This window comes from Corvus hawaiiensis, chromosome 2 (genome assembly GCF_020740725.1).
Source record: "Corvus hawaiiensis isolate bCorHaw1 chromosome 2, bCorHaw1.pri.cur, whole genome shotgun sequence".
Taxonomy (NCBI): domain Eukaryota; kingdom Metazoa; phylum Chordata; class Aves; order Passeriformes; family Corvidae; genus Corvus; species Corvus hawaiiensis.
Genome location: NC_063214.1, coordinates 55819439 through 56107796, shown reverse-complemented (window position 1 = coordinate 56107796; position 288358 = coordinate 55819439). Strand labels below are relative to the sequence as shown.

Genomic DNA, 288358 nt, shown 5'->3' with positions numbered 1-288358 from the left:
AGAGCTTCATTTAATCATGAAATGGTAAATGAAAATGTCTCTTTTTAGTACCAAAAATTCAGTTTGGCTGGAAGTAGCTTTTTATGATTACATTTTTAACCAGGGATTGCTAGCAGTGCCATGAGATTTAGCTGGCCATCTGTACAGCTTGAACACTGAGTAGTGACTCTCTCAAACTCAGTACAGTGTTTATGGTAGGCTGCTTGCAAGGTGTTGATAAGCCAGAACTTCATTCTCTGTCTTAATGAATTTTCTGTACTAAGCAAACTGGTAAAACTCACAACCTGTATAAGGACAAATAACACAGCAAAACTAGTGGATTAGATGGTGGATTGGATTTTATGCCCTTTATCTTTTATAATCCAGAATAGCCTGTTCTAAAGCAGTTTTCCCTTTTGAACTAATTCTGGAGTTGCAATCTCCAAAAAAATGGATATAATTAAAACTTCTTTTAGCAGTATTATTTTCAGACATTACTTCTGAATTAGAGAACAAAGCTCAGAAGATTAGGTTGTATGTGGAGAAAAGGACAAACATGATTACTTTTACCTTCTATTAATTACCAAATGGACAAAAAAAAATTAAAAAAATTGTTTTCCACTGACTTTGCTGGGTTTACTTTTCCTAACCAGTGATTTCTTGGACTGAATCACTGATAATGCCATATTGACAAAGAAAAGGAGTGAAAAGTGAATGGGGACAGTTTCAATTAATTCACACAAAGCCTTTCTTGTACTTACCTGTCTGACCTTATGTAGGTGTCTTAGTGCTCCCTGCATCCCAGGCACACAAAAGTTTGTCTTGACCTTTGCACAGTCTCTTGTATAGTTTAGTCTGTCATTGCTTCAGCTGACTTTGCTCCTGTATTTTGTTATTTCTGTTGTTATCCATATGATCAGACTTCACCTTATTACTATGAAAGTGCATCAGAAGAACTTAAAAAAGGTTGGAGAGTTTTTACCTTTTCTGAAAATGTACTTCAACGTAATAGGGTAAGATTTAGTGTAGCCATTTTACCTTACAACTGTTATCAGAGAAAAAGCACAAAACATCATACTGTCTCTCTGTCTCTGCTCCTTCCTGTCCCTCCAATATTTCCCTTGTTCCAGTGGTTCAAGTCAATCATTTTTTTCATTAATTTCCTTTCAAGTTCTGAGAGTAACTGTGATCTGGATAAAACCGTTGGAACTATGTCAAGCCATCATAAAGTTTCTCGGATTTATGTGGGAAGTAAGGGTCTTAGTTACTACAGATAGAAACTTTATGAGCAGAAGGGAAGAGGGCAAAGAACACATCAGGGCCGACCTGCTAGTGAATAAATTCCACAGTGCTCACACCAGCATAGAGCTGTTTTGTTTGGGGAGATACGCAGTGGTCTCTTAAGTCCACCTGTACTTAAAAGGAAATATTATATTCAGATTAAATATATACATTGCACAGTGAACATAATTCATAGTGTATATCGTATTTATTGATGGTAAAGAAATGATGTTTTATCCCAGGGTGCATCCCGGAGCAGCAGATGTGAGAGGGCTCTTGAGTAGCACGTGACTTGATGTCTCCAGGGAAGAGCAGCTTTGTCTGGAGGTTCAGCGCAGGTTGTCTGTGCTTTGTGTTTGCTTCTGCTCGTGGCTGCGGGCCCTGAGATGCAGCTGGAGATGGGATGAGAGTGCCCATGGTGCCTTGGCCATGCAGCGTTCCCTGCAGATGTGTCAAAACTGGGAGTATGGTACAGTTTGAGAGCTGCCCTGAGTGAGCTGTTCCCCACTCTGTCTGGCAGGACCAGGGCACAGTTTAGCATGTGATTTTCTCTGTTTTCTGAAAAGCATTGGCCTTTACTTAAATATTACAGCAAAATCAATGAGTAGCATTAAATCATTTCCCGAGCTAGATATAATAGCCAAAACCCTAATCTGGAGGGAGTGCAGCCAAATATCATCAAGTTTTAATTAGCAGAGGACTGCATTTTGAAACCTGCTCTTTATGAAGATTTAAAAATTACTCACCAAATGGAATATGTTCAAAGGGCACTTGGACGTGTCCCTTCATTATATTTTCAGTATGTTCTGTGACCTACACTCTTACTTAAAGCTGTGGAGAAGCATTTAATCTGCTTTTTTTCTTTCCCCAAAATCAGCCAGACATTCCTTCTGCAGAGAAAGGGCTTAGGATTTTCAAAAGATACTGAGATGCTGTTCAAGGACTTATGTGCATAGTGGATTTATCACTTAAAATGACTGTCTCCTTGTACTTTCTAAACAATTTTACTTTTAAATACAGGCCAAGTTCCTCAGTGTCTGTAGATCAGCTATGTCTAACTTAGCAAATAATTTAGCATCATGGGAGCATGTTGGTAGAGCAAAGAAAACTTTGAGCAGGTTGCTCAAGGTGTTTACATCTGACCAGATGAAGGTTGATTCCCTGAACCAAGAATCCTCTGGCTGCAGGCAGTTAGAAGATACTTCAAGGCACAGTCACTGATTCAGATCCAAATATCCCTTTTGGGGCTGAGGGAATGTGATGGACAGTTCCTGCTTAGTTACCTATGACATGAGTGGCATTCACTTGTGCACAAACCACTTCCTACAGAGGCCCATGCATGGGGACTGCAGGTTGTTCAGGATTTTGCTGTAAAATGGCTTGATTATTCTAGACCAAAACAGTGTCAAGGGCGCTAACTTCAACACTGGTTCATTGCAAATATATTTTTTGCCAGTTGTGTTTATCTCCAAAAGCTGCCGAAAATCCTGTAGAGCAAACCTTACCAGAAGTGCATCATGTGAGAGTATAATACCTAGAACAGTTAAGACTCTTAGAGGAATAAATATAAGATTTTGAGAACCTTTTCATAACATTCTTTAACAATGAAAACCTGCCAGTTCATGTCTAAACATTATTAATTTGCCTTGCAGAAGGAATGGATTTCAAGAGAGAGAAAATTCTAATTATATTCTAAAACAAGTTATGAGGAAATAAAATCACCATTGGTTTGGCTACTTTGGAGTCAAAACGTCTTCTGGAAGGTTTTAATTTTCCTATGGTAAGCCAAAGGACAGAAGGAACAAATGAGAAAACAAGATTTTTGAAAGTAGAATTCTTTTTATCCACTGTAGGTTTGTTAGCACTTCTGACAAAGTGCTCTGTTTTGTTGGAAACTTGCAGCTCTACCAAGACTGATAGGAAATCTTGTCTGAACTGCCAGTATATTCAGCAGTGAAAAAAGGTAACCATTGTGACTATGAAGAGCGGTATCGTATTGGTCTTCTTATTAATATTAGAAAGTATTAGAGGCTTGAATGAGCAGTAGAAAATTATAAAATACAAGGAGGGGAGGGAATCATACAGAATTGTGAGAGAATTGATATAATTAAACTACAAAACAAATATAGCATCTGAAAGACTAGAAAAGAACATGTTCTCTTGGGTGAACTCAGGTCCCAAAGATTATTAAGACAGAACTGGGCTTTTCATTTGAAAGATTTAATTTAATCAGATTTTTCTGCTAACTTAATTTGATCAGATTTTTCTGCTAGCATTTAGTCATGATACACCCTTCATTCAGTGAGTGTTAACACATAATTGCATACAATTTTTTCCCTGTGGTTTTAAAGTCCTTCAATATTTGGAGGGAGTTTGAGTCTAGGATTTGAATTCAAACTTATCACAGTTTATATAAAATGTCTGTCATGCTGATGTACTCATATCACATGAAAGCTTACCCCAAGATTTCTTCCAAGGCAGAGAGAACATGGGACATCATGGTTCTGTGTCCTCCTCTGAGTCCTGAGGGGGTTTGACTTCCCGTAGTCCTTGGGCAAGCAACAAATCCAAAGACAAAACACATGGTTAGGGGCAACTCACCATCACTACAGCTGGAGTTGTGAATCTGTGGTCTGTAGAAAAAGCATGTAAATTATAAAGCCAAACAGAAAGGCTGAAGCAGAAGCAGCCTGGTTGAAGACATTTATTTGGTGATTCCCTAGGGCCACACACAGAAACAGGACAAGAAACAAGGGTTTACTTTCACGTAGCACTGTTTCTTAACAACCCTGGCAGGTTTATCAAGAGACAACTTCTTCAATCTCTTTTTTAAAAAATAAAATCATAAAAAAAGAAGACATTTTTAATCTCAACCAAGTGTTACATAGATAAAGCATTCTGATGCACAGGTCACACATTGCTGTAGCAGAGAATTCTTTTGGCAGCAAGAGTGTTTTAATCTGGTCTGCAGTGTCTCGACAGGGATTCGTGGAGCCACATTCATCTCATTTGTGATAGCTGAACTTCATTTCTTTTGCTGTGTAATGAGTCTTGTAACCCTGTGCCAATTGTTTTGGTATATGGCTTTGTTAAAAGTCAGATCAGTGTAGTTCTTAAGATGGATTAAATACTTATTAAGTCCATCTTCTTTATTCACCCTGAAAAAATTCAAATAAAAAATTAATCATCTAAATTAGATGTAACAAAATGTAAAAATTAAATTGATCATTAAACAGATATTGAAACTTAATGATATGATAAAACTAATTGCCATTTATGATTCATGATAGAAATATAAACAAAAAGCCTACAATAAGTTCTAGTTCTTCTCTTACCACAAATTAAAAGACAGCAACACTGGTGTCACTTAAACATGTTTCAGTTTATTGTTGAGAAGGCCTGAGCTCTGTCCTGACAGGGGCCAGAAGAAGCACCAGCTGAGTGGACAGTTTTCATGTCATAGATGTTATTCTTTCCGTGCCCAATCTCTGCAGTTCTGACAAGAAAAACAAAATCAAGAAAAACAAGCAAAACTAACTACGTAAGTAAAGATTTGCACATACAGTAAGACTTTATGTCCCAGAAAGTTGGCTCATATGACCACCCTGTCACACTCATACTCATCAACCATTTTCTTTAGGTGGAAAAAAGGGATAGTAACTTTTTAATGTAACTTCAAAGAAAGCAAGAAAGTACACAGTTTATTGGAGATGATTTTTAGCTTTTTTTGTGACTGGCATTGTCATTGCAATGAATATTTCTGTTCTCACTATAAGTTTAAAAAGTTTTTCTCCTCCTCTTCTCCAGGGATAGGTTCTTTATTTTCTACAGTTTTCTGTCCATGAAACAGTGAAAGGAAATAGTGAGTGATCTTTGGCATTGGAGGGGACAGTTGTATGGATCCCAGTTAGTTTTTCTCAAGAACTTTATTCCCAAAGTAGTGTTACAGGCACTGTTCACTTTATATTTTACTTTGCATATAAAGCATATCAAAATCTTTTGGCCATTCCTGTTAGCTCCTGCTGGGTAGATAGATCAGGTATGCCAAGTGAGTTGTCAAATAATTAGCAACAAGAAAGGCATTAATTTCTCCCATTATTCTTTGTTAATTAGACTATATCAGGATACAAAGCAACTTTTAACACAGCATTCAAACATTTTAAGCATGGTATATGATTTATATGCACGTTATATGAGTTATATGCATGCCATAAGATTTATAGCTATGACTGTACCCCAAAAACTCAGCACAACATCTACTTAGGGTTTTAACTGTCTGAGACTTGATTGCAATTAAATAGAAGTTATATTATTGCAGAAATAAAATGGACTTGTATGAAAGGAACTACATATTCATTACAGTAAAACAGAGTCTGATGAAATTTTGGCATAGTATGTCAATTTTGGAAAAACCACAGCAAAGAAAGGTGATCATGATTCCGAATTTTAGGCTAGATGTCAAAACCAGCTCCATGAAAAAGACTGATACCTAACAAATTGTTCATCTAAATGTTTAAAGTAATTTGCAAGTACAGGCAATCTGGAGGAACATTTCAGTTTCTTCACACCTAGCTACTATGTATGTAGATGTGTTTATTACAGCATATGTCTTCACTAGTATTTGGTTTAGTATCTGAAAATGTCTCATTTCCACCATTAAATATTTCAGCCAAGATCCCCAGCCTGTGATCCATATAATAGCTGTATTAAGGCTTGTGCTGGTGAGCTAATATCTATTTCATAATTAGGAGGGTAAAAGTTATTAAACCACATAATTTCTAAGAACATTTACTATTCTACGGAAGAGTTTGAAATGAAGAGATTGCTTGAACCTTCAAAAATGGGCAATTATGAAAAATAATTTCTGATGGTTCACTAAGGAAGTTACTCAGATTGCACAAATGATGACTTTTACAAAACCTCAGACAAGCTGCCAAAAATATTGTCTTCTCTAGGAATATGTGTACTGCATGTGTCCCCTTAATATTAGAATTTTAGCTCTGTTCTTGTTGACAGATGATTGAAGGCAAAACAATGGTCATTTAACTGTTCCTGTAGTTGAAAAAATATTCAAAAATATTTTTGAATTAGAAATGTCTTTTATTTTTTCATTTATAGTTGAAAAAAATAAAGATTTACTAAAAAATAGGACAGGAAATGGATTTTTCAAATTTCTAAAAAGTTTTACAGAATGGCTTTCAGCCAAAAGGTTTTCATTATGATTGTCCTACAGAACTGTGTTCCTTGTATTACAGCAGATAATTTTTTGGCTATTTTAAGTAAACATTAAAAAATTGCCTATGTGTTTGAATCTAATCATTAGAACATCATAGTGTTGAAAATTTTGTTGTAAAAAATCAGAATTCTGAGGCTGTCCAAGTAAACGATAGAGATTTTTCTATGGTCAGAAATATCTCATGACAAAATTTCAAAGGTCGCCTGTTCTTCTGTTATCTCCTCATCATGGCAGCAATGTAACAGAAACAGTTTATGCTGCTCTGGTTTCTCAAGTGCTACTAAGAGCAGGAGACTACATAGAGATTTATATTTATATAAATAGCTGCTAAATTTCATGTGGATACATGTGTATATAAATGCATACAGTTACATGTATGTAAGTACTTACAGAAATAAAGCAGAAGCATGTCAAATCATCCAAGTGTTGTTTTTCAAAGAATCAATAGTGAAAAGAGACAAAAGAAGAAGAAACAGTTAACTACCTTCTTTTCTTTGGGATCATCTTTTCACTGCTGTTCATACAGTTTTGATATAATTTGAACTCTGACAGAGATCTAATTTTGTGCAGCCATCAAGAACACAGATTTGACTCTGAATATGCAATAATTCTTATGGTCGTTTGGAAGGGATCTGATGTTTCTAGGCATTTCCAAATTATTCTGTCTCTCCAAAAGCAGCTAGTTAGTCTACTAGGTTCACCTTTCCTATAGTTTTCTGTACCACAGACTGGTGAATTACTTGATACTTTCTTTGCTGTTATCAAGGTAAAAGGCTTAAATAAAAGCAGATATTTTGAAAGGCCAAATTATTTTTCCTTATTAACTTGGTTGCTTTGAGATGTGTACTTTTGATATCTATTTCTATTAAGGACATTGTTATTGCCAACATATTTTCTAGCTTCTGTCAAGGCCATGATGTTCTGTCTTTATATGCCTACTTTTCTAGACCAAGCAAAACCAAATTTACTCATGCTAATTGAAATGCTGTCTGCTGGTGAAGCATTTCTTAATGTCCAAGAGGGTAGGCAGGAGCAAGCCAGCAAGACCTAAATGTTTCACAAGTCATAAGAACAGTAGGAGTACAGGAGTGCTGGGAGACTAATTTGGAGTGGAGTTTAGGCTCAGACACCACCCTTTGGTCACTCACAAAGTTCAGTTACCATCATACTCCTTGCTGCAGTTATACAGTGAATGAGCCCCCTCCCAGGCAAATCCTAGATGTCACTTCCATGTTTGCCTGCAGTTCTGGAGATGGCATTGACCACAGACTCTGCTTGATAGGCAGGATAGATGTGGGCATCATATTTTGAGGTGGATAGTGGAGCCATATGGACATGAGCCATGCCAGACCACTTTTCCTGAGGGTGGAGAATGGGCACCAGTCAAAGTGACATTTGTCTAGTATGTGCACACAGCCCAGCTTTCCAGAACATCAAGTCAATACGAAGCTGGATCTCAACTTTAGCAGAAATACTTTGGAAAAAAACAGTCTTCCAAAATAAAATCCCATATGCTTGCAAGGAAGCTGGGTCCAGCGCTTTGCCAAGCAAGCTTTGTGGGTCATGGTTATATATAGCTCACACACACAGTCCATAGAAGCATGGAGCAATTTTGCTGCAGGGCTAAATCCTGCTTCCTGCACTGACTCACGCGGACACAGAGTAACATTTTCAGAGGCTGCATTGATTTAACTTGTTGTGTAAGACAAGAATAAGGCCCATGACAAGGCCATCTGCTTTCTTCTCATGGCTTCTTTTCTGAACCATCAGTATTTTTCTGTATGTTCTATTTATCTAATGTTTGGTTTGTTTTCTGTTTCTAAACAGTATTTAGATTCATTTGTAGGGATAATTAGTCTCTAAATGATTTCACCTTCCTGTCAAGAATTCTTCAAATGACAAAAGTGAGGTGTTGCTTCTGAGACAAACTATTATATGTGAATTTGTATGTGGTATATGCAATAACAGCAACAATAATATATATTATAGATGTAATTTTGTTCTTTTTCCCCAGTTAATTGCATTAATGAAAATCAACTATCTGCATACTTGGTTTCTTTGCTTGCTACTCCTTCTCATGATGCTGTCAAATAGCAGACATACCATGTGTAATTGCTGGAAAAAACTTAATTTGAAACATTGTTTAGTATCATTATTGGAATTTCAGGCTTCACTTTCTTGTAAACTGGTAAACTTTTTTTACCAGTTTAAATATAAATATCTTTTCAGATGGATTATTTCTGTTTTAGCAGTGAGAGTGCAAGGCAACCAGTCCCATAACTTTTCGTTGCTGACATGATTGTGTTTGCACAGAAAATTACATGTGCATCCCAAGCACCTCAGCCAGTTGGTAGAGCTTTTGTTGATTTTCCTAGTCTCCAAAAACAGAAGGACCACATGCAAAAGACCCTCTGGGAAAGGCCCCTGCAGCACCCTCTAACTGGGTATTATGCCTGGGAATTATTAGGAAGAGTGGTGCATTTGTGCATGTGCCAAAATCACATCAGGGGACATTTCAGGCACTTGACAGTATAGATGAACATCTACCAATGTCTGGGAACATTCCTGGACACCATTTAAGATATTAGTACAGAAAAAGCCATTATGTGGTTCTAATGGAAAATAGGAAAAGTGATTGAATGGCTCTACTGAAAAATGTTAAATGGTATTAAAAATTTTGTCTGCATTGTCTCATCTTCCACTTCATAGAAGTTAACTATTGCAGACACTCGACTGTACTAGGCTCACTAACATTTTTCTGTATTTTTTATCTCCTAAGACAAAACAAAAAGTTTGTCTTAGAGATATTCTTACAGCAAGTATGCAAATCCCTTAAAAAAAATCCATCTATCAGATGCTGTCACTTTCCTGACTTGAAAAGGAGTAAGAATATTTTTCTAGTGCATGCTAGATGCATTCAAAATAATTTTTGAGACATTTCTTAATATGGTTGCATTCAGATGTCATCAGCCTTTACAGGATGTATCTTTTTGTTAGGTCAGCAATTGAATTTACTGTTGTTGCTGTGAAACTTGGTTACATTATGTTCCCTTCCACTGATGCTGATCTCTGAAAATGCATAGTGATTTATAAAAGATTTCCCAGATTTCTTCTTGTATTGTGTTGGTTCTTTTAATTCACTTTCCTATGCTTTTCCAATTCTATTTAATATTGAAAATCCTCTAGGTTGCATGAAACATAAAATACAGAATTTTTATTATTGTATCTTTTTCAAAAGCCCTCGAGAACTTAGGCCAGGATTTCATGGTTCTAACAAACCTTGCTATGTGTGTTGATTAAAAAGTTCCCTCTTGTTCTTTCGTACCCTGAATACAGGAGTCACACTTCAGTGTTCTGATTCTAGCATTGTGAATCACACTATAAATAAACTCTGCTGTGTGATGGCATAAAAGGACCTCAAGGACTTATGTCAGAACAACCACAACTTCCTTACTAATCTCATTTACTGCAGATATTTTTTCCCTTCTCTGGGTACAGCTTATAGTCTGCTTATCTACAGATAAGCAACTACAGCAGCTAAGTCACAGAGTGGCCAGAAACATGAACAGGTTCCCAGTACCTGATAACTTGGGATCCTGAGAAATCACTGTAGAGCATCCTATTGCCAAAGACCCGGAGAAAACACATGTTCCCTGGGTTTTCATGAAGGGCACGTATGTAATGCACATCATCATTCATTAGGTGTCTTACACTGAGAGCTCTCCCACTGTCCTATGGGATTCTAGGTTCTTCTTCATTTAACTGTGAAGCACTGATAACAAGTATAAAATCTGGATGGAAAAAGACTCTGGAAACCAAGCTCATGTTGACCATATTAATTTGTTATAGCTCAATTCCGAGGAAGATGCCTCTGCTGGAAGAGCATGGTGCACAGCTGAGTCTATACCTAGAGGGATGTAAACACTTGCAGGGTGAGTATTATCCCAGACAGGAGAAGCTGGAGTGCCTCTCAATAAGGCACTTAAATGTACGCACTTCGATGACAGCTGGATGTGCATTCAATCTTTTTAACTGATGGCAACTTGTGTGCCTTCATCTTTGTCAAGTACCTTTTACTAAACTCTCCTTCTTCAAATAAGTGTATTTGTGGGTTGCTGTTTTACATCTAATGTGCAACCTGTACTTTGAAATGAAAGAGCAGATGCACTTCCCATGAAAAGAAGTCAGTGAGTAAAGTCTAAATCTTAAAGTGATGCATATTATTTTGCTTTTTTATTTCTTTACTGAGCTGCATTATCTTTCTAGTTACCGGAGTGCTGGAAAAGCCAAACATTTGGACACATCTGTGAGAACGAAGCAGGACAAAAGTATGCATACCCAAAATTTGGACTTTTAACACTGTATATAAGTATACAATACTTACATTATATTAAATTCCTCCAAACTAAATTCAAAGAGTTGCAGATTCACTGAATGGTTTGGGTTGGAAGGAACTTTAAAGATGTCTAATTCCAAACTCTTGCCATGGTAAGGGACACCTTCCAATAGACCAGGTTGCTCAAATCCCCATCCAGCCTGGCCTTGAAAACTTCCAGGGGTGGGCCATCTACCACGTCTCTGGGCAACCTGTGCCAGTGCCTCACCACCTCATAGTGAAGAATGTCTAATCTAAACTTGCTCTCTTTTAGTTCAAACCTGCTCCACCTTGTCCTATCACTATATGCCCTTGCCCAAAGTCCCTCTCCAGCTTTCTTGTAGGCCCCTTTTAGGTACTGGGAGGCCAATAGAAGGTGTCCACAGAGCCTTCTCTTCTCCAGGCTGAACAACACAAGTCTTTCAGTCTCTCTCCATAGGAGAGGTGTTCTTCTCTTATCTCTTAAAGCCATACTCCAGTTTAGGCAGCCGTCAAATTCTTCAATTGCCCTTAGTGAAGCCATGTTAGAGTCACACACCATATCCTTATTTTCCATGTGCCTTAGCAATTCTACTCCTGTGCATGGCAAAGTCTGCAGTCCTGGCAGGTTTCTGCCTTTCCTGATTGAAAAGACTGTGCAATGTCTCTGAACAACCTCAGCCACTGCACAAACACAACACAGGTCCTGTTTGCCTCTCAACCACAAAATCAGGCATTTGAAGAGGATCTGTGTGCTGGTAGGAGTGGTGGCTACTTTGCTTTACCATCAGTTCATTGCTGTGATGTTTGGACTTGAGGTGGCATCCACTTTACCATTCCTGCGGTTATTCAGACCCACCCTTCCCAGGCAGACATCTCAGCTGCCAGCCTTGCCCTCAGCAAGCTGGAGTCACTATCTCTTTTTATGTTTTTCATAACTCAGCACTGCATCTTACAGACATGATAACTGGTTGCAGTAGATGAAGCCTCCTAAAAATGTTAACATTAAATAAAGGAAATCTCAGTGAGTAATTTTTGTCCTAACACTCCTAATGCATGGAATAAGAAGAGATAATATTAGACAGGCTGTTTTAAGTGCTTATTAAACTGTTATGGTCATCTAATCAGGCTGGCTCCTTTCTGCATTTTAAAGAAAAAAAAAGGTGGAAATAAAACCACTTCATAGTTTCTGGATGAGTAAAGGTTTTCAGAGCAGAAGTCTAACTTCAGAGGCTACAAGTAAATGTAGTACATGTAAAGCTCTCTCTCTGCACAGTATAAAGAAATCTTCAGTTCAATAATCTTTGCATAAGTAACATATTAAAAAAAATTAAGAACCTGAAATACTACTTTTAGTAGTATTAAATAGGATATATTATTATTATATTGTAATATGTAGTGTATGAAAAAGATTTTAAGAAGGAAGACTAATATATCATAGAAAGTCATAGTACATTGGTGTTAAAATATGCAAATTGATTATGGCATGTTATTTCTTGCTAGTGGGACCACTTTAAAATGCAAAAATTTTTCTCAGTACAGAATGTTACAGTGCATCTCAGACACCTAATCCATATGGACGCTCTACAAACCTGAGATGAGCTCAGCTGGTCAGAGCATGGTGCTAATAACGTCAAGGTTGGGAGTTCAATCCCCTTGTGAGCCATTGACTTAAGAGTTGGACTCAGTGATCCTTCTGGGTCCCTTCCAACTCAGAATATTCTGTGATTGTTGGCAGTTCTGTCCTTTCTTTGTATTTAAACTCTTGCTTTGGCAGAGAAACTGGGCTGAATAGAAATGGAGATGCATACTATATAATGAAGTGTATAAAAGATAATGTAGTGAAGTGATACAAAGGTACCAAGCTGGCAAGTTTTGTTTGTTGCTTAAGTTTGAACTAGTTCTAAATTTTCTCTCACAACTGTTGGGAGCTATGTTTTGTTTTGTCAGTGCTTCACATGAAATACAGCTCCCCATTCAGAATGCTAAATGAAGAATCTGCCTTTTGAAAAACTTCCCTTTATAGGTAATAGAATTTTTCACTATTCCATAATTATGCCCTATTCCTCTCAAGTGTGCCACTGCAGCACCCCCAGTCAGTATTTTCTGCATTTTCCTTAGAGAGGGAAAAATTGAAGACTTTTGTGGCCCATGGAGTGTCTTCCCACAATCAAAGGGAATGTATCTACTTGCAATCTTGAAATGCAAGGGCTATACTGATATTAAAAGATTTATCCTGCATATTCAGTATTTGGAATAAACTCTGAAACATAGAGATTTTTTCAAAATTAGGGCAATTGACCAAAGCAAATATTAATATGTTTTTCTCTAAATATTCAAAATACTGTAAGGGAAATATTTTGGAAAATTGATAAGCTTGTTTTATGCATGGAGAGAACAATCTTGACATTCATTTATAGCAATGATTCAGAATTTCATCGGACTGTCTTTCAGTGACAGTGCTGAAGGTGATTAAAGAAAAGGAAATGACTTTTGTTGTCATCTCCACTGCTATAAGTTTGCCATAACCACAGATATGAGCCCTTGAATTTGTTTCCTTTTGACCAAAGAGCACAGAAAGATTAAATTCATAAGAAAGAAGAAGTCATTAATCACATTTTGCCTTATTACTGCGGCAACCATCAATGTTTTAGCAGGCAAAAACCTGCAATCACAGTTTTGTAGAGTGGATTTTGCACTATGATGAGGTGAATTAATCATGTAACTTGGAGACATTTGCTTTGAAAAAGAGAAAGTTTTGCTCAGTTTTTTGTACAAATTTCAGTTGAGGTTCTATACTAAAATTTTATTACTTGAGAATGTCTTCACAGGATATTTTTCATTAGAATTTGATTAGAATTTGCAATATTTCGATTGCTTTCTTACACTGCCCCTAAAATTGCTCTTGTCATGATGATTTCAAATGCCTTTACCTTTTGCCCAGCAATGTGTGGGAGCTGTTGCTGTTTTCAGATCTGTGCTGTAACTCTGTAGCTCTTGCTGAACAGTATTCGTTTGTGCAAAAAGACATACTGGCTGCATTGTAAATGGTCATTTATAATCTCTATAAAGTAAATATTTGCAAGTCAAAGTTGTTCAAACAGTCCTTCTGGTTACTGGTGTCTACTGAAGCGTTAGAAGAGCAAACCAGGATGGCTGTAGCCTCAACCCTGAGACTGTTTCTGTACAGTGACAGCAAAGGAGGCACAGGCATTATTCACAGACACTGGAGACAGACAGGATGGATTTGCTCCCCTCAGTAAAGCTGGCAGGCAGTCTCACCCAAAGCCTTTGGAGATAGGCTGAGGATGCTCCGTGTGAGACGGAGTGAGTGCAAACAAGTGCAGCCCTGGGGAAACTGTTTATTAATCTTCTAAACTTAGGAGCAAATGAACCATCCTCTGAAACAAAGCAAGATCCAGAGGAGCAAGCTAAGAGTTAGAGTGATTGGAGACTTGGGGTTTAAGTCTTTCCCTGCCTCTTTTTGGTTTGCAGAGGTGGTGTACCCTGAGAAGCAGCAAAGCCGTCTGCCTCAGATTACTGTGCTATTGATTCGTTTCTAAGAAAGCCAAAACTTTACAAAGGATGCAGAAGCAATCGAAATAAAAAAAAAAAAAAAGAAAAATTTCATGAGAGATTTCACCCTGATCTGGGAAACTGAGTCACATCATTTAGGAAAAGAAAGAAAGGCATTGCTGCACAGTCCTGTGCAAAGATAATGTGTTCACTGAACCCTAAAACTGGGTGAAATTATATTAGAATGAAGGAGCATCCTGAAAATAAAGATGTAAAAGCAAACAAAGAAACAAACTTTAGCATATCAGTAGTTTTAATTGTGAAGTGATTAGATCTGTAGGAGGTGAAGACACTTGGCTTTACTACTGACAGCAGTTTTATATTTCCAATGGCACATTGATAAAATTTGGTCTTTATGAAAGGAATTATGAAGACATCTGCCTTTTATTTAGTCCACCACACAAAATATCTTCATCTACAAAAGCACCAACTCATTTCATGATTTTTTTTTGTCATCTATTTCTAACTTTTAATTACGAAAACAAGTCCTTCTGCTAATTTGGCAACATTTTGCTGGTCAAGAGATTGTTTCATCACTATGCATCATGTCTCCGTAAACAAAAAAAGGTCTCAATGCCTAACATTTATTTTTGATGTTTATACGAAATAATAGTGTAAATCAATTTAAATGTTCTAAAGAAATAATTATTTCAAGCAACCATTAAATCTTAAGGTATTAAGTACCAAAATTGCTGAAGTAGTTGTTTGTCTACATGACAGACTCAAATATTATGCCAGCATCCAAGAATACTGAACAGTGCTAGTCATAGAAAGCCTGCTCTTGACCTTTCCAGAGAAGTAAACTGTATATTGGTTTATAAACTTTGTGGAGTGAATGTGGCCTGACTTAGTAGGCTGCAATGGGAAAAACAAACCTGAAAGCAGTATAGATAAGAAACCACACAACAAACTTCAGGGAGGCAATTGCAGGGCAATGGCATGTGTCCAAGCCACAGGACTCAGCTGTTCTGCTGGCCGGGAACAAGATGATAAAAAAGATACCCTGCAGCTTAAAGGCTCTTCCTAGGAGAGGAGTCAGCCAACAAATGGCCCATGTGCAGGGGAGGGAACCTGACAAAGGCCAGCACCCCCAAAAAAGAAAGCTCCTCACGTGGACCTATTTGAAGATTTTGCATTGCACTACTTTGCTGAAGTAATTTGTTACTCTGTAAGAAGTGGTTTTTTCCTAAATAGATGGCTCACTTGTGACAGTGTACTATTATCACAGGAGAGGAGAGAGACAGAAAGAGATGTTCATCAGTGTTCTGGGAATTGTCACCTCCCCTGCAGGAGAAGGCTGGAGTTATGGTCACTTCAGGGGGTGGTGCATCTGTGAAAAAAAGCGTAGGTGGTTCCAGGTTATGTGTGAGGTGTGAAGGGGGTAGCACAGACCAGAGAATGTTGGGAAATTCCTCCTTGACCAGAGGTACTACCTCCTTTTAATAAATATAAAGTAATAAATGGGAATTTATTTATCCAAGCAAATTATAACTTAGCATTAATTACTAAAAGCAAAAAATGTTATTTGAAATAGAAACTCTGAAATGAAATACTAGAAACTTCTTGAAGGCCTCAAGAACTGTAAAGATGAAAAGCACAAAATCAATAGATAAAATGCATTTTTCATGACTTGTTTTAAGTAGGGTGAGAACCAGCCTAAATCAAAACATTGGAGCACATGATGCAGAAATCCAAGACACTACCATCTGAAATTGGATGTGTTTGTTTTTTTTGTTAAGTATTCTTTAAAATAAATAATGAAGCTGTCTTTCAACAGAAACTGTGCCCAAAAACCAATTTCAAAAGTAATTTTTATCCTATTGAATTAGAAGAGTGAGCCCCAAACAGGATACAAAAATTTTTCTTTTATCTAATGAACATTTTTATTTCTTATTCTGGTCAAAAACACACATTAACTCAGGATGTAGAATAAACACAGAAAAATATAAATGTTCCGGAATAAGGATGCAATTCTCAAAAATTCAAGGGACCACGCTGCTGCTCTTGCTGCCTTTCACTGGTAGCAGAGTACAGGAGACCCATTTCCAACTTTTTCTGCTCTTGCGAAGGAAGTTTTTAAAGTATTTCATAATATCATCTCTCTGTGAGTACAATTCTTTAATGAAAATGTCTAAAAAGATTAAAGCACAGACTATGCACAAAAATTTATTTAAGTGCTTTGTTTATTTGTTTGCTTTGTTTCCACAGAATCACAGAATAGTCTGATTTGGAAGGTTTGAGGCTGACTTGAATTTTTTTTCACTCTTCCAACAACTGAAATTAAGATATATAGATATATATATATGGATAAATTCCTGCAGAGAGCAATGCTCAGAAATTTTCTGTTTGGTGGAGTCTTTCCATTGTCACCAACTGCTGTTGGGTGACAGCAGCTTCTCCTTTGGTTTAAGGACTTAAGGTATTGAAAAGGCCATCAATAGCTAACAGAATTTTTTTTCTTTATTATTCCTAGTATTTCACTGGGAACTGCAGAGGCCAGTAAGAACAATTTCACAAAGGAATTGCATTGATACCTCAATAAGTTATATGGAAAATATATGGTTGATCATTTTATAGGAACTTATTAATCAGTTGGATTGTGCATGTACCATCTGGCACAACATATCAAGTCTGAGAGAAAGGATGTGTGATCCTGCTACTGCTAAAACTCCATACACACAGAGGCAAAGCTTATATTCACATAAATTAATGCATTTCCTGACCAAACTATATGGCTCAATGATTCTTCTCTGTAGAGGTGTCGTCAGTGAATATTGCATGTTTTGGAGAGATATCACTGACTGATTGCTTTCTGGTTCATTTGCGGTGTTAATTACATGAACAGTGTAGCTCTCTCCATGATGGATAGGAAGTTGTTGACAGCAAGCCCTTTTCCAGAGATGGAACACCAGCTCCCCACAGAACTGATATTTCCTTCTGCGGTGCATTCACTAAACTGAACCCATCTAATGGTTTTTGATAATTGCACTAAAAAGGTTTCAAAACAAAATGAAAAAAAAAGGCAAAAATCTAACAGGACTTTATGCACTCTTTGTTACTGGTTTTTAGTTTTATGGTTTGTCTTAGAATCATGAAATTAACTTTGACATAAAAGCTTAATGCAGACAACAACAGCAACAACAAAAGAAACAAAATGCTCTCAGGCTAACAAAACAACTTATTTTTTGTCACTAGGATCAGGTTTAAGTTAATGATAATACAATAAACCAGAGGATTTATCAGTGTGATCAGTCACCTTTGAACAGATGTCCAAAATGTTTTAATTGCAGTTAACTGTGTTGTAATAAAGAGCTGGTCTAGGCAATACCTCTGACATCCCAGTCCAGCCTTATTTTCTATGACCTTTCATATTTTCAGTAGAAACTGAAAACAAGAAAATATTTAACAACGTTCTGCAAGTTCTGTACCAAAATAATTTTCTTTTAGTATGTTTTCTAGATGTTCAGATACTTTGTGGTGAAGAAAAATGCACTGTAACATCTGTACCATGCCACATTTTTCTCTTGAACAGAACCATCTCAGAAGTAGAGCCCAAGATCTATTTCTCACCCACCTGAGGCTTACTTCAGTTTCTCTCTTTCCTGTTCACTTTTTAGGCAGATGTTTCTGGCACTGTGTACATACTCTTGCACGCAATCACATATACACATTACATGTGCATAGTAGATTTGTGCTCAAGGGCTGGTGAAAGGCAGATGTTCCAATCCCATGTATTTTTTCACTTCTCAGTGTTACTCTTTTTCATCATCTAAGAGTTCCTTTTGCTTTTTCTAGTTCACATTTTCCCAGACATTCAGTGCCAGTTTGCTTCAAATACAGGAGCTTTATTTCTCCTGTGGGTACTTAACAGCTATTTGAGAGCATTTCTGTCTGGTGGTATTATGACACTACCAGCAAACTCACTGATGCAGTTGATTTATTAACTTTGTGCACTCTCTTCCAGTTTCTGATCTATTCACAATCCAAAAGGGATGTTTATCACAGTTTTTCAAATGAACATCAGGGAAATGTTGCTTTTAGTCCTCGAAATGAGAATAAATTAGTAAAAACCGCCCAAATAAACAACTATTTCCACTGTGGAGTATAGATCCAAAGCTGCAAACTGAAACAGGAACCATCTCCTTACAGAAAATGATAGAAGGGAAGAATTTTTTTGTTCCTTCAGGTCATCTGATATGGAAAAATTTCAGCAGAAACTGGTTTTATCTGTGAACAGTTTGTTACCACACACTGGTTACCGTAACTGGTTAAATAAACAGAATTTACAGACAATCTTTTTAACAAAAAAATCTGTGGATTGTGCCTAATTATACTATGATTTTTAGATGTCCCACAACTGAATGAAATTTTGATTATCTGCTTTGTCTCTGAAATCACTACAAATACCTTAGTAGTGAATAATATATTCCTTTATTTATCTCAGCAGCAGCTGCTCCATGTTTCCTAAAATAATACCTCATGACTCCTTGGTGAGCCACAGCAGATACTTTTCCAGGCCTTTTGGAAAATTAGAGAGATCATGAGATCTTTCTACCAAGGAAATAACAGTGCAACACCACTAACAGAACAGTTGATCATGTCTAAATAATAGTAACATTTTATTATAGTGCTCAAAATGCAGAGATAGTAGATATGTCCTTCTTTAGCACCTCTAAACTGGACATGTATTGCCATGCTTTTCTCAAGCCTGTAATATCTTTTTAAATTCTACTCTCAGAAAAAGTTACCCAGCACTTACTCAACTTGTAGCAATTCTGATTTCTACATAGGTTTCTGTTTGTTTCCTTCCAGACATTGAATCCATATGGTTTCTTAGAGAAAGAAATACATTAAAAATGTTAATAAAACTCTTACAATGTTTTTGCCCTGCCTTAAGTTGAATCTTGTTCCTGCTTTGCCAATACTTTTACTAATCTCCTTGCTTTTCTGAAAGAACAAAATAGCCTTCCTGAAAAATCTAAGACTAAAATATATGGTAATAAAGTGAAAAAATTTTTAAGTTGTTCAGTAACTAAGATGTTTACAACCTTTTTCTTCTTTTCTTCTTTTTTAGCATCAGATTTTTTGGCTACTGTCTTTGTACAGTCTTCTTCATTCTTCTCGGTCCAAGGATGTATTTCAGAAGGCTCAGAGAGGAATGGAGGCTACAGCTTTGCTACTTACAAAACCTGGGGCACAAAAAAGAAGGTCTTGTCTGCCTAGGGAGCCCCTAGAATCAGGCTGAGCATATCTGATTACTCCAGAATAGCAATTTATGTTTAGGGCATTGAAAATCCCATTTAGCCTTTCTCTAAGTTTGTTTCCTTTTTTTATTGTTCTTTTTCAATTATTATTTTTTTGGCAGTAGAAAAAGTGAACGTGCTCATGCTGCACAGTAAGTGTAGCAATCTGTCTACAGAAGTTCTGTCAGTCCATGCTGGACTGAGAAAAGCGAGGTATGGTGTGCACTTAATTAGGGTGAAAAATAAGTTAACAGCTTGCTCAGAATCCCAAGTGCTGAGAATTTTTCATTCGGAGAACAGAATACAGTGTGCCACTTTTAAAGGCAAATAATTTGTGTACTAACTTTGTCCTTTGTAATTTGGATGTGCACCAGGCATTTTAGACACCTTTAAAATAGGTATTCATCTGAGTTATTTCTGACTGAATATTCACCCACATCACCAGTTATGTGCACAGTGCAATTCAACCACAGGCAGCACTTCCCAGGTGCTCAGCCTTCTTTTCTTTGCTACTCTATTTCTGGCTAAGAGGAAAAAGGGTTTTGAATGAGACTGGATTGCCACTCTTGCTCTGAATTATGTTTATTTATTTCTCTCAGTGCCTGGCTTTGTTGTGAACAATTCTGTATTGAAGGCTTTTAAGTCACAGATAGTGGTCTGAATGCAACTGAAATTCACCAGTGGCTGGGGAACACAATGGCTTTTCCCACAAACTGACTTGCACAATATTGATTTAATTAGAAATAGGTATAGTGGCATTTTAGGCATGGACTCAATTTGTGCTATATAGGCCAGCTCAAGTGTTGTGAGCAAAGAACTGGAAAATACTGGATTGCCCTGTGGCAGAAAAAATAATATTTGAAATTATACACCTTAATAAGCCATCCATTTTTGGGACCCCAATATAAGAAAGACCCAAACTCAAGGGAGCTCAACCAGGGACCACAAAGATGGTTGAGGGCCGGAGCATTTTTTCTATGAGGAGAGGATGAAGGAGCTGGGCTCATTCATCCTCAAGTAAAGTGATTTGGGGGAACTTAGGAGCCCTTCAGTACTGAGAGGATGAAGCCAGAATATTGAAGTTCAGAATACACTAAATTAAGCTGAGAAGCTTTTTCTGCCTCACAGAGATGGTCAACCAGATAGATTGTGCAATCTCCAGAGAAGCCCAAGACTCAGTTACATAAAAGCACTGAGCAACTTGGTCTGATCACAGCTGGAGGTTGTATTAGAAACCTTCTGAGGTCCCTTCCAGCCTGAGTTATCTCAGGATTCTATAATCCTGCAGTCAGTGAACAGGCACCTAATTGCTCTCACCAGTTCTCTTTATTAAGCGAACACATTTCATGTGCACTGAAAAACGTGCCACATGCTCAGGTATGTAAATACACTTTTCAAAAAGGTCTGTAATGGCAGGTCCTTCTGAAAACTTCCTATGTGCATTTCTAGGTGCCTTAATATGCTAAAAGAAAAGCCAACCCAGAAATTAGACCTCAGAGTCTGGAAGTCACATGTTGCTTAGGAAGTTAACTGCCATGTGATTTGATATTTCTATTTTCCACTGAACTCTGGAGTGCTAGCTAATATAACAGAATGGTCTGAATGTGATAAGGGACTGATGTCATTGCTGTACCAGGGTTATGTGGAAACCTTTTGAGATGTGTGGCTTTTTTCTTCACCTCAACTCTTTACCAGGGCGGTGCAGTGACACTCCAGAAGCAACTTGCCATGAAGTCTCTCGATGATGGCACTTCCTGCCCAGGTGACACCACTGGCACATGTCTACACTGTAAATGCCCAAAAAACCAATTCTTCTGGTGCAAGTGCACACACTCCTGTAGTGACAACAGAGGTGGAGAGAGGAAACTACCTGAGCACTTCCTGAGGGTGATCCTGTGCATTTAAATGTAGCTAAAGATGCTCTTGTGAAGACCTCTAAAAGCACTACTTCTTCACTGGCTGCGCTAAACTGCCTTCACAAATATTGTTTTACTAAGGAACCAATTTTTAGGCATTGAGTGGATGCCTACATGAGGCAGAGTATATTTGAACTATAGATTTCATTATATTCAGATGCCAGCTAACAAAAACTGATATTCAGTAGTAGAGGCCTTTTCTCCTATTTTTGTTAGTGGAGTCAGTAAGTGTTTTAACCAGGAGTTTTCTCCTCTGTATTTTCATCAAATCTAACCTGCAATTTAGAGAAACCCTGGCAGGCAATTGTTAAGGCTCTGATCATCAGCTTTTTGCAAGAGGGACACTGAGAAAAGAGTCTGTACTGATCAGCCCTTAGTGGGCAAATGACAGAAGCCAATAAAATTATTTCTCTGCACGGGGAGAGTGGCGTAATCCAAAACTGGGATTTGATTCTTAGAGAAAATCTGTCATTTTACTTTAGGTAGAATTTTATTCTTCTATTTTGCTTAAAGATCTCTGTAAAAGGACACCTCAACTTTTAATTATTTACTTTAAGGTCTTCTTGATTCGCATTTAATGGAAACACATAGCTCTTAAAAAATAAGTGAACACTTTTTCATAGATTATAATGAGGCCATCTCCATGGTAATTAATTTCAGAGAAATTAATTCACCTTGCATATACTATAATTATACTTTAATATTGAGGCTGATCTGAGCAACTAACTGAAATGAACTAACAAAATATGTTTTATTAAACCTAAGCAGGTTATGATTTGTATAGTAATTATAATGATGATTATTATTATTACATGGATCTCAAATTATTTTAAAACAGCATCTTTTTCTGGGAGCAAATACTCAGTTCATTTTCATTATATGTTCTTAAGACTATACTGATATCAGAGTGGTTTGCCAGTGTTTTTCAGTTTAGAAAATCAATCAAAGAAGGTAATCTTGAGTTGACTACTATGTATATATTTATAACCTGCTGAAGTATTAATACATATTAGCAATACATAAAGCAGAAACCATAATTATGCTAGTTTTTCAGAGAGCAGATTTATGATATCTCCGCATTGACAGAATAGGCCTAAGACGGTTTTTTTTTGCTGTTTCATATTCTAAAACCAAAACTAAGCATCCCTTCAGACAAAAATATCCTTTGTTTCATTGATCTAATTTTTTTTCAAAACAGGTGTAATGGACTTTATCTGTTCATCAAGATCTTATTCTGCATTGATAGCATGCAGTTTGTGTTGATTCGTTTGAATTCACAAAGCTGGTCATAGGCCTAATTTCTGTCTCCAAATTCTTTACCTTTTCAGAAATTCTGAATACTGCTCCTTATTCTTACTCACTGAAAAACAAATTGGCCAGCCTTGTAGTTCTTGCCTTGCTCTCAGTCTAAGTCACTATTTCCCAACACACACACACAGACACACACTCTGTTAATTATATAATTATATTTTCTATATGCACAAATATAAACCCATTTAAATCATACTGGTGTATATAATTGCATTTGGACAATTATTTAGAAGTACATGTGCATATACACAGAATAAACGGGCTGACATGGGTAATATTTGACAATGCTAACACATTTGTTTATTAAATGTAAACTAAAGATATACATTTATAAAAAGCAAATTTCTTTGCAATTACAATGAAAATCCAGAAAGACAGTGATTTAGACAATTTGGCAAATTAGAACAGTGTTTCGAGCATGTTTGCTCAGGCTTTTCTTCAGATACCTCTTTCTCAAAACATTACTGCACACACTGACAGGAAAAGTTGATGTCAGTGGAAAGCTGTGCAAGTGATGTTTTGTTAAATCATATTTCAGAACTTATAATGTGTGTTTCACTCTCTGCTCTTCCAGAGAAACAGAAAAATGAAATTATTACTGATATGGTTCTTCGTTTCCAAACAAGAAATACACAAAGGTGTGTTTAAACAAACCAAGGCCTGTGATATGACTTCATTATGACCAATATGATTTCCCCAAATCAACTATAAAGTCCATTACAGTAATTTTTTAGACTTTTGTTTATAACACATCTCTGAATCTTTTCAGAAGAAAGCTAAACTAACCATATTTTTTTGTGTTTAGGCAAACAGGGTCCATTTTTGCTGCAATGTTGCATTTACTTTATACTGATTTTGTACAGTGAGGCAGAAGAAAAGTGCTAGCCAGAAGGAAACCATATTAGCTGTAATGTCATTTCCATTCTCTCTGGAGACATGTATATGCTTTGGAAAAACTAGTTTTTGAAATTCTTGATACTCTGACAGCCCATAAAGCAAACAAGAACAAGATGAGACTGGAACTGATTATATTCCAAACATTTGATAAAAAAATAGAAATTGTAGATAATTCCTGTACAGCTACAATATGGGTAAATTTGATAACCTTTTCATTTTTTTCTATAGCAGTGCTGTTTTTCCCATCATGTACTAGTAACTGGAAAACACACTTACTGCTTCTATAGTTGCTTTCGTACATTTTCATTGCCTTTATTACAGAAATTGCACTTCTGTAATAAAGTAAAACCAACTGTGAGCTGCTATATATTGTAAATATTCTACTCTTATCTTGCTGTACTATTTATGGTGCCTTATTCCTTTCTGGTTGTTATCTAGATCTGTATGATGAAATCTCTAATAAAGTAAAATGGGTGAATGCCTGAAAAGCACACAAGAAGCAGGACATTTTGTACCATACTAAAAGACTCTTTACCAGCTGTTCACTGTCAGAGAAAAGGGACATTTCCAGTAAGTACCAGGGAGGTCTGTCTTGGTGTGGTGTTATTGAATAGTTTTGTTAATGACTGTGACCTCTCATTAGGACTGATTTGTAAAATTTATGGGTGTCTTCCTGCCTCACAAGTACTGAACGACAGGATAAAAATTCAAAATGTCTGTGCTAAATTAGACAGATGGTTTGATGTCAACAAGAATAAAGTAGTGCAGATGATGGCAAAGTGCTTCATGTTAGAACAGAGAAACGGAATGCATAAAGGCAAAACTGGGACTCGTGTCGGCAGCATTACTGCAGTAAAGGGTCTGGGAATAATAAGTGCCACAAACTGAGTAAGAGAAACATAACGCTGCTGTAAAAAGCAAAAACAAAGGCCTCCAAATGAAGTCATATGTCAATCCAGGATATATTAACAGCAACATAAAGTGCATGAAGGAATCATTTCCATTCATGTGTATCTGGCAGCAGAGAGGCTTTGTGTAGAGTACTGTGTCCACCTCCAGCCACTCTGCTTTGCAGACAGGTTCACATGTTGGACAAGGGCAACAACAAGAGGGAAATCATGTTAGACAGCCATCCAAAGACTGGAACCTAGGAAAGAAAAAAAAAAAAGTAAAACAGTTAATTTGGAAAAGATACAGATAATGGAGGACAAAAAGGAGAAGGTGTTGCATTGTCCTCAACGTACAGCTAATGTGAAAAAAGAAATAGTTGTTTTAATTTAACTCAGTGAATGTGCTGAATAGATATGGGGAAAATCTTAACTGGGAGATGGGTGAGACATTACAGCAGGCAAGCAAGAGATATAAGAATGAGGAATATTTTAAAATCATATATTTTTGTTGTATGATGTAGGCTCAAGCAACCCCTTTGGCCTCAAAGTAAATGATTTTGTGAGGTCACCTCTGACTGTGCCTTCCCTCTCTGAAGGAAATTCAGTGCTCCCAGAAGACGAAAACAATTTTGACCTCACTGTATTCCTGGAAAAAAAAACCAAAAAGCACCTAAACAAGCAATTTGGCCTTTGGGTCTCTTGAATGTTTAAATAAGGAGATTGCAAGTAGGAATCCAATAAGAAGAATAAAGTTGCCTCTTTGTACAAATGTGGTGAGTCCTCATTTAAATGCAATAATGAGATAACCCATAAGATGTGTGTATGTTTCCTGTACCAACTAAATTAAAAATTCCAATGAAAAACCAAATAGATAGTTCCTGGATTGGTGAGAGAGAAGTTGCACTTAAGTAGTTCAACTGTTTGTCTCATTAAAAAGGGAACTTAAAGACAGCCTGATTACACAGTACACATACCTCCATGGAAAAATAGATGGGTGTGAAATTTGCACAGGTTAATTCTCAGCCCCAGGCCTTGCTTCTAAAAGGTTTTTTCTCCCATCTGTAAAGTATGCTCATGGGGACAATTAGAGCACAAGGCAAATTTCTGGCGCTCTGAGTTATCCCTACGAGGGTCCTCTCTCTGGAGACAGAGCCCAGAGACAGACTACTTCCCTGGGGTACACTGACTACCATCCTGACTGCCTCCATAATTTAGCAGCTGACAGCTGAAAGCAAGAGACAGGATTTCGAACAATGACAGTGATTAAGCTTGGGGAGCTTCTGTAAGGGAAATGGCATATCTCCTGCTATTTTTAAATCAAAGCTATATGTCTCTCCAAAAAGGTTTGCATTAGTCAAATACAAGGCATGATTCAGTTAAAGGAAAGTTACTGGTCTCACTAAAGGAATGAGTGCCTGAAATGTAAGGGATTATGATTTAAGAGGGTGATCTAATAGCTTAAATAGGAGCAAGGCATTGTTTTACATGAGCAGTAAGAAACATGTAATAGTGTGTCTAATACTCAAAAATAAGGTCATTTCAGACTGGTCTTTGATTTACCTTTTTGTTTCTTTCTGGGTCTGAAATAGAAAAAATATATCTGTGTTGACAAGGTATACTATTCGTAGTTTTAAATAGAACTATGCTGCTATCAAAAGCACTGATGGGGACCTGATGAGAACAGTCCATGACATTTTGCCTACTTGGCCTCCCTTTGTCTTCCTTTATTGAACTGTCTTGATTTGCATTTTCCTTATTTCTGTTCTTACACCTACTAAAGAATTAAAACTTTGCAAGAGATTCGGTATTGTAACAGTATGTTCCTGATGGTCCAAAATTAGGCTTTTAAAACTCTTAGGGGGGAAAAAAAGGAGAGCACAGTAATCTGTAAGTTATACCCTAACTCCCTTTCCCCCTTTTCCATTAAAAAATTTCTTCCCTGCCTTGGGGGTTGGAAGGATAACACTGCAGAAAGGGCTCCTCAACATGGACATTTTTTAGAAGCTGTTGTTTTTCTGTCTGTTCTTCCTTATTAAGTAAACTTTCACACAAAATCACACAAACACATGGTGGACATGCAGATATCTTGGATCATAGTATTATGGTTTATTAAGATACTGGATGCAGTTGTGCACCTAAATGCTCTCTGCTACAAGATAAAACATCTGCAGAGGGCGGGTTTAGATTAGATATAAAGAAGAACTTTTTTACTGTGAGGGTGGTGAGGCACCAGAACAGGTTGCTCACAGAAGCTGTGGATGCCCCATCCCTGGAAGGGTAAAAGGCCAGGCTGGAAGGGGCTTTGAGGAACCTGGCCTAGTGGAAGGTGTCCCTGCCCACAGCAGAGGCCTGGAACCAGATGATCTTTAAGGTTCTTTCCAAGCCAAACCATTCTATGAGTTTATGAATCCCCCACAGTGTATTTTGTGGTGTTAAAGAGCTTGGTATAATTCTGGGCAAAGGAGTTGAACGGAGCCTTCTTTTCTTAAATCAAACTGACAGTACTTGTGAGAGGAATGTGTTGAAGACAGTGCTAGAAATATTCATGATGTAAAAAGATAAGGAAATGGGGGGAAAATGAATAATCAGTTGTAAGCAAAACTTATGTTCTCAAAAAGAAAATTCATTGTCCAGAATTTCTTCCTTGGTTGGAACTTCATCTAAGGGGAAAAAGAATATAAATACACAGAACCGTAATGGAAATATAGCCAAAATATAATGGCTCTGGATTTTTGTGAAAATATTCAGAACATGCTTTTAGTTTTGAATAGTAAGAGATATGCTTTCTTTAGTGGTACTGCAGCAAGGAAACAAGGTCCACCTGTGGTATGGCAGAACTGCAAAAGTTTGAGCCCTATGGCTCAGAATGGGCTGTGACAGTCTCTGGGAAGAAAGGTAAAATTACAGACAGTATCATTTAGACAGTATCATTTAGATGAAGCTCACAGAATTGAGCTGGAAGGGACCCACCAGGATCGAGTCCAACTCCTGGCCCTGCACAGGATACCCCAAGAGTCACACCCTGTGCCTAAGAGCATTGTCCAAACACTTCTTGGACTCTGTCAGGCTTGGTGCTGTGACCACTTCCCTGGGGAGCCTGTTCCAGTGCCCAGCCACCCTCTGGGTGAAGAGCAATCCTTAAATGGAAAGAAAAAATGAAAAGGCAAAAAAAAAAAGGGAGGAAGGGGAACGCCAAGTTCTGTTCTAATGACAGAGAATTAAAAGGAAGGAGTTTTTTAGGGGTCAGAATAAGTTGCGTATTCTGAAAGAATATCATAGCATTTGCAGTTTTTAAAGTTTTTACCATCATTCATTCAAGTTAGAAGAGCTTTGGGTTTAGTTCATGACACCATAAATTGAGAACAATGCCATCAAAGTTACTGAAAATGCACTTGTATAAAACATCCTGTGTTTGAGACATTTCAGTCAAAATCCAAATATCAAAGCATCTGTATTTCAACAGAGGTAAGATTAGAGAAGAAAAGTATCAAATTATATCATCAGTGCTTTCTTCTGCTGCAGCCAAAATCTGTGATTAAACAAACACAGATGAAAAGAAATTTTATACTCTGGAATTATTACTTTTCCCTGCCAAAGGTATTTTATTAATAGAGTTTGTATTCTTTCCTGTCAAATATAGTCATTGTCATAAACGATCATCCTGAGAATTATGAATTCATTGCGGTCTCATTTTCTAATATTAAGCTTAAAGTAGACTTTATATCTTACTGAAGAATATTCCATCAAGAATGTGTATCCACTTGTTGTTTTCTTCATCTGAGAAACCAGAAGATCTTTTTATTTTCTCTGGTGAAAGGTCAGAGTATGTGTGACTAGTGTGGAGGTGGAAGAATAATTCCCAGTTTCCTCTGCTGGTTCATCTGCTCTTCATGGGTGCTGAATGAATTGAAGGCTAATGACAAAAGAAAGGAGAGTGACCAGCTGTGGACTGGCTCTCGGTGTAGCTAACTTCCAATTCTAGAAATCTGCTGGAGAGTGGCTGTTACATATTGAGCCAGATGTTTATGCTTCTGACACCATTCTGAGAGCATAATGTAGCTGAAAAATGAGTGTACCTGTGACAACTTTTAGTGGCCTTTCAATTCAACACAATTGATGTAATTTAGGCGGGTGACAGCCAGTCCTTTAGAAAGCCCATCTGCGTTTAGTATTCAAGGGAAACCAGGTTTATGGGATTTTATCATCTCATAACTTTGATGGTTTTATCTCATTCTGGTGAGTTATAGAAATTAGAGAAGTAGTTTTGATTGTAGATTGTTAAATAAGTAAATATAATCCTGAGAGTTTCATATGCTAAGGTAGTAAGAATTATGTGCCAGTCATACACAAAAATCTATGTTGCAGGAAGGAACACAAATTGAGTTTTCCAGAGTTAGTATGAGTTTTTAACGGATAAAATCCCAACAGAATTTCAATGGTTGTTATTTGAAAATAGGAAAAAAGCTCTGGCTGGGGAACTGTGTCATTCATATACATTTAATTCTGATGAATTAACTGTGTACATCTATTAAAATTTCACGATGTACCAAAGTCACCCACTTGAATATTTAGCTTCCATTTTATACGAAAGCTGAAGCCAATTTAAAGGCTAACGCTTACAAGACTTCAGACAGGATAATGAGTACTTCAAAATGTCACCACAAACTAGTTTAATGTAAAGATTATCAAGAAATGTCATGTCTTCAAAATGAACAGAACCAAAAAGGCTTTGACGCAGTGCATACAGGATAAGAGAATTTTTCTTTTAAAGGAGTAAATATTTCTGCTGAATGAATAAAGGGCTACTGAAATTTTTTAAAGTGGTTATGCAGGATAAATAAACAGGACTGAATGAGAAAAACAATAAGCTGGTTATAAAGAAAGAAAAAAATCCCCATTAAAAACATAGCATAATACAAAGAGAAACTGAGCTGACAAAAAGTTTGAATTCCCCCTTTCTTTTTTTTAATTCATCAGGAGACCTTGTTAAACAATTCTTTGGATAATTGTGAAATAGTCTGATATGGAAAAGGAGGATGGCTCTAAAATGCAAAAATCATATAATATTATAATTGGCATAACATCAAAACAAAGGAGGCAGGAGACAATTTCCGGTTAAACTATTCTCAGAATGGCAATAATATTGTGTTTCAGGTCTGTGTTTCTAGGAGTTTCTATATTTACATATTTAACTAGTTAGAATGGGAAAATTGTAAGCTGCATTTTAGGATTTGTACTGCCTAATAAAGCAGCTGGTTCCTCAGATAAGTGTTGGCAGAAGATTACATTTTATATTAGCTCCTCTGCAACAAAATTGAAAAATACATCCAATGCGAGAACTCTATATTGAAGTATATAAACCTTCAAAACAGAGCAGTGTTGAAGAAGAAGACAAAAGAAATAGTAAGAATTGTGCTTTGGTGTATCAACAGCCTGAAAAATTAGATTAATATGATACCATTGGTAGGAAAATTCTATCAGACAATAACCCACATTGATGCTTTGAATAAGTTTAAGGCAGATGTCTTTGGTGATGTTTGCTAAGAAGTTTTCAACTGCAAAGCTTTAAGGAAAAAGGTACTGAAAGATCAGCCTTGGTCTTGAAGATCACAATAAAATCTAGGCCCAATGGCTGAAAATAGAAGTGCAGTGGGTTCAAACTGGAAATAACATCTGCATGAGATATTAGACACTGGAAATATTTATTGAGAGTTGCAGTACATTAGCACAAGAAATCATTAGATTAGCATGGTCTAGGCTTTTAAAAGTATTAATTTTCATTCGATCAAAGCTCCCTGTATTCACTGGGAGAAAAGTTCATATTTTATGGTTTTATGACAGAAAATCAGTATAAACTATTATATTGGGCCTTCTGGCTTTAAAATCTATGATCCAGATAAAAATCAGTCAGTCACAGAAAGACACTTCATATGAAATCAGTGGATTTTAAAATAATTCATAATTTGGACCAGATATTTTAAGACAAATATTTTCATGCATTTTTATCCACAGAGAATACTTAAGCATTTGATAAATTTTACCTTTTTTGTTATGAGAAGTTGGAAACAACAAGGAAATCACCAGCATTTGATCAGCTCACCCCACACTGCTGACTTTTGGATATCACCATGTCAGATTACAGAATAAATAAATTTTCTTGATATTAAGTACACCACATACTTCTCATATTGTAAGAAATCCTGTGTGACAAGTGTTACCCATAAGCAAGCAATGAATCAAGAAATTTTTGCCTTCCTGGTAATTTTTTCCAAATTATTCTGTGCTAAAATTAACACCAGTGTTTTTTAAAATTTATGTCAGTTCTTCTGAGAAATTAACTTTCATAGATGAGTGTTCATGCAGGTTTTCACAATTATTTTTATCTCTAAGAAATAGTGGGCATACAGATTTTATATCAATTTTGTTCAGGTAGTTATTTTGTAAAGAGATGCATTTAAAATGGCACAGTCCTGGACACCGAACATGCCTCATGTATATAAATAGAGTTTAGAGCTGCACTGCTGGTTGACTTCATTGTTGCTTGTCTTAACTAGCTCAGGGGATCCCTCCACAGATGTCTGTTCCAGGCTTTGAGGATGGGATCCTCAAAAACCCTGTTCAACACACTGGGGATCACCACCCTCAGTAAGACATGTCACTATGATGCATTATCTTAAAAACTGGCATTTTTCACACAGTCCCTGAGCTGTAGGGAGTTACTTTATTGGAGTGAAAAATCCATGTTTTTTTCTGCTGGAAATTTAGAATCATAGAATGGTTTGGGTTGAGAGGGACCTTAAAAATCATCTACTTCCAAGCCCCCTGCCATGGGCAGGGACATCTTTCACTAGACCAGGTTACTCAAAGCCCTGTCCAGCCTGGCCTTGAACACTTCCAGGGATGGGGCATCCACAGCTTCTCTGGGCAACCTGTGCCAGTGTCTCACCACCCACACAGTAAAGAATTCCTTCCAAATATCTAATCTAAACCTGCTGTCTGTTAGTTTAAAGCCATTACTCCTTGTCCTATCACTACATGCTCTTGTAAAAAGCCCCTCCCTATGTCTCTTGTGGGCTCTCTTTACACACTGAAAAGATCCTAATAGGTCTCCCTGGAGCCTTTTCTTTTCCAGGATGAATCATCTCACTTCTCAGTCTGTTTTATTAGGAGAGATGTTCCAGCCCTCTGATCATATTTGTGACCCTCCTCTGAACCTGCTCCAATGGGTCCATGTCATTCTTATGTTGTGTTCAGAGCTGGACACAGTACTTTAAATTGGAGTAGAGGTGAAGAATCACCTCCTTTGATCTTCTGGTCCTGCTTTTTCTTGATGCAGCAAAGGCTCTTTATTTCAAATTACAAGTGGAGAAGGAGAAAAGGGTGTTCAGTGTCTGCTCATTAGAGTGATGGTCTTCTCTTAAAAAGTGGGTTCAAACCTTTCCCAAGAGAGGATCAGACTGAATCTCAGCCCACCACATCCCAGGCACTACTCTGTTGGATAACACTCTGCTGAACTGAGAAAAAACATCATTATTTGGATGGTGGGAACAGCAATCACGTGAGAAATTATGTCAAAATATACAGTGCAGGGAAACTTGGGCACAGTTTATTATGGGTTTGTGGCATTTCTGACTGTCGTTATTTGTCCATATATAGAGATGGAAAAAGACTGTGTGAACTGAATTTATCAACAACTGACATGGAAAAAAAGATTGAAAATATTTCACACTTTTAAATCCAGTGAGGTGTAAAGACGTTTTACTTTCCTTTTTGCTACATTTCACTACAAGTCTCATCTATATAACTTGCCAGTACCCTAGTGATCTAACCTGGATTTTGGTTAAAATGATCATTTATCCAGAAATAAGCTGGTCATGTATACCAGCAGGTAATATGTGGGTTCCTCTGTATCTGTAAAAATATTTATACTGTAACTTACGCTTTTGGACTTCTCTTCTTTGGTGGAGTCCTGCAATTGTTGGAATTATATGATTTGCAGCTGTGGCTATTGAAAAATAAAATAATTGCTTGTGGAGAAGAAAGAACTGGAAATGTTGTGAGAAAGATGTTCTTTAATATAAATATTAAATTATATTTTTGTTTCCAAGGTAGAAAAACCTGCAAGTACTTAATCAAACCCCAATATTGAGCATATGATTTGCATGTTAAACAGATTAAATTCTCTAAAGCCTCAAAATTACATGTTTTGATAATGAGTTTAAGTGGTGATTTATTTCAAAGTTGAAATTAATTATGGACAAAATTTTCCTTAGAAAGTGTAAATTTCTATACCTACTTGTGTGTTCTCCAGTCTTTTGCAGTGTGTGTACTTGATTTTAATTTTTTTCATTACAGAACACTGGATTTTCATTATATATTATTGACTTTCCTTGATTTGAAAGGCAAGGTGACAGATCATGCCTGCTTACTTCAGCACATCCTTTTTGTTCCTGTTTTTGGGTATTACAGCATGAGATGTCTGCATGTCTACAATAGATACTGCAAGCAACATCAAATTTTGTGGCCTGTTCTTCAGGAGACTAAAAAAATCATAGCTATGTTATACATCTATATTTAATGTAAGGTAAGAGATGCAAGATAAATAGAAGGATGAAATACTAAGTCAGGGTGGAAGTCCTTTACAAGGAAAACAGTCTGGGTATAACCTCAGAAATTATAATTTCACTGAATGTCATACCTGAAGAGGCCACCTAAAAACAGAGACTAGACAGGAGAAAGGGAATAAAGGTAGATATTTATTTGAAAGGCCTTCAAAGGTACCCCCTGGGGAGCCAGTGGCTATTGCCAAGATGGACCCCAAGATGGACAACAGGTCACGAGTTCTTCACACTTTTATAGGTTTGGTTCATTTGCATATCAAGGTTAATTCTCCAATTAAAGCTTCAGTTTAATGATGTAATTCCCCTCAGCTTTCCCCCCTCTCAGAGGCTCTTTGGTTTCTACTTTTTGGGCCTAAGACGGTCTGGGTGTCCTTGGAGAGCAGGCCTGGAGAGGCTTTGTTATGTCTACCTAGCCTGAGAGAGCAGAAATTAACAGGCTACAAGAAACTTTGGAGTTACACACTAGGCAGTACAGGATTTGAAAAATATAAAAGTTAAAACCCAAGGCATCAAATGTTTCTCATGGACTAATGCTCCCAAATCATCTGATATCAGCCAAGTTATTGCTTGTTTCAGACCTATGTTCAGAAGACAGTCCAGGACTTCGCCTAGCATGGAGGTTCATGGTGAAGGCAGTTAATGGGAACATGCTAATTATTGGCAAAGGGAAGCATCTATGATATTAGTAGCTCACTGCTACTATCAAATTTTCTTTTCTTAGGAAATCCAAGGAAAGAGTGGTTTGCAGTTGTAGATATACCTCACCATTCAGAGATTTCACTAAAATTGCCGAAATTCAATGAAATCTGAAGATTTAAGAACAAATTGAAGTATCCAAATCAATGGTACATTCTTAACTGGTTTGAATCTGGACAATCCCTTTTGTGGTTGATATAATCTCAGAGGCATCTCTGACACTGGAAACGTTTTTTGGGAAGGGCTGAGGTGATAGTACTGAGCTGAAAAACTTTAAAAACATTAATGAATAATACAGAAGACAGCTGTACAGAAAGTGCCAGGCTCAGCACTTATCGTCCCTCAGTGAAGACAAATAATTTGATTACATTTTTTACCCTGAGGACCATGATTGTGATGAACATAGAAACATGTTTTCTATCATTCAAGCCCTGTTCTTTTCTTCAAATGCATTGTGCTTAGATAAACTGAATAACCTACTAGAAATATTACTTATAGGAACTGGACATCTGTGAAGAGAGAAAAAGTGCAAATCTTTTCAACAATTGCTCTATTTTGCAGGTTGGAAAGAAAATGGTGCTTCCAAAACTGGCTCCCATAAATGCACAGTCCTGTGTGTCTCTGTCACATATCTTTCTGTATCCCCAGTAGGACAGGACTTTTTGAGAAAATTAACGATTTTTTAGGCATGTGCACTCAGTCCTGATTTGTTTGTACAGTACATAGCGCATGCCTGCATTAGTGCCTAATAAATCAGACCTACAGCTCGCACCTACCCCTGTCTGCCTTATCTCTGCTGGCAGCTCTTCCCTGTATGCATAATTGCATCTCCATGTTAGTGGCTTGAGGAAAGCTGCTGCTCCTTAAATCATATGAGCTCCTAAAACTGCAAGATTTTGAGCATTTCAGCATAGTCTTCTTTCTGAGTATGAATTGCATGCCAAGAAGAAAGCATGGAGAGGAAAAGAAAGGAACTATATATATTCATTAATCGTAGGTCTCAGCATTGCTTGGTAGGAGAGGGAAGAGGCTTGTTAGTTAATGTTGCAATTAGGCAAGACAAAACCCACAGTAAACAGTCGTTCTCTAAGCTGTATGAAGATGCAGCCCTCTGCCCAAATTCACCAGTTCTGGCAAAAACCAGACTTTTCATCAGGGATAGACTGTGTTTAGCTGACTTCTGCAAATGTAAAATGCCTATAAAAGGAAAAGCATTTTATATTTCTCTGAGTCTTTGTGTGCAGAATAGCTTTCTGTCTGTGGTAAAGGAAACAGTCACAGCATTCTGGAGGGGATTAAAAGGGGAGGGAAAGTGGGTTGTTTTCTTACTGCTGTCATCTGAAGCAAGATATTTTGCTCATAGGAACTCATGCTCAGTATAAGAGTTATGATGATTCATTTCATTTTGCAGGCCCTCCTCCATCCAGGATGCAAGAGACCACAGCAGCATACAGAGAAACTGCTTGTTTCAGACAAGGACTGATTTTTTTTATTCATTTGACTTTTGTGATGCATACTTATATCTATATCCATATTCTAAACAGAATGGAGAACTCTTTTAGGAGCTACATCATGAAATGCCATAGCATAAATGCAGGATGCACACGTTTAGATCAGTCATCCTTGTACTTGTTTTTCTTAATGCCTAGTGAGGGATGCTGACAGAAACAGAAATTATTGCCCCCAAAGAGCCATTGGGGTCAAATAACAGACAGCCCTCTCTTACAGAGCTATAAGGGAGAACATTTCATAGAAATAAAGCAAAGCGAGATGGAAGAGAATCATATTGCATGCATGTTCCCAAAAAAGGTGTTTTTCTATGCATCTCCTGTCATGTCCTGTCTGGATTTTAGCTTCACTGATTACTTTGAGATATGCAATTTGAAGGGAAAAGCTTACTAGAAATGCATGGTGATTCCAGAGGAGAAGATTTCTCAGACACCTATCTTGCTTTCTGAGATGCTCAACTGGCAGCAGCTTGGCTTGTCAGAGTGGGAGCAGCTTGATGTGACTGTCTGCTGGCTGCCAGAGTAGGATCTTCCCTTCCAGGAGAATGGGAGTGGCTGTGGAATGCTTAACTGAGCATCAGTCACTCTGGGAAGGAATCTATACAGCTGCACTAAGCAGGGCAGCAATCTTCAAAACCACACTTCCACAGAAAAAAATGGCCAGCAGAAGGGCTGTCTCTAGTGAATAGCATTTTTTCCCAAATCAGTCCTTTCTAAGGATAATGATGTTTATTTGTGAAGGTCTCTCTACTGTTGCCCAGAAATAGCCCATATATGTGAAACTCCAGGACTTGCTATGAGAAAACAACCCACTTTTGGTAAGGCTAACAAGGAAAATTGAGGACATGTGTTTTTCCTCAGTCAAAAAGTCATTGCTTTACATTCCTGCTTCTGCAGAAATTAGTTGAACTAAGTAATAAATTTTGTGTAATGCTCTGGGATTGTGAAGTCATTAATCTGTTAGCTGGCAGAATTCTCAAGGTCTGGTGTATACATTTTAAAAAATAAAATCCAACTAAATGACAAGTGATTGCTGGAGTCATTTTTTTGTAGCTGCAGTTATAATGCACATCATGAATCACAGAGTGCTGGGTGAACAGTGAGAGGATAAGTAACTTGCTCAAAGTCACACAAGATGAAAAGAAGCCAGGCAACCCGGTCACTGTGACCTATCCTAATCCAGTATCATTTTTACTTCTATTAAGAAGATCTGATTGCAAATTAAAACTTTGATTGCACCAGGAAATAGACTGCCTTTTCCCTCAACACCGTGATGACCTTGACTGTGTTAATGTTAAAAATAAGCAACCTGTGCAGCCTCTAAGAGTGACAGGAACCAATTCTCTATAAATCTGTATTCCTTTCTTCTCACTCTGTGTATTCTCCAGTGAGAAAGGAGGAGAATTTTGGGATGGCTATACTCCTATGCAACTCTTCGCAAGGGAGGAAAATATGAAACCAAAACTTCCACGTAATGAAAATTCAACTGCTTCCCCAGCCTAGTAGAGAAAGAATATACTCAGACTTTTGGATTGTGCAGTGGTTCTGAGACCAGGGGTTCTTCTCATGCTTTAGTCTGGAGATAACAAGTACTATCCTGAGTGCTGTCTCTCACTGAGGTAATGATGCCTTCTATTCAAACGTATTTCAGGGCACAGAAACAGAGTATAGCAGGCCTGTATGTTCCGAGCTTTTTGCCACCATATTTTAACATGTATAAGTGCTGTAAGCTGACCTTTAAGACTAATGAGAACACTTAAGTAAGTATAATTATCTGGGGGGGAGCATTATCTTCCATTATGTTCCAGATCATTCTTCCTATACAGGACACTGCTAACATTTGAAATTAATTGTTAAAGCAAATGTGGTCATTAGGAGAACATAGAAAGGCAGATGAATGTTTTATCCATGAAGCCTAAGGATAAAATAAAGACAGTTGACTCAATTCTTTGCCCTGTATAAAGCAAGAAAAGATTTGAGGAAACACAGTCTTAATGGTGACATTTTCTGTGTTTAAATATTAAATTGTATTCAGTAAATTCAATGGTTTCAATTTTTTATTAATCATGAATGATATTGGTGTCCACATTGGTTTGTCTGACCTGAAGCAAAAGAAGGGAAAATAAGAGTGTCAGAAAAATTTCTACATTACTTTTTCCTTTCTTTCTTTCTTTCTTTCTTTCTTTCTTTCTTTCTTGTCAGAGGAGTAATTGTTTTTAGTCTAGGATGAATTTAAATAGAAACCATTTTCTTCTTCTCATTGGTCTTTAGGATTACAGTGATCAGTAACCCTGGGATTTTGCATGTAACTTTTCCTAAATCCTCCATCCAATAGAACTTAGGTCTTGTGTATTTCAGACAAGGAAAGGGTAAAGGGTGATCAGGCGTTGGAACAAGCTCCCCAGGGAAGTAGTGGAATCACCTGAACATGTTCAAAAAATGTGTAGATGTGGCACTTGGGGACATGGTTTAGTGGTGAACATGACAGTACTTCATTAACGAGTTGATCCAATGATTTTTGAGGTCTTCTCTAACCTATACAATTCTATGATTCTATGATTTTTTTTTATTGCAGGGAAGGTAGGACAAAGTTTGTTTTCCCCTTTCATCTCTGTCAAATGATTTCTTACACACTTGGTGTAGCCAGAAGGAAAATTATATTGCACATGGTGAAATTCCTGTCATAGGGTGGCAAATGGACTGACTTCTGTTTAACAGACAACTTTTAAACACTACCAGGATTTTAATAAATTTCTTTTTAATTTAAAAACTCATCTCAATCCTTTCTCTGCAGAAGGATATGTAGCTGAGAATGTCCTGCAATATGTATCATGTTTCCTCCTGCCAAGAGTGGAAGCAGATGCTATGTTTTTTATGCAAATCCACACACATATTTCCTCTCAGAATACAGAAGAGTTAAGGACAAGTGCAGAAGAAAGAAGCTGCATTTTTTTATAGTGTTGTGATGATCTTTGTGTCTACCTCCCACCATCTCTCCCCAGTGACAGCAGCAAGAACACATACTGCTGTTACAGACAGATGTTTGCCCTGTTAGCCAGCCAAAAAGAAAGTGGATTTATGTCCTCAGGCAGTCATTGTCACGACACAGAGTGCATCATTCTCCTGGGAGTATCTCTGGCAGCATTAGGGAGTTGAGAGGAATTGAACACAGGATCAGCTCCTCCCAGACATGAACGATTGTGGGGGAGGTGTGATGCTTCTCTCCCTGGGAATCTGCTTTTAAGCTGAAGGGATGCAGCATGAGCAGGGACCAGCTGTGCAGCAGCTGTGCCTGCACCCAGCCTCCTGCATCCTTGATGCTGACCCTGACCCTCTGGCTTGGCTCCCCAAGGCTTCCCTCAACACTGCAGGCTTGATGGGACAGCACCGGTCAGCACATAATCTCAACTGCTGTCTCTGGGCCTGATCTTGACCCAGACTGCCTCCTTACCATCCAATTCATTGTTTTTGACACTGCCTGAGTGCCAGCAAGACTGTCTCAGCTGTGCTACGTGGTTGCAGACCCACAAAAAAGCCTAAGAAAATAAGAGTCAGGGTCCTAAGAAAGAATCACTGTCTGTACAGGGAGGGACGCCATCAAGTGCCAGCTCAAGAGTTGGAATATTGCTGCTGCTGCTGTTTGTCAGGAAGGTGCCACCAGGATGGTAAACAAATCCAAACTCAGACCTTCCTGTCTTTCCTGCAGGGGCCAGCTGGGTGGCACAGATCCCAGTAAACAGACAGCAGTAATACAGCATCTTCTTTAAGGTCCAACAGCTTTGGTTGGTCTCCAGGAGCACGCAGTGGCATTTGAAATGCTGACATGCTGCAAGGAGTAGGAAAGAAACATCGCAGTCCTTAGGAGAAAGGCTTTCAGGTATTTTTGTAATGCAGCATCTCTCACGGGACTGTTTTCCTTCTGTCTTCCTTCCTCCTACCCATGTCCTCTCAGCATGTCTAACATTTGCAAGTTTGAGCTGAGCTGCTGGCTAATGGCTTACAGAGCCTCCCTCAGAGGTGGAACATAAAGGGATGAAAAAATGAGGATTACAGAACTGTGTAGGTGGCCATAGCAGGAGAATGCTACAGAGACACATAGCAGGGGCAGAAATACCTCTGGGATTCAATAAAACAAGAGTTTGACATTTAGTTCTTGGTTCTGGATTTAAAAAAATATTTTTGTCTTAGTTCTAAAGAAGTCTGTTCATCTGTTTATTTCTATTGTAAGGTAGGCCAGGATTTCTTCACAAAGGTTATGATCGTTGATGAATGCAGGTGCTGCAAGGACATTATTCTTGCCAGTTGTATACAGACTCTAAGGAGTATGAATTATTTTAATATTTTACTTGGTGAGATAACAAGAGCTGCTGTTTCTGTGTGCACAGGTGAGGGTGACTGGCATAGCTTTGTGTTCAGATATCTTACTGCTTTTCTTACAGGGCTGGATAAACCAGTTCTGAAGCAAGAGCTGACCTACCACAGCTTTCAATGTGGTGCATTAAATGGTCACCAAGTGCAGGTTTCTTTGATAGCAATTCTGTAAACGAGCTGCTGATGAACTGAACATCAGCAGATAGGTCAGGGTACAATCCATTACAGCAGCTTGAAGACAAACTATCCTTGTTCATGGCTCAGGAAATGGGTCTGGGGATCTGTCTTCAGAGCTCCATACATGGCCTCAAAACTGCTCGTGTCAGAATTATTCCAGCTGAGGGGAAAGGCTAGAATGGGGAGGAATTTTAATGATGTACAATGTGGTAGCTGGAATTTTAGATTTTTTTGTACAACCTGTGCTATTTGCTTACATTCTAGAGTTACCCTGTTAAAGCAGGATCTTACAATTTTTCTTTTCTGTTCACAGTTGGCAGCTATTGGATCAAGTACGCTAAAGTTAGACAGTACTAGGCAGAATTATGGCTGGCTGTTGCCTCAGTCCACACAAAATAATCTTTTCCCCTTTATTTTGATTTCCTGACACTGTAAGATCTATTGTGTTAATTCTCATTCTGCTATCAAGTACTCAGTTGAAGAACTTACAGTTTTGAAAGAATTAGGTCAGCTGTCCATTTTTCACAGCTAGTTACCTCTCTTTATAAGCAAATATATTTATTTTTTCCTTTCCAGTGAATCATTATTTTCATTATTCCTGCTTTTTGCCTTTAAAATTCTCATTTTTGTCCTGTTTCCAAACTCTTACATACAATTTAGAAAAACAACCTGGCTGTTTAGACTGTAAAGTTTTCATGACTTATGTTCTAGCATCTGCTATGGGAAACAATGATCAAAATACTGCTATGAGAAAACCTTAGGCCTGTTTAACAGTCAAACACGTTGGTGCTTTTTTGAATAGAAGTGCATGAGTTTTCACCTGACACTTGCTCATAATTCAGATTGATCCACAAAAGAACAGGACATGCCTGAAAAACATTGACAGTATTTTTTTGCCTTATCAAAATACCTTGACAGCAAAGTTCATGGTAAATTAATAACGCTTGAAAAAAAGACCACACATATAATAGCATGATTGATGTAGTGGCAGTCAGGTACTCTTGAGTTGTGAAGGATCTGTGCATTAGCAAAAGGGTTTTATATAGCAAATATTATTTGGTGTATAGCAAAATTGTTAAAACAAAGATAGCTGCATTGTTGAAACCACACCTCAAAAGAACAGTCAAGCACGACTACACTTAAATCTTGTAGAACAACCTTTCAAGAATACAGTGTGAGGTATAGGCCTTGTGATGGCCACATGGGCTCATTTTCTAACAGTTTCTTGCAGTGTAAGGCCGGCTTATGTTACATGGCAATAGAGATATTTCAACATCCTTGACCACTGGCTTATCACTTTCCAGGTAGGTGCATGTGGCTTTCATGGAAGAACTTCTCATTAAAATTCACTCACCTGTCCTTCTGCTCCAATTAGGAAGGGAAAAGCGCAATCCATATCCTGTCCTACCTAGTATACATCCACTAACCAATAGACATCTGAATTGATGAGCACTATACTTGGCCCTATATCTCTGTTCCTTTTCCTGTCTGTATTAATTCCTTTCCTTAAGAGATTTTACTGGGATCACTTGTTTTAGTGCCCGTACAGTCAAGCATAATAACCTAATCACATCACAGTTCTGACTTCCAAAATGCCCTCAGTTTTTTCACATATTCTTCCTTTAAACTCATTTCTTTCCAGAATTAGCCTCAGCAATAGCTTTTACACAGCCTATCCTAGCTGGATGTTCCATTTTTTTTTCTGGGTTTTAAGCATGTATCTATGATAGGTCATAGTACTTTGGAAAGGACTGTGTGGTCTTATAATACTGCATGAATGTTAGTGGTAGCATGAAATCCCATCTTGCTATGTAAGAAGTACTGGCTGTGTGATTCATTTATTCTCTTTCTCACACAGGCTGCCTACAGCCTGACACATACCACAGGGTTCTTAATTCTTCCAGTACCACATCCAGAAATGACAGACCAGAGGAAGATCCCTGGCAAAAACCATTGTTACTTTAGCCTGTGCGTAACTTAATTCTCTTTGTTCTATCTTCATTACTACTACATAAAACACATTCATGCTGTCTCTGACCTTATGTCCTAATTAACTATTGCATTACTGTGTAAGAGCCATCAGCCACTGCTGCCTTGACTTGTTCTGATTCCCCATGACAGAACTCCATTGATATTCTGTGAAATGGCAGCTCTTGTTCATGTTCTGCACACACCTCCAATATTTCATATTTCCTCAAAGGTTTTCAGAGGGAACCAGGGAACCCTCTGTTGTTAACTTTATTCTGGCTATTCTCTCATTGTCACCCTTGTCCTACCAGATATTTGAATCTTCTCTTGCAATTCTCTACCCATACATGCCACAGAAACAATGGAAGTTTTATCATTCCAAGGGAGCTTCTCAATTTTGTCAGCACAGTGAGCACAGTTTTTGATTTGGTTTAAATGGAATAATTCAGATGCAGGCACTTATGTGTAAGTGTCTGTAGTGAATATGACCACATGTGATGGAAGTGCCTCAGGTCCCATAGTAGATGGTGAACATTTGGTAACTGGTCCACAGACTTGAGAAGATTTTTCATCTGGTCACGTGTATGATTTCCTAGGCTTGGTTGACTTTATTGATGGAGCAGAAATAGGAATGAAGGGTCTTGCAGTCTCAGTAGGCAACTAAATAGGTTTCAACAGGAGTGGAAAAAAATAATTTACTGTATGCAGATTTGAGTAGTCCACCGGCAAGATGAATGCTTATTTCATTTCACCTACTGATGTTCTAAGCTAATTGTGGATTAGCTGACAGCATTGCAGCTGCTGTTGTGACATCCTGAACTAGGCCAACTGCTCTGAGCTCCAACATTTTATGTAGCAACACTGATTTGATTTGCAGGGCCTTAAGCTCTGGAATATGCATTAAAGGAGGTGATTTGGGCTTTGCTAAGGAGCTGAACTACAACTTGAATTGTTTATAGGTCTCTGACAGCTCAGGGGACTCTGATGATTGTTGCCATCTGAGAAACTTGCATTACACTTCTCAAAAAGACTGTCTTTCCAAACAGACAGCCCTGACAGACATTGTTGATGTAGGGTTACAATTGTCTGTCTGACTCATAGTTAAAAGATCTGCCAAACAGCATATTTTTGGTGTAAAATACTTATATCTGCTAATGTATAAATAGATTGTATCGTCATCCAAGTTATTAATATCCACAAAGAAGCCCAAACACTGGGAGAAATCTACCTCTCTATACTACTTGATTTAGTTTGGCTGAAAATGACGAATTTTAGAACTGTTATAAAAGTGAAGGCTTTGTACTGGCCCCTTTATAGGATAGAATAGAATATATTTAAGGGTTTTCTGGACTAGGAAAATAAAATATACTTCAAAAGTATTAGCTAATGTTTGTTACTGCTCTTCTGTCCCTAAATATTGTCAGACACAATGTTAGCCAAGGACAATATTAATAATATTTAGGTAGTATTCAATTTCCTCAGTTTGGACAGGGTTTTAGAAAAACAAGAATATTAACAAGACTTTACATGAGTGGTAGAAAATCTGAAGTTTGATTGTTATGTATTTGTGTGCAGCAGTTGGCTTTGTGGTTGTCTCATACTATCACCACTCAAAAATTACCTGTTTGGAGGGCTTGGGACCCTTGTGATCAATGTAAGACAAGGAGAGACCTCCTACAGCTGGACCTTTTCCTCTGCCAAGACACACATAGTACTTTTCTGTGCAGTTGTCTCATGAAATTTACAGGAATTGGGAGACCTTTCCCACAATGTCAGAATTGGCTGAAGGCGGCAGAAGTAGGCAATGTAGGCACACAGGCACACGCACATATCAAAGAAAGGATGATGTCCTAAACTTTGTTTTTTCTGTAAAGCAATCTAAAATGAATCATAGAATTGTTAGGTTGGAAAAGATGTTTAATATCATGGAGTCCAACTGTAAACCCAGTACTGCCATGTCCAATGCTAAACCATGTCCCTCAGTGCCATATATGATCTGGAAACAACCTCTCCTATAAGCAGCAGGCACTCCAAAATTTTCTTTTGTAATGAATGGTTCAACACACACACACAAACTACTGCTCAGAAGTGGCTGACAGGATCTGCTCCTTATGACTTAGTGCTTTATGTTCTTCAGCTGTGTATTGTTATAAGAAAGGGGTGTAATACACATAACCATCCTCTGGTGACTTTCAGTCATACTTCAGCCCATGAATCAGGGGAGCATAAAGAAGAAAAATGAGCCCTTTCACATGTCCAGAAGGATGGGCAAGTGAGCAGGCAGCAGCAGACAGAGCAGATAAATTGTATGGTCCAAACATTTGCTGTATTTGTTGCAGATATGGATCTTCATGTGCTTTTTTGATGAGGTGTTCCAGACTTTGTACAGATTTCCATCTGCTTTGCCCCCAAGGGACAAAAAGAGTTCTCAAGTCAAGCCAAGTAACAAGTGGTTGTCACAACTGTTCTATTTCAAAATGAGCACAAAATGTTTCTCAAGAAATAACTCTGCTCTGCTTCTATACAAAATGAGTGGAACTGCAGGATATGAAAGGCTTTGAATCTCATAAGAAGAAATGCATTTTACAATTGCATGAAAGCAGTAGTCTCCCTTGTCACTAGGAAAAGATCTATGAATCTTATCCTGGTTTAATAAATATGAAGGACACAAAAATAATCAACGAGGGGATCACAGGGGCAACACTAGTATTGTCCCTCTCTGGTGCAAGTGTCCTGCTCACCTTGCTAGAAAGCCAAAGTCCTTCACTCAACAAATCTTTACTTCTGCTACTCCCAGTAGTAGTGTTCAGTAGTAAAGGGAAAGAAGCCTTCACATTAGAGTACAGTCACCTCTCTGGTACTTTCAATTTCCAGGAAGTGGGAAAGCTCAGCAATGAAGTCCAAAGAAGAGCAATGAAGCTGGTGAAAGGTCTGGAACACAAGTCCAATGAGGAATGGCTGAGGGAGATGGGGTTGTTTAGCCTGGAGAGGAAGAGACTCAGGGAGACCTTATCACTCTCTACAACTGCCTGAAAGGAGCGTGTAGCGAGAGGGTTCAGTCTTTTCTCCAAAGTCAGAAGCAATGGGACAAGTTCTTCCAGGGGAGGTTTAAATTGGGTGTTAGGAGCAGTTGCTTCACCAAAAGGGTGGTTAGGCAGTGGAACTGGCTGCCCAGGGAAGTGGTAGAGTCACCATGCCTGGAGGTATTTAAATGATGTGTAGAAGCGGCACTGAGGGACGTGGTTTAGCGGTGGACTTGGTAGCATTGGGTTCATGGCTGGACTTGATGAACTAAATGTTTTTTCCCAATCTAAATAATTCTATGATTCTATGAACTGTAACTGATGCTCCCACAAGCAGAGAAGTTTATTAAATCTGAACCTTCTGTGTCTGGAAAGAGTTACTCTAATGACTGGGAAATTGTGCAGGAGCAGCACAAGAGTGTTGCTATACTTAAACCATGTGGTTTTTCAGATTAGGTGTTTTTAATAAGGTGGGGGTAAATTCTAATTTTGCTTAATGGTTTGAACCTTTCAGGGGTCATAAATGAAAGAGGTCCTAAATAGTACACCCAGGGAGGGCTTGAGCATGAGCAGTTGCTGAACTGCCTGGGAGAGGTTTTAGGGAAGAACTTTGGTGAATTTTACTGGGTTAAAAATAGCATCTGTGGTGTTAGAGAATACTTCTTAATTTCAGTTCAGCCTCAGTTAAGACAGCATTGTGAATCAAAAAACTTAATTTTTTTTCTTTTCTTTTGATCCAAAATAGTCCTATATGCAGCTACCTCAGAAATGTCTCCTAAACTTGGGAATTCAAACCATATTGCTAACAAGAAGAAAATATGATTTGTAATAACTTGTATATTGTGTCATCAGCACAGTGACACTCTAAAGAGATAACAGAAATCAGTTATTTTATGAAGACAACACTTTGCTTTTCAGAATCCACACCTTCTTGTAGCCAATTAAAGTCCTGCAAAATTTGTAAAATAGTAAATGTTGCACCTTTCCTTCAGTTCTGGCTGAATGCTTTGGGCTGGAGTTCAAAGCAGACACTGTACAGTTTTCTGAAAGTTGCTTTATAGACTTGTTAATTCTTAACTCAGTGCCCATAATATTCTATGGTGAGCATATATTTCTTTTGAGATCAGGAGCACTATTTCACATTGATGCTTCATGACTTTGTTTCCAGAGACAAAGAAGTTTCCTTAAGTTTATTGAATTCATTTAGGTTCATAACCCAGACAGAACCAGCTCTGGCAAGACTTCCTCTGCTTTATGTTCCTTATTTAGCAAATAGAACCTGCAGAGTGCATTGCCATCTTCTCTGAAATCTTTGGCTTTGCTGGACTAAGCTGGAAATGAGATATGTAGATCAGACGAACTCGGGGAAAAAAAAATAGAGCAAGACAGTTGCTGCTTTTGGAAAACAGCAAAAAGTGTTTTTCAAGCCAAGAAATTCTGCCTGTTAATAGCAGCATTAAATTTCTGTTGAAGTTTTGTGGAAAGCTATTTTGTTGGGGTTTTTTTGTTTGTTTGTTTGGTTTTTTTTTTTTTTTTTTAATCCTAAGTTTACATTATTTGTCTTCCTAGAAAAAATAAGACTGAACAAACAGAAATACAATGCTGTATACATGTAGGAAGTATAGCTGTTAACTGCGGTGTCTTTAACATCAGGTAGGTGGTACAGATTGAAGTTGCGTCTGTAATGCATAACACAGTGCAACATGGTTCGTGAATAAGAACTTGCATCTATAAAATTCTGCATGGGGTAAATTCCCTGCCAGATAAGTATTTCTTCCTGCACAGAGGCACATGGCTTAGATACACAGTCCTTGCATCCGTCCTTTCCTGCATCTAGCCACTGGTGCTTGGTGGTGTCCTGTCACCACTCATTTCCATACCATTAAAACTAGTAATATGTATCTCTGTGTATATTCACAGCTTGTGGACTTAGAAATTTTGATTGGGTTTTAGCTGCTTTAAATGTATAGATCCCACTTTCCTCCTCCATCCTGTTAAGGTAAATATACTGACACTGAGCCTGCCTTTAAGTGACCTTTTAGAAATAGTCTGCAACATCCAGGGATCCCTGAATGCTGCTTGACAGTGTAAAGTATAGAGAAAATAAGCCTTATTTCCATACTAATAACCCTGGGAATATAATACATCACAACCATGTCAAGTGTCCTGCTGTTTGATGGAATGTCAGAAAGACTTTTTCTAAATTCAAAAGGACAAAAAAGCAACGGTAGGAGAAGCCATAAGTGTAGGATGTCTTTCAAATCATACATCTGCATATCCAATCCCCAGAACATCTGCAAATACCCAGTACAAATCTAGAAGGAATATTTCATTTAACCAAGGCTTGTATATTACTGTGCATAGCTATTCTAAAAATATGTGTCTGCAGGCAGTTCCATCCTGCATGGGAATTTTTTCCTGAAAGTTGAAGAAAAATGGATTTGAGAAGATCATGTAACTTTACACATAATCATAGTGAGAGCAAGCACACGCTAAAAGAATTGCTCAGTGCTACAGGCTTCTGATGGAAATGAAGTCAGAAAAGTCCTGGAACATGAGGTGCAGTATTAGCTCCTTAGTAATGTTCTATTTTTGTTTCTTAGCAGTTACGTATGTCTAAGCCTATCTGCTCTGAAAAAGCAGTTTTAAAATCATACAAAACAGAACCAAGCAGGTGGTGATTCAAAGGTGTTTTGAGTAATTTATAGATTAGATGTGCCAGCAGTTACAGTCACTAGGCAAAACTCTTTCTAGTCATTTAGCAAGGCTTTTATGCATGAAATCATAGAATCATATAATGGGTTTAGTTGTAAGAGATCTTAAAGATCATCAAGTTCCAACCCCCTGTCACAGGCAGGGACACCTTCCACTAGACCAGGTTGCCCAAGGATCCATCCATCCAGCCTGGAACATTTCCAGGGATGGGGCATCCACAACTTCTCTGGGCAACCTGTGCCAGCACCCCATCATCCTCACAGCAAAGAATTTCTTCCTAATATCTAACCTAAATCTACCCTCTTCCAGCTTAAAGCCATTGTCCCTTGTCCTACCACTACATGCCCTTGCAAAAAGTCCCGCTCCAGCCTTTCTGTAGCCCCTTTTTCATACTTAAATCAACCTTTTAAAACTAGAGGCTGAAAAGACACATAGATCAACTTCAAGAAATTTAAGTCCTGAGTTGTTGCTTATGAATCAGCTAAGTACCAAAGACTTTTTAATGGGGAATGACTCGTGAGAAATCTCTAAGGACTGACTTCACTGACTTAGAAATACAGATATAAGTGAGAGCCAGGAAGCCCACGGACTGTCTGCATGCTCTGAAAATTGAGTCAGCAGTCTCTGATAAGATGACTGTGTGTCATGAAATTTCAGGCTTTGATCTATAGCCTTGTGAATGGATTTCCTTCTCTCCACTCCCTGAATATTAACTTCAAGATGCAAGCTAAATATCTGTAGCATGAGCCAGTGGAAAACTGAGTGAAGGGTAGAAGGGAAGGACGACTCAGATGCCTTAAGTTTTAGGATTTCTAATGCAGCTCTTGGTTTGACTAATCTTACTGCAACTAATTCTTCTTTTTAAGAAATCAGATTCCGGGAGGTGTTGTCTTCCTTCCTCAGCTGACTTTTGTCCCATTGGTAGAAAGTCACATTAAAAGAAAAAGTTCTGCCTTTGAATTAAACTCTTTCTAAGTATTGTGACATTATGGCAGCAGCATCTTGGACTTAAGAGCTACTTTGGAAGAGTAAATATTTTTCTTTTGTAAAGTAAAGGATTGCACCAGTCTTAGAGGTATGAAGGCTTTCAGGAAGCTGGTCTTTACTGAAGTAGAATCAGGAGGATTTGCAGTCTTGCTTGCCTTTCCGGCAGTTGAACCTTTATGGTGCATGTATTTAGTTTTAAATATTCCAAATGTAGTGAAACATGTGAGGACAAGAGGCCAACAGAGTTGTCACAGTCCTGAATCCTTTGAGATTTTCCATAAGGATATATTTTAGGCACTGAAAGTCATGGTAGCAATGCGAAGAGTAACGTGCTCTGTTAAATCTGTGCCTATATATATTTTGTGTTGGCTGAAAAAAAGCATTTCATTTATAGGAAGAAATACACTTAGAGATACTCAAGTCTTTCACTTTCCTGAAACTGAAACTCTTAAATATGAGTACCCCTGCTTGACCAGTTGGAGTAGGCTTCAGTTCAGGCTTTGTGAAAAGGCAATTTTTCTAGGAAATACCTGTTAAAGAAACAGTGGTAGAATGTTGACTAGATATGTCTTCTGCTGCTCTGTGCTACGGTACTGATTTAAGTTCCTTTGAAAATGCCAGGCTAGGTAACTTAGGGTACCAACTTCCAATATTGGTGAGGCAGGATGAGACGTGCCTTGCTCTAACACTGCCATAAAAGCTGGAAATCTACAAGGAGCCTTGAAGCTCCTCTGAAAGCATCAGCCTCTGTCATTCAAGTCCCTAGATTTTCACTTGTGGTTTTTATAAAACAATAAACATGCTGTGTGTCCCATCTGCATTGAGCCTGTATGTCTGTCCTAGCACTTACAATGCACATGCTTTTCTACCTTTGACAATTTTCTTTACCTTTGTTGTTCAATTAAATGGATCTATAGGTAAAAGGTGTCAAATGTGACCCCATGGATGGGATTCCTCTTGTTTGACTGTACACACACAGAGCTGAGAATTTAACATCTGCATTAGGCCATCTTGCTTAGACTGCCTTTACTGTCTGTGCGAAGAGGTATATTATTCTGCCTACTTTCACTGTACATCTTAGGAAGAAATGATTCACTCCTTTTAAGGGCATCTCTCTCTGTTGTAGATAACTACACTGCCAGCTTAATTTTGTCATCTATCCTAAGTAGTATATGCATGTTTGTTCTTCCCTGCCGCCGGATACATGTCCTTTTTCCTTTTAATGATGGATTTTCTTCCTCTTGTCTCTGGCAACAGTCTTTTATTTCTGTTTACAGAGCTTGCCAAACATATTTTAGTGTAATCTATCTTGTAAAATGGGGTCTTGTCAACATGAAAGTGTTTTCCTTGAGACAGACTGTTGTAAACTGAGCAAAAACGTGAGGTTCTTTCCAGCTGCCAACCACATGAAATTTCAGGTTCAAAAGCAACATTTCTTTTTCAAGAAGGACAAGAAGGAGTACCTGAGAAACTTCAGTGCCTGGTAAAATCACGGAAAAGATTATTCTGGGAAGTGTTGAAAAACACCTGAAGGAAAAGGCAGTCATCATTCACAGCCAGCACAGCTTCATGAGGGGAAAGTACTGCTTGTTGAACCTGATTTCTTTCTATGACAGGGTAACCCACCTACTTCATGTTGCAAAGCCAGTTGATGAAATCTGTTTGGACTTCAGCAAAGCTTTTGATACTTTTTCTCACAGTACAAAATGTCCAGCCCACAAAATGTCCAGCCCACACCTGGATAAACACATCATTGGATGGGTGAGCAACTGGCTCACGGGTGGGGCACAAAGGGTTATAGTGAAAGGGGTGACATCAGGCTGATGATCTGTCACTAGTGGGGCTCCACAGGGCTTCATCTTAGGCCCTGTGCTCTTCAACATCTTCATTTATGATTGTTGATAATTGCTGTTCGATCTGATGGTTTCTTTGTCATATGCAGAGATTGTATTCTGAGATTGTGTTAATGATTAAAATACATAAAAAATCAATGACCTGACCCTAGATCCTAGGACTTGTTAAATATGTATTCTGCCTCTTATGGCCTTGTTTAAAATAATCTCCAAGACAGTATTCTTGATCATCATTTCAAGGTATCTGTGTTCACAATTCTGCACCCCTTGTAGGAAATAAGGCAGTTCTGCACCTTGACCTGTCTGAAGTTTGATTCCAAGAACAGTTCTTCATAGACAGTAGGCAGCTGGATTAGCAAGGAACCAGTCATGACTTAACAGTGCAGTTATGCTTCCGGAGGGTTCCTCTTGAAGCAAATAATGGGCTGATAGGTTATAAATCAAAGCAATATAGATAGAAATAGAGAGGCTCTATGTTTAGTAATTACTGTATCAAGGAGGGCGTCAGGATAGAACAAAGAGAAAAATGAGAGGAATATTGTGAATCACTCCTTTGTGCTGCTTTAGACCTATTTAGTAAATAATATGATTAATTTTTCTATCGAAAAAGAATAATTAGTATTACTGACAGTAGTTGAAAGCACAGCAAAGTGTGATGGCATGAAAATTGCTGTGATCATGAGGGGACTGTCATTTTTTAGAATGTATAAATTTGTTCGTAAACTGACTTGGCTTGTCATTTCAGTCTCGCTGCAGCTGTGTCCTGGGGTGACTATGATACTGTATTCCCTATCACCTGCTCTATGCCAGACATGAATCCTGTGCCTTCCTGTGTCTTTAAGCTATTTCTCAGGAGAAGCGGGGAGAGAAGCCGGGCAAATTTTTTTTCCAGAGCAGTTTGTGCTCAAGGACACACACACCCCTGCATTCCTGCGGCAGAGCAGAGGAAACACCTTCCTACTTCTCCTCAGCTTTCAGCTCCTTTTCTCAGGAGAGAGATGGAGAGTTAAAACTCTGTTTTTTAGCTAGCTTCTTGATCGTAGCTGGAGCAAGGAGTTTCCTGGGACTTTAGCTTCTTCCTCTTCTCCTCTTCTGGACTGTTCAACAACACCAGAACATCACTGGGAGGTCCCACACTGCAGTCCAGAGGGGCCCAAGCTGCACCCCAGCTCCAGAGACGAGAGAGCCACACCCACAAAGGACTTTGAAAATCTTCCCAGGTCTTCTCCACAGCGAGAGGTTTTATTATCTAACATTATTCATTCTTTTCTTCTGTGCCTGCGTGCACTTTGCTTGTTAAATAAATAGTTCTTTTTCACTTTTCTCTGAGGAATTTCTTTTCAAACCTGGTGGGGGAGGGGCTGCTGAAATCTGCCTTCTAACAGAGGGATGTTCATTTCAGACATTTCCCTCCAAATATGCCTCAAACCAAGACAAACTGTAATAATTAATTTATAGCCATGGAGTGTATTTGTAGATAGGACTAAGTGGACTGTGGAGCAACTGACATGCAGTGCCATGAAGCAGGTCCTCGAGTGGATTTTGTTTTACCCGGGATCCTTTCAGTTCCTCACTTGTATCAGCATGTGTAAGAGTGCTGGGAAAATAGTTACAAAGAGTTCCTATTATCTAAGGTTCAAAAAAACTTTTTGGTTTTTGCCAGAGACTGCTTCCGTTTTGTGTACACTCCTGATTCCTCTCCTACTTCTAGATCTGGAAAATTACTTTCAGAAACTGGTCTTGCCACCGAGTGCCTTTTGAGAAGCACATATTTGATTAGAGTAATATAATAAATATCATAAAAGATAATAATGAAAATCCTACTGAGAGCCCTTCCAGATTATCCATTGGGTCCAAAAGCTTATAACTGATGAACGTTCAATTCATATTCAAATTTTCACTTGAATACATAAAAATAGTGAAAGAAATGAGTAATTATATTCTCTTCAAAAGACTATTTCCACGCACATTTACACACAATATATATATATAAAATATCAGAATAGCAATATATGAGATTCCTAATAATCTTAAATTACAGAATTATTTATGCACAGTATTTTTCCTATGTGAAGATGAATTTAAATTAATGTTATATTTAATTTAAACAAAGTACTTCTTTAACATGTTCTTTTATCTCTAATTTTCATGAATAAGCATTTTAGGTGGCCCAGACTTTTGCAAATAATAAGTAGCAGCTAATTTTTTTAGTTAAAAGCTGTGACTAATTAATTTTCATCACTGGAAATGAGTATTACAAACTAAAGCACAACATTCAAGGAATATATCAAAAGATAGTATATATGTATGTTATCTTAATTTTGTTACAGTTGAGGATAGAGAGTCTTTTGAAGTCTGCTTCTCACAAAATACACCCCTGTATATATACATACTGTACATAAAACACTTGACAAGTCCCATCTTTATGTTAGTGATACATCTTTCATGTATAAACATACATGTAGGTTTTTTGATTAAAACATTCCATGGCCATGTGAATTAGTTCCTAAAATCTGTATTCTTTCCAAATTAGGTTTGTAAAAGGCTGTTGACTCAATAGTTTGTGCAATGCATGAGATTTTTAATTTTGCCTTTAAGTTGTTTTGGTGTTTCAGTGTTAAAATTCAGTGAACAGAAAAGCACCCTCCAATCTTGCAATACTGGTGAGCTGAGGGTTTCCAGACCAGGGTGTGAAGGCACCAGAACTATTTCACTCTTTCCAGAATCAGAATTATTTTGAATCCTATCACCAAGCAACACAGAAGATACAGAAGAGACTCCCTGAAGACAATGGTCAAACACCCGTGGGGATGAGTTTCAGAATAGGCTTTTGAAACAAAGCAATTATTTTAGGGAAGAAAAAGACACTGCACTTACTGAATGTTGAAAAGATTGAAGGATGTTCAGGTAAGAAATTTTCTGAACATTTTGAAAAGAACCTACTCTTTTTTTAGTAAAATATTTACTCTGGCTTAGGAGTTAGGTGTTTTAAATTTAAATTGCATCTCTGTGGTATGTGTAGTAACTATAACAAAGTGATTTCTTGGCACTAGTTTGGCCTTCAGTCTGATGGCTTGGCTAACTGTATGCTAATAAAAATATTTATTCTCTGGTACAGATGAACTTTTAGAAAGATATTTTTAAACTAGGTAAAGATATGCTAACTACACAATTACACTTGCAGCTGTTTGCTGTCTTAAATGTCAGTAAATCTTTCATCTCACCTTTTTCCCCATCTCAATTTGCAGACAATTTTTCAAGGAGAAATGGTCTGTCATGTTGATCTGTAGTGGAATCTGAAACACAGTGAATCAATGCTGTTACACACAGAAGACCTAAATACAAGTGAGACACATAGGGAAACCAATACCTGGAAATCAGAGACATAATTATTACTTTGCAGGTTAACTTAGAGAGAAGAAAGGGATGAAGGGTGAAAGCAAACTGAAACCAAACAGATGAACACATCAGACTTAAATATTTTACTTATTCTCTTAAGAGTCTAAAAGAAGAAGCAGACTTAAACAGCAGTCAACTGCAACGTTATCACCCCACTCAGCTAAACAGGATTCTCAGATGTCAAACAAAGAACCCTACTGAGAGCTTTACGTGTGCTTGAGTTCACGCTAAGTGTTCTTGAGAAGGGCTAAGTGTTCCAGAGACAGAATTTAGTTGCTTAAGCTGGGGAGGATGGTCACTGAAGACCCTTGCTGAGTTGCTCGGGTGTGCTACAGTCTACACCTGTAGGGCCAGCACTTTGTTAGCTGGCTCTCTGGATGCTGCCTCTGTTTGCAGTGAAAGGTCCCTTGCCTCTTCCTCTCCTGAGAAAAAGCCAGCATGGGTAGGGATGGTGATGTTTAGACTTTTCATATTGAACCTTAGTTGTTAGAATTAGTAACAGAGAGTTTAGTAACCACTCTTCTGTGGCATTTATTTGGTTTGGCTTCCATTTCTTTTAACAGGTATGACATTTTAAGCATTTCCCCGCCCCCCCCCCCCACCCCCCCCACCAATGCACTGCTTTTCCAGTCAGCATAGGTGTGAAACCTGGAACAGAAAAACAAAGGGGCTGCAACATTATGAACAAGTAAGAAAGAAATATATACTCTGTGTCATTCATTGTTTCAATGTCAAATCAAACTCTCTCTAGACTATTCTTTCACATCAAACCAGAGGATGACTGGAGAGATGAAAAAGAAACTCAGTTCTCTTTGGCAGCCCTGGTGAGAAGACACAGCTTTGTTCACATATTTTGACTAGTCCTTTGAGCTTCTTCTGCTGATGTAACCAAATTTCAAAGAATGAAATCCTAAGCAAAGTCATTACATCAGCGTAAAAGTAGAATATGTGCTCACTTTATATGTCCTAACAAAGCAAATACTCTCTGGTAAGACCAGTAAGACTGGTAATGACATTTTTACACATCATCTAGGCTTTAGTCTGCAAAGAAGGCTGTGTAAGTAACACAACTTCAAACTGAAAAAGAATAAAGACTTTTCCTTGCTCTCCATGTATCCTCCTCTTCCTCCTACAAAGTCAGCAAGAGAGTAGCAGCTAACAAGAAAACAGCCTTTGCAGTGCCAGGCAGCACAGAGATCTCCAGGTTACAGCCTGTGCTTTTCTGCTTTGAAGTGAACATAAGTGCTGCAATCCATGCTGGCTGAAGGGCTGCACTTCAGTCAGGTCGAGTAGCTCAGGAATGTACATCACAACAAATCTCAAGTGGAATTATGCATCTTCCAGAGTTAAATGTGAGATGAAACCGTGCTTATATATCTGGTTTGGGGAATCTTCTACATTTGAAGTAGACGGAGAATGGGAAGCAGAAGCAGAGCTTCAGAAAGCAAAATTAGGTGTCCAGTGAGCTGCCTGAGAAATTAAAGGATAATTAAATTAAGCTTAGCTCTGCTTCATCCTATATACAAACAATTTGGATAATGCAAATATGTACAAATGACAGTTCCATTGTGTGCTGTATTGAGATACTGCTTCTCAGACTTTTCCTTCTTTGCATTTTGCTTAGTATGCTGTCACTTGCATTAACAACAGTATCGCATCAGGAGATTTTTTACCCCATAATGAGTACTTGCATTGAAAATGTTTTTAAAAATGTCTGAAGGGTTCACAATGACCAAATGTCTCTGGTAATAGCACGACATAAATTTGAAGGAAATCTTTCTAAAGTACAGTTGAAATGAACCAGATTATATCACACTACACTGTACTGTGTTTGCATTGTGAATGGTTTGGCTTGAAAGAGACGTTAAAGATCATTTAGTTCCAACCCCCCTGCCAGGGACAGGGATACCATTCACTAGACCAGGCAGGTCAAGGATCTATGTAACCTGACCTTGAACACTGTCAGGGATGGGGCATCCACGGCTTCTCTGAGCAACCTGTTCATGGGTTCCACCACCCTCACATTAAAGAATTTCTTTCTAATATCTAATTTAAACCTGACCTCTTTCAGTTTAAAGCCATTACTCATTGTCCTATCACTCTATGCCCTGTGCAGCTCTTTCGGGACTCCGTTTAGGTACTAGAAAATGATATAAGGTCTCCTCAGAGCCTCTTCTTCTCCTGGCTTAAAACCCCCGACTTTCCCAGCTATCTACATTGGAGAGGCACTCCAGCCCTCTGATCATCTTAACAGCTCTAATCTGGACTCCCTCCAACAATTCCATTCCAAATTGTTTTCATGCTTAAATGAATTACCTCAAAATAAGGATTATATTACACAACAACCAAATTCATGTATCTTTTTCCTGAGGTTCCATTTATGCATTAAAAGTATGCCTCTGTACACACACAGAAACATATGCTTTCCTATTAACAGCTTTCAGGTAAGTTGGCCTCTATTTAATGTACTCTTGAATGTGATTTAATGAATCGTGACTGAAAAGTAGACTTCCAGGGATATGTCATTGTCAACACATTCTGTCTCTCTGACATGTTGTCATTCGTGATCATGCTTACCCTGGATGAATGGTCTTATGTTCCTTTCTAACACATAATTACTGATCTGACATGCAAAGTTGACAGAAAAAAATCAACACATAACAAGTAAAAAATGATGGGACTTGTGCTAGTTCCTGCCATGCCATGCCATGCGGTGCACTCCAGTTCTTTCTCCTGACTACTCAGTTGTCAGCACTGCTGATTTCTTCTAAATTAAATTATGAGGTATTTGACATGTGAAACATGAGCCTACTGTCTGGAATTAACTGAAGTCCTTTATAAATTATAGATCTGATCTGAAGTAGGAAGACATCAAATAGTTGAGGATAGTAATGCATTTCTGTGGTTTATTAGATTGCTAGGTGTGTATCCACACGGGAATGGTTAGAGCTAGAAAGCATCTGTTGAAGTCAAAGGCAAATATCCTTTTTCTTTCCAAGTGAAATAAACTTTATGTCTACTACAGAAATGGCTTCATATTCCAAGACACACTGTGCTATCCTTTCACTAGGGAACAAAGCCACTGACCACATCAGCTGGAATATAGTCAGATTGAAGTCTGAAGGGAAAAAAAAATCTGTAGTTTCAAGTGAGAATATTTGATCATAAAAATTTCAGATGTCCATGTTTTCTTTTCTCATTTATTCACTTGTGCATCTTTAGGAGAAAAACCAGCAATTCTGCAATGATGTCCCCAACTCCAACACACCTAGAGTCCATAAGAATGACACCCAAAATTGCTTAAAAATTATGAAATTCTTGCTATAGAATTCCATTTCTGAAAATGTAAAAATTATCTAAGAAAAAAATTCCCGACTTGGTAAATATACCAGAGTGTAATCAATCTGACTGTAGGAGTCTTTCCTTAGGACAATCATATCTTTGGCAAAAAAAGTAAAATAAAACGATGTAATTATTTTTAAATTATCAAAGCCATTTAACTCTAAAGAAAGTGAATCTATAAAACTCTCTTCTTCAGTGCCATCAAAATCAGTAGTTCAAGTCCAGGGTTTTGATCAAAAATCATTCCAGACAAGGATTTTCAATCCTTCAAGGCAAAATTTTCATTTTTAAGTCAATATTTAAGTTCCTAGTTGATTATGAATTATAGTAGTAGGAACTAAATTTTCACAAATCATGTCAGATTAGTTAGATTTTCAGTATCTGAGAAATTATTTGATTTGTCTGAAAAAATTATTTGCAAAGAAATTATGGTGGGGGTTTTTTTTCAGTACTTGTTTACATGTGTTTTACAAGCCCAGGAGATAATATGGAAGAGAACAAACTGGTCTCACGCAGATTTCAGTGAGACTGCTCCATCACCTGCAGTGAAATGTCCCTGATATGTGCCAAAGCAAGACATGAACCAGGCTGGATTTTCAAAGTCCTTCACTGCTCATCATTGGCCTCAGTACTTCTGTTCCTTCTTGTCTAGCCAAGCATCTGCTACCAGCATAAGCTCAAAATCATTAATGAATCATGCATTTTTTGCATTTTTTTCCAAGGTCTTCACCCACAAGTTTTTGACTTGATCATCTCTCTATGCTTGTTTTTATTTCACCTTATTGCTTAACACAGTCTTGCTGCTTTTATCTGAAAAAGGCTATAAGATACTCAGTCAAAATGATAAAAAAATTAGAAATAAGAAATCTTGGCATGTAAAGATAATGGATCTATGAAAATTCAGAACAGCTATTATAAAGAAAAAAAAATGGGGGAGAAAAGGAAAAAAAACAGTACCAAAAAAAAAGTACAAAATCCTCTATGTTTTGCTTTATTATAGACTTGAGTCTAATCCAACCATCTGGTCTTTCAGTGCATATCTATGCACCCAGGAGCAGACACAATGTAGCCAGCAAATGAATGTTGATAGTTTTTCTATTAGATTTCTGGCGTAATGCTCTCAAAGTCGAATGACAGTGGTGGGCAGCTTTCATTCTGTGTGCCCTGGTTGCACACATGGCTGTCTGGGCATGGCCTGGGGATATAAGACCTAATGTGTGCTGAGGCCCTTCATTTCAGTGAATAACATTAAATGCTTTTGGAGAAAAAATGAAAATAATGTCAGAATATCTTGTTCAAACTTTTTGCAATTCTTGATTTAATTCTTTTTTTTTTTAAATGGCACTTTTTTTGAAGACTGACCCTTTATGTTTTGCTGTATTTTTTAAAGATGCAGCAGTTTAAAATATTTAGTAGTTCTTGTAAATATTAAGCATAGCTCTAATATAACCCCAAATATCTTGATTTCTTAATTTTTTTCCAGCTTGGTTATGAATATAAAAGAAAACTGTGATTTAAATAGTGGTAGATTCTATTTACTGAGAGAGCATGGGAGGAAGAGTTCTGCACACCCGTGCAAGAAATAAGAATCACAGAATAAAGGTTTGTTTTTTAAATTATGTGGAATGTGTCCTGGAATTTCTTTTTCATCAGCTGACCATCCGATCAAGGACAAGATAACTGAAGCGATTTTGCAAATGGTGACACTCTTCTTATCCCGTATTTTGACTCACCAAGTGAACAATGGTTTCTTTTTCAAAAATACTGAATTATTAACATATCAGTAGATGTTGTGACCAAAATGTGATTAATGTTATTAAATATATATTGAATGCATATGAAGCCAGAAAATGTACCTCTTGGCAAATCTGGTTTAAATCACAGCTCTGAATTTAGACACCCCAGAAATCACAGAAATTAACTGCCATGAGTATGTTAAGTATGGTCTTCTGATTTTTGAACTTATGTCCCTTGCAAATAGCAAAGTGCTCGGGCTTCCTTAATCTGACTGAAATAGAAATGAGTGTAACATGCAGTAATACATATGCTGTATAGTAATATCTGAATATTTCTTTGACACGAACTTTGATTTAAAACATCTTAGCGAGAAATGGGTGTTTAAGCAAACATGCCCCAGCATGAGGAAAAGAATCTGTAAATAGCCTGTAGAAATAAAATCAATGTATATAAATAGAAGTACTATGTAATAGTTTAAACAAATACTTCTTTGAAGAATACTTGTACTGACTGGCTGATGAACGTTTGTAGTTCATGATTTACTGATTGTCTGTCGTTAAACTCTGTGCTTTTGGTTTCGGTGGACTTTTCATCCCCTCTATCTTATATCTTGAAGGTACAATCCATTGTTTATTCTGGATATACCATATGATAAAATATTTTTGACATGTAGTACAAACATCCCGTGAAAGATAATCTTTTTAGGTTGTGGTAGGTCTTTTTGCTGCTACATGTTGTGATTCAGACTTACAAATGAAGGATGTGGAACAGCATGTGGGGATGCACTGAGAGTACAAAGAAGTATCTTTGTAATAATGTACCTCATGGAAGGTTCCATGGAGCTTCAGAAATTGTCTGGATCCAGTTGTCTTCATGATTTTGGGGTTAGAGGTGTGAGATTTGAAGCACCGTGTAGGAGAAGAACATTTTTAGAAATAAAATTTCTCTATTTTCTCTAATACCTGTATTTTCAGGACTGTGTATTAAAAAAAAACCAAAACCCAGGGTTAAAATTTTCACAAGTGGCTTTTTTGGTCTAATATTGTTCCTTCTGTATTCTAAAATAAGCATTTTAGTACTGATCTCAAAGAGTGCTTAATAAAATAATATATGTATGCTTTTGAATATTCAATTTTAGATAATTCAAGAAATGATAATTACTCAGTTGTTATGTGCTAGAAGTAACTTGGAGGATAGAAAACTCCTGTAAAATAGTGTGGTCCATCTAGGAAAGGCATCGGTCAGTGAAATCAAGAGAAATTGACCATCTTGGGATGTTGGTAGATGGGAAGCTTGATGTGACCCAGATAGGTCAAGGAAGAATGGTTTTAAACTGACAGAGGATAGGTTTAGACATAAGGAAGGAGTTGTTTACTGTGAGGGTGGTGAGATCCTGCCACAGGGTGCCCAGAGAAGTTGTGGATGCTCCATCCCTGGCAGTGTTCGAGGTCAGGTTAGATAGTGCTTTGAGCAACCTGGTCTAGTGGAAGGCATCCCTGCCCATGTCAGGGGGGGCGTAACTAGATGATCTTTAAGGTCCCTTTCAACCCAAACTATTCCATGATTCTATGATGATCTAAAAATGGATATTTTATTTCTTAAGTGTAAAGTAAAGATGCTGTTAACTACTGCAGTGAAATTTTCAGATGAACATATGAGAAGTCCAAGGAAATCGAAGCTGTATTACAATTACAAGATCTATATTTCATCTGTGAAAAGAGCTGCTGAGAGTGGGCTGCTGTGCAGTTAGTTAGTAGGGAAGGGTGGGTGGAAAACCAGCAGAGAACAGAATGTCTATGAGGTTGAAAAACCTATCGTGCCATAAGAATGATCACTGGAAGAAACGACTATGGACTGTAACAAAGTTGAAAGAGATCACTGTGTAATTGTGAGGCTCAAACAAACAATATGTAAGGCAGAAAATTAGATGGCAAATATCTGATATTTATTCAAGCACATGGTGATATTTTCAGTAGTTTCTTTTACAGAAATAATTTATCTGGGCCTTCCATACATTCCATTGTTTAATCTGAATATTTATTTCAAAGTGGTATTAACTTCTTTGCGTAGCTTAATGGCATTCCAACTTTGTAGTGACATTATCCTGATTACATCTCGGTCTGTGATCACTCTGGAGTGTGTTTTGTTTGAATGTTCTGGAAAATGAGGGGTTCTGGGTCAAGAATATACAAGAGAAAGAGAATATACCATATATAGAGGCAGTCTTAAAAATGATCTGGTAATTATTTTAAAATAAGCATCTCCTAAAGAAAAATGTGAAATGAGTATGGTATTTTGAATCTTGATTTCCTATCCACATTATAAATCTGGCATTAAAGATTTGTTGACTTACAGAATGCACTCCACCAGGGTTTTGGGGGGAAGTGAGGAAGAGATGTTTGTTACGGATGAGATCCCTCTTGTCTCACAAAAAATCTAGTAGGCATAATATTTATCTGGATTTATTATAAGGAAGAAAAATATATTAAAGCTGAAAATATATTAAAGCTGAAAATACATAACCCATATAACCATAATTAGTTATAATATCTATACATTTGCATTTTTTAAAGTGTTGGTTCCAAAAATAAACTAGTCCCTTTCAATTATGAGCATTATCTCTGCCATGAGCCATTATATTATTGTACCTTTCTTGGTCCAAATAGCACAAGGGGTATTTGAAGCAGCAAAATAAAACACCTAATTATAATAAAGGGTAAAAAAGCAACAGTAACCTATTGTTCCACATTACGGACCAGAATATATAACTGTGACTATTTTTAAGCTCACTATTCTTCAAATTTATATAAAACTAATTTGTTTAACATTCAAAACTTAATTCATAGGAAGAATTTCCAAGAAACAAGCAATAGATTAATTCCCTCAAATTAGACTCTTGAAGTGTATGGAAGGAACAAACCACCAGGAGTTACCTGTTTCTTGGAAACACATAAATGTTACTTTGTCTGCAACTTTTATAAACTTCTAGTACACTTTGTGTCACTCTCTCCTCCTGAAGTCAAAGTGGGAAAATACGTAGTGTATGTCCATCTGAGCAAATTGATGCTTATGCACTATGTCATATGCCATAACAAGCAGCTATAAATAGATTTTGGAAGAAGTCTGGATGAAGCTAAGGGCCAGATCCAAAAAAGGACTTATGTGCCTTAAGAAAGACTTGGAAGAATTTAGTGCCTTAGTGATCCTGAGAAGTGCTAGGCTGCATCTGTTTAACTCCAGAGATGGTTAAAAAACCATATTATTGTATATTTTTGAACAATGTATATGTCACCAGACACCATGGCCTGGTTCTATAAGTGCCCAGATCTGCCCCAGTTTGACATAGTGGTTGTGCCATTGAGTGCTTAACTCATGCTTAGTACATGGTGTCTGATCATAAAATGTCTTTGAACCCTTCAGGATAGGAAAAGAACTGTGACTGTCTCTCATGGGAAGCCTGCATCAGAGGGCAATGTTCCCTCACAGGATTATAAAATCATAGAATCCTGGAATGGTTTTTCTTGGAAGGGGCCTTAAAGCTCTTCTAGTTCCAATCTCCCTTGGTGTCCCAGGGACATCTTTCACTAGACCAGGTTGTTCAAAGCCCCATCTAACCTGGCCTGGAACACTTCCAGGGATGGAGCATCCACAGCTTCTCTGGGCAACCTCTGCCAGTGTCTCCCTGACCTCATAGTAAAAAATTTCTTCCTAATATTTAATCTAAACCTATTCTCTGTTCTTTTAAAAGCATTACGCCTTGTCCTATCGCTATGTGGCATTGTAAAAAGTTTCTGTGCATCTCTCTTGCAGGCCCCCTCTAGGTACTTGAAGGATGCTATAATGTTTTCTCAGAGCCTTCTCCAGGCTGAACAACCCTAATTCTCTCAGCCTGTCTATGTAGGAGAGATGTTACATCCCTCTGATCATCTCTGTGGCCCTCCTTGTGCCTCACTCCAGAAGGTCAATGTCCTTCTTATATCCTGATCTCTTCTCTGTCCATAGTAATATTTATAAGGAGTGTCTCAGTTTCAGAGGAAAGTAAGGAAAATGTTCCTGGGCTTGGTAGCCTGGTGAGGAGATCAGCCAACAAAGAGGAAACAAAAGTGACCTAAAAATATCTCAGAGAGCAGAGGGAATCAGTGTTGCTCAACCCATCTTCTCTAAGTGCTGAGCTGCTGTGGAAAAGGCAGCTGCGACATTTCAGATCAGGTTTTAAAAGAGCAACCTTTGATTAATTTGCAAAGGAAAGGAATGCACTTTAAACTTCACAGGAAAGACCCATGGGTGAATACCTGGGCAAATAAAATGTTTCCTTGCAGTCTTGACTGTCATATATTGGACAGGAAAATTTGGTGTCCCACCCACCAATTCCAAGGCAGTCAATCTGATTAATTGTAGAGAGCAACCTATTGCCCATGTGGGTGCAAGATCCTACCTGATTGCTTAGAAACCTTCATTTTTTCTGTCATTCAAAAGATCTGCATTTCAGTTTTTTACTCCCTGTTCATCCAGCATCAACTGGCCATTGCTGATTTGGAGTTTTGTCTTGGCTCACCTCAGGTGGGTCCTTTAACAGAACCTGTAAAAGCAGTGTGCTGTTTCATGATAACCTTTTTCTCATGGCATTTTTTCTCCCTTAGTCACAATGACACCTCAAAGAACATTCTGTTTCTGTTGGATTTTAATCATAACGTAAGAGCAAGAAATTTGATGTGCTGTTATTTGAGGACCTTTATTCAGGCTGCCAATTCTTCCAGTGCCTAACAATCTTCAGGGGTATCAGTGAATGTGTACAAGATGGCTGAACTATTTCCTGAGGAAATACACACAGGTAGAAATATGCAGAAATGAGCCTTTTTATTATACTTTTATTAAAGTTATGTTCTTTAGTCCTGGGCAATCAAGGCTGCATGCCAGATGACTTCAAAATTATCTCTTGTCACAACAAAAGATATATCAAGAACAAATCAGCCTGATTTCAAAGTGTTTTTCCTATTCGTCTGTATCCCTGCATTCATGGAGCTCTCTCCAGCTTCTACAACTCACCTACATTTGGAAAAAATCACTTACAGCATAGTACCCAATTTCATCAATGTAATGCTTTTGATGCAGAAATAGTTTCATGAAGACTCATTTTAAACTCTTGATTTGAAATGAAATTACTTTATCTTCTGTTGCTATACAGGGAATTCAGGAAACTTAGAAAGACTGGCCAAGATTTCAATACCTTCATCACAGATATTTAAAAAAAACAGTTTTACAGTCATACAAGAGAGATGCCCAAATCCCAACCTGGGCATGGCACACCCATGAACACTAGACTGCTTGCCATGACAGAAAAGTATAAAATGTCTGAAAGACCAAAGCTTTATTTAGTCAGAAGTGTGTCTTTATGTTAATACAGTTTAAGAGCCTTTTTTGAACTTTGTTGCTAGTTGAAGCAACAACTAGCTGGAGAAAATAAGAGCTTTCACCTCTGAAGTGCATATAATTAATCACTTCCTTTCTTCCTCCCCTCTGTTGCCATTTTATGTGAATATTGCAATAAATCAATTACAAAAGTATTTTTAATGCAGTTCATAAAGCATTCAGTTTAGCAACTATCTGGAATGGCAAAGGGCATTTCACAAAGCACTACAGATGCAGAGGTGAAAATAGATGATGACAGATAAGTACGAAGAATGTGATTCTATTACTTCAATTACCGCTAAAGTGCTGCTGTCTTTTCCCGGTGGTGGACTGGTACGCAGGGAAATCAATGAGATGAATGTATTTCTGAGTACTAATGAAGTTTTGCTGCAAATCTAAGCAATATTAAATAAATTCTTTACAGAATGTCTCATAATACAAAACAAAAATATTGTATATGACCGTGCCATGAAAATACATGCAAAAAGAAGGCAAAAACCATAATGTGTTTTCTCTAAAGCAATTATTTCTTTTTCATACAGAAAAAATTGATTAATTCAGAGTACTAGTTCACAAATAGAGAATGAAGATCTCTTTACAGATAAGATGAAAATTCACTCAAGTAAAAGAAAAAGATTTTATTTGGAAGTTTCCCATTACTTTTTCTCATACCTGGAGAAAAAGAGGGGAGACTTTATCGCTCTCTATAACTACCTAAAAGGAGGGTGTAGTGAGGCAGGGGTCTGTCTCTTTTCCCAGGTAACAAGTAATAGGATGAGAAGAAATGGCCTCAACTTGCTCCAAGGGAAGCTTAGATTGGATATTGTGAAAATTCTTTTCATGGGAAGTGTTGTAAAGCATTGGAACAAGCTTTCCAGTGAAGTGGTAGAGTAACCATTCCTGGAAGTGTTCAAAATGTGTGGGTATGGCACTTGAGGACATGGTTTAATGGTGAGCATGGTGGTGGTGCTATGTTGATGGTTGGGCTTGATGATCTTAAAGGTCATTTCCAACCCCAGCAATTCTTAGTGATTCTGTCATTCTAAATCCCAGTTTGCCACGCATGGGAATGTCTGAGCCAAGCATTATAATTAAGTGTTAAGTTTTCCTGGGCTCAGATTTTTGAAGATAAGATGGCTTTATAGTTCTGTGGTCAAATATGCCCTGCTCTCTACAGTTCATTGAGTTAGAACACTGAAAGACTTCATTCTGACTCTACTTCATGGAGATTAAACATGGATATGCATGTATGTAAATATGTGTGTCTGTCTGTGTGTACCAGCTGAGGAACTTGAATATTCTATGATAGCACTTATTAGAAGACAGATAGATCGAAGTAGATTTGAACTCTGAAATCAACATTCGCAAGACTGAAATTCCTTAACAACTCACCCTATGGTAATGGCTCCTATTCATTTTTCACTCATTATTGCCATGAAATCAAAGCAGTGAGCCCTTACCAATGAAATCCTGAAATGTCTTGGAGCTAATCCCATACTCTTAGTACTGATGCTATAGCCCTTTGTTCCTGAGGTCAAAGTGATCAGGTTCACAAACAAATCAATAAGAGAAGACAGAATTGAAGTCATTAAATGTGCATGTGGCTGCTCAGTTCCACTGACCCTCTTAAATTTGGGATCTTGTTCCTTTGTACAATATTTGACTTTCTGGAGTGTTTCCAGCCTTTGCCCTCCACCCAAGAATATGTGAGGTACAATATCTGGGACAGGAGGAGAGGGAATAATTCTCACAGGTCAATCGATGCCTCATTCATTTTTTCCACCATATCACATGGCTGTGCTTTTTCAGTGTTTGATAGATGGTGATCGCAAGCTGTAATTCCCAGGTGTCTTCTTGCAGGCCTCTTTTGTACCTGCATAATTACTGTAAAGGGAGTTTCCATATCCTTACTGAGTCTCGTGCTCCACTGGGCTCAGTTTTGCTCACTTTTTATCTCCCATGCTACATAACAAGGGTAAGAGATAAAATGACTAAAAGAGTTGTCAATACCTAGGCACTTGTTCTTCTGGAGCGTGTTCCACACATGCTTGATTTTTGAAATTCCCTGACTGCAGTAATGCAGTGATTTTCTGGGGAGAGGGAAAGAATTCTTTCCCTTCGATCCAACATTTTCTGAGAATCATAATGTTCCACTGGAACAGGTTGACCAGAGAAGGTATGGATGTCTCATCCCTGGAACTGTTCAAGGCCAGGTTGGATGGGATTCTTGAGAAAGCTGGTCTAGTGGAAGGTGTCCCAGCCCATGGCAGGTGGGTTGGAACAAGATGGTCTTTAAGGTCCCTTCATACTCAGACCATCCCATGCTTCTGTAATCTTAGTTGTGAAAAAGATGAGATAGAAGTAGGATTTTCACAAACAGGACTGCTGTGTATCCAAGTATCCATGCATCGAGTTTCATGGATATTTTTGTTATAAAGTCAGTTGGGACATAATGTAAGGACTTTGTATATTTTAAGGGGTTTGTAGCTTTCATTAATCTAGCCAGATCTGAGGTGTATGTGGGCAAATAAACTCTGTGGCCCAAAGAGAAAACTCTGCCAATGAGATAAAGCAGTAAAGTGTTTCTAAGCTTGTAAGTTGGTTCGTTTGTCTAAGGAAAAGGGTGCTGAATTATCTCCTACTCTCTGCTAGGCAATCTGTTCTGTTGCTGTTGTCTGGAAATATATTATCTTTATGTTACAAAGAGATTTTTTTGAGAATATGCTCAGGGTTGAACAGGTCTTCAAGGTCTGGTAGAAGAAAGAAAGATGGACTATATACAGATGATAGGTATATCTTAATGGTAGGCATTAATCATTAAGTCCTCCCACTGCAATGTTCTCTAGCATCTCTTTTTTCATGTAAGGCAGTATCTTTGCTCACTTCTGTGATATATCACAGGGTAACTGTCTCAATAAGTTATTAACACTAAATCAATCCTAACGGAGTTTAATTAAAAACCATATTCTGCATCATTAGTTAAAAGCAAACATAATGGTGGTTCCAAACTTGGGTAGCCCACTAAGGGATTCAAATCATATAATAAGTTCTTTTTAATCAACTATGACAGTTTAGTTTGGGGTATAATTTGTTCACATGGTTTAGACAATACTTGCTATACTTTAACCAGAACTCAGTGAGATAGACCAAAATTAAAATTAAATATGAAAAAAAAAAGAAGTAAGAAAAAGTCTTTTTTCTTATCCCCAAACTGGGTGGACTGGAAAACATAATTAACCAGAAAAAAAGAGTGAAACGTTACTTTTTTACTAATATAAATAAATCACTGCTTCCTTAAAATCACTTTCAATCACCTAAATGGAATACTTCATAAGAAACACTTGTCAAATAAGAAAGTACAAAAGAAAATTTCTAAAGGTTTTACATATGTTCGTGCAGATTTAAAACCAGCTTGAAATACATAATATTGAGGACAATACAGTGCAGTCAACACAATAAATATTTTGATATAAACTCTACACCATTACACCATAAAGCACAAAATACTAAATAATGAACTTGACAGTAAATCACAAACCTAAATTGTATCTAGGTGAATGTAATAAAAAGAATTCTGAGAATAAATGTAATAAATAAATAAATGAAGAATAAGATCTGCTTTAAGTCTTTGTATAAGAAATTCAAACAGTAAAGAATAAAGCAAAATCTGTTCTAAGACAGAGATAATACATATATTTAACTTACCATTCATAGAAACCAAGTTGGGTGTGGCTTTCTCTAGTGGGGGTTTTTTCCCTTTAATTTTTGATCAAATTTCCATTCCAGATGCATAGAAGTAGTTCATACCATTCTCACAACATCAGGCCGGAAGAGATGCCTAATTAGTACAATTAAGCATTTGATTAATGCATTTTTCTGAACATACATATTTTTGAAATTCTTAGAAAACGCATAGTGAAAAATTCAGGCAATAAACCATGCTACTTTCTTCAAAATTGAACTACGTATTGTCATTTAAAAGAATGAATTTCTTCTTTACATTTCCTTGGGAAATGTTTTCCCACCTAAAAATTTTTCCCAGTATTCCAGGATGCATAGAATCATAGAATATACTGAAAGGACCCACAAGGATAATAGACTCCCCACAGGGCAACTTGCAAAATTGGGTACATTCTAATATTTTTATATCCATCCTATGTTTTGGAAATCAAAATGCACACAGTACTCGAGGTGAGACTGCAACAATGCTGATTTCAGTGTGAAAATCACTTCTTCCAGCTGTACTGGGCCTAATGCTCCCCAGGATACAGTTGGCCCTTTTGGCCATCAGGGCACATTGTTGACTCATACTGAGCTTGTCATCAACCAGAACATCTCTTTCTGCTGGGTTGCGCTCCAGTCTTTTGCCCACAGTGCATACCTTTCTCCAGGATTATGCCATCCCACATGCAGGATCTGACACTTGCCCTTGTTAAAATTCATGTGATTGGTGACTGCCCAGCCCTTCAGTCCATGAAGGTCTCTGTGGAAGGGCCTCTCTATCCTCGAGGAAGACAAATCCTCCTAATTTAGCTTAGCTGACAAGCTTAGTGTGCATTAAATTCCAGCATCCAGGTCTGATAAAACCATTGATGAGAACTTGCCATAAAATTGAGCCCTGGAGAACACCACTAGTGACTGGCCACCAACCAAAAGTTGCCCTATTTACTGCAACTCTATGTGTGAATCAACACAAGCAGGCAGTTGGAACAACCACAAACTTGTGGCTAGAATGGAAAGAGTAAATTTATTTTCATTATCTTGTTAACCAGGTAAAGCAATGACTGGGCAGAGTCTCACAAGCAAAGACCCAGGCACTGTTAAATGTGGTCCATGCTAGAGGATTCCTGGCCTACTGGTCTCACAGACCAATCAAGAGCTATTCCCAATTGCAAGGTCACTTGAGCAATTGCCAATCTCCTCACCAACCTCTGCTTTTTAACCCGTGTCTCCCAACACTTTTCGGGTCCAACTCTTCAGACAATTGGTCACACATTGTGTGATATAACTGGATGTGTGCTGGACAAGTTCTATAGAAGGATACTGTAAGAGAGAGTATTGAAAGCCTTTCTAAAATAAATAAAAACCCCATGTCTGGTGCCTTCTCTTTATCTGTTAGTCAGGTAACCCTCTTGTAAAAGGAAATTAAGTTAGTGAGACATGATCTTGCCTTTATGACCCCATGCTAACTTTGAGTGATGACTGTATTGTCTTTCAAGTGTTTTCCAATAACTCCCCCAATAATCTTCTCCATAATTTTACTAGGCACTGAAGTGACACTGACAGGCTTATAATTATCATGGTCTTCTTTCTTGCCCTCTTGAAGATTCAAATAACATCTGCTAGCTTCCAGTCATCTGGAACCGCTGCATATTCCCAAGACCGTTGATAAATAACTGAGAGAGCTCTCTCAGTAACATCAGCCAGACTTTTCAGTACACTGGAATGAAATGTCATTATTTCCAAATTAAACCATTAGATATTAGATTATTCTAGTTGTGGTACTTAATTTGATCTTGCTGAGGAAACTGGGCAATTTTCCTCTTATCCCAACCCCAAATATTTATTCTCCTATCTGTAGAATTATAAAACTGCTGGAAGGTGCTACAGGTAATCCAATCCAACTCATCAGGATATACCTAAATAATTTCTGACAGAAATCCATCTAAAACAAAGTGATCTAGACTCCCCAAGCTCATCAGACAATCTATACTTATTCTATGATATCTTTAGAACATCTTTTCCTTTGTATCACCCACATATTTCTGCTGAAAGTAAAAAACCTAAATATAAGTAATGGTTCGCAGTCCTCCAACATTTGTTTGAGTAGGCAGCTATCATTAACGCAGTTCTTGTAGGCACCAAAGAATGTCGGATGCTGAGCATCTCTTAAAATAAATCCATCCCACGTTCAAAATTGACACAAATTTCACTACCAATCTCTAGTAATCAAATAAATCATTTGGATTTCATTTAATTAGTAGTAACAATTCACTCCACATTTCTGAAAATAAGTCACCACTAGTGAGATAGTTGAATACTGAAAGAGATCCGTAATGGTACACATGCAGCTTTGGAAGCATTGACTAAGGTACATATCTTATTAATGCTGCCTTTTTACTCCCCAGATGTTACTGGATAGTGAAAAGGTTGGTGATAACTAGGGCTTCTGATATGGGCATTGCTCAACCCTTTTTATGGAAATGCGGAGTATTTTAAACCTAAATTAACAGAGTTTGAATAATTTAAATGTGCTCCAGTGCTAAGTAACTCTCATTATGGTGACACCAACTTTTTGGCATGTACACTGACAGAAAAGTGTTTTTGACTGAGAAGAAATTGTGATACTCTGTCTCAATTTATTCTGTGTTTCCATTCAGATTGCCTGGTGGATCTTGTTGATAACTAGGTCATCTAACTTGTATGCAGAACGAACTTTCAAAACATTAGGCCATATATAAATTTCAGGAAGTCTTTCATCACACATATGGAAACAAAACTAAGACATTCTAACCCAAGCATGTGGAAAATGTTTCTATCATTCCTTTTCTATTCTGGCTTCTGCATTACAGTAGGCCATTATGAAAAAAGGATTTAAGTGGGTTTTTCCCCCAAGCTGCAGAGCTGTAAAGTTAATTGAAAGTCTTCCCTACCCTAGGAGTTGCACAGGATGCTCAGTGAAGGTGTTGCTCACTCCCTTTCAGTGAGTTATTGGCAATTCATATAAATGTTAGCTGCAATGACTGCTTAGGTCTGTGATTGTGTGAGTCCTGAAATTACTTTTGAGTAGTGTAATTTGAAAAAACAGCATTTTTCTCTAAATGAAATGTTAGTTTAAAACCCAAATACCCTTTCAAGCTTTGTTCTAAAATTGAAATAATTATGCTATGTCTATTTGTTAATGTATGGGCAAGTTATTATAACAGATATTGTTTCCTATTAGTCAGATCATTAGTAGATATCTTAAAAGTTTACGATTTAAAATTCTCTTAGAAATGTGGTAATCTTTCTTTTCTTTCTCCTCCTTCTACCCCAAAAGATACAAGAATATTGCATTTATACAAAAAAATTATGTACAAGGTCTATTAATGATTCCTTTGGTAAGGAAATTTAATGTTTCTCTCTCACTACACTGTTCCAATTAACCCAATAACTGGTGCCTACTAAATAGGGCATTTTGCACTACAAATAAGAATAATCCTTCTTTTTAAGAGAAAGCATGTCTGTATCACCACAATTTCCATACTCTTTTACACCAGCACTAATGTCTGTATTTTAAAGCAATAGGGACACAATATAGTGAAAATTGATTTTCAGTAAAATACATTAATAATATTCTGACTCTAGGGCATCACTAGACAATCTTCTGCACTCCAGATTCTTCAGAAGAATCTTTTTTAATTACCAACATTACGTACAAGTGATGGTGCATTTCCAGTGCTAAAGAAGCTTCCCTAAATCACTCTTTTTGTTTTCAGTATGTATAGTTACGATTACACTTTTGTGATTTAAAATTAAAAAAAAAGGAAAATTTCTTTCAAGTGAATGAAATGATTTTTTTTAATCTTTCTTTCCCAAAAGGAAGATTTTAAAATGAAAACAAGTCATCATTTTGGTGTGCTTCAGTGTCAAACAGCTTGTCCTGTCAATGATAATAATTATGTTGAGATACTCATTTGATGGGTGTTTTTTTCTTAATCCCTTCTCACTACTTTTCAAATGAGAACACACGTATGAGAAAGTTGTATTTTTAAGGTCATGATTGCAAACTACCTCAGGAGTGCCCTCATCATTTTGTTCCCTTGCACAGTTGAAAACTATTCACTATATACAAATATATATATACACATGCATTTTAAAAAATGTGTGAAGTTACTGGGCAGACCTAGGGAGGGAAAACAAACCCTTGGCTTCAGTGCCATTTCAGTGTTCTCTTTCCTGTTTTGAGCATGCCTGGCGCACATTAGAAACCACTTCCATGCAGCCCTTGAGATCAGAAAAGCTACAGAACAGGATATCTCCAAAAGGTGATAAATAAGGAGCAGTTGGAATAGGCAAAAATCACACTGCTTGATCCAGAAGACAGCATCTGACCATGCTATTTTGAGCCCTCCAATCCACTATTTTCCTGGAGAAATTATGACTAAATATTTGCTGGATCCAGCTTCTAATTAATTTCCCAGCCCTGTTGGCTTAACACAGCCATCACCTGTGGGATGTTCTGAATTGAGTAGCCTGGATTTCATTTACGTCAGCATTTGGCCTGACTCATTGTATCTGAAGAACTGAAGGAAGAGAATAAATGGGTACATTTTCAAATGCAAATTTACTCAGCACTCAGCTGCCCTCATGCTTTTAAAACACTTTGTCTAGAAATTCATTTAGTCATGGCATAAAAGCCCTTGCCCTGTTTATGCTTTCCTTACTTTGTAAACTGCCCTGCTGACACCTGTTGAGAAGTATGTAGCATGAAATCTTTTATTGCAATATGTCCTTAGCTGTTCCAGAAACTAGAATGCATGAACAACAGAATATGATTTTCATTAATGCAATAGTTCAAAACAGGAGAAATATACCTAAAATGTCTATTCCTCAGATTCAGATAAATGGACTTTATTTCAAAGAGAAAACTTCCAGTGGTGCACTAAAAAAGATACAACAATTCTATCTCCTAGGTTGGTTTTTTTGCTTCTTTTCTAAAATTATGTTTTCAAGAGACCTCTCCTCCTCTCTTTCATTACAGAATTTAACATATTTTGGGAGTATAATAAATAAATAGTAAAGGGCATCACAGTACAGATCTTATCATGATTCTCACAGATTGAATAGAAACATTTGCTATGAAGTGTGTCTCACCTTGTGGGGTGTATGTCTGAATCCAGCAGACTAGAGCTCCAAGGGTGGTTACGGAGATCTTGAGGGGAGAAGAGGGAATATGCACAATCTGACCATGTAACCCCAATTTGTAAACTAACCATTGAGCCTGCAGAGAGGTTTCAGTGACTGGAGGAATAAACCAACAAAACTGTGGAAGGCAGTGTGGTGCTGTTTGTGCAGGGTGATTGTATATTAAAAGGAAGTGAGATCCTGAGGGTGGGCTATGCTCCAGTGCATAATATCATCTGGTTTGCAAACTTTCAGCATTTACTGATCATTATACTGCCTAAATAAGTTAATTTAACTGATAAATTGAATAGGTGTCCTTAGAACCTACATTGCTGAATAATGGGAAATACGACCTTTAGGGAGAAGATGACTGAAAAGTCTTGAGGTTTGTGAGCAAAGTTGTTTTTGCTTCACTTGCTCTCTACCAGCCTTGTCCAACATTTACAGTGTTAGAAGTTCTGGGTTGATGCATTTAATATTGCACATACAAGGTAACAAGTTTATTGGTCATAACAACCCCATGCAGTGCTACAGGTTGGCTGAAGAGGCACCGGAAAGCTGCCCAGCAGAAGAGGACTCAGAGCTGTGGGTCAACAGTTGACTGAACATGAGCCAGTGTATGCCCAGGTGGACAAGAAGGCCAGTGGTATCCTGGCCTGTATCAGCAATAGTGTGGCCAGCAGGACCAGAGCAGTGATTGTCCCCCATACTTGGCACTGGTGATGCCACACCTCGAATCCTGTGTTCAGTTCTGGACCCCTCACTACAAGAAGGACATGTAGCGCTGGAGTAAGTCCAGAGAAGGGCAATGGAGCTGGTGAAAGGTCTGGAGAACAAGTCTTATGAGGAGTGGCTGAGTGAGCTGGGAGCATTTAGTCTGAAGAAAAGGAATTGCACAGGAGACCTTACTTCTTTCTACAATTACTTGAAAGGAGGTTGTAGCAACGTGGGTGTTTGTCTCTTCTCCCAAGTATCAAGTGCTAGGACATGCAGAAATGGCCTCAAGTTTCAACAAGGCTGGTTTAGACTTTATCAGGAAAAGTTTCTTCATGGAGAGGGTTTTCAAGCATTGGAACAGGCTGCCCGGGGAAGTGGTAGAGTCACCATCCTTGGAGGTATTTAAAAGACATGTAGATGTGGCACTGAAGGACATGGTTTAGTGGTGGACTTGGAAGTTGTGGGTTAATGGTTGCATTAGATGATCTAGAAGGTCTTTTGCAGCCTACACATTTTTATGATTCTAAGTATATGGGGATCCTTGCTTAATTTTTTGAGCACTATGGAACATTTTAAGGATGTGCCTACTTATCTTGTCTTATGGAAATGGGGAGATCTAGGAGTCTTTGCAACACAGGATTTTGTAATCTAGGGTAAACAGCTAAATTAAAATTCTCCTGTCATATGTATTTCTACATACCTAGTCTGTAAATTCCTTGAAGTGAATAGGATAATCCTGCTGTAAAAAGAGGAAAAGAGTGCTTCTTTAGCTCTTGTAAATTGTACTTTTAGAAAATACTTTTAAAGTGTAGAGCTAATTGAGCTTTGAATGCTCAGATATTTTTATTGTGGAGCAAAGAGGGTATTTGAAAAAGGCTTTTAAACTTCTTCTTTGTAATATTCAAAACGACTCTCTGGGAACTAGCTCTTTAAAAACCCCCAAAACAAAACAAAGGAAACTGAACTCTCCTTCTCCCCCAGAACCTTAGGGGTTCAAATTAAGTCAATCAAAATCTAGACCTTTTGTGGGCTGAGAGTAAATGCTGTTTTCCTCTGCAATCTGTGACCTCAAATAGGCCCTTTCCTTTCTAATCACATGCTTTACATGCTGTGAAGAATAAAATGCATTTAATTCTTTGACTCAGCCTTCCTTTATGCCTATGTGAAAGAGCTGCTGAAAACTGCAGGTGAAGTTATGTAGAAAAGAATAAAGCAAAAAGTGGTTTCATGCACATTCCTCTATTCCTAGGGTCCTTGTAAGTGTACACACAGCATGTGACACTACCCACAGCCATAAAATTGAAGGGTTTGAAAGAAATTAAGTTCTGGAATGATAAGATGGGAAAATAACCACATTTTATTTGCTTTAGGTGGAAAAAAAACTTTGCATGACTCTAGGGCTGCCTCTTCAGTGTCCATTGCAATAGAATGGTTCACTTGGAAGGGACCTACAGGAGTCATCTAGTCCAACTGCCTAAACAGCAGCACAGCCTTTACCCCAGAGCAGTTGCATCCTTTCCCTCTGACATTTGGGAAACTGCAATTTTTTTTACGTCATTTGGCAAAGCAGATTGCTGTCTATATGCCGTGACTATTTGGGTTTTTCTCAGGGAACTTCTCTCCTGGACCCTTTCTTATGTGTCTACCTGTGGCTAACTCTAAATGTTTCAGGGTTTTGGAAGAAAAACAATGACTTTTAGCCACAACTACTCTTCAGAACAAGATGGATTGGTTATATCTATACAGGTAAAAGAAATGTGCTCAGGACCACAGCCTGGAATAAAGCACTTCATACAGACTTGATGAAATACTTTTATCTCCAGGGTGTGTGCATGAGGACAGCCTACTGGGAACCATGCTTAATGTATGGTAACCTACTGGACTTGGAAATGCATGAAAGTCGTTTCAAGGATCATTCAAATAATTCTAAAGTATATAGTAGTATTGCTAGCACCCCAGAAAATTTCCAGACACTGTTTAATTTACTACTGGAGGTGCAACCACAGAAGACCTGTAGATAGTCTAGCTGTGACAACCACCCATTTCCAACCTGTATTTTCCTCTTTTATCATCAGTGTTTCTATGTAAACATCAATCTACTTCTTCCTGTTCTTCCACAAATGCTCTATGCCTTCACTCCTCTATTCCCTAATAGCAATCTTTTTTTCCCCTGCAGTGCTCTTAGTATAATTCTGTTTCTTCACTTTCTTGTCAGTCCACTCTTTTCAGCCATATGCAACTGTTACTGCACTCCCACATATTTATGATCCTTTTCCTCACTTCTATCATATTTTCCCTCAGCCTACAAAAAAGAGGTTGTTCTCCCATTTTCATCCTTTCAATACTTGTCTTTGATGTTGCTGGCCATTTCTTTATCTCAGCATCTGAGATGCATAATTGAGAAAATGAATATATGTGTTATTGAATTACTCTAGCTGTCTGCATCATAGAAAATAAAGGCTTCACAAGGAATGGAGAAAAATCTAATGGAAAACATCTGAGACAATGAAACAAGTCTCTTATGGGACATTATCACCTTTCTTCACTAAGGTAATGCCAAATATTCTACAGCTGTGTAGAGTTCTGCCCACCACTCCTGGTAACCTTGTGGCTCTTTTCACAATGACAAAATTATCTCCCCAGTCCCTTTTTCCTTCATTTTCACATTAGGATATCCACAGAACCATGAAATGATTTGTGTTGTAGGGGACCTTTAAGGATGATCTAGCCAACCCCCTGCCATGCATACAAACATCTTTCACTAGACCAGGTTGCACCAAAGCACCATCCAACCTCACTTTTAACCCTTAACATTTTCAGGTATGGGGCATCCACAGCTTCTCCAGGCAACCTGTTTCTGTGCCACACTATCCTCACTGTAAAAATTTCTTCCTTATGTCCAATCTAAAACTACCCTCTTCCAGTTTATTTTTGCTCTTTGTCCTGTCAGTTGCAGGCCTTCTAAAGAGTTTGTTCCTACCTTTCTTACAGGCTCCCTTCAGGTACTGGAAGGCTGCAGTATGGTACCCCAGAGCCTTCATTTGTGCCAGTTAAAAAACCCCAATTCTCCCAACTTTTCCTCATAGGAGAGGTGTTTCAGCCTTCTGCATACTTGTGTGTCCCTCCTCTGGACCCACTCCAACAGGTCCACGTCTTTCATGTACTGGGAAACCCATATGTGGGCACAGTACTGAGGGCGTGGTGCCATCAGAGCAGAGCAGAGGGGCAGAATCCTTTCCCTTGACCTGCTGCCCACCCTGCTTTGGATGCAGCCCAAGATGTGTTTGGCCTCCTCACCTGGGAGCACACATGGACACCTTTGTCTTCAGCTGGAACCTAATGGGTCAACTGAACTCTGCACACAGGGGCATGCAAAAAGCATGGGAGACACAGAACATCAGAAATTTTCCATTGCCATCACCGATCAAAATTTCATTTGAGAGAGAATATTTTATGATATTTCATGAATGATCAAGGTAGATCACAAGATGGCTTTTTAAACTAAAAATGAATGTGTGACTTTTTTTCACTCCACTCTACATGTTAAAAATGTTTCAATCACCTCTGATTTATTGATTTACTTATTTTTCAGTATAGTTAGTCCTTCTGTCAAGAAAAATAATGTAACATAAACTAAAATTTAAATAAAATTTAAAAGAAGATTTATTGTAATTATTGGTTGAAGAATGAATTGAGGGATTAATAAAACCCAGTGACTGTATATTTTTGTTCTGTACCTTCTGTACCTTCAAACCTTCAAAGCTTGCATTATTCTTGCTTTTTTTTTTTTAGCATAGGATGAACCTGGACTTCTTATAACTAAGAGCCTTGACAAATTAATGAGGTATGGAATATTTTAAACAGTAGGAAAAATGGAACCAAATCAGATAGATGTTCCTAACTTCATGATCCTTAAAACACCCAAATAACTATCACATATGTATTTGAAATCTGTGCTGCCTTTCTATGACCTTCACAGAGTTATTTTGAATATTTGTAATATAAGAGGAATTAGTGGCCTTCCTACTGCCAATGCACCCTAATCTGCTCTTATGTGATTGTCTTCTAGAGTGAAATATGTTTCACTTAGGACACGTGAAACAAGGCATGTAATAAGGAGTGTGTGAACAGTTGACAAATAACTTGGAAATATTTGTTGTTTAGAGAAATAAATATTTTCATTAATATTTTTTAGTGCAAGCTATATATAATATCTTGATGGTAAGCAACCCAGTAACCAAACATAATTATTTCTCTTTATGACACACTCAGCCACCAAGACCTAAAGAGCAAGCCCATTCCAATCTCTGGATAGTGTTACCTGTTCAGACTGCGAAGCCACAGTGACAGTTTTCATTCAAAACTCATTTCACTTAGTTTTAGGCATCACAGCAGCGAGAAAATGAGAAAACCCTGGCCATATCCAGCAAGAGATTTTCGACTCTTTCATAGACATCTTGAGCTGCTTGCTGAAGCAGTCTATCTTACTCAATTGTCAGGAAATCTCAGAAGACCTTTGGCTAGATGCTTAACCTAACTGCCCAAAACTAAATCCCACGTAAAGCTTAGTGAGCAAATAAGAACAGTGACACTACACAGAAGAGTCTTACTTGTATGTATGTAATTTAAAGTATAGATTTTTGATCAACAGAAATGGAGGCTTTCAAAACGGAGCCCTGACAATATCCTGAACTTTTATTTTACTTATTGTCTTTATTTCTTTTATGTTTATCCGTTCATCCATTCATTTATTTTAACTTACAAAAACCTAGAGAAATCTGCATGTTGATTCTCTTCTTTATTAGTGATAACTTCTATTATTGATGTGATTGGGTGAATACTTAAAAGAGCGTAAAAAAAAAGTGTAAAATATCTTTTTAGAGATTTTTACACTTAAAAGAGTGTAAAAATCTCTAAAAATGGCTATTAACTAGAAATCAACACAAAATTCCATCTGGTTATTGCCAGTTCTCAGGTAGTCCTAGGACAATGACAACAAAGGAAATGGTTCCATATTGTTTTCAAATTATTCCCCAAGTTATACTCACTTCTACTAACAGCCAGCACGTTTTATTTTAGGAGAAATAATATACTCTGAAGCACAGAGAAACTTGGGGTCATCTTAGGTGCAGAATTTAGTAAGCTAGACAAAACATCCTACCAGGCTGTTTCCAGTCCCATATTGACAGCAGATGTCAGTATTTCTTAAGGACTATGTGTATTAGAAAGGAAAGTGTCTTGAAGCTTTGAACGGGATTCTGGGTGCTTGTGAATGCTCCAAGTGATCTAAATTTGTGAGCAACAGATTTTGTTGCTTTCATCACCTTATTTTTAAAATGTCTTGAAGAAGGTGTTTGCCACTGAACCAAAAGGATTAGCGACTTAACTTATGTGTGGTCTCAATTCTGAGCAGCGTTGAGTAGCCTGAACTCATACCTCTAGGTGGAGCTGGAGGAAGAATTTGCTCTCACACGTAAGGAGCTCCCATCACAGAACAGCCAGTGGGGACATGATCTTGAGATACGGAGGAAAGATTTAGGTCATGATTTAAAGGGCAACCAGCTAATCTCAGAATGAAATGAAAAATACTTCGTAAGCTTTCAGAGTTGAATTTTTAAAAAGAGAGTAAAAGCTGAATATAAATTTTTCAGAGAATATGATATTATTATTAGATAACTTTCAAACATACGTATGTAAGAAGAGTTATTTTCATCTAGATTATTTAATCCTTACACCATTTACTCAAACATATACATCTGTTGAACTATTTGGGACTACTCACAAGAGTAGTTGCATGTAAATCACTAAAATTCAGCATAAGAGTTATAGAATCTTTCCTCACATCATATAGCCTTGAGTGACAAGTTGGAAAAAGGTTCTTCCTATACAAACCAAGGAACTCACAAAATCCTTGAGCTTATCAAAGGAAGACAAATTTATATTAGATCAGCTTTGAAGGTGCCTAGCAGCTGTTAATGCTTTCTAACAGTAGGGAGTCAAGAATGACAAAACCTCATGTGACGCATTCAAACAACAGTTACAGAATGAATGTCAGAAACACTGTGCACTTTTCCAAAATGTTGTATAATTAGGAGGGCAGCTGTAGTCAAAAGCAATGAGGATACGGGTACCACCTTGGAGGTCCATGGTGGAGCAGATACCTATCTGCAGCCTGTGGTAGGGACCCCACACTGGAGTGTGAGGATGCCTGAATGAAGCTGTGACCCCATAGAAAACTCATACTGGAGCAGGTTTGCTGGCAGGACTTGTGACTCCATGGGGAATCCGAGCTGGAGCAGTTCACGATAAACTACAGCGCATGAGAAGGATTCATATCGGAGAAGTTCATGGAGGACTGTTTTCCATGGGAGGGACCAGACCCTAGAGCAGGGGAAGAGTGTGGGGAGTCTTGCCCTGAGGAGGAAGGAGCTGCAAAGACACTGTGTGAAGAATTGGCTGCAGTCCCCATTCCTGGTTCTCCTGAGTCACTGGCAGGGAGGAGGTAGAGCATCCAGGAGCAGAGCTGAGCCCAGGAAGAAGAAATGGGTGGTGGAGAAGTTTTCTTTAAATTTTATGTTATTTCTTGTTACCCTACTCTAATCTGATTGGCAATAAATTAAACTTATTTCCCCAAGTCAGTTTTGTTTTTCCTGTGAAAGTAATCTATGAGTGATCTCTCCCTCCCCTTATCTTGACCCATGAGCCTTTTTTTATAATTTCTCTGTTCTGTACATCTGAAGAGAAGTGGTTCAGTGACTTTGCTGGGCACCTGCCATCCAGACAGGGTCAACCCACCGCACCAGATAAAAAAGCATCCTAAAATCTTCTCTCCAAAATAATTACTTTGAAAGATTAAATGCAATATACTGATGTAGTATGCAACAGAAGAGGGCAAATGAGTCTATTTTACTGTGTTTCAAAGCTGTCTAAACATCTATGGGCTGAAATTTTATCTTGGGCTATTGTGTGTAAATTTGCAAAAGAATTCAGAAAATACAAGCAAACAAAATTGAGGAGAAACAGGGGAAGAGTAATATGAAGGCACAGTTCAGTAAGCTCTGAAATGAATGCTATCAAGGGCACTCAGCTGTGACACCTTAGCTTGGTGGCTATATCCTACTCTTAGTACATAGACATGGTAGAAAAAATGTATTTACTAATCCTAAACTAAAATCTGTCTCTGAGCTTAGTCCTGATGAAACCCCACTCTCCTTATCAGTGCACCATGTGAGTTCAGGTGATAGCAATATTAAGGATTTACACATTTAGATTTATTTTTAAAATGCAGCCACATATTTCCCCATGCCTGCAGTTAGCTCACCTCCATGAGCTACACTCGGTTCTGCTTTCACACTACGGCTAAGGTCCTGCTTCTTTTGTCTGGGAGTAGGATTAAGTCTCATGATATTTAAGGGCAGTCCTCTAGGCACTTTTAAAGCAAGCGGTAGATAGGGGAATGGTTTTATAAACAATCCTGTTAGATGTTAACAGGATCAAAATGATTACTTCTACTATCATGCTGAAAATGTGCCCTCAGGGAGATTTTTCTTCATCCTATTTATACTTAGGTAAGCCCTCTGCAGGAGTTTCAAACCAACCACAACTTTAAAGTAGTATGTCTGCATAGGGAAAAGAGATGTTATAGCACATACAATCTGCAGTGAAAGAATAAGCTTTTACATAATCTCTCTGCAATTTGGTATAGGTTATGCACCATCCCACAAACCCCAGTTCCTGTTTGTATGGAGTGAAAAGAAACAATTTTCAGCGAGCAGAGAGTTGAATAATTTGGATTAGTAAAGAGATGTTGATCAAGCAGCTCAATTCTAGATGTTAAATGTAAATAGATGTCATGCAGTAAAAAATATTGTCTTGCTATTGAGCTATTCTCATCACATTTCTTGAAAACAATAAAATCACAGGAAGTCTTGGGGACTTGTCCTTACTCTACAAGACTTCGGGTTCCATGACAGCAACATTCTTGTAGATGGACATTACATTTGCTAATTTCCAGTTAACTGGAGACATCCAATCAAAGCTAGATCAAAATATCTTTGTAAATTGTCATTAACTGATTATGATGATAATGATGATGATGTTGATGATGATATGTCTGGAGAACAAAGGGTGCTTGGGACATTCAAACACTGTTTGAGAGGAAAGGACATAGAGAAAACACAAGCTTTACATAAGGACATTACAGGTACACACATTTAATACAATGTTTCAACTGTGTACATCTAAAAATTATACACAAGTTCTTAGCTTCTTTTTTTCACCATTTTGACTTAGTTTTTGTATTCACAGCAAACTGAAATCATGACATAAATGGGGTATAGTTGAAAATATTATAAGAAATATCTGTAGAGTATTGGCTTCTGTAACTTCATACCTAGGTTCCTTTAATTAACTCCAGGTATGAAAAGCTTTTCAACATTACAGTTTCACAGAATCATGAGATACTTCTTGAGCATTCAGAGAGGATAAATTTAATTTCACAGAATTTGTTAAGCTGAGCATTTCTTTGTTTGTACACCTGAAAAAAATATATACACATCTTCCAGATGTATGTTCCAGGTTTGCATCTGCTGGAATTTGTTCTTCTGAAAGATAGTGTCTGGAGGAGAAACTGAAATTTCTCTGAAATATTTAAGTGTTGTGCCAGCACTTAAAAACTTAGAAGTGAAAGTGGTCTAGAAATACTTGTCTTCACAATATTTTCATTTATGCCTTTGTAAAAATAGATGAAAAGCAAGCACACACCACGGACTATATTAAATATGCATGAAAACACATAAAAGTAGCTACCATTACAGCTAAGACCAATGCCTGCCTACTGACTAGTTTACTTTTCTCTCTGTTCTACCACCACTATCAATTTTTTTGTGAGTGATTATTACTATTTGCTACAGCACTGGAAAATTTTATCACACAAAGGGCTGAGACCCAGACTGTCTAAAGCACTATGTACTTAACTCATGCTGAGCTCTGACAGATCTAAGTGCTACCAAGGATTCAGGCCTGAAAAATTTTTCAGCATCTCTGAAAAATGTCCTTGTACAGCACATAGTTTCTTAGTGTATCTGTTGAAGCATAAAAAAAGAAAAGCAAGATGGAAACCATCAAGGTGAATAAAACTTCTCTTTACTTTAGCATGGAGAACCAGAACAAAAGGAAACACAAAATGTATGTGAATGAACTATCTCAGTGTCTGTAAATGGCACTGTATCAAGCCTGCAAATTAAACAAATAAGGTGAAGCATTTTCCTAGGATTTTGTCATTATTAATAGTGAATATATGCTTCAGCAGAGGCAAATCAATCCTTTGTCAGGGGGTCTGTCTAATCTAAACATTCAGGAAAAGGTATCGATTATATGTTATAAAAAAACTGACTGTTCTCTGAAGAGAAACATTCTTCTGGGGAGGCAATGCATATTTCTTTGGTTAGATTCCATGCATTAAAATTTTCCATGTAGAATTTTACGCACCATTTTTCTTCTTGGAGCTAACCTTATATCAGCAAGGAAAGATTCCCAGACATCTAGGGTGGAATACAAAAACATTTCAATTTTAAGCCTGATCACACTGCAGAAGAAATTATATAAAAATGTATTCATTTTGAGTCAATGTCAGATAATTCGCCACACAGAAATCTAGTATATCAGAATTAATGAGTCTTTATATGGCACCTGTCTTCCCTGATGTCACTATTTTTTTGAAACAAGTATTTCCCAGTACTTTGTTTTCCCACACTCTGGGTTTCTTTGGTTGTGCCACATACTGACTTTCAAGAAGTATAGAAAGATCCAAGACTATAAATCTGAGCACATATTTATGAAGAAAGCTGATTACGAGCAGTATGGAGAGAGTCATAACAACTGTAACCAGCATTTGCACTGGCTGTTTTTCCCAATTCTTCCTTCAAAGCTCTGTCTCACGTGCTTCAGTCCTTCCTTCCACACACTCAGAAGTCGTTACTTACCAAGAGACGATGCTGTGAAAAGCTCACTTTGAGAGAGATCCTAATTTAACTAACCAGAAACTTTTTCTTAAGGTTTCTATGAAAAACCTTCTCTTTTAAAGATTCTCATACCTCTGAATTCCATATTACCTTCTACAAGTAAGCTGTTACTGCATGAGGATTCTTACTAAAATAAACCGATGGAGAACCCGAAAGGAACAAAAACCCCTCAATAACAAAGCTAAACCCATTAAAAAGCAACAAAATTATTCAGAAAGATATTTTGTAAATGTTTGTTATCAGCTAACAATTTCTTGGTGGCCCCTGGGCATACCATAACCCCCAAAGAATCCATTTCTGTAAGATAAATTCTATGATAGTGCTCAAGAAACTTTAGAAAAAGACCCCTTCTCTGTAATGCCTACTCTATTACATAACAATTGTGAGCATACTCAATTAGTAAAATTAATAGCGAGTGCTCAGCAGTCTGGGGCAGCTTCATTAACCAGTTACTTTACCTTAAAACCAATTTTGCATTTAAAATAAAGCAGGAAGCTTGAGTTAAGTAATTTGTTCTCTTTTGATGAGTTCTTTACTCCAGTATACCTTGAAGATGGTGATCATATTTTAAAGCTGCCCTTCAATAAACTGCTCTTTTCTTAAATCTCCAGCAGTGCTTGCCCACCCCAGTTCCTGTTTTAAGTCACCATTTCACAGAATTTTGAAAATGAAAAAAATTCTCCTTCTCTGCCCAAATGCTTCTACCAGGAGCTGTGAATGCCTCCCACATTCCTTATTTCATGCTATAATTAGAACAAATATTTTAAACACAAATATTCTCTACTTCTCCTGAAGTCTTTGTTGCTCTCCTGTCACTCTCCTGTCATCCTCCTGCACCATGTAGAAAGACTTTGAATACTGAAAACCGAGTTTTCTGCTTTTTTTTATCTAGTGCTTTGATTTAGTCAGCATAAGAAATATTAAACTCTTTGTTACACATTCTTTCTTGTGGGTCTCTGCAGGGCCTGTATCAAATTAATACAAAGCTTCCAGAAGATCCTTTAACTCATTCTGTGCTTCACCTTCTCTCTCTGTATTTGCACCTGTGTGAACCCCGAAAAGCAGATATCCATATACTAATTATTCCCTTTGAAGCAGACAATAGACACCGTGATGCATTTCAGTCTTACTAAAACATCCCTTCTTTATTGCCCCAGAAAAATCCCCATACTGGAGCTGGGCCATGGCATGCCCATCACATTTTTGTTGCTTTTAGATCATACAGCATTGCTCTGGACATGGCAGAGGCTATCACTGAAGCCTGTTCCCTGTAGAACCCTCCTCTGCTGCCAGAGCCATAGCAGGGGGGTGTGGGGCATTATTAGCCAAGGGTCAGAGCTACAGCCTCTCACAGGCACGTTCTTTGTTCTGCCCACCTTGTGCAGCAGAACCCAGTACTTCACCACAGGGACAGACTAAAGATGGCAGCAGCCTCTCTGGAGACAACCTGAAGTAAGCTAAAATGCAGCAACAGAGCTACCAGAAATGAGCAGCGGGATAAGTTCATATTTTTCCTGCCAGTCATCTGTTTGCTTGAAAACAAATAGCAATCCAACAGCAACATACCGTGCATCCACTAAGATGCTTTCTATGCCTTCCCACCCCCATCATGATGACTTCTCTACAGACTACTTAAGTCCCACAAATCTGCCAGACTGTGAGCTACCAATAAGATATTTTAGGACAGCTGGAACTGTTATTGTTAGGTGTGGTTTAGGCAATAAAGGCTGCTTTTTATTCCCATTATGCCTATAAATGGTTACAATATTTTGTTTAATGTTTCTGAGACTTTGACACACTTGAAATAGAATCAGTGAATACTCTGAGCTGGAAGGGACCCACAAGGATCATTGAAGTCCAGCCCTTGGCTATGCACAAGACAACCCCAAAAAATCACACCATGAGCCTGAGGGCATTCTCTAAAAATGTCTTGAACTCTGTCAGGCTTGGTGAGGTGTCTGCTTTCCTGTTCCACTGCCCAAACACCCTTGCTATGACCCACCCTGGCTAGCTTGCTTAAAGCTACCTTTGCTGTCTCACTGACAACCTTCAGCAGCAGCATCTATTAAGGGAAGAAGCATGTATTCATCAGTCATAAAATACAGATGACAAGTAGAAACTTCAGTGTCTCTGCAGAATGAGAAAAAACCTATTGCCACAATAGTGAATGCCAAGCAATTGAGCTGATAGAAAAGGGAAGCAGCAATTTTGAGAGTGGCTGGTTGCTGCCAGGAAGACTCATCCTGACCTGCACAGAAGGGCAGAGGCCAATGGCTGTTCTCTGCCTGATTAAGAATGTGCCTGCCCAGCTTGAATTTGATGAAGCATCTCAGGAGGCTGGTAAGTGTGCCACAGCATGTGCCTTATTTATATGCATAAGGACTGCATTCAGTATTGAGAATTGCAGGATAGCCAATGTTAAGAACAGATAAATAGATAAAAAACCCCTGAGTGTCTGTGTGTAGCAAAGGTATTCAGAGATACCTGACCCATAGTAAATCAGATAGATTTTCCACTGCTGCAGCAGACAGATACAGAAAGAGAAAATATGCTCTAGGTTTTCTGATGCCTTGTATATTGCTCTCAGTGATAAGTTCATAGAGAAAACCTTGTCTCTAAAAACCTGTCCTGCTAGTGGAGTGTTCTTCACACAAGAAAACCTCAAGATGTCTGCTCAGAAGCACAGTACTCAGTGCAGTATTATGATTCCATTTGTGTAGCAGTGTACTGGCCAAAATTCCCAAGCAGGGCATTTGAGTAAGACTGCAGGAATAGTGATCAATCTTAAATTGAAGTGTCATAGATTATTAACTCAGTTCTTTGGTAAATTTCTGTTTATTTTACTGTTACTGCCTGGAATAAAACCATATTGCAAAGCTGCTAACCAGCATGTAACTCTGTAATACAGGGAGTAGAAAATTTCAACAAAGTCATCATTAAAAGTTTGAGGTTTCCTGGGAAAACCTTACCACAACAGGAAAGTAAGATTTTTCAACAAGTTTCAGCTGCTAGATAAGGAAACACCGCAATCATTAATTTAATGTCCTGGAAAGATGAAACGGTCAGTGATCAGAATCACCTCTGTAACACTTGGATTCCGAAAGAGTGTGACTGGTCATGTCTCCCAATTGCTTCTTGTGGTGGTACTCTTGGTTTCACCCCAAACCCTGTGAATTAAAACAAACAAATAACAAAGTACAGCACTACAACAAAATTTTTATTTTCAAAATATGGTTAGATTTTCACTGCTGACTGCATGTGTCTGAATGCTTATTTTAACAATAGGCTACGTCTAAATGAATTTGTTCTTTATTCATACTTATCTCCATAATGCCATTTTCACACTTTGGAATGTTAACATGTATTAAAAAATTGCACTCTGTGGGCTTAGGCATTATCACATACTTATTCAAAATTGGTCCAAGGCTGTACAAATAGTTTTTGCAGTACTGTAAAATAGCCCAAAAGAGGTAAATCGCTAACTCTATATGGTAATCAAGGATGTTCTGGGCTAAAGGGATGTTTTCAGAGATCATGAGTCTACTGCAATTAGAAGTAAAAGAAGTCTTGCCCTTTAGTTCCTCTTTACCATTCTTATGTGCCACAGAAATTATGTCACTAATTTCCGATTTTAAAGTTTAGGCTGAGTGACAGGACATACAAAGACCTACTCATTAGTTCTCCTGGTGATTTAAATAATCCTAACACATCAGGGTGCATATAAAATATGTTCTTGGTGTTATAGAGCCCTGAAGACAAATAGCTATTTTACTCCCTTATGCTGCCTTCATATAAGTTTTCAAAAAGACAAAACACTAAAATAAATAATGCTAGAGACATCTAAGCAGGAGACATTTATTATAGTAAGTAAATGCATTTACTTTTCTCCTTAGTACATTTTTATGAGAGACTGTGAAAGGATTTTAAAAGCTTTGCTTTGAATAGGTGTCCCAATTCAGCTGTCTGATAAAACTGGGCCTTTGACAGGACCCCAAAATGCATCAATCCTCACAGACGCATAGAGAAGCCATTATTAATATTGTTCAACCATTCAGATCAGCAAAAATGGAGACAAAAAGGTGTATTTCAAGAGACAGTATGTGCACTTACAAGAAATTTTTTAAGAGCAAATTATTGAGCGGATCTAATGAAGACCATGAGGCTTTTTGGGTCTGTGGTACCCGTCTTGTTCCAGCAGCTGTACTGATTGACTGAACTGGGGCCTCAGTTGTAGCAGATACATGTTGTCATCGGAGAAATGTGGCTCCGCAGCTGCTTGGTTCAGGCACCTGTTCAAACACTGGAAGTATTCCTGGAGGTTTGAGCAAGCTTTAGTGGTTAGGAAGAGGGTAGCAATAGTCTGGGACAGAAATTCATTATTAAGGGGCAAATGGAAAAACCTAGAATGGCTATCAAAGAAGTCTTTTTTGAAATTCTGAAGAAATTAATTATGTCATCTATGTCCAGTGAATTCAGTGGGAGCAAACCCAAGCTCATAAAAAAATTCTGGTAAGACCTCCTACTAAACTTCTGTGATTTCTAAAAAAACCAGTAAGAATGATCTCATCTTTTTTGAAATATATGAATTAGTTTACATAGTTTTCTGATCTCGCTTTGTTTTTAAGTAAATATTCTATTTCTAATATAAATAATTTATAATTTGAACATTTTGTGTTTATATATTTGTATAAATATATACATTATATATCGAATCCATTTTCTTTCATTTATAAAAATGAAAGTCTGCCCCTTAAGCCACTGAGCTTCCGTACAAACGCAAGAAACTGCTTCCAGAGAACTCCTTTGTATCCTTAGTCATCAAGCTTTCTTCCATTATTCTTTCTTCTAGGGTGTCTCATTACTTGACATTTCAGATAGTATTGTTGCCCTAAATCAAATACAAATACACAAATAATAAAAGGATACATTTTCTATTTTGTGTTTTACTGAGAAATAAACTATAAAATCTCATTATCTGATAGCTAGATGAAGCAATGTGTGTATTTTAGATTTTAATTAAATTCAAACACCTCTGAAACAGTTTACAGTTCAGATGGAGTCTTCCAGAGAAATATCCAAACGTTTTAGGCTAGTTGGCTTGGTACATTTATTCTGGATTCTCCATACCATACAACAATGCCTTGTCAAGGAGCTGGATGTACCTTTTTACTTACATGACGGATGGATATACCCTAGCAACTTGCACTGTGGGTAAGTTTATAGCCACTAACAGCAACAGCAACCCTGTACTGTTTCCTCCCTAATCTTACAGCATTGGTGAGCACAGGTTGGTTTGTGATGAAATGGTTCATGACTGGTAGTGAAGGTCAACCTCAGAGAAACTTCACTGATTTAAGCACTACCCTTCACAAATTGCTGAGCTCCTCCTGAGCTCACTGGCAGTACACAGCTCCTCAGTCCTCGTGCAAGCTGCTTCCCCAGGGCCACCGTATCCGCTGGACCTGCAGGGGAAGATGCTGCATTTGCAGGTATGCAAATCTCTTGGGACCACGCTGTGGTGCACAGACAGCTGAGACAGTGTGGCACTCCTCTGGGCCAGGCACACACTACCATCCCTGCACCTTCTCTGTCAGTCTTAGCAGAGGAAAGCTCAGGTCCATATAGGTGTTTAGAAAAAAAATTATTTCAATAAGCAAAAGCTTTTTTTTTGCAGCCTGGGCTGCACAGGCAAACTACTGAAATTCACTCCTGTATCGGAATTGGTCTGCCTTTTTTTTCCCTTTCTAAGCAGTATCCTTGCTGCCAAGGAAACCTGGTGCAGAAAGAGCAGTTTGGACAGCCTACACATGGCTCCTGTTGCTAAGGAAACGCCTGATGATGCCTGTAGACCTCTGTGCAGAGCTCCTAGTGCAGGTGTGCACTTAGAGGGCCGAGATCCACATGGCTGAAACGACTATGGAGAAATCAGAATTGCTCTTTTCCTTTTAGTTTCATATCATGAAAGTCCTAAGCCTTTAGAGCCTGAGATTGATTTCCCAAAATCATGGCATTGAGAGCAATCTCCTGTACTCCATTAGCACTGCTGTCTGCCTGTGCCCATAATCATTTGAGCACAAAGCAAATAACCAAGTAACTCCTGTAGATGCCATATCCAATTCCCTCACTCTCATGCTCAGGTATTCTGAAGAGATAGATAGGAAGGCAACATAGAGAGATATGATCTGTTTGGAAATGCAAATAATGACTCTTCAAAAGGTTTAGCACATCTGCCTAGCTAGTATACAAAAGCTTCCTAAGAACAGTGAAAATTATATGTATCGTTAAAAACCACATGCTGGAAGGATATTAGAATAATTCTCAAGAGTCCCAGTGATATTTCAAATGCATCTATTTTGAGCTGAGCTTATATATGCAAAATCACATAACTAATCTGGTGACATTTCCAGTCTCCCACAAGGACTGACACTTATCTGTTCATTATCTGACCTTCATGGGCTTCTCGTCAGATATGCATGGGTGCATTTTTAAGGCTGTAGAAAACTCTCTCAATGTGACTCTTAAAAAGAGTTTGGGGTTGTTCACGTACTCTGAGTGAGATGCAAGGGAGAAATACTCACAAGATATTCTCAAGAGGTCAAAACAACAAAAAAACTTTACTGGCAACTTCAGAAAATTAGAGGACTTTGGAAAAAGTTTAAAACATATAAAACACTTCTCAAAGCATTAACTTTGCCCATTCAAATTAGTAGACTCCAAGCCCGTCCAAGTTTAAGCTACTCAGAACTCTGGGAAGAGGGAATTAGAAAAAGAAACAGAATGAGAGAAAGACAGAAAAGACAAAGAAAAGAACAAGTCTGGTTCCAGCAGTGTTCAGCTGATACAAATTCCAAGGGGAGGTAGGGTCAAGACGTGCTCACCTCATGTCCTGGGTTACAAACCTTTTGGCTTTCCTGGGCCTCTCCCAGGTGGGACTCCCAGCCATCTGGCCATTCTGGGGCTACAATGGGGTTCCAGAGGCAGGTGTAGAGCATTGACTCTGGTGTGCCAGGGACTGGTGGCCATGGCAGGGATGGGATATACCAAAGGCAAGGCCTGACCTTCTCCTTTTCTGCACACACACACCGGAAATGTTTTGAGACAGCCAGCTTTCCAGTCCCTCACAGCATTCAGATATTTTACTATACTGGCACTTCTCTTACTCATTTCAGCTTACATTCCACACATATTTTTCACCTTGTAATTGCTCTCATACTGAGGGTGTAAAGATTCAAAAATAATTGCTCAAATGAATTATTTATCAGAAATAAATTGAATATGGAAGGCAAGCAAAAATTTCTTGTGTGACATAGACAAAATTTTACATGTCAATCCAGTGTATTCAGTACACATGTTGAGTGTAATAGGAACACAGATTCTTAAGCCATTCCTGTACATTATTTGCAATATATGAGCTCTGGTGTGTACACTGTTGTAGCCCCCTCTCTGCCTCAGTCTTTGAGGCCCTCAGTAAACATCTTGTAAGTCTGGCCAAATAAAAAGGAGATGCATAAATTAATTAGTCCTATGGAGAGTTTTATGAGCTTAGGGATTATATTGACGGCAAAATAGGAACCAGCAGCTGGAAATGACCTGAAAGCCCAACTTTTACCTTTCCTATTAAAAATGTAGTAAAGGTTTCAGTAGCAGAATGAAGTTATTCTTTAGTACATTTCCAGATACCAAAATACTGACCACATCATGATGAAAATAGTTAAGTTAATCCACATGTTCAGCATGTCTCTGCCTGCCCAGCACACACGAACTAATTACAGGACAGGATCTGACTCACTTTTCTGGTATAGCATCCTAAACTATAAAGCTCTCATTATAAGATATCAGGAGGAACTGTAACAATCCAGTAAAAACCTGTCATGGAAATTAATCCAAAATTTCCAAGAAGAAAGAAAAAAAAGGTTTTTCAAAAGCAAAGCCCAGCTTCTCTGGACATTTGTAAGCAGAGAATCCTGACCCACACTGCATTGCAGTGAGGTGTTACCTTTAGGAGAGAAAGGGTTAGATGCAGTTCAAACAAGAGCTGAGATACTTGTGTTCTCCCCCTGTATTTCCATTCCTACTTCCCTTTAAATCAAATGTAACTATCAATCCACAGAGTTAGATGTGCAATACTAAATAATGAATCATGTGACTAACAAAATATAAAGACAGGGAATACTCAGATTTGGGATGGCACCAAGAACATCATTATGCTGCTGGTAGTGTTCCCTGTCTGATGGTATGATGGATACAGGGACCAAGTAAGACTCATCAGAGTGACCAAAGGTTAGATACCAGAATAAAACAAAGTGTAATGACAAAGATACACAGCTCTGCTTAAATATTTTTTGTTGCTGTTTTCCACTATTTCAAACCTCCCTCACTGACTTCACTGTTAAATCCCATGTTGTCTGCAAAAATAACCCTCTTGTCCTTCTGAAGGATGCTTTCCAGAAAAAGATATCACATATGACCAGGGTACTGAGAGTAAGCCTGTGGAGAAGTGGAAGCATAGCAAGCACTGGTCAGCCAGGTTTAGGGGCCATACACCTACCATAAAGGCCAGGAAGGCTCCTGGGAAAGCTGTTGTCATCTCTGCCTTCAAAAATCACTCAGCCAACTATGCTGACGGTCTAAGTCTGATGTGGGAAACTTTTATTCAGTTAGTCGTTGATTTCTAATTAGTCGGCACTGTGAAATCACAGCAATGCTGCTCTTTCTAACCCCTGGTGACCTGAGAGGTCCCAAAAATGCAGTTTCCCACAGTTGTGAATTCATAGGCTTGGAATCTGGTTAGAATTTATAAACAATTAAAATTAAATGCTCTTTTTGCAATGGTACAATGATTTCTAATGCATGGATAAATTTCCCTGTGTTTCTTTAGTGGTTTATCCTAAAATTTCTTGTTTTCATGAATTAACAGAAACGGTCATTCTACTCATCTACAAAAGCTGATTTTTAGTTTTCATGCACACATCCAAAAAAAACTTCATTACCACTATAAAACTTGGATGTGTTGCTTCAAAATTGTAACTCGGGAACACTAAAACAGGTGTTTCAAAGCTCCCCTGGTTAGAGGTAAATGACAGCTATCTAAAATTATTAGTTATGCACAGTTTACGTTAGAACATGATTAACAAGCAGTAAAAACAGATCCTGTAATGGCAATGGGGAAGTGTTTTTCTCTAACAAAGCCAATCTACAGTTCTGACTGGGAAAGAAAGAGATGTTAGTGTGGTTGAAATGGAAAGAAAAATGAGAAAAATGTTTGACTAGCTAATGATGATTTCCTTCACATGGTTTTCAATTCATTTAAGATTTGAATTTTCTGGGACCTAAAGAGTATTTGCGTTGAAGCACTGGTAAATGTGAAGCTGCTTTTATACCAAAATCAATTTATTCATCTTGAAAAATGTCCTGAAAATGTAGATGAAACAAATAATCTTGCCATGCAAATATGAGAAATAGACCCTTTCCAGCAGGTTAAATCTCCCAAGCTCTGAGCAGTTCACAGAATCTCCAAATGGATGAGGTTGGAAGGGGCCTCTGGAGGTCATCTGGTCCAACCCACCTGCTCAAACAGGGCCACTTGGGCCAAGACCGTGTCTAGATCGTTTCTAAATATCTCTGAGGAGGGAGACTCTAAAACATCTCTGGGCAACCTGTACCAGCGTTTGATCAACCTCATAATAAAAAAGTAACAGACAGAGCTTTGTTACTTAAGTACCTTTTATAATAACTGCATGCAACATAGCAGACTGGGGTCCATCCGATGAGAAGCAACTTTGCAGAGAAAGACCTGGGGATACTCCCAGAATCTTGAATAAAAATAATTATGTCCTTCCTCCTGCAAGGACTCATTTTCACTGCGAACCAACAGAAATAGAAACCTAAGTGAGGCATATTTCAGTCAGACTTTTTTCTTTCTCAAATACTTTTGCATTTAGAAACACTTAAATGTGTACAAAATATGTGGAAATGTTAGTTTAAAAGTTTGATTCATTTTTATTTGGTTTTTTATGGGCTGTTGACAGGCTTTTGTCCACCCTTGTGAAGCAGAGGGAAGTATGACTCTTCTTGTGCTGAAACTGTAAGAACTGCAGCAGTCAGAGCAGGCAGGAGACAAAACCAACTGGGAATTAGGTGATAAGAAGGAAAAAGCTAAGAATACCATCAGCTTTGGTTATGTTTAGAAAAGTGCAGACATATCTTCCTGTCAAGATTCCTGAAAGTGTATCAGTGTTTGCACATGTAAGATGTAAGGTTTCTCACATCTCTTCAGGGACCATAATGATAAGACCTATAGAATAAAAGATAATTTATATCTTCATTTGTATCTATTTCTTTCATTTTTTTTCTTTGAGATTACATCCACCAAGAGTGAGAGTTAGACCTACAGTTAGTTCTACTTGTGAAATTTGCCTTATGTCAGCACTTCTGTTTGAGAACACATTTCAAAACTGCACCCAGGTGGTTTTACTCAGAGGATTTGACTTCCCTCCCACTGGCATATAACCACCAATTCAGATATAGTGACTGTACAGCTACTCTATTTTCTGCACCACTATAAGGTGTCCTTAAGTAGTAACCCAAGTATCCTTGACAGAGGTCACAGTTAAGACACCTCTTTTCAAGGGATCACAACGTTGGGAAACTTCCTCTCTTTTTGGAAAGGCTCAGCATTTCCTGAATGTGCTGCACTCTGTCCCTGTAGATGCACAGGTCTGAACAGCGAGATGACAACAACCAATGTTTCCTGAGGAGGAGGAAGTGATTAAAACTTACTTATTTCACTAACTCATGATTGTCTCTGTGTACTGGACTTGGCTGTGGCTTGCTGCCAGACACCCATCCATTTACTATATCCCTCTCCCTGCTCAACAGGATAAAGGGGAGAAAATAAGATAAAAAATCTTGTGGGTTGAGATTGTCTAAAGACAGAGAGATCACTTAATATTACCATCAAGGGAGAAACAAACTCCACTTGGGGAAGATTAATTTAATTTATTGCTAATTAAAAACAGTGTAAGATAGTGGAAAACAAATGCAAAACTCAAAAATCTTCCCTCTAATCCCCACTTTTTCCCAGGCTCAACTTCATTTTGTTCCTTAACTCTTCCACACACTATGCAGAGTGGCACAGCGGGGTGAGGAAGGGGGATTGTAGTCCCAGCATCTCCTCTCTGAAGTTCTTCTCATATTTTTCCCCTGATCCAATGTGAGGTCCTTCCCGCTGGAGACAGTCCTTCACACATTGCTCTAGTGTGGGTTCCCCATGGGCCACTGATTATGACAGAAAACCTGTTTCTTTGTGGGCTCCTCTCCACGTTCCCGCATGCTCTCTTCATGAGATGCACCATTTTTCAGGGCATATCCACCTGCTGCAGCACGGTGCATCTCTTCCAACATTGTCCTCCAAAGGCTGTGGGGTAATCTCTGCTCTGGTGCCTGGAACGCCTCTTCCTCTTCCTTCTCTGACCTTAGCATTTGTAGGGTTCTTTCTCTCATATTTTTCTCACTCCTCTCTCACAGCTGCTGTGCAGGATTTTCACCCTTTCTTAAATATGTCCTTGCAGCAGTGCCACCAGCCTCACTGACCAGCTCAGCCATGTCCTGTGGTAGGTCAGATGGAGTCACTGGCTGTGACTGACCTGGGCCCTGGTCTGTTCTCACAGGGGCCATCTCTGCAATCACCCAGCTACCAAAACCTGCCACATAAGCCAAATGCTCTGTGACAGTCTCTCTGCTGTTACAGATATGTTCACTCTTCATGTCACCTGACTTAAGCCCTCCCTTCTTACCTCATTTTCACAAACATGGGAATGCAGACAGAGTCAAAAACACCCTACTGGAAGTTTCTGCACTACAGTGAAGCGTATCTAGCACACATAATAATTTTATTGATACCCGTATGAAATTCTTCTGGATTGTTACCTATAATTTCAGGAACTTGTCCAGCAGCTTTTCATGAACTTCTTGCATCATCCATCTTTTTGAAGTGTTCTCAGTTTCAGCAATGAAAAATGTTATACTTGATATGAGAAGCTTGGCTGACAGAAGAGAATCAAAATCCATTCCTGTCACAATGTGAGAATTCTGCCTGTTTATCATCCACAGTTTGGATAAGAAGGCAGGTGATGGAAGATTGGCAAGTGACATAAAGTTATGAAATAAATCAAAAAACCTTAAATTTGGAAGACTCAGAACCAGAAGGAAGAATTTATTTTTTCCCTTATATATTATCTGTGGGACTGTAAGAGCAGCAGGGTGAAAAATCCAATGTTATTCTTGAAACTGAAAAGTCATGATGACTCCAGATGCAGGAAAGGCTTTGATCTAGTTCACACCTTAGCAGATACAAGGTATTTGAACTTGAAGTTACAAACTGCCAGAGCCCCAGCTCTGTAAGGCCCAGAGGCTAGAGACCTAGCTGGTTTTCATCTGTGATGTGGATTCTTTGATTCTAAGTTTCCCATTCTTCTTTATTCCAGAAACCAGATCCTTTATAATCAAAGGCAATCTAAATTTAAACTCATGAGAAATATGTTTCAACCAAGTATGACAGAAAATGTTCTCAAGAATATTTCTTGTGGGAACAGGCTGGCAAAAAAAAGGGGTTTCTGCCAGTGTCCCATTGTGGAAGGGTTGTGCAAGCGTGGCATCAGGGGTCACACAGGCAGAAAAGCTCATCTCTGCATAACATATTGGATTCATGAGCTTCTTTGGATCTGAGTCTCACAGCACCACTTGTCAACGTGATACAAATGAAACCCATGAAATGTATGGTGCTCTGTGGAAGAAATACTGCTGCTGTGCCCACTTGGTGACACAGGGAGAGACGCACACACTCTCACATCCAGGTGTGCAGCATAGGATACCACTGAACTGCCCTGGAACAGAGAGTACAGACCCCAGTGACATCATACACTCCAAGAGAGCTGTAGTCACAGAAGCCAAAGAGAACAAGTTTTCACTTCCCACACCTCAGTTTACCTCAAAGCCTTTTCCATCTCTGGGACAGTGGTAGCCTCTGTAACAATGGTGTGTTTCAGTCTGGCCTTGCTCCACACCCATGAATACAGTGTTCTGCCAGGCCTGATGTTAAATGAGGACCTGCTACTGTCTCTGAAGGAAGGGAGGATTGCAAGGAAGACTCTGTCCCTAGTTCATACTACTGTTTCCCAAAGCACTCCTAGGATATAATGTAATGCTTTTTTTTCTTTTTTGATATGTGTTATAGTCTTTTAAAAAGATTTGCATTGCAATATCAGCATCAGTTATCTGTTAGGCAGGACAATCTATGAGATAAAAGGAAACAGATGCATTGTTACAAAATAAGTGCTGTCTGGCATTTTGGCCTTTCTAAAACACGGTTTTCCAGAGACACCACCAGCCTGGCTGACAGGTTCAGCTGTGTCCTGAAGTGGGTCTATTTAGGAGACATCTGCACTCAGCCATATCCATTGAGTGGCAGTCCCTGGCCATTCCTTGCACATGCATTTTCCCCATATGCTACCAAAACCTTGCCACCAACACCTTACAAGAATGGAAATAGAAGATGGGCATGTGTTATACAGTGGAAAAACCAGAAATATTGTAGTGAGAGAGAATCCCAGGGCTTTCCTCCATTCTCCCATGAAGGACTCTGAACCTCTTTCTCCCTCTTCTCCTAAACTCACGGATCATGTCCTGCTCTGTACTCTCCTCTCAAACCAGACACCTTACATGCCACCTACCTTTTCTTCTCATTTGATCTACCTCACTTAAGAACATACATTCAAAATTTCTTGTCACTGCACTTATCATTTGGCAATTCTAAAAATTTTGGAACCAAATTATTTTTTAAAAAGGCAACAATGGTGAAAAAGGAATGCATACACTTACTGAAAAAAAGGAATGCAAGTAAAGCAATAGGGTCAAGCTTCATTTCTTTTTTAGCTTTTCTTCACTTTAAAAGCTTCCTGAATGCATTTGTGCATTCAGGATTGTGAAAAACCAAAACTGAATAAGTTACTTTAGGTACTTAAAAAATCCAGCATGTAGAACCTCCGTACTTTTCAAAGTCAAATGATAAAAGCAAGATGATAAAATCCTAATTATTTTTCTTGTCTTATTATGAATAAAACAAGATTTCACAAAATAACCTCAATGGAAATGTAAGATTTAGTTGAGTAGTTTTATTTTGAATTCTTTGTTTAAAATAATTTCTGAAACTTGTTTTTCTTCTTTTAGTGTCTGTTCATCTTTACACAAAACTTAGGAAGAAACTTTCTGTGAAGAATAAACTAGTCAGAGAAATGACAGGCACCTGCTTTTACAGTCTGTCAGCATTTATGTTGGAAGTGAATACAAAGAAGCAGATCATCTCACCTGTAAAATCATAGTTACAGAACTAAATACTGTTCCTAATTGGTGCAACTAGATGCTGAAAATATGTTTTTACAGATTTTCCTTCCTATTTCTAATGCAGGATAGCCGCTAAAATATGCTATGCTGAAGAATCAACGTCCTTAGTTTTCAGCTGAAAATTCCAGTAATGGCAAAACTAGTATTACCTCTGATATAGAAGTTGATATAAAACATCTCTATTTATGTTTTGTAGATTTTCATCATCACAACATCACTTCTCTAGATATATTAAGAAGGAAAGCATTTCTGCACTCACCGTGACTACAACACTTTGGCAAATACAGCACAGTCAGTTATGGCCCTGCTTTTCCTTTGGGACTCTTCTCACATTCCTGTTTACCTCATATATAAGGCATAACCTCATAAAGATTTTTACAGCTTAACAGTGCACTTTTTCAACATCTAAGAGAGTCTTTACAGGCTGGTTGGAACACTCAATATTTCGCTTTCTGATGAAGTTACTACATCATGTTACAGGGAAATCAAGGCAGAGAATGTCTGTTGGGAGGTCCTCTTTCCAGGAGAACTAGAAAAGGGATCAGGAACAAGTGATGGCAGGAGCTGATGAAATGGTAGCTGATGATGTTAGGAGACACACTGAGTAGAAAGGAGGGATGATGGAAATTACTTGGAGCATGGATAGATATGCAGATTTTTACTTCATGTACTGTAGTGTGAAAGGTTTTCTTCACGTTACTGGGTTCACACCTTTGTGAGAAAAATGCAAAAGAAGGTTTTCTGTATTGTAGCTGCTGCTTATGCAATAGGAAGACATCGCCTCCTTTTTGCTTATCTTAGTACCTAAGGAGCTTGCTGGTCCGGAAACACTGAACTGTTTCTGTCCTGTCTTTCTCGAGTGCTGTGATATGAATGTTTCTGTAAGATAAGTCACCTGCAGCTATCAGTGGTAATACACTGCAGAGAGCAAGCAGCAAAGACAAGACAGCAGCACCCAGTTAGCACAAATCCCACCCACACCCTTGCTCAGTGCTAATGCAAGCATGACATTTGTGTCACACCACTCTTGAAGCCCCTGGATTACTACTGATTCCAAGGTAGCACTTAACTTTTACGTAATTCACAAGTGGAGACCATGCCATGAGATATTAAGGATTTGTGTACACGAAAAATTAAACATAGTCAAAACAGATTCCAGTACTAAAAGAAAATAGTTATCTGCCTCTTAGAAACTGTTCCTCCTCTGCTCTAACTCCTGGCTATCCCCAGGTATTGTCTGAGAGAGCTGAGAGGGCTTCATAAGAACAGGTCTTTGCTTCAATGCAGGACTCCAGTAATTTAGCTGGAATTCTGCATGACAGTAAAGTACTAGCAGGGCAGGTGCAGTGGGAGTGTTGGGACCAAGCTGAGAGTAAAAACAAAATGTCTGTGAGACATAAAAAAAAATTATAGACAGCTATTGCCAGTGAGGAAAATAAAAAAAAAAGGCCCCACTAAATGCACCTGTGAAAAAATGGTTCCAGCAGGACTTTTGGTGTAGCCAAAATTCCGATCAACATCTGTAACTTTGGTAAATTTTTTTTATTAGCAAGTCCAAAATCACATATGGGCTTTTAACGTGATCATGGGAAAATACTTTGTGGGCTTTCAAAATCTTTTATTGTTCTGCAGTATGCATGCACTGTTACAGGGAACTTGTCTTGAACTTAAATGTATTCGAACCCAGAGGTTAAATTTTCTTAATGCACTCTGTTCTCCAATCATCTCTTCAATTAAACACTGATCTATGGGATGAAAAAAGATGTGCTGGAGAAATAACAAATCTACTTTCGAGTGTAGTTAAGAGTTTGAACTTTCAGCTTTTGCTGAAGAAAAAATACTGACAACGTTAAACAAACTGTGGTGCTGATAAATCTACAGTTATTCACGATAGAGATCAAAAAAAACCCAGGATGCAGGTACACCTTAGGAAAGAGAGATTTTTCAAGGAAGACACTACATTTTAAAATACATTTTGAGCCTACACTTTGAGCTGATTTTGAAGTGATCATTAATTACAGCTGATCAGAAGCTGATGGAATTAACTTCTGATATTTAAATAAATTAGATTTAGTAAAAGAAAATCTCTTTCCACAGTCAAGACCACAAAACTGGCTCAAGAAAAATAAATATACATTTTCAATAATAACGATCAACACTATGGTTACCTGTGGATCAAGAAATTAATTTTTTATGGCATAAAATCAAGTTTTTATCTATAACAAAGAGATAACTTGCATACAAAAATATAGCTTCTATAATGCTTCTTCCAGCTGAAAGTGACTCCTGAGAACTTAAAGGAAAAATGTATATATATGTTGCAGAGCAGATCCTGTAGAAGGCAGTATCTCAAAGAGCCATAAAGGTAAATAAAAGCCTAAAAGGATTGGAACAAAAGGCCTGCAAAGAAAATTACACTAGGCTATGTGCCTAAAAACGGCCTAAAACAGGAGGGCACTTTGGAAGTGCTTAACTTTCTTCATGGACTGGCAAAGGTATTTCAGCACCTGTTGCCTACTGGCTGTCTACTGCTAACAATTAACTAAATTTAGATGCAATCATATATTCTTTAAAGACCTCCGTTTCTTACAGACACAACAAAAAAAATTTAAAGCATCATTTCAACACTGACAAATACAGACAATTTACACACACTCCACCCCTAATCCCTTCACCACAGCTGCGAATAAAATTCCCTACAACGATTTTGCCCTCTAGTATTGTTCAGTCCCTGTTTTCCTGTTACCTTTCCCAATTACTATTCTTATATTCAATTCCAAAGGGTTCCCTATTGTGCAACACAAAGAGCTGTGGTAGGTTGACCTTGGCAACAGCTCATCAAGCTGCTCTGTCACTCCCCTTCCATCAGCAGGATGGGAGAGAAAATAAGATCAAAAACTCATGGGTCATGATGGGGACAGGGAGGTCACTCAGCAATTACCATCATGGGCAAAACAGACTCAGCTTGGACAAATTAGTTTAGTTGATTGCCATTCAAACAGAACAGCATAATGAGAAACAAGAATAACTGTAAAATATCTGCCCTCTTCTGCTCATTTTGTCCCATTTTCAACCTCATTCCCAATTCTTCTACCTTCTCCATGCGAGAAGTGCAGGGGGACAGAGAATGGGGTTTGTGGTCAGTTGGTAATACTTTGTGTCCGTTGCTTCTTCTTCCTCCCACTCTTTCCCTGACTTCACGGGACAAAATCCTATGAGCTACTCCAGTGTTAGTCCTTCCCATGGGATGCAGTTCTTCTTCAACTGCTCCAGCATGGGTCCCTTCCACAGGGTGCAGTGCTTCAGGAACATCTGCTGCAGCATGGACTCCCCTCTCCGTTGGTCAACAGGTCCTGCCAGGAGCCTTCTCTAGTGCAGGCTCTCACAAGCTGCAGTTTACTTTAGGACAGACCCACCTGCACTGTTAAGAGATTTTCCATGGACTGCAGAGGCGCGGCTGCCTCACCATGGTCTTCACCACAGTCTTCACCACGGTCTGCAGGAGACTCTCTGCTCTGGCGCCTGATGCACATCCTCCTTCTCCTTCTGTGGAGTTGGGGTTTTTTTTGCATTTTCTAACTCCTTTCTTCCAGAATTTTTCATCCTTTCTTAAATACGTTATCACATACAAGGTTCTGCCAACATCGCTGACGGACTCGGCCCTGGCCAGCAGTGGGTCCGTCTTGGAGCCTCTGGTGTCTTCTCACAGTAGCCACCCCTGCAGCACCACCCACCAAAACCTTGCCACGTAAGTGCAATTCAGTCACATCAGTGCTTGCTGCACATCCAGGGGCAAGGTAAAGCAAGGTAAGGAATAGAGTAAGTTTACACATGAATTTAGAAAAAGGAGATTTTTTGTAGTCCGAAAGTGAGGCTCTAAACCTTCTTTTCCTCAAGTGTAATGCAAAGCACTTAATACAGCTTGTTTTAAACAGAATATCATACATTTATAGTAGTTTTTTCAGTTTGGCTATGACACAGTGTTGAACTTGGTGACTCAGAAGTTGCTGTGAAATTCCTGCCAATGGCAACAGGCTAATGAAAAAATCTAAGTTAAAAGCATTAGCAGCAGTACGCTTTCACTAGAAAACAAAAGGAGAGGATTTCATTCATATTCATCTTTCTATAGAAGACAGCTCTGCTTTGCACAGCTAAACCAACATTTTAAAAATAAATTAAATATCTACCCACTGAAGACAAGATATTTCTAGAGATATCTTCTTAATAAGCATTTTAATTAAATTTCAGCACCCACATGATATCAGTGCTTACAAGGGAGCCTGATGCACAAAAGAAAGAGGTTGCTGGCCACCATCCAGTCATCTTCACTGTTTAAATACATGTGAAAACTTAAGTGATTCTTACACAAAGAATATTAAATTTCCAAGTATACATTTGTATGTAGCACTGGAGAGGAAAAAATTTCTTCCATTACGTATTTGAAGTGTCAGGATGCTTTTTATTCCTTTTTCACTAATCCATCATATTAAGAAAGATGATGTTGAAATTTATTTATAAGTTTTTCTTTTGGCTCATGAGCCATGTTCACTTCTATCTGTCTCTAATTTTCTAAGGATGATCACATTCACCAGAAGAGTATAAGTTAATGGTATGGCCCCCTCCCATGACTTTGGCCTCTCCTACTGTTATTTTCAACACAAAAAATGTCATGCTTTTTCCTCAGAATAAAAATATATTGCATAAACTCAAATAATTTGGATACTAAGAAAAATACCAGGGTCCAAAGTATCTTCTCTGATAAGCTGTTTATTATTTATTAATTTCTACTTTTTATAGAAATTAATTTTGCTGAAACTGTGAATACAAGTAATTAGAAGACTGTGGAATACAGAAGGTTTCAAACAGCAATGCTCATTTAAAAAAAAGGAAAAAGAAAAGCAATGAAAAGGAAGATGATGTGCTGACCATTGTATATCATGGCATCATAGAATCCTTTACATTGGAAAAAACCTTTAAGATCATCAAGTCCAGCTGTTAACCCAGCATTTTCAAGTGTCTGTTCATTGAATGAGACATTTGTTTTTGTTCTGTCTTCTTTTAGTTCTAAAAAAGATAATCAGTGTTTTATTTTCTTCAGCAAATCCATATTTAGAAAGTCCCAATGTGACGAAGTCAGCTTTAAGTATTAAACCCCTGAGCTATAGCTTTTCATAGCAAAGAACTTACAATTCTTGGGGCAGTTGAGAGAAAGAGGGAATTCTGTTTTATTGTAATTCGCATTTACGCTGTCTTGAGTATACCCTTAAAAATAAATGTCTGGATTAACCAAACAGTCTAGATAATGATGGAGTTAATTATATGATTATACACTTAGCTAAAGTAAAATAATGTAGCCTTCAGTTCACAGCATATGAGAATGTGACACATTGTCCACAAAAAAAATGTCCTTCTCAGGCTATTTATTCATTGGTCAGAAAAATCTGTAAATAAACTGTTGCTTAATGCACCAAATCTGCACCTTGTGCTATCCTGTGTTTCAGGTATACTTTATGTAGGCTGAATTGAAAAATTACAATTATAGCTTTTATCTGTCTTGCAGAACATATATTCCCACTTTGTAGACTCATTCTTTTTGCACAAAAACTCACAAGGCTCATAAATTAGACCCTTTGAAATAGAGAATATAGAGTTAAGAAACATTCAAGTTTAGAGCGTATTTAAGAGAGCCTGTAGCCACAAAGAGACAAAAGACTGCAAAATAGGCACCAGGCAGTCACTAGGACCCACATGGAATCTGGGGATTGGGACTATTTTCAGTTGCTCATATTCTTGATCTTCTTTGCCGGCACAGCCATGGCACAAAGCTCCAAGCCCAGCACCAGTTTGGAGAAAAAGGGTATATCAGGCTTGTACACTTATGGACACTACAGTGCCAGATAAGAAATAATCTGAAGTAGGAGTCTGATATGATGCTGGTGTTTACCATGCAGGTGTCTGTCTTTGTAATAACACAGTCATGTTGGCAGTAGAGAGCAGTAAGTCCTAGCAGGGCAATATCAACCTCTTTCTGAAGCAGACATTTGAAATAGGCCAGGTGAGTCACTCCTAGGAAGTGCCCATTTTTCTCAAGTATGGGATATTGATGAGAGGATTGGCCCATATATAGATCCCTGCAACTAAAATAGGAAAAATAATCATAGTTTTCACACACTATTGTATATCATAGTCACAGTATGATATAGGAATTATAGGTGTTTCTCTGAAACCTAAAAGTCCCAGTTGGCATATTTCATATAATAGGGCTATAAAATACTATCTGAAGACATCTCTATATCATCAGCACATCAGATACAAAGAAGACTCTACCTCCCTAGTTTAGCTTATTGAAAAATAAATCTAGGGGATTCTCTTGTTATCCAAAATTAAAGAGAAGCAAAGAACTTAGGTTATCTAATCAAGGAAGTAGGTCAAAATTTTCTCTAACTTAAAAGGAGAAAATAAACCATAATAAGACCATCCAACTAGAATAAACCTGATTTTCCTTACAGTTTTGTAAATTATGGAAATTAAGGAAAGACCAGAGAATCACTGAAAAATTATAGCTTTCTCCAAGACGCATCAATCATTGTCATTTCTTGCAAAGAAGCATCACACTGCCTCCCTTTTGGACTGCAAATTAAGAAAATGAATATAGAAACATGAATTCTGAATAAATTAAACCAGTGTGATGAATAACCCCATTTCTCCAGCTAAGAAAAGGAAAGTCTTCACAAAATGCTCTTCATTGCTATTATCAGTCCAATTCTTCTTGCCTTTCTGGTGGCAACAGAAGCTCAGTTTCACGGCTTTTAAAGATTCACCAGTAATGACCCAGAACCAAAATAAGCATCACACCATTAGCAGTCACTCAGCAGACAGGGAGCAGGTGGAAGATGATTTAAGGGTTCAGACTCAGATCCTATAGAATAATCCTTAATTTCCCCTGAACTGCCTCAAAACTGCTGTAGAAGTGTTTGGAAAGAGATTAGGAAGGATAGATACTTGCAGGATACCACCTTATTCACCCATGAAGGGACTTTTGTAAAGGCATTCCAAGAGTTGGAGAAGGTGGACAGCCAAGGAGTTTAGACCTAGAGTCAAAACAAAGGCTCAGCAATATGATGTACAGTTCCAGAATAAGACAAACATCTACAGAAAACTCATATTCATCTAACTCTACTATCCATCTGTGACTAAATCAACTTTAATAATTACTGGTTTGCATCGAAACATTCTCAAGCATATTTAATTTACTCCTGTGGACATAACCTGTGACTGTATCTGGGTGAGTCCCTTCCTTCTCTGGACTACATTTTTTGTATGTCAATGCCTTACTCAGAAACTGCAGAGATGTTGCTCCATACATATACCTTTACATAAAGGCAAACCTGGACACATACTTTGGATAAATCTAGTGATCACTGAAATAAATTTGTAAATTATTTCATAACCTATACATTATTAGATGACTAACAAAAAAAAAGAAAGGTAGAAGTGACCAATTTAGAACAATGTTGTTCTAACTGGTAAATGTAAAATGTAAAACATCATACTGCATGTTTTCTTTGTAAAGGAACTTTTAGGGGAAAAAGGACTAAAAAAATAACACTTTCTGTATACTCTGCACCTACTGCTTAAAAAAAAGAAAGAGTAAAAATTCTGTTCTGAGGGGTAAAAGAGAGGAGTTGTAATTTTCATACTCTTAGTCATTTGATTCACATGAACAATGACCTCTCTACATGATTTTCTGTACTATATGACTCAGCTGTACAAAAGCATTAGTTCCAGCAGGAGATTTCCAAGCCAACTATCTGTATTGACTCCCTGTCTTCCTTCAGTGCTAATGATGGGTTCTTAGGTATCTACTTTTTCACAGTAATTGTATTTTCCCATTTTAAATCAGAATATAATCCTTAAAAGATTTTTAAAAAAATAACTTTTCAGAAGATTTTGCACAAGGTAAAGTGTGACTAACAACTTGTGATAGTCATAATTAAAAGGGGTCAGCAAGTAAAAGTAGATGCTGTGTTCTGCAGTTTGCATGGTGTCCTTTCAGAAGAAAAACCTGAGGTGTAATATTTGTACTGTAGGCAATGCATTTTTTGGGAAAATGTATTGCAAATTTATACATGGGAGAAAGCAGCTGTTGTGTGGCTGTGATTGACCAGCACACCTCCACAGTGGAGGAATGTTCAGATATGAGGCAAAAATCCCAATGAGCTCAGAAAAAAATGTATCATGAAGAATGCTAAGCTTATCTCAACACCAGGGAGAATGAAGGGTAATGTTCCTAGATAAGACAGCTGAACTGTTGGATCATCAGGTTCCCTGAGATAATTAACACACAATTATGTCTTCCTGAGCTACCCAGACCAGTGTGCCAGGGCTGGGAGGACATGTACCTGCTTCAGCCCAACATGAAGTATAAAATCTGATCAATTATTAGAACAGAATTGGAAGACAGCTTGGTCTGGCTTTAATCCATACATGCCTTCCTAGGGACTGGGGATGTCAGCATCCTGACAGCGAGCACACAGAGCCTGGTAATGAGAAATGTGTTTGTTCTGTGATTCAAACAGTATGGAAATGCTATGTTATTTTTCTATTATGATTTCAGTACATTGCTGCAGCCTTCTGTTAAATCAAAATCACAAATACACCAAATTAGTAGATTTCATAATAAACACTGAACCCTCCTCCTGGTCAGAGAGTATTGAATTCTGACTGGGACAAATGTGGAAATGCTTTTCTCAAGGTACGATCAAGACAAAAGTTAGATCTACTGTTGAAGTGGGTCAGATGAAATTTCAAATAACACGATCAGAATTAAGAACTTACAGAAAGCAAGGCATAAGGAACATACAGTACATGCCTGGTTCTCATCCCAAATTTTAAGCCACAAAAGGGATCAAGCCTGTCCCTGAACTCAGGAACATTCCCATGCTCTACTCTTTCATTGCTTAGCTGTAGACTGGCAGGGATACTCCCAAACAGAGAGCCAGTTCTAGAAAAGTAGACTATAAAAAATCCCATGAAAAGTTTGTCAACAATGTCATAATAGAGGAAAAAAAAAAAAAAGAAAAAAAAAGAAAAATAAGAAAAAGGGTTGCAGAAAGGGACACAATGCATATTTGCCTCTGCAATTCAAAGTGATAACATGGACCACAATGTAAAAATAGCTTGTTTTCAAAACATAAAGAACATGCTTACAAGGATACTTTAAAGTGAATTGTTGGAGAAAATCAGTCACTGGGCAGTCAGTTTCTGGGTTTCTTTAGCTAGGCGTATACATTTTCTATATAAAGTGGGTTGTCTTTTTTTTTCTCTTAGGGGTGTCAGGTCTGGTTTTACAGTGGTTTTTAATTAAGAACTTGTTAGTCACTTCCTATTGTCAGTCATTTCCCTTTGTAGAAGTGTAAAGCAAAAGCAATTTGAGGTTCTCTCATTCACAGTCTTGGGCATCAAAGCTGGTGTATGAAGCCAGCTGAATTTATTTCATGTAGCACATCTCTTCCCACAATTCAGTGAGCAAGCAAGCCACAGTGGAAACAGGGTGACTCATTATTGAAGGCAGCAAACTGAAGCACACTTTGACCAGATGAAATTAATGAGAGAGAAACCCATCTCAGTAATAAAGTGAAACTGATAACTGAAGGGCAGATAAAACCCTCAATTTTCTGATTTTTGTTCATCATGACATATATCACAAGGTGAATACATAAAGCAGAAGATAACAGTTTACATTCCACACTACAGTATGTGGGGTGGGATTAAGCCACACAAACCCTACTGTCATTTAGGCACTGTGGGGGGAGCCCGACAACTTCCACCTGAAGCTGGAGAAAGCTGTAAGCTGTCTGTAAATACCTGTCATCTTCAAGGTATCTTAAAGAGGACATCCAAGCCAGCACCAAAAGCTGATAGGACAAGTCAGGCTAGTCCTTATGTTCTTTACTGAAGTACCTGTGTTTGTGTGTTTCTCTGTGCACACGTGCACACAAATATGCACGTGCACAGGTCTGTCACCCACAGCCAAAGGAGATAACATCTGTCTGTGCAGGTGTAGCTGTATGTGTGTGCAGCTTCCTTTACACAAGCACATCAATCCTCTGCATCCAGCAAACTGCCAGCTGAGTCCAGAACAAGGCTCTCTCCAGACTGCTGCAGCACTTACACCTTCGGTAGGCTGGAGTCTTCCCATGGCAACTAATACACAAATGCTTCTTTAAAGTTACATAGTAAGCATTTTAGGACAAGAATATTCTCTTTTTATGCTTCAGCCTAGATGACCTGGTGTTCTAAAGGGGTTGGCAGGTTCTTCCAGAGAAGTGTCAAGCACCATCTGTTTCCAGAGACAAGTTCCCAGTCACCATTTCCCTGTTGTTGAAATATTGTCAATCATTTGCTAAGGTCTAAGATTTTTAATAGCACTGGAATATTTAAAGATCTGCAACTGCTTCTCTGCCAGAAAGCTTTTTTTTTCTTTTTTTTTAAACAGATAACTTTTGGCTAAGGAAAAATCCACTTCTCATTACTGGACATGTCTCATTACTGAACATAACTCCTTACTCATGAAAGATCACATTCTGAGTGTGTGAATGCAATGAGTGTGTGCATCAAATGAGAAGCATAAAGGGGTGCTCGGCTCCTTGCCACAGGTGCTGTATTGTGTTGATAGCAGCAGGGAGATGGCAATGATTAATCAAGTATGTCAGTTCCCTTCTCCTCTTTACTGGGAGTGAATTGGGCTCAGTCTCGCTGTTTTTTCCTGTCTCAGAGTGCTAGACAGGATTCCTGGTTTGTTGAGAGACAGGAATTTAAAAAGCAAGGGAACTTGTTTTCTTTTGGGAAGCAGGACTGCACTTTCATAGAATGAGAAACAGAGTCAAGACTCTGCTTTTGAAGGGTGGGGGCTTTTTTCCTGAGGGGCAATCTCTTACTAAACACATACAGACTTACATGTAAACTAGTATATTTGGTTAATAATTTCAAATGAATACCACCTTCCTTTTAATAAAAACCCTGATGCACAGTCATACAATCAAATAGCCATACAATAATTATAAATATATCCCCATTTGATTTAGGAGGGATGATTTGTTCTTATTAGAGAGAAGCACTGTACAATAATTGGCATTTCTCTAAGGGTTATTTTCTATGTGAAAAGCCAATTAAAAAAACCTAAATGTGGAATGCAGGTTACATTTAAACTGACACTTTTATTCTACTTCAGTAAATTCTGATCTTAGTTGAAAAGAATTGGGTAATTATTATATTTTTTTACAGGACATGAGGAATGTTATAAATTTTGGTTTGTACTGCAGGTTTCCTTGGATCAGCCATGTTGGATGGAGTTTATTTCAACTGTCTTTAGCCAGATAAGTGTTAGTCATTTAGTTTAACCTAATTTCCTTGGATTGCTTGGAGACAGATGGGCACCCACAAAAGACAGCTGAGCCAGCCTCAACCTTTCAGCACCTGTGGGATGAATTGTACTCTAACCATGTCTTGTGAGTAATTATAAACAAGGCATAAATGGATATTTTAGAAGATATGTTCAAATTTTACATAACTGAAGTTATGCTACGAGAACCCCACTCTGTGTCTCAACGTGGCTCAGTTCTTTGTAGTACTGCAATTTCATAATTGTATTCATGTTTGTATTGAGTTTGCCTGACAAGATTTTGGTGGTGTGGGGTATCACACTGGTGGCTTCTGAGAGAAGCTGCCAGAAGCTTCCTTCATGCGCACAAAGCCAGTGACAGAGGGGTCCAAGACAGACCTGGTGCTGGCCAATCAGTCCATCAGAGACAGTGGTATTCACTTATTTAAGCAGAGAGGGGAGAAATACCCTAAACCCCAGCTGGAGAGGAGAGTGAGCAGATTTGCTGGAGAAGGTTTGTTGACATGGACCTGTGACCCACACTGCAGAGGTCTGTTTCCTATGGAACAGACCCACACTGGAGCAGTTTCTGAAGAACTGCAGCCCATGGGAAGGACTCACAATGGAGAAGTTCATGGAAGACTCTTTTCTGCGGAAGAGACTTGATAGGGGAGCAAGGGAAGAGTGAAAGCAGGCCTCCTCCTGAGGATGAAGCAGTGGCAGAGACAAACTGTAATGAACTGTAATGAACATTCCCCATCTCTCTGCACTGCTTGGTCTTTCCTCCGGCTGATAAAGGAGGACTAACTTTTCTAGTAATCTTTGAAAAAAAAAATTCTGTATTTCTAGAAATTTTCTAAAAATACCAACTGTACCTCAATACAATGTAAGACAGCAACTGGTAAAAATATTTTAAATGTCCACCTGTAAATTTTTAAAGAGTTGACTAAGGAGTTCTCTAGTTAATGAATACTACTTTTTAATAATTCTTGCAATATCAGAAAGGGGACTAAAGACTAAAAAGGGGTAATGATGCCTTCACAGTGTTGCTCAAACAAAGTAATTAAAAATAGACCACTTTGACCAGCATCAGTAAATACAGGAATGGCTGACAGTCTGTTAATGAACAATTAAGAAAATGATTAATGCTTCAGGAAAACCCGTTAGATCTTTTCCAAGTAGTTTGTTCTGTTAATGATCCCAGTTTCTCTAATAAAGGTAATGGATGGTGGTGTAACAAACCATCGCTTCTGTAATGATCATGACTCAATATTGCTTGACATTTTGATTAAGAACTAAAGTGATATGATATTAATATGATGCACCAAGATTGTATTAAAAATAGCGATGACATATCTCAAAACTAATGAGAATCAGCCAGTGCATTTCTTAGGGACCACAAGGATCCACAGGAGTTGATTCTTAGCTTTATGAAACATGCAGTTTTTTTCAACAATTTAGAATAAAGCCAAACAAAGCAAACTGCACAAGTTTGGTGATGGCAGATATTTTTGAAAAACAATAAATACAAAGGAGAAGATAAGTTCCCAATAAAAAAATTGATTACTTCATCTGCTGAGTGGAAGCAGACAGCAATGTTTTTTATTCCACCAGTGGAAGTTAAATATCTGGAAAATAGATGTTATTGAGAGAATAGGAGAACTTCTGTTGGTTGGCAATGGAGAGAACAACAGCCCCTTGAGAGGACTCTGGAGAGATGGAGGAGCAACAGCTGAATCTCTTACAAGGTATCTGTGAGACCAATATACAACACCAAGTAGGATTTGTGTGACTACATTTCCTTTGTAGCGACAGAGCTGTGACTGTCACCATATCCACATAAGCTGGTCGCAATTTATGAGGGCTGTTTGACAATCTGGAAACTGAGAAATCAAAAGTCATGCCTTGTAATGGCATCCTGGAAGCTGAAGCTATTTAGAATATCAAAAACTCTAGAGTGATAAAGACCTCCCTTAAGTACCTATACTGAGAGTAAAACATGCATAATGGGTACTTCAATCCAGTTGCCAAAGTTATAACTACATCCAACCCAAACTGAAAACTGGATTAGACAAATGAAGGGTAAAATAAAGGTGTAGCTTTACAGCTTTCAGCCTAGCTACTCATTAGAGGAGAATTTACAATAACTTCACTGAATTCTTAAAACTAGAATGTGGTACTCATTTTCAAAAGTGAAAGTCAACTAAAAATCTTGTGAAATGTCCTGGATTGTGTTATACACACCCAGTGTTCAGTTCTAGGAATTCTTAGTTGAGTTTTTTAAACAGCAGTGAATCAATGAAGTTGGCCAATGGATGCAGATACATTTATTCTTGAAAATGTTTCAAAATCTTAGCATCCAATGTTCAGTCACTTACCCAAGGCCATACAGAATGTGTGAAGCAGAATCAGAGACTAACTTGTGATCTGCAGTGCTCTCAATATACTGTTCTTTCTCACTGCTTGGGGATCATTCTAATTCAACAGTATCACCATTCCAAAAATGATGTTCTGAAAATAAGCAACAGAAATACAAAAGCTTTTCTTTCTGATTCATTTTCAAATAACTTTTAAACTGATAAAACAGACTTCAATCCACATTGGGTCCTATGTATGATATAGTTAACTGAGTTGTAGAAGTTATTACTTGAAAATTAATTCATTTCATAACTTCAAAACCTTTAGTTTGCATGCTTTATAGCTCTAATTTTTGTTGCAGACTTGCTAAGACATCTTGCCATGCAAGCTATCCTATTTTGTGCAGTACTGAGTCTACCTAAATCTTCTGTGCAAAACTTTCCCTGCTATAGCAACAGCCAACACCTCAGTCTCCAAAGTGGCCCATGAAACCACACAGAGAAGCGCTCTTTATCTTTTATATATACTTTTTTTTTTTTTAGCTGTGTTCTTGGCACTATCTCTTTGTTTTAAATATAAAGGACTGTCATTCCTTGAAGGACAGCATGCCTTCATGTTTTATATTTGACTTGAACTCACACCCAGGCCTATGACAAATAAAAAATAAAAGAGAATTGCACGTAGAATCCAGAGTCGGAGTTTTGGACTAAACAGGATGGTACCCAAGATCCTTGTGGCATACCATGACATGCCCTATCAAACACATGGGCTTGGACAGATGGCTGGCACCACAGGAAACTGAGAAAAGTGTGCAAAGACAATAAAATAAATGTAAAATTGAGCTTTAATGCTTTGTTTCCTCAAGTCCACCTACACTTCAGATGCTCAAAAAATAAGGTCTCATACACCCTAATTATCTATCCGCCCAGATACAATCATGCATTTCACAGGATCTTTTTGGCACATTTTTTTTACCACAGCTTTACTCTTTTCATTTGTTTAAAAATGAGCCATTTTTTCCTAATTTAACCTGAATGAAAACTTGAAAGAAAACTTAAGCCATTTATTCTAGGTGTTGAGGGTTTTTTCTAACTTCCTAACAAGTTGCAGTTAGGAAAGAAAAAACAGTGGTAAAAGAGAAGAGTGGAACAGTAACATGTTTTTCAGGCATATTAAAAATTCTCATCTGGTGCACTGGTAAAGGTGTAGGTGGCTGAAATCTGTTAGGTATGCAGTAACCTAGCAAGAAAGGGTTACTCAGTGTCTTTCTTCATGTGGTGCCAACATAATTGCTCAGCACTTTAAAACATTACCTCAAAACATCCCAGATATTTGTTAGTGTGGGTGTTTCCTTCCCCATAAAAGTGGGTTCAAATCAGAACAATTCATCCACAGGCTTCCTGACAAGGAAGCTGGAGACATGAGAATTCATGTGTTAGCCAGACTGCAAAAAAAATCTGGCTCCTTAGGATGGGTAATATGCAAAAGAAAGGTCCTTATTTTTCTCTATCCCAGACCCAATCCACTGACCAACTTTTTATTGTGGTCAGGAGGGCTTTCATAATTTAGGCCTTGTTTTTTGGTATGTCAATCTTGAACAGCATAATCAAAACCTACTGGCTTCATTTATTTTATCTTCAATCTAAGTTATTACATTGCAAAGGCATTACAGAAATATAAAACTCTTTGGGATCTGGGAACATTATTTGCAGTGCAGGAGACAGATTGTGAACATCCCATAGCAGAGTTCATATCAGTCCATTTTGCTTGTCAGGGATGTTTCTTCTTAAGTGTATTAGTCAAAAGAATACTTTCAAATGTTCCAAAAATAGTAAGTTCAACCAGGGGCAGAGACTTTGCATCCAGAACCATCACCTTTAACATTCTTTGAGTTGTGTTATCTGTAGAGTGTGTCAGCCCGTCTTTTGCCCAGGAAGACCTCTTTATAACCACATTTTAGGAAGCACAGCATGCTATGTGAAATAGTGGCTATTCTGTCCTTTCACAGACATTTCTATACTGACAAGTCGCACTAGGTAAGGAGATTGAATATTGCTATCATGGAAGATATTTTGGGGGGTTTATTTGGTGCTGTCTTATTTTACCAGGTAAGAAATAGAATAACAGAAGTATTGTATAGTGCATGTGCCTTTGCATCCACTGAGCACCTTTAACAACTGAGAATAGCAGCACCGAAAGAAAAATAAAAGAAAATAAAGTGTTATTTTGTCTGGGAAACCAAGTTTGAAGCAGTTCCAGGATCGCTTGCACTTGGAGGCTCTGATGTTAGGTGAGGGTGGGGCTTAGCCCCTCACTCAGACATGTTTTTCTCCATGCCTCAGTATTTTAAATCTGCCAGTCCTGGAATAATCTGTAGCTATCCCAGTGTCAAAACCCTGTCATTCTGTCAGACTTATAAGTTTAGGAACATACTGATTCCACAATTGTAAAGCAATTTCATTTCCAAAGCAAACGTGCCAAATTGCTTAACACAGATCTAGAAACACTGAAAACAAACTTTTTTTGTAGGGCAGTTCATTACAGATCCAGAAAAAAACACTTCCAACCTACATGCTAGAAAGTAAACATTTCAGGCTCAAAAGCTAGAATGTTCTGTCAAAACAGATTTAGTTTATTTTTTTTTCTCTACCGTCTCTAACTTTTTAAGTCATAAACATTGAATAAATTCACAACACTGTAAGCCAGGAGCATTTCTGCAGGGCAATCAATTTCTGGGGATATCTGTTTCAGTGGACAATATATAACTTGTAAGTAGATATTTGGAATAAGATTTGAATAGCTGAGACAATAAATCTCTTGCAGTTTTTAAAATTTTTGTATTTTGGTCAATTACACCTGTTTACCTTGAAATGTTGTAGGGTTTTTTTGGTTTTGTTTTTGTCTTTTCCTGCTGAATCTGAGAAGTCTGACATGCAACTAACAGTATTTGTGGTTTAAATATCTTCCTTATGCTAACACATTATCCGAACTGGAATAACGTACATCTCTATTCCAGCGAAAGGATCACTAATAAGTATTCAACATCTGAACAACAGAGTTTATGCAAGATTTGTTACAGAACCAGACTTCAAAGTGGCCTCCCTGCGTGCCAAATCTCCTAATGAAGAAAATTTTTCATGTTACTGTATACTGTACATGATCTAAAGCCCTGAATGCACTTCCAGAAGACTAGAAGAGAGTCAGCCATATCACGCACTGTGTATAAAAATAGCAGTGCAAAATGACGAGTCTTTAACTCATAAGATACATGTGAATGGTTCTGACACAGCAGAAAGGACGACTTACTCTGGGTTTGTAACCTGACCTTTCTGCCACCCCAGTGAAGATAGATGTAATTGTCCCTGAAACTGTTCCTCTGACATGGAATTTTACAGTAAATTTTTAAAGCTAAACAGCATGAATTTTGAAACTACACCCTCCACACTGTGGCATTTAAAGAGACATTTCACGAGAGCCAATATGCATGGTTAAGGCAGCAGGGGGATCTGAGGAGCAAAGATGTTCAGCTGCCCCACTGTCAGCAACCACCACTCTTCAAAAGCCAGACCTGGAGTGGTCTTAGAAAGCCCACTGCACTTCTGTACTGGTTTATCTAGATTCCATACTCTCATTGGATCTCTTCCCTATCTTTATATTGTTCCAGAGCAGGTTTTTATTCCCAGATTATTTTAACAACTACAGAACTCAGAGCAGATTTTTATTCACAGGTTATTTTAACAGTACTCTGAAAGTGCCATTTGCCTCAGTACAATCATCCATTGCAAAGCAATGCAATCAGGACTTGGCTATTCTTTTTATTTTAAGCTGACAAAGGCTGTGCCTGGCAGCGGTCTCCTTTCCACTGAATTACATCCTCCTGTATCTCAGTGACCATTTTTATGCCAGCATTTGAGATTTTTTGTTTTGTTTTGTCTGGAAATGGTATAGCCAGCAGAGATTTATTAATTATAAGTTTTAACTGGCCCTCCTGACAATGCCTAAATGGTTAACTCAATTCCTTGTGAAAATACAAGTTCAAGAAATGAACTCAGAAAAGTGGAATCTCTAGATTTTTTAGGAGCCAAAAGTTTATACATTCAGGTCTCAGAACAGGCTCAAATTATCAAAGTAACCTTAAGATGTTTTATTATTGCATATTGTTCTCATGTACAAAATAAGTCACTTCTTGAAAAAAAAAAAATTGGAAAGTTTTTGAACCTGAGAGTATAAAAGAAGTTTCCTATGTGTACAAGGGGACAAAAGGTGTTACAAGTTTGAACACTAGAACAAGAAAAGTCTATCAGGTAATATGCATGATGGTGATCTCTTCCCTAAAACCTAGGCTCAATATCTGCAAGTTTTTCTTTTCCTAGTTACTTTTTACATGCATTAGTACAATGGTCTTATTACTGGCTTTCACAACAACAGGTCATGGTGACTGGAATACCAGGAAAAATGAAGATAAGTAATATAGAAAATACATTGTTCTAATGTTTGCATCCCCAGATTGGTACTCCCTTTCTTTTTTAATTATTGCTACACAGAAAGTGCCATTTTCTGGGTCTTGATATTGCATGTGCTTTAAGAAACATTGATTTATAATTAAAATATCAGCTAAGAAAGAGTTTATAACTTCTGACTGTTTAAAATTGAGTCTAGGAGAACTTTTAAGTTTGAACTCTGCTGTTCCTGTTGCACTGGATGACAGCTGAACTCTGCTAACAAATCTAAAATTAAACACAAATGGAAACAAACATTTCAAAGAAAGCTTCCATTTCTGACATGCCATGCCAAGGACTGCTACAAAGGTATTTTCCAGTACAAACGGATGTAAACTTTCTTAATGTGCTGCTTTTTTTTAGGTGAGTTTTTTCCTCCAGAAAATGCTGACTTATTTGGCTGCCCATATGGTTGCAGCTGGCAGCTGAGCAACCAGCCTGGGTAGAGCCTGTGCTCCAGACACCAGGCAGGTTCTTGGTCTTCATAGCAGCTTTTCTCTGTGACATCTCTCTTCCATGTGACAGCTCTTCTGCCATGGTGGGCCATGCCAATGCTATGCCACCACTGCCTGCCTGCTCACCACCCCATAAAGCAGAAATTAGCTTTCTAACATTTGTCTAGGCAATGAAGAGTGACCCTCTGGACATGGTAATATGAACAGAGTGATGATCCAATTTGGACGCAGATTTTCAAGACTTTTCTTCCTACTGGAACAGCTGTAGATGCTGCCCAAGGAGGCAAACCTTATGTACTCTCTCCACCAGCAGAGTGTAACACAGACACACACCAACTGGCCATAATTTCTGTATCTCTCACCAAAACAATGCTTTTTCCAGTAAAAAAAAAACAAACCCCAAACTGACACATCCAAACGTGGTTTAGGATATTTTCCATTGCATTTTCTAGCTGTGTGTAAGTAATTTTCTAAAATAATGTCCCGTTTTGAAATATGAATTTGAAACTCTTTGACTATGAAAATTAAATTTTTTTTTTTGCTAAAAAAAAGTTATTTATTGTTTAAATTCCATTAAAATTTGAAATTTATTGATAGAGAATGTTGAAACCCTATCCCCAAAGTTTGTGTTGTTTTAGTAAACAGCATTCATGTAGATTACAATGAAAAATACACTGTCATGAGAATATATGCACTACCAGACAACTTAAATAGAGAGAGAAAAGAAGAGGATTTTGAATTTCTGAAAATAAAACACATATTTTGTGCAAAGTTCTTCTGTACTCTTCAGAAACATCCTGGGTTGTATCTTCTAAGATACCAGTTTTAAATTATAGAGTGAGAATTTTGAAAAGCAACAAGTTTGAGAATGTTTAGGAATCATGGAAGCATTTATAATGGAATTTCAAATAATTTCTTTTTTTTAATGGCATTCCTGTGGAGTCAAAAATCTCTTTAGGCTGCAATACAATCTCTGTAGTTTTACTCAGATGGTTCTAGAAATTTAACTAACTAAAAAAACCCTCAGAAATACAACACAATACAAATAAGGAAACCAGAAGGAGTGAGAATGTCAGAAACAGAGTAACTACCATATTTCTAGGTGTCTTGAAAAATAAAAGACCCCTTGAAGGAAAAATGCTACTTCTTTCAAGGTGATGATTTGCTGATTTTTAGACCAGTATAATTTGAAGCTAAGGAAGAAATGGGAGAGAACTGTATTTCTGGCTCATGGGAAATTATCAGTTGGCTTTATTTTTTACCTTCTTTACACTAGAACAAGACCAAAGTAACCATCATGCCTTTTGAAACAAAATTCTGATGGAAAAAATAAAAGTCCCCACTTTGGTCTGATAGCACTTTCTGCCCCTCCCTCATTTAAACTTTCTCACTACAAATTAATTTTTTAAAAAACACTCTTCCAGTCTGAATCTTTCATAATGCTGACGTCCCTCAGGTCCCTCCATCCAGTGATTCAAGGTGAATGTTGCCTCCTTCAAATTGATGCTGGAGAAGAAAGATCCTTTGGTAACTTGGATGGAAAGAAGACAGAGAAAAGAAGATCAGAAGGGAAGGACAGACAATAAATAGAAATTTTCAGCAACTCTTTCCAGAAGATTACACAGTCTTTATCTTTGCTGCTGGTGGAACAAACCAAAGTTTTTCACCCTTCTCAAAAACGCTTTCTACAGAATGATGTGAAATGAAGAAAAAGGTGTTTTCAAATTCTCAATTTATATTAACCTCGCAAACACCTTCAAAATGAATCTGGTGCTTTTCCTAGTAATCTATCACCCCTACATAACTGCCTGTAATAAATATTAGCAAAACGTTTCTTCACTGAAGTACTCTGGATATTTGTGTGTTTGCTGTGCTCTAACTTTTATTCTTTGAAATACAAGTGCTTCATGACAAAAATCAGGCTCACAAGCTTGTCAGTAGCTCACAGTGTATTATGTCCTCTGTACACAATAACTGGCTCTGTAAAACCTTCCAGAAAAAGAGGGGTTTTTTTGCTTTTTGCTTTTTCAGCACGCCATGATGTCTTCTTTATCTCTTCTGTCTTCTCCAAGGTATAAAGGCACACAAAACTGAGAGCCTTTAGGATCTCTGCCTATTCTTTAAGGAGTAACTTCCCCTGAATTGCACAGTGTGGAAACAGCAAAATTTCAGTCCAGGGCATCCTGCTGTTTTTGTGCTATCTTCCTCCCATATGATCTACCCCAGTCCTCAGCTCCACACTCTGCCAACACCACCTTAGCTTGTGGCACCACTCAAAGAGGAAGCAGGGGTTGCTGCCTATAATTCTGATTTCTGAAGACAGTCCTCCTCCTCCCTATCCCTTTCCTATAATGGAAGAAACATCTGGGGATATAAAAGTTGTGGTGCTACTGCCTCTCATCACCACAGGCCAGCACTGCCTCAGAGTTGTTCCTAGGTGGGTATTTGACTGTGAAGTTGCAACCCAGCAGTGCTTCAGTAGGGATCAATAGCTGGGGTTTTCCCAGGAATTTTATTCTGCAATGTAGAGAAATATAGGCCTAAAGCCACAGCAGAGGCCTTGAGAAGTGGAGATGCAGGATGTGTCATGGGGTATGGGAATGGGATGGTAAGAGATGGGGCCATGGCTGGCACTAGAGACCTTATGGCCATAAACACCCCGCCAGTGGTCACTAACGGGAACAGAGGACTGGATTTCAAGTAAAGGGTGTTACACGGAGAACAAAGAAGTAGTAGCTAAAAAACTCATGTGAGACAGAGAGCTGCAGACCAGGCAAGAAAGATCATGGTGTAAAAGTGTATTACCAGACATACAAATATGACCCTGTATGGATCCTAGAGTGAGGTAGAAGAAACCTGGGCTTCCTCTTCTTCTCATCAAGGGCTCTAGATGCTGACAATTTCCTGTAACATCCTCACTGCCAAGACCAGGGTGAGACCAGCAAGTTTATGACCCTGAGGAGCAGAGGAAGAGTGAGCAGAAAATCAGGAAAAGGCATAGAAAATAAGAAGTGTTTTCACGATGAGTTTAACTGAATTATTATAATTACTGGAACTCTTTTGGCATAGGTGTATTCTTTTTCTTTCTGCCACAGTTACTCCTGAATTAGCAATGATCTTTGAATCAGACTGTAATAAAATGTAATAATTTTAAATATATTAACAATTAACTTTTGAGTTTATATATAAGGTGTATTTCCTCTTTTCCCAAACAACAACAACAAAAAAATTACTGTAATTCTGGGTCCATATCCCAATAAAGTGACTAAAGTAGAATCATAGTGTAGCGGGGGGGTCCCGGGAGCAGGAGAATCCAGCCAGAGTCACGATACGAACACCGATACGATTTGAGCATCGTGCTCCAGATTTATTATTCAGTTACACCAAGTTATACTTTTTCCAAAGTTCACGCCCCTTTCCCATGAGAAAGCCTCTAAGCAGCGGGGGAGCTGACCAGTGTATACCTTTTCCCAAGGCTGTTCAAGGCTGCCAGCTAGCAGGTGCCTTGCAAGCCTGCTTTCAGCCTGAGTACCCATCAGGGTTACTTCTGCAACAGCCCTGGGATGCCCAAGCCCTCCTGGGGTATCCTATATTCCACAAGGAATCCCTCTACATCATAGAATCATAGAATATGCTGACTTGGAAGGGAACCATCACGATCATTGAGTCCAACTCCTGGCCCTGCATAGGACACCTCAAGAGTCACACCCTGTGCCTGAGAGCATTGTCCAATGATCCTTGAACTCTGTCAGGCTTGATGCTGTGACCGCTCCTCTGGGGGAGACAGTTCCAGTGCTCAACCACCCTCTGGGTGAAGAACCTTTTCCAGAAATCCAACCCAAACTTCCCCTGACTCAGCTTCATGACATTAAGCTACTAAAAATAAGTACTTAGTAAGGTTTTTGCTAATGATACCAGTAAATTTGTGGTTGTCAGAATAACAAACACTGTTTGTAATATCCATACAGGGGCAGGCCACTTACACAAATTCCTAAACATTTTCCTTTGACCTTGTTCCTGAATATTACCTGCTGAAAAATGATAGAACTAAAAAAATGAGCAAAACATATGGTTATATAGAGCTGTGTATGAAGCTGTCTGCTCTTTTGCCTTCTGTTGAAAGAGTCTCAGGTGACATTAAAAATCAAAGAATCTCTTTTAGCTTAAAGAACTACAAGACGTGAGCAGTGGATTGAGCTCATTCCTGGATTTCCACGCCTACTTGGATGGAGTGATTTTATTTTCATTGAGAAGACTTTCAGAACCTGTATTTTGAGTTTTGCTAATCTTAAAATATTCAGGGTTTAAAGTTAACAGAAAGGCTGTAATTTAAAACGCTAGTGTTTCTTGAGTATATATAGACTCAAACAAAATGGTAAAATATATCAAAAGAATTAGGTTTACAGGCTATAATCCATTACCTCTTAGTCATCATCTATCATAACCAAAGGCAATTTGTTAATGTCAGAAAAAACCTGGCATTTCTGTGTAAAAGTGATCATACTGCTCAAACAATAGGAAACAAAGGAAAAAAAGACAATGTTTCTTTTCCTTGGTCACTATCAAAGGAGAAACAAAAAGGCTACATAAGGTTAATGTGGGTCTGCAAGGGACACAGCACACCAGTGGATGCCAAAAGTGGCGTTCAGCATTTATTCTATACGCCTATGAGACAAGACACCACCAGAAATTCAGGAAAACCCGTCCAGTTGCAAATGAGTTACGTTTGCTGATTCTCTGAGCCTTTGTGTTTTCAGTCTGGATTGCTGCAGGACCATTACTTTAGATGCCATTATGACACTGAAAATTCATGCTGCAGAAGTGATCAAGTGATCTTCACTATGCTCCCTCTGTTAAGATGTTCTTTACAAGGCTAATTTTCTTACCTCCATTCTTTTTTGGCTATTCTGTCTCTGATTAAACCTAAATCTTACAGGTGTAAAGGACAGACACATTTCCAATGAGAAAAAAACAAACCCAGTCTCAGAAGATATGATTTTCACACCAGCTCAAATCAGTACTCATAAGTTTTACAAGTTCCTGTGAACAACTGCAGATCTTCTATTCTCACAGAAAGGTAAAAACTAAATCAAGTTTTAGATTTTGAATTAGATCTTACTTCAATAAATGTAGGGGGAAGTTTAGGCATGTTGGCAGCCTATTTGTCAGAATACATATGAAGACATGTAAGCAAAGGCAATTATTTGTTCTGTTTCCTATGTCATTCCTTGAGCTGGGGAAGGAAACACCTTCAGAAAGAAAACGTGAGGGGCAGTCCACTCAAAGATTAGTGCTGGAAGGAAACCACCACCTTTTTTTGCACTGAAGAGAATGTTACAACTGGTATTTCTCAAAATAAACCTCAACCTCTGGGCCTTTAAAATAAAATTTAAAAGAAGCTCATTCTGTTCTGCTTAAATAGGTAAACTGCATTTTGACCATCTACCACTGTTCCAACATTGTTTTGCTCATAGGCTCACTGTTTGGCTAAGCTGATGAATGGCCATTAGAATACATGACTATTTCAAGGCCTATTATGGCTCTAACTTGGCATATTTTATAGGAATTGGTCATCTTCCTTTCATTGCCTCATACATCATCTTCTCTAGACTTCTCCAGGAGCCAAATAAATTCACCATAATGTGAGAAAGGATTTATTTTCAGTCTGAAAAGGATTTCTTTTCCTAAATATAATGGATTAGCTTTGCTCCAAATCTATTCTGTCATCTAGCTGAATTTGTTGGAAGGAAAAGAAAATCAAAGATTAAATGCATTTGAGCTGCTGTAGAGACATCAGGAAAGATGTTTTTTATGGTCAAAGTGAATAACCTCTGGTTTTCCCTTTTTCTTTTTCAGGAATAATACTATACAGTAAAGGGACACTGTGGGGTGAAGCAGAGCAGTATTATATTGGTAGAAATGTTTTTGCTTTTGATAAATATGGTACGAAATCATGTAATGTTATGAACATTACCCTGTGAATAAAGCTCACAAAACACCTTGCCTAGCTTCAAAGACTTTGTACATTGTAGAAAGCTGTGAAAGACATGAAGACTTTCTGATTGCAGCACATTTGTTCTAAAGAAGAGACAATATTTCATCGATTTAAGGAGTTTGGGGTGGTTTTATTTGTTTGGTTCTGTTTTGGCTTGGTTTCCTGTTTGTTGTTGTTGTTTGTGTGTTTTAATTTGGTTTGGTTTGGTTTTTTTCATTTCAAACTCTAAGATGGGACTTTGTGACAAAAAATCTTGTTTATTTTTCTGACTGCATTGGTTAGTCTAATAAAAAAATCTCTTCTGTGAAAATTTTGGTGGATATAAATACTGAAGGTTACTGATACATGCATCAAAACTACATTTAGGCAACCCAATAAATAATCAATACGTTGAGCTAAGCTGATATAGTCCTATTTACCATTTTTTACCTCTAATTTTAAATATTCAGTGCTACAATGCAATCAAAAATGCTGATTAATAACAAAATCTGATATAAATTATCATTTTACAGAAAATAATTGTTCCCATATTACTCATTTTCAGACATGAAGACAATCTGCTGTACGGCTAAACTACAATCTTTGATTTTACACTGTTTAAGAATAAACTGTATTCTGAATCAGTCTTTTTTAATCCTTCATGTCTAATTGAAGATCAAAAAGTCTGATAAATAGTATTTTAATGTTAAATTTATTCACAAAGATAAATAACTGTTCTGCTTCTTCATCTGTCAGGAAGTGAGAAAATAAATCTGATCTAACCATGAACAATTTGAATTATTTGCATATTTGGAAAACTATTAAACTTAGAGGAATTGATTTATTTGCACAGTGAAAAGCAAATATTTATATTCCTTTTAGAAGCATGGATCATTTTTATTCCAGAACGTAAGAGTTTGCCATTGAAATCAGCAGTAAAAAGTTATTGAAAAGACTCATTTTGAGAGAAAAAGTATTTCTAATGTCACTGTATTGTAAAACGTAAGTCATCATGTTTTAACTAAACTTAAAGGTAACTGTGGTACAAAACCAGGTCAACCTCTGAAATCAGATTGCACGATATTATGGATGCATGAAAATGAGTTTGAGGCGTTAATAATTACATTTGGAAACAAAATAGTTACATGCTGTAATTATAGTGTTAAAATACTGACTTCCTTCAAATGTCCATAAAGGAGAAGAAAGCACATGTTTTCAGAAGGTTTTTTTAAACATTATTATGTCTAGTGTTGTCTAATTTGATTAAGGGCTCCATTCTGCTAACCTTCCTCATGTTAATTTATTTAGTGTAAGGGACTCTTCCAAGACTGAACCTTTCAGCCTGGCTGAAAGAATTAGTTTACATTTTGCAGAGCATTATTATCTAATTGTGTATTTGTCTGTATTGCTGTTTAATATGAAAACAATGCATTTTTCCATGCTTTTTTTTGTTTTTTACATTTTTTACCTTATATTGTATTTTTAGTCATCATTTTGGTGCCTTATATTAACATTTAAAATGAGAGTATTATAGCTATCTGAAAAATAAATTAAGTGCAAATGGAAATACAGATAAATCCAGCTAGAAGCTATATTCAAGCTATGCAAGAGATTGCAAATAAATTTAAATCATGGCCATATAATAGAAGTGAGAGCCTTTCCTAGTTTTATTGTGCATGTTCTGATAACATCTCACATCTCAGTCTCGGAGGAGGAGCCATCCCATTATTTACTGTAGTCACAGGCCACGATTCCAGGGTATGTTGCCATATGCATCAGTCAGTAAGTACAAGAGCAATCTAATTGACTAGCAGGAGATACTCAATTTCCTTGTGGCAGAACTTAATGTTCTAGCATAAAACCAGCTTACAAGACAAATTCAGCGTTGAATCTGGATGACACCAACTTCCCACAGATAGGAAAGCATACAAGCCAGTGAAATTCAGGATTAAGACTACTGAATGCACTGAATTCAGAGCTATCATGCTATACATTGTAGTTCATAGTATTGAACATTATCATAGTAATGGTATATTGCACTGTGATAACACAGCACACTGTTTAGAGAATGCATCTAAACAATAAATTTCCTTAAAGCTCTGGAAAAAAATCTCTAAAGAATGAAGAAAAGACTAGAAGTGTTTTCCCCACATCACAGTCTGTCTCTTACAAGCACCATTCCAGCCTACACACCAGCTTGTTGAGCTTTTGCCCTTCTGATATCTAAGTAAAACATTTCTCATCATTTGTAGGAGAGTGACTCTCATTCTTTACAGGCAGTGGCAGAAATAAGAAGTGGGGACGTGCAGAGGCAGAGAGAGGAAGGCCCAAATTTGACTCATTCCTGGTAACTACTGTTGGTACTTATACCTGGTACTGCACCCACTTCATCCTCCAAGTGCTTCTTTCAACAGATTTTCATCATTGAGTCAACTTTCTTAGGAAGTTTTCTAACCAGAGGCTGAAATGAGACATCAATTTACTACTACACTCTCAGCCCCCTCCTCTGAGAGGAATTTCTCTCAATGGCTTCTCCTTGAAACAGGTGGGTACCAACACATATGTGCTGGGTAAGTGTATCACTAAATCTTCCTTCCCCTTCCTTCCCCATCTGTTAACAGATAGGCAGGCAACCAAGAAACTGAACTAAACTTAATGGGACATGGTTGGTTACCTTTTTAACTGGATTGACACTGAAAAGATGAGCCTGTATGTTGTGAAAAAATTATGACAAGCTATGTGACCTAACTTAACCTCTGTTGATGTTCAAGTGCATCCATGTGGAGCAGCTGTCCTGCTTTTACATGTCATTTCCTTACAACATTTCCCTCCAACCTGTTTTGCTAGAACTTGCAGCTTTACTGATTGGCTAGGTTCTATGTGAACCCTGTCAGTAGGAGACTGCCCTGACTAAATCTTTGTTCAGGAAAAATTAAATGAGACTGAGATAGTGCCAACTAGTATGGGATGCGATCAAAGCAGGGAGCAGGCTGACTCCTGCCCCAGTAGGGTGACCTGAGACAATGTGCAAACTCACACTCCAGCCCTGCTTGCTTTACCATGTTCATACACTCAGGAATTTCTTTCAGCGTTTTCTGTTCTAAGATTTCTGGTGATAAAACAGTGATTGAACAAAAGCTGTATCCATCAGGTTTGGGGTGACTGTTTAAAGCTGTATGGGAGGAAGAGATAGAAGAAAGGAAAGAAGGAAGGAAAACCAAGCCCTGAACACCAACAAATCTAAAGGTAAAGGCAATTATGTGGGATGCAGAATTCCACAACCACAGAGGTCTGACCACTCAAGACTCAGTTTGTATCTACTTCTTTCTGGAAAATTTGGAGATAAATTTTTTTTTTTTTTTTTTTTTTTGTAACTGGATGAGAAATGGGAATGTTTTTAAAGTCTTGAAAGTTTAAATGGGCTGAGAAATACAACTGTCTGTGTTCAATAATTTGCCCAGCACAGGGCCATTGACATATGAGTATTGTCTTAGAAAATATCTTCCTGAAACCTTTTAAGGCCATTCCTTTAATTTTAAAGTTGTAAAACCCCTTGGTTTTATCTCCCAACTCAGATGTGAACAGTGCTTTTAAATTCAGAACCAGGCCAGTTTGAAACATTTTGTTCTCATAGTCAGGAGGGACTAAATTTAAAAGTGCTAGTAAGCCAACACTTGCTGCAAATAAAAGAGAGGCTCAACTTCATGCTCAAATTTATTTTTCACTGCATATGGGAGATGTGACAAATCTCCAATAGGCTGCTCAACAGCTTCAAGGGGAAAACATAGATAAGCAACAATGTTAGGAGAAAACAGTATCATGATATGGAAAGAGTAATTCTTTCAATGGATTATTGCTGAAGGTCAGTCTAAATTTGTAAGCATTTTGAGAAGGAATTTCTTTCTGCACAGCCAAATTAAATTGTAGAAATAAAGAGTCTAAATCTGCTTCAGAAAAACTGAATGTAGAGAAAGAAAAATCAAGAGGCTATAGCAGTATGTTTAATCCAGAGACACAGCTGATGAGATCAGACTTTTATTTGTACTTCTCAGAAACGGCAAGGGATAATGAATCATTACATTTGTCTTCTGCCAATGAAATGTACGTTTACTTCTATTGTATGCCCCGAATAAGATTTTAAAGCATTGTGTATGTTTTCCTGTTTTTCTCCTTGCAAGAGTGAATGTCTCATTGAGAGGACTGACTCCTTGTGTCAATAATAGGCAGAAAAATGTATTTTGCTTTAGATATAATTTGAAATGTCACTGTTAAAAAAAAAGATTTTTCCATCCTCAATCATTTAAGCTTTTCTGTAGGTTATTTTATTTTTTTTTGCATATTGTTGTATACAAGGCTCCTACAGAGTGTCACAGTCCAAAAAAAAAAAGTCTGAATAACAAATCCAGCTGCATGCAATCACACTGCTTTATTATCCTTCCTAGATCCCTCCCCGAAATACTCTCTGCCAATATGTCTGCCAAAATGAGAAAATCTAGTTAACAGGTTTTCTATAATCACTTTCATCATACTGATGAGTTAACACTTAATCATTCTTGTATTCTCCATATTAATTTAATTCATCTACCTCTGTTCAGGAAGCCATACTCCAGTTAATTTTAATACAGGCATGATAACACAGACATCAGTGAAATCTCTAGGAGCATAGCAAGGATCCTGGATACATGCCTACACTGCTAGTGTGTGCTGAAATCAATAGTCACCATCATTATTACTATTGTTTTGAATGCTAATTGTATTTAGGTGGACACTGTTATGACAAAATGCAATATAATTACAGGTTTTGCTCCACTGTGAATAAAATCTCTGAGTCAGTCTTCAAGACAGAGGTAATCAATTCCTTAGACATCAGTAGAGAATCTAGTTTTGACCTCCAGGAATCACAATACTACTACTACTACTAGTGTCACTGCTACTACTAAGAAGTAGATGAAGAAGTTTAAAATCTCAAACCCACAACCTAATAAGGACTCAAGAAAGGTAGTAATATAAATCCAAGGGCACCAGGGTAGTGCTATCAGACTGGAGGGAAATTATCAGTACAGCTTTTCATTTTATTACCGTCTCCTGACAGTAGTTTCAGAAACACCTGGAGTTGTCTCTGACAAGGAAGTTTCTAGACGGAATTTTTTTAACCAGTATGGGAAATAAAATATATTATTTTTTTTACTGCTATTCTAACAATGGCCTTGATAATATGCAAATTACACAGTTTGCAGACATAAAAAAGCAAAGCACATACAGACACATCTGTCCTTTCTTTGCTTCCTTGCTACTTACACTTTGCAGACGTGTAGTTAATGATCCTGTGGCACCAATTTTAAATTATAAGGCTCTTTCTTTGTTGGGAGCTGTTCTTCATCATTATTATTCTCTTTTGTGGAGGTCGCCAAATAAAACAGATACTTGGTTTATAACTGAAGTGCTGAAGTGTTACTTAAGGTACTAGAAACTTAGAGTATTCCCCATCAAATTAAGGAAAGCCAGACCATGACACTCCTATTTCACATATTAAGTCCAAGAGGGACTTTTTATCTTCGCTGTCATTTTCCACCAATAATTTTGCTATGGTCTATTTTTTATAAGGTTTCTAAAATCAGGCTTAGACACAGCTCCTCAGTTAGAGCATATTCACAGATCCCCTCTAATGGAATTTCACCGTATTTTCAACCCAATTTAATCAGACACATTTTAGGTGCATATTTCACAGTGTTATTATAAATAGACAAACATACTGGCTTCACAGGGTCATTCAGACACTCTTGGCATTGGCTCTGACTGTAATTTTGCTTTATGGGAGCTGTTGCACAGTTTGGAGATTTAAACATTATACTTCTCCTCCTGACTTCTAAAACTCATGGCTATCAATATGAAGGACTAACTCAAATGGAAAAATCACCTCTCAGCTACCTACAGAAATATCTGCTTCCACATTCTTCTTTGTAATGCCTGGATTTCAACTTGGATGACAATGACATGCTATCTAAACATTATTCCCATACCTTCTAAAAAGTATCATTAGAGCTGGCTTACAAAAGCTGCTATATATTTGGGCTTCATTCATTCCTGTGTGAATAAATAAAACATTCAAATGTAGATTTTTTTTTTATCAGATATTGATGACAGCTTTTTTTTCCCCCTCATAACAACTGTTTATGTTTAACTGGGAAAACAAGTGATGAAAATACTTTAAAATTTGAAAACAGACTTTTTTTTACAGAAAGACTGTGACAGCTTTTACCCCAGACTGATAGTAAAAGCAGTTCACATGCTTTCTGTTATTGCCATCCTCCATATGACAGATTCCCTGGCTAGAATACATTTTTCTGCAATGCACTATTGCCTCCTGCTCCTGGGACTTCTATCTTTAGTGAATCATAGAAGGCTGAGTCTGACTGGGGAGTGCAACCAGAAGGAGAAAGTAGTGATAGCAGGAAATCACACTAAAAATTCTATGAAGCATTTCTAAATGGAAATATATGTTTTCAGTGAGTTTACATGAGATTCCTACATGTAGATCTCCAGTTTTTTAATTAAAACTTATCATGGAAGCGTGTCTGGTTTTAGGAAAAATACACTTAATCAACACTCAATTTCCACTAGGAAGATGTAGAGTTTGGTTGCTCTGGTTTGTTTTTCAACCACAAAATGTAGATGTAGAATTCAAGGAGAAAACAGGGCAGAATTGCTTTGAAATCTGCTGAACTCTACAGAGTACTTTTATAGAGGCAGAACAAGCATAAACGATTCTTTTTCACACTTAACTTTCCATGGCAACTTATTTCCCATACATTCTACATCCTCAGTGGTGCTCCCACAAATCCTAGAGGGCATGAAATCCCTTCTTTAGCTTCTTCACTATTCTAAGAGAGATAGGATCTTGGAGGTTTTTAGGGTCATAATTTTCAAGTAATCAGAATTGATAAAACCCCCAAGGCTTATTTAAAAGACTTGCAAGAGATGTTCCATATCAATGCTTTCTACTTCCTCCCCCAAAAAATTTAGAAAAGACATTTTTAAAATGAACTTTGAAACAATTTGATTTAAGGAAGGTATTTTTAGACTCAAACTGTATGATCTTCATTGTTCTATTGATTTAAGGAAACATTTTCACACTGTTTTGTCATTAATTTGAAAATATCAGATTGCTAATTGTAGCCAATATTATGGAATTCATACTTATTCGAGTGATGAGTTCACAAAAAGTATTATACCCCTGCTTTTCTAACTGCAATTCTTACCACTGTTGCTTATTTCTCTGACTGTTAGAACACTGAATTCTCTATTAGCTAGTGCAATATAAGCATTTTTACAGAGTAGTGCAAAAGCTAATCAGTAATGTAATCCTGGATCTACTTCAAGAACATTTTTTCAGTAAAAAAGTCTGTTAATCTCTGTGGTCTTTGTATCAGACTCTACAGAAAGTATGGTATTGTAGATTTTCCTAGCACAAAAGTAATAGGAAAAAAACCCCTTATTTTAATAAAATTCTTGTATTCAAAAGCTTTGTAAATACATACTTTTTATTTCAGGATAGGATGGTAGTTGATTGCACCTGAAAGACAGGGGGCTAAAATACTCATGACCATCAACACCTGCCACAATATGAGCTAAAACCTTCTCAAAAGGGTTGGACAAGACCCTTCATACAGAAGGTGGAAAAATGAATCAGGCTTTTGCTGATTCGAGGAAGTGATTAAGAATATGAAGATGGAAAGCAATTAGTATGAAAGAAGTTCCAACAGAATTGTTTGTGATTGTAAACGAGGAGAAAGAAACCCCCAAACAGCGATTTTCCAAAAAGCCCAAGAAAATGGTGAGAGCTCCTGAGATGGTCTTCCAAAGGACAACATGGTTCAGGTGAGCAAGCAGATTTTGAAGGGAAGTGTCCAAAAGGGAGAGTTTCCCCAAACTCTTTACATTTGGTATTTTATCAATCTATCAGTGCCCCCAGGGAGGTCAAGACCCTTACACCCAACCAGTGCCCTGTTATGGGGACCCCAGTGTACAGCCCAGTGTATCAGAGGGTGGTTTGACTAAACCTCTTCAGGGTCACACACCAACAGCATCCCCACTCTTTGTTGATGTATTGCCAGTTTTGTCAATTTTGGTGTCAGTCTATTAAAAGAGTCCTAAGGTTGCACAGAAAAGCCTGCTGTGAGAAAATCAAGAAAAAATGAAGTACATAATGAAATATACAAAGAATCACATAAAATTAGAAGGTGCACAAAAATACATTAGGAAAGGCATAGGTCTCTTGGTAAGGAAGACAAACAGGAGAAAGAAAAGGAAAAGTGTAATAGATAAGAAAGCAAGATATCTGAGCAAAGCATGGATGGGTTGTAATTTTGTGTGACTTGGAAAAACAACCAGAAGACACGAACATGTCTTTGAAGAGAAAATGCTGATGGGTTATTCCATCTGTTGTGTTCCTTATGGTCAGGATTAGTACCAATTTACTTCACAGAAAATCTGATTCAGAAGAAATATTATTGAAATTAGTAAAAAATCTTTCTGACTTGAGGCTAGCTAAAGCACTTAAACAAACTGCATCACCAGGTCAGCAAATTCAAATAAAACCGGATTTTCAAGAACTAATTAAGCAATTATTTTGAAGGACATCATGTGTAGTATGTACTTAATTCTTTCTTACAATATAGGATGAATTGCAGTGCCTCTTGCAGATCTCCCTAGTCCTCCATTTTTATTGCTATATATGTATTGAGCTTCAACATCAAACTGTTTTTCCCAGCTACAAAATAATGACCTAAATGTCAAATTACTTATGTTGATTCATGCTAATGTAATCAGCTAGGTAACTGGTGTTGCTTCTGATAAGATATAACATGGGAAGGAAAAAGAACATAATTTTGACTTGGATTTGATATTAATTAAATGAAAAATACATGCCCTTCTCAGTATTATGATTATTTATTCTGTCTGTCTCCCAGTAGGTAAACATTCATCTTTAAGATCTGAGGAACATTTGTACTCCATATTCACAGTACTCAGAATGAAATGAGGACCACACCTAATTTCATAATAAGAAATAAAGTAACCATTGCAGTGATTTAGGATTTCTTCTTTCATTAGTCTTTTCCTCCCCTGCTGTTTTGTCAACAGCAGAGGGGAACACTGGAGCAGGGAAGAATTTGACACTTCAGCCTTTCACAGAACAAACAAAATCAAGACTGAATGACAGAGAAGTCCTGAGTAATTTTGTTGGGGGTTTGGGGGTTTTTTGGGTTTTTTTATGACTGTTAGGAACGAATTAGATTTCTAAGTCACTATCTGCGATATTGTGATATACTTTTATCACCAATTCAAATATGTGCTCCTGTTATATGACTCCAAATTTAGGAATAGAATATTTAATGTTATCCACCAGTGAGTAAGATGAAGTCATAATAATTATTACCAGCATAGTAAGAACTTCTCTGTTAGTAAGTGACAGGATATAACAAGGTGTGCTTTGTTGATCTCTGTTAAAGTGCATTGACTTGCCAAGAGTTACTGAGAGACTTCAGGAGTTGTTTTGTTTGTTTTTTTCTTTTCCGTGTTTAATTGAAATAGCAGTTTTGATAAGTTATTGAAACCCTTTTGCTGCTTTTCTCTGTACTCATGCTGGCTCCTAACTATAACCTTCCAATGTGATTTAAATAATCCTCAAAACATGACACCTGCTGTTACCAGGGGAGGATATGCCGGAAAGGCATTGTGGTTTCCACTGGAAACCTTACAAAGCTCTGTATTTTTACATGGGAACATAAAATATTACCCTATGTTTTCCTTTGAGTATTAAGAGTTTTATGAATCCAAAACTCTCAGAGTGAGTCTGAGGAACAAAAGAAAAATTTGAAAATGAAATTTAGGAAGACTTACATGAAATTTAGAATGCCACTCGATGATTGTCACACAACTCTTTTAATGACTACTGAAGTTTCCAAAACCTTGGATGGGAACCAATTTCTGCCAGTTCACATGTATTTTCCATTGGTTTCATTAGTGCTTGAAAGAGGAGCATGGAATTCCAATTATTCTACTATTTTGAGGCTGCACATGTGATCTGTCTTTTTTCCCTTGGATATGGTCCTACTTTTCCTTCAGAAACTCCGATGAGCAAATTTGAAGTTGACTTTTGTTGCAAGGGAATCTTAATCCATTGGCTTCTGTGTCTTCTGTCACTAGCAAAGAACCTATTTTGTGAAAACTTGAATACCCTAATTTCTGACCATCATATGAATTCTCTTTATCTTTGGGACTGTGTAACACTACTGCAATTCAGGAAAACTTTCCAGCGGGGTGAATAAAGCAGCCTTTGCCTTCACCATTCTCTTTGATGAGGAGCACCATCAGTGGTTCCTGGATCACTGCAATTTTTTTCTGGATGACTCATAATTACCTTCACAAGAAGAGATTTAGGTTTTTCTGCCATGGCCATACAACTTACTTCACCTTGCAACAGGCCCCTCCACAGCTCACTGAATGCTTTGGAGTATCAGAGATAGGAAAAGGACGCTCATATCACGCAAATGTGAAGATCAATTCCTGCTGGTTTATGGAGAGAAAGCACCATTGTTCGAAAAACAACCAGATGCAACATGCAGTGTTGTAAAACCTCCCATCAGTGGAATTCTTCATAGCAGTGGGATGATAGACCTGATTCTTGGTGGGAAACTGTGTTGGAAAATTTCATTTTGAATACCACAAATATCTTTGAGGTTCGGTTGAGTGCGAGATTCTTCTTGCCTTACTCAGTTGTATATTACTGTTATGTTCTGTTTAATGACTGCTTCTAGCTCCTGTTTTTAATACAGACATCTCTATTTTATTGGTAAGATATGTTTTCTTCTCAGTGAATTCTGGTCATGAATTTCATGAACAAGTTTTATGAGCATATTTCATGAGCAATAAATTTTTTACAAATGATAAAACAGAGTATTGTGTTGCTTCTCCCCCCTCTTATAAATGAAGGACTTCTTATTCCTCAACTAACATTGTTATATTTTGTTCCAGAGTTTTTCACCAAGTATAAAATAAAAATAATTTAAAAACTCCCAGTGTTCAGTAATGTCTTTAAATAAACAGAGAGGTGATAAGCAAATGCTTTCAAAAGTAAAGCTGCAAATCATGCTTAAGAAATGAATGCATTTTCCTTAAATCATTATTTCCATATTTCTTTTAGACTAAAGGGGCAGTGGGCAAAAAAAACAGCTACACTCATAGATGTGTTAAGAAGATCTTTTATTTCTTTTTCTTTGAAGATACTGAACCAGAAATTAGTTTCTGCAGAGATCCTTGCCCTTGGCAATAGCAATATATGTAGCCCCAATATTTTGAAAGATACAATCCATTTCCAGAAATCTTTAGTAAAATGGCCATGGAGATGATTTAAATATGATCTTCACCAGCAGTCTTCAGGGCTATAGTTCATTGCAGCACCCTGCCTGTACCAGAATGAAAAGCACTGTGTTTCACCAGTCAGCACCCTAGAAACAGAGTTAACATACTGGTGTAACTCATGCTTGGGTCAATTGCAAAAATACATTCATTAGGAAACAACCTGATCCACAAAGGGCAGGGAAGTCCCACAAAGGTGGGCCAGTCCCATGTGCCTAGTATTGCACAAGGGGCTGTCGGAGAACACTAAACTCAGGGCATATGTTACCTAGAGAGAAACCATGCTCACTGTGATGTCCCCTTCAGGTTTGGTTGATTGCCTTCAAAAATTTAATTCTAAATAGGTATAGAGTAAGTCATGATGCTGTCTCACAACTGCACACAGTTCACGGGTGATGATCATTTGTATGTAAAAATATTTGAACAAGAGGATTCCTTTCTGTGAATGAGTTTCTTAAAAACCAGCACCCAGATCTTATCTCAGCCCCTGTAGTTAACAATCTTTCACACACGGAGGCAAGGCCTCTCTTATTACTGGTACCAGTTCTCCAAATTTTCATCTCTACAAAGTTTTGAAAAGATGAGTGTTAGAAAGAAACAGAACTCAACTCTACAATTCTAAAAAACTACAGATTATTTCATTTCAAAAAATTGACTAGACAACAAAATAAATTTTATTCCTGAGAGCATCTCAGCTATAATAGAGTCTTTCTCACAGTGCTGATTACCATTTCATCCTCAAGCAAGCTGCCTACCTGTCCATCTGAGAGAGAACTTATTTCTACTTCATTAGAAATCTTCACCTTTTAAGAAATACCTTCAAAAAGTTTCATTATTTTGGTATGTAGTCCTGTTTAATCAAATATTGACCAGAAACTGTAAAGTTTTTATCCATTTTGGTTTTGTATAGTATCACTGGTTGTTTCTTTTCTTTTTCTCTTTCTCAATATGTTATTTGCTGTAGTTTTCACTGTTTCCCTGAAACAACCTTGGGGCTGATATTGTCTGCCAGACCGCCCTGTTGTGTTCCATACAATTTGCCTGGGGCTAGATGATGATTACTTATTCTTTCCAAGTTTCTGTCATAATGTTTATTCTCTGATTGTGCTGAGCTAAATAAATTATTAAGAGCTACTGGATTATGTTCTCCACCACATTTGAGTGAAAGGCCTCACTTACCTCTATGTAGAGCAAATAATAGTATTTGCAGATAGGAGATATTCCATCAACCTTCTCTCTGTCCTCAGTAAGGGTCTTATTTCACCCAGCTGCTGACAAGCTGAGTGCTGCACAGCCTTCCCTGTTTATTTTATCCTCCTGTCTTTCATTGGTATTTTTAAACTGTCATTAATCCCCAAATTCACGATGAGACCAAAGGGTCAGCAGGAGTGCACAGGGCTTCTGTGGTGGCCTTAGGCCTCTCCTACGAAGCTATGATGAATAAGATAGCTAGATTTACAAATAATTTAACACAATTCTGTTTTAATACTTATAATCACCACTTAAAAATGTATGAACATGACACATAAAGCCTGATCTAAATTACTTTAATCTTAAAATAATTTAAAAATAAATCAAAGATTTTAAATGTATAAAATTTGAACATTAAGCTACACAAAAGAAGATATAAAAGAACAGTTAATCATAGACCAAAATGTACTTTAAAATGTTTGTAATTACTTTCATGGGGATAAAAATTACTTATGCAAAAATAGATCTATACAAATAGCTTGCAGTGGATATTTTTGACTCCAACATGAAATAAATAAAGTTTACTGTTGTCTCTCTAAAGTATTATAACATCTATTTTCACGAAAATGAGGCATTTCCATGACTTTATGTTTGAGCATATTTGTCAAGTGACTAGTAGAATTATCCCCCAGAAAGAAAAAGAAAAATCTATTAAGAAATAAACAGCCAATATAGTTGTTCTGAATTTCAATAAATGAGCACAATAGACAACTAAAATATACTCTGAATCAAGAAATTTCAGCAATAATCAAGTCCAAAAAAGAACAAGAACAAATGATTGTGAAGAAATGAATATCAGTAAATATACACTGTAGAGCACATAAACATTGTTATTATAGCCAAACTATGCTCATTCACACCAAGCAAATTGTTTTATTCAGCTCATATTGATGTAATAGATCAACATATATATAGCCTTCTTACAATAGGCACTGCCCTGTGAAGAATACAAAATTAAATGTGCATCTGAGAGGGTCAGTAAACACTCAGTGGCATTTGATGTTGTTTGTTTCGCATCTAACTAGAGGTGTCTGGAAAAAGAACCGTAAACTGTGTGAACAGCTAATCATCAGTGTTCAAGCTCATTCTTTGACTTTCTTAATTTAGTATATTTCTCCCCATGGTTATATGGTTTTAAAAACAATAGAAGGAAAAGACACAGCAGCTTTTACATAGCAGCTGTGTAGCTCAGGCTATTTTTTCACAGTCAAAAATTTTAGCTCTTCATTGCACTCCTGGCTCTTTCCCCACATATTTTACATATAGCATTAACACTATTTTATGTTGGAGCTCCTTTTCTGTGTGTTCCTCCCACAACAAAACTCAGCATGGCAGGGAAGGTGTAGTGACATCTGTCCTGGCTCCTTTGCTCCCTCACTGACACTGTCCCAGCAAGGTCTGGGAGATTGGTCTCCAAGCACCCACCCACGACTTCATGTCGCACCCCTGGGTATTCACCTTACACCTCTGTTTCGTGCCATAAAATAATATTACTATGGCACAGTTCTCAGAATATTTTGGATGCTTTGTATGGAAGGTGGACGGAGAGGATGACAAATAAGAAAAAGAAATATCCAAAACCTCAGAACTAAACCAAATCCCAAACAAGTAAAACCCTATCCCCATAGCTTATGTTTGCCAGTATTTGCATAGATTCTGTGATTGTGTCCTCTATTTAAAAATGCAGATGCACTCTGTGTATCCTTAATGACTCAAGAGGAAACCTTACCAAACTCCATTGTAAAGATAAGGCTATTTGTGAGTAAGACCATTATAAACAGTTTGATATCACCCATGTCTTCAAGCAGACTGGGTACGAGTCTGGGAAACACATTTGTTACTGTCTGGGTCTTTCTGAATCATGGATTGGAGGTTCCCTAATGAAGATTAATGAGGAAAAGATAGAAAGTAGAAGAACAAGCATATTCATTTATAGCTTTAACTGGAATATTTCATATGAGGCACCAAGACATTAGGGAAAATGCTACAACAGAAACACTGTCTCATTATTATGTTGAGTCATTAATCACAGGAAGGAAAACTATCTATTTTTTCTTCAGCTTCTGTCATTTTCTGAAATGGATTTATACTTTATTAGCCACATGATTTTACAGGCAATAGGCAGAAAATTGCCAATCATGTCCTGCTACACAGAAGACTTATTTCTCAGATGAAACTGGCAAGGTGCAGCAGATGGTGGCTGAGACCATTTTTTGCCAAGAAATACAAAATTTTTTAAATCCATGCACAGTATAGGGTTAACTTCCTATGGGAGGAATTCTGTATTAAGCTGACTTCCTCCAAACCTTCATGTGAGCTTCAGCAGCTTTGAAAATAATTTCTGAAAATATAACTGAAAAAATACTTCAAAGCAACATGTCAAACAAAGCAAAATTAAAGAATATTTTTGGAGCATACCTAGGAAGGTCAGCTGAGTTTGACTTTCAGAATTACTGGTTCTGCTTCTGCTGAAAAATTTCTTAATCTAAGCAGCTTTTAAACTTTTAGTACAAGCCAGATAACTTGTGAGAGAGAATATGACTGCAAAGAAAAAATGAATAATTCCTTAAAAAATTAGTTCTCCATATAATGTTTGAATCCAGAATTAAAAATCCAGGGAAGTTCAGGCATGTCACATGATTTAGTGCTCCTAACAGGGTTATTAATAAACCATTCTGGGCTTCTAAAATATTTTCTTTCTATCTTCTTTTGGTAGGAAAACAACTACAGTACTGCATACACTGCCCACAGTGCATGAGGTTTTTTTAGAATTAGAAGAGAGAAAAAGAGGGAAATTTGGATGAGTTCTATACATAGAAGATATTTCCTCTGCTATAGTTGGTAGGAGGATGTAGCTTGAGTGGTGCTCTGTGTGGGAGCCCCATGCTGAGCAGGCAGCTGAGAGCTGTCTGGCAATGCTGTAAAGGGAGGGAGCGACCCAAGCAGCAGGTCCTTGTACCCATGCCTGCCCTCTGAGCCCCCAAAGTGACAGGCACCTGCTGCCAGCTAGGCTGGGACTTCTGGATGGAGAAGCCTACCCTGCTGAGCTGGGATGGCCTCTGTGGATATGTGCTGCCATACAGGAATCCTAAGGGGTTTGGAAAATATTCAGCTATTTGACTGTCACTTCCTGGTGCTTGGATGATAACTGGCAATGTTTTAGCATGCTTCAAGGGAGCAGAGCTACAGCTATCTCTGCCATTAAGCTGATGTAAAGTCTGTCTGAACATGAGATAAAAAGGAGACAAAGGAGAATTCTCTTGAATATCTCAAACTGAATATCAATGCAAGAGACATTTGTTACCCAAAAAATTCCCCACCCTTACGAGATACAAGTCAATACTTTAACTGGCATATATTAATGGAAGTGTATAACTTGGTCAGAGAACAACAAATATTTATTTGTACAGAAGCAGTCAGTAATATGGATAAATGACTCACAGTGTTTGTTCTGGGCATTTTAGAGCAAATGAAAGTGAGAAGAAATATGAAAGCACTCTTCATGCACATGAAGGCAGCAAAAGTGAATTGAATAAAGTCTTTCCACTGGATATGGATGACGTGGTTTATTTATTGAACAGATATAATCTATACGTTCCTTTTGGGATTAAGTAAAATGTTCCATCCACCTAAGCAAGGCTAGTAAATGGTTGGGTTTGGGTAAGATGACACATTGTGGTAGAGTCCCTTTTAGCCCTTCCCTACTCTCACTCCTAACCTTCTCTCAGGTTTTTGTCACCCACATGAGCTCCCCTTCCTCTCTTTCTCCTTAGAGTCATGACTCCCCCCAAAATCATTTTGTTTACAGGTGAATTAAATTTATACAGTAGCTTGTGGGATTACAAGAGGAAAAATTAGTCTAGACTTGAGGAGAAGCTTTCTACCAACACTGGGAGTTGAGCACTAGACTGATAAAGGTGGCATGGCTCTGATACTTCCAACTCAGTGTAGAGATGCACAAGCGTGGTTCAGTGGTAGCCAGTTCTGCTTTAGGGTGCATAAGGTTCCCCAACACAGCTCTTCTCTCAGCTCCAGAAATCTCCTCTCCAGTGAACCACTGCAGTCACCAGCCTTGACATGCACTTCAGGACTTTCAGAGGTCCTAACACAGAGTCCAAGACTAAGTATCCTGCCACTTTTACAGTCTATTAGCATAATTTTCCAGTAGCTGGGTTATTCTTTTTAAGACCCTGCCTGATGAAGCTGGAAACAAATCCGGGTGCATTGCTCAGCTCCTCCAGCATCACTGTGCTGCTCGGGGCTGTCGCTCACCTCCTGGCTCCAGCAGCCCTTGCTCGAGGCTGAAAAGCAGTAATGAAGCCAGTGATGTCTGCCACATCAGGAAAATAATTACGGACACTTTTTCATCATCATCAGTGCGGTCCTGTTTCCTGTCTAATACCACAGATCAAAATCAACACTATCTGGCATCAGCACTGTCTTCTCATGGGGCAGAGATAGTGGGAAGTGTAAGTGGCAGATGTAAGGCTGTGCTCCATGAAGAGAATTTCTACACCATTCCCCTCCTGTAGGATTTCTCCAAAAGCCAAGAATAATCTAACTATATATTCCTCACTAATCTATTTTTCTATTTAAAGACAATGGTGTTATGTCTTCCCTTTTACACAGGTTATTTATTTCTTTTCAATAACAGTAATTTATTTAGACAAATCATGCAGAAGGCTACTTTTTAAAGAGTTACTTCCTCTAAATTAAATATATTATTTTCATGAGCCATCAGACCTTGGCGGTTTTTCCAGATAGAAGCAAGATGTTAAAGATCATTATTTTTTAAAAATTACTTTCAAATTTAACATTTTAGACTTCTGAAATTGACTGATGTGGCAAGCATTGTTTAGGAGACAAAGCATGAAAAGTGTTCTTTATTCATGTGTGAAATAAGAAAGCATAGGAGTGAGATGAAATGGTCCTTAAATTATAAAGTGATTTAACATCAAAATTAAATGATGACAAATACAAATATTTTAGCAGAGAGAAAGGTCTCTATAGACATAAAATTATTACAGAAGTCACTTCATGGAAGAAAATGATCTAACAGTCACAGGATCGCAGTGATAAGAAAATCTGATTTTTTCAAGCAATCTCATTAGTTTTGAAAAACTATTCATAAATTTTAACATGTATAATAAACCTAAAAATTCTGGAAAATCTTGGCAGTCACTTGCACAAATAATACAATTACACAGAGAAGTATTTCCACCCACAGGATTATCCAAGAGAGTGGGGGGAAAAAAAGATTTCTAGCAAGTCATTAAATACGAAATTTTGTATTTAGGCAAAGTCATTGGGTAGCAGTGGTGAAAAGTGTATAATCTAAGTGAAAACAGCAGCATTAGATTGTATTTGAAAATGAATATGTTGTCAACCAAACTCCAAAAGGCAATTATTGATTAAGCTTTTGGATTTTCAGATTCATATTTTCCCATGTCCGTAAGTTCTTTTCCATTAAGTCCTACTGGACAAAATTGGTGTTAGGTTTTTGAAGTCGTTATTGTCAACAGTGTTGTGCTTGTTTACACAAACACACACTATTCTATTGAACTAAATATCCTAATATCACTAAATGCACTTATTTATTACCATTCTTTTACAGCAACATCATGTATAACTTCAGTAGCATTGCTAATAATCTTTAAGATCTACTTTATGTTATTTGACTGGCTGTTCCAAATGTTCTCTCCTCTAGAGAAACATCATGAGTAAAGTTGAATGACTATTAGGAATATATTCTCATTACCTCTCTTCTGATAACAAAAATGCATTCTCCTGTTGTGTGTTTATCTGCATGATCATTCCACTTATTGTATTCATAGTCATAAATTTTCAGAGATTCAGTGAATTTAAGAGAATGCAAAAGTATTTGCAAAATCTAAATACTCAAGAGTGATCTGGAATGAACTGCAGTTATTGTAGAGAAACATTAAGGAACTTATCTTGAACAAACAATTAATTTCAAAGAAATGAAATAGCTATTTCAATATTTTTCTCAGCTCTACCTCTGATATCTGAGCAATAGTGATTGTGACACCTAGAAAATGAAACAAATCAGCTTATTGAGCAAACTTGAATTCAAGGATGTAGCTGAGATGACATAACTCTGTTTCATACACTTAATGGACACAGTGTTTGTAAATTCCTGCTTCCAACTTGCAATGCTGCCTAGATGTCCTTTCCCTGAAGGCCATGGTCAATTGTGTCTCTGTGAGCTATGAGGATGAGATTCTCTGCAGAATCTATATATAGACTATAACAGCTCTCTACTTTCTTGATCCCCTATAGTGGTCCCACAATAGCACTGATGGAAAGGAAACTCTTTTTGTGTAGATCAATCACCCTGCCCCCAGCAAGGGCAGCAGTGACCAGAGGCAGGGCACAGAAAGAGCAAAACTCTTTCCCCTCATTCCCATGGAGTCAGTCATCAAGTGGTAAGAGGCTAAAGCTCTCTGCACAAATACATACCTGCATAAAATGCCCAGAGGGATGACATGCTGTACTAAACTTCCAGCAAATAAATCAAACAGCTTTATGGCTATATTATTGTGAGTGCAGTGACAGAAAGAGATATCGAACCGACATAAAGTCTTGACCAGTTTCCTTCAATAAAAAGTTCATACACAAGAATTAGGACGAATGTTTTGTAATAAGTTTGCAGTGATTTTTATTTGTTGACTTAGAACTTCCCATGGAATTCTACAAAGCGTGTGAGAAAAGAAATGAAAGAAAGGAATGGGTAAATTTAATTATTTGTGTCTCTCTCACGCCTCAGGCAGAAGCCTGCAAGGCTGTGCACCTTGCAGGTCTGTGCCATGACTGCAAATTGTCTCCACAGCACCATCCAGTGGCCTTTCCTTGGCTGGAAAACACCGCAGAAAACCCACGCCCAAAAACTCCACACTTCAGGGCTGCAGTGCACAGCAACATAGCCATATCCTCGGTGTGCTTGCTCTTCCCTCTGCCCTGCCCAGCTACTGCCACTTCTCTTCAGCCAATAACTATGGGCACAGCACGCTGGAATAATGGGGGAGTATAATGGTATCTATTTCTTTTAGGATAAATAGAAGCTCGGTCTCTCAGAATTTATCATTAAGCAATGTTCTGGAAATCTATGCAACAAATTATCTTGCATTTCTGCTACACATAATCAAACGTGAAGTAGGTTTCTGTCAGAGTTTAACATCACTTGGAGAATGTAATAACAAAAATGTAGCTAAAGACTGCATTAAGCACTCTGAAATCCAGGAAGCCAGTTTCATACTGTGCTGTCACACAGAAAAAAGAAAAAAAAAAAAAAAAATCAGAAAGCTACCAGAGCACTCTAAAATGATAACAATAAAAACATGAGTCAATTATCTTTATTTTTGCCCAGCTATGTAAAAACATAAAAGGTATGGCAAAAAAAAAATGTTTTCAACTGTTAAAGGAAAGCAACTTCAATCTTGAAAGATCCTTTGATATCTTCTTGATACCCTTTGCCTCTCTCAATGACAGCAGTGTGACCTGCCATAATAAATATGCATGACCATGATCTTATTAGCAAGTCTCAACATGCACAGCGAGTCTTACCATAAGTAATCTTTTATATATAGAAATAATCCACTTCCAGCACTTTACGTTCACAAAAACAATTTAAAAAATGAGATTAAGTATTTTAATCCAAAATGCAGAATCAGTGCAGCATCCATTCTAAGCAAACTTCTTATGGTAACTGTTGTTCCTACTTACAGGGTCTTTAATGGTTTTACAGGTATTTACGATTTCTTCCTGGATGCTGAGTGCACAGTCATAATGGAGTGATAAAGAAAGAGGGTTGCCATATCATAAGTAAGAAAACTGAGTCTCAGGAACAGCACAAAAGAAGTATTTACAAGGCAGGAAGAGAAGTGATGACTCAAGCCTGAGTCTCTGCCATCCCCTACTTGTTCTAGTGTCTGTCTGCAAAATGAGTGAATTTTATACGCTCTCAGGTTCGACACACTTTCAACACAACCCACCACCAAGCTGAACTGTTGTCATGCTGCTGTTTTATGAGTCTGACCACTAATATACTGTAAAAGCCACACAATTTAAAAACTTCTCCCTTTCTCAGATGTTAAAAACATTACTGATGTGTTTGTGTGGTGGAGAGAGAAGAATAATTACGTTTTTCTAAAAGCTTGGGTAATTAGTCTGTGATTTGAATTTAAAACAGAGTTCCAAATGGAGGTTAAGGAAAAAAAATAGATCTTTATCACAATGCTAGCTAAAAAAAAATATGGAAGTGATAAAAGTACCAAAAAGTGCCTTCAGGACAGGAGTCGGTTGCCTGGTGCCATTTTAGGCTCTGTGGAGCTCCTGGACAGTGGAATATCCCTCCAGCTCTTTGGGTGGGTGTGGAACTGCTGTTAGGCTGGGGTGGACCTTTGGGGCACCCCAAGGAATCTAAAAGGGTGTCTATGGTTAGGCAGTTGAACTCTTCATTTAAAGTCCATTGTTTTAAACCACAATGGACACAAGCCAAATTCCTGCACTTGAATGCAGTGGTACCCTCCTGGCTTTTATACAACTCTGTCCAAAGACAAGAATACACCCTTTTCAGACATAAAGGCCACGACAGAAACTGTAATTTGGTCTCTTAAGCTACATATGCTTCCAAAGTTGAATCACGCTGTTCAAATGGCATCTGAGAGTGCAAACAGATTGGCTGCATGTCTTTCTTAACAGCATGAAAACTCAGTTTCCCAAAATATCATAGATAAAAAGGGGTACACTAAGTTTTGGAAAAAAAAATCTCATTACAGACACTTAGAGAATCTTCAAGTAGGAAAAACCCCTACTCTTTGAAAAAGGTTCATATGTTTCAAAGATATTGATTCCACAACTTTCTCATGTGAAATCTTCCAGTATTTAACACTTTTTATAGTTAGGAACATTCCACTTATGTATAGTTTAGGCCTTCGTTGTTAAGATGAAAAATTGATTACTACTTCTACTTCTGATGAATATGTTAGCTGTCTCTTTATTACTCTTTCACAACTATAAACTATATGACATAACCAATCTTTTTTTAGCCAGAACAAGCCCAGCTGAAATACTCCTGAAAGATCACATTACCTCATTATCCATGATGCTGATCTCCAGGCTACCTGCATGGGGTTCTTTTTACACCACTGTCAAACATGAGGTTTGAAGTTGATATAAACTTCTGCTCACCTAGAGCAAAACAACAGTTTCTCTCATGTTACACTCCTGGTAATACATCCTGAATGTCTACTAGCTTTCTTGCCAATAATGTTTGTTTGTTTTTTTTTTTTTTTTTGTAACAGCTTCTCATGGCTGACTCTCTCTTTCAGCGTGTGTTCCATTAAAATCTACAGACATTTCCTACCAGTAATCTAAGTGTGTCACCACTTTCTTTTTTTGAAGTGCTGGTCTCTGCTGTTCTCAATCCTATTATTTCAAGCTCACTTTTACCAGATCTTAGAGGCCTCCATCTTTACATTTCTCGGCTCTTTCACACCATTAAGAGAGAATAAAATCTAGGTATACACTCTACCACTTAAGAATGTAAATCAACAGCTCCACAACTCCAAGAAAAATCTCCTTTTTGTGTGTGTTTAAGATGTTCAATCACCTCTTCTCCCACATTGATTTGAGGTAGACCAATCGGTTTCAAAAGATTGGTCTCTAAGTTTCCTTAGGGACTTTTGATGTATCTGCCTTCTCTTTTAGGAAATCATAAACACATTCTTGGTAACGCAGTGTTGCCTTCTCTTTTTCCCAGACTTTCTTTCCTGAACAGCCTGTACCGTTCTCTATCAAGACTCCAATCCTTTGATTTATCCTACAAACTCTCTGTCTTTCTGATTAAGTTATAGCTTTGTTTGTGTAGCAAGACATTTCGTTCTTTCTGTTTATTCCACATACTTAAAGATACCTAAAATGTCTGGCTAGTTGCCCTGGAATCCTGGCTCTTGTTTTCTTTTATCTCCTGATTGAAATACGCCACTTGTTTCCAAGATTTCAGATCCTTTATCAGGATACCACCCTTATAAACACAGGTAAAGGTTTCAGCTCTTTCTCCCATTTCATTTTCTTTCTTTCACAAAAATGGGAAAGGGATCATTCCTTAGGTTTACTTTCTACTCTTCTTCAACAAACTTTGTTGTCTTAAGGCTTTAGCCATGTTATTCTAAGGATGAAGGTTCAAACATCTGATTCTGTGTGTCTATCATGCTGGTGTTTACATGCAAGATTTGATCTCCTATTAGAGCCAAAAGGGATGTAGTGTGGATTCAGGTGGCTGTGCATAGGTGTCCAAAGCCTACAAAATTTCACAGAATATTTGGTCTAACATACAGAAATGTACAGGTCACCTATAAGGCAATTTCCTTGGCAAGGCAATGCAAGACTGGTCAAAAACCATCTGTTCCATCTTTTGCAGGCATCTTGGATCGTCTTAGGCACCTCAAACAGCGCAAGGCACCTCTGTTTTGGGGTTCGCCCCCTTCAGTAGAATGCTTAGACAGGATGTAGTAGCTCACCCAGAAGTCAAAATGCACATGCAAAGCTGAACTTTTCTCTAAGATCTCATCAATGTATTGAATAAATTTCCATTGGCTCTACAGGGAGCTTAGGACACTTAGGAGTTCAAATGTGTACACCTTAATGTAGATGCCTCTACTCTGGAGCCACATCCCACTCCAGCAGAGGGTTTGATTCATGCCTTCCTAAAACCCCTACACTGAAAGACTGTGCCAGAAAAACCTCAAAACGGAACAGCTGAGTATTCTGACAGAAAAGTAAGTGCTTACTGGGAAGCACAGACATATATGAAAATAATCATGGAGGACAAAAATTAAATTACTTTGAAAAACACCAAAAACTTTACTGATGTTATCTTACTATTCATTAAAAATTGCAAAAGAAAGCAGTGGACCTTACTGCACCAAGTTCCATCCTCTGATGTAAGAAAAACAAGCTTAAATCATTCAAAAACTCTGGTTAGAAGAAGGGAGAAAGAGCTTGTAGCATGTCAGTAAAAATAACAGATGTGAATTCTATGGAACTGACAAATGTAGGCAGATAAAAGTAGATTAATTGCTTGCTGTCCACCAAAAATATGAATTGTTGAGGTTCAAGTAGCAATAAAATGGGAATCTACATAGAATTCTGCATATTTCTAATGTAAACTGAAATAATAAAATTAAATAGCAATTTAACTGTCAATGAAGCTAAGCGACTTTCTTCCTGCTACTAAAATACAAACCACAAATATCTTCTTACCTGAATAACTTGGAAGTCTTGAGAAAAAGTCAGACGAATTTGCTTGTCATGACCCGAAATTAAGGTTAAGCAAATACCAAATATTGGTATTGTAAATTTTTTCTAGTAGCTCACTTGTGTTAGACATGTCGTATTTTTTTTATTTTTACCTTTTAATGAAAAAAAACCAAACCAAAACAATAAAAAACAAAAAACCCAAGCCCCCCCCACCCCAAAAAAAAAAAAAACCCTCAAAAGAAATATAGTTCAAGATACTAGTCTGGCACAGAAAAACAACCTAAGGGAAAGAGTCCTACAGCTGAGGTCAGTACTTGCTTGTTTTACAGAAAGTGTTACTATTTATTCACATCCCTGGGTCAATCTTTTCCTCTAGTTCTCCTTTCCCTCCCATGTTCCTGTCTCTCTCTTCACTCACAACCGTTCTGCCCCACTAAACCTTCACAAGAGTGGTATCTCTGCCAACAAATGTTTCATAGAAAATAACAGATTTCTGCTGGGGTTCCCCACCCTCTTTCACAGAATCCACATTAATCAGTCAAAAAAAGGAATCTTTTTTTCTCAAGTCCCAGAAACTTGAGTTTTGTCTAATGGTATTTAAGTACATAAATGGCAATACACTGAGTTATGTGGAAGGAAAGACTTAATATTATGGAATGATTGGTGTGGGCTGGCAAGAACCATTTGCTGCTTGCAGAGTTCTGTCTTGGAGAACTGCACAGTCTGTAACAATAGAATTAATGAAATTAACTTGTTACAGATTTCATGAATTAGATTAATACAGAGAAAAAAATTATGAGCCTTATTCTGTGTACAACTGCAGTCTCCAAAACAAACATAGAAAAAAACCCTAAACTGCAACAAGAGATACTATTGTACTGTGTGATTTTACATCATTGCTAATGAGCAATAGATTGGCAGAAGCATATTTAAAATTACATGAGAATAATAAGAAATCTGGGAAAATCTTCCTCCATTATCCCAAACCAATAAAAATACAAATAATGTTTTAAGAAATTGAATAAAAATATTTTAAATAATTAGTATAAGTGTCTTTCTTATGCCTATAAATCTCCATCTTGGATAAAATTTCAGAATCTCTTATATGTTCATGCTAGTAAGAAAAGCTGTCATTAACACATAAAGAGAAGGAGCTGAGACATAAAAATATTATGGCACCTTTTACCTGGTACTAACTGAGCAAATATGGTTAAAATTTCTGCATTGCTTTTCCCTTTCTTTGTTAAAGATAATGAGGCAGGTCAGTTTACCTGATTTGGGTAAAGTTATACCGAATCACAGATGCTGCAGCTGTTCTTACCTGTACCCGTTAATAACAGAAGGTGATAATAATTAGTATTTCCTAAGTGTTCCAACTCTATCTTGTTTTTCAAGCTGTCTTTAATCTTGTGTTTTTCTGTTCATGAAATAAAACCAAAACATATATCCTAGTGATATTTGCACGAACTGCAGAGAGAGGGGAAAATCCCAGTCTGTTTGGTTTTTTGGTTATGTAAGATTAGGTTGAATTGAAAATGGTCAGCACCTGGGCATGTGTCAGTAGGTGTTCTGAGGAGGAGGATGTAATACGGGAGGTTGAAACGGAGAAGGTCCTAAAGGGAACTTGTTTTGGTGGGACGCTATGAGCAGATTAAGGAAAGGCCCAGTCATGCTATTTATCACCCCTAAAACCTCAACATGTGATAGAGGTTTCACAGAATGTTTAATTTTTCCCCTTTACTTCTCTCTCCTGGCCACAGTACTCACTGCTGAGAAACATTTGGCAGCTAGGTACACGTTAGGAATAAAACATACTAGCATACACTCAAAATGTTGCGAGGATCCCGACCACACTGTCCTGAACCAGAGGTAAAATTCTGTTTACTTCATTCTCATCTGAGTAACACCACAGAGATTTTATCTGAACATTAGTTTAATAAGGAATTATAAGCATTGGGAAGACCCATGGGAGACTGCTAATGGGTTATCATACGTAAAATGCCAGAAAACGTAAAACACATTGATAGTGCCATGTTGCGCTCACCCCTGCAGAGTAGAAATGTCACAATATGCATAAAAAGACATAGGAAATACTGTTAATTATAGAGATATTTGCTTCTGCAAAATTAAATATTACACTCAAGCCAGAAGTTGGCTTCTCATGATCTAATAAGGAAATATGTGGGGGGAAAAAAGCACTCGGCTCTGGGTAGTAAGCTGTGGTTACACTTCCAATCTGTAGCAACACAGAGCAATACCAGTGCTGTTGGTAAACTGCACAAGAGGTACAAATATGCTCCAACAATAGTTTGATGTGCTCACATTGCCAATTCAAATACAATCTGATGGAGCAGCCGTAGCCTTCACTGCAGGCTCTCTGGCCCTCTAGTATGCCTCTACTTACCCAACACTCTCTCCTTGCCTTTGTGTGGATATGTATGGGTGGGTCTATGTGTTTATACACAAACATTTGCATACACATATGTGTGCTTATTAGAATGGCTGGCTCAGCTTTCCAAGCAGCTGCTTTTGGCATTTGATCTGTATTTGAACTGACATGAGTTGATCTCACGCGTTCAATTGTCATCTTTTAGGAAGAGACACACAGAGACCTGTTACAGACTGCCTGCACTGCATGCTGCTCTGTGGCGTGAGGCTGCTTTCTGAGTAGGTCCCCAAAGGCATGATGTTCCCACTGAAATCTCAGCAGTGCCTGATTTGGGGCACATCTTAAACACGTACGCCAGTGGTTCACACAGCAGTCTGATGTAGAGACTTGATGCTGCAACCGTGGAAGTCTCAGAGCAGAATCCATGTGGCATTTTCACTGCACAGCTTAATGCAGATTAATTGCATCACCTCTGCTGCCCATGGAGGTCTGGTGGTCTGGTGCCTGTTCTCACAGTTGCCTTCGAGTGTGCTGTGGCTGGCGGTTTCTTCACATTTACTGTAGTGACATTTTCAGGCTCGCCTGCTTTGGCAAGCACTTCACTCCTCGGTGATCCAGGGAGGCAGGTGAAACTCAACGCGAGGGACACGCCCGCGCCGGCGGTGCGGGAAGCAAAGGGGCTGTTAGCGGCTGGGCTGCCTGTGTGACACTGCACGCCCTGCTGAGACTCGGCCCTTCCCGGGGCTGCCCTGAGCTTATTTCACCCCTTTCTCTCCCGGAGCCCCCAGGTGGAAGCTATTCACCCAAAGAGACGAGCAAAGTGCGAAAGCGGTGGCATGCTGCCTGGCAGTACCAGGCGGGGGCCATCCTCCCGGCGGGGAGGAGAAGCAGGAGTGGGCCGGAGTTGAGGAATGCTCGCCCGGGCACGGCAAGCTCTGCACACGGTGGCAGGTGGCCCCCTGCCCGCATCGTGTCCAGACCCCAACGCGGGGCTGACTCCAAACAGACCTAAAATTATTATTATTATTATTATTATTATTATTATTATTATCCCCCAACCAAGCAATCAAAACTCAGCAAAGACCTGGATGTTCTGTTATGCATCTCTGTCTCTGTACGTTGCATCTTTTTCCTACCATTTCTTAGCTCGTGTATTTAAGTTCTGTCATAATTTTTTTAGGGAAAAGAGAAGTAAAGTGAGGAATTGGGTGTCTAGCAGCCTCATTCCCTCTGCTCCTCTATTACTAATCTTGGCTGCCGCTTTATCCCGTTAACGTCCAGGCCGGGCTGACCCAGGGGCACCGGGCGAGGCTGGGGCGGCGCAGGGGGCAGGGACCACCCGGCTGGAGGCTGCGCCGAGTGGCGCACCCAGGGCAGAGCTTTTGCTGCGCCTCGGGAAGGAGCGTCGGGCGAGCTACCTGGAGCAAGCCTCAGCTGTAGGCTCGAAGCGCGGCGGGCGAGGCCCCCGCGGAGGCTGCATGAGCCTGCATAGAGCCCTGCATAGAGCCCCACCGCGGCTGCATGGAGCGGGTCAGGGCTTTCCTAGATGCGGAGGGACGTAATAGCCAACTTTCTCCGGAGTCGAGACTGCTCCTTGGTGCGTGTGCCTCCGAGCGGTCCCGAGCGGTGCGCGTCCTCGGCTCGCCGACGAGCCCCGCTCCAGCGCTCGGCGGGCGCCTTCTCGCTCCTCCCCGTCCCCGGGGCGCCAGGCGGTGAGCCCCGCGGAGCGCCCTGGGGCGGCCTCTGCGCGGAGCCCCGCGCGGTGCGCGGCGCGGCCGCGGGGGGGCGCAGGCGGGCGGCGGCGGGCGCGGAGAGCGGCGCGGGCGCGGGGGCAGCGCGGCGGGGGCGGCGGCCGGGCGGGCGGGGGGCGGCGGGACAGCGCCCGCCGAGGCTGAGCCCGCGGCCGGCCCAGGAGAGAGCGCGGCGGCGAGGACGGAGAAGCTCGGCGTGTGCCCCTCCGCGCTCCTTCTGCCGCTATTGGGGTGTCTTTCCCCCCTCCCCGCGCCGCGCAGCCCGCGCTCCGGAGGGGACCGCCGCGTCGGGAGGAGCTGGTACTTTTTGCAGCCGGCATGAGGCTTACCGAGGGAACAAGGAGACGCCGCGCTAAGCAACCGGGGAAGAACCTTCCTCTCATCTGTTGCAGCGGAGTCCGGCGACAGGAGCGGTCCCCCCGACCGGAGGTGATGGGCACCCGCTGACTCGTGGGCGTGCGTCCGAGAGTGCCTGCATGTGTAGGAAACATGGAGAAAATAAAGTAAAAAATGTGGATAGTGCCTGAGACGGACGGCAGCCAGTGAAATAAAGCAAACACCTTCTAAAAGGATTTAATTTACAAACAGGATTGAAAAGGGTACAACTTCCATGGAAAAATGTGACCTGTTAAAACAGCTGTCGGAAGATGCCGGCTGTCGTTGCAAGCACCTAAACCAAGTAAGTTTTCATCAACTTTGATCTATTATCTTTCTGAGCCTCTCATTACCTTTTTGACCGTCTGGGGGAAAAAAAAAAAAAAAAAAAAAAAAGGAAAAGAAGTCCCTAGGACTGTCTAAGGTAACTTTTTCCGCCGACGCAAGCAGCATAAAGCGACATCATGCACGCCCTTGGCCCTTGGTGATAGTCCAGAGGAGTAGTAGGATCTCTTCCTTCCTGTGGTATGTAATAAACGTATTTTTCCCTGGCAGCCGCTGCCGTGGGAAGCGGCATCCTTCGGTCGCTGGGTGACACCTGCAGCCCAGCGGAGCGCCCAGGGTGCCGGAGGGAGCGGGCCGGGGCCGCTGCGCGGGGCAGGAGGAGGCTCCGCACCTGCCACCCGCGCAGGTGGGGGCCCCGCCGGCCCGCCCTCGCCCCCGCGGCTCCTGCCGGCGCTGAGCGCACCGCGGCCCCCGGCAGCGCCAGAGCGGGAGTTCGCCTGTCGCGCACACGGGTGGGTGCGGGAGCCGCGCCGCGGGCCGCCCCTGGTCCCCACGGTAGTGACGGCCGCAGCTGCGGTATCCCCGCAGGCGTGTCTCCCCGAGGGGACCTCGCTCCCCGCCGGCGCAGTCCGCAGGGACCCTCCAGGGAAGGCGGGCATCCTGTCAGGAAGCCCCCAGGAGGGACCTGGAGGACGGCGAGATGCAGATGGCAGGAGCAGAGCAGGGTGAAGTGGTTCCTGGACAATAGGAAGGGGCTGGTGGGTTCATCCCCGCGTGGGGTTTACACGGGCAAGGCCCTGACTCCTGAGGTGGTGGGAGAGAGGCTATGGTCTTCTTGGGAGGAAGCAGCTGATGCTCTGGAGGTTTAAATGCCGACAGAAATTCAGCACTCTACCAAGGGACACAACTGTAGTTGTGGCTACAGTTGTCCAAACCTACGGATGTGTTAATCTATTATTTCCCTGTTTTTTACCAGAAATGTAATTTATGCACTTTTGTTTTACTGGACTTAGTTGAGTGACTTCCTGTTAGCATGGCAACCGAATTTTAAATTTCTCTACACGTGACTTGTGAGATGGCTCTTCGAACATTACAACACCTTTCAGGTAGAAGTAAATAAAAACACCTTCTAATGTGTGTTTTTGTTACAGAGAATGGGTACTCCACAAACAAAAAATAAAAAAATAGGTACCAGAGATTGCATGTTGGTTTCGTCTGAGAAATAAATATTTCTAAGAAACAGCACGCATAGAGGTTTTCTGTAGAATGCAGAATAGACAGAATGGGAAATAGTTTAAGTTCTACACCAACATTATAAATACTAACATTACAGCACCTTTAAGTCCAGTTTGATTGAATTTTCAAATTTAATTGTACTGCAGTGATATGGAACATTTCAGTGTTTATGTTATTTGCTCCAAAGCCCACACCTGCATAACTTAGCAAGGTTTTCTGTACAAGCATACTGAATTTTCCATAAATTAGCCTCATTCACTTAAGCAATAGTTTCGTGTACAGTTAGAGAGGCCAGGCACCAGTGAGAGTGCTTTAGACCTGCTTTAGAAAAGAAGAAATTCTGGAAGACCTGAATTTACGCCCATTTTTTAGGCAAGACTCAGAAATAAACTTTGTCCTTCAATATCAAAATAGCTAAAACCAAACACAGTTTGGTCTTCCTTTGGTGTTGCCTTCTACATTGAAAGGCCTTGGTTTTGTTTGCAGAAGGATGGCATTCTTTACTATGTTTTTCTCTTTTTTCTTCTGTTGTTCAGGCTTAGGAGCAGATGAGACTCTATTTGGAAACAGGAAAACAAAAATATGTCTGTCGTTTAAATTTAACTTCAGCCACTTACTCTGACTCTATGTATAGTAGTCATTGCCCTTAAAATAGCTCCAGAAAAAAATTCCATTTCTTCTTATCTCATGCTATTTAGAGCCAAATACTGCTAGCTGAAATTTAGGTGAAATTGAGGTCACTACAGATCTGGTATGATTTTGATTATCTTTTTGAGATATCTTTGCTTATCTACTGAAAATGTTGGGTCCTGACCAATGTGGCTCTGCTCGTGGTGACAGTGGGCTTGCATTTCTTCAGTGTGGAGAGACCACCAAGTATATATTGAAGGACACACATAGAGAAAACTGTTAAGGGATTAGCTTTCACTTTTGTGTGTGTGTGTTTATTGCCTGACTTAAATGACAAGGAAATATGTGCATTACTGCTCTTCCCAGGACCTGAGACCTGTCTCCATACCAGCACACTGTTTAATCTGTCAGCTTTTTACGGGATTTGATTCCCTGGTGTGAGGTGGCAAAATCAACAGGGAAAATCCTATCTGGCGTCTCTGCTTGCCTCTGGTGGTGCTGCTAGTCAGTGTTAAAAGGGACTAAATTAATTCTGAAAATGATGACTAAGTCACCATAACTGATCTTACAGAAAGGCAGCATAGAAGCAGGAAGAAAAGACTCTGTTATAACCTGTTTAAAGAAATATCAGATAAAAATAGATGAAGAATTGTTCTATTCAGATACCTAATGACTTTATGAGTGTCAGAATTATCATTACTTTTTCTGTTCAGTTTTAAGCTGTGTTGGATTATATTCTTGTTACTTTCTCAAATACAATATTCTTCATTACTGAAAGATGTTTGTGTATAAAACTTTGTGTGTAAATCAATCTTCCATCACCATGTTTTGTGTCAAAACAAAATTCCAGAAACCATCTGTTTTACAAGTCCTGAATCATGGAGAAAGACAAGCCAAACTTGCCCTTGCTTTATTACACTGACACTGCCTTAAGTAGTGTAGCATAGTGTTAGTGTAACACCAGCAGCAATGGTGCCAGGATCCTCATGTCCACTGCGATTTGTTGCTGAAAAAAGAAACTCTCCTGACTAAATACACATTAATTAATATAGTTTTATGTAGTGAATACAGGGGAAGGCTGAGCAAATTAAATCTTTCTGTAACAGATACGCATGCAGAAGTCCTTCAAAGGGGCATTACCTTTCAGTCTAATAGAATCTGAGACTGTCAAAAGAAGAACAACTGAAAATAAGACAATTTTTTTGCACAGTGAAGTTTTCAAAGGAATTAAAAGGCTTTTAGTGTGCCACAAAGACTAAAAGTAACAAATAAATGACTTTGCTATTATATCATATTCTTCTTGGAGTTGTGGGCTGTTTTGGTTTCATTTGAGGTTTTTCTTCTCCCTTCAAACTTCTGTTTTGGTTTAAATTCTCAAAGTACTTCTTCCACTCTTTTACAACTATATTTCTGGTTTAGATATTGACTGATGTGAGACAAAAACTGAAAAGAACCTTGGATGAAAATTCCTTTTTTTTTTACAACTAAGTTATTTTTCAGCAAATGTGGGCTGAAAGCTTCCTTAAATTTGAGTGAATTTTATGTTTGTCTAAGATTACGAACCAGTCAAACCTAATCTCTGAAGTCTGACAGTTTCTGCAATTTCTTGATCACTGAGTCTGTGCTCGCTACATTCATCTCAAAAGCTTCTGACATATTTGTGCATGTCAGATGAACCATTGGAATGTTATAATAATATTATCTGGTATATTATGCAGTGGGTAGAAAGGGGAACAGTAAATGGAGAAAGATTTTTCACTTGGCTTTTCGGAGAAAAAGATTCTCCTGGAGATGCTTTCTACATATCATTGAAAACTTCTGAGGAGCAAGCAACCTTTCCTCAGGAGGCAAAGGCCTCCATCCCACCACTGGTGCATGGACAGCCCTGTAGCAGCCAAGCCATGGGGTGGTGCCCTTAAGCTCTTCCAGTCCTAGCTCAGCACATGCTGGTTTTCCAGGATACACGAGGTCTTTTTGTTTGGTTTGGTTTTGGTTCTTCAGAGCGATTCTGATACCAGTGTTAAGGACCAGAAGTACATCCTTCCTTGGCTCAGAGAATCAGAAAGCTTATGCTACCTGCATTCACACCTTAGACCCTACTGGCAAAAGAGGTCCTGGGCTCCTCATGTCCTTGTGCCAGCTAGTCAGGCAAAGCACGGATTGGTTGATTTAGAGCTGGCACCTAGGAGGACACCAGCCTCCTGTAGATCTTGTAGCATGCAGGCTAACTTTTTGTGGCTACTTTTGATAACCTTGAACTCACATGAAATACCTATTTGCCAGCTATCAAGGTGAACCCGTAGTGTTTCTCTTCCTTTCCTGGAAAGAGAAGGGCTGAAGGAGAGCAATCCTCTGTATTGTGTCATCTCCTTTATAACAGAACAAGCATCCTCCACAGGTGACTGTCTCTCTTTGTTAACCATGCAGCAAAAGCCAAGACAAGGAACCTTCCTTCTTAAGATAGATTTGCTGAATCCCAGCTGTGCAGAGCAGGCTATGATAGTACATCATAAAGGCTAAATAAGCACAGAGGTCAGTAGATACAGGATAAATGGATGCTATTATCATCAGCCTCAAAGGTACATTTAGAAACCCCAAAACATGCATACACATGCACGTACTCCTAGCTGCTGGGCTAACTTCTAAAAAATCTGTAAATAGCATGAACTCAGAACTGCCTGTTGGATGTACACTTCTGAGAGTTTGCCAGCTGCCACCTCTGCAATCCAGTTTCCTTTCACAGAATTCTTCAAAAAATAGATTCTTATGCAAACTATCAATAACTACTTAAAAGTTCTGTCACTTTTCAGCTCAGGTGTCTGCTTCTCATGTCTGTCAGAGAGAGGCAGCTGCTGCCAAAGGACACAGCATTTTTCTCAGTGATGTCTGAGTAGTGGGGGTGATTATTAACCCAGGTCATAAAGCATGAGAGGGGCATTAATACAGCTCTGTATCCAGCCCAAAATGTATGCTGAGAAGTTGGCCTGGCCTGAGAGCCTCACTAGTCCTTACATCTCATCTCCTAGAGAGATGTAGGCATTCTGCCAGTAAAGACCTTCCTGCAGTAGACTCTCTGTGGATTCACTGAGAATTCAAATTCACCCTCTAACCATCATTTAATTAAAGTACCCACTCACATCGGGGTACTAGGCTAGCAGTGCTAGTAGAATCAATGCTGTCCTGTGTTTTTTAAATTAATGGGTAAACTTTTAACTGTGTTCCTTCTATAGTTCCCTAAATCAGGGGAAGAATATCAAAGATTTAAAGAAGAAATCTGTACTACTCCCTAGCATACAGATGTTTTTAACAGATTAGCAGTTTGCTGTCAGGCTAGAAAGTACTGGACTAAGAAGACAGAGCACCAAATTTACATCCAATTAAAATGAGATTTTCTTCTATATGTTTTTCTTCTAAAAATTGATATACTTTAAATTTATCTTTGCCAAAAAATATTGTATTCTGTGCATGGATTTGCTACCATCATTTCCATTATAAAAAGTAAACCAGAACCTTTACTTCATTTGAGTAAAGGAATGAAAAATAAGATTATAGCAGGAAATGAAGGGTCATATTGTGTCTGATTTAAGATTACTCCTAGTTCATTCCTATATACTAATTTCAATTAAAAAAAATCTAATGAAAAACTTTGAAAAGCTCTAAAAAGGGATTTTTGAAGGGAAGGCCTGTGTTTTTTTTCACCTAGGACACACAAATTTGATTGTAGTTGTAAACACCAACCACCTACATTCCTTGTATAGTCACTGGAGAGAGACAGAAACCTCCAGTGAACCAACTAATCCATCCAACTTATACCTGACATAGAGTGGAAAGAATCAGATATTTATTGTTGCTGATTGTTGTTTGATTTCACACAGCTGAAGTAAGGAAAAATGAACCTTACCCTAGTGGTGTCAAACCCCCCCCCCCCAAACAACCAAAATAAACATTTTCAGAGGAGACAATAAATAGACATTGGTTTTCTTCTAAGCTGTCTTGAGGTCCTGTTGACTTTGCTGATACTGATGCAGACATCACAACAATGTCTGCAACGTAATTTAAATATCCTGTTGTCTGTTCTCAGAATTTTTAGGAGTTTGTGAATGGATTGGGTAGCTGAAATACAGCTTCTAGTTGTGCCAAGGGCAATGGGAGTGTCAGCTGGACTCTTGCAAAAGAAAAACACACAGTTCTGGGTGCTCACATCCAAGGGCAAGGTGTCTCTTTTCCAGAGAGAACACATTGTATCTGTGGAGCAAGGAAAGCACGAACAGATTCTTTCTTCAAATGTTCTCAGCATTGCCAGTGCCACAGTGTACCTTAGTCCACTACATGCAGAAATTATCTCTCAGTGATGAAATAGTTTTAACTGATGTTCATGTGGAAATGCTCATTATTATTAAACACTTCAAAAGGAATCCTTCTGCTGCACTTCAGCACTGACTGCTGAATGGATCCTGCCTATCTTCCACTGAAAAATAGCTAAAATATCCCATTTGTGTTTTGGTTATACAGACAACATTTTTATTCTTTTAGACTGGGAGAGGTACTGGCCATTAATTTCTGATGGTAATGATCTGAAGTTATGAGAGCTGCAGTCAATCCCTTTCACTTGTTTATGCTGGCATAGTGAGTTTGTTTTTCAAATTTGGTGTGTTCCATAGTACATTTATACCTACAACACCACATGTACTTTCCCTATAGTGGCTTTTCCCTAGCTAACTGATGCCCTACAGCAGGAATTTTGACCATTAATAAAACCAAATACAAGTTGCCTAGAGAACAGTTGTCTAATTTGCCTTAAGCCTCTTAGCTACAAAACTGTCATTCCAAAGGCAGTAGCTAACTGTTTGTCTTTGAATTCATCTAGACACCATAACATCAGACCTCTGAGTCTGTATAGCCTTTAGAAAGAACTTGGTAACTTCATAGGGTGATTCATATGACATATCTTGAAGGAAATTAATTTCCCTCTGCAGGGTGTGCATTTCTTCCCGTTTGTAATGAAGGAAAATTGGGATGACAAACCAGCCTTGGATGTCAGTGTTTTGGATTCCTGGCTTAGTGAATATGTGTCTCGCCTTTATTTTTCACATATTTTAAATTGAAGTACTTTATTGTGTCACATAATGATTAATAAGGTTTCCTAAGTCTAATATGAAGAATATGTTGTATTAATTTTTTTAAACTGTTAAGGAACCTAGTACCTACAGCACAGAGATCACGTATTTCAAGTTGATGACATAGGCAGGTGTTTATACTAACTACTAGTCTTTAACTACTCTTGTATTTTCTCATAAAAGGCATCATGCTTCATAGAGAGCAATTGCAAAATAATATTTTGGTCTGAGCACTTATATAAAAATATTTTATTCATGATTGTTTAACTTAGTGATATTAACTTTGAGCATAATTTATACATTGAGGCCAGTTGTACCACATACTGATGTGATTTGAGATGATAACATTTATTTTGTTTGTGTCTTTATATAGAACTAAACTTCCACATAACTCTTTTTGTTCTTCTTTTTTTTTTAATTTAAAATTTGCTTTCTTTTCACAATACTTAAACCAGGCAGACTGAGCAGGGGTTTGAAAGTCCCTACTTTTCAGTGTGACTTGCCCACAGACGAGAGAAGCAGGGGATGCTCGGTGAGCTGGGTTGCATTTCAGTTCTTGGGCACTAGTCCATCTCAGAGCTGCACTGATTGACTGAACTATCTTAACTGCACAAGCTGGATTTTATAAGGATGGGTTAGGATCAAAGAAGGATTTCTCATTCATCCCCACCATGCTTCCCGTGCACTCATTTCCTAGACACCAGCCTCCTTTTGCTACTGCTTCTGCTGGCTTTAAGCCAGGTTGGAACTTTTTCTATATGAAGAACTCCTTTGGGTTAACTGCAGACAGGATCTAGCTTTATAGGTTTTTATAATTAAAAAGATTCTCCAGTGCATAGGATCTGGATGTGTGTCTTCAGTCTGTTCTGTCGTTTTATTTTGTTAAAGAAACATTACTCTCGTAGCAGGATATTTCCTTCTTAGCAGCCTTAGCGAAGGGTTTTACCAATGTCCCCTTAACTGATGAGCTCCTGTGCATTCACCCATGTCCCTTATTAACTTCGGATTTCCCATTCACTTGCTCAGTACATGAAGTCCAGAAGTTGTAGGTGAGCTCTTATGGAGACTGAAGGGGATTTCATTTGGCTTCAGTGGCACCAAGTTCTGTGGGAAAGAAACAATCAGCTGTCCCTGAGGAGAGGTTTGGGCTAGCAGTACCTGTGTCTGGGTCTGTAGGTCTGTGTGATAAGATGTTCAAGGAATTCATCATATGGTTAATCCTCAAAGCCTTTGAAATTCTTCAGGGCATTGCTAACACCAAATTCTTCAGGGCATTGCTAACACCCAAGAAACATGTTATTTAAGACACTGTATCTTGCAATACCCAAACCCCACGTGTCAGGGTCCTTATTTTCAGAAAGAATCACTGCTGATTAATGATTCTTCTCAGTGATAATCTACAATCAGCCTTCTCTTAAAACCAAGAATTGCTGAATTTGGGCAAGATAGCAAGGGCATAAGTAGGACTTTGAGGAGGATAGAAATAAGTTTACATTTCAAAACAAAAGTGGACAAAACAGTAAGTGTTGTCATTTCAGAGCAATCAAGGAAATAAAGGACAATGAATACCATGACTCTTGAGAGGCATTAGCTCACTCAAGTAGGTCAGCTCATGCTCATCTTTCCCATGATACTCCCAGTGACAGATAATAGACATCTTTAAGGGCTTGATTTCCTTCTGGAAACATAATGGGTTGGCTGACATGTACTGGGGCAATGTACCTTAATCATCTTACTCCATTAGTGTTTTCCTGCCAAATTGCCTACTTACTGTTACTTTAACTCTCTTTACTTAAACCCATTGCTGAAAAACAAAGCCTACAATAAAAATTACCTAAACAAATCCACCACTCATGATAGCAAAGCTTTATGGTCAGCACATGATGGAATTCATTTTAAGAAATAAGATGATTCCTTCTAATTTAACCTTAATTCAAGAAAGTATTCAAGCATAAAGAAGTTTGGTGTTCTACTGAAAGTAGCTTCAGAAGGTGCTTCCTGTTAAGCATTGGCTTCATTCCTCTACTCTGTATGAGACATTTTCACATTTTCCTTAATCCAGGTTTAAGGAATATAATTTGAAAATTTGGGTGAACATTTTATATATGACAACAAAGAAAAATATCAATAATGCATAATCTAACATCTCTTTAGCAATTTCCCAGGTGTTAGAAACATATTTAAGATGTTTATGCTATGCATGTTTGCATTCTCCCTTGGAAGTATGACTTTGATTCAGATATTCAACTCATCGTTCAAAATTTCTCCCATTCCTTTACCATAATTGCCTGAGAAAAACTCATTTTATTATGTGCTTTTGTTATATAAGCAGCTGTCATTTAAGAAGGCCATTTTGTAGCCAAAGATGCCATGTTCAAGAACTCTTTCAGCTGCTTTTGCGTATCATAAAGGTTCCTAAAATCGCAAAAGCTTTCTGATTTTTCATATTTTTGTGGTTTTTTTAGTCATACATTGCAACTATGTGTGCTCTTTGGTCTTAGGGAAATATTAAAATCACAAGTGAATTTAAAATTATGATAATGGTCAAAGTAATTTGAAATTACACCCGCCTTATGTGAAATTTTACAAAATACAAAATAAAACAATTGAGCCTTCTCATTAATCATACATGCGTATCGATGATGTAACTTCAGAAAATTTGTCCCCTTAGTTTCAAGAGAATTGTAGGACTCTGGCAGCTTCTTGTTTCTTCTCAATAATTTAGCAGTTTATGAAAAATATATTTTGTTTACTTTTCCACTCTGATGCAGTTAATGGAATTACAAGTTGTGGAGAATCTAATCCAAAATCTCTTATCTGTTGAGTATTTTAGAAAAATATGTAATCCTGAAACATTCATCTGTTTGCAATTATTGCCATGATTGCAGCCACATCTGTCCTGTGTAATATAAAGTTTTCTTCGTTCTCTTTCTAAATACCTTTTTCTTGCAGTTTACAGACTCATATATATTGAATCTTCATGGAGGGAAGCAGTGTACCTTACTTTTTAAATATACTGCTATAGTTGACAAGGTCTAAAATCTCACTGCGTCTCATTATAAGAATTCCTGCTTCTTTCCATTGCTGGGAAGTTGACTTTAAGAATGAAAATCAAGTAGGGAATGACACGTACAGTTTTTAAACCAAACCTCTTTTTTAATAGTTTGTAAAACACTCAGGGACCGTTCCAAACAGGATTTTATAGTATTGCCAAAAAACTGATTTCCTTTTCAAGGTTATAGCACATCAAATGAAAAAAAAAAATCAGTCTTGGGTGTCTACTATAAGGAGAACTCTAGTGTACTATTACGAATTGAATATGTTCAAGCTGTTATTAATACTTCCAGTAAATCCCATAAACTTCACTGAACATAGGGTAACATGGGTTTAACATTTTATCTACCTAAGTTAACTGTGAAACCAGGTGTTGTATTGTGATGGAATGATTTCCCGGTTTATGGATGCCCCAATTGTATTCTGTGCCAAAATATTAGTATTTATAGATCCTTACAGTTTTGTGTGTATATACACACAAATAAGAGCACGTGTATATTTACATGTGGAGAGAAATATTTATGTGCACTCTGTAACTGGCACATGTGAATGGTTCATATTTGCTCTGGTGAGTGAAAGAGAAGAGCTAACCAAAGTTCAGGAATACAGCCTATTAAAGTGTCTATCTTGTGTGAACACACACAGAGTTATATCAGTATCCCGTTGGCTGGGAATATTTATCTCTCTGCACTTGTTTATAAGATGTAAAAACTAAGTGACTGAGCCCAGCTCTTGGCCAAGTACGGCTTCTTTGCCACCCCAAACAGAGCAGAGCTGTGAACTTAATGGCAACCTACCAGGGCATGGAAAGTTAAGAAAGAGGCAGTTACTTTTCTTGTGAATTTAGAGATTCACAGGAGGTGGAGGCTTCTTAAAAGCCAGCAACTTCTGTCCGTGGAGCTGACATCCCTGACACTGTGGAAACTTAGACACAGCTCCTACAAAGGTATTTTTTTCCTCAAGTCTGGTAGCTAATACAGGTTGACTAGGACTAATCTATTATCTTTCACTTTGTTTATTATCCAAAAGGAATTTTTTTTTGTAGACTTTAATGTAGAGGTTATAACTCATGCAATTAAAAGCACAGCAGTGTATTAGATTCATGTAAGTCTAACAATAACATTTTTAACTGTTTGATCCTCAGGTGAACTGCACATGGCAGCTGTCAGGGAAAGCATCTGAAAGGAGGCAGGATACGCTTGTGCTACACGGTTTCAAAACCTCCTTAGAAACCTGCTTTTGAGTGCAAAGACTAAGGGGTACATAATATAAAATGAAAATGTAGTCCAGAGAAGCTGTGCATGCCCCATCCGTGGAAGTGTTTGGGTTGGATGGGGCTTTGAGCAACCTGATCTAGTGGGTGTCATCCTCTCTCCATAACAGAGGGGATGGAACTAGATAATCTTTGATGTTCCTTCCAACCCAAACCTTTCTAGGATTCTGTGATATGATCCTTCAGGATCCTGCTGGATGTTTCACAAGGCATCATTGCAGCAGCAGAAGCCTGGGAGCTGATTTATCCAGTTCCTTTCAGTGCTAGCTGGTAACTTATGCAGTGGAACTGGTAAATTCCTTGATCAAACAAGGATAAGTGCTAAGTGCTACCAAGACAAAATTAAGGAAATGCAAGGATTTGACTTGGGTTGCCAGGTCAGAAATGAAGATGGCCAAAAGCTGCTCACAAAGTAGATTTGCCAGCTTAAGTGAAGCCAGTAGCAGCTGTTCTGGAGAAAAGATAGAGTCCAGACTCATGTTTGCTGAGGTCCATAAAGCGGGCTCTTTTCTTCATTCGTTGCATGATCGATTTTCACAGATATGTTCACGGTTCTTTCCTTTAATAGCCTAGTGCTTATCTCCTTGTTGTTTTGCAATCATATATTCCACTTTTAATTATCATAATTATTTTACTCTCATGCAAAATCCCCCAAACTATACAAGGTCTGTCCTAGTGCTGGATGATAGAGAAACCTGAGGGTATTGGGGTTCCTTCTCCAAATGTCTAAGTCTTGAATTCCAATACAAAGAAGCTGAATAGTCCTCTTCAGGTAGATAACTTTATTCAAGTATACAAGAAGCAGTAACAACCTCTGAGAGTCCTTTATTAAGTGAAAGGTCCTAAGTCATCATACCTTGTTATCTCTGGACTGCTGACTCTGTTCCTGATCAGAGGGCTGGAGTTTCCAGAAGTGTAGTAACACTTACCTCTCCCATTTTCTTCTGTAGACTTAGGAGGTTTCAGTAGTGGTCAGAAACATGACTGCAAGTTTCCTATAATGCTAAAAACCAAGGAGAGGACATATCCAAAATGTCTATTTCGAGTTTAACTAAAAAAAAAAAAAATTAAAAAGGGAAAGAAGCTGCTACAGGATTAAAGGTATAAATTGGAGAGATGAGATCAGAAAGCAATAGTAATTAACATCTGTTTGAAAGAAGTTTTAACAGCTGTTTAATTCCAAAAGATTAAGAAACTGTTCAAGTAAAACACACAGACTAGGAGGAAGTACACTGAGGGATAGACAAATACTGAACAGATTTCTAACAGATTTTAGGAGTAGATAAAACCGTGGTTTGCTGAAGGGGAAAGAGATCACTCCAAGTAGAAGATTTAAGATCGAATGGTATAGTAAAGCTATATCACCGTGAGTCAGAAAGGTACAAAAATCACTTTCTCTGTCATTTCCTAGTGCCAGTGAGTGAAAGAGGTACTAGTAATTTGAGAAATAGTATTTTTTAGGCTATAAAATAAGTAGAGCTTTGAGCTGCACTGGTAGTGTAGCAGTACTGTTGTACTTACACACATGTTAGCTCTTTATTGCTTTCTGACCTATAGTATCTGGCAGATTTAGACAGAAATCCTAAAGTAATTAATTTATTTATCATTTTCTTAACCCCAGCCTACCTAGCTAATTCAAAGTTTGCTTTACCACTGACTTCAGCTGTGATATTACTTAGACTACTGAGTAGTTGTAATGCCTTTGATATTTTAGCAGCAGTCAAGATTGAGAGACAGTGTGAGTGGTGGGACAAACTGGCTTACTGGAGTGTTGGCAGTAGAGGATGGAACATTTTACCATATACCATTTTGGAGACTTCACATGAGAAAAATCAAAGGGGACATGAGAATGTCTTAAAATTTCCTGGGAAAGCACTGAGAAAACAAGATATGATAATACCACTGGAGCCTTAAATAACACTATCTGAGTGACACCAAAAGTCAGCTATGTAGTATTGTGGATGTAATTGCTGAACTGTAGCAGTCCTGGCAGCTTTTGAGAATCAAATGAATCATGTATTTGGGTGGTGTAAGATTCTTAAGAGTATTTAATTTTCTCTAGCTGTTGAATAAGAAGCAACACAGAGCAAGAGCTACATGGTGTCTTGGCAGTCAAGTAGGAGAGACTCCAAACAAAGAAAGAGTTGGAACAGATCCCTGAAAATGAATATATTGTACTGGAACAGATAGATGAAGCTAGGTAATGAAAACAATCCTTTTTTTTTCCCAAATAAAATCAATTGAAAGTGAAAGACTACCATATGAAATGTCAAGTGATCTTGATAATTTGTGTCTTTTTCTGAAAAAATTGTGTTGGTACTTTCTCTAGAAAAAAGTGTTGATTTCCTGAGTATCAGATATGTAAATCTTACTTGTGCGAAATAACACAATGAATTTGCAAACTGTAGTGGATTATGGTCTGGAAGATAGTAACTTAAATGAAGAAAATAAACTCTGTTATTGGAAATTTTTCAACTGATTTGAATACAGTCACAGTCTCACTGCCTGCATCTAGATTTTTTTAAGCCTAGTAACGTGTGTTTAACAGTGGCAGAAAAAGTGTATCTATAGACAGGAGTATAGTAACAGAGTACCTTTACTTGCTGTAGTACTCAGCAGGGTCTTTGCCAGATACAGTTTCTCTGTGGGTTTCTGTTTCATAAAGTCATCCAATCTTCTATGAAGCCCACAGAAATTTTTAGCATCTTCACAATCCTTCAGCAATGAATTCCTCAAGTAATTGCTTGAAGTCTCATCAGCTCTTTCTTTTTCTTGAACCTGACTCTTACTGCCTGTTTGATTGCCTCTGGATCTCACACCTGAAAAGCCAATGAACAATTAATCCATGTCTGTCCTTTTCGTGACACCCATAATTACACAGACCTGCATTACATCTGCCATCTATCCTTCTTTCACAGAGTGAAGATTTGTACCTTATTTAGTCCTTCTGCTTCTGGAAGGTCTTCTGGACATTTAATCCTTCTCCTGCCCTTGCCTGGAGGTTTTCTGGTGCAACTGGCTCCATTTTTTTAGATAAGGAGCCTAGAAATGCATGTTCAATCCTGCACGCCTCTCAAACTACAGACACATACACGTTTGCATTAGTGTGAGTGAAAATTCTGTTTGACAGGAAATGGGCATAATAATTAGAGAAAATTCATCTCAGCTTTTGGGAACCATGACTCCAAATTGCTTGCCTTGTCCCTTTTTATAAAAGAAAAGTTACAGAGTACTTCTTTTCCTGAAGCCAACTTGGCAGAGGTAGCTGAGACATGTAACTGGTCATAACTCATTTATGCATAGACGAGAAAGGAAGATCTATAAAATATCTTGTGCTTTGTTTATGTCAATCTATTTCAGTGCTGGGAGCTTAACTTTTATTCTACTAACTGAAATAAAGATCTAACAGTGCTGCAGAACCTGAATCATTATCTTGTAGAAATGCTTGCTAATGCTAGTGATCAGTCCTTTTAGTTCCTGTACATGTGTTAAAATTCTGGTTGTTGCTCACTGTAGCATATGGATCTAATGGAAATTGTAGAAGAAGTTTTGTTATTCACTTGAATTTTCCGTCTCTGCCCAGCTGAACTTGTCATTCTGAGTTGGTTAAAAATGTATCTCAGTCAGGCTGTGGAACTGTAGAATATGAGAATAGGAATTTACTGAGTCATATAATACTGAAAATAAGAGTTGGGAGACTACTCACTTAGCCATGCAGAATCCACTGTTCTTTTCTGTCTTTCACACTCTAAATACACATATCACAAAGTTAAAATCCCTCTTTTTCTTCAGACTTGAAGTTTATCATTTAAATGTATGTGTTTCTCTTTAAGACATCCAAAGAAAATAAATCAGACATCCTTTAACAAAAGGTTAACAGTTCAGTTGTTTTACCAGTTTGTCTGTTGGGAAAAGGAGTCATCATTCAACCTCATTTCTCTCACGTCTACCTGAAAAATTTACAGTTTATATTATAGGCCTGTTAAGATGCATTTATAATCAAGTTCCGCTCAGTTGGCAGTGACAGAAACATAACCCAGCCATGGACTAGAGCAATTCTGATTTTCACCAGAGTAATGTTTGAAAGCTCCGCACATGCCAAAGAGTGATGTCAGTTCCTTAGAACTGCAAGGTGTTGTCTTTGTTACTGTATATGATCAGCCACAGTAGAGGGAAGCCTGAGTAGGCAGAAAGCCCATGGTTGATACATTTCCAACCTTTGAGGAACTATTAAACTTGAATGTTTTTCACTGTATTATAATAGATTTTTAATTACAAGCAATACTAAAATAATTTGATTCTGTCATGCTTCTCTGTGACAGAGCATTAGAGATGATGATCTGGTAGTTCAGACGTGCCGCAAAGTCTATAACTCATGTCACTATTTAATCTGAATACAACACTGCTTTGTGTTTTTCATTTTGTGGTGTTGCTGAATTCTTTGCTCAGCAACTGCACTGTAAGGCTTATTCTGCTCTTGATATGTTTTGATACGGGATTGAAATACTTGATTCCAGCAGTGCTCAGCATCTTGATCTTACTGACATAGATCACACCCTTTGACAGCTATGCAAACCCTTGGGATGTCACACAATTGCATTACTCTTTCAGAAAGAAAAAGACTCAGCCTGCATTGGTTCATTTGGGTCCTTACCACAGGCTGCAGTCCTTCATGTACTACTCCAGCATGGGTCCCTTCCATGGGGTGCAGTCCTACAGGAAAAGGCAGTTCCAGTGTGGGTCCCTCATGGGGTCACAAGTCCTGCCGGCAAACATGCTTCAGTGTGGTCTCGTCTCTTCATGGCGCCGCAGGTCCTTCCAGGAGCCTGGTCCAGTCCAGGCTTCCCCCAGGGTCATAGCCTCCTTTAGGCACATCCACCTGCCCCAGCGCGAGTCTCCTCCACAGACTGTGGGTGGGTCTCTTCTACGCTCATGGACCTCCCAGGGCTGTGGAGCACAGCTGCTTCACCATGGTCTGCACCACGGGCTGCAGGGGAATCTCTGATCCAGCACCTGGAGCACCTCCTCCCCCTCCTCTCCACTGACCTTGGTGTCTGCAGGGCTGTGCCTCTCACTCTTCTCTCCAACTGCTGTGGTGTAGCAGTTCTTCTTCTTCCTAAATATGTTCTCTCAGAGATGTTACCGCTGTCACTGATGGGCTGGGCCTTGGCCAGCAGTGGGTCCATCTTGGGACTGGCTGGCACTGGCTCTGTTGGGCATGACGGAAGCTTCTGGCAGCTTCTCACAGAAGCCACCCCTGCAGTTTCCCCCACCCCCATGAAAATCTTGTTATGCAAACCCACTACAGCCCAAGCTTAGCTCCCCTAAACTCATTATACTTGTTCAAAACCAGCACTTCTTACATTGCATCTTAATGTCTCTCCAATTAAAAGGTCTCACTTCTGATTCACCAGTTTCTTCCTTTTCTTCTTGGTGCTATTGTACTTACCTGCAGTGGTCCAAAGCAGATGTTGTTTACCCTGAAGAATCACATTTTCTAATGGCATAGTTATTATTAATAAAAGCACATTATAACAGAGGGATCAGTCTGGGATTAGTTACATCTTACCTAGTTTTATGAACATAAATAAATAAATAGACATCCAAAATTTTAGTTATTCATTGGTGCAAAATTAAAAGTAATCATTTTTTCATTTTGAGGCTGCTTGGGATGAAAAAGCATTTACACATTGTCCTGGGTTGCAGTGTATTCCATTACCATCCTCATGAGCTGTTGAAATCAGGTGGGGCAGTGTTTCCTTGTCTCCTCCCCCCAGACTATCTCTCTATTAATGGCCCATCATTGTCCTGCCACATGACTCAGAGATAACTCCCTCCGGACTATCTTCTGTTAATGAGCCTAATCAACACTTGGCCTCATGACTCGTTACCCCACTGTGAGATGCTCCACCCAGAGGGAGGAACCAAGCATTCCATCCTGGATATAATCTGAGGTTCCAAACACCACAGACACCCTTTCCACTGGATTCCCAGAGGACAGGAGCTACACAGCTACCACTGGACCTTCTGAGGAAGAGCAGACCCCTTTCTACAGCATCACTGCTTCAACAGAACCACATCCACCGCTTCAGGAGGACTGCAGCCACCATTTTATCGGACTGCCACCACCACCCTGACTAACAGGGTGTCAGGTTGTATCCTGACTCTGTCAGTTTGAACCAATGTTTTCTGCCTTTTTTTTTTTTAATTTCCCTATTAAATTTTTATTCTGACTTGGTGCCTCCCACTGGTTTTTTTTTCAAACTAGTACACACATATATTTTGGATTACCAATAGAAATTATTATCTTGTGCATGAGAATCAAGAATGAGTCATGAAGAAACAGGGGAAGAGAGAATTCCTATCAGCCAGACAAGATAGACCTCTCGGCTCCATGAGCACTGCTAGAAGCGTATCTAATGAAGGAACAAACCACAAAGGCAGACATTGGAAGTACATTCCCAAGCAAGGCATCTAGATCTTGCAATTGCCAAGTATGGTCTGTTTATGCTCACCATAAATGTTAATGCTATGATTAGAAGAGAAAAAGGAAGAAGAGGGCAGGAAAACCAGCAGGAGTCATAACAATGGCAGAACTTGGAGTAAATCATTCTTCCTGAAATGGACTGCTTATTTTACTGGAGATGGGCCTGTATCTCATTCTCATCATTAGACTATGCATTTGAAAGGTGTAAATAATAACTACAGTCTTGGAAAAAATTATCATACTTTATAAAGGGACATAAAAACTGCAGATTGGCATGGCTGGGCTGCACATTTCGTGTAGCTGGCTGTAACAAGAAAAAATACGAAAAGGAAGAGTCATAACCCATGCTGAGCTAATGGTGGGACTCAGTGATCTCATCTTCCATGAGTCTATAATTTGGATTTTTTTTTTTTTTTAGTACTTTTGGTATGTGGTCAGAAAAATTAAGAACTGAAAGACAATATATATAAAAGGTACTGCCAGGAGTTACTTCCAAAACAGAGGCTGTAGCAGCCTTACATCAGTGAACTGTTTAAGACAGCACTGTAGTATGTGGGTGGTGCTACTTTTGCCATTTATAGGCAATAAATACTACTCACTTTTGCTTAAGAAAGAATACTTAAAATTGCAAAATAGTTGTCGTAATGTAACCAAGAAGCCAACTTTTAGAAATGGTACTACACTGCTTGTTGTTTATAGCTAAAGAATCTAACATTAAACTGCTACTTTTTATGGACAAAATTTCTAGATCTTTTACCCCAAGGCATATTTAAATATGCAGAAAAAAGATTCCCTGCAATGAGAAAAAGTTTAAAAATTCACAAACCTTTATTTGAAAATAATCACATCTGTGCTGTTCACACAGGTGATAGTAAGTACCAGAACACACCTAATTTTTCCTAAAAAAAAAAAAAAGAATTTTTTTTAAATTGGAATTTCTTTCCTAAGGGAAGTGCTGGCTCATGAAATTGATACCATCCAAATAGTCTGGGAGAAGAGATTAATTTTGTGTAGAGTTTCCTTTCATTAACAATTGTTACAGAAGGCCGGCATTTTTCTTGCATAGAGTTACCTCTCAATAACTCTGTTTATCTCTGAATGTTTTAACTTAATATTCAAAATTGTTTCAAATATTTCATAAGTGCATCTGTTCTGCAATCCTGAAAATCTCTATGTGTTTTTTGTTTAATTCATAAAAATGATAGAATCATAGAATGGTTTGGGTTGGAAGGGACCTTAAAATCACCCAGTTCCAGCCCCCCTGCCATAGGCAGAAAACCTTCCACTAGACCAGGTTGCTCAAAGCCTGGCCTTGAAAATGTCCAGGGGTGTGGCATCCCCAGCTTCTCTGAGCAACCTGTTCCAGTGCCTCACAACCTCATAGTGAAGAATTTCTTCCTAATATCTAATCTAAACCTACCCTGCTGCAGTTTAAAGCCATTAATTATTGTCCTGTGGCTATCTGCCCATGTAATAAAATCACTCTCCAGCTTTTTTATAAGCTCCCTTTAGGTACTGAAAGGCTGCAAAGAGGTCTGTCCTAAGCCTCCTCTTCTCCAGGCTGAACAACCCCAACTCTCTCAGCCTGTCTTCATAGAAAAGAGCTCCACCCCTCTGATCATGTTAATAGCCCATCTCTGGACCTGCTCTAGCAGATCCATGTTTTCCCTGTGCGGGGGACCCCAGAGTTAGATGCAGCACTCAAAGTGGGGTTTCAGGAGAGGGGAATAAAGGGGCAGAAGCACCTCCCTCATCGTGCTGGTCATGCCTCTTTTGATAAAGTCCAGGATTACCCCAAAATAATGAGGCATATGTAAGTACCACACAATGTATGTCATGTTTCAAAGGAAAACACTGCCTTATAAAGTGGCCACAGTGGGTGGTCTCATATGAGCACAAACTTTCATAGTTGAACAGAAGCTTCAAACTTCAATAACTAACAGTAGCTATGATTTATACAGCTCTTAACTTTTTTTTTTTTAATAGGTAACAGAAGTATTTTTGATCCAGACCAATATGTCTGTGTGCATTTTGGATGTATGTATGAATAGGTCCAATGGCTTTATCCTAAAAGGTTTCTAATTAGTAAATGTGACTTCCATTTGAGTTTTGAGTCAGGTCAGTCTGCAGCTTCTTCATAAAGTTCAGCAAGGGCAGTATTGGCCTTTTTTTCCCCCAGCTGGAATGAGAGTAACATCTCTTCTGTATGCAGCTCTTGTCCCAGGTGAAATCAGTTTTACAGTCCTAATTCTGTGAGTCACTGGGCAACGTGACTCACCCAATATCACCCAGTGGTATCTTGATTTCCAGCCCGATGCTTGGCTCACCAGGTAACTGAACAGAAGTACAGCTATTCTGAAATCTTTTGTTCCCCTTTCTAAGAGTCTCTCCTAAGCATTATATAAGCATGTTCTCACCAGCACAAGAACAACTGTGACTATATATGAGTGTATATATAGTTCTGCAATGTGGAGCTGCTTGCTGGAGTTCTCTTACTCAGTTTTGCAATATCTATCACTTTTTGGCCCTTTGAATGGAGGTGCCAGGGATACAAGTAATTCTTCTGGAAATAAAACATATTTGCCTTTCCTAAACAGGTGCTTGGGAGTTAGCTTATGTACACAGTGATCTCAGAGGCTCCTTTACTTTCATTAGTTCAGGATGAGCGTCTTAAGGAGGAGGAAAAAAATTAGATGTTGTGACATGATCTATAAGTTCAACAGTTCCACAAAAGTTTTTTAGAGAGGCCAAAGTTAGATTCACTGACTACACATTTATTTCCTTTTAATTGTCCTCACTCCTTGCACTTCAGATGAAATTAGCTTTTTATTTATACTAGAAGTTGCTTTTATATGGTGGCTTACAAAAAAAAGTAATCTCCACATGTGCATGAAGAAATTCTCCTCTGAATACTTTATATCACTTAGCATTCAAGGATCTGAAAATGTGGCACATTTCTTGGTATCTTATACATAATTTTGTAGCTAAATTCTGGAATGTATTATTCAGTCTAACTGAGATCTTTGTGTAGTTTCCTTTCTGTCTTGGATTTTTGCTTTTCAGGATGTGGTGGGCAGGGCATGATGTAGAAGTGAAACAGAAAGTTTGTAAGTAAATGTAGCCAACAAAATGTCCTGAAATAATGATCTCCTTAGAGGTTTGCTTCATGTAAAATGGTACAACTCCAGGAATGATGATAAGCCTTTCATAAGCCAGATGCATTTAATCTTTTATATGCCCTGTGCATTCACAACATCACTTAGAATACTGTGTATGGCAAAGCCTTCAGAGTACTGTTAAACCCCATTAAACCCCACTGAGATTTAAGTAAGTGCTAGAGTGCTTGCTGAATCAAGGGTAGTCTTCTAGCTCTGTCTGTAGGACTGTTTTTGTGAAAATACATTTACTATTTATAGTCATACTGGTGTCCCTCCTCTAAATTTAATTCCTCCCAGGTGCCATTTTAGACAAAAAAATCACTGGCCCTACTCGTAGCAGCCATGTGCGAGGAAATGAAGAGATGGCAGAGAAGAACAAAGTAAGATTGTATGTTTTCTGCCGTGTCCCCAGCAATGCTTCAGTTCAACTGTCCCTTGGCACTTCTCCCCAAAGTCTCATACACTGCCCCACAAGATTGCACAGAGGTAACTTGCTCAGGCCAAAAATCTCCTGCTTGTGTGTAAATCTCAGAAAGGCAACTGGCGTTGTGTGCCATCCTCACCTCAAGGATACAGGCTGTAGAAGGCTCTGGCTGTTCGTGCCATACTCATGTTCAAAACCCGTCCTTCACTTTGACAGACACAGTTTAGACAAGATAGGAAACATGGAAACCCTCAGGCAAACATTAGGCTTACTGGCTTGAAAAAGGACCTCGTTTTTTTTTCCTTTTTGGGAGAAGTGGAGGAAGGAATGTTTCTCTGCTGGGAGGGGATTTCCTTTTGTTTCTTTCTCCAGTCAGTGTTCTTAGCAGCTGATGAAGCCATGCTTGGTAGGACAATCTCCTTGGGTGCCATTTGGCTTTTATGGATTAAATTCTAGTTAGGGTAGGATCAAATTCTGTTGCCATAGGAGCACAATTACTTTTGAGGAGTCCTAGGGAAGTCCATGGTTGGAGAGCTTTCCGTGACTTGTTCAGTCTTTCACTGGTTCCCTGCATCCAGCTACCTGAAACCCAGCTCCTTAACTACAGATCATTGGCAGAATTTGCCTCTGGACAGTGCTGTGGCTGTTTGCTAAATTGTCGTGGGCACTGTGGTCATGGAAACTTGAAGAGACGTGAGCCTGAGTATGATGAGTAAAAGCTTTTACCATGTGAGTTGGTAGTCTTCCATGTTCCTTTATCAGGACAAAATTATATGTTGGTCCATTATGCTTGGTGTCCCACACTGACATTGTCTCCCGAGCACATCTGCTCCTCTTCAGCACACACAGCCATGAGGACCATTTTCCCCTGTCCATCTCAGTTAGTGTGTCCCCTCCAAGCCAGCCTGGGATGGTTCCCAAATTCATTCTGACATGTCAGCACAGCCATAATGAAAATTCATAAAATCATATTCCATCTAAATACCAAAGAGGTGTATATTTATTCTAAGCACAGGTCTTAAATATGCAAATTTAAATTCTTCCTTAATTGGTAAGGTTGGAGAATTCTGCTTTTATGTTGTCTTTCTGAACCTGCATTAGCACTGTCTGGACTATATAACTTTGTTTAGTGATTGCCATAGAATTACTACCTCTTGTAAGATGATGATGTGTTTGGCAAATTTCATCTAGTGTGGCTGGTGCAGTCTTGTAATAAAATATAATTTGGTCTTCTTTACAATTGAAGAAACAGATCTTCCCAGGTAATAGTTACTTTCCTTTGCTGTTGCTGCTACTACTAAATTGTTTTTCCTGTCACTGTATGCCCAAGGGTGTCTATAGATCTTAAATGCAACCAAATACAGCAAAATAGCCTCATCAATATCTTGTAGGCTTCAAGGGTGAAGGGAGCCAAAAGGGCCATGATTCCTTGTGGAGATGTGGTTTGTGAGATTCCATGTGGGTGAGGGAGGAAGAGAAGAGAAGGACATGGCCCCCTTCACGGTATAACAAGAAGCATGGGGTCTCGGAGGGTGCTGTTGATGGGCAGCTCCATGACTGTGACAGCTTTCCTTGTCCTTCCCTTCTCCATCTCTTCATCTGAATGGCAGCCAGCACTTTCAGTCAAATAAAAGCTAATCTTCCCTTTCACATTTGCACTCAGGCAGCAGAGACAGGACTTCAGTCCTACTCCCTGAACCATCCGCTGCCTTGTTGCCACTGTGCAAGTCAATACAAATTCAGCGTCTGATTTCATCTGTAAAAGAGAGATAATCTCTCATTCAGGGAACAATTGCAGGTGAGGTTTGCAGTCAGCACTATGCCTCTCTGGGGAGGGTGTGATGTCCCATTGGCACTGCTGTAGCAGAGAGACAGTGCCATACACTTGAAGACAGACCTAAAAATAAGCACGTTTGTTGTTTCTATTTACAGCTGTTTTTTAAGACTTCTCACAGTGAAGTCCAGAATTGTACCTGCTAGAAAACAAAGTACTATAATTCTTTGATTATTTATCATGTTTTCATAAGTAGTAACAGCAGACTGTAGAACCTCCCTGAATGTATATTTTGTAATGACTGTACTTTGAAGTCATCACTGTCACATTACTTCAGTGTGCCTATGAGTGTCACTGCCATATATCACAAACGGGAAAGTCATCTCCTGTCAATCAAAAGAATAGGAATGAAATTAAAATGAATGCTACAGGTTTTCCCTTTCAAGCTTGTGCCTCTTCTGATGTCACCTATTAAAGCAAAGTATTCCAATAAGTGTATCAAGATTTTAAATTAGATTCTTACCTTTTTACCTTTTACCTTTAAATTAGACTCTTACCTTTATTTGAGCTGCAATATTGGAGTAAATTAAGGAAAATGTAGCAAGTTTTATTCAGTATTTCTTGATTTGCTCTTCTCACTCTTCTCTGTGATTAATCCTCAATATGTAATATAAAACTGTGCCATTCCTAATTAACTTTTACAGTTAAATAATGTTTAATTGTTACATTCTTCACAATAACTGTGAGAGAAAACTTCTGTCTTTTGTTGACATGTTCCCTGTGAAAAGACTTTTGAACTTATTAAGACTGTTTATTATTCCTGCTTTCATTTAGCTGATTTGCAATTCGCATCATCCTGCAGCCTCATCTACCCTTCAGGCAATGGAAACCAAAGTACAACTGAGGTAAATTTTTACCAAGCAAATCAAAACCACACAACTAAACAAAAAGTAATTTTCACACCCAGCTGTCAGCAAAAACTGTGTGAAAACACTGTTCTCAGTTCAATATGCTTGGCAATTTGTGGTGAGCATTCCCACTGGTGGGGAATGTTTAGAGGCATTTGCACAATGCCCTTAATACCATAGTTTAACTTTTGGTCAGCCCTGAAGTGTTCAGATAGTTGGACTAGATGATTATTGTAGGTCCTTTTCAGGTGAAATATTCCTATTCTATTCCTATTCTATTCTATTCTATGCTAGACCTGTCCCAGTGGTTGCATCTCTTTGCCCAAAAGCAAAGATAGGGAAAATAATATATAAATCTTGTGGCTGTCTTAGTACAAGGTTGAATACAGCTGGAGCATATTTTTTTGCCCACTTCTGTAGACAACAAACAAGACACCAAGGAAGATCAAAGCCTCATTTGCATTGTAGAGGTCAAGATACCCAGGGAGGACAAGTCATGCAAGTCGTCTGTATAGAACTACTGGGCAAGCAGAAATGCAGTTGGACACAAACTATGTCTGGCTAAAGGTGGGCAGTGTGATCCCCAGTTCTGTCTTCATTTCTGTGCCTGGAGCCCAGGACTCAGGAGGAAGTTGCAAATGGTTTCACTCCAGCCTCTCAGCATGTGTGAATGGGATGGTCCAGCCCTGGCTAAATTCTCTCAAAGCATGAGGGCATCCTCTGGCCTCAATAGATTGGAGGCTCTCACTTCCCATAAGAGGATGCAGCATCACCTGTGAAAACATTTTGCAGTGAGTTAACACAGGATGGTTGGCAGATGTTCACAGGCAGCAAGGATGGTGGCAGACCTGCACAGTTAGGACGCAGTAAGAATCAGTAAATTCCTAAATAAGGCCTGAACCAACATTTCTTGTGCTATGAAGATCTTTTAGTGATGCTGTTGTGGTGCCTTTTGCAGTGCATCTTGCTAATTCTGTCTTCTGTGTGAGGGTCTTTACATGAGTAAAAGAGCTACCAAGGAAATGAATCAGCGTTGCATGGTTTGGCTCTTGGTTTACTTCAGGCAGTTAAACATGGGCATGTGAGACTTTTTTTTAAATTTCTGGTTCCATTAAGGTGTAATGAACCTTGCCTGAGGGTGCTTTATGCAGATCACCTGAATCTTTTATAGCTGCTATTTGCATATTTCATATAAAGAACACTGAATCTCTGTGTGGCATTTCTGTGACTTCATCAAACAAATATGAAATTTGTCCTTGCAAGAGCTAGTGGGGAAATATATGAGGGACATTTTATTTCTTAATAAAGAAACTAATATTTATTTTAATATAATTTGGTATCTATAGGACTTGACTATTTGAGTGCTTTTAATGAAATCACATACACTATATTTGTAACCTTACATTCTGATCCAAAAATCTGTCCAGTGTCTCTATTCCAATCTTTTATAACATAATTCCAATATTTTTTGTCATTAAATATGTAATCCATAACAGAAATGTCATCACTTTGCATAATATATATAAAAATATATTTATAAGTATTCAAATATAAATATAAAAATATATAGACACTCCAGTAGGAATGCTGACCTGTTATATAGTAGGAGCATCTTCAGTAATCACATTCTTTCAGGTAGTTTATATTAAAGTTTGTCTGTGTCCACAGATTTGGTATTGTATGCTTAGAAATGAAGAGTTAAAAAAGTTTACCTCACTGCATCTGAAATTTGAAGTAAAAAATAGTGAACATAATTCATTCTGCTAATGAGATTCATGAGTTGTCATTCAGTGTAAATCAAAGTCAGTAAAACCAAGAGATAGTAAAAATAAGACAAATTAAAATTGCATCCAGCATTTAGCAGAAAAATTGATATCAGAATTTTATTTTGGATGACATCTTCGGGGGGGAGATTATTATTTCAAAATGTTGAAATAATTAGTTTAGATAGATTTGGAACAATGTCTCAGAAAGTTTTAGTTATTTGATTTTTTTGTTTAATTTTAAAATTATTTAAATGCACTATTAATGTCAAAATTGTAACTCTTGTTTAAATTTTTGATTCATCAATGTATTCTCTTCCCACACTTCCATCTCTCAGCTCTTCATCTTCTTGAGTAATATTGAAATAGTCTCATTTGGAACACAGTTCCATTTTGAAACTTTGAAATCCATTGTAAAATGGCATTTTGATCCTTTGCAAAGCCTGTCATTAAATAATGACCTCAAACTAAAAGACTTTGTTAGTATTTCAGCATGTAGATTTCATCCTTTTTTTTTTTGGCAGAACATTGTTTATAGTCTTTATCTAGTAAGAGATGATTAGCACATTCATTAGCTGTTTGAACTGTTCATAGGATGACAAATTTTTAATGTAATTTGAGTTATGAATTTTTGACATAAAACATGTTAAGTATGGAAGTCTGCAAAGAAGAGATGAGCCAAGTAATACACTCAGACTAACCAGCTATTACAAGAATTGTCTATTTCAGGCTGGCTTTCTGGGCAGCTGGAGCAAAGTTGCCACCTCTGGCACAGTCTTTCCATGTTATTAAATTTTCCTGCAAAATTACTTTGTGATAAGTAATAGAAAAGATAAACAGATTAGTGAGAGTCAAACTGAATGCAAATTGCTCTAAATTTGCATGAGTTTTCAAAGAAATGGAATACCCAGAGCTCTCTGCCTCTGAGTTGAAGGCTTTCTGTACCAAGAGGAGGAAAGTAAGTGCCCAGGCAGCAGTCTGTTCACATTAGCTTTATTTTCCTGAACATTTCCTTGGGTTATTTCTGTGCTGGGTAAGATAGCAGAGATTAGCTAGTACAACTGAGCTGTTATATGCTCTCTCTTCTCTGAGAGAGGTTAAATTAAATGGTTCCTGGAGCTCTGTCTGCAACAATATTCCTTGCCTGGAGCTACACCAAGGTGGAAAAAGTAGCCACACTGGGAACTGTAAGAACAAATTATATAATGAAAATTTAACTTTGAAATAATATAAAGATTCACAGAATCACAGAATATTCTGAGTTGGAAGAGTCTCACTGGGATCATCAAAGTCCAGATTCTGGCCCTGCACAGGACCATCCCCAAGAGTCCCGTGCCCTCATATGCCCAAGAGCACTGTTCAAATTCTTCTTAACTCTGTCAGGGTTGGTGCTGTGACCACTTCCCTGGGGAGCCTGTTCCAGTGCCCAACCACCCTCTGGTTGGTTTTCACCCACTGGGTAAAAAAATATTTTTCAAATATCCAACCTAAACCTCTCCTGACACAACTTCAGGCTGTTCCCTTGAGTTCTGTCACCACAGAGAAGAAATTGGTGCCTGCCCCTCCTCTTCCCCTCATGAGGAAGTTGTAACTGCAATGAGGTCTCCCCTCAGTCTCCTCCAGGCTGAACAGACCAAGTGACCTCAGCCACTCCTCATTCAGCTTCTCCTCAAGGCCCTTCACCATCTTCAAACCCAAGAAGGAAAAAGAGAGAAAAAAAATACCAAGAAAGAAGTTTATTTTTATTGGCAGATTTGACAACAGCATGTCTCAGCTATTGTCTCCACAAGCTGGAAATGTGTTAATAACCAGCCTTTATTTCCACCATTTCTGTTCAAGCTGAGCTGGTTCCTGCACCACACCACGAGGAGCTGCATATTCATATCGCAGGCTGGAGGTCATGTTTGATTCAATGACAGCAAATAAATCCAGCAACAAACATAAGTCTGACCAAAATACAGAAGAGAGAAGAAGATGTGTGTCCACACACGGATGCCTTTTCCTGGTCTTAAAATCAAGAGTCATACACGATTAGAAGGGGAAAAGGGTTTTTACCTTGGTATTTATTTTAAGGATCCTTAGGTGCACACATCCAGGTCAAATGCACTGAAATGCACCCCGCCAAATGCACACCTACAGTAGATCAGGTATAACATTATAGGTTTTACTGATTAGCATATCTATCAAAGATTCCCCAATGAGAGGCTCAAGTGAGCCCCCCTCCCCAAGGAACCTTCCCCTGGATGGCTCTATCTTGGTTTACAGAATGTGTTCTGGAGAGGACCTTGGGGTCTGGGGCACACTGATCCCTACCTACGAAGCTTCTAAAATGTTTAGTCTCTCAGCCTGACAAACAAGTCCAAGAATGTAGGCAAAAAGCACTAGGAATACAGAAGTTGTAAAAAAGGTATAACAGGGGTATAAAAGGCAAAAATCTTCATGGCATCACACTGTTCACGTGACATCTACGTACACTACATAGGCACTGGTGGGATCCCTGGAAAAGAGCTGTACAGCCATGTACTGGCATTCCCACCACCCAACACAGGGGCAATGTGTGCTTCCTGACATTAATGAAGTGCTGAATCCACTCTTAGCCTACCAGCACAGCTTCAGTGTTTTCATTCAGAAAGGCTACAGGGAGTGGTATTTATTTTAGATTATAATTGCTGGGTTTCTCTTCTTTCATACAAAGGAAATCAGCAAAGCAGAGATTATTGCTCTAACTTTAATTAAGTATTTCCACACCATCTAGCATTCAAGTTATTGTTTCCCCATAACTTTACCAACCTCTGCTGCTCTTCTGTTGAAGTAGAGGTGGTATATAAGAACAGAGCATTTGGAGATGATGTACAATGTGCAGTCATTAAAAAAGCCCTGCAACAATCTCAAATAAATATTAGAAATAATAATTTTGACATGATCCAGAGAGGGAGGAAAACCTTTAAATTATTAGAAGCCTTCAGTCCTTCCACACACTTCTTGCTTAGCTTTGGAGAGATGTTTTTCAAATATTTTCCTCACATACTTACGTCATTTAGCTGGATGAGAAAGGTCATAATCTCCAGAAAACACAGTATACTTTAAACAATGCTATGGCTACAGACAGGTGCTTTTGTTGGCATAGATTACATCACAGGGAGGGGGTACTGGAATTATTTTGGAGGAAGAGTCCCCTGAACATGACACTTATCCCACATCCCATCCTTTATGAAGCATATTTTGTCCAGCGTGCCGTCTTCTGAAGGGAATTGGTGATGGCTCTGGTGCTCTCCTCCTAAACCATTGTCTTCTTCCTTCCTGGTAGTGAAGGTTTCTTTCTCCGCACTTACTCCAGTCTGCAGTGGATTGCACCCTCTTTCTGCCAGCTTTCTTCAGCTGGTTTTCCTGGGTGCTGGAATCTGAACTTCCCAAGCCATTGTCGTGGATCACATGATTCCCCTCTCTGAAGCTCTCCTGGATCACTCTCTGACCCTTTGCAGTCCTGAATTCGTGGCAGCTTCCGGCATGAGCACATTTCCTTTGTCCCAGTCTGGACTCATCCTTATTGTTGATCAATGATCTCAATCCATTACTGACTGCCTTGTAATTTAAACTAGCTGTTCAGTAGAATTTCATCATAAAATCGATGGTGGTGTTGCCTCCTGCTTTAATAGAGGTAGATGCTTCTCACAATGAATTGACTGTCTGTGGAAGAGCTTTCTATGCTTAAAACCAAACAGGAAATACACAGTGCATTAACTACTAAGCAACAGTTTTCACAGTTTACTGTCAGGGTGCACATGTCATGTGGTTGACCATGGTCTTTTTTTGGATCTGCAAGGAAGAAACATGATATATTAGAGGTGCTGAGGTTCTGCTACATGGCAGCTACGCTTCGTGTGCATGCTGCAAGGTTAGCTGTTTCTAAACATTTATTTTTGTGCTTTCCTATGTGTTCTTACTGTCTCTTTAAGGCAGTTTTGTGGGAATGAAATGTTTAGTGCTGAAGGATCAGATCCAAAAATAGAAAAGAAATAGTTCTGAACATAAGCAACGATCTGAAGTACAAAGCCTAATGATAAATATAATTGTTAAAAATAGGAAATGGTGCTAGAAGTACTACTGAGGTATTTGTTTCTAGTAATAGCTTATTTCTTCTGTCTCCAGTAAGATAAGTGTCCTGAGGAAACTGTATGAAATAATGTGAAATTAAAGGTTGTAAATTAAAGTTTCTCTCTACCAGGTTATAAAAGCTGTAGTGCATGCTCCACTGCAGCAGAAAGTCTGGAGAATCCTGCTTTTTGGCTGCTCTCATGGCCAAATTATTTGCAAAAATAAAAGCTAAATTTGCAGAACGTGACATCTGGAATTTGCTCTAAGCTACACCAGCTGAAAACTCTATTAATAAAAGAATGGGGTTTTAAAATCTAATTAATTATTTACAAGTCCTGTGGTGGTTGAAGGTGGCTCTTCCTAAATAACATGTAAGAATACTTGTGATGATGTTTCATCCCATGTGCCCTCTTTCTGGAGGGGTGGCATGTGGGGCAAATGTTGAGTTTACAAGGCAAAGGGTCATGGAATGTTTTGAGTCCTGATTTAGGCCCAGGAACAAACCCTGCGACTGCTTGGGAAGAGTATTCTAAGCTGAGAAGCAAAACATTCCACGGTCCTTAACCAGCTCAAAACATCAACATCTGACCTTCACAGTGGCATGAATGAAAGATTTAAAGAATTGTACCGTTTTGGAACTGAGTTCTCCAATGCCTCTGGCATTGTCATATGGTGATGCTGTAATTTTAAGTTACATGTTGTACCAGGGACACTATGTTCACCTAATGAAAAAGGGAAAAATAAGTTTTCCAGAGTCATAATTCCTTTTGTATAAAGAGTATGTAAATGGCTATAGGGTTTTCAGTCAAAATTGTTAATATAAATTCATTTTATTTATAGATGAAAATAAAAAGAAAGTTTCCTTGAAGAAACTATATTACAGTCTCACAAAACTGATAAAATGTCAAGCTTCAGAGTAACTACTTTAAAAGATGAATTAAACTACGACCTAGTTTAATTAAGTTTTAAGTTACAAATAATTTATCAAGTGTAAAAACTGGGCATGTCACACTTTATATTTTACAAATATAATTGTTGGAGTTGTTCTAAAGGTTAATATTAATTCCACTGTGCAAAACAAGTCTAAATCTATAAATATGTGTACTACAGATCTAAATTACCATCTATCCAAACACAGTTTAATTCATGATTAAACTGTCTCCTGCTGTCTTTCAAAACTCATGTGTCCCACATGGAAAGAATTTGTAGGCTAAATCCATTTTCTGGATGACATACTAAAAGTCTTCCTACTTCATTTAGGCATGTCTAAATCCAAACAAATCAGCAACAGCCTCCCTTGTAGCCCACAAGTTCTCCAGGAGGAATGAATCTGATCCTAAAGAAAGTATCTAAGATACATATATGAGGAATCTGTAGCAGCCTGTTTCACTACACTGACTGTAAAGGAGGACTCCCCTTAGTTAATCAACTAAATTTAACTAAGACTACTGTGGACAACTAAATTTAGACAACTAAACTTGGGTGGGAGGAATTCCTCCACAACAGTTTACATGCCAGTTAGAAATGATGATCTCACTGTCGTGGGCAAAGATGAAACTGACTGTTTGTCTTGGTGCAAGTGAAGACATAGTATCAGGACATGGGAAGCTTTCACAAATGCCCCATTTTGTCTGTCTTGAGAAGTTACTGGCATTAGTCACTCCAATATGTTCCTCATGCGTTTCACTTTCAAACTTACTGATACTCATTGCACTGTGACCTTTTCATGATTAAATTTTTTCCTTTGCCTGTGTCCTCTCACTTGGGTTGAAATATGTTAACCAATAAGTTGGTTATGCTCTCAAACTGAGCAGCCCTGGGTACACTTGGAGTGTGAATTAATGGCCAGAGAGCAGGAAAAGTACAGAAAAAAGTCTCAGCTTTTTTCCAAGCATGTTTCTGGCATAGCATGTGATACAGGGCACTTGTAGTTCTGTATCCTTTTCCATACATCTTCTGCTGCATTGCGAAGTAGCTTGTACAACAGCCACCATGGTTGCTTTGTGTTTCAAGTGTTATCTTCTAGGTATTCCAACAAAATCAATTATATGAGTAAGGAGATACGTTTTATTTGTTTGCTAGACCATGGTGGAAGTTGCAATTCAGAACATCTTATTTTAGCTACATTTTTTCTTGATTTATAAGCATGGGGTGGAGAAGTTAGAACTGTTTACCAGTTGGCTAACAAAAGCCTAGAACTTTGCACTTGGCAACTGATTTGTTTGAGATAGAAAGTGATGGTATTATAGGAGTGGTAGTTATTTGTAGTGAATTAACTTGATGCAACATGACAGCCTTTTCCCTTTAACTCTATATGGCAAGTGTGATGAAATAGTCCTTGGAGTTTGATTATTCTGTAAAAGTCCAACTATTAAAAAGTCATAACTGGATTCACTTTGAAGGTTGTTTAAGCAGCAGGAAATATCTCAGATCCCCTTTACCTGACGTCTTTGTCTCTATCCTGCACCTGCATTTTGTAAACTAGGCAAGTAAAAGATTCAAGTCGTATGAACGTATTTTCAGAGGAAACATCCATGATAAAGATGTATGTGGTCCAAATGATCCCGGCAGTTTAGAATATTGCCATGTCTCCTGAAGCAAAGATATTAGGAGAACAAAGCTCTTTCTCATGTGAGGAGCTTTTTTTAGATTTTAGTAATAATCAGAAATAGTATCAAAATACAGTGTAGCTCTATTTAGGCATTTGTGGGTGGTGTGTGGAGAACATTGTCTTAAGAAAAAGAATATACAAAGCATCTTTATTCACACTCAGCATAGTAGTAACAGTTTAGCAGATTTGCTTCTAAAAAGGCCGCATGGTAGTTAATTCAGGAACTCTTACAAATTTCCTAGATGACAGAGGTGGTTCTGACTTGCAAATGAACATAAGAAATTGGAAATCCCTCAATTATTGTTCCTAGGGTTCTTCTCCAGGTATATTTGTAAGTATGAAATTGTTTTGTTTTGTCCTATCATCGAAGCAATATTTCACTACCAAGGCTGACTTTCAGAATTTCTGAAGAATAGTTAAAAAGCCCACAGCGTTCTACACTTGTTCGTCCATTATATATAACTGTTACAAAATTAGAAAAACAGCTGCAGAGATTTGTTTTCAATCAAGAAAGGAAAAAAAAAGAAGTAGCTAGAGACAAATAATTCCTGACTTGTTGAGGTCAGTACAAATCATGGATAGAGTTTAAGACCTATAATTTCTAAAGTCTGTAGTGGCATCCAAAATAGAATGGCTTTTCTTTTTTTAATTATTATATTCTGCTTACTAGATCTGTACTATAGAATGCATAGAAAGCATAAGTCCAAATTCTTTTCAATGCATGTTCAAAATTAGCATTACATACTGGCAGAACAACATTTTTCTATGGCAAATGATAACCAAAATTTTATAGGGTGAAAATTATATTATAATTTTCAGTTCATATTCTCAATTTGTAGACCAGGTAATAAATTTGAGCATACTCTGATTACAGTCCTGTTGTGATTCTAAGTTTGTGTTTGGTAAAAGGCCTACTGGAAGGTTTCTACTTTATCACCTGAGCTTTTATTTCTAGCCAGTCCTGAATGCAGAACTGAGCACAGGCTCTTTCAGGCAAGTGTTGTAAGCACTTGTCTTTGGCATCATGCTCTTGTCATTTCTCTCTGTTGTAGTCAACTTTGAATTCCTTTTTCAGTGGCAAAATTCAGAAGGAATACTGAAAAATATTATGCCTCAGAACAACATTGTGATTAGAATATATGTGTATAAACCACCTCAGAATGCTTCATTCAAGATTTGACCAAGTGCTCTGAACACTGAATTGTTTTGTGAACATCAAGAATAACAGGTCTTTCTGGTTTGAAAGCAGTGATCCGAGATAATTTTCCTGAAAATTGGATTATAATATTTTTACTTTCAAGAGAAATGCAGTGTATCTTACTTGAAGGGGAACAATTTCCTCTAGATCTGTGAAGAAGCGGGGGAGGTTGGGTTGGGTGCAACAGTCTTTTCACAAAGAAGTGGAGTTTAAATCATAGTCATAGAACAGTTTGGGTTGGGAGGGACTCAACACAGAGAGTAAGAACTTACTCATGCACCAAAGATCATGCTGTCATATAAGTAACTGAACACTTCCTTTGATTAAGTTAGCTGCTTCTTAAAAAAAATTAACTTCATGTGCCAGCCACCAGAACCCATGGAAATTACTGCAATACTCTCAAATACCAATGGACCGGGGGGAACTTTCTTAAGTATTTAATGATCAGAGCAATTTATGTCAACACTAGAGTTTCTAAACTGAAAACAAGAGATTGAATTATTGCAGAAGCATCTACGTTAGCCTAGTATCATAACATCAAAGTACCCTCTTAAGTGATTTTCCCTTCTACTTTTCCTCCTCCTACCATGCTTTGTTTGGCACTGCAGAGAAGCCTGGAGCCTGTGGACTAGATTCCTCTATGGGGTCCAAAGACAGATCACTGACTCCAGGTGCATTCCTGCCATACTCCAGCTGCTAATGCTTAGCTTGCAGGACCAGGATAGAGCTCATCTGAGGTAAATCCCCTGAAATACAGGGCTCTCAGCAAGGAGGTCTGCTCCTATTGCACTGTGATATTTGCTGAGGCAGATGCAGTCTTAGGGTATCTATTCCTCTAGGAATGACAGCATGAAAAAATAATGCTCAAGCTCCAGCGCACTGTGATGACCCCCTCAAGTTTTGCACATGCTTTTGAGGAGCACAGAGCAAGTCTCACTAAGCAGACTGGTGCCTTCCTTATGCCTTGGTTCTGTCACATGCAGATCTGTGTGGTAGCAGGTGGTTTTCTGAATATAGCTGAGACAGCAGGGCTCATGTCATGTAGGCACAGGTACACCTGCTCCTGCTTCCTCTGTGGTGGTTGCTCTTGATCAGCCTTGCTTCGCACAGTTAAAAGCAATGTGGCAGAGATTAGCTATTTTAGCAGTCGCTCATCTGCTCTCATCAAATCAGACTGGACTTGTAGAAGCAGAGCTGGTCACCAGCCAGTTCAATTCTTTGCTTCTACCTTCTCACCTGACACAAACTGAAGTTTGGCAGATAGGCTGCTAACAGTGTTCTTGAGAAAGCTGGCTTAATTTCCTTTATACTTCCTTTTCTCGGTTTAGTCTAGTTTGGGATTGGTTGGGCATTTTTCTGGGGGGAAAATGGGGGTTTGGTTTTTGGTTTTTTTTTGGAGGAGAGGTGTGGATAAAATAAATTGATTGCAGAATGTGAAGGAAAAGGTAAGGATAAAGACTTGCTTCAGGAGTGACGCATGATACTGAAGACATCTTATGCTGTCATCCCTGAAAATGTGACAGCAAGAAGTTGTGACTGCAGTAGAAAGTTTTGCCCATTGTCCCCTAGCAAAAGGCAAACATATAGCCAGTTCACCCCAAATCTTTCTAGTTGATGGATGTCATAGATTAAAACAACTTGGATGAATGGTTGTCAATAAGAAGGCTGTTAGCAAAATTTGCTTAAATAGGTCAGGGTTGAGTATAATTAGAAGTAATGGGGTGTGAGATAGCAAAGTGAAATAGCAGTGAAATATCTGGAAAGCATTTTGAATAGTGAAGTGTGTTGAACTGTGAAACATTCTCTCCTAGTGTTGAAATACATGCATATGTGTTCATAATTTATATTCTGTGCTGTTTTGCCTTTCTAATGTGATATGATAATCATGTATCTATGAAAATTATTGGGAAATCTTGGCACCTCTGATGTAATCCTAGCAGTATATATCTCTAGTGGGGCAAGTAGTGAGCCACATATCATAGATCAGAAATAACCAGATGGCAGCCCAGAAGGGCTCTGACGTTTGCTCAAATGTGGAGTAACAGGGTATCAGGCTGTGGGATGGTAACACCTGGTTGCCTGTTAGCACTTTGTGTCAAGGCAAAACTTTGATTGTCCCAAAAGTGGAGCAGTGCCTGCAACAGCCTCATCTGTGCCAAATGATGGCTGCTAATGTATTATATCTTCATTTTCTCATCAGATAGTGATTTAATGGGAGACATTCTTGATTTTACTATTAGTAGCAACAGGTGCATGGCAAAATCCACCTGTGCAGTGAGGTGAAGCTCATCCATTGCAGTATGTTGCCAGCAGCCTTGAGGTCTCAGTTTTTGCTGACCCTCTGACACCATGGGGAGAAGAGATGTGCTCTTTTCCATATGTCTGCCCCCGTGCATGGCTTTTCTATAGACTGCACAGCTAGGGAGCAGTTTGACAGTCACCCCCTTGGTGCTGCAGCTGCCTTAAAGCAGATGGTCTTCATTATTCCTTCCCCAGCAGACGTCTAAATTCAGCATGCTCCTGGGCTCTTCCTAGTGCTTAACTTGGCAGATGATACCTGCCCTAGAGGCAGCCCATCCCCAGCCTGTCATGACTTCCACCTGACCCAGTTCATATCTGAAACCTCAATGTATCATCTTGTGGCCCTACAGACCAATATTCAGGCAACTGAATTCTGCTCACCGTGTGGGATTTGCATCCAGGCCCACACAGGGTGTTCATGCAGGTGTCCCTAAGTGTGCTAGGTGAGAACACAGTCTGTTACCTGTTGGTGCTGACTGGCTTGTCGATCCCTAAGGCGAGTTGAATCACTTTGCAAGTGCTGCTAAAACTGTGATAAAGTTGCCTAGAGGGTATGTGTCTAGTGATATCTGAAATGGTGTCCTTCTTGGATTCTACCTGTGGACAAAGAAAGGTATTTGGCCAGTTCCCAAGGATGTCTCAGGCGTGTAGGATATCTTAAAGGTCATTCTCTGTTTAGAAAATCTAATCCCATCCTGGTTATCCACTGACAACAGAGGGAGTCTGGGGACTTATCTCAAATGTCAATGTCTACATTTAGACATTTAACGTAGGTGTCTTAACCCTGAACTGAATCCCACCCACAGTTTTATTTTTCCAAAAGAAGTAGTCTAAGGACATGAGACTGCCTGAAGCAAAATGCCTAAAACTTGTCAGTAAATGATTGTCAAATATATGCACTACTTTGACACAGCTTTCATCCAAACAGTTGGTTGCTTTTCAGAAATAAATGAGAGTACACTTTTAGGGTCCACTGCCACTGGATGTAATTCTCAATTCTGTGTTATTTACCATATTCCAATGGACACATTCTGTTGCATGATCCACTACCCATTTCTTGTTGTTCTTATGTTGTTAACAATTTCTTTTCTGGCCTGGTCCCATCAGTTGCTAAGCCACTGCTAAAAATGGTGGACATTTTTTACTGATATCTGTAAAATGCAGGATCGAGATACTCTTTTTCAGTCAAATTGAGTAATTGTTTCTGAGAAGAAGAGTTTTATTAACAGCTGATATTTCTACCTTGAGGCTGACCTTATGTTTTGAGACAATTAGCGTGATTTAGTTCTCACTGACATGCCACTGTGCAATGAGCTTTGGAACTACTCTGTAAAGGCAATGTCTAAATTATACTACCCTTGAATTAGTCCAATTTGTCTTCCTATTTAAGCAAATGAGCGTCATTAGTCTAGAAACAGTTCTACCTCTGGAAAACAAATTGCTCATTTTACCATGAGAATTGTTACTGTGAACAATATTAAAACCTCAGTCAACATCTCCTTACACAACCAGCGGTAAGTGAGCACTCGAGCACAGTATGTACCAATGGCAATTTAATTTTCCCTCTTGTTCCAATCAGTGAGTGTAGAGAACTGAGGGATCCATGTTTCAGTAACATCCCATCCCTGATACCTGACAGTCTGAAGTTTTTGCTGCTGTAAAAAAAAAATTACTTTGAATATTTTGATTCTTAATCATTCCTAAAAGGAGTATTCCTTCTAGTCACAAACATTAATTTTAAATGGAATTATTTTCATTTGTTTGTCTGATTTTTCTCCTTAGAGCACCGGTAAAATAGTATCAACTCTTTTTGTGATGGATGGTATTATGTTAATAGTTCCTGATTATTTATTAAGGGTTATTGCATGTCTGAAGCTCTAGCTCTCAATGGAAAGAATGCCATAATTTTAGATTTCCTTGAATAGAAACCACTGGTTGTTAGTGCCCAGAACATCAGGGGACTGATGTGGGTTCACTTCAGTGTGAGCCAGCACAGCTGGCTGTGGATGGCCTGCAGGTAATGTGAGCCCTGGGAGGCAGCAGGGTCCACAGGGACTGGTGGAGGTCCCTGCTGAGGACACCAGTAGCAGGGAAGCAATGGCTCGAGGGCATGTTGCTGTAAGGATGTGTGCTAGGCTCTGTTTTCAGGGAAGATGTTACCATCAGGCCAGAATAACCTGTTGCTTATTTTCAAGACAGAGCATGAACATTAGTTAGTAGTAGTACAAAGCCGTGTTACTAACAGCTGGTTTTACCTTTGGGTTATGCTCAGCTTTGTATATACTCTCATCTTTAGAAGAAAAAACAAAATTGCAAATGGAAGCTCCATCACTAGCAGCTGAGTTTGAAAGAAATTCCTACACTCAGTATGTAACGGCAACGTCAGCTTGGAGGGGACCGCAGAAAGTGTAGGATACATCTGCACAATGAGGAATAATGTTAACAGCTTCCACATATCTATTTGAAGGTCAATTTCTTTATGTGGCCTAAGGTCAGTTTCATCTCTTAGAAAACCAGTTTTAAGGAAAAATGGGTGTTACTTCCCTTCCCAGTTATAGTGAATTGTACATATATACCCCTTGAATATTGGTGATCTTTAATATCACAGGACATTTCATGAAATTTTAGTGGCCAGCAATGGTTTAATATGTTGGTTTAGCGCAGCATCGGAAAGGGAACATGTGCCACAACTCGTGGTGCAGTCCCTTATGTGCTAGTGTATGTATTCTTTCTTAGAAAGGAATTAGAGTAAGAAATAAATTTCCTGCAAGGGGAAATCTTTCCAAAATAAATTTGGCTCATAACCTGCCTTGCTGCATGCATAACCAGCATTATTGCTGTATCTGGTTTACAATAGTGACAGGCACCTGCATATAAGGAGATATTCCTGATATTTCTAATCAAGGTAGGGTATGTCTTCCTTTGTACATTTATATTAATTTAGTTTTGACAAAATGCAATTTCTTATTTGCACATTTTTTCTTTTGAAGATGAATTTCCTGAACATCTTCGGTTCAGAGAATTCTTCAAATGCAGATACTCAGGCCTAGATTCATACCCACCTGTGCCAGTCAAAAGAAAGAAATGGAGATTTGACTTAATTGCTTGGAGCAGGATTTTTCTTCTCTTTTTCCACTAGCTCTAGAAGGGGACCAAGATAAATACATTCCAGCTTAGAAACCTTAGCAGGCTGCCTAAATTTAAGTAGGTTGTATCGAGGTACGGCACTCCTGAATGTGGTTAACATCTACATTGTTTACCTCTTATATTCATTAGTAAGAGGCATGGGTGGGTGTCATTCAACTCACTTGGAAAAAAGAGTAAACAATAAAAGCTTCTCTTCTTAGCCAGGTGATAGTTGCCTTTGTTTTACCGTATTGGCAAATGTGATCAATAAAATAAAATGAAATAGAAAGAAATTATCATATTTATATTCCACCTATCTTACTCAATAAAATAAAATGGTGGTGGGTATATTTAGAACAAAGTTTTCAAATATAAAGTTCATGATGTTCACAGGGAACATTTGACATTCTTAACTACAAGAGGTCATGGAGTCAAAGACTTACTGACTACTAACAAACAGAGGCAGAGGCCCGTGTGATACATCTAAGTAAAGAGAAAACTGACTAAAACTCAGCCTCTGTGGAGGAAGATGATTACTGGAAGAAAAGAAGTTCTTATATGTATGCATCATTGCAGAATTAGGTACACGCATTATGAGGTTTCTTTTGCTTTGCCCTTGAGACCTGTTATTCCACTATTGTGGGAAGCAGAGTAAAAAAGGTTAGTCTAATCTATCTAAAAGTGAAAATTATGTGAGCATTTGCAGAATAATTTAAAAAAATATTTTTTTTTTCTTTTACCAGAAGTTTATTGACTGAAAAATCTGAGGAGGAAAAGAACATGGGTTATCAGCAGATTAAAAGTTGATGATTATGATATAGTCTTGAACAAGGTGATTGTAGGTCTAGAACTTAATCAAGTAAAATACCCAAGTATGAGATAGAGAATTATTGAAATCATATAAGGCAGTAAAGTGTTTCTTGGAGTAACATGTACACTTAGGTCACTCAGAAAAAGTTGTGTGGCAAACAAATATTGCAAACCCCAAAGGAGTCTGAAGGTTCAATTCAGCTGACCACTTATACACATCTATTACTAGTTGAATGCCTGAGGGTACCAGGGGTTTGGGGCATGAAATAAGAGCTAGAGGGGACCTGTGCCTTTTCAGGAGAGCAAGTGGGGGCAGGTTGGGTATCCTGGGGTGTTACAGGTGACACCAATGTGCAAGAAATAGGCTGGAGCTGTAAAGGAGACATATTTGTGCAGCCTGGAAAAAGGAACTCTAAAGCTGGGATAGCTTTTCCTCCAACTATGCGGGAAGAAGGATAATCCTGTCAGTAGTTCTCAACAGCTGAACATAATTTAGGACTGAGGAAATGGTCGTGCTGGAGGAATGACACCACCACTCACAGAAGCAGTGGGTCAGGGGGATCCCAGCTGCTTCTGAGAGGGAGTCTGGGCTTTAGAGAGTCAGATTGCTGAAGGAAGTTGGCTGTGTGAGAGGCTGGATTTGGTGGCTCAGGAAGCCTTTTCCAGTTCAGGTTTTTCAGGACCAGGAAGGCATGTTGATTTTCCGTCAATCTGCCTTATGTCAGAGTTCAGATGAGGCACTTACAGTAATCCTTAAGTTTGTGAATCTCTTACAACATCTGAACTTCTTGATAGTTAAAATATTATTTCAAAGAGTTTCTGATAATCAACTGTCATTTTCCTGAAATGTCAATGTTACTTGCTGTTCTCTTCAGCTTTTATTTGCTTGTCTTGCCAAGGAGGTATTCCTACGCTGAGAATCTTAGTTAGGCTGGCTTGTGTTTAGATGAACTTGTACCCTTTGGCTTAAGATGAAGAAAGCATAACACAGGTGCTTAAAAATGAAGTTGTTTACTCACTATTTCCAGACATAAATCTGGAATATTACTTTTTAAACTAGATGAGTAAAAAACTGGGCTAAAAGAGTGAAGAATTAATCTTCTGCCAGTTGGAAATAATGACAAGATGCATTTTTCAGTGAAAGTTTTCTGTATCAATTATTTCCTATTTTCTTATCTGTCAGATATATTTTTTCTGTGAATAACATGCTGAAATAATTATATGTTTGGGAGAGGAGTCATTATTTAGGAGAAGAGACTTTATTTATACTTAAAAAAGCAGTTGATAAGGAAGTGTTGAGGAGATAGATTTGTTGTTCAGATTTTCAGGTGATCTATTTTTAAAGATTTTGTGTTGTAATACAGCGATGTACCTTCTTCTAGCATTCTTCCACACAAGAAAATACAAACTTCCTGAAGGATGCTAGAAGTATTTGAGCTATTACCAATCTGCTGGGTCACAGATCTATAGAACACTATAATAGACATGCCTTTGTCAGCTAGGGAATCCACATGACAGCATTCTGGTGCCATCACTCCCTAGCAATGAGAATTCTCTTATTGTTACTATTTATATTTTTCACTCCTGTTGTAATTTAGCAGGAGACTTTCAATCCTGAATTGTTATTTGGGCATATGTGTACATGAAAATTTGGCCATGCAGGCAAATTTCTGGAAAGAACTGTTCCCCTGGATTTAGGAAGCCTTATATAATACCTCATCAAGCTATTCATTAGGGCATGTTCTGTGCTATACATTTAAAGGTCCTCAGTGACATGAAACTGTCATTTTATGACTTCTGGCAAATAGAGCTTGTCAAACTTCTGGTTTTCTGTTCTGTTTTCTTTGAAGTCTTTATTGCTACAAGGGCAGGAAAGGGTTAGTCACCACATAAGTGTACAATTTCTTGAGGAAAAAAAAAAAAAATAGCATTATTTTTGTCAGGCTCTGGTCCAGATCGTAAATAGGTTTCACTGTTAAACAATTTAACTAACCAAATTTTACATTTGACTGATTTCAATCAAATTCTTTTGTTAGAGTTTATCACCAAAGGGTGACCATCTTCTTATAGACTTGTATAACTATATTTTGTGTTATCTAACTAATTAAATTGTGGAACATTCTTTGCTATTGAGTTTATATGGTTTCCTTTGAGATCCATTTGATTTTGATTTGATTAATCATTATAATTCTTTTTACTTGAGTTTGTGGATTATTATTGGTAGGTCAGTTTAGGTAATAAATTTTCCTGATTTTATGTTTATGAAGTCTTTAAGAAAAATATATTAAAATGCACCAACTCATGTGTCTCTAAGCAGTGTGAGGGCAGAACCACGAAGGATGTGGGTGGAAACAGACCAACAAATTCCAAAACTTGAACAGTTTTCCCTAACTAGCCTTTATTTATTGGCAGTTTTTGGGGTTTTTTTAAGCTTAGCCTCTTTTGAGGCTCAAAAAATACACATACCACTCTGAGGGCAGCAGCCAGTACTGAAATGCTTATGTGTGGATATATGTATGTACACAAATCTCTTCAGAGCTGGCTCTCTATTGGCCCAAAATACTTGAAAAGTGTTTTAACTTATCCTTGGGCTGGCTTAGCTTGTACATCTGAAAATGGACCCACAGTGGAGTGTTTTTATTAGCAAGTCTTTACTAAAAGTATTTGGGCAGTCTGCCCAAATGCTCCCTTTTCTGGCCAAACTGCATGCTGCCTTGTACTTCATCATAGGAAGCATGGGAAGACGTGGTTCTGTGCGAAAACATAACCCTGAAACTTAGAAAAGTCACTGCTCCTTGTAGCAGAATTCCCACAAGGAATGCTCCTGTCCCATGTTTCCCAACCTAATCTGCATCCTCTCTCCTTTCCTCCTGAAGTGAACTTGCACAGTCAGACCCTTTCTGCCCAATACTTTTCTCCACAGAAATTGTGTACAGGTTTCTTCTCGCATCCTTTTCTCATTTGGAGAAAGACCACCCACCCTCTCCATGAGCAGGGACAGCCCACTCCCTGCGTCCCCTGAGAGATGGTTGTCGTGCTGTGTGGCAGCTGCAGGATCACATCCACAGAGCATTAGGTCAGTGCTACTGTTGGAAATGCTGGAAGACAGCCTTATGTGTAGCCAGATGACACTGAAGTACTTTTATCTTGAGAACTATTTTGGAGCTCCTTGAATTTACCCAGGAGAATAACAGCAGCCAAGGAGACAGGAAGGCCTACTCAACTGGATGTTGCAGTCACTCATTAAGATCATTATCTGTGTTATTGCCTTCCCTGTCCTTCCCACCCTAAACTGGCTGCCTACTGCATGTAGTCTGGACTCAAATCATTCATGCTCCATCATTTCAAAGGACAGGTTCATGTCAGTCAGTGGAAAGAAGTCTTTCTCTCCTTTGCTCTGGTAGCAGGTCTAAACGTGTTACTGTTTCCCTCTGAGTGAGAACAAATAGCTCAGGCTTCAAGGTCTTTCCCACACATTCCCAAGGACATTTCCATACTTCTACCCATCAGCAAGAGGTAACCAGGCATCTTGTATTTTTCTGAAGAGTGCCTCTTTCTAGTTTAAATAAAACTGGGGAGATGAACTAATTTAATATCGTCATCTAATGATACTTCTGTGACCTAGTGATGCTCTTTTTCTTTTTCTCATGGGTGAGCTATCAAATTTTTTGCCCATAAGGTAAAAATGAAATTAGGGTCAGTTTTAGGTGCATTTGAAGAAGCAAATTATTGAGTATCTCTTATTTTAAAAACTATGCATATTTGCAGTACTGCATGCTTGACTCTAAATCATCCTACCCCTCTAAGATCTGTTAATAATTTTTAATGTCTCTCAACACTTTTTATTTATATTTTGATGTTTCTCAAACCTCAGGCTGGTAGTAGTCCTGACTTTAAAGGTTACTGTTGTAAGAACGTGTCATTCTCAACTAAGATTTGGTGTAACATCAGCTCTAGAAGGCAAAAGTTTCCTCCCATTTGGCATTAAGATAATTTACAAACCATCTTTATACTATATATGAAGCACCATGCTTTAACCCCCCCAAAAATGCTATGAAATTGCATCCTGTCTTTTATAAAAAAAAGCATCAAAGCCAGTAATCTGTGTCACCTCATCAAAGGTTTACCACATTCAGTGTCCCAGACTCAGACTCTCCCAGGTCTCAATCTCTTAAGATGCTGATGGAGTTTAATCTACCAAAAAACCATTGTACCTTGGACCCCAAAAGTTGTTCTTTCTAGCTGATGTCCTGTCTTCCTGACTGGGAAGCCAGAACAAGTGTAAGCAGACAACATGACAGCCTGCTTCTCATCATCTACTACAGCTGTATACTAGGTCAAGTTCTTTGCTTTACTGAAACTTTGATTGTAGGGCATTTTAAACCAGAGCAAAACCAAGAGGTTAAGCTCTTTTTCAAATTAACAGCCTTATAGGGAACATACACCATACTGAGTTACTCAGGTTATCTCCTGTGTACATGACTCAGTGTTAAAGTCCAAATTGCTTTTGCTATTGTTAGCTTTCAAATCTGAAAGTGGTTTTAACAATGAAAAATTGCCTTCAGTGAAGCTTCATCACCTGCAGCCAAAGTTGTTCAAGCAGTCCCTGGAATCAACCCAATTGCTGGCTCAATAACATCTTCCCATGCACTTTCCAGGCACAGTGTGGGAGTCAGCATGGACCCCAAATTATTCCCAGAAGACAGTTCTCATTCAGCTGTCCTGTTTTTGGGCAAAGTATGGACAGCATGGGCACAGCCTATCCAGTTGACCCTGGCACTAGAGCGTGTTAAAGTTACTGTCTAGACATTTGGTTACAAGGCAATATCTGGACTGATGCTGGGTTCAGAAATCAAAGGCTTATCTGCACTTCTTTTGTTCTTGTTGAATTGAAACAGTTCAGTCTGGTGATTGACAGTGAAGGAACTTTATGCTTCATTTGGACTGGGATTTATCAGAGCTAGTCTTGCTTTCCAAAATTCTCCTTGAACATCATTTTTACTGTGTATCAAATAGGGTTCTGTGTCAGAATAAAGCTGGTATGTCGCAAATCTATTTTAGAAAGAAAATTTCATATTTCATGAACCTAGAAAATGTGAGAAGCTTTCCTTTGCCATGAAAAGTGCATATAATTTTTTTTTCAGAAGATCACAAAGACATCAGCACGTTATTCACTTGTCATAAATGCTCTGGTTTCTTGAGCAGGGTGATGCCATAGTTACTTTAGAAGCTTAACTTTTTTTTTCTATGCAAATAGTCTGAAAAACGAACTCATGAGCAAAATCAGAAGTGTGCTTTTGATGATATCATTGAAGAAGCTATATAGTATAATGCTATAGTTATCTATCTATATATAGTATAATCCTATAGTAAGTCTAACAGTGGTCAATGTTGGAAATAAAATACCTTTAGAAGGGTGTTGTCAGAGAGGATTTCAGAAGTTGTGGATACTATGGAGCCCATCCCTATCACTCCTGCTGCCATCTGCTGAAGGAGATGTGTTGTCACTGGGGTGTTTTTCTGTCTCTGAAACCTTTGCCGTACGTCTGTGAGCAGTAATACAAGTGGCTCATCACAGAGGCTCTTGGTGCCTGCTGGTGCCTCACTCCAGGTGTCCTCTCATATCTGGCTATGACTGTTTTGGGGTAGGAGGACGCATGCTAGGGAAATGCAAGTCAGGGTCCCCTGGAAAGATAGGGAGGATATGATCATATATGTAGAGGAAGCAAATATGGTTGAATAAATGCCAAGGAAAACTGATTGTAGTTTTTCTTGAGCTTTGGTGGGGAAACATCTGTATATGCATATATATATACACATATACACAATGATACAGCAGCAGAAGAAAATTTCCAATTATTTATTTAGCATTCGTAGAATTAATAACATTAGCGTTTCTTAAGAAATACCAAATTATTAAATAATGATAGAGTGGAAATGGTAAAGGTTTGCAAAGAAGGTGGAATGTTACCATTCCTCTCTGAAAAAGAGCATATGAAAGAAACAGTCCCATATTAATTTGAAATAATGGTCTGTAGCAGGTGTAAACTGAACTGCTTGTTAAGAAAAAAATATTTTCGCGTAAGAATCACTTTTCGGTCAAAGTATTATGATTTCCTTTTTTTATCTATTTCTCCTGCTCAAGTGCTGCTGATATTTCCATGACAGGCCAGGAAGCACTATATAGAGTTATTTTGTCTTTATTTCTTCTCTGAAGTATTTTTATTATATGTCAGGCATGTGGACTCTGTAGAAACTATAATTACACTTTTTAATAAGTTTGCACCATATTTTTTTTTTCTTTCATTCCCCTCACACTGGCCCAATGTATTTGGCCTCTTGTTTCTTTAGACTTCTTCCTGCACAGACACTCAAAGCAATTGGAGACTTTTGTACTGCTGCTGGCTGTTTCTTGTTCTTACAGATCCATGAAAATCTGTCATATGCATGCATTTACATGTGACAGCACAGTAACAGTTATTACACAACAGTATCTACCTGTAGATAAAATAAAATGAGATGTTTTATTTTTGTAAACACCCATGGAACCATTTCTTTGTTGTTTATATCACCTTCCAGGAGTGTACTGTATCAGCAATCAATCTCTAGTTTCTAATTGCACGTAAGCATAGACTTTTAGTTATGACAAAACTTTATTTATGCACAATTATTTTCAGGAATTAGTGCAGGCAAGAAATAGAGATTACCAGAGGACAGCTAGAAGAATTAAAACGTGTGTTTAATATGTCTCTTCTAAAAGAAACAAGCTAAACTTAGATCTACTTTTCAAGAATCATGAAAAGGTAAACAAAAAAGGTTCCAACACGTATTTTCCTTATGGCTTACAGTGAAGCAATAAAAGATCTTCATCAGACTTAACATAAAAACTAAGAAACAGAAAACCCCCAAATCATTGTCATGAAATCATGATAGATCCCATCTGTAGGTCACTGTACTCTTCTTCTACCATAAATATCTCTGATGCCCAATTTCATTGATACAGGTTCATTCCTGGTTTGTCTCACAATAAACGGGGAGACAATGATCTGTTTTTTCCTGTGCTTTCAAGAGAGAGGAGCTTTTAGCATTAACCTCCCAATTGCAGTCCCTCAGTTTTCTCCAGGGGTCTTGGGGAACTCTGTACATTGTAAGAAAATGAATAGTATGTGTACGTTGTTATGGGTTAACTTGACATCTGCCTGACAGATATGAAATAGAGCCTGTGGTGAGACCTAAGTCATTGTCAGGTGGCAGCTGGAGTCAGGCAGGACACCCTTCCACATCCAGCACCCAATCTACTTGAGTATGGGAACAGGGAAATGAAACTCTTAAGTGTCTGTGGCTGTCCATAGAATATGGCAATCCACCTTTCTTGTAGATACCTCTTGTGAACTTCTACATTTATGTCTGTTTATTTGAATCTGAACATAAAACTTTTTTCCTTCTTGAATTGTACATGCAGTTTTGAAATGAAAGAATGAAAAGCAAGCTGATAAAATACATTTTTATGTAATGCATTAAGAATGTGATATCTGTTCTGGGGTATAAAGCTATGCAATGGATATGAATATTATTTTACTTAGAGTGAGATTAACAGAACATAATCCACACACTGTGCAACCTCTACTAGCCCAGACTGTAGACTGATACCATCTTGCAGAGAAAACTGGGAAACATCTTGCAAAGGATTGTGATTCCTCAGCTCCTGTATATGGATCTGGAGGAGAGTTCTTTCTCATGTGTCTTGTTTGCTTTTTCCTGCCTGCCTCAAGCCCTGTTGATCTGCTCTGGAAAACAAAGAAAACAACTCAGTAACAGCCTTTGTACATATCTCTCATTGCACTGCTTAAGAAAAGTGGAGCAGATTAATTCCTGTGTTCCTCAGAGTGTTTGGTGACTTTTTTTTTTGATGAATCAAAACCTCACAATAATAAAAATATATATTATAGCTTGCTATAGAATCTCACCAGAGATTTAGTTTTAATGACTGAAGAAAGTGGAGGAAAAGGCAGTGGGTTAATGCAACTTGCATTATCAGCTGAGAAAATTACAAGAAGCTACAGTTCTTTCTCTAATAAGGTGTACAACCTCTAACTGAACAGCAGAGGGAAATATTTTTTGTGTACCTTGTTCTTTGAGGTAAATGTTTTCTCTTCCCCCTTTTCCCCTTTTTTATTCCCTTTTTTTCCCCAGGTAGAAGATTGATTTTCTCATGGTTCTTTCTGTTAGAAGGAATTTTTTTTGCAAAGTCCTTGAGTACAGTATATGAAATAAAAGCACAGACATTATGTGCTTTACTATATGTAACACTTTGGAGTTGTTTTGTAGCTGCTATGTTTCAGTATTAATTCTAGTTTAGAACCAAGTAGCTCAGAATCAAAACTGTGACTATTATCTACCAGTCCTTGGGAATTTATCTCCTATGGATTTTGTTTTTGCTTTTAGGTTCTGAATTTTAATTTATAAGTTAGTAAGTTCTGATTGGAAGAACATTTTATGTGAATGTTTTTCTAATAACATCAAAATCTTAGTAGGGAAGCTCACCACTGAACTGTGCAATCTGTGCCTGCCACAGATAAGTCGGGCTATTTAAGTAGCACTAGGAAGATGTAAAAGCTGTATTTAGTTGTCTACACACAATCCTCAGGCAACATATGGGTTGTTGTAGGATGTCAGAGACGATGTCTCCATTGGAATTATCTTTTACCCAGTCGGAGTTGATTTCAGCACAGTTTTTGAATTGCCTTTCCTTGTGGCCTATAAATTCTACATTCTTTGTGTCCATTGTCAGCAATCCATTCTTCTCCCCAGGCTTTGTTAACCTCCCCCTAGGTGTAAGACAACACTTGGACAGTAGTACCACCTTTAACTTATCTCAGGTTCCTGCTGTAGTGGTTTATCTCACAGTCGATGTTCAAGATATCCACTGATGTATATTTGGAGGATAGAGGGAGGCTTTGGTGGTCATTGGTGGTCACAGATGCCATCTTTCCCATAACTTGGTGTGATCTTTGTTTGACCAGTGATATATGTATTAGCAGTTGCTTCTCTACACAGATTGCTGTAGTGGGAATTTGTTGTCCAGGTGCACTGACCAGGATGTGCTAACCAGATCTCACCTCTGTCAGACATGGGGTTGTCACCATCCTGTCACTTCCTTCTGTGCTTTTTCCCATGGCAAAGTCTTTCTGTGGACTTTACAGTGTTTGAGGCAGGCAAGTCTACTCTTTAAGTTCCTTGCAGAACTGAATGAAGAAATTAAGGATGAGGCAGAGCTACACTTTTGGTGCAAACTAAGTTGTATCATATCATTTCATGTTTGCCGAAGACTTAAAAAATGCATACAAGCAAGTGGTATTCTGACACATATGCTTTGACTTGGTAAGTTACAAACAAGCACTGTTTTGGCTTCCACTCTTGCTTACAAGTTCTGTTGGTAAGCAACATTTTGTACATGTTTCAACATCACATTTTAGTATGAGTTTTAAGTACTTATATACTGCAAATATTAATTTGGTGCACTGTACCCCCAAAACCAGTTACTAAATTGAGCTTTATTTTCATGTTGCAGAGACAAAGTATTAGAATGGCATAAAATATGGCCCAGTTCTACTACAAAAGAAGTGTCAATGCTCCCTACAGAGATCGTATCCCTCTTCGCATCGTACGGGCAGAATCCGAACTGTCTCATTCAGAGAAAGCCTATCTGAACGCCGTGGAGAAAGGAGATTACGCCAGTGTAAAGAAAGCTTTGGAGGAAGCAGAAATTTATTTCAAGATCAATATCAACTGCATTGATCCCCTGGGAAGAACTGCACTCCTTATTGCAATTGAAAATGAGAACCTTGAGCTCATTGAGCTGCTCTTAAGTTTTAATGTGTATGTGGGAGATGCTCTGTTGCATGCCATACGGAAAGAGGTGGTTGGGGCTGTGGAGCTGCTGTTAAATCACAAGAAGCCCAGTGGAGAGAAGCAGGTATGTGCAGGATTTTCTGAGTTTGTAGTATGGTTTAATGTAAAGAGAAGAATCGTGCAGAGGGAGTAAGAAAAAGAAAAACAAAACCAACCATCATCCTTGCACACAGTACTTAAAATCAGAAAATAAATTACTTTGATGCTGTATGCATTGTATTTATCTGTGTTTAGACATCATAGAATCAAAAATTGTTTTGAGTCAGAAGGACCTTTAATTATCATCTAGTTCCAACATCCTGCCATTGGCAGAGATATCTTTCCTTAAACAAGGTTGCTCAAAGCCACTTCCAACCTGACCTTGAACACTTCCAGGGTTGGACACCCAGAACTTCTCTGGGCAACCTGATCCTGTGTCTCACCACTCTAATTGTAAAAAATGTCTTCTTCTGTCCATTCTAAACTTACCCCCTTTCAGGTTAAAACTGTTTTGTAAAACTTTTCCTGTCACTACAGGCCTTGGTTAAAAGTCTCTCTTTGTCTTTCCCATAAGCCCCATCTGTATAATGATAACATTATTCCTGCAGATATTACTGGGAAATCTTTAATCATTCAAAGAAGCAAGTAATTCAAAAGAGAGTTGTTAATTCCCTGGTAGTGTTAATATGTAGTCCATTTGAATTAATTATGATGCTCCCATAAAAGTCAGTGTATGTTTTAACCCATCCATGTGGAGGTCATCGTATCCCAACTCAGCAAGGCAAAACTTGCAGACATGACCCAGTTGATCAGAACTTTGGTCCTGTCTCAAGTAGTCATCCATCTTATCAAGTACAACTAAAAAGGTGCAAACTCTTCTCCCTTTCTCCCTGGGTTCTCTCAAAGGAAAAAAATCATTACATACAGTCTCATTCATGCTCTGATACCTGCTCTGCTTTCCCTTGAGCTGCCTTGAGACATCTCTAGGAAGTATCTAGCCTCTTGCAAATCTTTCTCATTTTAAGAAAATAGGATAACATAGCCCATAAATTCTGTTATTCCTAGGAGCCTTCCTAGGAAGAAAAACCTTAAAAGTAGTTATACTATTGTATTCTATTTTCATCAATTTCAAATGTCATGTGTTATAGGTACTCTATTAATGTATTTCAGTGAATAGTATGTTGAAATGATTACAGCCCTTTTACAGATAAAGCATACAATATACTTTAATTACAGTATAATGTACTTGACATGGATAGAATTGCAGATAATAGGTAAAAAGAATATTTTTTTCCAATAAAATAACATGAATTCTATGCTTCTTTTTTAAGGAAAGAAAGAATTATACTAGGTCTTTCTGTAAATATGTGTGCCTGCCTTCTCTTCTAGAGAGTAAAAGAAGAGCTCCTGTAAAATGACAACAGATATATATCAGAGAAAAAGACTAGGTTCACGTTTGTCTCATTTCATTGTTCCTCAACTGATAGTGCAGATAAGAATACAATGCATAGGATGCATAGGATGCATAGTGTAGTGTAGTGTAGTGTAGTGTAGTGTAGTATAGTGTAGTATAGTATAGTATAGTATATCAATGCTGTGTACCAGGACCCTGACGGATCCAGTGCACAGCCCTATCCCAAACCAATTAAATCACCTGTGTGTCCATTATCCAGCCTCTACAGTGGAAGTTGCCGTTTGCAGGGCAGAGTTCATGCCACTTGATTGTAGCCATCCAAAGGTGTGTCTTGTCTCTGGTCTGGCTTCCTGGGCTCCCCTTAGCAATGGAGAAAAATGGAGATCCCTGGAGAGCACCTCATGCTGTCTTTCTCAATTACTTGTTTTAAGACAGCATAAACCAATTTTTGGCTTTAAGAATCAAGAAATTCACCTTACAATAGCTGCCTAAATTTCAGACTGTGCTTCAGACCTTCAGGATTACTTTTTTGTATGTGCCACAGCTGCTGTAATGAAAACATTTGAATACAAACAGTAAAACTTGTATTAGGTGAGCTTCATGCTATAGCAGACAAAAGATAGGCTTACTTTTTGTGTGAATACTACCATGTTAAATTATCCACAAACTGCATTGCTCCAGTCCAGAGGTTAGTTGTCTGTGGTGAAGCATAAGCATGTTGTTTCAGTGCCAGACTCCACGCTGGCTGATGTGAAGAGTGCTGCTCCTCCTGCTCTTTTTTGGTTTTCCTGGTTGCATTCGCTGGGAGTCTTACTGTAAAGTGTGAAGAATAATCATGAATCATTTGAACAGAGACATCTCCTTTTGTGTCTGTACAAGGCTAGGTTCGCCCATTGCCACTGCAGGCACTGCTTGCAAGCCAGTGCTTACAAAAATGGCTTTTCAACCAACAGGTTGCTGACATGTGTTCTCTGCTGTAGGCACTGGGGATCCCAACAACAATTAAGCTTCTATGGGTGTCATGTGTGTAATAATACACTGGTAATCACACTGGTTCATTTTTACGAACATGGCATGCTGAAGAGAATGTAAATGCCAATGACGTTTTTGCAGTAATGCCACTATGAATTTAATATAATAATAAAGAACCTTCTGGCTGAAAAATCATTCCAATGGGCTAAAGAGATAAACTCTGGATACTCAGAATTATATGCTTTTTACATACTTTTATTACATACTTTTTTTCCTCCTCTAGTTTTTTTTTTTTTTATTATTCAAGTTTCTTTTGAAACTATTTCAAACTACAACTTTACTTTTTTGATTACTGGTATTTGTAAATATTTAACATATTATTTAGACAATGATTCATTTTCAGATTCAGTGCTTTTAATAACATAGTATCTTTGGCTGTTTGCTTTTCCTTCTTTGTATGAATCTGGTCATGTGTGGTAAAATCCTGGCCCCTTGAAGCTAGTGGGAGTTTTACCATCGATTCAGGGAGGTCAAGATTTCACCCTTTTTGTTGTTTTTTTTTTTTTTTGATCCCTGCTTAAAAGTTTTATTTCTACAGGAGACAGATAATAATAAAAAGAAAAAAACTTGTTAAATACTTTCAAGCACAAAAAACAGTTTCCCAAATACTTCATTAGTGATAAAAGTTATGAACATTCAAATTCTGGGAAAAAACTGATATGATTCACAAGAAAGTGAATTGGCTCTCACTATTTTTTTATATTCATGAGATAATATCCTATGTATGATGCATAGCTAATTTCAGCTTCACCTCATATAATAATGTAGCTATATTTGTAAAACGAAATCATTTTTAAGCATAGAATTTCTTATATAAGTCAAATGCTCATTGTCAATGTCAGAAAGCTAGAAGAAAATGTCCTCTTGTATCAACAGAAAGCTACCATTCTTCAGGACTGCTGACGTATCTTTTAAAAGAACTGGTTGTCCTCCAAAATTCAATTCTTTAAAAATTTAAGTGTTGCAAAAGAAAATGGGGAAAATGTAACAATATGTTAATTCTGACCAAGAATCAATGCATATAGTTAAAATAATATGGTTTTGCATTTTTTACATGGAAAAGTTTTATAAGCAACATCTCCAAATTAAGAGATGCCACTGAATCTCTATTTACACTTTCTCCTAAAAGAAACAAAAACAAAAACAATAAAAAAAGAAGAAAAACCAAACAAAAAAACCTCCACCAAAACAAAACAAAAACCAACCCCAACCAAAACAAAACCCCAATAAGAAAAAACCCTAGCAAAACCCCAATAAAACAAACAAACAGCAACCCCCCCCTCCCCCCCCCCCCCGCAAACTATGAAACAAGGTTCAGATTTTGTTAAAGTTAGATCTAAACTCTCTAGTCTGCTGATCATTCAGCTTCAGGGCTCTACCCGATAGCCATATGTGATGTGCTCAGCATTTCAAAGACCCCATAGGTTGCAATGGTTTTAACCTAATTATCAGTATATGGATACATCTGGTGCCGCCTGGTGACTACAGATGAGGCATGTATGTTTAACAGTTTTGAATTGTCTTTGAACTCCTTCTGTTACTCAGTTTTTGAGTGAAACTTTTGCACTATACATTAATCCAACTCTGGAAAAGGGGGTTTTTTTGTCACTTGCATTATATTCTTTATATTTTCTATACTTTTTTAGCTGTGCCAGCTGCTAGAGCACAAGTAAAAGAGAATAGCACAAATTAATGTGAATGAGTTGAGGAAACTTGTCCAAGTACTTTTAAATTACCATTCTTCAGAGCCATATGTCCTGAGTTATCTGCCAAGTCACTTGTTGCTTACCCTGATGGATAGCTGAATGCCAAATTAAGAGGGGGGAAAAAGTTGTTCTTTTAAATTTAGTGTCTGCAGAAAACATTTTTGTCTTGTTAAATTGGATGCAGCATCCACAGATGGGCTGAGGGTTAGGTAGAATAAAAAAATTATTACCTTTATCTAAATTATAGTGTGCTATACTGCTTAAGGAACCCAGTCATTGATCATTAGCTGGGTGATTGACCATCTAGATATTCATATATATTCATGGAAGACTGAAGCAGAGGTGTAGCTGCCTTCTAAGGCTGCAAATCACATAAGTGAAGCTGAAATCTCAGTTACTAGACTTGAATCCATGTAGCATTGTATTAGCTGAGAGACTTGCTTTAGGGCTTGGGAACCTGACTGCAGTGTTTACAGCATTGCCTGACTAGCAAAAAAAAAGCACATGGCAGTGCTTTTATGCCTTCTGTTCCCTATTACATGTCAGTCTTGGAATACCTGAGGGTATTTTTTATGGGTGGGTGCTCCAGGGATAGATTTCTGCAGATGTGTGAAAAAAAGACTGAACTAATGCCAGACTGGCATTTGCAAACACAAGGGAATTGCTAGAGGAAGGAGAACTTTGGGACAGGGAGGGATCACTGTGATATGTGCCTGGCTCACATACAGAGAAAAGTAGAAATCACTGGCATAGTGCTGGAAGTAGGAAGCTGAAAATCCACATGCTGCAACACTCAGAGCCCTTTTGCTCTCCCAGGACAAGCGGTAAAGTCACATCATAAACTACCATATTCAAATGCCCTGCCTCTACTTACTCTGCCAAAGTCAAGCCAGGAAGCCAGGCTTCAGCTTGTCAACATGTTGGCCTCTAAAAATGCAAGTCCATGGCATATACAACTTTTTTTTGTTGGGTTTCATGGATTTTCCTGGCAATTTCTCAAAGGCCCAAGAAAGGGTGAGTTCATTATGTTGTCTAAATATTTGGGAAAAAATATTTATTAGAAGAGACAAAAACCCAAACCTCTGAAACTTTAAATATAGAGACATTTCTGAAGAACTGAAAGATTCAGCATTTAGGTTGCCATTTTGTCTTCAGACAGACTGTGAGCAACCCTTCCTCATCGATATGTAGGGCCTCTTCAGTATTCTCTCTGGTCAAGGTAGACTTTAGGTATGGTATGTCCTAGCCTTTATCTGTAGGGAAAGAGCTAAAAGGACGGAAAGTTTTGTGGGGGGTAACCACAGCAAGCTGAGGTTTTGTGCTGTTATAAGGAATGGCATCTGGAAGAGATGCGTAAGGTGAGAAGTCATGTGTAAGAAGATGGCAGCTCTGACATCTTACAAACCAGAGGTGAATTCAGGAATGCCCTGGTAGTTATGTGCTATTCAGTGTGCTAGCAGCCATTGTGAACTCTTGGACATGAAGAGTTATCAGGTGATTGGTAGGAAAGCTTGCTATCGTGGGACTTTTTGGGAGGTAGGGAGAGAAAGGGCATTGTTTTACTGTCAAAGGCTCAAGTTATATTTTATAAATCTTAATGCATGTATCTGATTGATAATTATTTGAAGTGTGAGAAGGTAGAAGAGGACAACAATACAAGTTGTCTTTCACTTGAATCTACTGATGCAATTCTCATCAGAAAAAACAGTGACTGATTATATGCCAAAACGTGTCTCAACATTGATTTTTTTTTTTGATCAGTGTTGCTATGTAGTTTTGGAGAGAATGAAAGACTGTAAGAGAACAGCCAGGATGAGGGAATGGTCCTGTGTGAGGAAGTGTCAAGGATGTTGTGCAGTATAGTTTCTAGGCCAGTGGAACAGACTTCTCTCTGGATCTTCAGGCACTCACCTAAGCTATCTGGGAAGGGATATGGATGACAAGGCTGGACAGCTTCTCAGGATAAGTGCCTTCAGTCTGGCATCATTCCCAGAAACAGATAAAAATTCTAAAAGTGAAAAGTCAGGGAACATCATGAAAGTAGCACAGAGCCTGAAGAGTCATTTTCCATTCCTGAAATACTGGCAGCATAAATGCTGCTCTTCTGACAGAGCTCCTATCAGGCCTGACAGAGCTCCTATCTCCTAGGAAATTCCTTACATGCAGCCACATCACCCACTCTGTTCTTTTCATGTCTCTTAGTATCTTTAGACTTCTTGAAATTGCCCTTTGAGGAGTCCCAGGGTCCTGAGATGAAGCCAGTGCTCTTCTTTGGAGCTGCACTTGTAATCCAGCTTCAGTCTCAGTCTCTCTTAATGCGCGCAGAGCATTTAGGCAGCTTTGGCCCATTGTTTTCTTTCCAAGGCTCATGGGATATCATTTTCCCTGTCCTACATTGCCACACAGCCCAATGGTGTATGTGGGAAAGCTCCTATGTCAGGGTTGTACTTCCTCCTGGTTACAGTGGGCCATCATAGAGAAGACCAGGGAACATGTGCAGGTTGTAGGCCCAGCATGCCTGCAACAGACTTTACGTAAATGTTAAACCTGATGTTTTTTGATGCTGTTTCAAATTTTCCCCTAGTTACTGAACTGGGAGTTATATTGATCAAGAGGGGGCAGAAGGAAAGGTTTTTGAGCACTGCATGATGCCTGGTAGTTTTCTTATCTAAACCTCTTTCTCCAGTCTTTGCAAAATACCAGTCACAATCTCTTGTGGGATATTCTTTGTTGAGATCAATTCAAGCATCATTTTTGTTTTGAAAATGTCTGCCACAGAAGTTTATGAACTAAATGTCTTTTTTGAATGTTCTGATTAATGACAGTCTAGCTACTAATGAGTATGGAGAAGACATTGCAGGGATACTTTGTTGGGCTTGAAGTACATATTCTTGGAGTGGAACGTAAGGACAAAGAGCTGTTTCTTCTCACTGCTAGCTGCCTGAGTGGGCAGCTGAGTATTTTTTTCCCAGTGGCAACTGATTAGTTAGAATTTTCTGGCATGTTGATAGACAGATGAATGGGAGAGGTTTTGTTGGGGATATTTCATTTTATGGATGAAATAGATAGAGTAGCTTATCCACATATTCAGTCTTTCATATAACCATTTGAGCACATGAGAACAACATGTAGCACAGGTGCACTATAAAGGTGGAGCTGACTAATTGCATATGGGATGGAGATAAGAATTTACACAAGTATTGTTCTTGGATTTTTAGAGGGTGCTGGCTGTTTTCAAGTTCAAAAAAAGCTGCACATAAATGTCATTATGTCTTGGCAATAAACCCAAACTGTCTGTGTTTATATGCATCAGAGCTAAGGTGGGTGGATGAGTAGAAAAACCTGTGACAATTACTAAAGAAATGCTCCAGAAGCTGGTATGCCTGTGCCATCAAACAGAGCTGCTAGCAATTTCAATATTGAGGTAGGCAATGTGTTCTACAATATGCACCCATTACCTTGTAACAAATGCTAAATCATGATATTCTAAAGTTGAAGCAGTAGCAAAAGATGAATGCCAAAATATGGGGAAACATGGCAGTTTCTTGACCGGTACAAAATGATGAGCCAATTTTTACTGGCATTATAAAAAAAATTCTTACTAGCAGGATCCTTACAGATAGATTCCTGGAAGGTAGTGTTATTGAAGATGACTTTCCCCAGCTATGAATCTAATCCTCTGTTTTAGCAGTTTGCAGAAATCCAGAAAATTTTGGTGATGACAAATACAGATTTATTTTAAAGACGACTCGTTAATCAAACTTCTACCTAAACTCGAAGTGTTATAGATTCATGAAGATTAAGTACTTTTCTGTCATTACTTGCTTGACTTTTCATATTTCTTGTTTTAAGCTCATGATAGAAATGAAAGTACTTTCCTACCATGGCGAGATGTGTGCAGATTAGCAAAAATATTTGAAAATCTAGAATAAATCAAACCCTTTTAAAAAACCCCACACCACAAAATCTTTAGAAAGTTAATTAAAAAATAAGGTCTGTGGAAAAGTTAGATTTCTCCTCCAGAAGTCACATTTTCTGCACTGATTTCTTTTCCCATCTTTTTATGATTTTTGAGGCCCACTTTACAGCACTCGCCCAAATTTACCATCAGAATAGGGACAGCATACAAATTAAAAAATAAAATGTCCAAAATCCCTGCCTTCTACAGTCAGTAGTCCTGTACGGTCATCTTCACAAGCCTCCATGCCTGGCATCCTTTTCAGCAAACCTACCTGCTTTCACCTCCTTACAACTCATCAACTGGAAAGATAGCTTCATCTAAAGATTTTAATAGTCTTTCAGTGCCTGAAAACAAGTTAAGAATCAGCTCTGAGGCCAGTATTATAAATCTGTTAAAACCAAGAGGTTCAACAAACAGAAGCTTTTTAAATTGAGGTAGTCTTGTCTTCTAAGGTCTAGAAATCCCCATTGCCAATTATTTGTACATTCGGTGATGCAATTTAACTTGGGAAGTTAACAAATTTATAACATTAAAGGAGCAGTATAAACAAACCAATATCTCTTCTGCCTAGAGCAGCCTCTGAGGGAACAATTGGTGTTTTTGCCCTTGATACAGCAGCTTGAGATCTGTGCTCTGTATAAATATATACTATATATAAATGTATGTATACAAATACATGGATGTAAGGGGGTGGAAATCAGCCCCTCATTCAGATGCCTGAAGCTGAAGGCAAGGTAGCAGTGGAGCTCAGTCTGTGCAGAGATGAGTCCTCCCTGTCCCCTGCCTGCGCTGCAAAGTGCAGACCCTCCAGTAGGTCTCATGTCATATCTGTGTAGATCTCTCTCATTCTCTGGAGTGTCTTAAATGGTAAAATGCTGTTTGAATCAGTCCATTTACTGCTCACATGTAAGCCAGATAGCTGAGGTTCCAGTAAGGTCAGTGATGAGCAAGAGGGTTTGTTGACCAAATACAAGTGTCTGCTGTAAGCTAAGAAAAAGACTTCCCTGGACTCCACTCACTACATCAACCAGGGGCCCAGCTCAGTAGCTCACATGTAGTGGGTAAGTGAAATGTGAAGCATCCTAGAATATCTGTGAGACGTGTTGTGGCCTTGGAGTTATGTCACAGAACCTGTGGGCAACTGAGATGAGCCCTAGATCTTCCTAGGTATAATAGGAGCTTAAAAACATGATTCACATATAGAGCTATAATTAGGTGTTTAAGTCTGAAGATAAATACCATCCAGTAGGTTCTTCTGCAACATATCCTCTTTCTGACAGTGCACAGTGCAGAAACCCAGGAAAGATTTTAGGAACAGGACCACCTACTGTTTAAAGAAACTCAAGTCACAGCAGTTTCTGATGGACACAAACCTCCAGGCAATCCAATGCTGTACAGTGGTCCACTGAAATATATTTTCAAAGAGCCACTATTCTGGAGTTCTTCTTTGTCTATGAGGAGCCACTGTGCTCAAATGCAGTTACCTTGAACTTGCCTGTGGAGATACTTCTTAAATAAGTTGTATGCAAGAGTAGAATTTGAAAGACTTTCATTAGTCCTTTAGAGTCAAACATGCAATCATACATAATAATCTATAAACGAAATGGCTTTCCAAAGCTTCAGCCATGGGAAAACCCTAGGAAAATTTACAAAACAGAAACATGCCGTTGTCAGGAAGCTTGTTCATATATGGCCTTCCACACACCACCGTTATCTTCGCTTGTGTCACAGGGCATCCCTTGTCAAATTGCTCTGTAAGCAGTGAAATTTATGAAATCTGATTTCCAAATAGCTATATGCATCATGATTGAATTTCCTCTTTTTGATGTTATGAACATTCATCAAAGCTTTTGAAGAGGCTGATGCACTTATAGTATCCTGTTTTTGTATGAATTCTCTGGTGTCTAGTAACATAGCTGTGCTCATACTCCAGAATTCTCCTCAGATCTCAAACATCCATCTCTTTTGGGAAACTTGCAGGAATTTAATATTTCTAATATTCCTTCATGTTAACATCCAGCTGGAGCAATCCAACAAATTCAAAAGTCACAATGGACTGACTGACAAAGCCTATTAATGTGATAACAGGGGCTTACTTGTCTTGGGAGACTACCAATTTAGCTTGTCAATTTACCAACTGTTTTCTGGATAGAGGATATGTATGTCACATACTGTGCTGACAGAAGTGTTCTAATTGTACTTTATACCCGTGCCAGGATCCATATCTTCCATATCTTCACCCCAGATTGGCAGGAGGCAAAATTAGTTCCCCTTTCAACTCAGATACTAAAACACTACTGAGAGTTGGTAATAAAATATTATCTAAGTTTGCAGGCTTGTCACAGTGTGTGAGGCCTTCTGGCAAGAAAAAAAAAAAAAAAAAGAGAAACCTGAAATATCTACCCTCAAAGCCTAACATTTCATATTAGGTACTGCTGAGATACAGCTGAATATTTGTAGAAAAGGGAAAAAGTTTGCCACCATTTTATTTGCTACCAACTTGTTTTAGGACGTTTACTGTAAGTACAAGCAATCTGGCTGATAAGATTAAATTTCTCTTCCCTGCTCTTTGCTCATTTAGACCTTTGCTTATTAAGTCTCTGCTTACTACCATGCCCTAAATTTAGTAAAAATATACTTACATACGCTCCTGAAGCACATTAGGAATACTTTATGCATGGATGCACCATGTGTAAGATCTGTACAGATCAAGATCCAATCAACTGGTAAACTCAAGAGAAATACAATACTAAGATAAGCCTAACTTGAAACAAGCAGTACTAAGGGGTTTGAACCAATCCATTCCCCCTGGCATCAGTTTCAAAGGCTCCTTTCTAGCAATGTGCCCTTAGACACCTCCAACTAACTATTCTGCCCCTGGTCTCTCACTGTGTAGGGCAGGTTATAATGATGCATGTTTCTCCTTTGATCTCTTTGCAGTGGGAATTCAAAGGGGATATTTTGATTTCGAGCAATCTTCTCTTGTTTATTTACATGTTTCCAAACTTAAGCAGCAGGATTGCTCAATTGATTCTTGCATGCAGGGGGGATCTTAAAGTGTCTATTGTTAAGGAGTTGAACCCAGCTGAGAATACCATCAACCTGTAATAAAATGCAGTTTACATCCTTTGCTTCTCAAATGTGTATTTCATTCCCAGCGTATGCTAGTGTAGATGTGTAAGCCTTGGTCTCCTCTGTGTACTTCAGAAAAAATGTCCTGTTTTGCATCTGTGAAATATGAGAAAATTACAGTACGGTTCAATATGGGAAATTTACAGTATGCTGCTAAATAACAAACCACTGAATAACATACTGGGAATAATGTACTTATGAAACAGTTTACTATGAAATTCCTCTGCATCCTCTGAAGATACAGGTTTCTTTGTCCCTGCCATAATCTTTTGTATTCCTTTATCTTCATATTTTTAAAATAGAGAAAACATTTTTCTGTAACTGTTATGCAAATTTGCCTGTTTCCCACTTTGTTCTTTGTGAGTATAACCCTTTTAACTTTCTCAAACATGAAATTTACTTCCCAGCCATGAAGAGATCACAAATTACTTTGCAATGTTAAATAATTGTAATCAGCTGCAAAGAAGCTTAGCTAATTCCCACCCTCTGAGACACTTATATTTCCTAAGGAGTTTGTTGATACCAAGGGAGGCCACCAATCTGTTATTGTCTTTTCTGAAAAAGCTCCTTACAAAAGCCACGTTTATAATTCCATAGCCAGTGGGACACCTTTTCTTTTTTCTAGATCTAGGAAGCTCGGGGATAAACAAATGATCCTGCTTAGATTCTAAGAACTCCTTTTTTCCTGACATTTCCCTGAAGACCTCATTGCCAAAGCAAGCTGTTTCCTTTTCACCTCTCTAGCTGACTATTGGAACCATTTTGGGACAAGAAAAACAAACACGGGAGAGCAAGAGCTTTTCCACATTTTACTAATCAGACCAGAGACCAGAGGTTTCTCAGCAAATGGAATATCAGACCTAAGATTCATTGAAATGATTTTGTCTTTATGAACCATTCTGTGTTTGAGAAAAGTATCTATGCATCCATTTTAAAATTCAGATGGGAAGGACCCCACTAGATCTACTTTGAACATTCAGGACATTTCAGTATTGACTTTACTCACCATGCAAACTGTGAGAGAAGTATATATAAGCTATACATTATGATGGAAAAATAATTTAAGTTCCCCTTTAATCCTTTCCATAATAAGATCTTTCTTCTATCTCAGCTCTCATGTTTTTCCAAACCATTTTACTTTTCTTCTTTCACTGTCCCTTGAGTGAAAACAACATTTGCTTGTCACTCCTCATTATGATCAGTCAAGCGATGCCCAGAACTCTTACTAGAAACACTCCTTTACCTGTTTAAAAATGATATGTGGTGAGAGAGCAAGTGTAAGTTCCATAACTGAAAACAAATTCTAAATAACCTGTTAGAAATATCTAAATATCTAAATATCCTGTAGACACTTCTATTGAGTGTCTACTTTTAAGCAATTTCCCACCCTTGCTCAAGCTACTGGCATTGACTGATGAAACAGCACATCCATTCACTAATAATGCTCACAGGAAAACATTAATTGGAAAGGAGCAGTTTTGTGTACAGGCAGTATTTTGGATCAGAGTTCTTTCAGAGATACAGGGAGGAGAAATTAAAAAAAAAAAGAGAGAGAAATAAAGCCCTGAAGTCCTTTGACATGAGTCCCACCCAACAAATTTATGCCCTAAATCTATCAAATCCAATATCTTTTCCTCTGCTTCTGTCTGGAAGCTGTTATCAATTCATTTAACAGTATTTTCTTACCATTCTCTATTCTCCTTTTTCAACTAAAAGAAACCTATAGTTTTTTACAGCAGAGACTATCTTGAAGAAAATAGTCAAACATTCTGCTTGTAAGCGCCTAGAAGAAAATATAGATATGAATAGCAGTCTACCAGGATTTGTCAGGAACAAATCTTGTCATCACAATATAATTATCATTCATCACCAGGTAGCAAGCTCTGTATGTTGGGGAAAAGCATTACATATCATATAGCTCGAGATTTGTAAGATTCCATAAACTGTCACTCAAAATACAGTCTAAGAAAACCACACTCACAGTAGTTGCCAACAGTACTTGGTGAAACAGGATGTATGAATTCAACAGAGGGATGAAATGAGCAGTCCTGCAGGGGTCTGTCCCTATCAGTGCAATTATTCATGACATTTTAGATGAAATAGAGGGCATGATAATTCTGTAGACATCAGACAATGTGGGGATCTCAAGGCTGTTGCAAGACACAATTAGAATTCAGGTTTTGGCAAGCAAGAAATTATTTCTGTAAAAAAAACAGTTCATTAAGAAAAAAATTAATGTTCTACGTAGAGCAGAAATAATCAACCAAGTAGGTATTGGAATTGAAAACAACTAAGATAACAGTTCTGCAGGGAATATTAAAACAAGACTAGCATAAAAAGACTGGACAATACCATATTACTGTTCAAAAGTCAGTATCGCATCTGATCACATCAGAATGAGCACAGATCATAGAATTGTAGAATCACAGAATGGCCCGGTCTGGAAGGGACCTTAAAGACTACCTTGTTCCAGCCCCCATAAGGAAAGTCTGAATGAAAAATTAGAAAACAGAAGCTAAGCAAAGAAATAAAATAGTCTCTGTATCCACATTTCACAGAACCAGAATTAATGGGCTTAAACTGCACAAAGGTAAAACACATGAAGTATCAGAAACATTGTGAGGAAATGGTGTGACATATCCACCCACCACTGCAGAGCTTTAGGAACAGATTGGTCAAATTCTTTTCCTTAATGTGTTACATTAGTGCTTTTTGTGCAATGTGGCTGTCATGGAGACTGGAAGTGATCAGTCCATGCTGTGACTTTTGTGACACACAAATTGGTTCAGTAGTAATAAGATGAGCATGAACAAGCATTAAAAAGCTAACGTCTTAGGGTAGGTTAAGTGTAGCTGATAAAAAAAACCCCCACATCCAAGGTTTTGAAAACTCAGCTTGTGCTTGGAAAAAATTGGATGAAAATAACTCAAACTTGTAAAATTAATTTTTCAAAATTCACAGACTCGTAAAAAGGCAAGCACTGAAGCCTCCTTAAATGTGACAGGGATTTTGTATTACTACAAACATCCCTGTTCCAGTCATGTCCCAGCAAAGCTGAAAGTAAATTTTCAACAAAATAAATGGACATGATATTACATAAAACACTGTTCTCGGTGGGGGGAAGATATCCTTTCCTAACAGTAATTCATATTAGCACCAAATGAGGGCATTTAGGCCTGAGCCTTGGAAATACATTATGACATGTGATATACATTGAGAAGGTTTTAACAGAGGCAAAAATGTCACCTTTCCCCCCTTACCAGTAGGAGACAGACTAAAAGCAAGCTCCTAAGGTAACACGTTCAGCATTAACTGTTCATGCCCTCTTTTCACACATCCTGGACAACTGGCCAAAATTATGAATGCAGTACTTTTGAAAGATACCTGTCTTGTATCCCAGCAGTGCAGGTTAGGAGACATGAGCCATGGTTAGCTGTGGGTCAGTATCAGCATGAGATAGCACAATAATCACATTTTGAGCTAGCTAGCACATGGCTTGTGCCTGAAGAATAAATTTTGTTGAGCTCTGTGCTAAGGGGAGTGTTTACCTTACTCGATTTCAGCTATATAAAATTAGATATATATCTTGGGTTGCTTGTCAGAGCTCCTTTCTGCTAGACATCTTTCTTGGATGACATTAAATATAATAGTTTCATAAGAAAATATTAGGGACATTTTGTAAGATTAATAGTTAGAATTGTCATAATCATATAGTATAATCACAAGAATTTAATCTGGAAAAAATATGGAATTGGCCCCTCTTATTGTTAGATTATAAGAAAATATTGGAGTAAAGGAACATTTCAAGATACATAAAAATATAATCTGGAATATTTTGTTAAAAAATGTCCACAAGAAAATATCTGATTTTTAATTATTATTTTTTGCTATGCCTACATGGCTTCAATGTATAAGTGGAATTACATTAGACTCCAGAGAAAAGAAATCTGGAAGACAAGCATTAAACACCTTGCCAGCACTGAGGTAAAATGTGGATATGAAAATGTTAAAGGACACAATTTGAATTAAGTCTTATGAAAGTATGCATTCTTAAGAAGATACAATATTACTAAAATATTTACATTTAGTCCTCAGATTCTTGTTAGTCAATTGACACTGCCTAAGACCCCTGGATACATCTGTTTGCTACATCTGTTACATATCTGTTTCCTACATTGGTTTTGTGGATACATCTGTTTCCTACAAAAAGGAAAAAAAAATAGACATGGAGGTAGAATATTATCGAATGAAATATAATATTTCAGTAGCAGGTTAAGAGTGTGGTACTTACCTTCAGGAAATGTTATAAGTTCAAGGACAATAAAGTTGAATCCTTCCTGGGGAGGCCATGGAAGTTGCCTCTGGAAAGCAGACAATGACAGTGTACCAGATTGGTGTTGCATGGCTAGTGTCACACGCACACTGCTCAGAAATGATGCTGTCCCTGAGCTCAGCTTGGCCACTTCTATCCACTTGCCTGCCTTACATGCTCGATGGCCACAGAGCCTGCCAGCTGTACGATGCACAGTGAGCAGCCCGGGATGGGGAAAAGCGCTTTCAGACAATCAGGAGCCACCACTGCTGTCCTGCTGTTTGTGTGGTCTTGTGAGGAGAGTTTCAACATGGCTCTCAGGACCCCTCCAGTGCTATGATAACTGATTTCAAGTTATTTTGACATGATATCTCTAAGTTATTCCAGGTATCTGGATGTTTATCAGTGACTTAGTCCATGTTAAGGGAGTTGCGGTAGGAGGAATTTTTGAACCCTACCCGGGGGAACTACTTCCATGGTCTTAATCAGGATGTATTTCAGGTGATCCAACAATGACACAACAATAGCAAACCAAAGAAGAGAAGAACTCAACAAGCCAGAATGTAAAGCATGGGACTGTGTATGCATAGGGATAACTCGTGTGCTGTGGGCTGTACGGGAATGTAGAGTTAAGCATTTTCAAGGTGTCTGACTGATGACAGCTATAGAGAAATAGTGCTAAAGCAGCTGAGACTTTGATTACACACTTTTATAATATTAATTTCCTTATATAACCTGGTACTGCATGACATAAGTATTCATCTTATCTGTCATATATTCTCTTTTTTCCTTTGCTTTAGGTTTTTCCTCCAATCATGCTATCATGATGGACATGACTCAGAAATTTATTCCCCTAACTACCTGAAACCATGAGGGATTTGCTTTCCTTTACAAACAAAAGATAAAATAATTGCAAATAAATAAACAAAGACAAGAGCCAGGGAAGCAATCTATTTGCCCAAGGAAATAGTTTTCCATAGATTCTGAGCTCTTGCACTTAAACAGCAGGTAAATGGATACTGCAGTTTTCAGTCTCTCTGTTGAGATATAGCAGTAATGAGAGCTATTATGAAAAATCTAGATGGAGAAAAGGACACACATGGGTTTTACATTCTTCCTTTTCCAAACAGACTGTTGTATTTTCTGTTTCCTGGATGTCTAAGGGCTCATCAGCAATCAATCTCTCATTTGATGTCATGACGTCTCAGACCTAACTGGCATTAATTTAACCTAGATTTCTCTTCCTGTCATAGCAAAGGAGCTTCTCTTCACACTGACCATACAGGGAATATAAACACATTGAAGAGGACTGTTCCACCTGGTATCCAAAAGAATTGTTAGATATCCCAGCCAGACTGACTCATTCCCACTTAAAGTGAATGCAGGGAAAGGAAATGTGACAAAAATCTTGTGCCCTTGAGCACGGAAGTGTTCAGACTTTGAGCTGTCCTTTATTTTCTGTTTTATTTTCTTTTTGTCTACTAATCACATAGACATTCATAACAAATATACACAGTCACCAAACCTCTTTGTTCAGCCCCGTAAATAGTGTTGAAGTAGAAAATCTTCAACAAAATGTAAGAAGGCAAAAATTGCTTGACCTTGCCAAGTTTAAGCAGCCTCAAACTTAGCACACTAACTTCAAAATGCGTAATATAGTTACACTGCTGCTGAGCCTTGGGAAGTCCCAGTCACAGTCAGTGACTGTAAGACCTAGTAGCTTTCCAGGATTTAAGGAAGACTTGCATGTTTTCTGAGAGTGTTCTGTCAAAGCTTCAGAATATGGGACTAATATCAGTGTGTGCTGGTTATTTGGTTTAGTTCTCTTTAAGAGAATTATTTTTCAGTACTTTGAAAGTAAAATTCATTGTAAGTCTGACGATTTAAGAGCAAGTACTCTGGGTCAACAGTTAAATGTTGAAATTTTCTGAATGGCATGAGTGCGCTCAGTACTTCAAAGATAAGTACTTCATTTTGCTTCAGATGAGGGAATAATTTGACCTTATTACTTCGATATTCTCTCTTTGGTTTAAATTAGTACAAAATCTTAAAATAGGAGGTAAAGGGTCAGGGGTTAAACTCATTATGTAATTAAAGTAGAAGTCATAGGGTTTGCCCTTTAAGTTTAAATGTTTCTGTAAGTTAAGGCTGAAAAGATTTAATAAGCACTTCTATATTTGGGTAAATTCTGATGCTATGAATTCCAAAAATGTGTGCATTAGCCTTGTATCTGAGTTAGCTTAAGATGAAAGGCTTTGATAAGCTATGAGAAAAAGCAAGCGGCTTTTAAGGAAATGGACCCCATGTACAAGTCAGTCACTGTAATGCCATGTTGTTTGAAGCTGTGTCTTAATTTTTCAGAGCTTGCAGCTGATGATATGTTTAAGATAGCCTTCAGTTCTGGCAGGGCTTGAAGCAAATGTTACTTTAGTACTGTCAGAAAGTACAAAGCTAGCGACATGTGAAGTGACAGAATTATACTCTGAGCAGTCAGTGAGTTTGAAGTTACAGCTTTCTGTCCTTGAGTTTTCTGCCCTTGCAGCTCTCTCCTTCGCTCCCTGGTACCCTGAACTTGAGGCCGAGGGGGAGTCTCACTGCTTGTAGCAGACACTGTCAGAACACAACATAACACAACTCTGTAAACCTTTTTCAGTTTTATGATAGCCAAAAATCTCATTTCTACTAATGCAAAGTTTGAATCTCTACTGCCATTTTTATCTTTCTAGTCTCAAAAGCACTGGCCACAGCTGCAATTTAGAGAGCAGGAAATGTGTGTGTATGCACGCAGTGTTTTCTTTTTTCCTATATAATATGTAAGTAGAAGAGAAGATAAATCTAAGACTGCAGTAACCTGTAAGAATTGAGGTTGGAAACAGGTCTCACTTTCTGCACTGACACCAAAGACAGGTGAGAAAACAGACATGGATTTCAAGCCCCAGTTCACACTGGACAGGAATAATGATGTGATCTGGGCACCTGGGCATCCGCAGGTGGGCTCTGTGCAGCATCCAGACAGGAGGCGACAGATGTCCCAGAGGTACCCTGGAAGAGACCTGACAGAGAAGTGTGGCCAGAGCTACAGAGTCCTCTGGGAAGACATATGTCCAAGTTGTGGGTTTTGCCCTGAGACCAGGCACAGCACACAGACCTCCTGTTTGTTCTTGTACCCAAGTGTTCCCTCCATATATTCTCAAATGGGTTCTTTATCTCATGAGTAATATTTAACCTATGTTTCTCTGTATGTCTGCACACACACTATTTTGTTTGTACCTCAAAATAGAGAAAGCAGAAGTGAAGTTGCACAGGACCTGCCTGGCTCACTGGTTGTGAACATCTACCTGTGAGGATAGCTGCTCCCTCTGCATGGGATCGTGAGGGTGGGTATGCCAGCTCAGTCCTGTGCTGAAACAAACGCAGTGCCAGCCTGACAGTGCCGAGCCAAGCATGCATGTCTGAGTGCATGGGAAGGGAGAAAAGGGATTTCTGCCTGTTGACTCCACATACCCTCTCCGAATCTGGCACAGCTACTATTATGGCCCAGCAGGTTTTGCTTCCCTAGGGATGTGTGATTACTGTCCTGAATGCCAGGTGTCCAGTCTTGTCTTTCTACCCCGTTTTACCACTCCCACTCCACTTGTGTTTTTCCCGCCTGGCAATGAGGACATAGTGCTGTCATGAGACTTGCATCAAACATTTTTTTCTCCCTGAAGTGGCCTAGCATTTCCCTAGCATTCAGATAACCTTGAGTCAGATATTTTCCTTTTTTCTTCCTCCTGAAAGAGCATCTCTCAGAGCACCTATCAGTGGTGCTCTATGGATTGAGTTTTGTACTTGGTTATTGAGCTGTGGACCAAAGGCAGTCTGTAAGTGATGACCAATACCAATTTTTTGATTGACACTGGCTAATTGCACTTACATTCATAATCATACTAATTGAATGAATTGCCTTGACCTTAACCTTAGAGCCTGGTAGTTTAAAATAAACAAACAAGCTTAAAATGAAAGACCTTACAGTTTTCTGATAAAGAAGATGACGATACAGAAATGCACATCAGAAGAGTCTTTAAAAATGATGTCTGGGGACTTTTTTTCCTACAAACTTCCCTGTTTTACTATAAACAGAGTATGTTTCTTTGTGCAGGTGAATGTAGAACTGAGCCTTAAAACATTAAGCTCTTTGCAGCAAATATCTTTGTGTCTCTACACAGTCTTGTTTTCAATATTCTCTTTAAGAAAACACATTTTTTTCTCATTTACTTGCCTATTTTATTTTATAAATATAATTTTCCTGTGTCCTGGTCATTGCTTGCTTCAGAGATTCACAGTTATGCCTCCATGATTCCTTCTTCCCTATAAAACTGAGATAAACCAGTGAGAGAGAGCATTTCCATCTTGCTCACTTCAGGGGACCGGAGAGGAGCACTTGTGTCTAACTCCTCCTTGTTTATCTAATAATTTGCTCTAATGAATCATTGCCCATGGGTTGTTTACATATAAAAGAGGTTCCATGAAAAATCACACCCTGTTTATAGCAGTTTATTACCTGGGAAGATGCTATCTTAGCTAACTGAATTGTTCTGTTTAAAGTGTTTCCTTCAACTCTGGCCAGAAATAAAGATCCATCAGTAAGTGTATTACCTGGTAAACCACTTGTAGCTTAATTTTCTATAACTCCTATTCAATGAGAAGGCCTGTAATGGTTTTTTTCCTCTTTCACAGGTTCCACCAGTGCTTCTGGACAAGCAGTTTTCAGAATTTACGCCGGATATCACACCTATTATTCTGGCTGCCCACACCAACAATTACGAAATCATAAAGCTCCTTGTGCAGAAAGGGGTGTCTGTGCCCCGGCCACACGAGGTGCGCTGTAACTGCGTCGAATGTGTCTCAAGCTCAGATGTGGACAGCCTCCGCCACTCTCGGTCCAGACTCAATATCTACAAGGCTCTGGCAAGCCCATCATTGATTGCTTTGTCCAGTGAGGATCCTTTCCTTACTGCTTTTCAACTGAGCTGGGAGCTACAAGAACTGAGTAAAGTCGAAAATGAGTTTAAGTCAGAGTATGAGGAACTGTCACGGCAATGCAAGCAATTTGCAAAAGATCTCCTGGATCAGACACGGAGTTCCAGGGAATTGGAAATTATTCTTAATTACAGAGATGATAACAGCTTGATAGAAGAACAAAGTGGTAATGATCTTGCAAGATTGAAACTGGCAATTAAGTACCGTCAAAAAGAGGTGAGTGTGCTGGAGAATATTTAAGCATATTCAGTAGTAGTAATGTGATAGATAAGAGCCTGAAATACAACCTTTTAACTGAGACAAATTTCTGCTTATCTTTTTTTGTTCTACTGGGTTTCTGCTCTTTTTATAGTTTCAATTAGATGAATTTGAACAGTTTGATAGTATCAGAATTTAAAATGTTCTCTTCTAGCACAGATTCTGTGAAACTTTTTCTTCTCTTACATCTGAATAGACATAGTCTTCAGTAGTTGTGCTCTGAAGTGCTCTTCAGTAATAGGATGAGAAATATATAAAGCATACTTTAAATAAACTTTAGCCGTGTCTGACAGAGAAAGGCAGCTACGTGTTTAAACACATACTACAGGTATCTCTATAGAGAGGTTTCTTCAAAAAGTAGGTATAGATACTGAAACAGAAGTTTAATAGCAGTGCATGACTCCTAGAAATGCTGACATTCAGATTCTCTTTCATAAAGAATTCAAAATGGAAATACCTGAGTATTGGTGTCCATGACAATTAAAAATTCATTCATTTTACATTTACTTCACCAATATGTACATCTACTGGGAATCAGAGGATGTCTGCATATCTTTTTAAAAGTACTCTTTTGTGCATGCAAAAGCAAAAGAAGCAAGACACAAAAATGAGTTAGGAAGATAGTTCCCATGATATTTCCCAACCTTCACTTAATCCCTGCACATCATCATGTCAGAATATGTTGTATCATTTCATTAGGAACCTGCACATACCAATTCAGCTGAGCTATGGAAGTCCATAGGCAAGACAAATGTAACTGTATAGTACTTGTTCATGTCAATTACAGCAAATGCTTAAGAAACTTTGGTGCTAAATTGAGCTGGTCTGTCTATCACTGCTAAATCTCTGTTCTGCAAAATATAATAGTAAATGTGTTAAGTTATTAAGTATTTTAGAAAGATTTGAAGAAATAATAACCAAACATGTAATGATTCTTTTGTTCATTTGAAATAGAATTTAGTAATCCTAAGAAGCTACCATGGAAGTAGGGAACTACAGAAGTACTGATGGAAAAATACCTCAATTAGTCTCTAACTTCTAATAAGCTTCTAATAAGTCTTCTAATAAGCATTTTTTCCTTCAGGAAATGTATTGGATAATTTTATATTTTATAGTATAATGTTTCAGGCAACATATTCACTGCCTTCATAAATTATTTTCAGATCATACTTTGCCAGACTTAACAACCACTATTTCTATTTCTTGAAATGCCAATCCTGTCTTACAGTCATTTCAGAAACTGCTGTTTTTGCAAGGATTCATGCATTCAAATGAAATTCTGACCTCTCATGATTTTTTTTTTTTTAACCTTAACACAAAGCTTGAATTTTCTTAATTTGAGGTAGTGCTAGGCATATGTAGGGTGAAATGTTTTTTATAATTGCGTCTGATTGCTGTGCCTAATTAAGTTGCAGTAATACAGCTGATTACATCATTGCTTCTTCATAATAGAAAACATTAGGCCATAATGATTTAGTGAAACAATACCAAGTCAGGGGATCTTTTATATTTTATACACATTCTTCATTTCCATAAATATTTCCAGCTATCCCTACCATTAGATTCTTGCTGAAGTAAAATCAAGTTTTACTAGATTCTGTAGCTGTGTTTCAAAATGTATTCCATACAGGCTGCTGAAGGAAACAGTAGCCTCTGTAACTGTTCAGTCACTTTACTTCTGATTATTACTACAGTATTCTGGTAGGTGCAGCTCTAAGTTCAAGAAACTTACCTCAGGCATAACAATTGCTCGGTTTCTGGCTGTCCTGGTCCATGTAGATCATGATAAAAGCACATCAGCAGAGTCTTTCTATTTCTTGTGTTAAGGATGCTGCAGAGGACACTGGATACAGAAGCATCCAGGGCCTTTCAAGTTCTTTCATCTCGGGCACTGGAACCCAGCCAGGAGCTCTTGAAAGTATAGTATTTTAGGCAATATATTCACTGTTTCTGTGAATTATTTTCAGATGCTTCTGCTCTAGACTTAATAACTACTATTTCTGTTCCTTTAAATGCTCCCCACCTCCCCCCCAAGAAAACAGATAAGAATGCATTGTCTTCCCCTCTTATCTTACAAGCCATCCCTAACATCTCAACCTTTATTTATGCTATTACCAAAGAACATTGTTACACCATATTGGGACTGAGGTCAGAGCTCTTCAAGTAAGCAATCAGGTCTGGTTGTCCAGAATGTCCAGTCTAAATCCAAAAATTGCCGTTAAAGTGACAAAATAATGATGAATGAGGACAAGTAAAATTAGAACGTGTCCTTTTACATTGTTTTTATGATTAAGTGTCCAGGAGTTAAGTATTATTTTTTTCCTTTCAAGTTGAAAATAATACCAAAAATTATTATCAGTAATTCCTTTCAGCATTTTAAGCAACCAAACATGAAACATATTAGAACTAAACCTTGAAAAGGGGTGGAGTAGTCTTTGGAAAATATAACTTGGTTTAATCTCAAGACAGAGTATGGAGTAGAACATCAGATTGAGTGTACTTGTAGAAGCAAACAAGTGGATGGTGAAGAATTTTCATTGTGTAAGGAAATGAAAATTGACAAACGTGTAAAGAAAATTACCAAGCTTGGAGTTTTTGAGGACCTTCCAAAATGACATGATGTTTGAAATGTAGATCTAGAAATGCCTTGGAATGAACAGAGAAAGTCTCTTGAAATTAAAGTGATTAAGCTGTGCTTTTTGTAGTAGTCTGCAAGTCCCTGGTATCACCCTGTGTTTATGGAAATTGAGAAAGTACCTTTATTCTCAGAAGTGTCCATGTTCACCACTTTGCCACTGAAGTGGGTCTTCCAAAAACCCAAAACTTTATGCCAGTTGGGTTTGAGGTTCTCCATAGTGAAAGCTGCTCATCTCTGCATTTCCATTCCTTTCACACTTGCCATAATACTGTGATTCTCATTTATGTGCTGTCAAAAGGCATCTCAGTGGTATCGATTCTCAGTCCGTGGAGTCAGGTCAGAGGTGTGTTATCAACAAAGAATCTTCCCTGATAAAATCATCATTCTTCTTTATTAATAACTAATGAGGTTCAAAGATTCATACTCTCAAGTTTACCCTGCAGGATAATGTCTGGCAAGAATATCTGTTCAGAGTTATGGGGCAGAACCAAAGAGCATCCACCAGAATGTACGTTTTCTGTGCTTGCCCACAATTATTTTTAGCATAGCACATTTTTTTCTGTTCATTTTGCACCACTGGTGCTGTTTGGCTGTCAGCAAAGACACATTGCTGAAGCTTATGGTGCCTGTTTCTGACACCTACTGTTGCCTGGGCTACAACCAGCAGCAAACAAGGAAGATTTCCTGGAGTCACACAGCCACCCTGAGCTGGGCATGGACATTTTGTTGTCCAATTACACGTTGTTTAATATTATCTCAAGTAAGGGAGAGTTTGGTTTTGTGAAGGCTGCCACAATTTCAAGTACACAATGGGCAGTGAGAAGTAAGTTTCACTTATTTCTGAATCAAATAAAAATGTTATCTGATTTAACTGCAGCTCCATGTAAGGATGTAGAAGGGGAATCCCAAATGTGATTCACAAGCAAATCTGAGTTCAAGTTAATTGCAAGCCTCTGGTGCAGCAATGCAATTAAGTACAAGAGAATAGTAGCTGTCTTTATTGATTAGTAGATAGTCATCTTTTCCACTCATTACAAAATGCATGTTTTCTTGTCATTAATATTCAGAGTTTTTAATAGAGGTATCACAGCAAAAACCCAGTGTCTGTCACTGTTCAGTTAACTTTTTTTTAGCTTTGGTTCTGTTTAGGTATTAAGCATATGACTACAAAAACATGAAAAAGTGCTTACTACAATGCTTACTAATTTTCCCTTATATGTGAAATGAAGAAGGGGGAGATTAATAGGCTGGATCAATATCATCTGGTTTCACAGTAAGTTTAGTTAGTGCAATTTAATTACTTATACTATAACTTGTATCTCTCTTTCATTTGCCTCACGCTAAATGTCCCATTTTCATTTAAGCTATAGCTGTATAAGCTCAAATATAGTAACGGAATGAGGTTGTAATTATTGCTAGTACTGTCTCCTTTTGCTTTGTTATTAGAAATTCTCATATCACTACAGAAGAAATAGGAATTTTTAAGTATGTAACTGTTCACCTTTTCTCTCTCACTTTTCAAATGAGTAAACACTGGCTGGTTTGTGTTGGGTTTACTCTTTTTTTTATCTTTTCCATTCTTAGTTTATGTTGATCATCTTTCTCTTTCTTGACAAATACACAATCACTGGTGAATTTGGAATACCTAATATTGTAAATAGGATGTAAATAGGTGAAATTCTGCGCATTTCAAATTAGCAGTCTGGAAAGATTTTAATAAGCTTTTTCCTGCTTTTACCTTGAAAAACCTAAAGTAAATGTATGGTTTACATAGCCTATATCCAGTGTTATCTATCATGTTGAGACCTATCTAAAGAAGCCAGAACTAAGTTTTCTAGAGTTTTCCTGATCCTGAATTAACTTTTTTAAAGGTTTGATTAAAAAATTTCTAAATTTTAATTTCACTCCATGTTTACTAGACATGCAGCTGCTTAACTACTAAAATTCTCCCGAATACCTCTAGTTGGTCTTCTAGATGCTCCCTTTTCCCAGGGGCAGGACCTGTTTTTCTGAGTTGTGAGCAGCTGCAGAACCTGTACTGGCAAAGGGGCAGAGAGATAAAGGAAGTGGGTTTAACAATTTGACCTATTTAAAGACATATAAAATTAACAAGAGTGCAGGCTTTATTAGAAAGAATTTCAGGGGAAATATTCCAGGGAAATCAGCTTCAGACTAAATTAAATATTAAATACATTAATATAATATTCAGATTTCATAGATGAATTCATGTTTTCTAGGAAAGTGATGCTGCAGGATGAAAAAAAATTGTTTCGTTTTGATAACAAAAACCATCTGTTTACTTCTGCTCAAAAGAGGACTTTTTAAAAAGGAATCACCAGTTCTTCTTAGTTTTCTATGCAAAATACAACCTTAATGAAATGGAAATATTTCACAATAATGTCAGAATTTCAGTGAAATTTTCAATGAAAACATGCCAAATCATTTCAAATCTGTCATTTCATGTCAGTGTCTAAACACTTCATTTCAATGAAGTAAAGGATTTTGTTTGTCTGCAATTACTTCTTAATCCACTTGGACTTTAACATTTTTGCCAATGAAATTCTTATAGCTGATATCATCCCATATCATATTTTTATAGAAACCACTATAGGCATGATAGAAAGCAAGAATTACTGATTTTCAAAACTACCTTAGCAATTCCTCGAGAAAATAATTTTAAACTACTGAAATGAAAAGTTACTGTGTTCTTAATAATATTTTTAATGTTTAATTATAATGAATTTCTCATTAAAAGTCTTTCAGATGCAAAAACCGGAATTACTGACTCTGTAAGCAAGAATTACTTTGGAAAAACATTATCTTAAGAATTGTTCTGTGCTTAAAGTTAACCCACACCTGAAACACAAGCAGAAACACAGCAGCCATGTGTAGCAAGTCACTGTGTATATGAATATTTGTCAAAAGACTGCAAAGGTGCCCTCAGAAGTCTCCATGTAAAAAATAACAAAACCTCACAAAAACCAGACTCTGATAATATTTGGACATTTTTGACACCAAACGAAGATATGTTTAGTCTATGAATTGCATAACTGAGAGGAGTGATATATACATGTTTGGGTCCCTGTCTCCATTTCGGCAGACTCTCAGCTATAGTACTCAAAAAGTTTGATAAACATTTTTCCATGCAAGAGTCAGGTACTCTAAACCAGGTCATATGTTTGCTTTGTAAATCATGTAAAAGTCTCCGTGTTTATAGGTAAGAAGTCCACAGATTGTTAAATAGTATGAATTAGGTGATAGATTATCTGCTACACATACAAAGTCTTCTTCTAATTGGTTATAGAATTCTTTCAGTTGGAAAAAAACTTTAATTCCAACGATTAACCCAGCACTGCTGAGTCCACCACTAAACCATGTCCCTCAGTGCCACATCTACATGTCTTTTACATACTTCCAGGGATGGTGACTCAGCCATTTCCCTGGGCATCCTGTTCCAGTTCTTAACTACCCTTTGGTGAAGAAATTTTTCCCGACATCCAATCTAAACCTCCCCAATGCAACTTGAGGTAATTTCCTCTCATTCTACCACTCATTACTTGGAAGAAGAGACTGACCGCCATCTCACCACAACCTCCTCCTCCCGACTGAACAACCCCAGTTCCCTCAGCCACTCCTCATCAGACTTGTGCTCCAGACCCTTCCCCAGCTCCATTGCCCTTCCTGGACATGCTCCAGCACCTCAATGTCTTTCTTGTAATGAGGGGCCCAAAACTGAACACAGGATTCGAGGCCTCATCAGTGCCGAGCACCCCCAGGTCTTTCTCCACTGGGCAGCTTTCCAGCTGCTCTGCCCCCAGCCTGTAGTGCTGTCCAGCAGCCTGTAGTGCTACCTGGGGTTGTTGTGACACAAGTGCAGGACCTGGCACTTGGCCTTGTTGAACCTCATGCCGTTGGCTTCGGCCCATCGATCCAACCTTTACAGATCCCTCTGTAGAACTTGCCTATTCTCTAGCAGACCAACACTCTTACCCAAGTTGGTGTCCTCTGCAAATGGACTGAGGGTGCAGTTAATACACTCATCCAGATCATTGATAAACATATTAAATAGGACTGGCCCCAACACTGAGCCCTGGGGTCACCACTAATGACCAGCTGCCAGCTGGATGTAACTCCATTCACCACCTTTCTCTGGGCCTGGACATCCAAACAGTTTTTTAAGCCATAAAGTGTACTCCCAATCCAGGCCATGACCTTCCAGTTTCTCCTGGAGAATGCTGTGGGAAATGGTGTCAAAGGCTTTACTAAAGTCCAGATGGCCAATATCCACAACCTTCCCTCATCCAGGTCACCTTGTTATAGAAGGAAATAAGTTAGTCAAGCAGGACTAAATGAGGTGTAGCTGTCCATGTGGAAGCTGTATTTATTGCTGCTAGGAAAAAATGTTCTTAAGTCACAGGGCACATCTGCTTAACACAGCATTTTGTTGTGGTGAAGCAATTTTCCTAGAATATGTGAGCAAAGTCCTTATACAGTCAAAAGACAGAAGTATGCACAGAGGGAGATCCTGTCTGTTCAAGATAATCTAAGTTAATTCCAGAGACATCCTTCTCTGCTCCTGTGGCTGGGTAAGGAAACAGTGTACTTCAATTAGAAGAATTGCTTCACTAGGCATTGAAAATGTAGAAGCAGGTTAGACAATTTACTGCATCAACTGAAATTTCTACCCTGTGGTAACAGAGACTTCAAATTCTGGAGGCTCAGAGCCCACGTGCGGGGAAATTAATTTCCGTAATAAGTAATTAACGATTACATCAATAACCTTTAAATGCTATATGCTATATATATACACACAAGTTGCAACCCTCTCATCACAGTTCCAGTTAAACTATTCATAAACTAATATCAGCGTCTTTGTATTTTGAGCACTTTATAGAAGTAATTAACTCAAAGAGGAGACTTGCTGTTAATGAAGTACAGTGGAAATCTCTCATTTCAGTTCATTTTCTGCATCTTCCTTATAAGAGACATTGGTGGGATATCTGCCTCAAACAGGAAAAACCAGTAGTGCAAACCCCAACCACCAGTGCACAGCCCTTCAGTTAAGATGAGACTGGCAGCAGCAGAAGTTGGTTTGAAGGAGTCCCTACTAATGCACCTACAAGCTTCCCTACAAACCTCGGGTAGATTTAGCACCAGGTCTCAAAGTGTTCTGTCCAAAAACTAACCAATCCATGCCTGTGCTAGGTGTAACTGGCCTGAAATAAGAGCAACTTCTTAACTGAGGCGCATTTGAACATGCTGACTGAAGCTTCTGTGTGTTGTTGCAGTGCAAATTTTTCTACTGCCTGACTCTCTCCACTGAGTATTTATTGAACAATAAAACAAGATAGCCAAAGCAAACTTGTTTTAGGCCAATCTGCTCATTCTTTTAATCCATCTTCTCTTTGTTCCACCAGAGGTCCACAGAGAATTCTTCTCTTCCTTCCTTACCCCTTCCTTGATTTAGTGTAAGCCTTAGCCATCAAAATTAAAACAGCAAAGGGTGTCTTTATCCATTGCCTCCATCAATATGTCCACCCATTGTCAAACAAAAGATTTATGAGAAAAACAAATGCTTGTTAGATGAACTCACTCTTGTGCTTCCAAAGAGATCAGATCTTTATTCAGTTGAGCAGAGAATATTACTTTCTAAACTTTCTAGCTCCAGGAATTAAAGTAGAAAAATTAGGAGATATGTTGAATATGGCAGTGGTTTGACAAAGAGGAACTTGCATTTTCAAAGTCATATAGGGTTCAATTTTGAGTGCTGGCATTTGAACTTCTAGGGTATTTTGCAAAGAGAAAGGAAAATGTTTACACAAAACTATCAAAAAGTCCTCCTTGCAGAGACACTTGGCTCTCTTCTGTAAATAGTAGGATGATATTCTTCAGTGTTGAAATATGTTGGTTATTGAGATATTTTACAAAAATAAGACATTTTGAGAAAAGATTTCAGGAAATTGGAAATGTTTTTGTTATGGAGAAAATAATCTCATTTGCCAGTGAGTACTTGCAAACTAGCAAGGACTTGATAAGGAAAGATTTTGCAGAATGTTTTGGAGAACAGGGAAAAGCCAAAGGTGGATACATACGAATAGGAGAAGAAAGAAATCCAGAGATGAACATCCTCTGCCATGTTCTTTTTTACATCAAATCATGGCTTTTATTTTTTGAATGTGTTTCATTCCTGAGTACTATTGGATAAATGTTAGAGTCTTTAACACTTATGGGAGAGAAAGGCCAATGCAGATCTTCAGAAAGTAGAAGTTGCTGAAGGTCTACAAAGTGCAGCTTGCCTATGCTGTGTTAGTCAAGTACAAGGTCTGGCTCATTAGGCTTTTTAGGTGGATAGAGAGGAAAAGGAAATGCTTTACTCTGCCTGACGTGCATAAAAGATAATAATGTTTAATTATCAGGGCAATGCAGTTGTTTAAATTAGAGGGTGTTCTAAATAGCTGACCTTAAGGGCTTTATTAGCAATGCTGTTACGGTTCACAAAACGACACAACTCGGTTATATGGCATTTGACATTAAACTGAAAGTGTAACATCACATAAAAAAGGTTTGACACGTTATTAATAAAATTATTTCAAGTATTTATTTCTGCCTTCTTAACAACACACAGAAAGAAACTAGAAATAGCCATTCCTGTAGTGTGCTTGTGCTGCAAGTCCCTGACTCATTCCACATAACCTCAGGTATTTAACTGAGGTACCTATGTCAGCAGCTGAGCCTTGGGTTCCTTCATCATTGATGGGAAGAGACAGACATTTCCAGACAACTCAGGCCATCCAAGAACAAAATCATTTTTGTCACTACCTATGTTGCTTACAATTATTGCAAAGGTGACAAGGGACAACTAGATGTGTTATACAGGCTAAAAAGAATAGCATATAATTTCTGGAAGGTAACTAACAGTGGGAAAAAGCTATTTTGTTTCTCTGAGACCCAGAAAAGGCCCTTAAGCTGAAATGATGAACCTGTTTACAGGAATCCCTTCTAATGCATTGTGTGATCTAAGGGTCTGCCTGGAGAAGTAAGCATGATGCAAAGCTGCATTTCAGAGTTTTGGTCTGAGGGAAAAATCCTCAATTTTACATAAAGATTCTGAAGATCAGATGGAAAGTTTTGCAGGAGAGAACTTTCACAGCTATGACAGCCTGCAATATTCCACTTGTGTTGGGACATTTCTTCATCATTATTTCCAAAGCTGAAACCACTAGTGAATTTGTCTAAAACCAGTAAAAACCCTGAAATAAAGGATAAAGCTTTTATATGCACTGAAAAAAATATTTTCTTTCACCGCATGTGACCCTATTCTCAGTAAAAATGTGTTAGTCAAACCACATTAAAGGTAAGTAGCATAATAACAATTAAATGAAGAGAAATAATCATTTTCATAGTAAATTAAGGTTATGACTTCCTAACCTGGCTATGAAAAAAACCTTTGTTCTGTACTAAACCTTGACAAAAGTAGCCTGGCAAGAGGAGCACTTTTTCTTTTCTTTTCAGACTGCTCTTTCCAGATTCGATCTGCAAATTACAGTGCATGAGTGATGGTTAAACAAAATTTACCAATACTTAAGGCTATATTGGTTTGAGGTTGTCTTGCTTTTCTGCTGCAGCTTTCAGTGGAGTAAACATACCTGTTGTGGTTTCACCCCATCTGACAACTAAGCACCACACAACTGCTTGCTCACTCTCCCCCAGTGGCATGGGGGAGAGAATCAGAAGAGTAAAATTGAGAAAACTCGTGGGTAAAGAGAAAGGCAGTTTAATAAATAAAGCAGAAGCCACCCGTGCAAGCAAAGCAAAAGAAGGAACTCACTCCCTCCTGAGGTCCCTTCTAGGCTGAGTTTTGTGTGACCTGATGCCAGGAACTGAGGAGACCTAAGCTCTGTAGCCAGTGTGCTTGGAAGTCTCTGTCATCAAGCGTACAGAGGATGATACATACTTGCTTCTATTTTCCTGTAGTATTAAGGAATCTGACCACCTTACTCTTTCTCATATGAGTTTGCCAGTATATAACATGGAATCTCCACTGAAAACATAAAGAAAGACCCTAAACAGATTTTAAGGGTACAGAAAGAGTATTTCTGTTCTTATTAATATTGCAGCAGTACTCCAGGGATATTTAACTTCCCAAATAGCTCAATGAGTTTGAAATAATCAAGCAATATGAATTTTCAAGTGATTGAAGAAGGAAAAGGGTGGATCGCTATAAAATTATTTATTACATCAGAAGATAGAATGTCAAAGTGTTCAGTTTACAGATTTTTTTTTTCACAGGAACAAACCACAAATACTTACATTAGATAAAAAAAGGTAGTAAAACCAACAACATAATTAAACAATGAACTATTTAGCAAATATTTATTATTCTTCCTATACCAACTTTTCAACAGATATGATGATTCACTTCAAATCATTTAGGTGAAAATTATTATCCTATAATTTTCAGAAAGAAAATGAAGGAAAAGAAGTACCCTTCCTTACTGCTTTTCTTCCTTCAAAAATGCAATTAATGTAAATTGACCCATCGTAAGAGTGCCAATATAAATACTCTGCCAATACAAACATAAATATTATTCTCTCAGCCTTGGGTCCTTTGGCTTCTATTCTCCTTCAATTTCCATGGAAAAGCTGGGGTTTGTAACAAGTTTAGCAAGTTCAGTACTTCAGAGAAAAAAACAATTTTCCCAAAGCAGTCGTGATAATACATCTGCCATCAAGTCTTCTTTTCCAAAGAGGAGGTGATTTTTTTACCTTTGTTATCTGTCAAGATTAGAGAATTAAGGGGTTTGTGTGTCAGATCCCTTGTCGGAGTTTCTAAAATTCCCCACAAAAAGACACTGATGTTGGATTATCTTTGAAGTTCTAGTATGAAGCACTAAAGGAGCTTGCACTTAAAACTTAGAGTGCTGCTGCTGTTTCCCTGCACAATTACAATGTTTAGTTGACTTTATAGTTTAGTTGTGGAGTATGGAGTTTTTTGGCTGCCATTGCTCTTAGCCTCTCACTGAAGCATTTGGATGCTGAAGAAATCACCATTTTGTTGTGTTGATAGAGGCTGGATTTGGGAGAGCTATGGATTCTGTCAGGGTGGGTACTGACTAGCACAGAGTGGGCAGCACTAAGTAATAAAGAGAAACTGGGGTCTCACCACCACGACCTCAGGAAGGAGGCATTTTGGGTGTAAATTTAAAAGGGTTATGGGGTAAAGAAGAGTTCTTGCTTCCTGACTACAGTATTTGATGGTATTAGTATGAGACCTTTACAGATGCAGGCTGGATTTTGTGGAGAAAAAGATGACTGAAGATGACTTTAGCTCAGGAGGCATCACCAGGGTTGACTCTGTGGTCCATGGCAGAAATCTTTGACCCAGCTGATTTTGTTAAAGCCTGTACATTATATATAGGTTCAGGGGATGGTAAAAGTACACGTGATCTAAATTTAAATTGCATGTCACATAGGAGCTTCAGGGGGTTTTGTATGTTTTCTTGGGATTTTTTCCTCTCTGTACTCATGTCTCACTATACAATAAGTTTCTTTATTCTTAATTTTAATGTATCACTGATTCTCAAATAAATTTCAGTTTCAAGAATCATGATTTCATGCATATGATCAGGAAACATCACTAAAGAGTGAATAAAAAAGCAAAAGAAAATATTTCTTCAGAGTTCTAGTATCTTTCACAAGGATTAAAGAGCAGCTCTTTCTTAGAAATGTACCCTTTCTGACTTGCTGGAGCAGAGGCCAGGGCACGTATGTCATACAGGCAGTGACAACAGCCTATGAAGTATATTCCTCTGACAGTGAACAAATTGGCTTTGATTTGTTGAGGAAGAATGTAGCCTCAAACCTTCAGGGACTGAAACAACCTTTGTTTATATCCTTCCACATATGCTTCTTCCACCTTTAGCTTTTAACAAATGGTCATTTTCTTCCAAACTTTAAAATAAAATATATTCCTTTACCTGGTAGTACAAGCCAATGTATTATGCCTATCTCCATAAGAGAATGCTATGGAATTTGGCCAAACAAAAACATCCTCAGAGTTATCCAGTTACTAGAAGCATGCAATAAATTTTAGAAACACCAGTCTAACACAGAAATGTATAATATAAATCAAAAAAATATTGAGCGAAGAACTGGTCTTTGAAAGGTTGTCTATGCTCTAAATGAAAGCAGACCATAGCCTGACCCAACGACTGAGTGATGCTGAGGGATTTGTATGCAGACTGCAGAAAGTTGCAGATTTGCTTTGCACAGACCTATTTGGAGAAATAAAAAATGGAACCAGGCAAGGAACAATAGGTAGTGGGGATGACTGGGGTCAAATGCTCAGACTCAGTCACTGATTTCTTCAGTGTAGATGAGGCCTGAACATCCCTAAAAGTAATGCTTATGTAATTCTCGAGTAAAATGGTCTCTTTATTGATTCCTTCATCACTCTGGTTCTTCACCATGAAAGAAAGCAGCAGTGTTCAGACATCTTTACAACAACAGTGAGAGTAACTCCAGGTTTTTATTTGAGATACCAAATGCTAATGTTTTGCCACAAATTGCAGAGCTTCATAAGGGGAAAGAACTATCCAAGGACTGTAATTATTTATCCAGGCTGGCAGATGCTGGGTACACAGAATTTCATTAACAGCTGTAGTGGGTATCTTCCCATTACATGAAAGCACAGTATTTCTTAGGTCTGTGACACAAGAGAAGGTAATTTTCTTCAACCTCAACTTATTCTTAGGTGTAAAAGAGCTTTTGGAGAGCAAGGCTTTGGAGCAAGCAATTACACTACCTTGAAATACTTTCCAAGATTAATATTTTGTGTTTGAACCGCAGAAGCTGCACATGGCTGCACTTGACTGATAAAACTGATGCATCTGTTAGAGACTCACATGCGTTTCTCCTGCAAATGGTCTCAGAATAATGCTCACTGAGAATCCTTGCCAAAGGCTTATCATTTCAGTATAGTCTTTGTGCAGGAACAGGGTGATTAATCTGATTTCTCAGCCCTCAACATTCTCAGATAAAAACACAGCCAATTTAAACAAGAGGAACCTAAAGATAAAAAGCATTAAAGTATTTGAAGAGAAAGAAAAGCAGATTAAGTGACTATATACACATTCTGTTCCTAAGTATTTATGGAACTGCAAAGCCAGATCTACACTTTAATAGAGAACTTTCAACAGAAAAATATGCTGTTTATTGCTTTATTTAGTTTGAATGCCTTTGAAATCAGTCTGTGTTTTTATTTTTCTCTTATCCCTCTAATTTTGTATTCAGCTAGCCTTTGAATGAGTGTTATGCTTTCCAGGAACTGGAATCCCACTGATTTTGGGGAATTTTGGCCTCTTCAGTTCCACACAAGCTTCATATCATAAACAGTCTAAAGAAACTGGGAAACCGTGAAGGTCAACTCTCTTATCTCTTATAAGCATGGAGTATAAGCATGGAGTCAAGGACAGTTATGCTTAATATGCATTTTTCACATAAGGATGCAGGATGGAACCTCATAAAACTAAGTTAACAGAGTAAAATCTAAATTTGCCTGGTGCTAATGGGACGTGATTACCTTTTTTTTTTACAGAAAAGATTAAATAGTGCAACAAAATATCGCTGGTCCAAGGCTTCTCTTCACAGAAACAGTAAAAGAGCCTGAAAATGATGAAAAGAAGGAATTAAAATTGGACAGGTTACTTCCAAATACCTCAATTACCCTGCTCAAATCTGAAAGGACCGTCAAAAAAGGGAAATGGAACTAAGAATGTCTCTCTACCTTGTTTTGGCCTCTGCAGCAAGCTGAACAAATGAGGAACAGGGTGGTATCCAGTGATGCCAATAGAAATTCTCACATGAGCAGGCAATGCCCAGAGGAAGAATCTAGCTGTTCTGGTTGCTTTCCAACCCATCCTTCACTCAAAGATTTTCTTAGCTAGTTTTTCTCCAATTAAACTCACACTGTGTTCTGTGCTTTAGTTGCTTCCAACATATTTGCAGCTCCTTCATGAATTTTGAAAGGTTGGTTTATTAACTTGTAACTTTTCCTTCTGGCGACATGGCAGCTACAGAAGTAGACTAAGTGGTAGAATGTTCTGGATGTGAGGGAACTCATCAGTTCTGTCATGAACTGGAACCATAACTAACTTAGATCCTAACCCCTTCTGGCTGACCAGCTAATGCTTAGAGGCCTTAAAGCACACAAAAACAATTTGAATCTAAGAAAAAGTGGAGTCATAGAATGATTTGGGCTGGAAAGGATCTTTAATTGCTAATTGCTCACTGGTCCAGAGGTATGTTTTTTTCTTTTTACACTTCCCTGTGTTGATATATGGAGTTGTTTAGAATACATATTGATTTTGGTCTCCTAAAATGAGCTTGAACTTCTGAGATTATAAACAAAACATGTTTATAGTCTCAATTTATTCAGTGTTATAATGAATACTAAGAGATCACCCACTATTTCTATTCTCTTGTGAGGTATTTTGTAGAAACTACTGGTCCAGACAGGAAACTTGGTGTCAGATGTATTTGAAGAGTGCCTTGGGAATAATAGGATTGAAATGACAGAGATTTAAGCAAATATGTGCCCAGTCATATTTATGTTCCTGCTTACTGGTGTCCCCAGGTGTTTTCTGCAAAGTTGCTTCCTAGACCATGAATTCCAGCCTGTACTGTTGCACAGGGTTTGTCTGTCCCAAATGCAGGACTTTACATAGAAATATTTGTTTTAGTTTCTGTTTGCTGTGTGTGGAAATACACCAGCTGGGAGTGCAAAAACAGGGATCAAGTATAACAAAAGTAAGTTCATATTTTATTTTCTCTGCAAATACTTACAGGGATTCTGTAATTGTTTTTCCCTACAAAAATGTTTTGAATTATGGTGGTTGTAACACTTGCCCAGAATGGGAGCTAGAAATATTATACCAATATCACAATTCTGAAGTTTTGAGCTATTTTACACTATCATTCCAAAGCCCAATAATGGATTCATTTTCCTTTACCACTGGGATGTCTAACAAAGCTATTCATGCGCAGCTGGTTCCTAGCAACTGCATTCTAGTTTCAGTTGCCATTGCCTTTTCTAAGCAATTAATCAGAATCACTGAATTTATAGATAATTCTTGACTTATTTAATAGATATTTTATGTTTTTTCTGTGCTGATTCATTTTACTGGGAAGGAGTAATGAATCAAAGTAAGAGCTTCTGCTCGTGTTGATGTGGCAAATGAGAAGTTTAAAATGCTCAAAGCTGCAATGTCATTAATCCTTTTAACAAACCATTTCACTTTTTACTTTTCTATTTTCCTTTTCTTTTGTTTCCTTCCTCATCATATTTGAAGTTACACAATAGAATAATTAAAATAAAAACCCCTAGAATTGTATTCTATTCTTGGTTAGAGGAATGCAAACTCTGGATTTTATGAGGAAGGCATCTGTGCTGTGAATTTGTTCTGCTGTGGGAATCTGATGTGACGTTCCCCTGATAATATACAAGGTGGTATGATCTGGTGCTCTGGTCCCAAGTGTCCTGTTTTTGGCTGGGATAGAGTCAATTTTCCTCCTAAGAGGTCCTACAGTGATATGTTTTGGGTTTAGTATGAGGATAATGTTGATAGCACGCTGATGTTTTGGTTGTTGCTGAGCAGTGCTCACCCTAAGCCAAGGACATCTCATTGTCTCATGCTCTGCCATGGGCAGGTGCACAGGAGGCTGGGAGGGAGAATGGCCAGGACAGGTGACCCAAACTCACCAAAGGGATATTCCATACCACCCAAACTCTCCAAAGGAATATTCCATACCATAAAATGTCATGCCCAGTATATAAATTGGGGGAAGCTGGTTGGGTAGGGCCAATCTCTGCTTGGGGATGGGCTAGGCATCACTCGGCTGTGGGTGGGCAACCACATGGTGCATCACCTGTTTCTCTTGGGTTTTATTTCTCTGTCTCTTTATTATTGTTGATGTTTTATATTACTTTAACTCAATTGTTCGACTGTTCTTATTTCAACTCACGTTTTTTACCTTTTTCTGATTCTCCTCCCCATCCCACTGAGAGGAATGGGGCGGTGAGTGAGCAGCTCAATGGTATTTTGTTGCCAGCTGGGTTAACACCCAGTTAACCATGACACCGAGCGAGCTCACTGGTTCCCTTAAGGACACAGCTGCAGATAGAGCTAAAAGCTGAGTAAAAGTTCACCAGTGGTTTACATCCTGCAAGAAGCATGATTATTGTGATGGTCTGCTCCAGTTGGCCCAAGGTTTAGAACAGATGGACCTGAGAAGATTCATAGTATTTGGCACAGGAATCAGGGTTTCTGGCCTGAGGCAGAAAACAGGCAGTATAACTGTACCCAAAGGAGTCCAGCACACAGTCCCTAGCTTTTGGATAGGAAAACATAGAGCTGATCTACTCAATGACTTAAAGCATTTAAATTGCAACTAAATGGTGTTTGTCTTAATGAAGCAGTCCTCACTGAGTAAGTGCTGAAATTCTCAAATATAGCCTTTGGGGGAAGATACAGAAAAGAACATGCAGTGACATCTCTAAAGGGAGAAACAATCTACCAAATTTAGGAGTCTTCTTAGTGAGATTGGGACTTGAATCTGTCATTAGTGCCAATGCTTTTCACAACCAATAGATAGAAAATAATGATGTGAATTTGAAGTTAAACTAAATAGAAGACATTGGGTTTTCATTAAATATATGTGAAAATTTGTAAAATATTAAAAGTAACATATTTTAGGGAAAGAAAAAGGAATTAAGTTTAGTTCTTGTCAAAAGGGAGCACAATCATTGGGAAGTGTGTGTGACAAAGCAGCAGACCTCAGAGCAAACCTTTCCTACCAGTGTGGCTGTAATGGTAGTACAGCAAAGCACAACAGAGAATCTGGCCATGACTGCAAAAAAAGTATTAATAAGAAATTTTCTGATAAATGTTTTGATATGTTTCCTCCTCAAAAAAAAAGTCTTTAATGTTCATTTGTTAGAGAATGCTATCAGAGATAGTTCTTTGTGCTACAGCATAGCTCACTTGTGTATAACACAGAAAGGAAGTAAATTTTCTTTGACAGCTTTCATTTCTAGATGAAAAATTGCGTCCTTTTTTCATATAACAATCTCAACTGCCTATTGATGTCAGAATGAGAATTTAATTTGGACCTCAGATTTTGTTAGACTGCTTTTATAAATGTAAAAATGAGCACCTGGTTACAAGTGGAGGGTTTTTATATCTTTGTATTATTATTTCATAATACAGTGAAATAAATACTTGAAGGCAACACTGTGGTACGGTAAAGAGCTGAAAACTTACTCTGATAATATATTATTTATAAAAGTATTATTTCTATAAAGACCATATATAGTTAATAGTATCAGTTGTGTTATTTCTTCATCATTTCATTGACTGAGAGATATGTATTATAGCAAAACCAAAGATTAGATTTAATCAGAAGTGAAAATTAAATTCTCTGTTATGTATATGCTTGCATAGCACTAGAATCAGGCTCTGTTATTATTATTTATACCAGATTCTTTTTGCTGGCACTGTGAATAATTTCTATTTTTCAACAGTCTCAGGGAAGAGCCAATTCCCAGCGTGACAACTAAGAGATTGAATACCAGAACATTTTCAGATGGGTAGACTCTATGAAGGAGCTAAAGATGTGAAATCAGGAAAAATCATATAGAAAAATCCCTTGTGTAATTACAAAGTGCTGGAAGCTTTTGGAAGCCATCATAATGTGAAAATATAGACTTGCTAATTGCTAATTATGTGGATACAATGTCAAAGTCAAATAACATAATACTGACAGTACAAAAGATACTCAAGAATAGTACAAGAATACCTCCAATCTCTCCAATTAAGGAAGAAAAAGTTTACCACAGTGAAAATATTTTGGCATAGGCAATGCAGAACTGGCAAATTAATGTCACAGAGTATTTCTGTTTCTGCTAGTCACAAAATGTTTGTGTAAAATAGTTTTAATTTTTTTTCTTTAATCTCCAAGTTCATCAGGGGACTTGCATGTCTACTTAGCTTTAATATGTGATCATCTTAGATGTAATGCCATCCATTTAGAAAGGAATTGTCCTATGCTGGAGCATGTCTTTCTTCCATCCAGTTCTAACTCTTCCTTTCTAATAGAAGGTTTCTAATAGTTATAAATGTGAATTGACCAGAGAATATTGTCATGAAGATTTTTTTTCCTTATTTTTTCTGTCGAGAAGGGCTTTTCAGTGGATAAATTAAAAGTTCAAATGTAATAAGAATTTGGAATCAGTAATAAAATATATTAATCACAGATTAACTTACTTGATCTATTTAACTGTGTCTTAGCTGTGAGTAGTGTCTCTGAGACAGGCTACATGGGCAGCATTTACACTGTGAGTCCCAGGAAGGCTTCCCTGCCCCCAGTTCCTGTATGCTCAAATATTTACTTACAAAGCATGAAAAAAAACATCTTCCCCTCATTTTCTCTGGAGGAAACAGGTCCACAAGAACTAGAAGGGACAAGCTCACCTTTTCTGTGCAGCTGAAGAACAAGACTCTAGGGTGCACCACTGTGCGCACTTTTTTTCCATCAGGGTATAACTGTTCCCTGTTCAAAATCTTCCTTCATTATTCAGCTAATGTAATAAATGTAGATATAACTATTGACCATATTTCACAGCATATGATGACAATCTCTTGACCACAAAAATGAAGGAAGTACTCAAATCTGTGAGAATTAGTTTGGACATTTTAATAACATCACACAGTTCCTTGATAAATTAAACTTTAAAAGATGTTTCAGCAAGAGATTTAGGATAATTTTCCAGTTGTCCAAAAAATACTTTGGATTGGTTCATAGTTAATGTTATTGGCAAATTAATCTCAGAACCATAAAGAAAAGTCTTCAGTGAAGAGACGGATATTTTTGTTGTTTCAGGACGTTGCTAACCAACCTTGCCAGTGGGCTGTTACATAAAAAGCCAACAGCATGAAACTGGATATTAGGACCTCTCAGAAATGCATATATCATTTGTAGATAAACACACTGTGTTGTGTTTTCTTTTATAGACCTTTGCCTGCAGCACTGGTCTATAGCACAGAACTGCTTCCCTGTGCATACAGCTCTTAAAATGTGGACGTAGTATTTTATATGCTTGCTCCATACCATACCATACCATACCATACCATACCATACCATACCATACCATACCATACCATACCATACCATACCTTGTTTCTTATGTATTTTATGGCAAGCAGGTGATTTAAAGCACATTACCAAGGCTGCTCCCTCTGTCTCCAGCCATATCAAACGTATAATCTGTGTTTTTCCTTTAATCAGGATCCAACCAGTGCTAGAACTCTCTTGTCAAAATTGTATTTTGAGAAAAGTGAAAGTGAATTTCTTATGAAATTATTACTTTAAAAATTGGATCTTCAGTTTCTGGGATTTGAAAATTTTCCACACTTACTGAAAAACTTCCTGTGCCTCAGAACACCATCCTTAACACATTATACCTTAGCCACATAGTCCCAACACCACAAAATCTAATATGGGTATTAGGAGACAAGAAGCGTTTTTTAAAGCCTGTTCTGAAATGCGTTCTCTATTAACACTGACAGTTTTGCAGATTAATCTGTTTAAAGATTAGAACTAAGCAATGCAGTGCCCACCCCATCATGGAACATCCTCCAAACGGTGCATTCAGCAAGGATCTCTTCATGGCGTGAGGTACCTCTGCACCAGTTCTGGTCTGCCCAATCCCAGGGCAGCCCAGTATTTGGACATCAAAAAACCCCTCCTTTTACTTAATATTCTCTACATTAATTCCCTTTTAGCCATGCTTGGCAAGGATTAGGTCACCTACATCTGTCACCAGCTTTTGCTAGCCACTGAAGCTGTTCCTTCACGTAGGTCCCCAGCACTGTGGGGGTGGCCAAGGGTGTTTAGAAAGGGGGCACAGGCAAGACTTAGGATCTTGATTACTTTGAGTAAGAGGATGCATAATAGGAAGATTTTATAAACAGGAGGAAGCAAACATGGACCTGGTACTCTTTGGGGCAAAAAGAGAAAAATATTTTATTGAGGAATTATTTCACGAGTCTCACTTTTTCACCAGTCAAGCAAAACACTAATCTGTACCTACTCAAACTAATTAAGTTGAAAAAAATTTTAGAGAAAATAAGCTTGGCAAAAACATAACTTTGAAACCATCTTCTCTGACTGCATACGCTATTATTCCAGACATTTGTACCTTGAAAGAAACAACCTAAAACCTTGAGAATTCATTTTTCCTAGTGGAGGAATACACTGTGTTGCTCTTCTTTAAGGCTATTTTCAAGATCCTTACAGTAGGAGTAAATTTCCTTATCTTTCACAACAGTCAGAGGCAGCTTCACTGCTGGTGTCTGGTAGGCAAATTTGTCTCTACTAAAGACTCTGGCATTTCATTAACGTACACCAGGTTTGAATTTGGCTCAGGTAATCAATTCTGACAAGATCCAGACATACATAGAAAGATGCATGCTGACTCTCATTTCATTCCAATCTAAGGAGCATTTTTTTCCAGTAGTAATCCCAGTGATTTTAGAAACAGTTTGAGAAGTTACCTATTATTCATCCCCAAAGGAACTTGGCTCCTGTGGTTATATGTATTATCAAAATAATGTAAGATCCCAAACTAGGTGCATTTGATTAGAGTTCCAATATGAAATTATTTAGTGAAAATAAACAATTTTGTAATAAGAGGAAAAAGTTTGTGCATAGCTTTACTAAGTATTCAGCTAGTGATTTAATCCAATGTATGTATGTGATACACTTAGTGTAAGCCTATTGGGTTTGCGTGGCAAGATTTTGGTAGCAGGGTAGTTTCAGTGAGAAGCTGCCAGAAGATTCTCCCTTTCTCCCATGTTCAATGCTAGATGAATCCAAGATGGATGTGCTTCTGGCCAAAGTTGAGCCCATCACTGGTGATGGTGGTGCCTCTGGGATAGCAGATTTAAGAAGGGGGAAAGAAGTTACTGCTCAGGATCAATTTCAGACAGGGTACAGGGGAGAAAAAATATGTGAGCAACACAACTCTGCAGCCAGGTCAGTGGAGAAGGAGGGGGAGGAGATGTTCCAGGTGCCAGAGCAGAGACTCCTCTGCAGCCGGTGAGGAAGACCATGGTATGGCAGACTGTCCCCCTGCAGCCCATGGAGGTCCATGGTGGAGTAGAGATCCACATGCACCCCTCAGTAACTCCACACTGGAACAGGTGGATGCATGAAGGAGGCTGTGACCCACTGGGAATCCTGCACTGGACCAGGCTCCTGGCAAGACCTGTGGTCCTGTGAAGAGAGGAGTCCAAGCTGGAGCAAGTTTGCTGGCAGGAGTTACGACTCCATGGAGGACCCATGCTGGAGCAGTCTATTCCTGAGGAACTGCACCCCGTGGAAGGGACCCATGCTGGAGCAGCTCATGAAGAACTGCATGACTCCAGTGGGAAGGAGTCATCTTGTAGACATGTCTCCAACAGTCATGTTGGAGAACTGTCTCCCATGGGTGGAACTCCATGGTGGAACAGGGGAAGAGTGTGAGGAGTCCTCCCCCTGAGGAGAAAGCAGTGGCAGAGACAACGTGAGGAACTGACTGCAGCCCCCACTCCCCATTCCCTTGCGCCATGTGGGAGTAGAGATAGAGAATTTGGGAGTGAAGTTGAACCTGGGAAAAAGGGAGGAGTGGGAGGAAACTGTTTTTAAGATTTGATTTTATTTCTGATTATTCTGCTCTGTTTTGATGGGTAATAAACTAATTGCCCCAAGTCGAGTCTGTTTTGCCCATGATGGTAACTGGTGAGTGATCTCTCCCTGTCCTTATCTTGACCCATGAGCCTTTCCTTCTCTCTCCTCTCCCCAGCTGAGGAGTGGCGTGATAGAGCAGCTTTGTTGGCATCCAGCCGGGGTTAACGCACCAGAGTACCAGAAGGAAAATGCTTATTCCCTTTCCTTTTCTTTTCTTTTCTTTTTTTTTAAATGCAACTCTGGCCCTCTTTGATACATATGTTGCTTCTATTCTATGCCTTTTGTGTCAACTCTTGTGTGCTGCTACTCTGTCACCTTATAAAAGAAAACAATGGGGAAATAGGAACTAGTGATCAAAGAAAAGTATGACATAAAACCTTGATATATACTTCTTTGAAAAGCTATCTGAAAAATATTAAATATTTACTTGCTTTTGGGGTGTTTTGGTGAAATTCAGTTTTAAGGATCATATTCTGAGAAATGAAATCCCATCATGGAAACAGATAGACCATAAAGTATCACACAGGATAGGTGTGTATCCTGACAAGGCGTAGTGAAATACTGGGGAATACTAGTGTTTTTGTAAGCATTTTATAATGCATCTGTAAGAGTTTTGTCAGTATTAAAGCATGTAAACCTGCTTTTTTAGAGAATTAGCAGGGAATATGCTGAGAACAGTTTGTTCATGGCTGTGGAATTTAGTTTCATTGTTTGCAGATCTCTGTTGTGCTCTTTGATTTCATGTCAACTTCTACCTCATGTTCTGTGAATTCTTCACAAACGTTGCTGATTAAATAATGGGGGTATCTGTGAACTTGCTTTTCAGTTTCAAGTCAGGTTTTGAGGTCCATGTGTTTCACAGTCTGTTGACTCCTTGTGTACTCAACCGATGGGGAAGTGAGACTTTATTGTGAAAACTATTATTTTCTGTTTCTGCACTATACTTTTGGCATTGAAGGAAAGGCAGGCTGACCCAGCCCTGCCTTACTGGTATTATCAGCATGAGTGGGCTTGCACAGGCTGTGGATTTTTTTTTTTTTTTTTTTTTTAATCTCTACCTACTAAACATACATAGAATGAAAAAACTTTACAGAGGTAACAAGAAACTAACTCTCTTCCTTTCTTCTCTCTGTAGTTTGTTGCTCAGCCCAACTGCCAGCAGCTGCTCGCATCCCGCTGGTACGACGAGTTCCCCGGATGGCGGAGGCGACACTGGGCAGTGAAGATGCTGACATGTGTTGTGATAGGACTCCTTTTCCCAGTCTTCTCTGTGTGCTACCTGATAGCTCCCAAAAGCCCATTGGGGCTGTTCATCAGAAAGCCATTTATCAAATTTATCTGCCATACTGCATCGTACTTGACTTTTCTGTTCCTGCTGTTGCTTGCCTCTCAGCACATCGACAGGTCAGACCTCAGCATGCAGGGACCCCCACCAACCATCGTCGAGTGGATGATATTACCGTGGGTCCTGGGTAAATGTATTACTAAAGAAAATACAGTGAAAAGTATTTTTGACCCCTGTGGTTTTGCCAAGCATTCCTGAGGCAGGATACAACAGAGTTTGGTAATAAATTATTGACCTGCTGAAGCAGGCAAATGGTCCATCTCCTCCAGTGCTCAGCAAGAGTAGTTGACAACGTAGACAAACAGTAGAGTTTGAAAATCCAGAGTGTCACCATCTGATAGATTAAAGTGAGGAAAAACAAAAGATATCAAGGGTTCCTTCCTATGACTATGCAGTGCCCTGAAACATATATATAGTTTTTCTTTTTAATGTTGATCTTCTCCAGACCAGAAATTGTTCTGGTTCTTGTAAGTTTTCATATTTTTAACTTGCTAGTCTACTTTATAAGAGGATCCCTTTGCCACAATAATTATTTTTCATGTATGGAAATGAGCCATAATGTAATTTCTGTAGTGTTACTACTAACCTTAGTTACCTACAGTATGCTTCTTTCTAAATGACAGACCCACATATTGCAAATAGTGATGATCAGCATTTTCAAGTGAGTATTTTTATTAAAATACGCGCACAGAGTATTTTTTGGTGCAAGACCAGTGATGAGGACTTGTCACTCAATTCAAACCAAATATCCTGTATCAGAAGGAATAAGAAAATTCCCTAGCATTTTTAAAATGGAAAAAAAAATTACCACTCTGTCCTCATAGTTTAAAATAAAAAATTCAGTCTGGAATTATTAAAAGTCTACTTTGTGTGGGCCATGTCATCCTTAAACATGATTCTTCCATCCTGTGATCCTAGGATTATCCGAGGTGCTCCCTAACTTTGTCTGTCTACCCTGCCAGATGGTAATTTCTCTCAGGGTGCTGTGGTCTCTCCCCTTTTTCTTATTGTAAGAATCAACACAATTTGGACCAGGTCAGGGCAAATGTATTTGTCTAAAATAAAAGTACAGAAGAAGGGACTTAGTAGTCTTGACTGCAAGAATTTAGGTTTGATATATTCATTAAAATTGTCATCACATATGTTCCTGCACAAAATTTCAGAAATTTTGGTGGGATTTTGATACTGTTACTTCTTCCGGAGCTTCCCATTAAGATACTGTGTATCTTCCCTTTTTCCCAAACTTGTGGGTTTCTTTAGAGCAATAAAACTGTCAAGGCTTTTGGCCCCATTGATCCCATATAATTTACAATACAGTGTTGAATTCATAATACACTAGTTGGCTGTGCCTGATATTTCGGAGAACAATAATTCAGTGGCTTTTCCTCTATATGTACCTTGGTAGAGCGCTGTGGGAAGCGGGAGGCAGGTATACATATGTTTTTCACTTAGAAAAACAAGTGTGCATGACTGAAAACCTTGTGTACACTTACTTGTCCGGCACCAGTCAGAAGGACCTGCCTTCCACAGGTGAACTGCATTTTGGGATTTCTCCCATGGTAGCACAGCAGTCCTCACCACCAGCCTTCACTGTGAGGTGTGTTGTCCTTGGCTGGGTAAATACTTCTACTACATTAAAAAAGACAATATCCAAGATTATTGCAAAGAAATTATTCAGTCTGGGAGGTTGTCTAGACTGATATTTCTTACAGACAAGTAAGTAACTTCAGTAAGCAAGTTTCACATTTAAATATTAAAAGAAAAATTTCCTCCAGTTAATTTTCCCAGTTTTGTACCTTCAAGAAATGAGAAACCAATATAAAAGTTATTAGCTTAATATATTACTTCCTTAGAAATAAGTGCTGTAATACTGAGGAGAAGTAGGAGGCTCTTCTGTGCTGTGCCATGCCCAGAGATGTTAGTATCTTTTCTGTCTGGCCTTCCAAAATAACAGGTGGTCAGTATCTATTTGGCTTTCACAGTATCCGGAGGCTAAAGGATAATAAGAACAAATGCATAGCTGACACAAAGACCTTGACATGCCAAAGTGGATTTTATCATTAACCTGTCTTTTAACAGAGCTGAGAGAAACAGGCACAATTTGAGAAGGGCAAGAGCTAGTTTCTGGTAAAGGCAATTCAAAAATTGTAGTGACTAGCTCCTCTCCAGAAAACACTCAGTGGGAAGAACCTCTATTGCCTTCAACCCCTGACATAGTTGTTTACTTAGGAAGATGTTTAAGTAACTCAGCATCCCAAAGCACTTGTTTGAAGAAGCTGTTAATCCTGAGAGTTATGGTGATCAAGATGACTATCATTTCTAAAGGCAACATTAATATTTTCGGTATAGACTCATATGGCCAGATTATGTCTGTGCTGAGCAAACCCTTCATCTGCAAGCAGTATAGGTCAAGTCAAGGGAGCCACTTCCATAAACAAAAATTCATGAGCATGGATGAAGATCAGTATTCTGATACCATGTGGTTAAATAGTTTGTAATTAATCTAGACTCTGCTGTTCAGGAAAACTGTGCCTTCCAAAATCTCTTTCATCCAAAATGATGTATTTTACACACTGATCTCTAGTGTTTTCTAACTAGCAGTTTCCTGTTGCAGTTTCACATTTTCTGTGTTCAGCCTTCAGATTTTGGTTGCTGGAGTGTCTTAGCCCACCCAAATAATGAGGCCTCAGACTCACCCATTGTAATCTCAGGCAATTCATTAGGTACCTAATTTCCCCCTACCAATGAAGGAGACACACATCTCCACAGGACATTTCAGCTCACAGCATGTGATGAACGTGTCTATTTCAGCTTTTTTGTTTGTATATTCAGGTCTTTTTCATGCTGTGTTTTTTTGTTCCATTGTTTTTTGTTGAGGGGGTTGGTTTTGTTCATTTTGTTTTGGTGGATTTTTGGTTGTTCAGTTTTTTCAGTGTTTTTTGGTAGTGGTGGTTGTTTTTCTAAAGGAATGAATCTCAGCCAAACCCTGCTCTTTTCCTATTCACGTACATACAAACTATAGTCTAGTCATCTTTTAATAAACCTGATATTTTTCTTAAGCCCTTATCAATAAGCTAAGGTTTGTTTTCAGACTGCAATTTAGTTTGTTCTCTCATCTCTTCAAACCATAAAATTATGCAGTATCCTTAAAAAGAGTAAATGAAGCACTCTTCAAGGGAGACTATGTCTGAAGTACACAGAGATATTTTTGCATTTTCTGGATGTAAACAAAAAATTTTTTCATTTGAGTCAAAACTAGTGTGTCTCTAGGGTTTTAGTTCTTCTCTGAAACCTGAAACATGACCAAGTAAATACTTAACTGGGAAAGGATATCCTGGAGCAGCAACAATATGTCAAAACTATTAATATTTTAAACAATAGAATTTTTTTGTTTTCTTTTAATTCAGATAGCTGTGGATGTAGTTTCCATTTTAATACTATCTCTCTTAAAATTAAGAGAGGAAGAAAAGCTCACTGTTTCAGGTTTCTCATCGACATGAACTTCAGGACATATTTCGTGCAATTTAAGTTTCAAGGCTGTCCATAATGACCTAAGCCCTCCGGTGAGCAAATGGTAATCAGCATTTGCCAACTACTATGTAACAGAAGGCTGAATGTGCATAATTAGCACATATTAAAAGTGTCACTAGAGTAGGAGGCTCAGAGGAAAAACTTGTATTGGGCTACATTTCCATGGAGACTATCGACTTTACATTTTAAAAGTCTCTTGAGGAAACTTCTGCATTAATTTTGTCTTTTACATGATTAGATGATTACACAAGTGGTGCTCCAGTATGTGGTGATTATCCATGGAACAGTAAGTCGGTGTTACAAGGCTGTCATAACCTTAAGAAGTAGTTGTGGAAAAATTTCTCAGTAAGAAGAGTCAGAATCTCCTCTCCTTGCACTTAAACAAGTAAGAAACAAGCTTTGACTCATAAGGAAAATTAATTGTCTTCTTATTAGCTGTTGCTTCACACTACAGAAACATAGGCCTGTTTACTATATTTGAGAATCCCTCACCATTGTAAAATGAACAGGAAAATGAAGAATATCATGTTGGGAAAAAAATCAAGGAAGAACAGCTTTTTCCATCATCATATTCCCCATCCAGTTTCTGAGTATGCTCTGAGCATGATAGCAGTGACTCAGAGGGGAAATCAAATAAGACCCAACTTCAGCCTTGTGTGCCTTGACTGCAGCTCATGTAAGGATTATATTGATCCCTGTACACTTGTCCTAGCTGTTCTTCTGTCCTAAACCATGGCCTCAAACCTAGCAGTGGCTGTATTGTGTCCTCACAGTGGGCATTTGCTTCACCAGCAAATGCTAAGAAATTCAGAGAAGAGAGGCATCAACCAGAAAAATTAAGTGTTCGGTAGCTGACGTTAAAAAGCTCCCTGCCAGATGTTCAGGGTGGCTGCAGCAAAGGACATTTTTTTGGCAATTTCTTTTGATGAGTTTTTCGCTCTTTTATGGTCATATTCAAATGTTCATTTTAATTGCATTGTTCAGAAGAATGCCTGAAGCAGGAATGCAGCTTTACTGGATCTCTTGAACAATGTGTTCCCCATGCTTTCTGTCAGAATGGTTTATGCTATTGGAGTACATGAATCTATAGAGAAGGTGGATGTTTGGGAACTGTGCAAAATTGCAAAGATTTGTGGTTAGCAAACTGCTGGTGGGATGTATGAGAATGTACGGTCTTGTCAGTCCTTAGCAAAATGCACATCCAAACCAATGGCCCAGCAAAACACTTCAGAATAGCTGATCTTAGAGGTGACTACTACAGTGTGCATCATCATCTAAATTAGGTCAGGAAAGTGTTGTGTAAAAAATTAAACACTTAGTATGAACTGACATGTTTCAGGGAGCAGATATGGAGGGCAATATGGCTGGCAAGATGAAAGAGTACATAACCAATAGTGACATATATAGCACAGAAGAGGAAAACAACGCCAGAGAAGGCAGGAACACAACTTTGTTTAAGGAAGGATAATGTACCTAATGGCTACACAAGGCCATCTAGTCCAAACTACTGCTCAACACAGGCTAACTGCAAAGACATCACATTTTTCAGGTTCTTGTGCAGTCAGATCTTTAATTTCCCCAGGGATGAATATTTCACAGCCTCTCTCTCACAGTGCCTGTGTCTAGCAACTGGTAAACTTTTTACCTGATACTAGTTGCAATCTCCCATGCCACAGCATGAAACCATTATCTCTTGTCCTTCCAATGTGCACCTCTAGAACAAGTCTGGCTCCAGCTTTTTAGAACTAGCAGTTTCATTAGTGGGTGACAACAGCAATACAGAATCACAGAATATTCTGAGTTGGAAGGGATCCACAAGGACCATCTCTTAAGGCCCATACAGGGATGAAACTTACAACCTTGGCAGTATTAGTACCATGCTCTAACCAACTGAGCTTTGAGACTATTAACCGCCCATTAGTGTTCTCTTCTCTAGCCTGAACAAAATCAGATCCCTCAAACTCTTCTTGTACATCATGTCATCTAGCCCCCATTCAGCTTGATGGCCTTCCACTAGGTTCATTTCAGCCAGTTAATGTCTCTTTTTTATTCATGTATTCCAAAACTGGACTCAGTAATGAAATTATTTATTTAAACGTCAGGAGAGCCACTTCTTCTCCTGGATGCCTGTATCTTGCCATAATAGGACCTTTTACTTGATTACTGTTACTCAAGTTGTAAGTATTTAAGATAAATAATTTCTATATAGATTATTTTATTTTATTCTTTGGCTGTTGGTGATGTTGGCTGATATGTGGCTTTTTGTACTTTAAGACTTTATCTAGAATGGTCTTGTTATTTCCAAAATGGAGGCCAAAGAAAAGTGTTCTGTTTTGATTATAATAAAAAAAAGCCAGGTGACTTTTTCCTTCACAAGTACTTTTAGTGACCTGACACAGGACCCAGACACTGTGCACAGTTGTTCCTTTCACAAACAGCCATTTACCCATGGGGAAGCCAGAGGTGTGTGTTTGATTTTGTGCATATTCTCCTGAAATAGTTGTACTCTGTTAACAAAATATGCCCCAGAGAATGGAAGCCTCTGAATTATGCCAGGATGCCTCTTATTACCTTCATATACCTTCAGCAGAGATGAGTTCATCAGCCCAGGTGTAAAACAGAAGAGCTTTTTTAAGCCTCGTCAATACTCACTGAATTCCCTGGAATGACTTTCCTTTGCTTCACTGAGCTTTAGATCATTAGCAGCTTGCCTCACTTTTTGTATCTGTGAAAAACTCTACATCACATAGCAGAGCAAAGTTGAGTTTGTCAGTTAAATGGTTTCACAGCCCAGCAAAAATATGTTCTCCAAGAGACATACTAAAAGGTTGTTGATCTTGGCATGCAGAGATTGACCCCGAGGAACCTCTTGCTTCCCATCACTTAATGGTAAGGAACAAAAATAGCACAGAGCAACCAACCTTTTGTGGAGAAGGTAAAGCCAAAATTAGCCAGGCATCCACAAAACTTTTTGAGGCCAAACATAGTTCAGGATATTGCCTTTCATATCTCTCTGTCCCAAATTTTGGTATTATTTTTCACAGTGAGACTTTAACCATAATTATAATTATAAACAACAAAAGGCAGTGTTCTAGACTGTGGAATTTGTGAATTTCCACAGTTGCTGGAAAATTGTTTTTGCAGTTGCTCAAGTTTCAGTACAACATTGGAATTTAGACAGGCTGTGTCTAAGGTTTTTTTCAGTCTCGTGCAAAAGAAACAAACAACCAAGAAATAACTTCTCTCTGAAATCCATTCAAAGGTGTTTTAGGTTCTAACAGATGTGTTCCTTAAGAGTAAAATTACAGCTCTAGGTAGCTATAAAGGATCAAACAGGATAGATCCAAATGTTTTCTAATCGAAAGTTATCTACCAGCACTAAAAGATACTGTGTTTAACCCAAGCTTTATTCAAAGGAACAGAGAATGTTTGTAAGAGTATTGAACTGCTGCCCTGCTCAGAGTTTCAAGGTTTGCCATCAGAGTCTTAATTTATGAAAATTAAGAAAAGCAGTTTCACATTTTTGAAAAGACATTTCAGTATCTGATATCCAAAGATTTCAAGACTGAAAATACAGCTTCAAAATCAAAATCTGTAGATAAATATCTAAAATAAAGGCTAATCTTATTAGTGTATATTTATTGATGCGTCTACACATTGACCATATGCAGTATGTGATGTCTATTACTAAATTCTTAAGGATTTTTTAAGTGTTACAAGATTTTTAATGAAAGGTTATTTTTCTAAGAACATTCTTATTTCAGTGCTTTTTGCTCTTCAGTAAGAGGTATTTTCATTCTGTTGCTTTGAATAAAATTTAATTTTACAATATGTAGGGTTTATTTTATAAGAAACAACTTTTTTCATTAATGTTCAGAAAATTTTCCTGCAAAAAAATTTAGCTCAAAAATTCTTTTTTTTCTCCAAATTCATTTTATCTGATGAATTTTAGTTCCTTTCTTGCTTCAGGCAAACTGGACTTCAATCAAATGGTTGCAGTTGATCAGCTTGCATGTATAATAATTCACAACGCTTTACAAAACCTCTCCATGGTGTCTGTCATTCCCAGGGCTCCATGTGGTCTGTGGGATTTCTGCCCTGAATTTATCTTAATTTCATCCCATTAAAACCATGGGCATTTAATGAAATTTGTCATCTCAGTCTGTTTCAAAATATCCATGCTGTTATTTCTCTTTTACTGCTCCAATATGTGGGTATAAACAACGCAGCAAGTATTTGAAAGCCTCACCCTCAACTTTCCAATTTAAGTCCTTGATTAATGAGGTGGAAGAGCTGCATAATGTTGATAATTTCCTTGTAAGTGGCAATAAATGATAAGAGCATGGAATGGATAGGTGAGGGTCTAAGAGGCAGGTGTTAAATCTGGCTGGTGTGGAGAGATAGCAAAGACACAGTTGGAGCAAAGAGACAAATGGAAATAGCAAAGAATATCCAGCTAAACTAGTGAAATCTGCCCTGAGTGGAATTATTTCAGCTAAATACAGGCATCTGGAAGTTAAACATCTGTTTTAATTAAGCCTGATCCTCCATGGCTCCCTTTTTAGCCAGTGGGAAGATTGACCCACCTGCAGATGACAGTATTATTGCCTTGGAGATTCTTGTTTCCTCCCAGGGAGGTAAAGAGGGCTTTGGGCAAGCAACTTGTCCCCCTCCTGTTTAAAGGTTCTTGCTTTTAGATCTACTCCCTGTCTTTCACTGGTTTCTCTTAGCAGTTTTTCCCCAATACCTGTGTGCAGGCTGGCAGTGTCCCCTCTGTTTTGTTGAGATGTCACCTTTCTTGCTTCTGAATATGTAGCTCTGACATGAGCTCTGTCAGTTTGCAGCAATGTTGCTGCTTTGGCACATTAATAATCCGGCAGTGCCTGGACTCTGGATCTCTTTCCTACCTGTAGCAGTGCCTCTATTAGACAGTCTTGTCGCTGCATGTCTTCTCTTCTGTCATGCAGGTTGTGTTTGGAAATGCCTGAATGACCTCCTTGCATAATCAAATCAGGTAGTATCCAGCTATCCATAAATCTTCCAAGTAGAAAAGTGTACAAGGTCACAGAGATAATGCTGCTCTGATCTCTGGATGTATTTTTCTTCAAAAAACAAAGCAAGCAAAACAAAACAAAACAAAAACCACAAAAAACAACAACCAAAAAAACCCAAAATGAAACAAAACAAAACCAACCAAAAACCACATAGATTTTCCAAGTCTTTTCCTGATTCTCCCAGTGACTGTAACAGAACAAAATTGGCATGTTTTGTCAGATCCTGTGGAGGTAAGAGTGGTCTGACTTCTTCCCCCCCAGACATTTCCTTCTTGTAAAAAGATAGTTCTGATCTACAACAAAATTTCAAGGCCTCTGGCTGCGTGAGCATAAATTAAGCCTAAACAGCACAGCCGGGAATCCCTGAGGTTTGTTGTTCAGAATACCTTCATTGCATAAGCTCACCAGGCCTTAGAGACATCTTCAGCCTTGCATAAAGGCTCTGGGATTTCAGGGTACACTTTTCTAGGATAGCCCTTCAGGCGCACTTGGGAGGATTTACAGAACTCCAGAGGGTCCGGTTCTTCCAGCATTCATTGCCCCACCTGAGCCCCTTTAAGGATCCCTAGCCATGGAGACCTGGTAGCTGCAAAGACTCCGATCTCAGCTATCATGGTGGGATTGCCCTGGAGTCGTGAATTTGGGCAGTCAACCTTAGGACTTGGTACCAAGATTTGCTTTCAAAAATACATGTATGGGAAGTTCTCCTGTGCATACATGGAATGTGTGTCTTTCACAAATGTAGTATCCATCCATCCATCCATCCATCCATCCATCCCTCCATCCATCCATCCATCCATCCATCCATCCATCAACATAGCTTCAAGTTGTCTGGAGTGACGTAGGATCTCAGAAACTGTATTTATATATTGAGTTTGGACTTAGATGCTTTGGCTGGCAAGAAGAGTAAACTATCACATCTCCATCACAGCCAGCAAAATTATGGGATTTTCACTTCTCCATTACAATTTGAAAAAAACATGCATCAGGATGTACATAAAAGTTGTCTTGAACAAAGAAAATAATTAGAACTACCACCTTAAAGATGTCAAAGTATACTCAGAACTTTCAGCTTCCAAATGACTTCCAAATTTCTGGTAGCTTGGATTAGTTGTGTTTCTAATTCAAAATGATCGAATTTACAACAGCCATATACTCTCTTCCACTATTCTATAATAGGTCAGTATTTCTCTGTTAATGTCAACTTTAAAATCACATTTCACTTTCTGAAGCTCAGGAAGTGCTTGGGGAAACAGTCTGGCTTTTCACTCACAAAACAGATCAAATGCAGCAGCATTAGTCAGCATTTCTTTTTCAATCTGTACATAATCCTATTATATTTTAGGCAGTGCTGTCAAAGCATATAATGCTGAGCAACAGTCTTACAGAGAACAGCCCTGTTGCAGTCTATGTCAGTTCACGTCTTTGGCTGGTTATGAACCATAGAAGATCTCAGCAGAAGGCTTTAATTAACTTAAAGGCTCTTGTTTAAGCATTCTTCTTATTTTTCATCCCAACCTATTACTGCTCTCTTTTCAAACCATATTTTAAAGAGAATCCTTAACTCTGACAAGTTACAAAAAAGTTTATTTCATTCTATGAATGTGTGTATTGATTTCTGCAAAGCCTTTTTATTTGGGCATCTTCCATCAATGCAACTGTTTGCTTTCTGTGCCATAGCAGTCTTGCCAATGTCAAGATCCTGCAACTTTTAGGTGAAAATTTATTAAATGATAAAGAGCAAGGCACTGGTCTGTGACACTGAGGCTTAGGAGCCATATCTGTATTACACAAACTTTGGCTCTGAGCCTGGATCCAGGTCCTCTCCTGCAGCACAGTGGTGATTTTTATCTGCTATAATGCAAGTGGAGCAGGGGTGATTCAGAGCAGTGTCTGAAATGTGAATGAGATATAGCAGCACACGAAACAGCTGCTTTTATGACCTAACGATGGTTAGGTCTTAAGTAGTTATTCCTGAAAGGTAGTGGAAGAACAAGCAGGGACATTTGCAAGTTCACGGGCTGTGTGATGAAGGATAGAGAGGACTGTGGCGAGAAGGGGGAGGCAGATCTGCTGTCACCATGTTCATACTGCAGTGTCATGAGTTACCAGGTCTTTGAAGAGTAAGTGGTTAAGTCATTTCACAGGCTGCAATGGGCAGGCATCTAGGAGCCTGCCCTGGTAGCCTTGTGAAGGTGTGTTGCCTTTGTGGTGGCACTTGGGCAGCTAACAGCAGCATAGTCGTGTGTGCTGTTAGTGGATGTTGAGCCCTGCCGTGTGATCATGTCCAGCTGTTCTCCCACTGTTACTCAGCACAATTGATTGCACCTTTCAAATAAGTGTTCACTTTGTAACAGTGCTGCATTTTCTGTGTTAGTTTTATCTGATACACTACAGATAGAGTTGCAATCTGCCTGTCTTGGCTGTTGTAGGCAGTAAAATGGGCCTATCCCACTTTGCTGTCTGCATGTTTCCAGCATGGTCCTTCCTCAGAGTGTGTTGCCCCAGGTCTGCAGAATGCTGAAATGGTGATGGCAGCATGACTGAAAATTAATCCTATGAAAATAAAAATTGCTGGATCAATCAGATCATTCAGATACTCCCGAGGCTTGTGATTATTGGTGATGACACACAGAAACAAGATGGGACCCTGTGTCTGAAGTTTGAGGGTAAAGTTAGTGAGGAAGACAACGTTTCCTTTTGAAAGCAACCAAGGGACAGAAAGACCAAGCCAATACACTACAAAATTAAACTATAATAACTCAAAAACCTACCTGGCACAAACAAGAGTAGACCAGAAATTACTTCTTAGGGTTCATGTCTGAGAAAAATCACACATTTTCCATCCAGTCAGCCAGAAGACCATTGAGAAAAAATGTTAAGTTTTAAGGAGAATTAAGTTCATACTAAGGAAATGCAGAACCATATAGGCCCCTGCAGAAGATCTGTTTAACATTCTAAAAGACCAGGTGAAGAAAAGCCATGCTGAATTAACTGTGTCTCAACACCAATATGTGAGATTTGCCTTATTTTTGGAATTTTGCCCTTCTAATGAGCACAAAGAAATTCCTATAAGAAAATAATTAACTGTGAAAAATTAAAAGCTGTAATGGTATTGTTATCAAAAATCTCCATAGATAATGCGAAATATGCATCTAAATATTCCATGTTGTCTTATTAACGTATTACACAGTAATGTGGAGTACCTTCTTCAGAGTGGTTTTAATTTTTATAGCATGAAAGAGTCTACCCACAGTTGTCTCTGAAGCTGTTAAACCAAGTTCATGTCAGACAACTTGCAAGATTTCCCACTTGGATTGAATATTTCTGTTTCACTGTGTTTAGCACAATGTGTGCTCTGCACACCTGAAAACAGTTTCAATTCCTTCATGTCCCAAAGGAAGGTATCAACAAAAACTTTCTTCTGGAGACACTACTCTTTCATATGGAAAAGGGAGACTTTAATTCAGCATTGACAATAACAATAGAAATTCTCTTCCTTATTGTGTGGGTTCCAATCAAAATAAATTGTGTTGGATTGACTTCTGCAGTCATAAATTTTCCAGTTTGAAATACATTGCATCAGTTGCCAAGGACTGAGTTGGCATTGGTAACTTATTTTAAGACCCTTTTTATACTTTTTAGGATACAATGAGAAAGAGATTGAAGAGAACCAAAGAAACTGTCCTTATACAAGCAGATTACTTTTTTTTTTTTTTTTAGCGGGTTTTGTGTGACAAATTAATTCCGGAAACGTTAGCGTAAAGATGAAATTTCACCTACCTAGATGTGTAATTTAGAGCACTTAGCCACTTTCCCTTTACACTTGATGTGAGGAGAATCAATCTATCATGAGATAAGTGTCTAGAATAGTCACAGCCTTTCTTACTTAATATTCATACCTAATGAATTGTGTTCTATTTACAGGTTTTATCTGGGGTGAAATTAAACAGATGTGGGATGGTGGACTGCAGGACTACATTCATGACTGGTGGAACCTCATGGATTTTGTAATGAATTCCTTGTATTTGGCAACAATCTCTTTGAAAATTGTTGCATTTTCAAAGGTAAACTTTAAAAAAAAAAAGAGCAAAAGTTTTAAGATCAATTGAATAAGGCTTCTTCAATCTTTCTTTTGTGTTTGGAGGTCCTGAGGCTTAGCAATGCAAGAGATGTATGATGTACTCTGTGAATCTTCTGCAGCAATGACAGGAAGCTAGACAAGCATAAGAGCAAACAAAACATTGTGGTTTATGCTTTTTTCTTCTTGGCCCATGCAATCTTTTCTTATTTTGTCCTGAACTGTCATACTGTTAATTTCTTGAAAAACTAAAATTGCCTGTAATATTTTATAATGTTTGCATAAAATTATGGTTTTTTTGACTTTTTTTCTTTGACTTTTTTTCAGTGACAAATTATTGCCCCTAAGACAATTTTACACAACTTTCAGACAGGTCTACTGGCAAAATACTTAGTCAAAATTGGTGGGGGGAACTAAAAAGCAAAATTTTAATTTCTTTTGAAAATTTATGATAAGTGCAACATGAAAAACTAAAACTGAAGGGGATAAAATGGTCACTCGAGGCTGGGTATGTTCATTTTTTCATTCTTCTCATGGACTTGTTGTGAATAGTCTTTTATTTCTGCTGTTTTAAGTATCTTCCAGCAGAACAAACCTTCTTTCCAAAGGCATAGAACATGTTGTGTGAACATTTTGTGTATATTCAACATGAATATGTAATGTGATAGAAATTCCTCATAAATGAGATATTTTGAGCAAAAAATGTGAAAGGAAATTAAAGCATTTTTTAGCATTTGTCATAGAGTTCTTATCACATCCAAGTAAAGATAAGCCCATTTTTACTGGCCGCTGGGATCTGCATTGTACTTCAGCTTTTTCAAGTTCCCTGCCACCAGCAATAATTTATAGTTGCAATAATACTACCCTGTATGCATGGAAGAAGAGTCTCTCCTCTGCTAAGATACTTTTGACTGGGACAAGGAGAGAGCTGTCAAGTAGCCAGTTATGGCTTTCCCTCCTCAAGCAGCAGCTGTTCTCATTGCAGTCCTGCCACAGGCTTAGAGGAACTTAGGGACTCTAATTTATATCATCTTGTGTCTGTTCACAAAGGTCCATGTGTCAGCTGGTCAGGAACAGGGATGAACAAAGACCTGGGATGTGTTGACACACCAGCTGTCTCCTTTGACAAAAGGTTTCTGACGTGCTGGGCCTCTAGCTGCAAACCTTTGGAAGTCTTCTCACTCAAAGAAATTTGGAGCCTGAAAGAGAAAGGTGCTCCAAAGTGTGGTGAACTGTCATTTAAAAGCTAATGAAATGCCTTTTTACGCACAAAGATGCCTTATCATAAAGTGACTAGAAAATAAGTAGTCGTTTCACTGTCCCTTGTAACAAAGCAAACAGTTCATTGAAAATGGCTGTTTCCAAAGTATTGGAGATGGCCAATTATTCACTTCAGAATAATATTAATTAGAAGACATTATAATCCTTTCATCTCCCAAACAGCTTCTGTTTACAGTAATGGGATTCCAAGGTGACAGTATCTGGGATAATGGGCATCCATTACTCTCCAAATTAGTGCTTACATTTTAATGATAATGAATACAGTGCTTAAAAAAGCTGTACTAGTCAACTGGAACACATGATGAAGTAATGAACAGAGGAATACAAGTGTGATTTAATACCCAGCCACATTCCTTCAAATGCCTACAACAGAGTTCCTTGCCACTATGCCAGATGAGATTGAGAGGATGCCAAACGTAACCAGTATGTTTTGATATAAAGCTTTAATTCTCTTTTCCTGAGCATTGCAAGACAGGTTTTTCTAAGTTACAGCTGTTCTGTATTTATTGAACCAAAGATCAGTTCTCAGATTTTTTCTATCTTCTATAGATCAGTTCAAGCCACCTAAGAAAACATTTTAACCAACTCCCTTGAATAAAATTATGAGTGGTCCCATGCTACTCTCCTGTGTGATAAATATTCCCAGAGTAAAATATAGTGTTTGTTGCCCGTTTCAGGCTCTCTGGCTGATGCAGTAGTTAAGTAGATGGATAGTAGTTAGAGTAGCTGATGGGGTAGTGTAAAATACACCACCAAAATGTATAATTTCAGGATGAGAGAACTGCAAAGATAAGTCAAAGTTATTGGTTTCATTGCCAGTATTCAAATATAATGAGGATATCTTATAATTTTTGAGGGGCTATGTTTTTTTGTCTCCGTATAAACATGTTAGGTCTTCCTAGATTATCCAGTATATCCACATGTTAGGTCTTCCTAAATTATCCTGTATATCCACTGAAAATGCTCTCTCCTCCATAAAAATATCATCATAAATAGTGCATTATCACAAATTTTTTAAAGTACATAATGACAGATTTTAAGCAACACATTTGTTTTGATGGAGGGTTTTAGATAGAAATGATTATGCATTAAGAAAAAATGTTAAACTTGAGCATTGGACCTAGTGCTGCTTGTTTCCAATTTTGCTAGAAATAACATACAATTCCGTATTGCTGATAATGTGCCTCAGCCACTGACATGAAGATCTAGTAGGGAAACAAATTCCTATTCAGGGCAAGAACTCTGAAGAGTATCTAAAGTACATTATTTGTCTCAACATTTACTGGCTTAATGATCACTGTGTCAGGTCTACTTTGTTCAGTAGTAAATAGGATTCTATATCCCTCCTGCCACCAGCTCTGCAGAAGCTAACATCTTCTTGCATGCTTGCATTGTAAAATGGTTTTGATTGATATTTTACCAGATTCACAGACTAAATGTCCATTTCCATAGGAAGATTAACACCTCTCCACCCCTGAGAAATTATGGACTTGATTCCTCAGTGTAATTACCATTTTAAAGCTCTCTGCTAGGCTATCCTTCTGCCCCCTTCCTACTGCTGCTCTGAAATTCCACATAATGAATGCAAAGTTTGATGCATACATTTTAAAATAGGAAGAGCTCATATTTACATATGACCTTTCAGGAAAGGATTTAAAGTACTTTTCCTGAAATGAATATTACTTAACTTGTCTTTTTGTGACCAGAAACAAAGGGATCATCTGAGACCAAGGTCCAACAGCCCATTAAACATTCAGGTAGCCTGATCTACATGTCTGTTTGATCTTGGTGCTTCCAGGAGATCTAGAGTTCATGTCTTTTGTCTTAATGGGAAAACAGTGATCACTCAGCTTTTTTCCTCACAAATGATTCAGATATAGAATTTGCATTTGAATTCCTTTGAGTAAGGATCAAGAATTATTATCTTGTATTCCCTGTCTGACATCTCAAAAGCATCATATATTTGCCTTGAAACTCTACTGTTTATGTGCTGCTCAATTTGTTTTCTGCTCTTCTTAATTTTCTATTGATGTGCCATGTAAATTTCCTTCAACCACTGAGCCAATAATAGGTGTTATTTAATCAATTTAAGTGACGATTTGCTTTTTTTATGTCAAAAAGTTGTGTTTTCATTTCAAGTGGGGCCAGAAATTCATCAGGGTCACCAAACAGAGGACTGCAGAGTATCAGCGTCATGATTTACACCAAATTTAGTGCTGCTATGTTTTCTCTTACCATTTTCCCTTCCCTAGAACAATAATCATTTATTTATCCTGTGTAAAACAGAAGGACTTCAACAAACATGAGTGAGAAAACAAATACTTCAATTCTCCACGGTTTGGCTTGTTTGGGTCTGAGATACAGTTTTTATTCTTTTTTCTTTTTTTTTCACTGTTCCTGGTTATACCTAGTCTTTTTGCTACTCTTCTGTATTTGCCTTTTCACATAAAAGCTGCTTTGTTCTCTAGGGTTTTATCTTTAATATTTCTAGATTCCTTTTCAGCATTCTCTGCTCTAGTTAGTGGAATCAATAGGGATTGTTGTTAGAGACCTCTTATACTCATTATTTTCTTTATATTATTTGCTGTCTTCTTACAGTTAGTGTATTTCACAGATAATTTCCAAAATTATCTCTCAGGCCTTCACCTTTCTCACTTTTTTCTGCCAAGTACTTCCAGTCTCTTAAATTATGTTTCTTCAACACTAAAATAACAGCCATCCCTCTCTGTTTACAGCCGTGACATGTCTTGAATTCTATCCAAACATGCAGAAAGCACTTGGGCCCAAAAAAGGAAGAGTCAGTTATGCCGAAATATCACAGTTGTGCCTTTGATTTCCCTTTTACAAATAAAAGGTCATTGATCTTTTCTGAATGTTTAAGCAAATTAGTTTTGTGTCTTGATCCAGGACATCATAGGCAAAGTCCTTTTTCCTCGTCTTTCTGCTTAACATCATTTCTTGTAGAAAATATGACATTGGGTACATCTTGCAAGACTACAGCTGTAAGACAGTCTATCCCTTTTCCCAACAGTCAGTGAGGAGAAAATGAGAAAGTTAATGAACAACTCACCTCTGTGGGATATTTGCTTTCCCACTACTCTAGAAATTCTCATTTCTCTTTGCTGACTGTAAAAGTAGGCGACAGAGTGCAGATATGACTGTCCACACCTGATTTGTTAAACTTGATCCTTGCTCTCTTGGTATATCGTGTGCTATACTTATTCAGTGTCCTGTAGTTCCATGTATTTCTCAGAAGGGTATTTCCTTACATCTCCCCACTTCTGTAACTTCCCTGTAATCTGCCACTACTTGCCCTCACATAAAATATGTCTGCAGTTTGATGCTTTTGATTTTCTATCAAAAACTCAATCTCTTCCTAATTTTATATATGTTCTTTACATTTCTCCATGACTATGTTTTACTTTATTATCCCAACACACCTTGTGTCCCTAATCTGTGTATCTACGGCACTGTTCAGTACCAATCTTTGCTTGTACTGACAATTATTCCTAATTATTTAATAGGTGCAAGTTTTCAGTTGTGAGGGTTGTAAAGTGCCACGAGAATTTGCAGTAATGTGCTTTTATATCTTAGGTGTTGTCTCCGGTAACTAAATTCTGTTTTCTATTGCCTGTTTTTCATCGCTGATCTTTAATCAATCAGAACTGGATTAAAGAGCAGTAGTGGATGGGGCAGATGAGCATAATCATTAGGGAGAGGATAGTCTAATGAAGAGAGTACTGATCTATGATTCCAGCAGGTCTAGATTTAATTCACTGCTCTGTAGAGAACAAATATCACAGGTGAATTAAATGTAAGGCTGAGTAATTTGTAATTCTTTAATGGGCTATTCTTCAGTTTTGCAGTTCTCATCCCCAAATCCACAAACCTGTCAGCCACTATGGCTGCTTGTATACAAGTAAATGACACTGTGCCAGGGATTGCTGTCAGCACTGGGACAGTTTCACAAGCACTACCAGTTGGTTGGAGAAACCCTGGTGTGGGGCCTGTGCCAGCTATTAGTGTCCGAAACAGTGCCCAGTTCCCTTTCACAGTTTGGATCATATAATCACAGAGTCATAGGATGGTATGGGTTGGAAAGGACCTTTAAAGGTCACGTAGTCCAGTGCCTCTGCAATAAGCACAGATATCTTCAACTAGATCAGGCCGCTCAGAGCCCCATCCAGCCTGACCTTGAATGTCTCCAGGAATGGGGCATCTGCCACCTCTCTGGGCAACCTGTTCCACTGTTTCACCACCCTCATCATAAAAAATTTCTTCCTATATCTAGTCCAAATCTACCCTTTTTCAGTATAAAACCATTAGTTCATTGCTATTGCTGCAGGCCCTAGTAAAAAGTCTATCTCCATCTTTGCTATGAGGCCCCTTGAGGTACTGGAAGGCCACAAGATCTCCTCAAAGTCAGCTTTTCTCCACACTGAACTCCCTCAGCCTTTCCTCAGAGGAGAGGTGCTCCAGCCTTGTGACCATTTTCACTGTATGCCTCTGGACCCACTCCAATAGTCCATGTTTCTCCTGTACTGAGGATGCCAGATCTGGATGCAGCATGCCAAGTGGGGTATCACCAGAGTAGAGGAACAGAAACCCCTTTCTTGGCCTGCTGGCCACACTTCTTGTATAGCCCAGGATATGGTTGGTTTTCTGGGCTGTGAGCACACATCTACCAGTACACGAACTCCATCTCCTCACAATCCCTTCATTCCCCTGACTGTCTTGGTACTGGGGGCTGCCTTGACCCAGGTGCAGTGCCTTGCACTTGGGTCTTGTTAAACCCCGTGCAGTTCCCATGGGGCCACTTCTTGACCTTGTCCCGGTCCCTCTGGATGGCATCCTGTCCTTCAGGCATGTCAGCCACACCACTCAGCTAGGTTCATCTGTAAACTTGCTAGGTGTGCACTCAATCCCTCTGTCTGTCATTAATGAAGATATTAAACAGTCCCAGTCCCAGTACAGATCCCTGAGGGGGTGTTACTTGTCACTGATGTCATCAAGCAGTTGATCACCTCTCTATGGATGCACTCATCCAGCCAGTTCTTTATCCACTGAACAGTCCACCCATCAAATCCATCTCTCATCAGTTTGGAGAAGGATGTTGCAAGGGACCGTGTCAAAAGCCTTACACAAGTCCAGACAGATGACACCTGCAGCCTTTCCCTTGGTGAAATCATGCTGGTGCTTCAAATCACCTTCCTGTCAGCCAACCACCTTAGCACAACTTCTAGGAGGATATTTTCCATGGCTTTCCCAGGCACAAAGGGAAGGCTGACAAGCTGGTTGTTCCTAAGGTTTTAATTTCTCCCCTTTTTAAAAATGGGTGCAATGTTTCACTCTTTCCAGTAACCAGGGACTTCACCTGACTGACAGGACTTTTCAAATGTGACGTAGAGTGACTTGGAAACTATGTTAGCCAGTTTCTTTAGGATTTCTTTAGGATTCCGAGGTGCATCTCATCAGGTCCCACAGAGTTACGGATGTTCAAGTTCCTCAGGTGTTCCTGAACCACTCTGAGTGATTGCCTTCTTTGGAGGGCGAGTGTGGTGAAATGCTGTGATGCCTGTTTATGTTGTGTCATCTGGCCCCAGTGACACATGGAGTCCCTTTCCTTACTGCTGAGGGCATGCCCAGCAGCTCTGAAGGTTCATCTGTGTGGCCTAGAGTGGGTAAATACAGATAACACCATAGTCCCTCTTTGAAATCTGCTCTATATTATATTATCCTCTTTTTAGAGGGCTTCCTAGCATAGATTCTCTCCTCTGACATGTTCTATAAAACAGATTAATATATAAGTAAATAATGATGAGTCCGCCACAGTAGTTAAGCCTCAGTTCAAATATCTTTCATCTTCAAGAATTTTTTTTTTTGGTAGAGCTGGAACAGAAGTCACAGTTTCAGGGGTCAGACTCTTTGGTAATGTGACACATAAGCAGTTTGCCATGGTTCATTAATAAACATCTTTTTCATCATTGGTCCAGTACTAGTGATTAAGTGATATACTTACTCACTGATTGAATGTTTTCTTCCTCTTTGCCAGAGTTCTTGTGGATTTCTATCCATCACTGTCAGCCCTGCACTGTTCTCCAAAGAAATAATTTACCTGCTTGTACAGCTGGAAATTTCTATAATTCTAAAAAGCAAGGTGCTCAAAACTGTTCCTTTTGCAGTGTCAGAATTTTTAAACTTGCTTTTGCTACTGTGAAAATTTATTGTGAAATCTGAAAATTAATTGAGCAACTTATAAAGAAACTGACATGCTTGTTTATGCATAAAATCAGAGGAGTAATTTCTTCCCTTCTGCTTGTTTTCAGTATAGTGGGTTAGTTCCACGGGAGAGCTGGGACATGTGGCATCCAACCCTGGTGGCTGAAGCCCTGTTTGCAATCGCAAACATCTTTAGCTCCCTGCGCTTGATCTCGCTATTCACTGCAAATTCTCACCTGGGACCTCTGCAGATATCTCTAGGAAGAATGTTGCTGGACATTTTGAAGTTTCTCTTCATATACTGTCTTGTGCTGCTCGCTTTTGCAAATGGATTGAACCAGCTGTATTTCTACTATGAGACAAATGAACCTGGCAACTGCAAAGGAATACGATGTGAAAAGCAGAATAATGCATTTTCAACGTAAGTTGCTATTTATTTCTATCCTCCCCCTCTCCCCAAATATTTTAATCACTTAGATGATGTTTACAGAAAAGAACCTTCATTTTCTATTGGTATTACAGTGGTGTCCTGACAGACACATCTAATGTTACCCGAATAAAAAAAAATTAACATTTCATCACTCTAATAATATTCACATCATATGAAAGTGAAATCTGTACAATTCAAGATATCTGAAAAGATAAAAATTAAAATAGAGATAAGAGGAAGATAAATGAGTTTAGAAGGTACATAAGGTCACCAGCTCAGACCTTGCTCATCCAGGCGGTTGTCACTCTGCATTTCTTCCGTGTCTATCTGTGGGCATTAAATGAGTCTGGTGTTCTAAAACATGAAGATTCCTTGCAAATGTGATAGGCTATAAAAAAACATGCAGTCCAAGATTCTACTGACCCTACTCCACACAATCGAATTTCTAATTTCTGTTAGAAGCTATTTCTTTTTCTTTCACTTTAAAATCAATCTTACTTCATTCTGGTTTTTAGTTCATCTACAGTACCAAAACACTGCCAAATGAACACTAATTCTCCTTCACCTTCCAACCTGAATCAAACTCCTGCTATAAATGTTCATTCCCTATTAACTTCTGTGTATCTAGGCTGTTTTTAAAATGTATTTATTACCAGTGGCTTCCTTCTTAGAGGAAATAATTTTATAAACATAGCAGCCTTTATATCATCCTAATCAAGTAACTTTTTGCAGGCACAGCATATTTTTGTTGTATATTAATAACACCTATGCAGGTGTAAACTCTGTGATCTGAACAGAAAAGCACACGGAAATTTTTCAGAGCTCAGCATTGAGGAAAGCAATATTCATCTGGGAAATAGTGGGGACTAGTGGCACTAGTGTCAGAAGGTGGTGTCATGGCAAACTGTGATGCTTTATGTGTTCCAAACTTTTAAGGAGCAGAGTCTCACCAGGACTATTCTTATGACATGATAATGTATCTGAACACAGAACAAAGGTGGAAGTTTTTCAAGCTATCTAGGTGCAGAGGATTATTTTTTAAAGTTCGTCATTGTTACTAGCTTCCTAGCTGTTCTACAAACTTCTCTAAGGGAATATCATATGCTTTAGGTATAAAAGCACAAGTTTCTTTTGAGAGCAGTGTGCTTCTCTTTTACATGTCTCCCTTCTTTATAAAACAAAACACATGCTAATGATAATAATTTCTTTCTAATTATTCAACTCTTTTTATCTCAGCGGCTCTCAACAAACCAGAATTGCCTAATATGAGGATACCATACTTTTTTCAACATCCTGGTGAAGCACAATCATTGAGTTACTTTTAGATCCTTATTCTACCCCCTATAGTTAAAGCAAAGGGTCAAAATACTTCAAAAGAAGGTGTCCAACATAAGATCTCTGAAACTATATTTATCTCGCTGAAGTTTGAACAAAATCAACCCTTTTCTTGCAGGCTTATTTATAGATTCTGTATTGTATATCTAGAGGCTCAGATTTGAAACATTAGGCCATTGTTTCACTAAAAATATATTCCCTCTTGTCACGATCCACTAATACAAGCGAGGGTCGTGATGGTTTGTTTATAGATCTCAGAGTGCAAAAGGACACAAGGGATTTCAGTTTTAATCAGAACAGTGCACCTTTATTAAGTGCCCACAACATGGTAATGCAGTAGAGAAAGATAGAGAGAGATAAGGAAAACAAAGTAAAAGGGTAGAGAGGAAGAAAAAGGGGGGTCAATAGCTACCAGCAGACGAGATGAAGTCCTCATGGTCTTCTGCCAATAGATTCATCTTCTTTCCATGGGGAGATCTCATCTTGGTTAATTTAGAAAGTCCCTTTATAGTCCTTTTCAAAAGCGAGGGGCAACTGGCCAAGAAGTGGGGAAATCTACAGCCGTTGTTATGGGGCCCGTTGCTTTGGGAAACGGGTACAGGACAGACGTACAGGACAGGTGTACAGGAGAGGTGTACAGGACAGGTCATTCCTTTCCACTTCAGCGCAGTCCTGGGCAGCAAGAACGGCACAGTCCATTGTGACCTGCACTAATTTCCTCAGGAATGCGTACCAGTTCCCAGTGGGCACACCCGCAGGCAACACTTGCAAGCATTCCCACCTCAGCCAGGCCAGGACTCCTGTGTTCAGTCTCTGTCCTTGGCGATGATCGTGAGGCAGATGAGGGATCTTCGGACCGTCTCTTACACCTCTGTGTTGGCTGTATTGTGATAAGTGTCATTCATCTCAGTCAAGTCAAGAACTTTTGTGTGTTTTGGGAGAAACTGAACAATCTGAAAACTGAATGTGTTGTTATTATACAGCTATTCCTTCTTGGTCATGTTTTTCAGGTTATTTGAAACACTGCAGTCATTATTCTGGTCTATATTTGGACTCATCAATCTCTATGTGACCAATGTGAAAGCGAGGCATGAATTCACTGAATTTGTTGGGGCCACCATGTTTGGTACCTATAATGTAATATCTCTGGTTGTTCTACTCAACATGCTAATAGCCATGATGAATAACTCTTACCAACTCATTGCTGTAAGTTATTCCTTTTTTTTAGATCATTTATAATATATACCCTCTCCCTGTTCCTACATTCAGTTTTTCTGGCAGTAAAACATTTCAAGGCAGGACATTGGGACAAATACTGTGATTTACTCTAATTCTTTTGCAGTGTTTGGGAGGGACAAAGAAGCCAAACCCAAGCTGGGTTGGGTAGAGGGAAATTTCCCCACAACACCAAATGGGGAAGAGGTGACCCTGATGAAGAAGCCAGCTCGTGGGTTGAGAAGGGTGTCCTGATGCTTCTGGCAAGTGACATGGGCTACAGCCCTGCCCAAGCTATACTGTGCAGGACTTCTCATTAGAAAAAGATTGCCCAGGATTGTTCTGTCTCTGCTTCATTTTTAATACATTATATTTATTAGCCTTTGAAAGGCTGCTGCATTTTTTGTTTGTTTGTTTTTTTAATCTAGCATGGATATACAGTTAACAGAAATTGGGTGCCCATGTTCTAAGGACAGTTTTGGACCCATTAGCTGTTCAAACAAAAGGTCATGTCTTCTCATTAAACAGTGTCCTGTTTCCTTCCTTAATGAAGACTGTCTTTATCCTTACCAGAGCTATTGGCATAGTTTTATTTCTCAACTGTCTATTGAGGAGACTAAGGAAAATAAACACTGATTCATCACAAGATAATTCAAATATGATCATGCAGAAAGCAAATAAAAGAAAGCTCCGCAGTCTTTAAGATTTTAAAATGTGCCTTTTTGTTTTTCCAATCTGGAAATTACAAGTGTTTCCACAAAAGAAAAACTGACCACCTGTGTTTGACCACCTGTAACTCTAGTTGTCAAAGTTTGGTGAACAATATCACAACATAGTACCACTCACCAAAACTTGGGCTGTAGGTAGTATACTTTTCCTGCTACAACTAAGTTGGTGCTTTTGTTACTGTATGGCCAGGGCTAGACCTGTAGCTGAACTTCTTGGCTATCCAAATTAGTGATTTAAACTTCTTGTTCATCTGCTAGGATTTAGAAATCTTTACATGGACTTTAGCTTTCATTTTCCCAAAATTTTAAGAATTATATAATACTATATAGGTTCCAAAAGAAATAAAATTGCAAATAAAAATAAAAATCCAGACCACAACCTATGCCAAATATAGAATTTTGAAGTAGTAGGGAAAAAAAAAAGATACTTGACTCAACAGTTTTAGTAGCCTCATGATTTGTTGGATAGCCTTTTTGTGAATTTTGGGAACCGGTAATTTCTAAGAAAATGCAAGAGCCTTACTGCCTTCTTAAAGCTGCTGCAGAGCAGCGTAATTAGACTGATCTATGTGGAATAATGGTGAGCTGCTATTATAACAAAATGTTTTTTCCAGAAATGTAGTATTTCTCTGCTTGCAATTACGCTTTCTGTTTTTTGAGAGACTTTCAATAATTTAACAGCTTGTAACAGTGAAAGAAGTGCTTATAAGTAGATATATACTTTACACATTGAACATCTCTTTACTGATGTAAAGCAGTTTAGTGTTAAAGGCCTTTGCTTTGTGTTAAAGGCCTTCTGTCCAAAGAAGGTAGCACTATTTTAACAGGACAATTCATTAGTATTTCAAGGTTGTTCTAGTTTCAGTTTTTTGCGATTTTTGTAGGGGTTTATTTCGCCTCCTCAATTACATCAACATCTGTGCTGCTGATTTGTTTCTTGTGTGCAGGATCATGCAGACATTGAGTGGAAGTTTGCTCGAACAAAACTCTGGATGAGTTACTTTGAAGAAGGAGGAACTCTGCCCACTCCTTTTAATGTCATACCAAGCCCAAAGTCTTTGTGGTATCTGATCAAATGGTTATGGAGACACCTTTGCAAGAAAAAAATTAGAAGAAAGCCTGAAAGTTTTGGAACAATAGGGGTAAGTTGTGTGGTTTACTCTGCCTGTAGTCCTCCTCTTTGCTATATAGATGAGTTTTTGTCAGCCTTATAGAGCATCTGAACCATCAAATAATGTGCATATGAATAATTCTAGCAGTGAATGTTTACTTTTTACATTCATGTCAATGTATTTGAAGAGAAAGCATCATCATATCCCTGTACAATGACAGTATGAACCATGTCTGTGCTTCATCTACAGACACTGCAAGAAAGATTAGGGGCAATACAAAAATCAAATATATATGCTTGTCTGCCAGTGTCAGAATTGGTCGCTAATCCCTAGCTCAAGCATCACAGTTCAGGTATAATTGAATACCATGAACCACAGACTCATGTATGAAGTATTCATCATGGGATATTTTCTGTGTCTCTGTCTCTCAACATGTAGTGAAATGGGTTTACCATAAAAGCACTCTTACCAAAAGCTGTTCTCGTTAAAAAAAACATTTTGAAAGGTAACAGCATTTACTTGGACTTGTTTTCTTGAATTTACAGGTAGAGTTATTTTAGAATCACATTCTGAAATCATACCATATTTTGATACTGCTTATTAACAGTGATATTTCTAGGGGAAAAAAAAAGAGGGGAAAAGACACACAAGGCAACCAAGAATAGTCCTGCCCCTGGATTCAGCTGATGCCTGTGTAATATCTCAGCCACTTACTTTCTCTGGTAGCTGCAATGGGTAAAGCAGATTTGAATTTTTCCCTCCTAACTTCATCTGCTTGAGATACCTCAGTCAGCAACACAGTTTTTCTATACTGACAGTGCAAATATTCAGGCAACATCCTAACCCACCAACAACTAATTCTCTTTAGTTATGTTTTCTTCATTTCCCATTAGCAAGTCAGTACCTCAGTAACTAGACTGAATTTAGCCAGCTCCAGCATGAAGAAGACAATTTGGGGTAAGATGTGGATAATGGCACTTTCTCTATACCATAGGGATTTGATGAATATAAGTGTTTCAAGTCTGTTAGGAACTCAGATAGCCAAGCATTAAGTGAGAGTATGAGAGTCAAATGTGGGTAAGGGGGAAAAGAAAGGGGTATAGTCCTTGAGCTATTGATTCTCCTAAAAAAAACTTCCATCCATTTCAAAGAAGTCAGGGATATGATATAATTCTTTGATGGACCCTTACTATATCAACCTTTTCTTTGTATTACTTTGCCATTTCTTGATAAATGAGTAATAAGTTTTTCCTACCTATTCTGCTGTCATATCCTGGAATGCAGCTTAATGTCTAGATGTACTTGGAGGCACAAGTTCACATGCATGTACAGATCTATGGTAAAGAGGAAAACTGACATATAAAACTAATTCACAATTACTGTACTGATAAATGGATTTTCTCCTCTTTGTAGAAAGCTTCAAATAAGGCTTATTGCAATATACTGATATTGTTGGCCAGTATCTAAATTGTGAAAACAAAATTTTTTCACTTAGCTGTCATATTTGTACATATAGGAAAGAAACAGCCAGGAAAAGAAGCTAATAAGCATGAGGGTGACATTGAAACAAGCCAGTAATGAACTACAAGAAACACACACTGAAAAAAAAAAAAACATTAAGTGAAGAAAAACTAACAGTGATTCATATAGAAATTTTAAAAAGACCATGAACCAGCAAGAATGGTGAATAATTTTAAGACCAAAACATCTCTGTGAAATATAGGAAGTGAAAAAAGTAAGTGCAGAGACCAACAGAAGGAAAAACTGTGAGATGTTGTTAGAAAAAGTCAAGAGAGAGAGAGTGATGTACTTGTGCGTGTGAGATAGTGGGCAATGCTTCTAGGCATTTGTTAAACATTTGGTAGGGATGATTAGCTAGTGTAAACTGAGAGAATGATATTAAAATTAATGGTATGAAGCCAGTGTATAGCAGAGGGTTGATTAACACAATCTCCCTGTTTGACTGAGGCAGATACAGAATACCCTTATACATCCCAGCTAAACCTTCAGGACAATATTTCTTGACAGACCTTCCATCTGGGATAAGGAAATATTTTTTCCTTTTTCTTACCCTCTCAAACTGTATATCTAGGAGTAAACTCATTCCTGGATCTGTGGAATAATAAAGAAAGATATGGGGTGCTCCCCACCCTATGCAGAATGGCTTGGTGAGCAAGGGGATTCAGAAATATCATCTCTACTTCCTGCACCTACCTCCTGCTAGGGTACATAAATACCACCTTCGAGAAACCCACAGCTTAGATTTGGGAAAACTGGTGCAGCAAAGGGTCAAAGGGTAGGGAGTCTATGCACCAAGCCACTTGAGAATTTTTCCAAATAGAATTTTCTTCTTTTCTTTTCTTTTCTTTTCTTTTCTTTTCTTTTCTTTTCTTTTCTTTTCTTTTCTTTTCTTTTCTTTTCTTTTCTTTTCTTTTCTTTTCTTTTCTTTTCTTTTCTTTTCTTTTCTTTTCTCTTTTCTTTTTTCTTTTCTTTTCTTTTCTTTTCTTTTCTTTTCTTTTCTTTTCTCTTTTCTCTTTTCTTTTCTTTTCTTTTCTTTTCTTTTCTTTTCTTTTCTTTTCTTTTCTTTTCTTTTCTTTTCTTTTCTTTTCTTTTCTTTTCTTTTCTTTTCTTTTCTTTTCTTTTCTTTTTTCTTTTCTTTTCTTTTTTCTTTTCTTTTCTTTTCTTTTCTTTTCTTTTCTTTTCTTTTCTTTTCTTTTCTTTTCTTTTCTTTTCTTTTCTTTTCTTTTCTTTTCTTTTCTTTTCTTTTCTTTTCTTTTCTTTTCTTTTCTTTTCTTTTCTTTTCTTTTCTTTTCTTTTCTTTTCTTTTCTTTTCTTTTCTTTTCTTTTTTCTCTTCTCTTCTCTTCTCTTCAAACCCAAAATCTGTAAACCCCAAACATTTTAATTAGTATATTTCAGTTTCAAATAAGCCTTTGTCAGGAAAGACTTTACAGCTTCAGGATGAAATTTCTTTTTGAAGAAAGGAGAAGCTGCCATGTAAAGCAAGTATCTTGGCCTGAGTAGACCCAGGTTTACTTCTGTTCTCCAGTGGATATTTAATTATCTACCCCAAGCATAAAAGCTATAACAGAAATTTCCTGTCAAGATCTCTAAGATACTGCAGGGGCTAAGGTTCTCTCTTGGGACAACAGAAGAGAGGGAGCTGAACCTAACTTCCTTATGATTTGAATGTGAACCACTAATTACTGAACTGTTTGGGAGTGGAGCACATCAGCGAGGGAGAGATGTGGGATATTTTTAGTTGACTTCTGCAAATTTTTTTTTACATTATTTGAAAGTGGAACCCCCAAAGCACGTGGGATAGTAGGGCCATATCCATCAGTGGTTTCCCCTGCAGAACAGATTCTTAGTTGGAATTAGAGCTGAAACCCCTCTGAAGCAGAGAGCTCACCAGCAGAGCCATCATGGCAACCACACTTCCAGCTGCCTGAAAAAAGTGAGTGGCTGTGGCTGACCAGGCAGATTCAGTCCACCATATGAGCATCTCATAAAACTGCAAAATTCTTCAGCTAATTCCTCAGCATAACACAAGCCCCATTAGGGTTACATGAATTTGGAACATTTTGCAATTTCCAGGCCCAGTTATTCACCCAAGCTCCAAAATAGAGTAAGATGTGTGTATGCACTCTGTGCTCTGATTTCCACATCAGATAGACGCAAAACACCACCTGAGCACTGTTAACTGGACATTCCCCAAGAGGTTAAATCATCAGTCAACAAATGGGCACACCACGGTGATCTCATAGTTTGTCCTGGGGGAGTGCACTTCTTTCTAGTTTTCACAAACTTCCCATCACCCACAGCTCAGCCTTGATTTCCTAGAACTTTTTCAATTGTCCCAACAAGCTACATCACAAATTAAATTTAGAACCTCTATGCCCTTTCAACCAAAAGTAAATGAACCATTTTCTCTGTCTTTTGTTCAAGGATCTCAGATGATTCCAGCTCACTTGTATCTCCCCTGTAATAACTTTGGCCTCTGAGCTACAAGATCAGCTTTGTTGGGATCTACTCCTTTTCACTGAGTCCTGTGTTATAAACTCTGGCTCCTTCCCTACAACCAGTACTGCGAGAGAAAAAAGTACTATAAACTGATTTTCTTTTATTGGCTGTATGTATGGATGGATGCCACATTGTCTGTAAGACAGAACTCAGATTTCAAAACATTTTGTTCTGAAATTTCTAAATGTTAACTTCCCTATTAGGAAGCACTAATCAACAGTGACATGCTATGGTGTTTTCCAGTAGAAAAAGCAATAGTGCACATCCAAAGAGTGAGTCAGTGCTAGAGGATACAAAATAGATGATAGAAGAATGGAGCTGGCAAGAATTATGCATGATCTCTGCAAAAAATCCTCAGTACCAAAAAGCCAGGAATTATAAACTAGGACTGAATCAAGGATCAATCCATATGTGTCAACAATCCACTCTCAAATTTATATATGTATACATTTGAGAGTTCAGTATATGCAGGCAGAATGTGTAAAGAAAGGGTTCAGGGTCAGGATAGTTTACAGCACACATTCTAGTGAAATGATTTATCTGGCCCATAGGAAGAAGAGAAATGCCAGTAAAAATAAGTATGACATGGTTGCTTGGGAGTATCATCTACATTGCTGTTTATAACAAAATTATCATGGGCAAGAGCACGGTCTGTAGCAATGTGAGGTGCTTCTGAAAAAAGCCAATTAATTTGCTTCTTTTTGGATGTTGGTTCTGTGGTTCTTCTGTTCTTTGTTGTAGTGGGACAGGTGAAGCAGTGGGTGGTGAAGTTAAGAGGAGGTTTTTCAAGGGAGAGGCTTTTTCTCCAAAGCAACCTGGTGCCCAGCATGCTAATGGCAGCTTCTCTAGCCACAGCTTCAGCTGAGGGAAGGACAGGATGGTACATGTGATTTACTACTATTTCAGCTCTGCTATGAATTAGACAGAGCTCTTCTACCATTCGGAGTTCAGCACATTTTTATATTCTGTCATTTTGACATATCCCAGGTATGCAGCATTTTCTTCAGCTATTATCAGTTATCTCCTGTGCTTAAAACTCTGAAATAAGTGTGTGCTGCTCTTTACATATCTATATCATCTATATCTATATCTATATCTATATCTATCAGTTCCATTAATTTTGTTAGCTCACCTTTGCAAAAACCAGATTAGTAATATAATTCTATTGATTAGGCTGAGGTTTTCCTGACTGCACAAGGCTTATAGGTGTGTCAAGGCTAATCCTGCTGGCCATCTGAAATCCACTACTATTTCAGAAAAAAAAGATATATGGGAAAAGAAATCCTAGTCCCACCGGAACAAATTGTACTGTTTTCCTCAAATTGCATTCTACATTATATCTGATCAGTCACCAAAAAATGTTTTCCTTACAATTTTAAGTATTTCAGAAGAGAAAATGGAAAGGATTGCCAGGGATAACTTTGGGAATTTTTTTTTTGTGCATCTGATGTTTAGATAAACAGATGCCTGTTTTCTAGCTATACAGATTTTTATGCCATTTTCCGAGCAACCCACATGGTTTTATTATCATTTGTCACAGAAAATCTCATTTTCCCTTCTCCTATTCTTTTTTCATCCAGTGGAAAATGATGCAATTTCTAAGTCAGTGTAAGCATTTTGTATTTTCTCTGTAATGTATGTTGTTGAAAGTTGAGCAAAGAAATAACACCTTCCATCTGGTGTGGAAATCAATAATTTGGAGTGTTCCTTGTATAGCCAAGAACCATTTCATGGAGAAACCTCTCTGTCAACACAAATAAGTTCTAACCCTTTAAAGGTGATGCTTCTATTCAAGATGAGGAATATATGCCACAACTTCAGACAATAGTTTAATTTTCTGGACCTTTATGACTAAGCAGTTTAAAGTCAAATGCAGACATTAGATTTGTATTCCTGCATTATGAAAGATATAATTTTTATAAAACACATCAAAATAAGTAATAAAATTTTATTAAATTTTTGACTGCTAAAGAAATATTCTTTCCAAACAGTGCAAATTACTAGGAATGGCATAAACAGGAAGACCAAAATAATTATTACTACTAGTGGAGCTACTATTAAGATTTTCTAAAGGATATTAGTGCCCCCTTTTGGAAAGTGACAACAACATCCCCATCAATTTCATTATTGCATTCAACATGGTCCTCATAAGAGTGTTTCCCCCCGTTGCTATTTTTATTCAAATTTAACTTATCCCTTTGCCAGCCATAATTTTCAACTTCTTCATGCACATAGCACAATGGTTACTTGAAACAAATTTTGAACCACAAATTAGACTATAACTGAGTAGAGAAAAGCAGGCCAGCTGAGAACTAAATAAGGACAATATGAATGTTAATGACATTTTATTTCTAGTGAATAGCATGATTTTCAGATGTGTTTAGGCAAAGATTCATTCTGCTTTCAAAAGGAAGCAAAAGATGACTAGGAACTGGAGACAGAACCTAAACATTTAAATGGGAGATAGAGAACTGTTTGGGGATATTAAATTTGATAGGTTACATGTATGTGTAATTCCCTGTGAAGTATGTATGTGGCTGTGCATTAAAACATACAATTAAATTAATTTTCTTTCAGGTTCTCGGTGGTATGGATTGAAAACAATTAAGTGCAGTAGAACTGTTCTGACACATTATTACAAATAAATCTTTTCACATAGTTATCCCAAATTGTGCTTGTTGGCATTGCATTGAGTGGAAAAGCAACAGCCTCTCTTTCTGTGAGCTTCCAAATTGGTTGCAGGAAAAAAGATAAACGTTATCTAGGTAGTTCTTGTTGCAGATACAGAATTAAACCTATGTATTTATTTCACATTTCACTGTAAAATAAAGCAGAGCAGACAGCAGCTGCAGGAAGTATTGTGCAAGTCAAAAATCAGCATTTCTTTTACTTATAAGAGTTATTCACATTTTCTTAAGTGTGTTTCAAGTACACCCTAAAGTGTTTTTCCCTTCACCTGTGAGTCAGATCTGTTGTTGAGAGCTCGCTCAGCCACGGACTCCCTTAGTGCTCTCTCAGCAGAATGAAACATCTCCACCGTGTGGTCAACTGCAAGAAGTCTGATTTTTTTTTCTAAAAACCGGCTAAGTTAGGGTGTTGTGAGGGTATGAGCCTTCCCACGGCTGCATTGTCCCCTCTGGCCCTGGTGATGGGCAGGCTCGCCCATTCCTCCATCCTTAAACACAAGAAATACCCATTTTCTCTTTGAGGAGGCATAGATGGAGAAATAAAATCTGGGAAAATACTGAAGAAAATATTCTCATGTACAAAGCCCTATCCCACAGTGGCTGTTCAGACTGATTAGGAAATAACGATTTTCCCCCTTTCCATTATTTTTTGCCAAGCCCAGCCACAAAGCCACTGCATCCCTCAAATTAACTGCAAACAAGAAATCAACCTTGAGTGTAAACTGACTCCGAGTACAGGGAAATGGTTCATCACTTCTTTCAAGTAAAAAAAAAAAATAAATTACAAAATTACTAACCATGCCTGCCTTACTATGCAACTGAGGTCAATTTTTACAAGTCCCTTGGATGTCTTCTCACCCTGTTTTAAGCTGCTGTTAAGTGATCTGTTTTGTAGAAATACAATCAGTAGTCAGACACATTATTTTCTTGTCAGCAGCAGATGTAAGAGTCCAAGCTAAAACTGTATTTCTTTCAGCAGTTAGGGGTAACTAATTAGATGATGGAGATATGTTACTCATTATGCAATTGAGGACAAAAGGAATTCAAGGAAAAAAATAATTCAGGCCATTTTTTCCCATCTTCTTCTGGACGGCTCTTAGATGTGGCAGCATAATCTAGTACAACACCTGCTTGAAACCTGGGCTATTCTTTCATCATACCACACTTCTTTTTGCTGCTCCTTTGCAGAGTTACTGTCCCTTTTACCTTCCCTCCTTATCAACACCAAACTGCGTTGAAAGCTGTTTCTTTCTTCCATTCACATCTCTATGACTGAGTGTTTTTAACAGAGAACTAAGTGGGAACTTTCTCATTAATACAGTTTAATAGTGCAGATTTTGGTTAGTTTTATCTTAAATGAGACATTAGGAGCCATAGCAAGTGTGTTGCTAACACCCTGGCTTTATGAACCCCACTGTATTGATGATTTTCCAGACAGAATTTCCCTTCCTGTAACTCATGTCCATTGACTCCAGTTCTTTCACTGTGTACCTCCAAGAAAAATATAACTTGACTCAAGTCAAGCTTTTTTCAGTTCAGTAAAGTATGCTTCAGTCTGTGCAAATGAGTGACATGATCCATTGTTCCTCTTCTATCTCAGATCATTGACCTTGGGGCTCTGCAGCCTGTGACCTGGCTGCTCCACCACATCCATGTGATGGAGGAATAAAAGAATTTTGACGAAAATGTAGAAAATACATTTTGCCTTCCCCACAGCAGCCTTCTCATTTCTATAAACCAAATGACAGGCTTTTTTCCAACACTGTCATTTTTCAACAGATTTTGAACCTTTTCTCTCAGCTTGCTAGATACCATATAATGCACAGGCCTGCTGTTTTCTGTGGTTAAGTATTTAATTTCTAGACAGGGATTAATTTTTTTCTTTTTCTTTGTTTCTATTTTTCAGAGACGTGCAGCTGACAATTTGCGGAGACATCATCAATACCAGGTACAGGCCTATGTTTGTTCTTTGGGCAATTGTTTTTCTATGTCTCCAGAATGTCTTCATGAGGAAAAAAAAAAAAAAGGAAGAATTTTATGAGAAAGCAGAAATGGAAAATAAAAGGAAAAAAACATAAAATCTGTAGTTATTTCATCTTCAGCAAACAAGCTTAATATTTTTGATGTTCAAAAAAAAACATTTGAGAAGTATAATTGTCTTCTTTTTGGAGAAAAAAGGATATTTTCTAGAGCAATAACATGCTATCCAGTATTTTGCCCACTGTAACATGGATTACCTTTAAAAAAGGCAAATACTCACCTCCCTGCCAGGAATAATCAGGACCATATGTGCAGCTCACTGACATGCTCCATCAGAACCTGCTCTTCATCTCTCCAGCTTTAGTTGCCCCATAGACAGCTTCCTTAATAACCCCTCTGCCTAGATCCCCTGTAAGCAGTTCTTTTTCATCCTTCCTTCTTCAGCATCTATTTTTCTTTTTAGATTATTATTGCACAATTAATCATTTTCAGCTTTATTTTGAGTTTTTGTCATGTTAAAAGGGCTGCAAGTTAAACAAGGTGTGAGCTGTAGGCTTGGTAGTTAATGAATCCCATAAAGAAAATAACTAGGTAAGCTGGGACTTTTCCAACCTGAAGAAGAGGCAGCTGTGGGAAGTACAACAGGGATCTATAAAATCCTGGGGAAGGTGAACACAGAACAGCTGCTTGCCATTAATCTGCAAACTGAATACCACACATGTACTACACTGCATTAGTGAGGCAGCCTTTTGATGGAAGTGATTATTCTCCTTCAGCCCTCACTTGTGAGACTGTATCTGGAGCAATATGTCAAGTCTGGGCCTGTAGTGGTAACCTATGACAGGGCCCCACACTACAAGAGAGATATTAAGAAACTGGAAGGGATCCAGCAAGGGACCACCAAGATGGTTAGAGGATTCTCATAAAATAAGTTCAGATTTCAGCCTGGAGTAGGTTAGTGGGAATATAACTGCTGTCTTAAATAATGTAGTGGGTGGTTAGAGAGAAGGAGCCAGATTTTTCTTTGAGGTACAATGCAAAAGACAAAATGGACACAAGTTGCAGGAAGGGAAATTCCGTAAGGTAAGGAGAATTATCTTCACAGTGAGGGTAGTAAAGAACTGGAAAATGTTGCTCAGGAAGGCTGCAGCATCTTCACCCGTGGAGATATTTAGCACTTGACTGGTCATGGCCCTGAAATGACTCAGACAGCCTCCAGGCATCTCTTTCAACCTAAATAATTTCTAGGATTCTTAGAAGACAACAATGGAAACTACCAGACCAAAGGTTAAAAATAAAACCCCAAATGGAATCTTACTCCATACTATGGAATTCATTGGCAGAGGACTTCTGAATGCTGAAAGTCTGCATTAGTTCAAACTCATAAAAAAGCCTGTCACAGCCAATTAAACCTAGAACTATCATTTTTATTCAGAAAGTCACTGCATCTCACAGCACGGGAGGCTTGAGAGAGAATAGCTGGAAATACAGTTGTACAACCACACCAGACTTGCTCTCCTCAGGAGGCATTGGCAACTGCTCACTGACAGGCTGCAAATTACTGGCAGGAGACATACCTTGGGTCAAACCCAACATAGTAGTTCCCAGGGTAATAAGCATTAGTAGTTTCCATCAAAAAGCAAAACATATTTTCAAACAGACCTAAGATTTGCGTAGTTTTTGTCATGTTCCTAAAGCATGAAAAAGCCCAAGCAGAGCCTGTGAGTGTAGGTTTAGTAACTAATACCAAGAAAGCTAACACAATACTTCATATTTTTAGGAAGTTATGAGAAATCTGGTTAAGAGATATGTTGCAGCAATGATAAGAGATGCCAAAACTGAGGAAGGATTGACAGAAGAAAATTTTAAGGTATGTGTTTATTTTTATGTTTATAGGTATATTAGTAATTTAGTAAGATATTTTAAGACTGTGAAGCATATTACTCACACTCAGTTATTCAGGTAGCATATAAATCAACCTTGAAGACGCCAGGTATGCCAACATCCAGACAGTAAAGTTTATTCCTGTTCCCCAGTATAAGCCCTCTTTTCTCTTTTCTTTTCTTTTCTTTTTTCTTTTCTTTTCTTTTCTTTTCTTTTCTTTTCTTTTCTTTTCTTTTCTTTTCTTTTCTTTTCTTTTCTTTTCTTTTCTTTTCTTTTTTCTTTTCTTTTCTTTTCTTTTCTTTTCTTTTCTTTTCTTTTCTTTTCTTTTCTTTTCTTTTCTTTTCTTTTTTCTTTTCTTTTCTTTTCTTTTTCTCTTTTCTTTTCTTTTTTTTTTCCCTTTCCCTTTCCCTTTCCCTTTCCCTTTCCCTTTCCCTTTCTCTTTCCCTTTCCTTTTCCCTTTCCTTCCCTTCTCTTCTCATTTCAAAAGGAAAAGTCAAATTATCTTTGATGTCCTGACATTTCATCTTTCTTCCTAATTTTTAGGAGTTAAAGCAAGATATTTCCAGCTTTCGCTTTGAAGTCCTGGGTTTGTTAAAAGGAAGCAAGCTATCTAATTTGCAGACTGCAAAGATGAGCAAAGACACTGCTTCTCTGTCAGAAAATGAAGAAAATAGTGAGAGTGAAGGAAACAAAAAAGGAAAGAAGAAACCCTTCAGCCTTTTTGACATAACAACGATGATTCACCCACGATCAGCCAATATTGCCTCTGAAGGTCATAATGTAAGCAATGGCTCAGCAATGATGGTGTCAGAGTCCACTCAGGAGAAACAAAAGCGTGTGAATTTTGTAACAGACATAAAAAATTTTGGGTTGTTTCACAGACGATCAAAAACAAACTCTGTGGAGCAGAGTACAAATAAAATATACACCGTTTCTGAAGAAGTTTCCCGTCAACAGGCAGAAGAACAATGTGAGAAAACTGATGAACTGGAAGAGGGAGAATTGACCATGAACTGTGAATTAAACATCCAAAGTCCTGGCAAAAAATGCATGTTAGCTGAGTCGCAAAAGAACAGCGAGTCTTTGGATTCACAGGAAGAGGGAAGTATTTGTGTTTCAGAAACAGAGAAAATGGAGTTACAGAACTCAGAACCTGCCACTCTGCAGAATCAGCTGGGCAAGGCATTGGACATTAGCATTGACTCTGATGGGAAACAGGAAACAATTGTTCAGGGTGACTACGTGATAACAAGGTTGTGATGCTTACAGGAGGAAGCATTTACAAATATATATATTTTGCATAGTGCTTTTGGGGGGGTGTTTTAAGAATTATATTAGCTAATGCAGAATTACACTTTATAGTACTCAACCGTGGCACATGATCTTGTAACATAGTAGTCAAGAGAAAGAAAATATGAGGACCTTCTGTTTTGTAGCCTGCTTTAGCTTTCACGATTTGTTTTACATTTTTTAATAAATGGAAGCATCTTGTATTCTTGTACTGTTGCAATAACCCACAGAAACTTTTTAGCTATCTTTTTCAATTACAAAAAACGGAATTTCTCTCATATGATAGTTGACTCCTATGATAAATATTTTTCTATGCAAATAAAAAGTAGCTTAAGAGACTTGTAAGCTTTTATTTAACTTTGTAGGTTCTTGAAAGATTCTGGGTACCATAATAATCATATGTGGCTCCTGCCAGCATAATTCATGTCAAGCTATTAGAATCATTTATTTAAATAGCTAGAAACTTATTTGTGTCAAAATCTATACAGAATCAGAAGATAAATTATATTCTTTTATTTATTGAAGGAATATGAATACCTGTAAATTATGAAAAATCAGTCTATTTGATTATTTAATTACAGCTTTTCCCTCACAGCAAGAGAAGTATGATTGTCATGATACCATTGTTAGAAACGCATTTGCAAGTTTTGAAGACTGTAAGAATATTTCTTATAGGAAAAGAAATATCTGCGGCTTACTAAAAATTGATGATGGATTACTCCCCAAGAATCCTTAATCACCATAGCTACTGCTTCTTCAACCATTTGTTTTTCCTAATGTGGACAACCTATGCACTTTAATATTCAGTTGCTTATTAGCTTTTGCCTTCACAATACACCTACATTTGCTAAGGGAAAGATACGTTAGGAATAAATAAGCATACAATGATCCCCTGAGTACTTCAATAAATATGTCAATTTGTTGAGAAGTTTTAAAAAGCACTCCTTAAGAGAGTTTCTTTGACAGTTTCACAGTTTGGGGAACCTGATTGGATGTTTTATAATAGATACCAAAATGTATAAAGAAAGCCTAACTGTATTTTTCATAACTTATGAGTGACTTACTGTCTTAGTTAAAACCAGTATTTTTAAATTTAAACAGTCCGGGTTTTTTAATCATTGGCTGGTGTCCTACATTATTAAAAATGTCATTTTACAGCTGGCATAAGGATGACTACCCCCAACTTTCAACACCATTCTTTACCCCGCCCCCCCCCCCCCCCAAATGTACCACAAAAGTGTGGTTATTTCATTCTTAACTTCCCCAGCCCTGCTATGATAGATTTTTTAGTTCATATTAGCATGTATTAAGGAACTTCCAGATGCATAGAGTACATTTACATTTCAGATGGAATCTATCCCATGTAAACTGTAGGACCTGACCTAAAGCCATATCATTCTGGATCTAAACTGTCCTGGTACTGAACCATGTTTTGGAAATCCAGGCAAACCCCTCTCATCTCTATACTTTTAGGTGAGTTTTTCAGCTCTACTTTACACATGTGCTACTCTCTCTGATCTCATATATTGAAAGCTTCCTTCCTCCACACCTGTTTGTGTCATGGCAGATATAGTTAAACCAAAATGGAAAATATGAGTCACAATTGGAAAATAGTTTGTATAGCTTTGCAACAATGTGTTCAAATCATATTTGATTGGATGGTTTCCATCTTGGCCTCTTGACTGCTCTGTAGACCCTCTCTCCTTCACGTCTCTATCCTTGTCCACCTTTAGATTGTAAGCTCCTTGGGGCAGGGCCTGCAGCTTTTCTGTTTGGAAAGCACCTGAATTATTACAAGTATAAAAAGAAATAAATAATAATTATGGTGGAATACCCTCATATCATTTGTATTAGGTCAACTCTTTTAGAGAGTTCTTTTTTATACTGTAACATTTTTGCTAAAAGTGCCATAAAGCAAATGTGTCACAGGTTGTCACAAAGTTTTCTATATCCCAGTTAACAGTCCTCCACTACTGCTTTCAGTTTCTCATTCTTCATCATGGTTTGTAATGCCTTCGGGTCCTAAGCTTACTCGTTTACACTAGCCAAATTCAAAACAGACAGTGCTTGCTCAAAAGAGCTTTCAACCCATTCCAGCCATATGGTTTCATTCCAGGCAGAAGGTGGCTGAGCAGGATATTTGTATTGCAAACATCACCATTATAAGAACAAGTTAACTATCACAGGTCTCAGAGTTCTGCATGTTATTCTGGCATCATAAGAGCCTGTTGCTCCCGTGCGTGAAGTTGCCAACACCATACAGTTAATGTGAAATACCAGCCACACCATCACACACAACCCACTGTGCTGGGCATCAGCCTAAGTCATAGAGTGGATACAAGAGAGACCAGCAAGGACAGTGCAGGTGGGCAGGATAATTAATCATAGGGATACAATGTACTGCATAGCAACAGGTGGTCAGTCTTTTGCTGCTTCTTTTTTTTTTTTAACATCCAAATAGTGAAACATAGATCTATTAAATAAGGCATACTTAAAATCAAGATTTGCTCTATTTTTATGTTATTCTTAGGCATCAAAGCTTGACACCAATAAGGACCTGATGCCATTCCATTTAAAAGTAATGCCAAATAAGTACCTCATTCTGTGAAAACAGATGAGCCCAAAATACATCCAAAATTGAAATGATGATGGACTTTTCTTTCTTTGCAGGCAGCCAAAAAACCCCCTTCCTGTCTGGATGCCTCTAAGAGGACCTGTGCCGAGAAAGATCTAGATATGCACAAAGTTTGTAATGCCACAGCAGAGGCATTATTAAGCCTTGCAAGTCTGAGCATACTTTCTCCTCAAAAGAAATTGAAAAGTTCAAACTTCCCTTTCCCTTCCTGAGTTTCCATTAGCATCAGTATAGGAGGAATACAAAAGAACCAGGATATGAACCCCTATAAAAGACAGTCTTTTGAAGCACAGCTTATAAAATGTTTCATGGAGCTAGAAAATTGACTAAGTACAAAGGGGTTTAATACCAATATTAGGTTGCTTAGAATGTTGAGAGAACATTTTTTTAATTTATATCTTTTTTTTTTGGTAAGAAAAAACCCTGACTGCCCTTTGTATTTTCTTCAGCTCCTGGAGAAATAGCATGCAGACAGCCCAGCAGGACTTTGCTACCTTGGCATAGCTGGACAGGAGGCAGCTTGAATCCATGCAAGAGAGTGCTTCACACTGATCCACAGTCAGAGGTCAGGGATGCAAGTACTGCATGCTTACCTTCAAGACAAAATTTCAAAAGCTCATTCTGACTCTGCATGCTTCAGTGGCCCTCAAGGGCACTGCAGAACATCAGGGGATTCAGACTGTGGGGTCCTGTGAACCAGCTATAAGCCATGGCTGTATTTGTATGTGGTACAGTATTACCAGAGAGCAAGCCAGGTAGATGCCTCCTCAGGGGAACCACAGCTCTGCAGCTGGTTTTAATCTTGTTTTCTCGATACATTGATTGAAACCATTACATTGACTGGTATGAGCTTAACAACTCACACAGCACTTTCTTTTTGATAGATCAGGATTTAATGAGAAATTCTATGACTTTCCCAATATGAGGGTTTTTTTGTAAATAAGTAGTGCCTAGTTCCAGGAGAATGCATATCTTCTGTAAATGGTGCAATTTCTGGTATTCGGACACTCAAAATTCTTCAACAGAATATTTGATACAAGAATGTCTTCCTTAACAGCATCTTTTGACTGATCTTTGAGGAGGAAAATTTTTGCTTAGCTTCCTCACAGGAATAAAGCATAGAAAAAAGACACAAAGAAATTATTATATGTTCTTCTTAAATATGTATATTGCAAGTTATAACACTCCATTTACTCTTTAAACCTCAGATGAATATTTAAACATATTCTGAGAAGCAACATGAAAGAGAAAAGAAGCAAATCATGCTTAAATATAGTGAAGAGGCAATGAACTTTTGAATACAGTTTAAAACATTTGGTATCAAGTATTCTTCTGGGAATATAGAGGTACAAGTTGGACAACAACATAATCCATCTTCATTTTAAAGTCTCTTGAGAGATACCAACAGCTTTACTGAGTAGGGTAATCTCACAAAAATAATAGTACTGGTAAATAGTAATAGTAAATAATAGTGCTGGTAATGATAATGGTAGTGATTGCAGTAGTACTAGTAAATGTAAGTGTAACAATAGCAATACTACGTATTTACCCCTGGGAAAGTGGAACTCCCCAGTTCTAATCCATGCTCAAAGTTCGCCTGTTTTCCATGTCAAGTAACCATTTGATAACACCAGTAAACTGTGCTTGGGCACACCTGTCTTCCAACATAAGCACTCTAATCTCTGTTGAGAAAATCTTACTTCTCTGCGTTTAAACTCTTCCACTAGCTGAAGTTTTAATTATGGACCCTACATTCACTGCAGCATGAGCAGAATAGAGATCCGATGAGACAGTTTATGGGTAAGTAGTTGGATATACTCCAAAATAAATTGCTGCATTTGAGGATGAATTTCAATTCTCCAGATATGAAAAGGAGTGGAACTCGTTGAACTACATCAAATCAAGTTCAGTAACCACTGCTTTAGTACTTGAGAAGTTGCCTTATTTGTATAAGTGTAAAGAATGAAGCAGAGGTCATTTCTCATTAATATTAAAAGAACAAAAAAAAAGTTGCAACCTTCAACCATCACAAATTTAGAACTGTAAGAAAATTTAGCCATACAATATTATCACAGGTCCCTCCAACACATCATTCTCTTCCTAAATTAATCAAATCTTCTGCTGTTGCTAAGTATAGCTATGAAATGTTTATACACATGAATCATTTCAACTGTTTATATTTGCACTTTTCAGGCAGCCACTATCTTTTTACTACATAATTTTTTTCTGGCTACTGTTTGTTCTGACTGTACTCATCCCCCTTCAGCCTTGGGTTTCTTTGGGTGTAGTCTAAACCGGTTAGGTTATTTTCATTTCAATTAAACTTTTTGCTCTCTTTAGTTGTCTATCACAGTCACAGCCAAGTGCTGTGCAGCAGTAGGTGTGGCACTACTCATTACTGCTGTTGCCTTTTCATTCTGTCCTTTATTTCTTTGTAACCTAGTACCTTTCTACCACGGTACCACATTGGTACACTCAAGGG

At 38.3% G+C, this 288358-nt stretch overlaps 1 protein-coding gene and 1 long non-coding RNA gene across 6 annotated transcripts; both read left to right on the top strand.

Moving 5' to 3' along the window:
* The first annotated feature begins 86235 nt into the window (after nt 1–86235).
* On the top strand, nt 86236–123759 carry LOC125322088. Its single transcript, XR_007201832.1, has 3 exons — nt 86236–86454; nt 122146–122286; nt 123066–123759. It is a non-coding gene; the product is annotated as an uncharacterized LOC125322088 (long non-coding RNA).
* A 27095-nt stretch (nt 123760–150854) lies between these two features.
* On the top strand, nt 150855–285072 carry TRPC4 (transient receptor potential cation channel subfamily C member 4). Of its 5 annotated transcripts, XM_048295142.1 has the most exons (12): nt 150855–151118; nt 151665–151951; nt 201469–201873; nt 222065–222583; nt 246184–246520; nt 258906–259045; nt 266667–266980; nt 269335–269530; nt 271215–271409; nt 279994–280035; nt 281848–281937; nt 282495–285072. In XM_048295142.1, the coding sequence occupies exons 3-12, from the start codon at nt 201496–201498 to the stop codon at nt 283209–283211; spliced, it is 2928 nt and encodes a 975-aa protein (XP_048151099.1). In that variant the 5' UTR covers nt 150855–151118; nt 151665–151951; nt 201469–201495; the 3' UTR covers nt 283212–285072. The 5 variants fall into 5 exon arrangements, with proteins under 5 accessions (XP_048151099.1, XP_048151098.1, XP_048151100.1 ...); XM_048295141.1 differs by lacking the exon at nt 150855–151118 and having other exon boundaries at nt 151400–151951; XM_048295143.1 differs by lacking the exons at nt 150855–151118; nt 151665–151951 and adding an exon at nt 151988–152172.
* The last annotated feature ends 3286 nt before the right edge of the window (nt 285073–288358 follow it).

What these genes read in the sequence shown, in the direction of transcription:
- TRPC4 (XM_048295142.1), top strand. Translation starts at nt 201,496, where the DNA reads ATGGCCCAGTTCTACTACAAAAGAAGTGTCAATGCTCCCTACAGAGAT. An exon ending in TTAAGTACCGTCAAAAAGAG is followed by an intron (nt 222,584 to 246,183) that starts GTGAGTGTGCTG and finishes TTCTCTCTGTAG; the next exon opens with TTTGTTGCTCAGCCCAACTG. An exon ending in AAATTGTTGCATTTTCAAAG is followed by an intron (nt 259,046 to 266,666) that starts GTAAACTTTAAA and finishes GCTTGTTTTCAG; the next exon opens with TATAGTGGGTTAGTTCCACG.